Below are 288358 nucleotides of genomic sequence, written 5' to 3' on the forward strand. Positions count from 1 at the left end.
ATGCTTCCAGAGGAGAGGGGCCTGGGGCCCGAGCGCAGGAGAGGAGAGGGGCCTGGGGCCCGAGTGCAGGAGAGGGGCCTGGGGCCCGAGCGCAGGAGAGGAGAGGGGCCTGGGGCCCGAGCGCAGGAGAGGAGAGGGGCTTGGGGCCCGAGCGCAGAAAAGGAGAGGGGCCTGGGGCCCGAGCGCAGGAGAAGAGCCTGGGGCCCGAGAGCAGGAGAGGAGCCTGGGGCCCGAGAGCAGTAGAGGGGCCTGGGGCCCGAGAGCAGGAGAGGGACCTGGGGCCCGAGAGCAGGAGAGGGGCCTGGGGCCCGAGAGCAGGAGAGGGGCCTGGGGCCCGAGAGCAGGAGAGGGGCCCGAGCGCAGGAGAGGAGAGGGGCCTGGGGCCAGAGAGCAGGAGAGGAGAGGGGCCTGGGGCCCGAGCGCAGGAGAGGGGCCTGGGGCCCGAGCGCAGGAGAGGAGAGGGGCCTGGGGCCCGAGCGCAGGAGAGGAGAGGGGCCTGGGGCCCGAGCGCAGGAGAGGGGCCTGAGCGCAGGAGAGAAGGGGCCTGGGGCCCGAGCACAGGAGTGAAGGGGCCAGGGGCCCAGAAGATTGTTCCAGGAGGTCCAGTTCGGGCACCTGGATTGCGGCAGAGCCAGCATGTAGAGATGGGGACAGAACCGGACATTCCAACCCGGGGATTTGCCAGGTAAGTGAGGAGGAAGTAGAAGTAAAGCGGAAGAAGAGGACTGGGGATCTACTTTCTTTGAGTGAAACGGACTGTTGATTGGGAGAGAACAGGTCAGTGGAAACCCAGAGAAACTAGTGCAGAAGTAAATGGAATGACATACTGTGAGCCTACGGACCACCGTATAAACCATATTACAGTAACTTCCCAAAAAGACTGATAGGCGTTGGCGTGGGAGTCATGAAAATAGGCAGTGATGGCCTGTGGCTTTAAGTTCAACACCTAAAGGAAATCTATCGGTCAGGCAGAGGGAATTATTCAGAGTAATGCCCCTTTTGTTTAACTTGGGAGTGCTGCAGAAGAGGAAGCAATAGAACCAGGAAAGGATCGCTTAGGGAAGTCCAACATCAAAGCTACGGCTATGGATTACACCCTCATTTAGTGGGGTCTGGTGGAGTATCTCATATCTCTCTATGAATAATCCCAGATTGACTCCACGAATAAAGAGTGGTAAAACTTAAACTGACTGTTTGGTGTCATGTGCATGCGATGGGGGATCGGAAGCGGAGTGATTGGCTAAATGATAATGAACAAACCAGCAGCCCCCATGGGGGTACCGCTACATGTATAATAAACACCTTAAAAATTACCACCATTTTACTCTCCAGAGCCTCTGCTGTCAGAAAATATATGCTTGGGGGGGGGGGGGGGGGTGTTAATGCATCCTCAAGCCCAAAATGTGCATTATAACATGTGTGGAAAAAGTTGAAAATACAGCTCTGGCAGTGAGAGAGTTAGTGTGAACTAGATGGCATCACTCTCCTGCAGTCACACTGTAAACAGTAGAGCGCTTCCTAGCTGAAGCCTGGTAAAAATATTTCTAGGAGATCCATCTATTTATCTGCTATGTAGCACTGACCCCCGGAGGGGCCACTGGATTTCCTATCCAGTGCGGAGGCAGCCATGCACACAGCAAACAGTTCACTCACACCGGCTCAGAAAACAGTCTAGGTGATGCCTTTTTGAAGTTTATTGATGTAGAACTTGAACAGAATAGGTATCACACTTACAAGGGACAAAAGGGGGGGAAATCAATAGCTTAATAGGAATTACATTCCATATCAATAAAAGGAGTTAAACAAGTGCTCAACAAAACACAGTGCCAGTGGATGAAGCATTATCCCTGCAAGGATGACCCTCCATCTCTATATCACTAATCCTACTTTAAGTGGTTGTATACCCCTGATTTTTACCTACAGGTAAGCCTATAATAAGGCTTACTTGTAGGTAAAATGAATATCTCCTAAACCTGTATGGTTTAGGAGATATTCACTTTGCATGCAGCCACTGACGTCAGCGGCGCATGCGCTCTGAAGGTCCGGCGAATGCTGTCAGAAAATCAGGGCTCCTTGCCGCAGCTCCATCGCGGCTCCGGCCATTCACAGTGCCGGTGAGTGGCCTAGCTGCGAACCAGGAAGAAACGCTGAGGGAACATGTCAGCTCCCTTAGCGGTGACCGGGAGGGGATGCGGGGAGCCTCATTCTAAAAGGTAAGTATTTGAGCCTTTGCTTTACAGGGTTTTTTTTTTTTTTTTTTTTATGCGGGTATACAACTGCTTTAACTAGTACCATAAGACCCGTGAAACAAGCCCTGCACTCTCACTATAGATGCATGTCAATAAAGTAATTCTACACAAACAATGATCTTGCCCCATAGTCAATCTTCCAAGTCTCTGGAATGAAGCAAAGAGATACCTCCTATCTATCTAACTAACCCTAACTAAACACTAATATACTTTGCCTTCTGCCTAACAGCAATAATTCCATAACATGGGAATTATCTAGGTCACAACAATAATGACATGGAGTCTCTATGTACATACAAGTTATAGTTTTGTGAGAGTCAAAGCCCAACAAAGTCATTGAAAAGCATAAAAAATTTCCTGCAACTGTCAGAAATGGTACAAATGTTCAGCCCGACTGTGGATAGCTGAGGGAGATACTCCTCCTCTAAATCCAAGTGATAGCACCATGTGGCTCATCCTTAACTGGAAGCCCAAGTTGCCCCCTGCCTTAGTCAACAGTTCAGTCTCTTCCTTTTTCATGATGGCCAGCTTGCTGTGGGGGTGGCTACCATCAAAGGTGTCCCATCCAATTTTTTTAAATTTGGCATCAGGTACTTAAACCATGTGTCTGCCACAACCCCAAATATTAAATTGCCCTCATTTGGGCTCTCTGGCTAGCCATCTGCATAACTACCTATCTTGTAAATAAATCTCCCCAGGCTCCACCTACTCTTATGCTGCGTACACACGAGCGGACTTTACGGCAGACTTGGTCCGGCGTACCGGATTTCGTCGGACAATTCGATCGTGTGTGGGCTCCAGCGGACTTTGTTTTATCAAAAGTTTGACGGACTTAGATTTGAAACATGTTTCAAATCTATCTGGCGGACTCGAGTCCAGTCGAAAAGTCTGCTCGTCTGTATGCTAGTCCGACGGACAAAAACCGAGGCTAGGGTAGACATTGGCTACTGGCTATGAACTTCCTTGTTTTAGTCCGGTCGTACGTCATCACGTACGAATCCGTCAGACTTTGGTTGATCGTGTGTAGGTAAGTCCGTTAATTCGGAAAGTCCGTCGTAAAGTCCGTCGAAAAGTCCGCTGGGCAAAGTATGCCGTAAAGTCCGGTCGTGTGTACGCGGCATAAGTGTCTAGAAATCTTTGCCAGAATTTGGTGGAGCTAGAATTTCTGTAGGGCTTCAGAACACACAAAAGTTAAAGATTTCCTTGTTACACCAGTCCTGATGCTTTTCCTCAATCTTGTCCATCATCTTCACTGGCATGCAGGGGGTAGTCATATTCTCCTCTAGGGCTACCCATTTTTTACATGATTGCCTGGAGAACTTTGGTAGCTTTATCTTGTCCACATTTCCCAGAGGAACTCAGAGAAAGCCTCATCCTCAGTGAAGGCCCGTGCGAGAGTGCGGGTTGGGAATGCTTCAGCCTCCCATTCTCAGTACGCTTGCTCTAGATGCAGCCCCCCTGCACCAAGTACTGGTGGGTTGTCTGCTCTCTGTCCTGCTTCCTCAAGGTCATTACCTAAAGGTAGGCCGTGTAGCTTTTACCTCCTTGTCAAGCTCCACTCACAGGACAGTTCAGAGGAAGATCCAGGATTTGAGGGTTCTGTCTATAGCACTAAATAGTCCAGTAGCCAGTCCTGGATGGCTCCAGGGGCATGGTTTCCATTGATATCAAATGTAAAATGCCATATTAGACCATTAAATGGACCTAATTTCTACTTTAATTTCAATTTTACTTAGTGCCATCTAATAGCCAAATTTTGCATTTTCTTTTTAAAATCAATGGTTGTTTAACAATGTTGGTTTAATAAACGTATGCCCTTTATGGTTTGCTGTACTCATAAGTACATGAATATGATCTCAGTTATCATTATGAAACCATACCTGACATAGTAAACGAAGGGGTCGATAAGTAAAAATATTTTTTTGATGAATGTGATAAGCATTTGCCCAGCCGTGATGAATTCTAGCCATAATTTAATTAACACAGAGATTTCCTATTGTGGCCAGCTCCATCTAGTGGCCACAATGAGGTATTTCTCCTGAAACCGCCCCCATCAGGAAAAATAGAGCAATACCGCATTATGACCACAGATGGAGCCAAAGACCATAGGAAATCACTGTATGAAATAAAAACCAACCAACATTTGTCACTGCTGGGTGAATGCTGGTTTTTTTTTTTGTTAAATAGACCTCTAAGCGTTTGTGAAAGCGTACACTACAAAATTTGCCAAGGAAAGGGAATGTCTTTGGTGATCTCTGATCTCCTTATGAACTGTTTCTTCCATGATGAAGATCAGCCAAAGGTGTATATCAGGGTGTGCTTTTCCCCACATGAGAGCTGTGATGTCCAGCAACATCAATACACCTTGAGGGTTGTGTGGGATCCCTGATGTACAGGAAGACAGGACTTCAGTGAGGAAAAAGTCCCTCACACACAGCTGGAAAGTGGCTTCTTCCTTGTGTGAGATCTCCGATGTTTGGAAACATGGGACTTCTGTGAAAAACATTTCCCGCACTCAGGACAGGAATATGGCTTCTCCCCCGTGTGAGACCTCTGATGAGAGACAAGTGTTGATTGGTGTGCAAAACATTTCCCGCACTCAGAACAGGAATATGGCTTCTCACCGGTGTGCAATCTCTGATGACTATGAAGTTGCCACCTTTCTGTAAAACATTTTCTGCATTCGGGACAGGTATATGGTTTTTCCCCAGTATGAGATTTCTTATGTCTGGAAAGATGGCATATCTGTGAAAAACATTTCCCGCACTCAGGACAGGAATACGGCTTTTCCTTCGTGTGAGATCTCTGATGTATGACAAGTTCTGTTTTTTGTATAAAACATTTTCCGCACTCAGAGCAGGAATACAGATTCTCACCTGTATGCAATTTCTGATGTTTATGAAAATAGGACATTTCTGAAAAACATTTTCCGCACTCAAGACAGGAATACGGCTTTTCCCCCTTGTGAGATCTCTGATGTCTGTAAAGGTTGGACTTCTGTGAAAAACATTTCCCGCACTCAGGACAGGAATGTGGTTTTTCCTCTGTGTGCAACATCTGATGTGAGACAAGTACTGATTTTAGTGCAAAACATTTTCCACACTCAGAACAGGAATACGGCTTCTCACCTGTGTGTGATCTCTGGTGAATATGAAGATTGGACTTCTGTGTAAAACATTTCCCGCACTCAGTACAGGAAAAAAGTTTCTCAGCTGTGTGCAATCTCCGATGATGAGAAAGACTGGACTTATCTGAAAAACATTTTCCACACTCAGGACAAGGAAATGGCTTCTCCCCTGTGTGAGACCTCAGATGTCTGACAAGTTCAAATTTGTGTACAAAAGATTTCCAGCACTCAGAACAGGAATACGGCTTCTCACCTGTGTGTGATCTCTGGTGATTATGGAAGTCAGACTTCCTTGAAAAACATTTTCCACACTCATTACAGGAATAACGTTTCTCATTTGTGTGTAATTTTCGATGATGATTAAGACTGGACTTATCTGAAAAACATTTTCCACACTCAGGACAGGAAAATGGTTTCTCCCCTGTGTGAGTTCTCTGATGTGTGACAAGTGCAGATTTTTGTAAAAAAGATTTCCAGCACTCAGAACAGGAATACGGCTTCACCCCTGTGTGAGACTTCTGATGTGTGACAAGATCTGATTTATTTACAAAACATTTCCTGCACTCAGGGCAGGAAAATGGCTTCTCCTCTATATGAGTTCTCTGATGTCTGTAAAGATGGGATGTATGTGAAAAACATTTCCCGCACTCAAGGCAAGAATAAGGCTTCTCCCCTGTGTGAGATCTTTCATGCAAATTAAGTTGGGATTTAAATTGGAATCCCTTCCCGCACTCAGTACAGGGAAACCTCTTATCTGTTGGAAGGACGGCACCGTCCCTCACAGTCTGAGGTTCCTCAGGATAAGAGGAATACGATGGTCCATCTACACTGTGTGGTGCCAGATGGACATTTGAGGTAGTCGGGTTTTCTCCTGGACTATACTGTGTGATGTCCTCATCTTCTACTTTACAGTCTGGAGACAAAGTGAGACAATCCTCTGAGGTTTTCCTCATCTCCCGTCCATCTACTAAAATAGGAATAAAAAGATTATTACTACTGAGGAATTAGAAACTGCAATGCTGCAAGCGGAAAGTGATAATGTTGCTAACCCTGACTTACACACACGAGAGGCATGGCTGTATAAAACACAGAGTATGAGCTCCAGTTATTGGACCTTACTAAAAATTGCACAAAGGAACAAAGCTGGCCGTTTACTTGCTTATTTAGCTAGGCCTGAATCCGTCCCCACTTCTATTCTCCGTATTCAGTTATCTATTCGGTGGATTGGCACTGCCCCTCACAAGGTTCTGGATGCTTTCCTGTCTTTATGCTACCACAGTTCAATACTCTGGTAAACAATTATATGAGTATTTGTCTCAGTTATCCCTCCCTTCTTGTAGACGTGGGGAAATGGATGCACCTCTTTCGATTGAGGAGATTGACCTTGCCATGTCGCAACTATCTGCTCACAAAACTCCAGACCTCGATGGCTTCCCGGGTGAATGGTGTGCTCCATTTAAACAATTACTGAGTCCCTTTAGTCTTCGTACATTTAATGAGGCACTGGATGCAGGTGTTCTCCCTCCCTCTATGCAGGAAGCGTTGATTGTCCTTTTGAAACCTCACAAAGCTCTTCCTAAATGTGTATCCTAAAAGGCCAATTTCCCTAAATAATGTGGATGTAAAAATTCCAGTTTAAGTATTGGCAAAATCGATTGAGTAAGGTGGTTGTGAACTTGGTGAAAGGAGATCAAGGTGGTTTTCTACCTTGTCGTTCCAGTAGAATGAACACTATTTCAAAATTTGCAATACCCCCATGAATGTCATCCTACTCGTTTTATTGTTTCTTTGGACACCTGTAAGGCCTTTGATAGTGTTGAATGGCCCTGTTTCATATACTGCAACTTTATGGCTTTGGCCCCTGTATGATAGCTTGGATACGTCTCCTCTATACTAACCCTGCGGCCAGAATTAGAGTAAACTCTTATATTACTTGTGACAGACCCAACCAAGACCAACCTCTGTTCCACACCTATCGATGACAGCTATTCCCTGCATCTCAGAATGAAGATCATTCTGACTAACGCAGGTCCAGACCAGGTGGAGGTCTGGGACCTGGTTAGTCTACTTTGGTTGGGGGAGAAATGTGGCAGACCCAAACCAGGACAGAGGCGTTTGGAGGGGACTGCAGGGTAGCCTCTTGCCTACTGACTATGGTCACTGGCATTTGAGGGAGCTACAAGCATTTAGGAAGATGTCCTGTTATATAATGCAAAAGGACATTATTACATTTAACAGTCAAGGAAGCTATGATGGTCTCTGCCAACTTGAAACTCAGTAAGCAGATGTATGTGAAAAGAAAGCTGGTTAAAGAGATATGGACAGCCCGGGGTCTTCTTGAATAGTGTTGCTGGACAGTCTGAGATCCCTGATTAATCAAATAATAACCTAGGTGTAAATTCATATTGTTAATTAAGTCACCCATTGTTTCTGTCTGTTGGCTAATAATTTGTCTAGCTCTTGGAGGTTCCTATGATGGGATTAGCCTTGTGTCAACTCTACTTTGTTACCCAACATTTGTGTGATGTTTTGGGTACAGATACCAGCCGCCATGGAAGAGGAATTCGGAAGGAGGCTGTGAGCGATGCAGATACAGCACAGGGGACCAGTGCCAATGCAGGTCCTGCTGGGATGGTATGATCCTGTTCCCCAGCAACTCTGGAAGGAAGCTCTAGCGCGCGAGCGGTAGGGATGGGCGAAAGGTTTGGCCCGAGCCCAAGTTCGGGCTGAATTTTCGCTGTTCGGACATTCGATGAACAGCCGAACAAACGGGTCTGACCATTTGTTCGACCCCCTCGATTTGACCACAATGCATTGCGGCGCTGAACAGTGCATTGCAAGCCCTGATTGGCTGAAGCAGTGAAAGCTTCAGCCAATCAGGGCACAGAGCACTGTCAGAGTCATGATTGGACACTGTCATCATGACTTTATCCAATCATGGCTCATTCCCGCCCCACAGTATAAAAGTATTCTTTCAATGGCAGCCATTTTCAGTGTGATTTCAGTGTGGAGAGAGATAGAACAGGGCTCTGTTCAGTGCTATTAGTTAGTGTGCTATACTGTGCTATTTTGCTTCAATTGTCAGTGTAAAATATTAATTTAGTATCAGTCTAGGGATACTGTGAGTGTAGTGAGGAGGACCATCATTCAGCTTTGCATAGTGTGCAGCTAGAGTAGGGACAGCTCAGATAGTTTCAGTGTAGTGTAGTGAGACTGTGTCGGTAATCTTTACATTTGTGCCTAGCTAGAGTAGGGACAGTTCAGATAGCGTCAGTGTAGTGACGGTTGAACACCATCTATTTGATTACGTTATTGCCAGTTTAACGCCATTTTTCTTCTGTGTGCGTTACTGCCAGTTTAACGGCATATAGTTCTGTGCGTCACTGTACGTTTGTCGCATTATATTGCAGTATAATATAGTGTATCCATGGAGTGTGTTTGTGTAGTGTGAGTACTCAAATTAAAAGTGCACCAAACACCTCTTTACATTGATTAAAGTGCATCTACGTACAGATTTCAACTTCTTCGCCAGCAACTACTGTGTCCACAGGCAAAGAGACGTGGGGGTCAGTCCTCAGGCAGGGCATCATTTCCTCTGTTTAGTGAGTTTACCCATGCTATCCAGCCACAGCATGCAAGAGGAGGTGGTGGACTGGCTTAATAAACCTTCCTCATCCTCCTCCTCCTCATCCTCTGTCACACAAGCAGAGACAAGTGTGCAGTCCCCTGCAGTTGCCAGAGTGGATAAACCTGCCTCCTTGTCCACATCTATTCTTGCCATAGCCCCAACATCAGCCATCGAGGAGTCAGCTGAGTTATTTGACCACAGCATCAGCCACTTGCTCCTTGATGATGCCCAGCCATTACTGGATTCAGATGTTGGTTCTGAGGTTGAGGATGACAGGAACATGAAACGAGAGAGAGAGAGGAACATTCGTAGACAAATTGGAATTCATGTTCCCCAAGCCGCAGCGTATTGCCAAGTTGTCTCCAGTGGTAATGATGAAGATGGATGAGATGGAGATCATGAGGTCACTGATGCGACTTGGGTGCCAGATCAGAGGAGGAAACTGAAGGAGATGCGGCACAATCCCAAGGAGGCCGACATCAAGAAGGAGTAGAGAGCAGCCACCCTATTCCATCACATTCTGCAGCTGTTATCTCCCGGCCCACTCCCCAAAGCTCAGCTGTCTGGGCCTTTTTCAGCACATCTGCAGCAGATTACACTGTTGCAATCTGCAAACTGTGTCTCAGGCACATCAAATGTGGCAAAAACACCAACCATGTGCATATCATTGCAATTTTTTTTGTCTTCATCAAGAGCCCCTCTATAGGGTTACAGTTGGAAGGCGTCCCCGACACCCTAAGAGTAATTTTTCTGCACCTGTTTGACAGGTGCATATCATTGCAATTTTTTACAGCAAGGCCAATTCTTGCTTTCATCAAGAGTACCTCTAAAGGGTTACGGTGTGAAGGCGCCACCGATACCCAAAAAAAAAATTTTACGCACCCGTTACTCCTATTCAAATTCAAAGTGACACCAGAATGTATCCAAAAAAAAAAATCTCTAATCTTGATCCCAGTGCACTACATTGTGGCCTTATCATACACACTGGCTCCCCAGCTGTTGCTGAGCAAAATAAAGGCATTTGCAGGGAAATGTCATTTTTTTTAGCTTTATAAATGCAATTATTGCTGCAGCAGATTCTAGACATGGTACAGATCTGCCACTTTACAGGTAGACTAAGGGGACCCCCCAGGCACTATATTGGAAGGCATTTTTGATTTTTAGACTTTTACTTTAAAAATCACTGCTCATTTAAAAATTACGTTTTTCACAAACTTTATTTTTATTGATACATGTCCCCCAGGGCAGGACCCAGACCCCTATATCCATTGTATGCCCAATTACTTGCATATAAGCCTTCAAAATGGGCACTTTTGAAATACGGGTCCCATTGACTTTAATGGGGTTCGTTATTCGGGTCCGAACTTTTGCGGTGTTCAGAAGTTCTGGTGCATACCGAACAGGGGTCCGTTCGGCCCATCCCTAGTGAGTGGCGCCACCAGAGAAAAACCTTAGTTAGACTTACCGGTGACGGTATTTCTACGAGCCTTTCAGGACAGCACCTTGGAGAGAGCGTAGCTCCACCTCTTAGACAGGAAACACTGCGTGACAACGCCCCTTTAAAAAGCAGCTGCTTCCACCATGCCATCAGTTGTTACCGAGAAATCCTCCGACATGCTGGAAAATATAATCAGACAATTACCAGGTCCTATAATTATACTTTACATATGATAACCAAGGGAGGGAAGTAGGCTGCTGTCCTGAAAGGCTCGTAGAAATACCGTCACCGGTAAGTCTAACTAAGGTTTTCTCCCTTCGCCTTTCAGGACAGCACCTTGGAGAGGATAACCGAGAAACTTACTTCAGGGTGGGACTACTGCCTGCAAAACCTTCCTACCAAATGATTGGTCCGAGGCTGATAGTAGATCCAAGCGGTAGTGCCTTATGAAGGTCGAAAAACTGGACCATGTGGCAGCCTTGCAGATTTGCTCAGGAGATGCCCCAGCCCTTTCTGCCCATGATGCCGCCACTGCTCGAGTAGAATGAGGTAATACCCCTTCCGGAGGTTCCAGACCCAAAAATATGTATGCCTCTTTGATGGCCTGCTTTAACCATCTTCCAAGGGTGCTTTTGGAAGCTTTACCTCCTTTGTGAGTACCTTCCATTAAAACAAAGAGTGAGGATGACTTTCTGATTTCCTTTGTTCTTTCCAGATATTTAAGCAGGCACCTCCTGACATCAAGGGTATGGAAAGCTTCTTCTCCTGCTCCCGAAGGTAAAGGACAAAAAGTAGGGAGAATGATTTCCTGTGTACGGTGAAAAACTGAAGCCACCTTTGGTAGAAATGCTGGATCCGTCCTTAAGACTACCCTATCCTGTAGACATCTCATGAAGGGCTCTTTAATTGAAAGGGCTTGTAACTCACTAATTCTACGTGCAGAAGTTACTGCTACCAATAAAATAGTCTTTAACGTCAAGAAACGTAATGATGCTTCTTCTCTGGGTTCAAACGGTGCCATAGTTAGACCCTGAAGAACTAAAGATTAATCCCATTTGGGAAAACTAACAACAGGTCTAGGCTTTACTTTTGCCATTGCCCTAAAAAATCTGATTATTAAAGGTTCCCCTGACAGGGTTCTTTCCAAAAAAACTGATAAAGCAGCTACCTGCGTCTTGAGCGTACTTGCTGCTAACCCCTTCTCCAATCCCTCTTGAAGAAATTCCAAAACTGAAAATGTGGTACGAAAATCAAAGTTTTTACTGGAACACCAAGAATTATAGATCTTCTAGACTTTAAAGTAAATGTCTCTCGTCACTTTTTTTTCTACTTGCCAGAAGGGTAGAAATAAGCCTCTCTGATAAACCCTTCCGTCTTAAGATTTGTTCTTCAGAAACCAAGCTGTTAGTTTGAGGTAAGCTGGATCTGGATGGAGAATTCGGCCCTGACTCAACAGGTCTGTCCTGATTGGTAATCTCCAAGCAGGTTTCACTGAGAGGTTCATCAAGGTTGAAAACCAGGGTCTTTTTGGCCAATAAGGAGCTATTAATATTAGCTCCGTGGACTCCAATCTGAATTTGGCTAACACCTTTGGTATCAGTTGGAACGGGGGAAAAGCGTAGGACAGATGGAAGTCCCATTTGTGAGCTAACGCATCTACTCCGAGAGCTTGATCCTGTCTCTGAAGAGAGAAGAAGACTGGTATTTTTGCATTTTCCTCTTTTGCAAAGAGGTCCACTTGGGGATGACCCCAACTCTTGGAAATCTTTTCGAATAATTCCTGATTGAGAGACCACTCTGCTTCCCTTATTTCTTTCCTGCTGAGGAGATCTGCTAAGGTGTTTTCCGTCCCCTTTAGATGGACTGCTGATAGAGAGGCCACATTGTTCTCTGCCCATCTTAGGATCTGATGCGCTAGACCCATTAGGGTTTTGCTTTTTGTGCCCCCTTGCTTTGTTAAATATAATACTGTCGTCATATTGTCTGACAATATTTGGACATGTTGATTCACTAGAAATTCCTGGAGGGAGAGGAGGCTTAAGTGAACAGCCTTTAACTCTCTCCAATTTGAAGATCTTCTTGCTTCTGGTTTGGTCCAAACTCCCTGAACCGTTTTTTCTTCCAGGTGAGCTCCCCATCCCCAGGCGCTGGCATCTGTAGTCAGCCTTCTGGTTACCGGAAAGACCCAAGGAAGCCCTTTTGAAACGTTTCCTAGGTTCCTCCACCACCAGAGAGACCTTTTTGCTCTTGCCCCCAAGTTGAATTTCTTCTCCAGAGGTTCCTGGTATGACCAATTCATCAGGATATCCGATTGCAGAGGACGGGAATGCAACCTGGCCCACTGTACCGAAGGAATTGCTGCTGTCAACAGACCCAGAGCAGACATGGCTTGTCTTACAGAGATCTCTGCGTTGGATTGAAGTGTTATCAGGGTCAACTGCATCTTCTCTATTTTCTCCTGGGGTAGAAAAATTTTCTGTTCTATCGAGTCTATTTCGTACCCCAGAAACCTTACCCTTTGAGATGGAATTAAGTTTGACTTCTGAAGATTGAGAAGCCATCCCAAACCTCTTAAATGTGTTTGAACTGTCTGTAGGTTGACCTCTACTTGACCCCTTGAGTCTGCAAACAGTAGCAGATCGTCCAAATAGGGTACTATTGAAATCCCCTTCAGTCTCAGGGGCTCCAAAGATTCCGCCATCACTTTTGTGAATACCCTGGGAGAAGAGGAAAGACCGAAAGGCAGAGCCCGAAACTGCAGGTGCCAAATCTCCCCTCCCCCCAGATTGACTGCAAGACGCAGGAACCTTTGTGATGGGGGCGCTATTGGTATATGGAGATAGGCATCTCTCAAATCGATGGAAGCCATATGACATTTGGGGGTTAGCAAATTCCTTACTGAGAAAATCGTATCCATCCTGAATTTTTTGTATTTTATGGATCGATTTAGAACCTTTAAATTGAGAATCAGGCGGAACTTTCCTGATGGCTTTTTGACCATAAAAATGTGGGAGTAAAACCCCTTCCCCTCTTGATCTTTCGGAACCTGGGAAATGACCTTCTGTTGCATCAGTTCCTGTAACAGAGACTTCATGGCCAGAGCCTTTTCCCGATCCTTTGGCAGGTTTGTGATGTAAAACCGACTTGGGGGGCTTTGTGAGAATTCCAATTGATAACCCTTTTTGATTAACCCCAGAACAAAAGGACTCTTTGTTGTTTTTTCCCAGATTGGTAAGAAGTCCTGTAGTCTCCCCCCTACTAGATGGTCATTGTTTTTTAGGGGTTTGTTCTGGGGTTCTAAAGAGTACCCCACCTCTACCTCTTCCTCTCTGAGAAGACCAGGGTCTCTTCTGTGTGTGGTCCTTTTCCTTATCGGTTTGTCGAAAAGGACGAAAATTTTTCCTCTGCTGTACCGTTTTCTTCTTCTGTGGGAAAGCTTTCTTCTTGTCTGCTGTCCTGTCAAGGACAGTCTCTAGTTCTGGCCCAAACATCAGGTCTCCTGAAAAGGGAATTCCGCACAGTTTTACTTTAGAAGCTGAATCCCCTGACCAGGTCTTTAGCCAGAGTGCTCTTCTTGCTGAGTTAACAAGCGCAGAGGACCTGGCTGACATCCTGATAGATTCTGCAGAGGCATCTGCCATATATTTTACTGCCTTAAGCAGGGTAGGGAAGGACTCCAATAAGTCTTTTCTGGAGGTACCTGCCACAACATGATTTTTAAGTTGCTCTAACCAGCACTCCAGATTCCTAGCCACAACCGTAGCCGCCATTGCTGGCTTAAGATTAGCTAGAGATGAGTCCCAGGCTTTCTTCAGTAGCCCATCTGCCCTCTTATCCATAGCATCTTTGAGAATACCCATGTCCTCAAAAGCTAAATCAGTCTTCCTAGATACTTGAGAAAAGGCAACGTCTATTTTTGGTTTTTTATTCCACAATAGTTCCTCATTCTCCTCAAAAGGAAACCTCCTTTTGAGGGTTTTAGAAAAAAACTGTCCTCTCTCTGGGTTCTTCCATTCCTTTTTAATAGTGTCTGTTAACACTTTATGCACAGGGAACACCCTGTGTTTAATTTCCTCCAGCCCCAGGTACATCTTATCATGCACAGACAGCTGAGCCTTTTCTTCCTGGATCTCCAGGGTAGTATAAATTGCCTTGAGTAATTCATCCACCTCCTCAAGTGACAGCTTATATCTAGATGATCTTGACTCTTCTTCCACCTCCTCCTCCTCAGAATCAATGGTTGAGGGTGGAATGCTTTCCCTTTCCTCCTCCGACTCACTTTCCACCTGTCTGGAAGTGGACTGAGGGAAACTGGAGTGAGAACTCTGCTCCTGGCTGGAACTCTGGCCGTGCTTTACAAGGGAACGCACTGTCCCTAGGGCCTCTGCTAACTCCTTCCTCACAGAAGATAAGAGCTCTTTGCACTCTTGTGAGGATTCTTCTTTTACTAAATCCACAATGCAGGATTTGCACAGTGGTTTGGGCCAAGAGTCCCTTAAAGGATTTTTGCATGAGGGGCACTTTCTCCCTGTTCTCTCTGATTTGGCAGTAGCTTTCTGAAACAGAGAAACAAGAAAAAACCCAGGTCCTTTAGAACTAAGGCTTCAGGGAAAAGTAGTAACTCCAGCCAACACCCTAAGTGCCCAGAGTCTCACTCCTTTGCTGAACTGCTAATGGAAACTGTTACCCCATAGCAGACAGCAGCAGGTTTTGAATAACCACATCAAAGATAAAACACCCAGTGATATAAAAGGAAAGAGGTGCCACCGCACCTCTCCTACCTGGGCCTGGCCGGGAACCTGGGCGCCTGCATCCGCCATTGCTGCTGACGATTCCGCTGTCTCCATAGTGCAATCCGCAGCTGCTGCACTGTGTACTAGGCTCCATGTGCCAAACAAAAGGAAGTCCCGGCCAGAGGACCCGCCCCTTCCTCCTGCGTTCCAGCAGCAGGAACCAATCGCTGCTACGCCCCGCCGGAAGTATCCGCCCACCGGAACTGACATCACCTGCTGTCCGGGATTCGGCGCCGCCATGCAGAGGCCTGGCATGGACGCTCTTACTGAGCACAACCGCGGCCCCCCGAACACCCCGGGTGGAAAACTTCCGGCAGACCATTACTCCTGTGAGCCGGAGAAGGAAGGGACACCGGAGCACCCTCCTCACGTAAGGGAAGGAGCTGGGTTGGTCTGAGTATCCAAACGTGGAGGTCCTGCCAAAACCCTCTCCTTGGAGAGAGCGCAGCCCCTCTGGTTCCCCAAGCAGTGCTTCCACCATGGCGGAGGAAACACTAAAACTGATGGCATGGTGGAAGCAGCTGCTTTTTAAAGGGGCGTTGTCACGCAGTGTTTCCTGTCTAAGAGGTGGAGCTACGCTCTCTCCAAGGTGCTGTCCTGAAAGGCGAAGGGAGAAAATTCTCTCCACCATCCAGGAAAGGTACTGGTCTCAGTACGAAGTGCGAATGCTGTTTTTGGGAGTAATAAAAAAGAAAAACGCACAAGGAAGGGACAGCTGAGTTAAGCAGGCTGGTCTAGAAAGAGATGCGGTTGGATCAGAGCTACAGAGCCATCCGCTGGTATGTAGCCAAAGTGTGCCCATGGACACTGGATGACAGCCCCATGGAAGGCTTTGGCTACAGCAGCCTGGGGCTGCTGTACAGGTGGCTTGCCAAGGAAGGACCCCGACTTTGAGAGCTATCTAGAGTGGCATTTGGAGGAAATCTTGGAGTACAGAGACCGGAGGCTGAATGTCTTGGAAGTACTCTGGGCACAGGAAGATTTGAAGTTTCTAGCCATTCAGGAATCAGAGCTGGAGATCGCCTACAGATGGCTGCTATACTCTGCTCAGCAGCAGCAGTGCATGGCTCCCTTGGCCTGGGGCTATCGGGAAGTATAGCTGACAGCTCTGAAATCCTGGCTGAAGTGTTGGCAATGGGGCAGAGTGACAGTGTGATTTGCCCACCTCCAGCTTTGGAAGTGGATTGCTTATGGCGGATACAGCATATGTTGATTCACCTTGATGAACCTGTTTTTTTGCACAGGATAAGCCTGGATGTAGGGACGAGTCTGTCCAGCAGACAGTTAAGGGTTTTGGGAGAGGGAGCAGCCGGCTCACCTACCCAGGGGAAGTTCAAGGACCAGGGAGGAGAGGTAGCCATCCTCACTCCCCAGCCACAGATCACAGAAAGCCTGGATTAAACTGACTTTTCATTGGAGGATGTAACATTTACTGAGCTTCAAGCTAAAGTGCTGACATTGGGCCCAAATGCCACCAGCCCATGCCCTGGATTTTCAGCAATTCCAGAGACTGGGGATTTAATAGAGTTTTCTGCTCAGGAGGAACAACCCGGTGAGCCTCCAGTGGAAGAGCTGGCATCAGGGCAGAACATCACTGAGCTCTGCCCAGCAGCTTCAGCCTTCCTAAGAGAAAAAAAAGTCTGCCTTTGTCCCACACCACTGACAGGGACATGGAATTTCATGCCAGCAGCATCTGTGGAGTTACAACAAACTCCTCCAGCCAAAACACTGGCCGCAGGGCAGAGTGCTGCCCAGCTCTGCACACCCATGTCTGCAAACCCAGCCAAAGGTCTGGCATTGGAGTAGAGTGCTACAGACCTCTGCCCCACACCGACAGCAGTTCCAGGGGACCAGGAAGGGAAGGCGATTGTCCTTCATCCCCAATGGCAGACCCACAGTCCAGAAGAAGAGGTGGCAGTCCTCACTCCTTGTGGCAGTTCAAAGACCAGAGAGGGGAGGAAGCCGGCCTCCCTCCCCAACAGTTAGCCAGAGCGGATGATGTGGGTGTGCTCTACCCACCTCTACCCAGCACTGGCAACAACTTCAGAGTTCCAGGGAGCCGGGGAAAGTGGCCCCTCTCCCCAGCGACAAGCTGATGTAGTGAAGCTCCTACTCCCAGCTGAAGCACTGGCAACAGGACAGAGTGCCGCTGGCCTCTGTCTAGCACCTATAGTGTCTCCATGGCTTCAGGGAGCTGGGCAGTCGGCCCCTCTCCCCAGCAGCGGATCAAACCCCAGACTGGAAAAGACCACCCAGCTGAAGTGCTGGCAACACGGCAGAGTGCCGCTGGCCTCTGTCTAGTACCTACAGTGTCTTATTGGCTTCAGGAAGCCGGGGCAGTTGGCCCCTTTCCCAAGTACAAGACCGAGCCACGGAATGGTAAAGACCACCCAGCTGAAGCACTGGCAACAGGGCAGAGATTCCACAACCTCTGTCCCACACCTACCGATGACAACTTCTCCCTGCAGCCCAGAATGAAGATCATCTGGACTGACTATGTGGGTTCACTCTGCCTAATGCACGTCCAGAACAGGTGGAGGTCTGGGACCTGGTTAGTCTACTTTGGTTGAGGGAGAAATGTGACAGACTCAACTGGGACAGGGGCTTTTGGAGGGGACTGCAGGGTAGCCTATTGACTATGGGCACTGGCATTTGAGGGAGCTACAAGCATTTAGGAAGATGTCCTGTTATATAATGCAAAAGGACATTATTACATTTATCAGTCAAGGAAGCCATTATCGTCCCTGCCAACTTGAAACTTAGTGAATAAAAAGCTGATTAATAAGATTTGGACAGCCCTTGGTCTTCTTGAAGAGTGTTGCCGGACAGCCTGTGATCCCCGATTAATCAAAGCATTGTTTAGGTGTAAATTTCTATTGTTAATTGAGTCACCTATTGTTTGTCTGTTGGCTAATTTGTCTAACACTTGAGGGTCCTTATGATGGGATTAGCCTTCTGTCAACTCTACTTCGTTATCTAACCTTTGTATGATGTTTTGGGTAAATATTTGGTTTTATTGTTCATGTGGTAACTGACCTACTTTTGAAGGGTATAAAAACCTGTACTTCTGTTCAACAAACAGTCATTCCTTTGGTTTCACCTCAACATCTTGTCAATGTATGATGCTTGGGATAAAAGAGCTGGTATTAGCTCTCAAATAATTGTGCCACATCGTTGGTGTCACTGGGAGGACCTGTGCCCCATCATTGGTGTCATTGGGCCCAATTGTTGGGATTATTGAGTGGAACTGTGCCCTGTCATTGGTAAAAATTGTGCCCCATCATTTGTGTTATTGGTAATAATTATTGTGCCCCATTTTTGGGGTCATTGGAAAGAATTGTGCCCTTCGGTGGTGTCAGAGGATGAAATAGGGCCCCAAGAGCTGAACAAACGCAAGCAAAGGTCCGCATCTGGCTCCCAGGCTGCAGTTTGGAGACCACTACCATAGAGTATAAATTGCAGGGCCTAAGATTACACAATGTGCAATATAAATCATATAGTGTAATAGTCAGCACTTGTAATATTGGTATTCAGTAATCCACAGTAGTCAAAATGTTTACTTACATGAGACAAGTTGCAAAGGTCCCACACTGCTGCCCCCCATCTCCTGAGACTGCACTCAGTGGCTTGGGTCTGAGACTATACAGACATATCCCTCCACTCATAGTCCATATTCCCATCGCACACATCCTGTAATGAGCTCTTAAGGTACCGGGTACTGTAGCGACTGCCAGCTGGATACTGGAACCAGTACGATATGTACATTTTCGCCAGCACACCAAGGATCATCAATTTCGTTCAAACACCATTTTGCGATGTGATCTTTCTTGAATAAAAACCGTTTGAATGAAATTGATGATCCTTGATGTGCTGGCGAATATCTACATATCCCTCAAACCCGGCACAGCCAGCAAACAGAGCAGGTAACCTGGGAGAATTGTTCTGTCAAGAGATCTTGCTGGACCCGGGCATGGGGCAGAAGACCCAAGGAACATATCCCAGGTGCCTAGGTTGAGCACTGAACATGAAGAAAAGCAACATTTCCCTACTAGCTGAACCCCAGAATCTACATAAATCCAGTCTATATACATAAAATTGTGTCTGCTGCACAGAGAAGGAAGATTATTCGAGAGAAATACAGGAATACAGGACGGGGAACACAGCTCAGGATATCACCCCAGGCTGACATCACCCAGTTCTTGCCCTACTCTGGACCAATCGGTGAACAGTGTGTAATGTATTTAGTGTTAATGACCCACCTGTGCTGATCTCGGTAGGAGTGTCCTCCTCTATAAATGTCCCCGTTATTCCATCCTCCTCCATAGACTGCTCATCATCTCTAACATAAGTCTCTTCTTCTTCTGCTTTACCCACAACTTTAGACTCTCTCAGGTTTAAACTCTGAATATATAATAAAAATTACATAAATTGTAACAATGCAGATAATGTACAGATCCGAATGATACTATCAGTGATTGTTCCTCATCTACCTGATGATGGTGAGGGATGGTGTGATCTTCCTGTGTGGAATCCCGGGAATACAGAGGATGGGGACATCTCTCTGGTGGGTTCCCATTACTGGATCCATCTGTAGGAAACACACACACTGACTGAATACATTGTTTCTATGTGTTTATCAGATGATGGGGATCTAGGTGGACCCTCCGTACTGCTCTCTCCTTTACAATAAAGTCTCCTCTTACCCGGTGATGTGAGGGGCGGCTGATTGTCCATCATGATGTCCTTGTAGAGATCCTTGTGTCCTTCTAAATACTCCCACTCCTCCATGGAGAAATAGACAGTGACATCCTGACACCTTATAGGAACCTGACACACACAATGATACAGTCACCATCCAGACACATCCCTTGTCTGTTACTGGATAATGTCCCAGAATTCCCAGCACCGCTCACCTCTCCTGTCAGCAGCCCCATCATCTTCTTGGTGACTTCTAGAATCTTCTCCATGTTGTGTCTCTCAGGTTTTAGGGAGTCACATGGAGGCACTGTGATGGTCATATGATCACCTGACTTCGAAATCGGAAATCTCTGTATTGGAAAACCAATAGGAATATCACGTTAAAATCCCAGAATCCTCCTCACCTCTCCGGTCAGGTCTGTGTTTTATTAATAGAGATAAGAGTGATGTCATGTGACCTCCCAGAATCCTCCTCACCTCTCCGGTCAGTAGGTAGATGATCTCCAGGGTGAGGTTTAGTATCCTCTCAGTCATGTGACTCCGGTCCTCCTCCATCCTCATTGGTGTGGTCATGTGATCTATGGGGGTTTTCTGTAGACAGAGAATTATTTGGACTGTACTGGTTGTACAATATTAGGATGGGGATGTAAGGGGTTAACCCTTTCGCTGCCGGAGTTGTTTTTTGCAATTTTTTTTGCACACATATTTTAAAAATCATTTTAGGCCTGAAGATTACATAAAACCCCCAAACATTATATCTTTTCTTTTATGTCACACTAAAGTGAATTTTTTGGAGCACACAAACAACTACCCAAATTAGTAGTAAAATATAAAAAATTAGGTTGCACCACTTAAATAGCTACCCAAAATGTCAAACCTTTAATTTTAGACAGACTTCAGTACCCTATATTTTCTATAGGTGACTCTTGAAAGGCCCCCTGTGGGTCATCAGTTTAGTGTTACAGAGAAGGTCTGATGCTAGAATTATGGCTCTCACTCTGGTGTGCGTGGTGATGTACAGTATCACAATTTACGTTTTCACACACAGGCGACCCGACGTTAGCGTTTACGTTTGTATGTGCTTATATGTGAAGGCGATCCAACCCGATCACCAATGGTCACCAATGGAGGAAGCTCTGCTGAGTACACGTCAGACTACGGTTGTAAAAATGAATGGGAAGTGATATCACCCCAAAGTTATTTACAAAAAATATATATATATATATATATATATATATATATATATATATATATATATATATATATATATATATATATATATATATATATATATATATATATATAGTCACTTTAGGAGTGTCCGGGCTCCGGACACACAGTGGTCTATGGGAAGTGTCCTAGCTTGCAATCAACTGATTGCAAGCTGGGAAGTTGATTTGCCCGTGTGTAGGGAGAGCTTGGGGTGCAAGCGATGCGCCCGCAAACACTCCCCCACTCTCCAGTGATTTGTCACTGCTCCTATTCTTTTTTTTTAATGGCCGGGACCAGAGGATGTAGGCGGTGCATTTTGTGGCACCGTGTCACTTTCCCTGATCACCATGGTTGGAGTGAGTGGACTGAGAAGGACGGCGCGTGGTTACTGGTGATTGACTCCCGAGCTGAGCGGAGTGGCTTCTAACAGTATGTAAAGCGCCGTGGCTCAGTGTGTGTCAGCTTGTGTCTCTCTCCTCCTAGCTAGCTCTAGTCTGTATGTGGCCACGAGCCGCCCCTCCGCTCTGCATACACTAATCCCTGGCCCCTTCCCTCACTCATTCAGTCAGTTGATTCCCTTCCCTGCGCTTCTCTGCTCGCCTCTCTCTCTACTCACTCAGTGAGTGACTGGAGTCTGTGCTGATGGTGGGGGGTGGTTTGTCCTGGGGGTCTATGCTGATAGTGCGGAGGGTGGTTTGTCCTGGGGGGGGTCTATACTCATGGTGGGGGGTGGTTTGTCCTGGGGGGGGTCTATGCTGATGGTGGGGGGGGGTTTGTCCTGGGGGGGGGTCTGTGCTGATGGTGGGGGGGTGGTTTGTCCTGGGGGGGGGGTCTGTGCTGATGGTGGGGGGCTGGTTTGTCCTGGGGGGGTCTGTGCTGATGGTGGGAGCGGGGTTTGTATTGATGGGGGGCTATATACCCCGATCTGTGAGGCAGAGCTGTATACCCCGATCTGTGAGGCAGAGCTGTATACCCCGATCTGTGAGGCAGAGCTGTATACCCCGATCTGTGAGGCAGAGCTGTATACCCCGATCTGTGAGGCAGAGCTGTATACCCCGATCTGTGAGGCAGAGCTGTAAACTCCTGACACTATAGGTGGAAGCAAGAAGTGGGAGGGGTCAAAAAGGAAAGGCGGGGTCTGGCGCCCCCCCATCCTAAAACTTCAGCAGCCGCCACTGCTAGATATGTTAGGGTTAGGATGTTGGAGGCTATAGATGCAGGGATTTTAGTTTTAGCATAGACTTCCACTTTAACTCTTTTTTTTCCCATCACATAGGGGACAAAGTCCCCTATGTGATGTTTTTTAAGTGACAGGTTCTCTTTAATGAGACATGCAGGGTCTAAAAGACCCCCAATGTCTCCTTTGGGCTCCACTGAATGTTTTGGAATGCAGAGCGGATTGCAATACATCCCTTCCCAGTTAAAAGGATTGTAAAGTCGGAAGGTTTTTTATGTTTATGCATTAAGATAAAAAGCATTCTGTGTGCAGCAGCCCCCCCTCAGCCCCTCTAATACTTACCTGAGGTCCATCTCTGCCCAGTGATGTCCACAAGCGTCTCAGCCATCTGAGATACTCCCTCTTGATTGTTTGAGACACATTGGCTAGCTGACTTTGATTCGCAACAGCCAATCAGAAGAGAGAGGGGGCAGGGCCGGGGCTCCGTGTCTGAATGGACACACGGAGCTGTGACTCGGATCGGGAGCCCCCATAGCAAGCTGCTTGCTATGGGCGGCACTCACAAGGTGGAAGGAGCCAGGAGCACAGAAGAGGGACCGAGAAGAGGAGGATCCAGGCTGCTCTGTGCAAATCCACTGCAACAGAGTAGATACGTATAACAGGTTTTTTTATTTTTATAGGGAAAAACAAAACAAAAAAAACTTTACAACCACTTTAAGTTAGCCAGGGATACGGAGAGGATGACCTGCAAGTGACATCATAGACGTTAGTTTCCAGGTCACAGCAAGAAGGGGAGGAGAGCGGATGTGTGTCCGCTCTCCTCCCTCACCCTCCACCCGCAATGTTGGTCCTGGGCCTGCAGATGGGCACATGGAGCCCAGACTACATGACGGGGCACTGGTACCAGAGGGTGTGTGAGCAAAGAGGCAGCAGCGCAGCCGCCGAATGCTTTCAACTGACACAGGAGCCCGCCTGTCAGCATCACACACAATCCCAGTGGCTGCAGCCACCCGATTGTGTGCGATCCCCCCGCTGTAAGGTCCGTATGAAGTACAGACTTGGAAAAAGAGGGGGTAATAGTCGGGCTGCCCCCAGTAGGAATTGGCACATGTGTAGGGAGCGGCTTCCCTCTAGTGTTTGTATTTTTAAAAGCTGTTGCTTGCAGAGTTACCAAAGCTATAATACACGCTAAGATTGAAGTCACACCACAATGTAGAAAGTCCCAAAATTTTGACCAACTCTCATGTTTTTAGTGCTGTATGTTATCATCTATAGGGGGTCTTCCCCTCAATGGTGGACATGAGTATCAAAGAACGTCCAAATCTTGTATAGTAGGACTATAGTATAAAGGAGGATAATAAACAGTAATTCCAGGACTGAAGACTCAGCCTCTCTGGATGGTATCTGCCCCTGTAGTGTTCTGTGACTACATATATAAAAAGGTGGATAAAAGACATCACAGTGACTATGGAGGAAGAGGACGGACATGACGGGGAGGTTACTGGGTGTAAACAGAAAATAAGATCTTATTACCGCCTCTGCGACTTCTTCCAGCAACGTCTCCTCTCTACTTCCTCCCGACTTACCTCTCACCTGGAACTTCCTATTTATACCTGACATCACTTCCTGTCTGTGTTCCATAGAGACTTCCTATCTGGGTAGAAGTTAGATCACCATCTTGTGGAGCCTAGAGGAACTGCAGCCCTGAGAAACATCTCATAGTGTAAACAAGGCCTTGTGCTGTGTGTGTGTATGTACTGTATATCCTTATAGATGGGTCATCGCCACTCCTTCTAAGAACACACTGAATAGCTGCACACCAGCAGAACACACTCATTGGACTGCACCCGGCATTACATGCTGCACAGCTTGTTACTGATGATCTTCTGCTGTTTATATTGTGCTATTTGTGTAGCATCCTGTGTGAGTCCTCCATGATTTATTTTATGTTCTCTTTTTATGTTTCCTTTGGAGGATATTAGCTGGCTTCAGGTTAATACAGCCTTTCTGAACCTTATCAATTCTGAAAATGAACTGGTCCAGTGACTCAATATTGGACCAATTTGTTTTCCAAATTCCAGAATTCGTTTTGTATCTTTGTTTTGTATATTCAGAAATCAGAATAGTTGTTAGGGATCCGGCGGCCCTGGTATCCTTAACATCCATGACTCATCTGCTGTCAGTGGGATTCCTTTGCCTGACAGCAGAATGTAAACAAAACAAATTCCGGTTTAAAGGATTAAAAAAAAAAAAAAAACAGCGTGCCCCCCCCAATCCATACCAGGCCCTTTAGATCTGGTATGGATTTTAAGGGGAACCCCACTCCAATTTTTTTTAAATATTGGCATTGGAGCCCCCAAAATCCACACTAGATCCTTATCCGAGTATGCAGCTCGGCAGGCTAGGAAAGGGGGAGGGACGAGCGAGCGGCCAACCCCCTCCTGAATCATACCAGGCTATCTGCTTTAGGTACTTTGGGGCAGGGGGGGCTCTACCCTCAAAGCACCTTGACCCCATGTTGATGGAAACAAGGGCCTCTTTGCCACAACCCTGGCCCGGTGGTTGTGGGGGTCTGCGCACAGGGGGCTTATTGGAATCTGGAAGTCCCCTTCAAGGCCCTCAGATCCCAGCTCCCCCCCATGTGAATGAGTAGGGGTACATAGTAAGCACTTTTTGGTGTATGGGTACACCAAAAAGTGTTAAAAAAGTTAATAAAAACACAGCAACAGTTTTTTTTAACCAGTTCTTTATTAAAAAAGCAGAAAAACGCAGATACATCCGAATCTCCAAATAATCAAAAATGTTTCCAAATTTAAATTTGGACCGAAACAAATTGCACATCTATCCTGTAGTATGTCTGCAGTCTCTGACCATCTCCAGTATCATGTCTGCAGTCTCTGACCATCTCCTGTAGTATGTCTGCAGTCTCTGATTGTCTACTATAATATGTCTGCAGTCTCTGATCGTCTACTATAATATGTCTGCAGTCTCTGATCGTCTACTATAATATGTCTGCATTCTCTGATCGTCTACTATAATATGTCTGCAGTCTCTGACCATCTCCTGTACTATGTCTGCAGTCTCTGACCATCTCCTGTAGTATGTCTGCAGTCTCTGATTGTCTACTATAATATGTCCGCAGTCTCTGACCATCTCCTGTAGTATGTCTGCAGTCCCTGACCATCTCCTGTACTATGTCTGCAGTCTCTGATCGTCTACTATAATATGTCTGCAGTCTCTGATCATCTACTATAATATGTCTGCAGTCTCTGATCGTCTACTATAATATGTCTGCAGTCTCTGACCATCTCCTGTACTATGTCTGCAGTCTCTGATCGTCTACTATAATATGTCCGCAGTCTCTGACCATCTCCTGTAGTATGTCTGCAGTCCCTGACCATCTCCTGTACTATGTCTGCAGTCTCTGATCGTCTACTATAATATGTCTGCAGTCTCTGACCATCTCCTGTAGCATGTCTGCATTCTATGACTGTCTCCTATAATATGTCTGCAGTTTCTGACCATCTCCAGTATAATGTCTGCAGTCTCTGACCATCTCCTGTAGTATGTTTGCAGTCTCTGACCGTCTCCTATAATATGTCTGCAGTCTCTGATCGTCTACTATAATATGTCTGCAGTCTCTGATCGTCTACTATAATATGTCTGCAGTCTCTGACCATCTCCTGTACTATGTCTGCAGTCTCTGACCATCTCCAGTATCATGTCTGCAGTCTATGACCGTTTCTTGTAGTATGTCTGCAGTCTCTGAACGTCTCCTGTAGTATGTATGCTCTTAGTCCCACCCCACACTAAAAAAAAATCCTTCCCATAGCAGCCATTTGTAGTGTGATATTGGCATGGAAAGATATAGAACAAGGCTCTGTTCATTGCTACTAGCGAGTTATTGTGCTATTGTGATTCTATTGTGTGTGTAAAGTATCAGTTTAGTGTGAATATAATGATAGACAGTGCAGCATCAGTGTAGTGCAACCATTCATTTTTAGTGTAAGTTTAGTTTCAGACTTTAGAAGTGAAAGGTCCACTTTGATTGTTAGGCATCCTTATATTTACTCACCATTAATTAACAAACTTCCACCCCACCCTTATAACAGTATAAATTTAGAACACCCTTAAGGGGTCAGCACGTTGCTGGGGGAGCACATTGCGGGTCTTCTTTCTCTAAGTCATTGTTTCTACAAGTGATATGCACTTCAAGCTCTGCACTTCAGCGATTGCACAAAGCAAACATACATAGGTGCTTTCCAGTGCAGTTTGCTAACAGGTGGCAGCTGTCTCTCTATTCAGCTCTCCTTCCACTCTGTAACATGTGCTCTCTACCACTCCTTCTGACAGTTATGTCCTCTCTTCTTAACCACTTCAATACCAGGCACTTATACACCTTCCTGCCCAGACCAATTTTCAGCTTTCAGCGCTGTCTCATTTTGAATGACAATTGCGCGGTCATGCCACACTGTACCCAAACTAAATTGTTATCATTTTGTTCCCACAAATAGAGCTTTCTTTTGGTGGTATTTGATCACCTCTGGGATTTTTATTTTCTGCTAAACAAATAAAAAAAGACCAAAAATTTTGAAAAAAAAGTTTTATTTTTGTTTCTATTACAAAACTTTGTAAACAAGTGAGTTTTCTCCTTCACTGATGGGGCTGCACTGACAGGCACTGATAAGACGGCACTGATGAGGTGGCACTGATATGAAGCACTGATGGGTACACATAGGTGGCACTGAAAGGCGGCACTGATGGGCACTGATAGGCGGCATGGATGGGCACTGATAGGTGGCACGGATGGGCACTGATGTACATTAATGGATGGTACTGATGGATTCCAATCAGTGCCAAACAATAATGCCTGCCAATCAGTGATGCCCATTGTGGGCACTGATTGGCATCCATTGTGGGCACTAATTTGCATCCCTGGTGGTCATGTGTGGAATCCCTGGTGGTCCAGTGTGGGCATCATCGGGGGGGCTGCGCTAGGGTTGCCACATCATCCCTTTAATCCAGGACACATATGAATTACACAGGTTCTGAGGCCAATTTAATGCAGATACGGCACCAAGTGAGTTTAATTACCAACTTAATCAGCCACAGAACCTGTGTAATTAATGTGTGTCCTGGATTAAAGGGATGAAACCCTAGGCTGCGCTGATAATCAATCAGCACAGACCCTCCCCCTGTCAGAAGAGCAGCCTCTCTGTTTAGAAGTGACAGCAGTGAGCAGAGGAGCGAGGGATCAGCGCTTAACACCGTTCCGCCTGCATCTGCCTGTCACTCAGCCGCAGACAGAATAGCCCGAGTGGCCGCCGTCCCCGTACTCCATTCGGCCGCTCGGGATGCTGTTTTCTGTCTGTGGCTGCGTGACAGGCCCAGCCGGGAGATCGCCCTGAGCTTGGGGGTGTCCAAGAACCCGAAGCCAAATACGGGAGACTCCCGTCACTCGCAGGAGACTTGGAATGTCTGCTATAGCCACAGCCCATAGTATGCAAGGGTGATGGTCACTGGGATGAACGTTCCTTACATCGGAGGTCACTGGGAAGAATACCCCCCTTACAGATAACCAAGAAGACCATTGTTGTCAGTGGTTTATTGTAGAGGTGCACCAATACCGTTTTTGTATCGGAGATTACGAGTACTGATAGTTTCGGTCAAGTACTCACCGATACCGAGTACCTATACTTTGCAGTGTGATTTGCATCCATACAAAACGAATGGGCACAAATCACACTGCAAAGAATCGCTGCACAGGAATGCGGCGAGATTCCGGTCCAAACCGCATGCTTTTTCCCCACCACTCCTTTCTGAACACATAGGCTTGTCATAGTGATTTCAGCCTGGGTTCACACAGCAGTGTGGGGAACCGCATGCGATTCAGATAGGAATCACACAGCATTCCTTTTTAAATTGCATGTAATTGTATGCAGTGCGATTTGCGCCTGTTCATTTTGTATGGCACAAAATATTACAGAGCACACATGCAAAAATGACATCAAATCCTGCAAGGTTATTGAAAGCACCTGAACATATTAAGCAAAAATATTGGGGATTTGGTCACACCATATGTTCATATAGTGCATAAGCCCACTACTGCGTCAAAGTACCGCATTATCAGTGGTTCCTACACTATTCATAGAATAAAAGATCCGGTTTCTCAACCATGGGAGAAATACACTCCGCTTTATGGGAGAAGTAGAAGGATTCCTCCTATAACACAGATGGGCACTAATTAGAGATAATGATGGGAGGATGGGGTGCTCCAGTCCAAGGGATCTGGTCAGGACCCATATAACAGAAAAAGACTTGGGGGGCATACCCTAACAATGCATTACATTAAAGATGGTGGTGCTATAAGACCATACAAATTGCAAGGCTATTTAACCACTTCAGCCTCAGAAGGATTTGCCCCCTTCCTGACCAGAGCTTTTTTTGCGATTCAGCACTGCGTCGATTTAACTAACAATTGCACGGTCGTGCGACATTGCACCCAAACAAAATTTACATCCTTTTTTTTTGCACAAATAGAGCTTTCTTTTGGTGGTATTTCATCATCTCTGCAGTTTTTAGATTTTTTGCGCTATAAACAATTTTGAAAAAAAGGAAGCTAAATTTTTAACTTTTTGCTATAATAAATATCCCCCAAAAATATATAAAAAAACAAATTTCTTTCTCAGTTTAGGCTAAGTAGTATTCTACATATTTTTGGTAAAAAAAAAAAAAATAATCACAATAATCGTATATTGATTGGTTTGCGCAAAAGTTATAGCGTCTACAAAATTTCTATTAGTAATGGCGGCGAACTGCGATTTTTTATCGTGACTGCGACATTATGGCGGACACATCGTACACTTTTGACACTATTTTGGGACCATTGACATTTATACAGCAATCAGTGCTATAAAAATGCACCAATTACTGTGTAAATGACACTGGCAGGGAAGGGGTTAAACACTAGGGGGCGATCAAGGGGTTAAGTGTGTCCTAGGGAGTGATTCTAACTGTAGGGGGGATGGGCTCAACATCACGATGACAGGGAGCAGGGAGCAGTAGATCTCTGTCATATTGGTAGGCAGAACAGGGAAATGCTTTGTTTACATCTCCCCGTTCTGCCGCTCTGTGTCACGATCGCGGGTCCCGGCGGACATAGAGTCCGTGGGACCCGCAGACCCACATTTTTGCCTGTGCGATTTGTAATCTTTTGTTCTTTTTGTATGGTCTTATAGCAGCACCATCCTTAATGTAATGCATTGTTAGGGTGTGCCCCCCAAGTCTTTGTTTGTCGTTCATTTTGTATAGATGCAAATCACACCGCAAAGTATTGGTTTTGGTATTGGGAGCATTTTCATGAGTACGAGTAAATGTGAAAATACTCGGTATCAGTGCATCCCTAGTTTCTTGTCTATGAGGCAGAAATTACCCATTACTGAAGTAATCCCTAGCCATCTCTGGAGGAACCCCAAGATCCACGGGTCACCATTGTGGCCTGGCCCTATGTTCCAGGGTGCTCATGGGGCCTCCCTAGTCAACTGGATAGAAGAGCGGTGGCATGTAGGAGGAACCAATCCCTCCATGTAGCCGCTGAATGCCCGCTTCTCCTCTTCTCCCTCCAGCATTCAGCGGCTGCATGAGGGACATGGAGGGCAGCCGCTCCAGCCACCTTCCTATCACTCACTGTTCTGCTGCCCCAGCCTGTGTGTTTCCCTGGCCCCATTCCCCCCCCCCCGAAAATGCACTGCCGAGCTTCCCCCTTCCACCTCCTGCCTGCCGGCTGCTGCGGGGGATCTGTCAGATTTGAGAGCAGGGAAGTGTCATTTACCAGCCCCTTCCTTGTCTTAATGAATATAGTTAGTGATCGGTAGGGATGAGCTTCCAGACTCGAACATCGGCTGTTCGCCAGTTCGCCGAACAGCGAACAATTTGGGGTGTTCGCGGCAAATTCGAAAGCCGCGGAACACCCTTTAAAAGTCTATGGGAGAAATCAAAAGTGCTAATTTTAAAGGCTTATATGCATTGTATTGTCATAAAAAGTGTTTGGGGACCTGGGTCCTGCCCCAGGGGACATGAATCAATGCAAAAAAAAGTTTTAAAAACAGCTGTTTTTCAGGAGCAGTGATTTTAATAATGCTTAAAGTGAAAAAATAAAAGTGTAATATTCCTTTAAATTTCGTACCTGGGGGGTGTCTATTGTATGCCTGTAAAGGGGCGCATGTTTCCCGTGCTTAGAACAGTCTGACAGCAAAATTACATTTCAAAGGAAAAAAGTCATTTAAAACTACTCGCGGCTATTAATGAATTGCCGGTCCCGATAATACACATAAAAGTTCATTGATAAAAACGGCATGGGAATTCCCCACAGGGGAACCCCGAACAAAAAAAAAATGACGTAGGGGTCCCCCTCAAAATTCATACCAGACCCTTCAGGTCTGGTATGGATTTTAAGGGGAACCCCGTGCCAAAATTTTAAAAAAATTGGCGTGGGGTCCCCCCAAAAATCCATACCAGACCCTTATCCGAGCACGCAACCTGGCAGGCCGCAGGAAAAGAGGGGGGGACGAGAGAGCGCCCCCCCTCCTGAACCGTACCAGGCCACATGCCCTCAACATTGGGAGGGTGCTTTGGGGTCCCCCCTAAAGCACCTTGTCCCCATGTTGATGAGGACAAGGGCCTCATCCCCACAACCCTGGCCGGTGCTTGTGGGGGTCTGCGGGCGGGGGGGCTTATCGGAATCTGGAAGCCCCCTTTAACAAGGGGACCCCCAGATCCCGGCCCTCCCCCTGTGTGAAATGGTAAGGGCCTACCATTTCACAAAAAAAACTGTCAAAAATGACAAGACAGTTTTTGACAATTCCTTTATTTCTTCTATCTTCTTACTTCTTTCTTCCTTCATGCTTCGGTTTCTTCCTCCATCTTCTTCCTCTTCTGGTTGTTATGGTTCTTCTGGTGTTCTCGTCCAGCATCTTCCTCCGCGGCGCCTCCTTGTCTTCATCTTCTTTTCTTCATCTTCTTCTCAGGCCGCTACACATCCACGATTGGATGCGTAGATTCCGATAAGCCCCCGGCCCGCAGACCCCCACAACCACTGGCCAGGGTTGTGGGGATGAGGCCCTTGTCCTCATCAACATGGGGACAAGGTGCTTTAGGGGGGACCCCAAAGCACCCTCCCAATGTTGAGGGCATGTGGCCTGGTACGGTTCAGGAGGGGGGGCGCTCTCTTGTCCCCCCCTCTTTTCCTGCGGCCTGCCAGGTTGCGTGCTCGGATAAGGGTCTGGTATGGATTTTTGGGGAGACCCCACGCCAATTTTTTTTTTAATTTTGGCGCGGGGTTCCCCTTAAAATCCATACCCGACCTGAAGGGTTTTTTAAAAAATTTTGGTTCGGGGTTCCCCTGTGGGGAATTCCCATGCCGTTTTTATTAATGAACTTTTATGTGTATTGTCAGGAGACTCGGAACCGGCAATTCATTAATAGCCGCGAGTAGTTTTAAATGACTTTTTTTCCTTTGAAATGTCATTTTGCTGTCAGACTGTTCTAAGCACGGGAAACATGCGCCCCTTTACAGGCATAGTATAGACACCCCCCAGGTACGAAATTTAAAGGAATATTACACTTTTATTGTTTGAATTTAAGCATTATTAAAATCACTGCTCCCAAAAAAACGTCCGTTTTTAAAACTTATTTTGCATTGATACATGTCCCCTGGGGCAGGACCCGGGTCCCCAAACACTTTTTAGGACAATACCATGCATATTAGCCTTTAAAATGAGGACTTTTGATTTTGAACGTTCGAGTCCCATAGACTTCAATGGGGTTCTAAATTTCTTGCGAAGTTTTGGTCTGTTTGCAAATTCTGGTGCAAACCGAACCGGGGGGTGTTCGGCTTATCCTTAGTGATCAGTACTGATCACTGTTTATGAACAGAAAGGTCTGTACAGAATTATTCCTGTTCATTCATTCTGTGCAGCTGAGCCTGCAGAGAAAGGGACTGATGAATCCGTCCTCAGTCCATTTCTCAGTCTCAAAATTGAGACATAAGGGGTCTGTTTAGATCCCGGATATGTCACCAAAGCCCCCCCATGGTCCTAAAAAAATATGTAAAAAATTAAACAAACAAAAAAAAAAATTGTAAAAAAAAAAAAAAAAAAAAAAGTGTGTGTGTGTAGATTATATATCTATATAAATATAAAATATAAAACAAAAAAAACAAAAAAAAAAAACACACCAGTGGCAGAACTACCAGGGTCGCATTTACGACTGGTTTCTGGTGTTACGCCATTGTCATGGAACTCTAAGATGGCAGCCTGCTGTGGGACCAGTTTGGGGCCCTTCGTGATTTCTTGCACCAGGGACCTGAAGGTTCTAGCGTAGTTATAAAAAAGGGGAATGTGGGACTTTAAATGAGGGATTCTACCGTAGTTATGCCTCTGCTAGGATTCCATGGAACCCTGGTTGAGAAAGGCTGGACTTCCCAGATTTGTTAACCATTTACAGCCCTCCTAATTGCTCTTGAGCATATATGACAGTTAGTAGGATCAGATTTAATTTGGAAACTGGAAGTGCTGCTGCTTTCTGTCATTTGGTAGTATTTTTGATGGAGGATCACTTCTTGGTCTTCAGAACTGGTGAGGAGATGGTCTGAGTGGCGCAACCCTGCATTACTAGACCACACTTTTACGCTAGGTTCAGGCTCAATCTCCAGCCCAAGAGCCACATGGGACCCCATTTATTGTGCAGCCCAAGGGCCACATGGAACCTCACTTATTATGCACCCCAAGGCATCATCAGCTTGTAGGCAGTGTTATGCCTGTCTAGGGACTTTCTCAGACCAGTGAAGGAAAGTCTTCATCAGATTCATTAAACCCTTTATTTTTTTTTTATTGTTTGCCTTGCCGTCCTTTCTCATCGGTCTTTTCATGGATGTTTTCACAGATCTTTTATAATTGATCTTGCTGCTGGGAATATCCAGTGTGATGATGGTACAGTCTGGCTGTAGGGAGGACAAATGAGGCAGCACCGATATGTGGATAGAACATATGACCATTGATATCAGGGGATCCCATTTCCATTGGCCCGCAATGTAAGGGACTGACCACTGGTATAAGGGGATCCTTCTCCCATTAGTCACCAACGTAAGGGACCGACCACTACACTGACCATTCATTTAAGGGGGTCCTTCTCCCATCGGTCACCAATGTAAAAGACCACTAACACTGACCACTGATATAAGAGGATCCGTCTCTCATTGGTCACCAATATAAGGGACCACTACAATGACCACTGATATGAGGGAATTCTTCTCCCATTGGTCACCAATGTAAGGGACCACTACACTGACCCCTAGGGATAAGCTCCAGGTTCAGTTTTTAGAATTTAGGAATAAGTTGATTGTTCAAACCAAACTTTAGCTGTTTGCAAGATCCCAGCATCAGACATAAAAGCTATATTTGTACCACTTCTATAATAGATAGAACAGGTTCTTGCTGTCACTGGTTTCTAATGAAGCAGCGGGTGCTTACCCAGCCATGTTCCTAGGTACAGCTGATGTCACCAGGAGTGCCTGCCACATAAGCATATATGGGGAGAAGATAGTACTGAAGTCAAAACCCAAATATGGTCACTGAACAAATTTTCCTTTGTTTAGTGGTACCTTTGAGTACTATGTACCTCATACTTATTCATGTAGGGGGAAGTATCTGGGACCCTCATTTTTAAAGGGGCTTCCAGGGTCCAAAAAGACCCCTGCCCTCAAAACCCCACAACCATTTGCCAGCTTTGTGGAATATAAGTTTTTGTACTCAACATGAGAGCAAGGTGTTTTGCGGAGGGGATCCACCCAGGAAAAGCACCAGGGTGGACCCAATGAAGGGGGGAGAACATATGGTCCCGCCCTTTCTAAACCATAGCAGGCAACATGCCTTCAACATGCTTATTACCCCCAGGCAAAGCACCTTGTCAACAGGTTGATGATAAAATGGTGAAAAAGTAGAAAGTATACACGGATGTTAAGGTGAAATTTGTGTGTGAGGAACACCTTAAAATTTACAGCCATTTTATTCCCCAGGGCCTCTGCTGTTAGAAAATATATGTTTGGGGGGTTGTAACTAATCTTCAGATACAAAATGTGCTTTTTAACGTGTGGGAAAAAAACTGCAAAAACAGATGGCATCATTCCCCTGCAGTCACCCTGTAAACATTAGAGCTCCCCCTAGCTGCCGCCCAGTAATAATATTGCTAGGAGATCTATATATTTAGCTGATATGTAGCACTTACCCACGACGGGGCCACTGAATTTCCTATTCAGTGCAGAGGCAGCCAGGAACACAGCAAACAGTTCACTCACACCAGCTCAGAAAACAGTCTAGGCCCTAGGGGATGTCTTTTTGAGCTTTATTGCTGTAGAACTTGAACATAAGGAGTATCCCACTTACAAGGGACAAAAAGGGGGAAATCAACAGCTTAACAGTAATTACATGATATGTTCCATATGAATAAAGAGTTCAACAAGTACTCAACAAAACAGAGTGTCTGTGGATGAAGCATCATCCCTGCAAGGATGATCCTCCATCTCTATATCAGTAATCCTATTTAACTAGTACAATAAGACCCGTAAAATAAGCCCTGCGCTCTCACTAAACATGCACTTCAACAATGATCTTTCTCCGTAGTCCATCTTCCAAGTCTCTCGAATGAAGCAAAGAGAGATACATCCTATCTAACTAACCCTAACTAAACACTAATATACTTTGCATTCTGCCTAACAGCAATAATTCCCTAACCAGGGAGTCAGTCAGGCCACAACAATGACACAGAGTCTCTATATACATGCAGGTTCTGGTTTTGTGAGACTCAAAGTCCAAAGGGCCCAAAGTTCAACAAACCAAAATCATCGAAAAACATAAAAATGGCCTGCAACTGTCAGAAAAGGTACAAATGTTGAGCCTGACTGGCCAGCTTGCTGTGGGGGCGCCTACTGTCAAAAATGATATACCCAACTTCCTGTGTAAAATTCAAGGTCAGGTACTTGAACCATGCATCTGTCAGAACCCCATATAATAAACTGCCCTCATCTGGGCTTTCTGGCTGGCCTTCTGGATAACCACCCTGCCATTGTAAATAAATCAGCTACTCTTGATGTTTAGAAATCTTTGCCAGAACTTGGAGCTAGAATTTCTGTAGAGCTTGAGAACACTAAAAAGTTCCAGATTTGTTTCTTACACCAGCCCTGACGCTTTTCTTCAATCTTGTCCATCATCTCCACTGGCACGTAGGGGTAGTCATATCTGTACTCTAGGGCTACACATTTGTTCATGATTTTCTTGAGCCTAGAGAATCTTCATAGCTTTGTTTTGTCCCCCTTTCTCAGAAGGATATAAAGATGGTCAGCCTTGCTTAGGAACTCAGAGAAAGCCTCATCCCAAGTTAAAGCCCATGCAAGAGTGCAGGATTGTGTGTGAGAATGCTTCAGCCTTCCATTCTCAGTATTCAAACAAAAACACAAAAGGAACCAATGTGGACTCTGCGTTCAAATATTGATGAAACAGACTGGGAATGATATCAGTCAAGTCTGTGTAGATTACAGGCTACTGCTATCACCTACAGAGTAGGTGATAGCACCAGTCCAATTTTTTTTTGGACTGGTGATTATCTTATTAAAATTTACAGTTACTAAACTGTCTACTGCATGTTCCTCACTTAAGAATTCCTCTTTTTCTTGTTTTTTTGACTTCCATTCTCAGTACACTTTCTCTAGATGTAGCCCTTCAACGTCAAGTACTGGTGGACTGTGTGCTCTCTGTCCTGCTTCCTCAAGGTCATTACTCGGGTAGGTCCTGTAGCTTATACCTCTATGTCTCCCCCTCAGGACCACTCTGTATGGGACGCCTTGGAAATATCCCACTCACATCATGGTCACTAACTTCTGTGGTGAACTTTGGGGACCTAGGGTCTGACTCTGACTCCCCCTCCTCCACAGCAGGCTCTCTAGGCCCCTTGACATCTTATGGCTGCTCTGCTATACAGGCCACTGGGACTACCACTGTTGATGCCTTCTCTATTGTGTGCTCCACCTTATTTTTTGATACGGAAGCCTCCAGCTCCCCCCTGATGGCTCTTTATCCATGGCCGCAGGTATAGATGTCAGACTTCAGTCCCGGCCCTGAGGTCCAATCAGCTCTCTTTTGCTGCATAGTGCTAAAAGGTGCTCACTGCACCATAATGCATTCTAGCCAGCTGAAATAGCTCCGGAACTTCCATGCAGTAACCAGTATGCCAGTCCACCGCATAAGTAGTAGGTGGCAAGGCACTTGGCAGCAAGTATCCTAGAGGTTCACTACAGTGTCCACAGTGAACCCACGTTCTCACCACCATTGGTTGCTTACAATTAACACATACTAAGCACAGCCACTCAGCTCCATCCACATTCCTGAGCGTGAAGCAACCTCTATGGACAAGTCACAATTCTGGGTCTACCATCAGCTCACTGGATTTACTGACCCACATGCATCACCGACATATCTCTCCTGGACACCATCTCCACCCAACATCCAAAAAACAAATGTACGCTACCTGTACACAGTTTAAAGTGGAACAGAATTGCCTAATGCCCTTGCAGCTGAGAACCACAAAAAATCTTGAACAAGTTCAGGGCTTACTGGAACATCCACTATCCACAGATGGGGCCCATGGAGACTGCAGATGAATAGTCAAGCTCTGCTCACAGGCCAGTTCAAAGAAAGATCTAGGATTTGAGGGTTCTGTCCATAGTCCTGGATGACTCCAGGGGCAAGCAGCCCCCCCCCTACATTAGGGGGGTAGGTAGGTAGGACCAGGCACCATCTTATTCCTCAGGCTTCAGCTTATGTACCCCCTTCTCTGACCACGTACTAGGCACACCTCACCAGGGATTAGTCAGAGGGTAGTAAATATGCAAGCTAAGGATTTGCATCTTCTCACCCCAAGCTCTGGAAGTTTCTCACCAGATCTAGAGGAAAGCAATCAATCCCACAGCAGAGCAAACCAGACAATCCAACTCCTCTGACTACAGAGTGAGCCAAAAACTACATTTCCCTAGCATCCTAAGTAGGAGGGTTCTACAGCTACATACTTCAAATTTAAAAAAAAAAAAGTCTCCTGACATTTAGGGGTCTATTCATAAAATAAATTGCACAAAAATTCACTTGTGAAAGTACAAGTACAGTATCTCACAAAAGTGAGTGCACCCCTCACATTTTTGTAAATATTTGATTATATCTTTTCATGTGACAACGCTGAAGAAATGACACTTTGCTACAATGTAAAGTAGTGAGTGTACAGCTTGTATAACAGTATAAATTTGCTGTCCCCTCAAAATTACTAAACACACAGCCATTAATGTCTAAACTGCTGGCAACAAAAGTGAGTACACCCCTAAGTGAAAATGTCCAAATTGGGTCCAATTAGCCATTTTCCCTCCCCGGTGTCATGTGACTCGTTAGTGTTACAAGGTCTCAGGTGTGAATAGGGAGCAGGTGTGTTAAATTTGGTGTTATCGCTCTCACTCTCTCATACTGGTCACTGGAAGTTCAACATGGCACCTCATGGCAAAGAACTCTCTGAGGATCTGAAAAAAAGAATTGTTGCTCTACATAAAAGATGGCTTAGGCTATAAGAAGATTGCCAAGACCCTGAAACTGAGCTGCAGCACGGTGGCCAAGACCATACAGCGGTTTAACAGGACAGGTTCCACTCAGATCAGGCCTCGCCATGGTCTACCAAAGAAGTTGAGTGCAGGTGCTCAGCGTCATATCCAGAGGTTGTCTTTGGGAAATAGATGTAAGAGTGCTGCCAACATTGCTGCAGAGGTTGTAGGGGTGGGGGATCAGCCTGTCAGTGCTCAGACCATACGCTGCACACTCCATCAAATTGGTCTGCATGTCTATTGTCTCAGAAGGAAGCCTCTTCTAAAGATGATGCACAAGAAAGCCCACAAACACTTTGCTGAAGACAAGCAGACTAAGGACGTGGATTACTGGAACCATGTCCTGTGGTCTGATGAGACCAAGATAAACTTATTGGTTCAGATGGTGTCAAGCGTGTGTGGCGGCAACCAGGTGAGGAGTACAAAGACAAGTGTGTCTTGCCTACAGTCAAGCAAGGTGGTGGGAGTGTCATGGTCTGGGTCTGCCTGAGTGCTGCCAGCACTGGGGAGCTACAGTTCATTGAGGGAATCATGAATGCCAACATGTGCTGTGACATACTGAAGCAGAGCATGATCCCATCCCTTCAGAGCCTGGGCTGCAGGGCAGTATTCCAACATGATAACGACCCCAAACACACCTTCAAGATGACCACTGCCTTGCTAAAGAAGCTGAGAGTAAAAGGTGATGGAGAGGCCAAGCATGTCTCCAGACCTAAACCCTATTGAGCATCTGTGGGGCATCCTCAAATGGAAGGTGGAGGAGCTCAAGGTCTCTAACATCCACCAGCTCTGTGAAGTTGTCAGAGGAGTGGAAGAGGACACCAGTGGCAACCTGTGAAGCTCTGGTGAACTCCATGCCCAAGAGAGTTAAAGGCAGTGCTGGAAAATAATGGAGGCTACACAAAATATTGAGACTTTGGGCGCAATTTGAACATTTTCACTTAGGGGTGTACTCACTTTTGTTGCCAGCGGTTTAGACATTAATGGCTGTGTGTTGAGTTATTTTGAGGGGACAGCAAATTCACACTGTTATACAAGCTGTACACTCACTACTTTACATTGTAGTAAAGTGTCATTTCACATGTTGTCAGTTGTCACGTGAAAAGATATAATAAAATATTTTTAAAAATGTGAGGGGTGTACTCACTTTTGTGAGATACTGTACATTTCTCTGCGAATAGAGGTGAAAAACAAATGTAAGTAGGCCATATGCTTTGCTGGTCAAATAGTTACCATTGATTTAAAATGTAAAATGCCATATTTGGCCACTATATGGAGCTAACTTCTATGATACTTCGTGCCATCTAATAGCCAAATTTGGTATTTTCTTTTTAAAATCAATGGTTGGTTTAATAAACTTACTGTATGTCCTTTATTGTTTTCTGTACTCATAAGTACGTGAACATGATCTCAGTTATTAGTATGAGACCACGCCTGACATAGTAAACTAAGGGATCCATAAGTAGAACGAAGTGTTTGTGAAAGCTTACACCACAAAATTTACCAAGAAAAAAGGTAATGACTTCATTTATATTTTTATACTGATATCAATGGCCAACACAGTACAAAACTTCATCTGTGTCTTTGGTGATCTCTGATCTCCTTATGAACGGTTTCTTTCATGATGAAGATCAGCCATGGAGTATATCTGAGGTGTATATCAGGGTGTGCTTCTTCCCCACATGAGAGCTGTGATGTCCAGCAACATTCATATAGAAGACATTTCCTGCACTCAAGGCACTAATACACCTCAAGGGTTGTGTGGGATCCCTGATGTACAGGAAGACAGGATTTCAATAACAATTCCCTCACTCACAACTGGAACGTAGCTTCTTCCTCATGTGAGATCTCTTATGTTTGGAAACATGGGACTTCTGTGAAAAACATTTCCCGCACTCAGGACAGGGAAATGGCTTTTCACCCGTGTGAGACCTCTTATGCGAGACAAGTCCTGAGTGGTGTGAAAAACCTTTCCCACACTCAGAACAGGAATATGGCTTCTCACCTGTGTGCACTCTCTGATGACTACGAAGTTGGCACTTCTCTATAAAACTTTTTCTGCACTCAGGACAGGAATACGGCTTTTCCCCCGTGTGGGATTTTTTATGTCTGGAAAGATGGCACATCTGTGAAAAACATTTCCCGCACTCAGGACAGGAATATGGCTTTTCCTTCGTGTGAGACCTCTGATGTATGACAAGGTCTGGTTTTCGTATAAAACTTTTCCCACACTCAGAACAGGGATACAGATTCTCACCTGTGTGCAATTTCTGATGATTATAAAGATAGGACATGTCTGAAAAACATTTCCCGCACTCAGGACAGGAATAGGGTTTTTCCCCCTTGTGAGATCTCTGATGTCTGTAAAGATTGGACTTCTGTGGAAAACATTTCCCACACTCAGGACAGGAATACGGCTTTTCCTCTGTGTGCAACATCTGATGTGAGACAAGTACTGATTTTAGTGCAAAACATTTTCCACACTCAGAACAGGAATACGGCTTTTCACCTGTGTGTGATCTCTGATGATTATGAAGTTTGTACTTCATTGCAAAACATTTCCCGCACTCATTACAGGAATAACGTTTCTCATCTGTGTGCAATTTCCGATGATGATTAAGACCAGACTTATCTGAAAACCATTTTCCACACTCAGGACAGGAAAATGGCTTCTCCCCTGTGTGAGCTCTCTGATGTCTGACAAGTTCAAATTTGTGTACAAAAGATTTCCAGCACTCAGAACAGGAATACGGCTTCTCACCTGTGTGTGATCTCTGATGATTACGAAGTTGGTACTTCATTGTAAAACATTTCCCGCACTCATTACAGGAATAACGTTTCTCATCTGTGTGCACTTTCCGATGATGATTAAGACCGGACTTATCTGAAAAACATTTTCCACACTCAGGACAGGAAAATGGCTTTTCCCCTGTGTGACATCTCTGATGTGCGACAAGTGAAGATTTTTGTAAAAAAGATTTCCAGCACTCAGAACAGGAATACGGCTTCTCCCCTGTGTGAGACCTTTGATGTGTGACAAGATCTGATTTATTTACAAAACATTTCCTGCACTCAGGGCAGGAAAATGGCTTCTCCTCTATATGAGTTCTCTGATGTCTGTAAAGATGGGATGTATGTGAAAAACATTTCCCGCACTCCAGGCAGGAATATGGCTTCTCCCCTGTGTGAGATCTTTCATGCAAATTAAGTTGTGATTTAAATTGGAATCCCTTCCCGCATTCAGTACAGGGAAACCTCTTATCTGTTGGAAGGACGGCACCGTCCCTCACAGTCTGAGGTTCCTCAGGATAAGAGGAATACGATGGTCCATCTGCACTGTGTGGTGCCGGATGGACATTTGAGGTAGCCGGGTTTTCTCCTGGACTATACTGTGTGATGTCCTCATCTTCTACTTTACAGTCTGGAGACGCAGTGAGACAATCCTCTGAGGTTTTCCTCATCTCCTGTCCGTGTACTAAAATAGAAATAAAAAGATTACTACTGAGGAATTAGAAACTGCAATGCTGCAAGCGGAAAGTGATTATTTTGCGAACCCTGACACACACACACACACACACACACACACACACACACGAGAGGCATGGCTGTATAAACGCAGAGAGCATGAGCTCCGGTTATTGGATCTTACTAAAAAGAAGATGCTTTATGCTACCCAAAAAAAACTTTTGCACATGGTCACAAACTGGCTGTTTACTTACTTACTTAACTAGGCCTGAATCCATCCCCACTTCTATTCCCTGTATTCAGTTACTTACTTGGCGGTTTGGCACTGCCCCTCACTAAGGTTCTGGATGCTTTCCTGTATTTGGCTCTTCTTGAAGAAGTGGGGAATTCAATGCACCTATTTCCATTGAGGAGACTGACCTTGCATTTCACAACGACCTGCTCCTGACGTCGATGGCTTCCCGGCTGAATGGTATGCTCCATTTAAACAATTACTGAGTCAGGGGTGTAGCCTGCACGGGCATGTGAGCTGACGCATCTCACCGGCTTCTGCTATTCTCCTTCTGTGATCCTTCCCTCTACCACTCATTGGCTCCACATCACCCCAGCCTGTCACCCATCATCTAAGGGGAAACCGGGCCAGTGTCTCCTGCAGCATACTGCACATATGATGACCCGCAAGGGCATAGAAGAAACCGTGGCTTCGGCGGCTTTAGAATTCCAAAATGGCACTGAGCAGCAAGGACTGCCTCGTGGAGGGGACAAGCCTAAGAGCGGCGTGAGTAACACTCCCGAACCCCCCCAAGCAACTGGGGAAGGAGCAGGATATGCTCTACTACACTCAGAGACTGTCAGCAGTTGCCGGTTAGTCTACTTGGGAGGATTGTGCGTCTCCCTCTGATCAGGACATTGTGCACACTGATGGGGCCGATATATTTGAGGACACATCAGGAGGCAGAGGACACATCAGGAGGCATGCATGACATGACCGTACATCTTCAACATGGGGGCAATGAAGATTTTTCCCAACTCACTCTAGGGGATATCCTGCAGGCTGTGCAGAAATGCAAGGCATCTGTGGATGGCCTAAAAGGAAAGATTTAGCCTGCGGGAGGAGGTGTCGCTTCTCCACCAAGACCTACAAAAGATAAAGGGAGTGCACAACTGTGGTTGAGGGCACAATTAGTGATCCCCCTCCCCGCCCGTGATGCCAGAATGGCCACGCAACAGGTGGCAGCTGACAATGAAAAGGCAAATGACATAGAAAACTGTCTCCGCCGTAATAAGGTGCGCTTTGTGGGGTTGCCAGAGAAAGTGGAGGGCCAGGACCCCACCACTTAAGTTGAGCGATGGCTGCTGGAGCTGTTCGGCAAGGAGGCCTTTACCGCTCTACTTGCAGTAGAGAAGGCTCATCTCATACCACCCAGACCTTTGCCCCCTGGTAACCAAGGTCCATGTTAGCTTGTATGCTGAACTATAGGGACCGCGAGATCATCCTGGGGCTGGCCAGAGAAAAAGCAAACATACAGTATAATGTCATGAAAGTCTCCTTTTATCCAGATTTTTCTGTGGAGGTTCAGAGCAAGAGGGCAAGGTTTCAGGATGTGAAAAGGCACCTGATGCACCTTCAACTACCATATGCCATGCTTTACCCGGCTAGGCGGAGAGTGATTATAATGAGCAAAGCTTACAAAATTCCTGTGAAGCTGAGGATGAGGGCTGACCTGCCTTACTGCTTGCCATACTGGGTGCTCCATGGCTGCCTCTTGTCATTCATCCTGGATACCTACCTTTACAGTTCTCTTTACTTGGAGGGCTGTTTCCTTAGCCCTAAAAATGTAAACTAAATCTACAAAACCGCTTGTTACAGCATAACGTTAAGGAGGGACGGCTGCTTCTCTGCCATTATGTTTCTTTGCATGATTCGACTCGACCTGTTGACGAAACTAAATCTGACAACCTCAGTTGGTTTGGACCGGTTCAATACTACATATGTTTGTATGACTTCCAGCGTTAGATGATACGGAGCTGCACCCGCACCCCCGAGCGCACTGTGTTAGCCACTGGACACAAGGAGAAAGTAGATATTACCTCAGGGCCTTTACTTATGTCCTTCCAGTTTTCAAGTGTTGATGGCATACTTCCAGGCGACTGCCTGGGAATTTTATTATGATTAGGATTCTACTACAATTCCTGACCTGACCTGGACTAGTAAAATTGGATGTGCTCATGTTAGTTTCTCCTTGTATATGATATTAATGTTGCTCTATCATGACTGACATTCCCCTGGTGTCATGGAAAATTCGGTGTGTTCATGACCCTTTGAAAAAGGACCAGGATCGTCTCCTGTATTAAGCGATTCCAGCCTGTGACAGTTGTTTCCAGGAAACCCACCTTACTTCGGACTCCATGTCATCTCTTAATTACCCGTGGCTACTAGGGAGCTATCATTCCACACATACAAATTATTTGCACGAGGTCAGTGTCCTGATTCACAGGGCCCTGGCCTTTTGGGAATTGAGTTCTAAGGTGGACCCCGATGGTCGTTTTATATTTACTGTATATACTACAAACTGTATGCTGTTACTATTGTGCTAGCTTTTGTATATACACAGTACACTGCCTCCCTTTTCGGGAGCAGTAATAAGGGAGTTTTTTTCATACCTGACTGACAAACTAGATATCCCGATGCTTCTTCTTGGGGATTTCAATTGCTACCTAGATCCAGTGCTAGATAGGCACCCACCAGTTCTTAGGCCTAGCGGGGGTAGACCCACAGCCTTGGGTAAGTTAATTTCAGAAGTGGGCTGGATAGACCATTGGCGATTTAAATAGCCTCTGGACAGTTTTCTTGTTTCTCCAAATCCCAGGGTTCCCTATCCAGAATTGACCTCTGCCTTGGCAATACCTCTAGTATCCCCTTGGTGTCTCGCTTGGCATACTTACTGCGAGGAGTGTCTGACCATTCCCCTCTCGTGATTTGGCTTCGGGCCCAACCGCTCTCATCTTCCTACAGCCCCATAGAAATTGAATGCTTTTTGGTTACAATTATTTCCCTCTCACGAGCGTATAGATGCCCAGATGCAGAACTTTTTTGCTACCAACCAAGGCATTGGGGAGGAAATGACATGCTGGGAGGCTTTCAAGGCATATAGCAGGGGAATCTTTATATCAGAAATCAATGCAATTAAAAAAAAAATAAATAAAAAATCATCCTCCGAGTTTGTTCTACAGGTTGAAAGCGAGGTGCCACAGCTGGAACTACAATATATTTCTACCTCACAAAAAAAAAGTTGGCAATTAGATTTGGACAGCTCTGGGGTCTTCTTGACTACTGTTCCTGGACAGTCTGGGATCCCCGATTAATAAAATAATTTTCTAGGTGGGAATTCCCATTGTTAATTAAGTCACCTATTGTTTCTGTCTGTTGGCTAATTTGTCTAACTCTTAGAGGTTCTTATGATGGGATTAGCCTTGTGTCAACTGTACTTCAATATGTAACCTTTATGTGATGTTTTGGGTAAATATTTGGTTTCATTGCTCATGTGGTGACTGACCAACGTTTGGTGTATAAAAACCCTGTATTTCTGTTCAAAAAACAGTCATTCCTTAGGTTTCACTTTAACACTGTGTCTGTGTATGACGATTGGGATAACAGGGCTGGTATTAGCTCTCGGTCTGTTGGACGGTTTGGAGGGTAGGAGGCACTGTTTAGTGGAAGCACTAAAGGGGGTGCTGAGCATTCCATCACATTTGGTGGCAGTGGTGGGAAGCGCCCTGCAGTCTGGGGCATTCAAACCACTACCGGGATCGGAGGTCCAGATAGCAGAAGAGGAGAGGTACAGATACCAGCCGCCACGGAAGAGGAATTTGGAAGGAGACTGTGAGAGATATGGATACAGCACAGGGGACCAGTGCCAATGCAGGTCCTGCTTGGATGGTGTGATTCTGTTCCCCAGCAACTCTGGAAGGAAGTGCTAGCCGTGAGCAGTGCCAGTAGGGAACAATTCGACCCTCCATCCAGGAAAGGTACTGGTCGCACTACAAAGTGCAAATGCTGTTATTGGGGAAACACCCGCACAAGGAGTGGACAGCTGAGTTAAGCAGGCTGGTCTGGGCAGAGATGCGGTTGGACAAGAGCTACAGAGCTCTCCGCTGGTCTATAGCTGAAGTGTGCCCGTGGACAGCAGACGATAGCTCGACGGAAGGCATGGGCTACAGCAGCCTGGGGCTGTTGTACGGGAGGCTGCCCAAGGACCCTGACTTTGGGAGCGATCTGGAGTGGCGTTTGGAGGAAATCATGGAGTAAAAAAACTGGAGGCTGAATGTCTCGGAAGTACTCTGGGCACAGGAAGATTTGGAGTTTCTAGCCGTTCAGGAATGGGAGCTGGAGAGATCACCTACAGATGGCTGCTAGATTCTGTTCAACAGCAGAGCTGGGCTACCTTGGCCTGGGGCCATCGGGAAGTACCAACCAACAGCTCTGAAATCTCGACTGAAGTGTCGGCAATGGGGTAGAGTGACAGTGTGCTTTGCCCACCTCCAGCTATGAAAGTGGAGCTCTTATGGTGGGTGCAGCAAGTGTTGACTCAACCTAATGAACCTGTTTCTGCACAGGACAAGCTTGGATGGAGGAATGAGTCTGTCCTGCAGCCAGACAAGGGTACGGGAGATTGAGCAGCCGGCTCATCTCCCCAACAATAGTTCAAGGACCAGGGAGGAGAGCAAGCCATTCTCACTCTCCAGCCACAGATCGCAGAAAGCTTTTCAGTGGAGGATCTAACACTTACTGAGCTTTCAGCTGAAGCGCTGGCACTGGGCTCAAGTGCCGCCAGCCCATGCCCTGGATTTTCAGCAATTTCAGAGACTTGGGATGTAAAGGACTTTGCTGCTGAGAAGGAACAACCCGGTGAGCCTCCAGTGGAAGAGCTGGCATCAGAGCAGCACATCACTGAGTTCTGCCCAGCACCAAAAGCAGCTGCAGCCTTCTTAAGATAAAAAGCAGTCGGCCTTTCTCCCACACCACTGACACAGACATAGGATTTCAAACCAGCAGCATCTGTGGAGTTACAACAAACTTCCAGCCAAAGCACTGGCTGCAGGGCACAGTGCTACCCAGTTCTGCACACCCAGAAGAAGCTCTGGCATCAAGGCAGAGTGCTACAGACCTCTGCCCCACACCGGCAGCAGTTCCAGGGCACCAGGGAGAGAAGGTGGTTGTCCTTCATCCCCAAGAGCAGACCCACATTACGAAAGATGTGGCAGTCCTCACTCCCCCGCAGCAGTTCAAGGACCAGGGAGGGGAGGAAGCTGTCCTCACTCCCCAGCAGGAGATTCACAGTCTGGGAGTGGAGGAAGCCGGCCTCCCTCCCCAACAGTTAGCCAGAGCAAATGACGTGGGGTCCCCAGCAGCAGTGCTGGCATCAGGGCAGAGTGCTACCAACCTCTGTCAAGCAGCCGCAACAACTACAGAGTTCCAGGGAGCCAGGGCAGGTAGCCCCTCTCCCCAGCGACAAGCTGATGTAGTGAAGCTCCTACTTCCAGCTGAAGCACCGGCAAAAGGACAGAGCGCCGCTTGCCTTCGTCTAGGACCTACAGTGTCTCCATGGCTTCAGGGAGCCGGGCAGTCGGCCCCTCTCCCCATCAGCAGATCAAACCCTGGACTGGTAAAGACCACCCCGCTAAAGCGCTGGCAACAGGGCAGAGTGTCGCTGGCCTCTGTCTAGTACCTACAGTGTCTCCATGGCTTCAGGGAGCCAGAGCAGTCGGCCCCTTTCCCAAGCACCAGACTGAGCCACAGAATGGTAAAGACCACCCAGCTGAGGCGCTGGCAACAGGGCAGAGATTCCACAACCTATGTCCCACCCCTACCTATGACAACTATTCCCTGCGGCCCAGAATGAAGATCCTCTGGACTGACTATGTGGGTTTACTAATGCATATCCAGACCAGGTGGAGGTCTGGGACCTGGTTAGTCTACTTTGGTTGGGGGACATATTTTGGAGGGGACTGCAGGGTAGCCTCTTATAATGTGGAGAACAGCGGCGCTCATCTGAGTGCAGTTTATTAAAATGGATTAATGATGAATTTATTAGGATAAAAAATTAAAATCAGAATGAACTCACAGGGTAAGGATTAAAATGGCTAGTCACAAGGGGAGGCTCGCTGTGTAGTCCTGATCCAGATAGCTGGCGGTGTGGGGTGCTGCTGCTGTCTCGCTAGCTGCAGGGGTTTCCAAGGCTCTGAGACAAGCTGGCAGTCGTCTCCTCGTTGGCTATGATGTCACTGGATGTGGGGGACAGGGCCAGCAGGCGTGCGTTCAGAGCATGCGCGCTCCTTCTTCAGGCTGTGATTACTTGCCCACTGACTATGGGCCTTGGCATTTGAAAGAGCTACAAGCATTTAGGAAGGATGTCCTGTCATATGATGCAAAAGCACATTACATTTAACAGTCAAGGGAGCCATGATGATCTCTGCCAACTTGAAACTCAGTAAGCAGATGCATGTGAAAAGGAAGCTGGTTAATGAGATTTGGACAGCCCAGGGTCTTCCTGAATAGTGTTGCTGCACAGCCTGTGATCCCTGATTAATCAAAGTATTGTTTAGGTGTAAATTTCTATTGTTAATTGAGTCACCTATTGTTTCTGTCTGTTGGCTAATTTATCTAACTCTTGTAGTTTCTTATGATGGGATTAGCCTTGTGTCAACTCTACTTCGATATCTAACCTTTGTGTGATGTTTTGTAAATATTTGGTTTTATTGTTCATGTGGTAACTGACCTGTATTTCTGTTCAACAAATAGTCATTCCTTTGGTTTCACCTCAACATCTTGTCTGTGTGAGAATTGTGCCCCATCGTTGGTGTCACTGGGAGGAATTGTGCCCCATCTTTAGTGTCATTGGGCCTCATTGTTGGTGTCACTGGGAGGACCTGTGATCCATCATTGGTGTCATTGGGCCCCATTGTTGGGATCATTGGGTGAAACTGTGCCCTGTCATTGGTAAAAATTGTGCCCCATCCTTGGTGTTATTGGTAGTAATGGGGTAATTGGAAATTGTACCCCATTTTTGGGGGTCATTGGGAAGACTTGTGCCCTTCTTTGGTGTCAGTGGATGAAGTAGGGCCCCAAGAGCTGGACAAAAGCAAGCAAAGGTTTGCATCTTTAAAGTGCTTTCACTTGTAGTGCAAAGTGGATTTGCCTTTAGTAAATAACCTCCAATGTGCAATATAAACCATATAGTGTAATGGTCAGCACTTGTAATATTGGTATTCAGTAACCACCAGTAGTCTAAATCTTTTCTTAATTGAGACAAGTTGCAGAGGTCCCACACCACTGCCTCCCATCTCCTGAGACTGCACTCAGTGACTTGGGTCTGAGACTATACAGACATATCCCTCCAATCATAGTCCATATTCCCATCGCACACATTCCTGGAATGGAGCTATTCAAGATCACATCGCAAAATGGTGTGGTGCAACGTTTCAGAGCCACGCAGGACACCTTCGTCGGGCATGTCTGACAAAGGGGTCCTGCATGGCTCTGACACATTGCATTACACCATTTTATGATGTGATCTTTCTTGAATAAAAAACGTTTGGACGAAATTGATGATCCCTGGCATGCTGGTGAATATCTACAGATCCCTCCACCCCGCACAGTTAGCAAACAACAGAGCAAGCAACCCTGGGAGAATTGTTCTGTCAGAGATCTTACTAGACCTGGGCATGAGGCAGAAGGAACATATCCCAGGTGCCTAGGTTGAGCAATGAACATGAAGAAAAATCTAAATTTCCCTGCTAACTGAACACCATAATCTCCATGAATCCAGTCTAGATACATAAATTGTGTCTGCAGTACAGAGAAGGGAGATTATCCGAGAGGAATACAGGACGGGGGAACACAGCTCAGGAAAGTGACCAGGGTATTACAGGCCGATATCACCCAGTCCATGCCCTACTCTGGACCAATCAGAGAGCAGTATGGGTGGAGGAATGTTTTCTTTGTTAATGACCCACCTGTGCTGATCTCTGTAGGAGTGTCCTCCTCTATAAATGTCCCTGTTATTCCATCCTCCTCCATAGACTGCTGATCATCCCTCACATACGTCTCTTCTTCTTCTGCTTTCCCCTCATCTTTAGAATCTCTCAGGTTTCCACTCTGAATATATAATAAAAATGACTCAATTGTAACAATGCAGATAATGTACAGATCCTAATGATACTATCAGTGATTGTTCCTCATCTACCTGATGATGGTGAGGGATGGTGTGATCTTCCTGTGTGGAATCCCGGGAATACAGAGGACGGGGACATCTCTCTGGTGGGTTCCCATTACTGGATCCATCTGTAGGAAACACACACACTGACTGAATACATTGTTTCTATGTGTTTATCAGATGATGGGGGGGGGGGGGGGGGGATCTGGGTGGACCCTCCGTACTGATCTTTCCTTTACAATAAAGTCTCCTCTTACCCGGTGATGTGAGGGGCGGCTGATTCTCCATCATGACGTCCTTGTAGAGATCCTTGTGTCCTTCTAAATACTCCCACTCCTCCATGGAGAAATAGACAGTGACATCCTGACACCTTATAGGAACCTGACACACACAATGATACAGTCACCATCCAGACACATCCCTTGTCTGTTACTGGATAATGTCCCAGAATTCCCAGCACCGCTCACCTCTCCTGTCAGCAGCTCCATCATCTTCTTGGTGACTGCTAGAATCTTCTGCATGTTGTGTCTCTCAGGTTTTAGGGATTCTAATGGAAGCACTGTGATGGTCATATGATCACCTGACTTCGGAATTGGAAACCTCTGTATTGGAAAATCAATAGAAATATCATGTTAGAATCCCAGAATCCTCCTCACCTCTCCAGTCAGGTCTGTGTTTTATTAAGAGATAACAGCGATGTCATGTGACCTCCCAGAATCCTCCTCACCTCTCCGGTCAGCAGGTAGATGATCTCCAGGGTGAGGTTTAGTATCCTCTCAGTCATGTGACTTTGGTTGTCCTCCATCTTCATCGATGTGATCATGTGATCTATAAAGGTTTTCTGTAGATCGAGAATTATCTGGACTGTATTGGTTGTACAATATTAGGATGGGGATGCAAGAGCTTAACCCCATCGCTGACAGAGTTGTTTTTGCGTTTTTTTGCACACATATATTAAAAATCATTTTTAGGCCTTAAGATTACATAAAACCCCCAAACTTTATATATTTTCTGAAAACAGATACCCTAGGGAAAAATTTTGGTGGTAGGTCTAATTTTTTTATGTCACACGATACTACTGTAAGTAGGTCTAGGAAACACAAAATTTCAGTAAAAAAACAAAAAAAAACCCCACTAAAGAGAATTTTAGCGCACACATATACAATAAACTACCCGAATTGTTGGTAACATATTAAAAAAAACGACGTTGTACAGAGTAAATAGATACCCAACACCTCAAACCTTAAATTTGCGTGCCCCCGCAAAATGGCGACCTCAGCACCCTGTATTTTCTATAGGTGACGCTTCAAAGGCCCCCTATAAGACATCAGTTTAGTGTTGGAGGTTTTGTTCCAGAATTACCAGAATTGTTCCAGGCTCACCCCGCAAGTCTCCTTAGGGCTTCACCGAATGTTTTGCAATGCAGATCACCTTGCAAAACATTACTTTCCGGGTATGCTAGCCAGGGACACAGAGAGGCTGACCCAGAATGATGTCATAGACGTCAGTTTGCGGGTCACAATAAAAAGGGGAGGAGAGCGGACCCTCGTCGGGCACCAGCCATGTCGGTCCCAGACAGAAGTCACACTACAATGTACAATGTATGAGGTCCCAAAACACCCACCAAAAAGTTGACCAACTCTCATGTTTTTAGTGCTGTATCTTGTCATCTATAGGGGGCTTCCCCTCAATGGTGGGCATGAGTATCAAAAAAAACATCCAAATCTTGTATAATAGGACTATAGTATAAAGCAGGGGTCTCCAAACTACAGCCCTCCAGTTGTTCAAGAACTACAATTCCCATCTTGCCTACTTATGTCTGTGAATGTCAGAGTTTTACAATGCCTCATGGGGTGTGTAGTCCCGCAACATCTGGAGGGCCGTAGTTTGGAGATCCCTGGTATAAAGGATGATAATAAACAGTAATTCCTAGACTGAAGGCTCTGCCTCTTTGGATGGTATCTGCCCCTGTAGTGTCCTGTGACTACATATATAAAAAGGTGACTAATAATGTGGATAAAAGACGTCACAGTGACTATGGAGGAAGAGGACGGACATGACGGGGGGGGGGGGGGGGGTGTGGTTACTGGGCGTAAATAAAAAGTAAGATCTTATTACCTCCTCTTCTGCCACTTCCAGCAATGTCTTCTCTCTACTTCCTCCCGACTCACCTCTCACCTGGAACATATTTATATCTGACATCACTTCCTGTATTCCATAGAGACTTCCTGTCTGGGCAGAAGTGAGATCACCATCTTGTGGAGCTCAGAGGAACAGCCCTCATAGTGTGAACACGGCCTTGTGCTGTGTGTGTATGTACTGTATAACTTTATAGATAGATTTACGCGTTGCGTAAACTGTTGGCGCTATATAAATCGTGAATAATAATAATAATATATCCTTATAGATGGGTCATCTCCTCTCCCACCAAGAACACACTGATTAGCTGCACACCAGGAGAACACACTGATTACACTTCTTGAAGACTCTTACATGTGAATGTTGGACAGATTGTTACTGATGATCTTCTGCTGTTTATATTGAGCTATTTGTGTAGAGTCCTGTGTGAGTCCTCCATTATTTGTTTGATGTTCTCCTTTTATGTTGTCTTCAGAGGATATTGGCTGGTTTAGGGCTAATACAGCCTTTCTCAACCTTGAAAACGAATTGGTCCATTGACTCAATATTGGACCATTTTGTTTTCGGAATTTGTTTCATAATCTTCGTTTTGTATATTCAGAAATCAGAATAGTTGGTTGTTAAGGAGCAGGCAGCCGTGGCATCCTTAACATCCATGACTCATCTGCTGTCTGTAGGATTCCTCGATGACAGCAGAAGGTAAACAAAAAAAATGTCTGTTTAAAAGAACAAATATCTAATTGGCGCACGCAGGTGCACAGCACTGCGAATCGGCGCATGCGCAATGGCGCACGCACTACGTGACAGAGGCAGACACTCACTGACCTATAAAAGACTGCTGCTGTGCTCACCAGATTGCTGGATTATCGTTAGCCCCCTGTGTTCCTGAGGCTCTGTGCGTGTTACATTGGATTTCCTGTTGTTGACCCGGCTTGCCCTTGCCTTGACCTGTCTGATCCCTGGTCCTGGCTTTGACCTCTGGCTTGTTCTACAGACTCTGCTGCTGTCTGATCACCTGTGTATGACCCTGGCCTGCATTACGGATTCTGCTACTACCTATCTGCTCACCTGTGTATGACCTTGGCCTGTTCCTGTTTCTGCTACCTGCCTCCACTGCTGACTGATCCACTGTGCATGACCCTGGCCTGGCCTCCATTACCACTTCTTGTTTGCCCTGTTACCAAGTACACCTGGAGATTCTGAGGGACATCTGCCTTACAGCACATCCTGCCTGTTCCAGCCTCTAACTGGTAGTCCCCCTAGCCATCATCAACTCTATAAATGAAGGGATGAGATCAGTGATGACATCATTGCTCAAATATGGGCATGGCCATGGTTATATTTGGGCACTAATATTTCCCAGATATGACCGTTTGGCCATATTTCGGCAATGATATATACCACTCCATTCCCTGTCCATTTGCTTATGTGACCGGGGATTTCCCAGCCACATAAGTGAATGGGATGGGTGATGTCTGTGATTGGTAAGGCTGTGGCGTGCAAAAGCAGCCGCTGCTTTCTTAGCAACCATTCAGAGCCAGTGAATGATAGTGGCAATATCATTGATCAAATACGGCCATAATTGGGCTATGATGCAACCCGCTTCATTTTGCCACTCATTTGTTTACAAGGTTGGAGATTCCCTGTCATGTAATTGAATGGGCCGGTTGACGTTTGTGATTGGTAGGGATGTGGTGGGTGCAAACAGCTGCTGCTTCCTTAACAACCATTTGCATCTGGGATAGTGAACATTGCACTCTGTATGCTGGGCTGTATATGACATGTTCCTGACCACTGTACTCTGTACTTGTACTTGGGCAAATGCTCCCGATGCCTCACCCGATACCTGGACAGTCAGCGGTGATCGGTGAGTGGGGGACTTACAAGCTGCTCCCCCCCCCCACTCTCAGCCGCTTTAGTGAAATCTATACAGCGGTGATCGGTGCTTGTAACTCCCCCACACACGATAACCGCTGACTGTCCCCGCATCCTCCTCCATGCCCCCTCCGTTCTGCTGTCCCACTCCTTTCTTTCTCTGTTTCCCCCTACGTTGTGCTGCTGTCCCCCGCTGTTCTGCTCCTGTCCCATTCCATTGTGCTCCTGTCCCCCTCCGTTGTGCTGCTGTTCCACTCCAGTATTCCTCCGTGTCCCCCTCCTTTCTTGCTCCGTGTCCCCCTCCTTTCTTCCTCAGTGTCCCCCTCCATTGTGCTCCTGTCCCCCTCCGTTGTGCTGCTATTCCACTCCAGTATTCCTCTGTGTCCCCCTCCTTTCTTCCTCAGTGTCCCCCTCCGTGGTGCTGCTGTCCCCCTCCTTTCTTCCTCCATGTCCCCCGCCATTCTGCTGCTGTCCCCCGCCGTTCTGCTGTCCCTCTCCATGTCCTCCTCCTTCCTTTGATGTATGAACAGAGTCAGTGTCCATTCACATAACTGAAACATTGTAATCTCCTGTGATTACGATGTCTCAGTTTATGAATTAAGAGGAGCCTCTGTCTTCTCTCTATTCATTCTCAGTGCAGCTGAGGCTGCAGAGAAAGGGACTGGGGAATCTCTATCCTCTGTCTCTTTCTCTGTCTCAAGGGGGAGATTTCAGGGGTCTATTAAGACCCCTGATATCTCACAAAGCCCCCCAACAGGGCTGATTAAAAAAAAAAAAAAGTATTGCAATAAATAATAAAAAAAAATTATTATAAAAAATAAAAAAAATAAAAAAAACACACAGACACCATCCACCCCCTCCCTAAAAAAAAAATTGTAAAAAAAAACCACTGTCACGTGACATTAAAAAAAGTATCGGTAATCGGTATCGGTGAGTACTTGAAAAAAAAGTATCGGTACTTGTACTCGGTCTTAAAAAAGTGGTATCGGGACACCCCTAATTTATAACAAAGTATTGTAAAAAAGGCCACAACATAAAAATGGGGGAAAAGTAGAAAAGAAACCCAGATATTAACCACTTCAGCTCTGGAAGATTTATCCTTCTTCCTGACAAGGCTATTTTTTTGTGATACGGCACTGCGATGCTTTAACTGACAGACAATTGCGTGGGTCGTATAATGCTGTACCCAAATAAAATTGATGTCCTTTTTTTCCCACAAATAGAACTTTCTTTTGATGGTATTTTATCACCTCTGCGGTTTTTATTTTTTGCGCTATAAACAAGAAAAGACCGACAATTTGAAATAAAAAACAATATTTTTTACTTTCTGCTGTAAAAAATATGTAAAAAATATTTTTTTTTCTCATAAATTTAGGCCACTATGTATTCTGCTATATACTGTATTTTTTTGTAAAAAAAAAAAATAAAAAATCCCAATAAGCGTATATTGATTGGTTTGTGCAAAAGTTATAGTGTCTACAAACTATGGGATATTTTTATGGAATTTGGATTTATTTTTACTAGTATTGGTGGCGAACAGCAGCTTATAGCGGGATTGTAATAATACGGCGGACAAATCGGACACCTGACACTTTTTTGAGATGCCGATACAGTGATCAGTGCTAAAAATATACACTCTCCGTATAATGCAGGGTGCAGGGGCGCCGCTCCCTATCCATGGGTCTGCCCCCCTAGGAGAAGGGAAAGGACGCACAGCTGCTGTGATGCCGAGGAGGAGAGGCAGGGGAAGCGCTGCCCACGCCATAGATGGGGATTAAATGATCAGCAGGTGCCGGTGGACATTGAGTCAGCGGTACCTGCTGGTTGGCTCTTGCTGTAACTATGCACAGCAGGAGCCAATCAGCAGGTACTGCAGACTCCATTTCAGCTGGAACTCGCTGATCATTCGTTACACAGGCAGAACAGCAGTCCGTTTATGTAAACAAGGCAGATTGCCATTATGTCAGTACAGAAAATTCAAGAAAAAAAAAAAAACAGTGATTGTATCATGGGTTGGATAGCTGCTCCATCCTTAAATTAATTAGTAACCAAAAGTATCTCCCATGGGACTTTGTTGCAGCAATAGAAATAAAACCAGATACTTTTTTTTTTATTTTTTATATAAAATTAGAAAATGTTTATTATACAATAGGTTAAAAATTCAATCGATACAATCCATATCCCAATCAAATTTTTGAAAAAGTATCTCATGCTTTCCTCATAGGGAGCAGAGACCACAAACATTTATTCCAATGATTGCATATCCACCAAAAACTCCCAACGTATTTCAACTAAGCGTAGTCTTCCTCAGGGGACAATCCTAGATAGGTAACAAAAACGACAGCAAGTATGTATTCAACTAATTAGCAAACAATAACGATGTCCATACAGTGTTAGTGAAAACATGTTAAACTCACATAAGTGAAGAAACCAGATATGGAAACCAAGGAAAACGACTACAGCACGTCCCAATAGGGTTTTGGTGTGGAGGCGGGCCCAACAACCCACAGGGGATCAGTGATGACCAGATGGAAAGTCCCACCATGTAAGGCTATGTCTATGAGTAAAGATAATATATCACTGCTATATCGAGCGTTAAGTGTCCCTTTTGTGTTGGATCAGTCAGATTCAGTCATAGGTTGATCAATAAAATGAACCAACAATAAGTGATATAAGTAACTCAAAATCAAAGCATGAACGAACATAACAAAATGTTTCTCAATACAGTGAGGTATGAATATATCATGTTTCCCCAAAATAAGACCTTCCCTGAAAATAAGACCTATTGTTATTTTCCAGAAGGGCTTCAATATAAGCCCTACCCCGAAAATAAGCCCTACTGTGTCTTTTGTTGCCAAAATTAATATAAGACCTGGGCTTATTTTATCTGGGAAACATGGTATGAAACATACCTGGTTCAAAATCAATGGGCATATAGAAAGGAATTGGGTGGGGTTATGCCGCGGACACACGACCAGACTTTCCGGCAGAAAAGGTCAGACGGAACAAATCTGTCAGACATTGCGATCGTGTGTGGGCTTCATCTGACCTTTTCTGTCGAAAAATCTAACGGACCTTAGAAATAGAACATGTTTTTAAATATTTCCGACAGACTCGATTACCATCGAAAAAAACGTTCATCTGTATGCTGGTCCGACGGACCTAAAACAACGCAAGGGCAGCTATTGGCTACTGGCTATTGAACTTCCTTTTCTAGTCCGGTCGTACGTCATCACGTCGAAACAATCGGACTTTGGTGGGATCGTGTGTAGGCAAGTCCGTTTCGTCGGAACTTCGTCGAAAAGTCCTTCGGAGTTCCGACGAGAAGTCCGCTCATGTGTACGCGGCATCAGAGGAACAAATTAGCCCCCTATAGGACCTGTGTGCACGAATCCAATGCAAATGCGCAATCTCGACATATTGAGCCCGGCCGAAACGCGAACAGATGCGCGACGTCATCAGCCCCGTCATCAAAGTCGCATGACAAGTCGTTCCCCAAGTTTTCCAATGATAACCAGTCATATATGCGTGACTTAAAGTTGTAGAAACTTCAAAGTAGGTCATGCACTACTTTGGTCTGACTTTCATGCAACGTGAGGGCAATAGACTTCAATGTTAACCCTCAAAAGTTACGTGAAAGTCGTACCTCAATGTTATACAATTGCCACAGTTGTCCATTATCAGTGGTCAAAGCCAAAGTCGTATCCAAGTTGCACCCACCCAAAGTTGCGTCAAAGTTGCATGTCGGCGCAACTTTGGAATCGTACAAGTGTGAATGGAGCCTAAACATCTCCTGACATTTAGGGGTCTATTCATAAAAAATTGCATAGCCATTCATCCGCTGAAAGTGCATGTACATTCCCCATCTGTGTCAATGGAGGTAAAAAATAAAGTAATCGTGCCTGACATAGTAAACTAAGGGGTCGATAAGTATAAAATTTGTTGGTTGAGCGTGATAAGCATTTGCCCAGCTGTGATAATATTGATTCATAATGTAATTAACACAGTGATTTCCTATAATAGTCAGCTCCACCTAGTGGCCATAATGGAATATTTTTCCTGAAATACTTCTATCAGGAAAAAGATTAATACCGCATTATGGCTACAGATGGAGCCAATAGTCATAGGAAATCACTGTATGAAATAAAAAATAAACAATATTTGTGATGGCTCGATTTAACATTAAAAAAAAAAGGCTTCTGAGTGTTTGACAAAATTGACGTAGCCAGCGAAAAGGTAATGACTCCATTTTTATTTTTCTCCTGCTATCAATGGCCAACACAGTACAACACTTCATCCATGTCTTTGGTGATCTCTGATCTCCTTATGAACTGTTTCTTACATGATGAAGATCAGCCATGGAGTATATCTGAGGTGTATATCAGGGTGTGCTTCTTCCCCACATGAGAGCTCTGATGTTCAGCAACATTCATATAGAAGACGACATTTCCCGCACTCAAGGCACTAATACACCTCGAGGGTTGTGTGGGATCCCTGATGTACAGGAAGACAGGACTTCACTGAGTAACATTTCCCGCACTCAGAACTAGGAATGTGACTTTTCCCCCGTTTGCAATCTCTGATGTCTGTAAGAATGAAATTCCCTGAAGAACATTTCCCGCACTCAGGACAGGAATATGGCTTTCACCGGTGTGCGACTTCTGATGTGAAACAAGCTCCGATTTTAGTTCAAAACTTTTCCCACACAGACAGGAATAAGACTTCTCCCCTGTGTGCAATTTCTGATGTTTGTTAAAATCAGACTTGTATGAAAAGCATTTCCCGCACTTAGGACAGGAATATGGCTTTTCCCCTGTGTGCACTCTCTGATGTGTGTGAAGATTGGTTTTCCGAGAAAAACATTTCCCGCACTCAGTACAGGAATACGGCTTCTCCCCCGTGTGAGATCTCTGATGTGTGAGAAGATGTGATTTGTGTTTAAAATATTTTTCGCAAACAGAACAGGAATACGGCTTCTCACCTGTGTGCACCCGCTGATGTCGTTTAAGTACAGACCTGTCTGAAAAACGTTTCCCGCATTCAGGACAAGGGTACGGCTTCTCCCCCGTGTGAGATCTCTGATGTAGAACAAGTGTAGATTTTTGTACAAACCATTTGCCGCACTCAGAACAGAAATATGGCTTCTCCCCCGTGTGAAACCTCTGATGTACGCCAAGTTGCGATTTATTTACAAAAGTTTTCCTACACTCAGGACAGGGATATGGCTTTGCCCCTGTGTGAGAACGCTGATGTTTGCGAAGATTGGACTTAAGTGAAAAGCATTTCCTGCACTCAGGGCAAGAATGTGGCTTTTCACCTGTGTGAGTTCTTTTATGCAGATTAAGGTGGCTTTGAAATTTGAAACACTTTCCGCACTCAATACAACAGAACCCCTTATCTGTTGGAAGGACGGCACCGTCCCTCACAGTCTGAGGTTCCTCAGGATAAGAGGAATACGATGGTCCATCTACACTGTGTGGTGCCGGATGGACATTTGAGGTAGTCGGGTTTTCTCCTGGACTATACTGTGTGATGTCCTCATCTTCTACTTTACAGTCTGGAGACAAAGTGAGACAATCCTCTGAGGTTTTCCTCATCTCCCGTCCATCTATTAAAATAGAGATAAAAAAATTAATTACTAGACATGAGCAGATTGGTTCCCCTAAACCAGGACTCCGCCCACATCAGGCAGCTTTGTCTCTGAGGATCTTACAATTCCCCCCTCAAGGTAACTAGTAAATGGGTCCTCTGATCTCCTACCAGTTCATTTCTTTATTCATGGACCTTAGTCAGAGAGTGAGGAAACAACGAGAACTGTCTTTTATAGGACTTCACTCCCATTCAGGATTGTGCTGCTATCCTGGAAGGAGGGGTGAAACATTATCTCTGATCTCTATACAAGGTAACTCTCGTTTGGTTGATATAAGGCTACTTTCTAGTTTTACTCTGGCTGGAGTGTTTGTTCCCCCCCTCCCCCCTAACTGCCTGTTTATTGCTGAATCCTCTTAGATTGTGTGTGGGTTATCCCTCTGTGAAGATGACCTCTTTGATTTGACTGTGACTTGCACCTATTTGTCTGAGCCAATTGGGCCCCATTTGGGATTTTGAATTATTGCTGATTTATGCGTCATTCATCCATCTTTCACACCTAAAAGGGTAAGAATGGTTACCATTTTTTTTTGAGATGGACAAATCACTTTATTTATACGAGTGGTCTAAGCTTGGATTTTTCTCATGGCAGTATAGTGCGGTAAGCCCCTCAATCGCAGTACATGCATTATAATCTACTTGGACTTCATCTTTGATTCACTACGATACGTATATGATATCAACTCAGATCTTGGGTAAGCATTATATATATATATATATATATATATATATACACACACACACACACACACATATACACACAGGCTTTGACAAATAGGGGCTATGCAGTACATCTCTAGCTTGGTATATTCTGATACAGTGATACTGTTCCCCCTTTTTTTTTGGTTGATATAGTTTACCTGGCCCTGATACTTTAACCTGATGGGCCGGCAGGCTAAAATTTTGAGATCATTGACCCTTTTCCTTCCATGGACACCTAGTATATTATACTACATCCATTTTGGGTAAGTGTGCTTGTTTCTTCCCAAAGGGATGAATTGATCTGTAATTCTGAAGACATAAACAATTTTTTTCATGAGGAATGGAAAGAATAGCCATTTGTGGATAAAATGCTATAATCTGACCTGTACCAACACTCTAATAATATATTAGTATTTTTTGATATGATGTATGATTTTCTTTGTTTTTGTTCTAGATCCATTTTTAAAAATTGTCTGATTTATCAATCTCCATGTGCCTAACTCTACTGGTCCTGACAAAGCGGCTGATCCGCGAAACGCGTTGACCCTTTTAGAAGACCTTCTGAACAGATGTATTTGTAATGTATTATATTGATAGCAACATATGCTTTTTATATTGTGTAAAATAAAGACAAAATTCTTTTAGAGATACTGTATGTCATTAGTATCCGTTTCTAGGTTATTGTGCACAGGGGGGGGTATATGTAAAGTCCCAACACCCATTCTCCCTCTGTCTTTGATAGAAGTTGCCCCTGACATCATCCGATGACAAAACGCGCAGGGAGGAGCTGGAACGTGTGACACGAGTACGTGCTGGGATGCGGCGGCCAACTTGCTGGTTGGAAACGCTGGTCGTTTTCCACATGCGTGTGTTCTACTGTGGGAATGTGAGTTATACTTCTTCGTTTTAATAAACCTTTGTTTGGGATGTCTGCGCAATGAGAATTATGTTATTCATTTCTTGAGAGTATCATTGTGGTGGAAGTTCCTATTGGCATTTGTGTGGGCTGTTGGTGGATTACATATTTGAATCGGCATCCATTACCTGCCTATTGGTGCAAGTCTAATCTTGCTCAGGAGGAAGTGATATTCATGGAGCTGAGGACTGCTGAGATTGCCATGAGATGTTACCTACTGCTTAATTGTCTTTACCTTAGGGTAAGAGTTAGTGGGATTGGGTGTTGGTGGTGGCGTCCATCTATCACCACAACAGTTCAGGAACGATGAGTAGTTTGTCACTTTCGGTTCTGCCCCTTTGTGTACCTGGCCACCAGTGGTCAGGAAAGCAGCCAACCAGACCGATTTGTGTGTGATCAGTTGCATGGGAGACTAGAGGTGAGATGTGGGGTCTAACATCCTTCTCGTACATAATGTGCAACATAAATCATATATAGTGTAATGGTCAGTGATAAGAAATATGTAAAGAATTACAAGTGATATCAACATTTGCCTTGTTCCTTATATGCTTTTTTCTAGCTAAAATGACGCTGACTTATTGTTTATGCAATCTGCTTAGTTCCGACCAACACCTATAACAATATTTAAAGAACTAGCAAAAGTTTACCATAATAGGAAATATTGTGTAAAGACACGCTGGATTTGACAAATAAAGCTGACGATGCACCATGAGTCACCAGTGTGCCTTAGCCAATGGTAGCTTGCCAAATACTGCTATAAAATGACATGTGTAAAAGGGTTCCTGTGTGACTCTGCTGAAACTCCTTGCTGTGTGCAGAGCTCACCCCTATGTATCGTTACATTTGTAATAAATCTGTCTTCTAATCAACATGACCAGAGTTGACTGATCAGTGAGAGAATGGAATTTTACCGACAGTCAGTACCTGTAATGTTGGCTTTCAGTAATCATCAGTAGTCTAAATGTTTACTTACTTAACTTAACTTATGTTAACTGAGACAAGTTGCAAAGGTCCCAAACCACTACCTCCCATCTCCTGAGACTGCACTCAGTGACTTGGGTCTGAAACTATACAGACATATCCCTCCACCCGACACAGCCAGCAAACATCAGAGCAAGTGACCCTGGGAGAATTGTTCTGCCAGAGATCTTACTTGACCTGGGCATGGGGAAGAAGACCCAAGACACATGTCCCAGGTGGCAAGGTCAAGCAATGAACGTGAAGAAAATCAAAATTTCCCAGCTATCCGAAACCCAGAATCAACATAAATCTAGTCTAGATACATAAATTGTGTCTGCAGCACAGAGAAGGAAGATTATCCAAGAGAAATTCAGGGCAGGGAACACAGCTCAGGAAAGTGACCAGGTTATTACATGCTGATATCACCCAGTCCTTGCCCTACTCTGGACCAATCAATGAGCAGTATGGTTGGAGGAGTGTATTTAGTTTTAATGACCCACCTGTGCTGATCTCTGTAGGAGTGTCCTCCTCTATAAATGTCCCCGTTATTCCATCCTCCTCCATAGACTGCTGATCATCACTCACATATGTTTCTTTTTCTTCTGCTTTATCCTCAACTTTTATATCTATCAGATCTTCACCCTAAACCAAGGAAGTGAGAGAATATCAATATCAACTATAAAATATAAGCTTTAAACATTGTGACATCATATAAAAAATCCATATTCCTCCCAACAACCTTGCAATGGTGAGGGCTGGTGTGATCTTCCTGTGTGGAAACCCGGGAATACAGAGGACGGGGACATCTGTCTGGTGGGTTTCTGTAGTTGGATGACTCCACCATGGTGTCCTGGTACAGATCTTTGTGTCCTTTTAGAATTACAGATTCCTTCATCACCTCATCCTCCTCCTCTTTTACCTCTTCTTTAACCTTAACTTTAGAATCTCTCAGGTTTCCACTCTGAATATATAATAAAAATGACAGAAATTGTAACAATGCAGATAATGTACTGGATTATGTCCCAGAATTCCCAGCACCGCTCACCTCTCTTGTCAGCAGCTCCATCATCTTCTTGGTGACTTCTAGAATCTTCTGCATGTTGTGTCTCTCAGGTTTTAGGGAGTCACATGGAGGCACTGTGATGGTCATATGGTCTCTAGACTTCGGAATAGGAAACCTCTGTATTGGGAAACCAATAGGAAGGTCATGTTAGATTCCCTCCTCACCTCTCCAGTCAGGTCTGTGTTTTATTGATAGAAAATAGAGTGATGTTATGTGACCTCCCAGAATCCTCCTCACCTCTCCAGTCAGGTCTGTGTTTTATTAATAGAAAATAGAGTGATGTTATGTGACCTCCCAGAATCCTCCTCACCTCTCCGGTCAGGTCTGTGTTTTATTAATAGCGATAAGAGTGATGTCATGTGACCTCCCAGAATCCTCCTCACCTCTCCAGTCAGCAGGTAGATGATCTCCAGGGTGAGGTTTAGTACCCTTTCAGTCAAGTGACTCCAGTCCTCCTCCATCCTCATTGTTGTGGTCATGTGATCTATACAGGGTTTTCTGTAGAAAGAGAATTGTATTGGTTGTACAATATTAGGATGGGGATGGAAGGTGTTAATTGGCAGGCTGCCCCCAGTAGGGATGGACACATGTGTAGGGATCTCCTTCCCTCTAGTGTTTACAGGCCTGGATTGAAACAAAAAAATAGGCCCTGGCATTTTAGACCGAGCAACCCATGACAAGTTTACCGGCCCCTTCCCCACTCTCGTTCCTGATGGAGGTGAGGGGGTCGGGAAAGAGCATGGGGGAGCCAGAGGAGAGAATGGGGCAGGGCAGAGAAAAGCACTATGGGGGGGGGCAACAGGCGAGCACTGGGGGGGAGCAGCAGGGAGAGCACTGAGGTGGGGGGGAGCAGCAGGGAGAGAACTGATGGGGGGGAGCAGCAGCGAAAGCACTGAGGGAGCAGGTGGGGGGGTAAGCAGCAGGGAGAGCACTGATGGGGGGGGAGCAGCAGGGAGAGCACTAGGGGGGGAAGCAGCAGGGAGAGCACTGGGGGGGGGGAAGCAGCAGGGAGAGCACTAAGGTGGGGGGAGCAGCGGGGAGAGCACTGGGGGGGGGAGCAGCAGAGAGAGCACTGGGGGGGGAGCAGAGAGAGCACTGGGGGGGCAGCAGGGAGAGCACTGGGGTGGGGAGCAGCAGGGAGAGCACTGAGGGGGGGGAAGCAGCAGGGAGAGCACTGGGGTGGGGGGAGCAGCAGGGAGAGCACTGAGGGAGGGAGCATCAGGGAGAGCACTGAGGGAGGGAGCAGCAGGGAGAGCACTGAGAGGGGGAGCAGCAGGGAGAGCACTGGGGGGGAGGAAGCAGAAGGAAGAGCACTGAGGGGGGGAGCAGCAGGGAGAGCACTAAGGGGGGGAGGAAGCAGAAGGAAGAGCACTGAGGGGGGGAGCAGCAGGGAGAGCACTGAGGGGGGGAGCAGCAGGGAGAGCACTGGGGGGGGAGCAGAAGGAAGAGCACTGGTGGGGAGAGCACTGAGGGGAAGCAGCAGGGAGAACACTGGGGGAAGCAGCAGGGAGAGCACTGGGGGAAGCAGCAGGGAGAGCACTGGGGGAAGCAGCAGGGAGAGCACTGATGGAAGCAGTAGGGAGAGCACTGGGGGAAAGCAGCAGGGAGAGCACTGGGGGGGGAGCAGAAGGAAGAGCACTGGTGGGGAAAGCAGCAGGGAGAGCACTGGGGGGAAGCAGCAGGGAGAGCACTGGGGGAAGCAGCAGGGAGAGCACTGATGGAAGCAGCAGGGAGAGCACTGGGGGAAAGCAGCAGGGAGAGCACTGGGGGGGTGCGAGAGCACGGGGGGCCCCGAAAGCACCGGGGGGGAGAACCCGAGAGGGGCAGCAGAAAGAAGCTGGATAGGTGGAGCAGCTGGGCTGCCGCATATAGATTTATCAATCTCTCCATTTTCCTCCTGCAGCCTTTTAATACCTGTGGGAGGGTGAGAAGACTTTTAGAGGCTGCAGGAGGAAAATACAGAGATAGGTTTTTCTATATGCCTGCTCCTCCTATCCAGGCACACAGGGAGCCGCGCTCCCTTTCCCTCTGGTCCGGCATCTCCTCCAGCTCCTCCCTCTTAATGGGCACAGTTTAGCTGACCTATAGTTTTTGCCCCCCCAACTGAAAAGAACTGGTGGCTGGCCAAGGAGAGGCCAGGTGAGTGGCACAGGCTCTAGAAGCAGCCCTGCTGCCTTAAGCCCCAGGAAGACAAGTGTCCTGTGTGCCCTATGGCCAGGATGGGATTGGGGGATGGATGGAGCCACCCCCTGCATTCCATATTCCTGTCCCCTGCATTCTATACATTACATACCCCTGTCCCCTGCATTACCTACTCCTGTCCCCTGCATTCTGTACGTCACACACTCCTGTCCTCTGCATTCTGTATGTCACACACTCCTGTCCCCTGCATTCTGTGCGTTACACACTCCTGTACTATATACATAATACTGTACATTATGTACTTCTCACCCAAATCTTTGTTGTCTCAACAGTTGCTGGTTGCTATTAGGGGTGCGCATCTTCACTGGTCTCACGATTCGATTCCGATTATCTGGTCAATGATTCGATTTGATTTGATTCCGTGATGCATCATGATTACTGACTTGCTCCCACTTCCGCTTGGGCCGCCTAGGCGGCCCTTCCTCCCTGCAATCTTGTGTAAAACATCACAGGTCCCAGAAAATTGCCCGGCTATGCAGGACAGCACAGTGAGACATGCGCACCCGGATGCCCACAGTAGTATTGCCAGCACCGTGGACAGAGAATGAGGCTTGGGGTGGCCACGTCTCTGGATTGCGGGACAGGTGAGTGTCTTTTTTTATTAAAAGTCAGAAGATGCACTTTTTTTTGTAGCTGCTGACTTTTAATAAACAAAAAATTTACTGGAACTCTGCTTTGAATTAAAAATAACCTCACTCCCTTAAAGCAGAGTTCCTCCCAAAAGTGGAACTTCCGCTTTAAGCACTCCTCGCCTCCTAACGTGCCACATTTGGCATGTCATTTTTTTTTGGGGGGGGGAGTGTGTGCCCTCTTTAGTGGGACTGTCTGTCCTGGCCGCCTAGGTGACTCCTCCTCTCGCCCTAGGCGGCCCCTCCCTGCCAGTGATCTTCTGGGACACAACACAGGTCCCAGAAGATTGGCTGGTCAATGGCAGAGCGCAAATCTACTGCTCACATTAGACTTGATGGCGCCGAGGAGAGGAGGGGGAGAGGAGTGGGGCTCCGTGCGGCCGCATCGATGGACCTTGGGACTGATGAGTGTCGGTTTATTAAGTCAGCAGTAACACTTTGAGGGGGGAATAATCCGGTGCACTACAGGGTACAGGAATTCACGCACATGGCTGCTGGGAGGTCAGGAGGGATTAGAATCCACAGCAAACAGCCCTGTGAAGTTCCCTGTACTACTGTCTCTGTGCTGACAGTTCCCCTGGGCTCCCCTGTTTGCACCTTCCAGCACACTAGGAGTTAACACAGTGGAATGTGCAAACGAGAAGCCAGGGAAATGTCAGCACAGAGCATGTGTAGGAGGTGTACACATTTGTACTCTTACTGCTGTTAAAATACCTGTGTGGTAATAAATGCAGTTATAATCCATTATGTGCCCACCACTGTATGTGCTTTTTAAAATATATTCAGCTCCATACCTCATTTCTTAGTCCGTGTATAACTGTATATGCGACTCATGTGACTGCCCGGCCCGCCTCTCTCCTCTCTCCTGACGTCAGTGAGAGTTCTTAGCCCCACCCACCGACTGTAGCTATCAGATCAGAAGAGAGGCGGGCGGGGCTGACGTCAGGAGAGACGTGAGAGGAGCTGCATATATTTTAAAAAGCACATACAGCGGTGGCCACTTAATGGATTATAACTCTGCATTTATTACAAAACAGTTTTTTTGACAGACACGCTCGGAGCGCTCTCCCAGGAGGGGCGAGGCAAGTCGAGATGACGTCACACCCGACATCGATTTTGTGGGTCGCATGCATCGATGCCGCATTGGGGACACCTGAATCGCCATGCATCGATGCAGAGAATAAATTCTGCACCCCCAGTTGCTATGCAGTCCCTGACTATTTTAATGAAGTTCTTTTTGACCCCTTCCGGACCAGCCACCGCAGTTACACTGCGGCAGGTCGGCTCCCCTGTGCGTGCCGTCGTAGCTGTACGTCAGCTCTTTAAGACGCCCGAAGCGTGTCCCCGGAGCCGATGCGAGTGCCCGGAATGCGCGATGACCGCCGGGCATCCAAGAATGCTCTTTACAGAACGAGAACGGGGATGTGTGTCTGTGTGTATAAACACACAAATCCCAGTTCTCTCAGGGGAGCGGAGACAGATCATGTGTTCATATTAAGTACGAACACCGATCTCTCTCTTCCCCTAGACAGTCCCATCCCCCCCCAGTTAGAACACACCTAGGGAACACAGTTATTCCCTTGATCGCCCCCTAGTGTTAACCCCTTCCCTGCCAGTGTCATTTATACAGTAATCAGTGCATTTTTTTAGCACTGATCGCTGTATAAATGTCACTGGTCACAAAAATGTGTCAAAAGTGTCCGATTTGTCCGCCGGAATATCGCAGTCCTGATAAAAATCGCAGATCACCATCATTAGCAGTTAAAAAAAAAAAAGAAAAAGAATAATAAAAAAAAAAATCCATAAATCTATGCCATATTTTGTAGACACTATAACTTTTGCAAACCAATCCATATAACCAATCAATATACGCTTATTGCAAATTTTTTTTTAACCAAAAATGTATATATTTTTTTAAATTTGGGTTATTGTTATAGCAAAAAGTAAAAAATATTGTGTTTTTTTTTTAAATTGTCGCTCTTTTTTTGTTTATAGCGCAAAAAATAAAAACCGCAGAGGTGATCAAATACCACCAAAAGAAAGCTCTATTTTTGGGGGAAAAAAAAAGATGTCAATTTTGTTTGGGTACAGCGTCGCACAACCGCGCAATAATCAGTTAAAGCGACGCAGTGCTGTATCACACAAAAAAAAAAGGCCTGGTCATTGAGCAGCCAAATCTTCCGGGCTGAAGTGGTTAAGGTAGGTTTAGACACAGCAATCAAAGCATATTTTATAGGTACAAGGAAGCCTGGGTTTTGTTTAACCACACCCCTTTAACTGCTAAGCGCTTGGCCAGGCCCACATTTTAATATAGCGCGCTGCGTGCGCCGCAGATCTCCCCCCCCCCCCCTCCGGTGTCCCTCATTCTGAAGTTCAAAAGTTGGGAGGTATGTAATTCCAGGACTGAAGGCTCAGCCTCTCTGGATGGTATCTGCCCCTGTAGTGTCCTGTGACTACATATATTAAAGGTGACTAATAATGTGGATAAATGACATCACAGTGACTATGGAGGAAGAGGATGGACATGACGGGGGGGGGGGGTTACTGGATGTAAATAGAAAATAAGATCTTATTACCTCCTCTGCTGCCACTTCCAGCAATGTCTTCTCTCTACTTCCTCCTGACTCGCCTCTCACCCGGAACTTCCTGTCTTCCATAGAGAGTTTTTGCCGGGTGGAAGTGAGATCACCATCTTGTGGAGTATATAGGAACTGCAGCCCTGAGAAACATCTCGTAGTGTCAACATGGCTGTGTATGTACTGTATATCCTTAGGGTCGGTTCACACTAGGGGCGGCACGACTTGCAGGTCGCCTCACCGAGGCGACCTGCACATGACTGCCACGGCGACTTGCAAAACGACTTCTGTATAGAAGTCTATGCAAGTCGCCTCAAATCGCCCCCAAAGTAGTACAGGAACCTTTTTCTAAGTCGGAGCGACTTGCGTCGCTCCGATTAGAACGGTTCCATTGTACAGAATGGGAGGCGACTTGTCAGGCGGCTAGGTCGCCTGACAAGTCGCCCCCGTGTGAACCGGCTCTTATAGATGGGGTCATCTCCACTCTGACCAAGAACACACTGATTAGCTGCACACCAGGAGAACACACTGATTAGACTTCTTTTAAATTCTCCAGCTGGTATTACATGTGAACAGGACTTTTTTTTTTTAGAGAAAAGGTGCAGGAACTCCCCCCTTCTGAGTCACCCCTTATCTCTGCACCCTACCCACCTATGAGCACCGTTCCATGATTCTACCCCCTCCCAACTACCTAGTATTGCCCCTTTTAGAGAATACAGAACCAAGTATCATTTTGTGGTGCTAAGTAATTTGCATGGAATTTGTTCCTGACACCAAGAAAAACAGTAAAATAGAGTCCCTGTAGTTAGCAACAATAGATCCACCCCAGCAACACTAGACTTCCAACAGCCAGCAGCAATAGACTCCTCCCTCAACAGTAGATCCCTCCCAGCAACGATTGGCCCCCAAAAACATAAGACCCACCCCTAGCAACAACTGACACTCCCCAGCAACAATAGACCCCCCCCCCCCACAAAAAAAATAGATTCCCTCCAGCAACAATAGATTCCCCAGCAGCAAGCATCAATAGAACATCCCCAGCTCCCCTTGACATTACAAACACTCAGTGCTGGAGGTGCCTGAAGTGCGTTCCCCCCACGTTCCCTCTGAAAAAAGCCCTGTATGTGAATGTTGGACAGATTGTTACAGATGATCTTCTGCTGTTTATATTGAGCTACACTATATTACCAAAATTATTGGGACGTCTCCCTTTTTTACACGCACGTGAACTTTAATGGCATCCCAGTCTTAGTCCATAGGGTTCAATAATGAGTTGGCGCAGCCTTTGCAGCTATAACAGCTTCAACTCTTCTGGGAAGGCCGTCCACAAGGTTTAGGAGTGTGTCTATGGGAATGTTTGACCATTCTTCCAGAAGCGCATTTGTTAGGTCAGGCACTGATGTTGGACGAGAAGGCCTGGCTCACAGTCTCCACTCAAAATCATCTCAAAGGTGTTCTATCAGGTTGAGGTCAGGCCAGTCAAGTTCCTCCACCCCAAACTCGCTCATGCATGTTTTTATGGACATTGCTTTGTGCACTGGTCCAAATCATTTGGTAGAGGTGGCCTTATGGTGTGGGGTTGTTTTTCAGGGGTTGGGCTTGGCCCTTTAGGTCCAGTGAAGGGAACTTCTAAGGTGTCAGCATACCAAGACATTTTGAACAATTTCATGCTTTGTGGGAACAGTTTGGGGATGGTCCCCTCCTGTTCCAACATGACTGCACACCAATGTGTGAGTGTGTGAGCGCCCCCCGTCAACCATACCAGGCCACATGCCCTCAACAGGGGGTGCTTTGAGGCTGGTGGCTCTACCATGGCAGGGGGGCTCTCACCATGCCCCCATATTAATAGGGACAAGGGCCTGTTCACCACAACCCTGGCCTGTTGGGTGTGGTGATCTTTGGGCAAGGGGCTTATTGGAATCGGGAAGCCCCCTTTCACACGGGGGGCCCCAGATCCAGGCCCCCTCCAATATGAATGAGTAGTACATAGTACCCCTACTTATTCACCAAAAATTGCTCAAAGAGGTAATAAGAACACAGCAACAGTTTTTAACAAGTCCTTTATAGAAAAAAAAAAACACAAAAACTCTGACCTGAACGTAAAAAAAAAAAAAAAAAAACACCACCCGCCAAACATGACTGTTCCAGTCCAGGGAATCTGACATCTGACAGGTAAACACAGGGGTAGAGATTACCCTGTGACACAATCGGGTGACCCCATCCCCAAGTCTACCTCTCATTGGGCGAGTGTCATTCCCAAATGACAGATAAACATGAGGGTGGAGTTACCCAGTGACATCACCAGGTGGTCCCACCCCATAATGACACTCGCCCATTGAAAGGTAGACATGGGGCGGGGCCACCCAGTTATGTCACCAAGTAACCCCCACCCCATCTTTACTTGTTGGATGGCTGTGTCCCTAGACAGGAACAGTCGTGTTCGGGCATTTTTTTCTTTCAGGTTGGCATTTTTATGGGTTTTTTTAAATAAAGGACTTGTCAAAAAAGATAAGCAAGAGGAAGTGGGCTGTACAAGCTATTGACTGGCAGAAAAAAAATTATTTACTATCCAAAGTTAAAACAACAAGGGCAGAAGATTTAATAGAAAGAACGTTGAAAAAAATAACTGAAGGTTCAGCTTTATGCATCATTGAAATCACTGCTCCTGTAAAAATGATCTTTTTTTAAAAAAAATTGCATTTATACCCAGGGCAGTACCCGGGCCCCAATACTCTTTTGATGGCCAATAACTTGCGTATAAGCCTTCAAAATGGGTACTTTTGATTTTTCAACTTCGGGTCCCATAGACCGGTGTTTCTAAAACCGTAATATGCGTACACCTGGGGCACGTGCACAAAGGGCAGGGGGTATGCCACCCAGAGCCGAATGAGACTCCTCACTCTCACTCCTCCTGTGGCTGCCTCTTTTCGCAATGCACAAGCCTGCCACCTGGACAGTCTGAGCAAGTAACTTTCTTGCATCAGTACAAACCCCCCCAGGACAACCCACCCACCCAACTTTAATACGGTTCTCTGGGTCAGAACTTTTCCCTGTTCAGGAGTTCTGGTGCGTACCGAACCAGGGGGTGTTTGACCTATCTCCAGAAGAGACTGATGTGAGTCTACAGAAAAGGGAGAACACTGATAAATAACAAATTGGCAGTCATGTTCCCCAGCCACAGCATATTGCCAAGTTGGCAAAAACACCAGCCATTTGGGTACCACATGTTTGACACAACATTTAACCTCCCACCAATCAGCCTGTTGGCAAGAGCACCTGAAAGCCACACAGAAGGGACACAATTCTTCTCCCGACTCCTCACCTTTCATGTCTACCCCTGCTATATCTCATGACCTCTTCGCAGCCTCCACTGACATGGATGATGTTATAGCAAAGGGTGTCACAGGTCCTTGCAACACATCTACCAGCAACACACCACCAGTTGTAGAGTACAGCAGGCAAATATCTCTGCCCAAGCTCCTGCATCGCAAAAAAAAAACACCCCCGCCATCCACATGCTCAGCGTCTAAATTCCAGCTTGTCCAAATTGTTGGCTTTACAACTTCTGCTTTTCCGTCTGGTGGATTCTCCCCCCTTACGTGAATATGCAGAATGTGCTGTACCACAACAGCAGATTTCCAGTCTCTATTTCTTTGCATGTAAGGCCATTCCAGCTCTGTACCACCACATGGAAGGCAATGTTATGGCATCGTTGGGCAAGGCAGTCAGCTGCAGGGTCCATATTACTGCTGACACATGGTCCAGCAAGCATGGTCAGGGAAGACATATTCAGTTCACAGCACACTGGGTAACTCTGCTTTCACAGCACTCTGGGTAACTAGAAAGGAAGCAGGACAGTGCTCTTTACTGGAGCTTGTTTTGCCTCCTCTCCATACAGCTGGTGGTGATGATGCGAGATCTATCAGCTTCACCCCCTGCCATACAGTGCTTCAGCTGGTCTTTCTAGGGGACAGGAGCAACATCGGAGCAGAGATTCTTTCAGCTCTGCAGGGGCAGGCCCAGAGGTGGTTCAAGTCACGGAAGCTTGAGCCTGGAATGGTGTTGTGTAATAATGGTCCTAACTTTCTGTCCACCCTCCAACAGGGAAAGTTGATACATATGCCATGCCTAGCACATGTCCTCAATTTGGTGGTACAGCGTTTCTTAAATAGGTACCCAGGTTTCCAAGACCTTCTAAGGCAGACCAGAAGAGTCTGTAGCCATTTCAGGCTGTCACACAGTCAGTTTTCGGTTGGCGGGAATTATACCTGCCCCTAAACAGCCTGCTTTGTGACATGCCCACCAGGTAGAACTCAACTTTGGCAATGCTGCAGAATGCACAGGCAACAGAGGGCTGTCAACGAGTACCCATGTGAGTATGGCACAATGACAGACTCAGGGCATCTTGTCTTTTTTCCCCACACCAAGGATGCTTGCACTATATTGTCATCATTTTAGGAGGCCACAAGGATGGTAAGCCGTGACAATGCATGCATCAGTGACACAATCCCTCTTGTGTTCCTACTGAAGCATACTCTGCAAGGTATTATGGACAGGGCACTCAAGGCAGAGCAGCGGGAGGAAGAGGAGGACTTCCTTTGCTCTCAAGTCCCACTTTATGAAGACATCATTCTTGCAATGCCAAACAACACACAATCGGAGAGGGGGAGGAGGATTCTGGCAATTTTGGAGGCATAGAAGCAGAGGAAGACATATATGAAACCTTAAGAGATGGTTTTCCCTGCCCAGAAACTTTGGGAGTAGTACGTGGCTGGGAGGAGGCAGTTCCAGATATTGTAATCCTCAGTGACCCCGAGGACTCTTCTTCTCATACCCCCACAAACTTGCGATGCATGGGCTCCCTCATTCTTCAAAGCCTGCGAAAGGATCATTACTGGTTGGCAACCTTCCTTGACCACCGTTACAAGGGGAAAGTCTCAGAACTCATCCTGTTCCCACAGAGGGAGCATAGGATGAAATATCTTGGGGACACCTTAAAGAGGAGTTTATGTAACACCTGTCCAAACTCTGGTAGGTTAAAGTCTCATAAAAAGACTAGTTTTGAGGCTTCTGTTGGATAAAGGAGAAGTGGTGGAGAAGGGGAAAACCTCATTGATGCATTTTTTAACATTTTTTTAGTCCTCGGGGCCCAGGGCTGTCAGCTTCAAGATCCCACCTGCATCATATGGTGGAAGTTTATCTAGGGGCATAAACAGACATGGAAAGCTTTCCAGTAGACGATCCACTGGGTTTCGGAGTCATGAGAAAAGACCACTGGCCAGAGCTTCATCCACCATGCTTTCCAAACAGGCATTCAGTGCTGATGGAGGTTTTGTGACAGATAAAGGGGAGCGTCTGTCCATAGACTCTGTTGACTGGCTGACATTTGTCAAAATTAATAACTCTTGAATTTTTCCACCACTGGCTAACAAGGGCATCAAATTTCATTTTTTTACAGCAAGGCCAATTCTTGCTTTTATCATCAAGAGTACCTCTAAAAGGTTATTGGGGGGTAGACACCACCAACAACCACATCCCAATTTTTCTGCACCTGATACTTCTATCCAAAGTCGTCGAAAAAAGACACCAGACTTTATCTAAAAAAAAAAATTGTTAATCTTGGCTATACTATGTACTATCATTTGGCTTCTTCACATACTGACATCTCAGCTGGCTGGCATTACCAGGGTAAATATAAAAATATAGCGCTCGCAAACATGGTATAGGTGAAAAAAAACAACTTATATATATACAGTCAGTTCCATAAATATTGGGACATCAACACAATTCTAATCTTTTTGGCTCTATACACCACCACAATGGATTTGAAATGAAACGAACAAGATATGCTTTAACCGCAGACTTTCAGCTTTAATTTGAGGGTATTTACATCCAAATCAGGTGAATGGTGTAGGAATTACAACAGTTTGTATATGTGCCTCCCACTTTTTAAGGAACCAAAAGTAATGGGACAATTGGCTGCTCAGCTGTTCCATGGCCAGGTGTGTGTTATTCGGTCATTATCCCATATTCAAGGAACAGATAAAAGGTCCAGAGTTCATTTCAAGTGTACTATTTGCATTTGGAATCTGTTGCTGTCAACTCTCCATATGAGATCCAAAGAGCTGTCACTATCAGTGAAGCATGCCATCATTAGGCTGAAAAAACAAAACAAACCCATCAGAGAGATAGCAAAAACATTAGGTGCGGCCAAATCAACTGTTTGGAACATCCTTAAAAAGAAAGAACGCACCGGTGAGCTCAGCAACGCCAAAAGAACCGGAAGACCACGGAAAACAACTGTGGTGGATGACCAAAGAATTCTTTCCCTGGTGAGGAAAACACCCTTCACAACAGTTGGCCAGATCAAGAACACTCTCCAGGAGGTAGGTGTATGTGTGTCAAAGTCAACAATCAAGAGAAGACTTCACCAGAGTGAATACAGAGGGTTCACCACAAGAGGTAAACCATTGGTGAGCCTCAAAAACAATAAGGCCAGATTAGAGTTTGCCAAACAACAGCTAAAAAAGCCTTCAGTTTTGGAACAACATCCTATGGACAGATGAGACCAAGATCAACTTGTACCAGAGTGATGGGAAGAGAAGAGTATGGGGAAGGAAAGGAACTGCTCATGATCCAAAGCATGCCACCTCATTAGTGAAGCATGGTGGTGGTAGTGTCATGGCGTGGGCATGTATGGCTGCCAATGGAATTGGTTCTCTTGTATTTATTGATGATGTGACTGCTGACAAAAGCAGCAGGATTCATTCTGAAGTGTTTTGGGCAATATTATCTGCTCATATTCAGCAAAATGCTTCAGAACTCATTGGATGGCACTTCACAGTGCAGATGGACAATGACCGGAAGCATACTGCGAAAGCAACCAAAGAGTTTTTTTAAGGGAAAGAAGTGGAATGTTATGCAATGGCTAGGTCAATCACCTGACCTGAATCCGATTGAGCATGCATTTCACTTGCTGAAGACAAAACTGAAGGGAAAATGCCCCAAGAACAAGCAGGAACTGAAGACAGTTGCGGTAGAGGCCTGGGAGAGCATCACCAGGGATGAAACCCAGCGTCTGGTGATGTCTATGCGTTCCAGACTTCAGGCTGTAATTGACTGCAAAGGATTTGCAACCAAGTATAAAAAAGTGAAAGTTTGATGGATGATTGTTAATCTGTCCCATTACTTTTGGTCCCTTAAAAAGTGGGAGGCACATATACAAACTGTTGTAATTCCTACACCGTTCACCTGATTTGGATGTAAATACCCTCAAATTAAAGCTGAAAGTCTGCGGTTAAAGCATAGAACCAAAAAGATTAGAATTGTGTCGATGTCCCAATATTTATGGACCTGACTGTATAATGAACAAGACAAAGTCCAAGGAATTGTTGATCTGATGACCTGATACATAATTCACCATCCCTGGATATCTCAGGATATTACTATCAAGCTTGAAGTGACCCCTAGACTGCAAAGCTGGGGGACATACAGATCCGGTGAGTGGGGACACATGAGGGGGTGCTGTTGTACACCTGAAAATCTCTGAAGCATTTTGTATTTCCTTCACCTTGGATAGGAGCACTTTATTCACTTTATTTGGACTTTGTCTTGTTCATTATTATATATATATATATATATATATATATATATATATATATATATATATATATATATATATATATAATTTTTTTTTTTCTCCTATACTATGTTTGCATGCGCTATATTTGTATATTTACATTTTTTCAAGTGATCAGCACTTTGTGTATAGCAGCTGCTTTTGTTTTTATTTTTGTGTTGTTTTGCACACCATTAGTGCGAGTATATATTTAGCATATATTTTGGCATTACCAAAGGCCATTCTGCCCCACTGAGGTCCTTGTGTATGTGCATTTGGGCCAGTGGAGACATCCCTCTCTACTGACCAGGGGACTGGTCCCCATGTCTGCCACATTCTGCAGGAATTACCGTGATTTTATATACCATTTTGCTCTCTCAGTTTGACCTTTGTAAGTATTTACAGCAGTTTGTGTGATATACAGAGTTATTATAAGATACATGTACTTATATAGTTATATTGGTTACTGTATTGATGTTCACTAACATTTATTTTGTATTTATATTATAGAATGTAATTCCCTGTGTATATATTCCCTGAGGAAGGACTATAAAGTCTGAAACATGTTGGGGTTTTACCACAACCATCCAAAGGAGCTGACCTGTAATTGGACATGGGTAGTCTTCTGGATGCTAGTTTTGTGCATAGGATATTAAAACGTAACCTGTAAAAGGATTGGTCAACATTTGTAAAGTATAAAATAGACATATAGTACAATACAATGGGGTTTTAATTATATTGATATATAATAAAAATATTTTTATACAAAACTTATACACTGGAGTCTGCCTCAAAGTCCTATGAGGGGTTTCTGTGCATATATGCACTTAATTTTTTGCTCTTGCTTCTTCACATAAGGCTTGCTCACAGTGGTACAAAATGTTGTTATTTCCATCCAAAGTCGGCCAAAGAGACACCCGAACTTATCCAAAAAATCTCTAATCTTGTTCCCAGTGCACTAAATTGTGGCCTCATCATACAGACTGGCTCCCCAAGCCATTGTATAAAAAATAAAGAAAGCTTGCAGGGAAAATCAATTAAAATGTCATTTTTTTTCTTTATAAATGTCAGTTTTACTACAGCAGGTTCTATACACAGTACAGAAGCGGCACTTTACAGGCAGACTAAGGGGACCCCCCCAAGCACTATATTTAAAGGATTTTTTTCATTTTTATTGTTTCACTTTATTAAAATCACTGCTCCTGAAAAAATTATTATTTTTAAAAGTTTTTTTTACATTGATACATGTCCCCCAGGGCAGTACCAGGGTCCCCATACCCTTTTTATGCCTAATAACTTGCATATAAGCCTTCAAAATGGGGACTTTTGATTTTTCAAGTTCGGGTTCCATAGACCGGTGTTTCTAAAACCGTGGTATGCGTACACCTGGGGTACGTGCACAAAGGACAGAGGGTATACCACCCAGAGCCGAATGAGACTCCTCACTCTCACTCCTCCTGTGGCTGCCACTTTTCGCAATGCACAAGCCTGCCATCCGGACAGTCTGAGCAAGTAATTTTCTTGCATCAGTACAAACCCCCCCAGGACAACCCACCCCCCATCAGTACAAACCCCACAGGACAACCCACCCCCCATCAGTACACCCCCCCTATCAGTATAACCCCCCTGGACAATCCACCCCCCATCAGTACAAACCCCATCAGTACAACCCCCCCCCAGGAGACAATCCCCCCATCAATACAAACACCCCCCAGGACAACCGCCCTCCCCATCAGTACAAACCCTCCAAGGACAACCCACCCCCGCTCCCCTCATGCACCTGAGTGGGGAGCAGAGGAGGATTCAGCGTGCAGCTGCCTGGAAAGTTGCTTGCTCAGACTGTCACTGAGTCTCTGGATGGCACGCTTGGGACAGGAGGCAGCCAGTGAGAGTGAGACAAGGCAGTCTCACTCAGGGATAGCGTGGTGCCGGGAGCCAGGACTGCCCATCGGGCCTTGGCCCACTCAGTATGCTGTGTTTGTCTCCGTGCTATTTACAGGAACCAAGAGGCGGAGCCTGGGTGGCAAGAAATCGGCTGCCAATAGAAATGCTCCAGCTGGTCTTTTGTAAAATGGTGATGGAGACAGAATTGACCAGTGCCGACCTCTAGTGGTGGTGGGGAAGAAAAAAAAAAAAATATTGGGAAAAATAACAATTTCCCTAAACATTTCACGGGAAACAGCAAGACCGGGACAAAGGTCTAGATCCCGGGAATGTCCCGGAAAAATTGAGGACAGTTGGCAAGTATGTTATTTATTTATTTATTTATTCCAGGTACTTATATAGCGCTGTCAATTTACGCAGCGCTTTACATATACATTATACATTCACATCAGTCCCTACACCCTCAAGGAGCTTACAATCTAAGGTCCCTAACTCACATTCATACATACTAGGGCCAATTTAGAAGTATGTTATATGTGTGTCTTCCAGTGTGTTCATTTGGGATCAAGTGTGTGTCTGCAAGTGTGCTAATTTGGGATTGTGTGTGTGTCTACCAGTGTGTTAATTTGTGATTATGTGTGTATCTCTGAGTCTGTTAATGTGGTGTTATGTGTGTCTGCAAGTGTGTTCATTTGGCAATGTGTGTCTGCCAGTCTGTTAATTTGGGATTTTGTGGGTATTTGTGTTTCTGCAAGTGTGTTAGTTTTAGATTGTGTGTGTGGGTGTCATTGTGTTCACACCCAAACAACAGAAATAACTTTCTCAAGACAGGGGTACTTAGGAAATCTTTTTAGACCTGCAGGGGTACTTTAACGTAAAAGGTTGAGAAACACTGCCAGAGACTTCAAATGGTGTTTGCGGACAGGTCAGAACTTTTGCAATGTTTGGAAGTTCTGGCGGGAACCAAGTCGGGGGGTGTTTGGCCCATCTTTGGTCACCAATATAGGGGGCTACAACACTAACCACTGATATAAGGGGATCCTTCTCCCATTGGTCATCAATGTAAGGGACCACTACACTGACCATGGATATAAGGGGATCCTTCCCCCATTGGTCACCAATGTAAGGGACCACTACACTGACCACTAGGTACAGTATAAGCTCCAGGTTCAGTTGTTAGGGGGTTCTTCTTGTTCAGCATGGGGACAAGGTTTTTTTACTGAGGGCATCCACCCTGGCAACGCAGCAGGGTAAACCCAGGAAAGGAAGGGGGAGGGGGTGAGCATTCAGTTCCTTCCTCCTAAATCATTCCAGATGACATGCTTTCAACATGAGGGGTGCCCCACAGCAAAACACCACTGCACTCTGGTGGTCTGTAGGGATGAGCCCGATGTTCGTCTCGAACATTGGGTGTTCGCCTGTTTGCTGAATTAAGAACATTATGGGGCGTTTGCAGCAAATTCGAATGCCGAGGAATGTCCCATAATGCATTGCGAGATCGCAGTTCATTGGCATCCTACGACTGGCCAAAGCATTGGCCACATGCCCTCAACATGGGGAGGGTGCTTTGAGGTCGCCCCCCAAAACACCTTGTCCCCATGGGCCTCATCCCCACAACCCTTGCCCGGTGGTTGCGGGGGTCTGTGAGCGGGGAGCTTATCTCCCTGTCTCCAAGGACACTTGTCCCACCGCTTCCCAGGAGGTAGAGACTCCCCTAGTGGGATGCGCTGTGACCCCCTCAGGCACAGGCAAATCCTTTGTTCTGTAGGCCAATGATATAGTCTTGACTAGCCACGAGGCGATCACTCTACCAGAAGCCCTCAGGCCCTTCCGAACACCATTCGGGGTGAAGAAGAGATGGTCCAACTTTCTAAGTTCGGCCGTTGCATCCACATAGGCTTTCAGTGAAGACCCCACATTGGGTGGATTTGGATTCTGAGAGTTCTCTGTGAGAAATACTGTGAGCGCGATTTCTTGTGTCATATGAAAACTAGAGGCTACCTTCGGGACAAGTCCCAGCATTGGCCTGAGGACCACTTTATCCGGGAAGAGAGAGAGGAAGGGTTCTTTAAACCCCAAGGCCGCTATCTCAGACACCCTTCTGGCTGAAGTTATTGCCACAAGAAATGTGGTCTTCAATGAGAGATGCCATAGTGAGACAGGAGAAACAAAGGTGTTTGATGAAAGAAAATCCAAGATTAGAGGCAAGTCCCACTTTGGAAACCTTGGAGACCGCGGCGGTCTTAGGCGGAAGGCCACTCTGAATAATTGGATCACCAACTTATCCACGGCCCACTGGGTACCAGTGAAAGCCGAGATAGCAGACACGTGGGCCTTCAAAGTACTTGTGGAGAGGCCTAGTTCCTAGTTCCAATCCCACCTGGAGGAATTCCAATATGTGACAGACCCTTGGTGAATCTGGCAAAAAGTCATGTCTGTATTAGGGCTGTTGAAAATAATCGTAGCATTGATGCATCGCGATTCGACCATGCACGATGCGGCATTGATGCTACGACTGGAATAATCGATGTTTGGATGACATTATCCCCGCACCGCGTATGCCCCCCCCCTCCGAGACTGAACGGAGCCGAAAGCCGCTGAAGAGCCGTGGGAGCAAGCTGCGACGGCTTTTCCTGCTTCCTACCTCCCACTGATGTCATGCTATGCTGCCCTGCGTCGAGGAGCAACGCTGTGTGCACATTGGCGGGACATGGAGCGCCGGTGACTGCAGCTGCTGCTAAGAGTGGCAGCGGCCGGCTCGTGGAGCACGGAGCTCCAAGGAGGAGAGTGGAGCCGCGGCATGTCCAGCCAGGTGTGACGGATGAGGCAGAGCCAGGTGAGGGGGCTGCGTGGAGGACACCGAGGGGGTGGACATGGTAAGTGAGATGCCAGACTGTCATATCCAAGATGACCAATACCCCGCCCCCCTCACCTCTAACCTGTCACCATATAATACTGTTTCATTACCCTAGAGCTCCCCTGCCCAGTGTCACCATGGACCAATTCCCATCCTTCTCGACCAGCATCCTCTGTTCTCTCAGTCCTCTGCTCCCCCCCCCACCTCTACACAGTAAGCATACAGATAGGGCACTAAAACAAAAAATGGTGTGCAGCAGTGCTTTGTGGTGATAAATGTACAAAAGAGTCTTATTAAGTAGTGAACAAATATAGTCCTGAGATATATATATATATATATATATATATATATATATATATATATATATATATAAATAAATCTGTGATTTGATTAAAAGAAATCTTTTGTGTATTCAGGAATTCCAGTGCTGCTGAGTGTACTCTGCTATGTTCAAAACATTCCTGATTTCTAGTGAATGACTTGAACACAGCAGAACACACTCAGCACTAGAATTACTTTGATTACACAAAAGATTTCTTTTAATCAAATCACAGATATAGATAGATAGATCGATCTAAGACTCTCTTGTACATTTATCACCACAAAGCACTGCACACCATTTTTTGTTTTAGTGCCCTATCTGCATGCTTACTGTGTAGAGGTAGGAGGGGAGAGCAGAGGACTGAGAGAACAGAGGATGCTGGTCTCTTCGACCAGTCCTGGACACCTTCTCCTGCCGCAACCTGCACAAAAAAAGGAGTATCATCGGAATCGGAGGGAAGGCAAATGCTGTTCTGAAATTCCATTCCGCTGTTAAAGCATCCACCCCCCGTCGCTTGCGGGTGACTGGACTTTGTGAAGAACCGTGGTAGTTTGGTATTGGTCGGAGAGGAAAACAGGTCCACCTCCGGAAGGAAGGCCCATGCCACCAGGCCCCGAAAGATTTGTGGCGACAGGGCCCACTCGTTGTCCAAGTCCGCTCTGGACAGGTGGTCTCCTTGAGTGTTCAGATGACCGGGCACATATAGTGCTGTTTGCAGCTGTAAATTGGCTTGAGCCCAATCCATTAATGGGGTCACCTCTCTCAGATCACTGCTGCGAGTGCCTCCCTGCCTGCAGATGTAAGCCACTGCCGTCACATTGTCTGGCTTCAAAAGGATGGGTGCTCCTTGAATTTGACTCTTGAAGGCCAGGGGGGCCTGGAAGGCTGCCCTCAACTCCAGCATATTGGAAACTACATTGACAGCCTGAAAAGTCCAATAGCCTTGGGCCCAGTGGTCCTTGTATAGGGCTCCCCAGCCCGTACTGTTGGCATCTGACTGGACTATTTGCCACCTCGTTGTGAATAAGGAGTGGCAAGGAAGAAGATTCTGCTGCCTTGACCACCAGTCCAAGTTGACCCTCATCTGGGCTGTGATCTGGATTCTCCGACCAAGATCCTCCAATCTTCATTGATCTAGGAGACCCATTCGGAAGAGGTGCGAGTTCTATTGAGCCCATTGACCATCGGAGTGGTTGGGATCATTATACCGAGAAGTCGCATGCAGTCTATTGTTGGCAGGTAGGCCTTCTTTCGAGCTTCTGACATCGTCTTCAGTATACAGGACATCTTGTCTCTGGGTAATGCCACTGATGCCATCCGAGTATCTATCTTCGCACCTAAGTACACCAGAGATTAAGTCGGCATGAGGTGACTCTTTTCTTGATTGATCAGCCAGCCAAAGCTCTCCAACGTCAACAATGTTGTCTTCCGGTGTGTCAGGAGTGTGTCCTTGCCTTGGCTTAGAAGTAAAATGTCATCCAAATAGTGGTGTATATGGATTCCCTGCAATCGTAGGTGTGCCACCAGGGCCACCAGGATCTTCGTTAATAGCATGGCAGATGTGGTCAGCCCAAAGGGCAGGCATACAAATTGATAGTGAAGTTGTCCTACTGCGAATTGAAGAAACCTCTGGTAGAACGGGGCCACAGGCATATGGAAGTACGCATCCCTGAGGTCCACCGTCAGTAGCCAATCTCCTGGTTAAATGACCTTCAGGATCGTTTGGAGTGACTCCTTCCTGAATCGATCCTTCTTGATAGACCTGTTGAAGTCCCTGAGGTCTATTACTGGCCTCCAAGTCCCCGACTTTTTCTGAACCAAGAACAGGAGGTGAGTAGACTCCAGAAAAACACTCCCGTTGAGGAACTGCGACTATTGCTTCTTGCTCCAGGAGGGTCTGTATGTATTTCCAAAAGACATCCTGTTTTCCCTTTTCTGGAGGCATTTTTGTTGAGACAAAAGGCTCTGTGGGGCTGTTTGAGGAATTTCTAGCTGTGCCCGTACCTGATGGTCGATATCTCCCATGGCTCCCTTTTTGCCCACACTTAACGGAACCTGAATAACCTGGCCAGTGTGAGCCGGTGGGTAGTCAAAATGACTTATGATGTTCTTGCCCCAAGGAAGAGGTTGGTTTTATAGATTTGCAGTTTGTCGCAGAATTTCCCCATAGCCGGCGAAACTCCTTTCCTGGCCTGTAGGACCTGACGTTTCTGCCTCTAGGTCTTGCCGTATTTCTGAAGGTTGTGTTTCTTATGAAGCAACCTCTGATCCTGAGGGATAAACCCCGATTACCCACCAGTTGCCTTTGAGATGGCCGTGTCCAATTTATTCCCAAAGAGGGAGTGACCCTCGAATGGTATCCTGCACCATGCCTGCTTGGATGCTGGGTCAGCCACCCAGGGCCTCAGTCACAGGGCTCCTCTGGCAGTTACTGCGTTTAGCATAACTTTTGCCAGGATCTTGATCAGGTCGATTGATGCTTCGGCCATAAACGAAGCCGTTAGCTTCAAATTTGCTAACGAGGCTAGGACCTCAGCTTTGCCCAGGTCATTCTCCACCGTCCCCTCGGCTTTATGCATCCAGACCTCCATGGCCTTAGAAATGGCGGCCAATGCCATCGACGGCCAACATGCTCCACCAGCCAGTGTGTAGATCTTTTTAAGATCTACATCTACCCTCCTATCCAGGTTCTTCTGCCGCATCTTCCCACAGCAGGACCTGCCTAATCCCTTTCACAAAAGGTTGGACTAAGGCGAAGTCGAATCCATCATACTGGGTATCCTCCTCTTCAGCAGAAGATGCATCTGAAGCCGAAGGCACTTGTGCCTCTGGGTTAACCTGAAAGGCCGGAAGTATTTGAGGTGACAGGGAGCGAGAGGTAGAAGGAACCGGAGCAGTTGAAGCCTGCGTCTGCGTTGCAAACGACTTCTGTGTTTCTTCAAACGCCTGTTTCATTAATGATACCAGCTCCATCCTATCAGGTTCCTGGCCCTTTGTCGCTTCTTTGAAGCAATCCACACAAGCCGTCTTACCCACCATCGCCTTTTTTAGGGCAAGCCCAGCAACTTCCTGGCTTAGGCTGATCGTGATGCAAACTCCAAATTGCCTGCTCACCTCACAGATGAGGTGTATATAAAGGCTCGGGGTAGGCGGCCCGCCCACCTACTGAGGAAGCCCAATCAGAGAGCGACACGCGTCTAGAGCGGAGGAGCCAAGCCCGTGACATCACCCAGCCACCGTGAGCGTATGCCAGTGGAGCGGACAAATCTATCCACATATTTACTATTTTTAAGTATTCATCTTGTAAGTGTGCCTTATTCTGGGGCTGTTTTAATAAAAAATAGTCATCAGAGAGCACTATGGAGCCTGCGTTTTTGATTGCATGTTTACAAATAAACAGAGGAGCGGAGCTGAGCTGCAGGCAGGGAGTGAAAGAGTCAGATTCCTGAAGGCTGTGGGTGCATTGTCTGTCGCCCCCTTCCCCCAAAATATACAACCAGCCGCCACTGTAATATGACACTGGCTGGGAAGGGGTTAACATCAGGAGCGATCAAAGGGTTAACTGTGTGCCTAGCCAGTGTTTGTGTACTGTGTGGGAGGTGCTTTTATTAGGGGAAGGCATGAATCCATGTCCTTGCTTTGCAGGAACACAGGATTCATGCCTTCCCTACTGACAAAATGGCAATCTGCCTTGTTTACAGAGACGGACATTGGAGTCAGTAATGTAATTATGCACAGCGGGAGCCAATCAGTGAGTACTGCGAACTCCATGTCAGCTGGCACCCACTGATCATTCGTTACACATGCAGAACAGCAGTCCGTCTATGTAAACAAGGCAGATTGCCATTCTGTCAGTACAGAAAATTCAAGAAAAAAAAAAAAAAGTGATTGTATCATGGGTTGGATAGCTGCTCCATCCCTAATGGATTAGAAACCAAAAGTATCTCCCATGGGATTTTGTTGCAGCAATAGGAATCAAACAAGATAAGTTTTTTATATAAAATTACAAAATGTTTATTATGCAATAGGTTTAAAATTCAATCTATACAATCCGTATCCTAATCTAATTTTTGAAACAGTTATCCCATGCTTGCCTCACAGGGAGCAGAGACAACAAACATTTATTCCAATGATCGCATATCCACCAAAAACTCCCAACGTATTTCAACTAAGCATAGTCTTCCTCAGGGGACAATAGGGTGGGAATAATCCTAGATAGGTAAAAAATAATGACAGCAAGTATGTATTCAACTAATTAGCAAACAATAACAATGTCCATACAGTATTAGTGTAAACATGTTAAACTCACATAAGTGAAAAAACTAGATATGGAAACCAACAAAAATGACTACAGCATGTCATAACAGGGTTCTGGTGTGGGGGCGGGCCCAATGACTCAGGGGGATCAGTGGTGACCAGATGGGAAAAGGGCCAGAGCAAGTCCCACCATGTAAGGCTATGTCTATGAGTAAAGATAATATATCACTGCTATATCAAGCATTAAGTGTGCCCGTTGTGTTGGATCAGTCAGATTCAGTAATAGGTTGATATATAAAAGATGTGCTGAAATGAACCAACAATATATGATATAAGTAACTCAAAATAAAAGCATGAACATAACAAAATATTGCTCAATACAGTGAGATATGAATATACCATGTTTCCCCAAAAATAGGACCTACCCTGAAAATAAGACCTACTGTTATTTTCCAGGAGGGCTGCAATATAAGCCCTACCCCAAAAATAAGCCCTACTGTGTCTTTTGTTGTCAAAATTCATATAAGACCTGGGCTTATTTTTTGAGGAAACACGGTAGGAAACATACCTGGTTCAAAATCAATGGATATATATTAAAGAATCGGGTGGTGTTAGAGGAACAAATTAGCCCCTTATAAGGACCTGTGAGGAGACAGAGGTGGAAAACAATAGTATATCCAAATGCCGTTTGTCATCCAAAAAGTCAAAATCTTAAAAAAAAAACAAAAAAAAAAAAACCTTAGTTAGACTTACCGGTGACGGTATTTCTACGAGCCTTTCAGGACAGCACCTTGGAGAGAGCGTAGCTCCACCTCTTAGACAGGAAACACTGCGTGACAACGCCCCTTTAAAAAGCAGCTGCTTCCACCATGCCATCAGTTGTTACCGAGAAATCCTCCGACATGCTGGAAAATATAATCAGACAATTACCAGGTCCTATAATTATACTTTACATATGATAACCAAGGGAGGGAAGTAGGCTGCTGTCCTGAAAGGCTCGTAGAAATACCGTCACCGGTAAGTCTAACTAAGGTTTTCTCCCTTCGCCTTTCAGGACAGCACCTTGGAGAGGATAACCGAGAAACTTACTTCAGGGTGGGACTACTGCCTGCAAAACCTTCCTACCAAATAATTGGTCCGAGGCTGATAGTAGATCCAAGCGGTAGTGCCTTATGAAGGTCGAAAAACTGGACCATGTGGCAGCCTTGCAGATTTGCTCAGGAGATGCCCCAGCCCTTTCTGCCCATGATGCCGCCACTGCTCGAGTAGAATGAGGTAATACCCCTTCCGGAGGTTCCAGACCCAAAGATATGTATGCCTCTTTGATGGCCTGCTTTAACCATCTTCCAAGGGTGCTTTTGGAAGCTTTACCTCCTTTGTGAGTACCTTCCATTAAAACAAAGAGTGAGGATGACTTTCTGATTTCCTTTGTTCTTTCCAGATATTTAAGCAGGCACCTCCTGACATCAAGGGTATGGAAAGCTTCTTCTCCTGCTCCCGAAGGTAAAGGACAAAAAGTAGGGAGAATGATTTCCTGTGTACGGTGAAAAACTGAAGCCACCTTTGGTAGAAATGCTGGATCCGTCCTTAAGACTACCCTATCCTGTAGACATCTCATGAAGGGCTCTTTAATTGAAAGGGCTTGTAACTCACTAATTCTACGTGCGGAAGTTACTGCTACCAATAAAATAGTCTTTAACGTCAAGAAACGTAATGATGCTTCTTCTATGGGTTCAAACGGTGCCATAGTTAGACCCTGAAGAACTAAAGATAAATCCCATTTGGGAAAACTAACAACAGGTCTAGGCTTTACTTTTGCCATTGCCCTAAAAAATCTGATTATTAAAAGGTTCCCCTGACAGGGTTCTTTCCAAAAAAACTGATAAAGCAGCTACCTGCGTCTTGAGCGTACTTGCTGCTAACCCCTTCTCCAATCCCTCTTGAAGAAATTCCAAAACTGAAAATGTGGTACGAAAATCAAAGTTTTTACTGGAACACCAAGAATTATAGATCTTCCAGACTTTAAAGTAAATGTCTCTCGTCACTTTTTTTCTACTTGCAAGAAGGGTAGAAATAAGCCTCTCTGATAAACCCTTTCGTCTTAAGATTTGTTCTTCAGAAACCAAGCTGTTAGTTTGAGGTAAGCTGGATCTGGATGGAGAATTCGGCCCTGACTCAACAGGTCTGTCCTGATTGGTAATCTCCAAGCAGGTTTCACTGAGAGGTTCATCAAGGTTGAAAACCAGGGTCTTTTTGGCCAATAAGGAGCTATTAATATTAGCTCCGTGGACTCCAATCTGAATTTGGCTAACACCTTTGGTATCAGTTGGAACGGGGGAAAAGCGTAGGACAGATGGAAGTCCCATTTGTGAGCTAACGCATCTACTCCGAGAGCTTGATCCTGTCTCTGAAGAGAGAAGAAGACTGGTATTTTTGCATTTTCCTCTTTTGCAAAGAGGTCCACTTGGGGATGACCCCAACTCTTGGAAATCTTTTCGAATAATTCCTGATTGAGAGACCACTCTGCTTCCCTTATTTCTTTCCTGCTGAGGAGATCTGCTAAGGTGTTTTCCGTCCCCTTTAGATGGACTGCTGATAGAGAGGCCACATTGTTCTCTGCCCATCTTAGGATCTGATGCGCTAGACCCATTAGGGTTTTGCTTTTTGTGCCCCCTTGCTTTGTTAAATATAATACTGTCGTCATATTGTCTGACAATATTTGGACATGTTGATTCACTAGAAATTCCTGGAGGGAGAGGAGGCTTAAGTGAACAGCCTTTAACTCTCTCCAATTTGAAGATCTTCTTGCTTCTGGTTTGGTCCAAACTCCCTGAACCGTTTTTTCTTCCAGGTGAGCTCCCCATCCCCAGGCGCTGGCATCTGTAGTCAGCCTTCTGGTTACCGGAAAGACCCAAGGAAGCCCTTTTGAAACGTTTCCTAGGTTCCTCCACCACCAGAGAGACCTTTTTGCTCTTGCCCCCAAGTTGAATTTCTTCTCCAGAGGTTCCTGGTATGACCAATTCATCAGGATATCCGATTGCAGAGGACGGGAATGCAATCTGGCCCACTGTACCGAAGGAATTGCTGCTGTCAACAGACCCAGAGCAGACATGGCTTGTCTTACAGAGATCTCTGCGTTGGATTGAAGTGTTATCAGGGTCAACTGCATCTTCTCTATTTTCTCCTGGGGTAGAAAAATGTTCTGTTCTATCGAGTCTATTTCGTACCCCAGAAACCTTACCCTTTGAGATGGAATTAAGTTTGACTTCTGAAGATTGAGAAGCCATCCCAAACCTCTTAAATGTGTTTGAACTGTCTGTAGGTTGACCTCTACTTGACCCCTTGAGTCTGCAAACAGTAGCAGATCGTCCAAATAGGGTACTATTGAAATCCCCTTCAGTCTCAGGGGCTCCAAAGATTCCGCCATCACTTTTGTGAATACCCTGGGAGAAGAGGAAAGACCGAAAGGCAGAGCCCGAAACTGCAGGTGCCAAATCTCCCCTCCCCCCAGATTGACTGCAAGACGCAGGAACCTTTGTGATGGGGGCGCTATTGGTATATGGAGATAGGCATCTCTCAAATCGATGGAAGCCATATGACATTTGGGGGTTAGCAAATTCCTTACTGAGAAAATCGTATCCATCCTGAATTTTTTGTATTTTATGGATCGATTTAGAACCTTTAAATTGAGAATCAGGCGGAACTTTCCTGATGGCTTTTTGACCATAAAAATGTGGGAGTAAAACCCCTTCCCCTCTTGATCTTTCGGAACCTGGGAAATGACCTTCTGTTGCATCAGTTCCTGTAACAGAGACTTCATGGCCAGAGCCTTTTCCCGATCCTTTGGCAGGTTTGTGATGTAAAACCGACTTGGGGGGCTTTGTGAGAATTCCAATTGATAACCCTTTTTGATTAACCCCAGAACAAAAGGACTCTTTGTTGTTTTTTCCCAGATTGGTAAGAAGTCCTGTAGTCTCCCCCCTACTAGATGGTCATTGTTTTTTAGGGGTTTGTTCTGGGGTTCTAAAGAGTACCCCACCTCTACCTCTTCCTCTCTGAGAAGACCAGGGTCTCTTCTGTGTGTGGTCCTTTTCCTTATCGGTTTGTTGAAAAGGACGAAAATTTTTCCTCTGCTGTACCGTTTTCTTCTTCTGTGGGAAAGCTTTCTTCTTGTCTGCTGTCCTGTCAAGGACAGTCTCTAGTTCTGGCCCAAACATCAGGTCTCCTGAAAAGGGAATTCCGCACAGTTTTACTTTAGAAGCTGAATCCCCTGACCAGGTCTTTAGCCAGAGTGCTCTTCTTGCTGAGTTAACAAGCGCAGAGGACCTGGCTGACATCCTGATAGATTCTGCAGAGGCATCTGCCATATATTTTACTGCCTTAAGCAGGGTAGGGAAGGACTCCAATAAGTCCTTTCTGGAGGTACCTGCCACAACATGATTTTTAAGTTGCTCTAACCAGCCCTCCAGATTCCTAGCCACAACCGTAGCCGCCATTGCTGGCTTAAGATTAGCTAGAGATGAGTCCCAGGCTTTCTTCAGTAGCCCATCTGCCCTCTTATCCATAGCATCTTTGAGAATACCCATGTCCTCAAAAGCTAAATCAGTCTTCCTAGATACTTGAGAAAAGGCAGCGTCTATTTTTGGTTTTTTATTCCACAATAGTTCCTCATTCTCCTCAAAAGGAAAACCTCCTTTTGAGGGTTTTAGAAAAAAACTGTCCTCTCTCTGGGTTCTTCCATTCCTTTTTAATAGTGTCTGTTAACACTTTATGCACAGGGAACACCCTGTGTTTAATTTCCTCCAGCCCCAGGTACATCTTATCATGCACAGACAGCTGAGCCTTTTCTTCCTGGATCTCCAGGGTAGTATAAATTGCCTTGAGTAATTCATCCACCTCCTCAAGTGACAGCTTATATCTAGATGATCTTGACTCTTCTTCCACCTCCTCCTCCTCAGAATCAATGGTTGAGGGTGGAATGCTTTCCCTTTCCTCCTCCGACTCACTTTCCACCTGTCTGGAAGTGGACTGAGGGAAACTGGAGTGAGAACTCTGCTCTTGGCTGGAACTCTGGCTGTGCTTTACAAGGGAACGCACTGTCCCTAGGGCCTCTGCTAACTCCTTCCTCACAGAAGATAAGAGCTCTTTGCACTCTTGTGAGGATTCTTCTTTTACTAAATCCACAATGCAGGATTTGCACAGTGGTTTGGGCCAAGAGTCCCTTAAAGGATTTTTGCATGAGGGGCACTTTCTCCCTGTTCTCTCTGATTTGGCAGTAGCTTTCTGAAACAGAGAAACAAGAAAAAACCCAGGTCCTTTAGAACTAAGGCTTCAGAGAAAAGTAGTACCTCCAGCCAACACCCTAAGTGCCCAGAGTCTCACTCCTTTGCTGAACTGCTAATGGAAACTGTTACCCCATAGCAGACAGCAGCAGGTTTTGAATAACCACATCAAAGATAAAACACCCAGTGATATAAAAGGAAAGAGGTGCCACCGCACCTCTCCTACCTGGGCCTGGCCGGGAACCTGGGCGCCTGCATCCGCCATTGCTGCTGACTATTCCGCTGTCTCCATAGTGCAATCCGCAGCTGCTGCACTGTGTACTAGGCTCCATGTGCCAAACAAAAGGAAGTCCCGGCCAGAGGACCCGCCCCTTCCTCCTGCGTTCCAGCAGCAGGAACCAATCGCTGCTACGCCCCGCCGGAAGTATCCGCCCACCGGAACTGACATCACCTGCTGTCCGGGATTCGGCGCCGCCATGCAGAGGCCTGGCATGGACGCTCTTACTGAGCACAACCGCGGCCCCCCGAACACCCCGGGTGGAAAACTTCTGGCAGACCATTACTCCTGTGAGCCGGAGAAGGAAAGGACACCGGAGCACCCTCCTCACGTAAGGGAAGGAGCTGGGTTGGTCTGAGTACCCAAACGTGGAGGTCCTGCCAAAACCCTCTCCTTGGAGAGAGCGCAGCCCCTCTGGTTCCCCAAGCAGTGCTTCCACCATGGCGGAGGAAACACTAAAAACTGATGGCATGGTGGAAGCAGCTGCTTTTTAAAGGGGCGTTGTCACGCAGTGTTTCCTGTCTAAGAGGTGGAGCTACGCTCTCTCCAAGGTGCTGTCCTGAAAGGCGAAGGGAGAAAAAAGGACTATGGGTTCTTTCATACTCACATGTAGCAGCAGCCTCACACAAATAACCCTGACAGCTGGCTTGGAAAGAGTGAGACATACTCTACTTAAAGTAGACAGGGTGGGGAACTTGTGAGGCCGCTCACAGCGGACACCACTATGTTTGATTCCCCCCCCCGGCATTCCTGACAGAGAGCCGTCACTTACGGGAAGTGTGCGGCCACTGCTGACGTTGCGCACCTGTGCGGTGTAGCCAGGCTCGATATGTCAAAATTGCTCATGCGCACACCGCCAAGAAGGCGATGGGATTGGAATGGAGACACCAACAGGCCTGTGTATTTGGGCAATACATTCGTGCTGTCAGTGTCCCCATTCCAATCTTGCCGCCTTCCAAGCAGTGTGCGCATGCGTGAATCCAATGCGCATGCGTAATCTAGACATATTGAGCCCGGCCGCACCTTGCAGGGGCGCAACATCAGCAGGGGCTGCACACCTCCCGGAAGTGACGGTAGGTCACTTTTGTCAGTACAGAATGCATGGATTCCTTCAATGTCCACCGGCACCCACCGAGCATTCACGCCCATGACCCAGAAGTGCGCGATCACGCATATATACGTGAAGCTACAATAGGGCAGTTGTAAAGTGGTTAAGGTGAAATTTGTGTACAAGAAACACCTTAACAATTACCACCAGTTTATTCTCCATGGCTTCTGCTGCTTGAACCATCTTGTGACCATATTCTCCTGAGTGCTTCTGGCTGTTGCTCATAAGCCATCGCGAAGGGAGGTCGGAGGAACTACAGATTCAACCCTAGAAGGACATCACTGGTGATCTTCTAAGCCTGTTTTGACCCCCCTGAGTAAGGGCGGTCGCAGGCTTTCTGGTAAGCCTCCATTTCTTCTCTCCTGGTGGTGGGCGTCACTTTCAAGTGGATCATTGGATTTGGATCTTTTATTCTTTATCCTACACCCTCTTTGGACATTTTTTTGGACTTTATCACTTTATTTGAGCTTTTTTTGAATATATATATTTCGTTTTTATGAACACTTATTTTTCACTGATGGGTATTTTTTATACTGGTGGCCAATCATTCTAGATTATTCACATTATCTTATTAGCACATTGTCACTCATATTGTTGTAAAATTATCACTTTTATTTAATGTTATTATCATTGGTTGGCATAACAATTTATTTAGATTCATGTCCAGCGCTGCACTGTTTATTATCTGTCAGTAAATATATGTTTGGGGGTTTTACCTAAACTTCAGGCCCAAAATGTGCTTTTTAACATGTGTGCACAACGGGCTCTGACAGTGAACGGGTTCATGTGAACTAGATGGAATCACTCTGCTGTGGTCACACTCTAAACATTAGAGCCCCCTCTAGCTGCAGCCTGGTAGTAACATTGCTGGGAGGTCTATTTATTTAACTGATACATACATCCCATTTTTAACTTATCCTGACATTAAGAACCCTTTCACACCGGGCCGCCCGCAGTGTCAGCGGTAAAACGCCGCTATTTTTAGCGGCGTTTTACCGTCGGATTAGCGGCGTATTTCGGCCGCTAGCGGGGCGCTTTTACCCCCCGCTAGCGGCCGAGAAAGGGTTAAAACCGCCCACAATGCGCCGCAATAGCGGCGTTTTGCCGGCGGTATCCCAGCGCTGCCCCATTGATTTCAATGGGGAGGAACGGTAAACACACCGCTCCTTCACCGTTCGAAAGAAGCTGCTGGCAGGACTTTTTTTCCCGTCCTGCCAGCGCAGCGCTCCGGTGTGAAAGCCCTCTGGCTTTCACACTGCAGACAATGGAGCAGCTGTTTGAGGGCGGATTGCAGGCACTATTTTTAACGCTATAGTGCCTGCAATACGCCCTTGGTGTGAAAGGGGTCTTAGGGGTCTATTCATAAAAAACTGCATACCAATTTATCCAATGAAAGTGCATGTACATTCCTTTTGTATGAATGGAGATCAAAAACAAAGAAATCATGCCTGATGTAGTAAACTAAGGGGTCGATAAGTAGAAAATTTGTTGGTCGAGCGTGATAAGCATTTGCCCAGCTGTGATAAAATTTGATTCATAATGTAATTAACACAGTGATTTCCTATAATAGTCAGCTCCATCTAGTGGCCAAAGGGAGTATTTTTCCTGAAATACCTCCTTCAGGAAAAAGATTACCGTAATACGTCAAATGCTGGTTGTTTTTTAACTAAAAAAAAAAGGCTTCCAAGCATTTGTGAAAGCTTACACCACAAAATTCACTCCACCAGCGAAAGGTAATGACTATTTTTATTTTTCTACTGCTATCAATGGCCAACAACTTTTCATCAATGCCTTGGTGAACTCTGATCTCCTTATCTACTTACATGAAGATCAGCCAGGGAGTACATCAGGGTGTACTTCTTCCCCACATGAGAGCTGAGATGTCCAGAGACATCCATATAGAAGACATTTCCCGCACTCAAGGCACTAATACACCTCGAAGGTTGTGTGGGATCCCTGATATAGAGGAAAACAGGACTTCACAGAGTAAAATTTCCCGCACTCAGAACTAAGAAAGTGGCTTCTCCCCCCATTTGCAAATCTCCGACGTCTGTAAAATTTAAGTTCTCTGAAAAACATTTCCTGCACTCAGGACAGAAATGTGGCTTTTACCGGTGTGCGACCTTTGATGCGAGACAAGCTCTGATTTTTCTTCAAAACATTTCCCACACTCAGGGCAGGAATAAGGCTTCTCCTCTGTGTGCAATTTCTGATGTTTGTTAAAATCAGACTTGTCTGAAAAGCATTTCTTGCACTTAGGACAGGAATACGGTTTTTCCCCCGTGTGCACTCTCTGATGTGTGTAAAGATTGGTTTTACGTGCAAAACATTTCCCGCACTCAGTACAGGAATACGGTTTCTCCCCCGTGTGAGATCTCTGATGTGTGACAACATCTGATTTTTGTTTGAAATATTTTCCGCAAACAGAACAGGAAAACGGCTTCTCACCTGTGTGCACTCGCTGGTGTTTGTTAAGTACAGACCTGTCTGAAAAACATTTCCCACATTCAGGACAGGGGTATGGCTTCTCCCCTGTGTGAGACCTCTGATGTAGGACAAGTGCAGATTTTTGTACAAAGCATTTACCGCACTCCGAACAGCAATACGGCTTCTCCCCTGTGTGAAACCTCAGATGTGTAATAAGTTGTGATTTATGTACAAAACATTTTCTACACTCAGGACAGGAATACGGCTTTTCCACTACATGAGAAGTCTGATGTTTGTGAAGATTGGACTTAAGTGAAAAACATTTCCCGCACTCAGGGCAAGAATGTGGCTTTTCACCTGTGTGAGTTATTTTATGCAGATTAAGATAGCATTGAAATTTGAAACACTTCCCGCACTCATTGCAGGAAAACCTCTTATCTGTTGGAAGGATGGCACCGTCCCTCACAGTGTGAGGTTCCTCAGGATAAGAATACAATAGTCCATCTACACTGTGTGGTGCCGGATAGACATTTGAGGTAGTCGGGTTTTCTCCTGGACTATACTGTGTGATGTCCTCATCTTCTACTTTACAGTCTGGAGACAAAGTGAGACAATCCTCTGAGGTTTTCCTCATCTCCCGTCCATCTACTAAAATAGAAATAAAAAGATTATTACTAGACATGAGCAGATTGATTCCCCTAAACCAGGACTCCACCCACATCAGGCAGCTTTGTCTCTGAGGATCTTACAATTCCATCCTCAAGGTAACTAGTAAATAGGTCATCTGATCTCCTACTAGTTAATTTCTTTATTCATGGACCTTAGTGAGAGAGTGAGGAAACAACGAGAACTGTCTTTTATAGGAGTGACAGTGATGAGGGGATTATAGGACGAGTGTCCCCTCCCCCTCTATCACTCATTGCCATCTTCCCAACACAAGAAGTCCTGCACTTCCTTATTTAGTCCATGATTTAGTCATGAATAACAGCGGGGCTGAGCCCCACCAGAGGTCAGAGAGTGAGGATGGGGGGAGAACAACCAAGATGAAGACTGGAATGATCATGAAGACCACCATCATTGGGTTATTGACTCCTCCCTCATTATCACTTTCTGTTTAAGGTTCCAAGGTTTGAGGATGTTATCACATTATTATCAACATGTAAAAGTCTGTGCTCCAATCAAATTATCAGATATAAAATGTCCAGCTGGTAGGAAATGGGTGTAACAAAAGAGAATACATATTATGTTTATAGATAGCAGTGGGTAAAAGGCAGAGAGCAGAAGTCAGGACTATGTAATATGCAACATATTGCATAAGGTATAACAATTAGGACTATATAGTATGAGAATTACGTAATGTACAATGTAGAGTATATAGTGTAGGGGTCAGGAGTATGTAGCATACAACCTGATGTACAAGACACTATAGATAAGACTATATAGTATCAGAAGTGTACAATATACATGTAGCGACCTGCCCTTGGCTGGATGGATTTAGTTTTAGCTCTGCTGTACTCAGTGGAGTAGCAATCAATTTTCCCGAATTCTCCCAAAGTCTGGTGGTTGATTGCTCCTGCCTGTATCTGGAAGAAGCTTCCAGAAAAAGGAGTAGGGAGGTCAACCACTGTGTTATGAATATTTATCTCACCACAGTCAATCCCTAGGAGGGGGAATCACAGAAAGTGGCTGGGGAAAGGATACATTTTTTGGGAGGGCTGTTTATAACCCTCTCAGTCCTTGGACCTCTGTCCCTGGGAGTCAGCTTGTGTTACTCAAGAGCTGTTGCTGTCAGGCCTCAGCATGTGCTTTGTTGAGAGGTTGATAGAACCTGGACTTTTGCACCCTACCCTGGTACCTGGGATGGCAGCCCCTGCATAGATAAGGGTGATGACCTGTTTATTTCCAGTGGGGGGGGGTAGGTGAGCGGTACATACCATAGAGCGAACAAAGGGTCAGTTTACTGTACTGCAGTCTTTAAGGGGCAGACTGTGACTATCGGGAGTAGAATATATGTCCCGGCATCAGTGGAAGTAAACAAAGCTCCATCGTTGGTGCCATTGGGAGAAATTGTGCACCATCGTTGGTGTCACTGGGAGGAATTGTGCCCCCCATCATTAGTGTCATTGGGCCCAATTGTTGGCGTCATTGGTAAAAATTGTGCCCCATCATTGGTGTTTGTCCGGGACCATAAACCAGACAGAGACAGAAAATTAAGTTAAAATCACATCTTTAATATAATAGTAAAAAATAATACAGATCCTTAGTGTAGTCAAAAACAGAAGCCAGGGTTTGGAAGCCAAAAACGGGTAATCAGGCGCGCCAGGATCAAGAAGCCAGAAGTCAGCGTTGTCAAAAGCCAAAAATCACGATCAGGAACCAGATAATTAACTGACAGTTGAGCAACCTTGAGCACTGAGACGAGAGCTGCTAGTAAAAGCAGTAAAAGCCCAACCCCGACAGTACCCCCTCCTCAATGACCCCTCCCCCTCATGGGGGAACCAGGATTGAGGGGAAAACGTCTATGGAAAGCACAGAGGAGGGGAAGGGGCATGTTTGTCTGAGGATGAGACCAAAGAGCATTCCTCCGTACCGTAACCCCGCCAAAGAACAATGTACTATATGCATCCACGAAACCTACGGGTGTCAATGATATTCCTCATGGTTGTCATCCTGAACCAGGTGAGGATGTGGTACCAAGGTGGTATAGTGGTTGCATACCAAAGGTTCTAATAAGGAAACATGGAATACCTTAGAAATATGCATGTTGGAAGGAAGATCTAATGCATAGGTCACTGGGTTAATCTTACAGAGAATGCTTGAGTTTTAGTGAGGGAACAAGGAGTCGGAGGTTACGAGAAGACAGCTAGACCTTGGAGTGTGGGGGATATACCAAGGAGAAGGTAAGCTGAATTCCTAATTCTGCACAAAAGGCTCACTAAAACCTGGACATAAACCGGCTACCCCTGTCTGAGTTGATAACCTTAGGTAATCCATGTAACCAAAAAACCTTCTGAGCAAAAATTAATGCCAGTTCTTTGGACATAGGCAACTTCTTTAGTGGAATACAATGAGACATTTTCATAAACCGTTCAACCACCAAAAGAATAACTGTGTTGCCCTGGGAGTTTAGTAAATCCACAATAAAATGAATAGACAAGTGGGTCCAAGGCCTCTCTCCACTGGGTATGGGTTGTAGAAGGCCCACTAGAAGGTGTCGGGGTGTTTTATTCTGGAGCACACACACAGGACAAGTGGCTACGAAGATGGTTACATCAGCCCGGAGACTGGGTCACCGGAATTATTGAGACATAGACCACACGAGTTCATTCTTCCCTGGGTGCCCAGCTGCCTTAGGAGAATTGTAGGTCTGGAGCAAAGCAGTGCCGAGATCCTCTGGAATTCGTACTTGTACTGTCTGCCCTAATGTTGTAAAGCGCTGTGTAAAACCAAAGGGTTAAATGGTCGGCAAACACAAACAGCAATTGCGGTGGGATGACATTATGAGTATCTAGATGTGGATTACTCTTCAACTCCGAGATATGGGTACATGGGATAAAATAAATAATATCTAGTGCTCTCTGAATAATAAATCAACCGATGTTTATTAAAAGCTGAATAAAACTCAAAAGGATTGCACTGTGCCCCAGTGCTAAGGATGAATGGCAATGTGAAACGAAGCGTGTCTGTAGGGATCAGCGTGGAGAGACACGGGTGACGTCACAAACAGGGTCATGTGTATCTGTACGCGTTACGTCCCATACAGTGGGCGGGGTTTCATCAGCGGTCAAGCCAAAGGTGAAGTGAGACTAGTTCGAATAGTGGCTAAAATGCGGACCGTAACAGACTGCATCTTGGAAGAGGAGGAAAACTGCCGTGACAATGCATTAGCCCTTATATTCTTCGTACCGGGTAAGAGACTATGTAATTGAAGCTTGACAGAAAATGGGGCCACCATGCCCTTCTGGGAGATAAGCGTTTTGCCACAGACAAAAATGTGAGATTCTTATGGTCGATCAAAATGAGGACCATCACAGTAGTACCCTCAAGGTGATGCCTCCATTCTTTAAGAGCTAAAATGATGGCGAACAGTTCTCTGTCCCCAATTTCGTAAATACATTCTGCAGGAGACAATTTTAGAAAGTAGCCACAGGGATGCACAGAGCTCTCAGAGGTAGGATGTTGAGGCAGAAAGGCGCCTACTCCATTCTCAGACGAATCAACATCAAGAATGAAGGGTAACGTAGGATCAGGATGTGCCAGCACAAGAGCTGTAGCAAAAGCGGCCTTGAAGAACGTAAAGGCTTTAATGGAATCCAGGACCAATTCTGTGGGTTACCGTCCTTCCTGGTCATATCAGTCAGGGATTTGACCAGAGAAGAGAAATTACATATAAAATTTCCGATAATAATTGGCAAAGCCAAGAAAATGTTGTAGAGGATGGAGACCTATGGGTCGAGGACTGTAATGCCCCGTACACACGGTCGGATTTTCCGATGGAAAATGTGTGATAGGACTTTGTTGTCGGAAATTCCGACCGTGTGTGGGCTCCATCACACATTTTCCATCGGATTTTCCGACACACAAAGTTTGAGAGCAGGATATAAAATTTTCCGACAACAAAATCCATTGTCGGAAATTCAGATCGTGTGTACACAAATCCGATGGACAAAGTGCCACGCATGCTCAGAATAAATAAAGAGATGAAAGCTATTGGCCACTGCCCCGTTTATAGTCCCGACGTACGTGTTTTACGTCACCGCGTTCAGAACGATCGGATTTTCCGACAACTTTGTGTGACCGTGTGTATGCAAGACAAGTTTGAGCCAACATCCGTCGGAAAAATTCCTAGGATTTTGTTGTCGGAATGTCCGAACAAAGTCCGACCGTGTGTACGGGGCATTAGACTGCAGATAGTTTCTCTGGGTCCATCGAAAATCCGGCAGTAGAAATAACATAACCCAAAAATGTAACCTGTTCACGATGGAACTCGCACGTTTCCAACTTGCAATACAAGTTGTTTTCTCTCAACCTCTGTAGCACATGGGAGACGTCTGTGTGGTGGTTCTCTAGGGATTTTGAATATATGAGAAAATCGAGGTAAGCCACCACACATTGCTGCAGCATATCTTGGAGGACATCATTAATATACTCCTGAAAAACTGCGTTGCAGAGACCAAAGGGCATTTCAAGGTATTCGTAGTGTCCAGTCCTAGTATTAAAAACACAGTTTTCTATTCGTCGCCCTCCCTAATCCTCACGAGATTGTATGCCCCTCTCAAATCGAGCTTAGTGAAGACCGTTGCTCCCTTGAGGCAGTCAAAAAATTCCATAATCAATGGGATCGGATAAGCACTCTTAACTGTAATGCGATTAAGACCCCTATAATCGATACAAGGTCTCAGTTCACCACTCTTCTTTTTCACAAAGAAAAAACGAGCACCGGCAGGATCTGAGGATTTGCGGATGAACCCCCAGGAGAGTAAATCTGCAACATACTCCTCCATGTCTTTATCCTCCGAGACAGACAGAGAGTAAACCCAGCCATGAGGAGGAATGGCACCTGGTTGAAGGTCAATTCAGCAATCATCATGCCATGCAAAATACCGGCCTGACCCTTGGCACAGACATTATTGAATTCATGGTATTCCTCTGGCAATGAAGAGAGGGAAGATGTGCACATGACCTTAATCACTTTCTGAAAACATGTATTACTGCATTGTGGCGACCATGAGAGAACCTCAGCACTACGCCAATCAAAAGAGGGATTGTGCCTCTGTAACCAAGGATAACCAATGACCACCAGGTAATGAGGTGAGGAAATTACTTGAAATTGGATTATCTCATTGTGAAGAGCCCCTACAGCCATGGTCAACGGAGAGGATTCATGAGTCACATGAGCAGGCTGTAAAGGTCTCCCATCAACAGCCTCAATGGCAAGTGGAGAGGCACAAGGCTGCAGCGGTATAGAGTGCTTCAATATGAAAAGCAGTATCTATGAACAAGCCTGCAGCCCCAGAATCGATTTGAGCCTGGGTATTGATGCTAAACTCCGACCTGGAAAGGGTAACTGGAACTAGAGACTTATGCTTCAGGATAGCTGGGGACGCAAAGACGTCATCTAAGGACTGTTCCTACAGGACCTCAGGTGCAAGCGTTTCTCTGGCGGGTAGGGCAAGACTTCAATAAGTGACCTGTCTAGCCACAGTAAAAACACAATCTCTCCCTTCTCCTAAAGGCTCTCTCTTCGGCAAAGAGACATGTGAAACCCAGCTGCATGGGCTCTAGTTCACTGGAGGACTCAGGCCCAGGAGGTATGGGAGGTGAGGGAGGCATGGGTGGGTATGCAAAGTTTAAGGACAAACGTACAGGAGGCAACAGCAAGCGCTGCTTAAAGGAAGGTCTCTCTCTGAGTCTGGTATGAATGAGAATGTCAAACGAGATCAGCTCCTCAAGATTTCTAGGTATGTGTCAGGCTGCAATCTCATCTTTATATTTATTATTATTGTCAGAAGCTAAAAATCAGGATCCAGAAGAAACAATAGCCAGGCAAAGTCATAACAGGAACACAGCAGAGACACTCTGGAGATGTTGAACATGCAAAGGCATGGAGGGAATGAGCAAGGGAGTTTAAATAGCAAAAAGGGTCTGGCTGTAGGATGGACTAATGAATCAGGTAATGGTAACCAGGTGAGTCACTGTGGAAACAACGAGTGGCTGGTAATTAACTGACAGCTGAGCAGCCTTGAGCACTGAGAAGAGAGCCGCTAGTAAAGTGCCCCATCATTGGTGTCATTGGGAAGAATTGTGCCCAATCATTGGTATCAGTGGATGAAATAGTGACCCAAGTGTGGACAAAAGCAAGCAAAGGGCAGCATCTGGCCACCGGCCACTGTTTGGAGTATAAGGTGCAAGACTACATAATGTGCAATTCAAATCATGTAGTGTAATGGTCAGGTCTTGTAATGTTGGTTTTCAGGAATTATCAGTAGTCTAAATGTTTACTTAACCGAAGTCCCACACCGCTGCCTCCCATCTCCTGAGACTGCACTCAGTGACTTGGGTCTGAGACTATACAGACATATCCCTTCACCCGGCACAGCCAGCAGACAACAGAGCAAGTAATCCAGAGAAAAATGCCAGAGACATTGGTAGACCCGGGCATATGTCACCATGCCAAAGGTGCCTAGGTAGAACAATGAACATGAAGAAAATCAACATTTCCCTGCCAACTAATCCCCAGAATCTCCATAAATCCAGTCTAGATACATAAATTGTGAGCAGTATGTGTGGAGGAATGTGTGACCCACCTGTGCTGATCTCTGTAGGAGTGTCCTCCTCTATAAATGTCCACATTATTCCATCCTCTTCCATAGACTGATCATCATCCCTCACATATGTCTCCTCTTCTTCTTCACCCTCAACTTTTATATTTATCAGATCTTCACCCTAAACCAAGAAAACGAGAAAAAATACCATTTGTAAACTAGAACTTTTAAAATTTTGATATCACATAAAAAAAATCCACGTCCATGTTCTAGATACTCAGTCCCACCAACCTTGTAATGGTGAGGGATGGTGTGATCTTCCTGTGTGGATTCCCGGAAATACAGAGGACGGGGACATCTCTCTGGTGGGTTCCTGTTATTAAGGGACTCCTTCATAATGTCCTTGTAGGGATCCTTGTGCCCTTCTGAAAACTCCTCCATCACTCCATATTCCTCATCCTCCTCTTTATACTCTTCCTTAACAACAATATTATAATCTCCGAGGTTTCCGCTCTGAAAGATATAAGACATTCATTGTAACAAACATACATCTCTTTTTCTTCTGTTTTAACCTTAACTTTGGAATCTCAGTTTTTCACTCTGAATATATAATAAAATCTATATATATTCTAATAGTACAAATCCTAATGATGCTATCGGAGATTCTCCATCACGATGTCCTTGTAGAGATCCTTGTGTCCTGCTAAATACTCCCACTCCTCCATGGAGAAATAGACAGTGAAATCCTGACACCTTATAGCAGGGGTTTCCAACCATTGGCTTGCGTGTCACATGTGGCCCACCGCGTCCTTTTGATGTGGCCGCCATCTCCTTCTCTGGGATTGCGGGCTGGCAAGCCCAGATCGCGCAATTCCGACCCGCTACCCCCGAGCTTTGGTGTGAAGAACGGAGCCGGTGCTAGAGGAAGCAGAGTTGATGCTTCCTATATAGCACCGGCTCCTGTACAGGTGGAGTGATACCAAAATGTACTCCGCCTGTGACCGGAGCAATACAGGAAGCATTGGCTCTGCTCCCTACTGCAGCCGCATGCTTCCCCCAGCGCCAGCTCCTGTCACACTTATGCTCGCGGATGTCGGGTCGGGAACCCGCGATCTGGGACAGCGGCCAAAAGGTACACCCAGCAGTACCCACCACCAGTGCCAGAACTACCCAGCAACAGTGCCAGCAGTACCCACCAATAGTGCCAGCAGTACCCACCAACAGTGCCAGCAGTACCCACCAACAGTGCCAGCAGTACCCACCAGGGATACCCACCGGCAGTGCCAGCAATATCCACCAGCAGTGCCAGCAGTACCCACCAGCTGTTGGATCTACCAGGAATACCCACCAGCAGGGCCTGCAGCAGTACCAGACACCAGTACCCACCAGCAGGACCCGTAGCAGTACCAGCCAGCAGTACCCACCAGCAGGACCCGCAGCAGTACCAGCCCTGGAGGACAGCTAGCAGCAGCCTCCAGCCATACCTGCACTAGGGACAGCAGCAGCCACCAGCCATATCAGCCTGGGGGACAGCAGCAGCCAGTGATACCTGCAGTAATCTTAAGGAAGAATTGAAGATTAAAGTCAGTTGAAGTGTAGGTAAACCACAGCGCATTAGTGTGAAAGCAGCCTTAAGCCCCTTTCACACGATCGGGTACGCCTGTTTGTTTTTCATGCGGCCCCAATTAGACCCTCTATTTTATAGAGGCAGATGTAGACAGATTTGCGTCTGTTTACACCCGCCTACAGCTTACAAAAAAAACAGAAGGGGATCAGTCCCCTTCTGTCTGGGCGAATAGGACTGGAGGGCCCATAGAGTAGAGGGTGCTGTGTCTGTGTTTGCTTTGCATATGCAGAGTGGACATGGACCAATCATCTGTCTGCTCCGCTCATTGTGGCCCGTGACCACTTTCCAAGTCGCTAAAGTGGCCCTCGCTCTTCAAAATGTTGGGCACCCCTGCCTTATAGGAACCCGACACACACAATGATACAGTCACCATCCAGACACATCCCTTGTCTGTTACTGGATAATGTCCCAGAATTCCCAGCACCGCTCACCTCTCCTGTCAGCAGATCAGACATCTCTCTGGTGATTTCTAGAATCTTCTGCATGTTGTGTCTCTCAGGTTTTAGGGAGTCACATGGAGGCACTGTGATGGTCATATGATCACCTGACTTCAGAAGAGGGAATCTCTGTATTGGAAAACCAATAGGAATATCACGTTAGAATCCTCCTCACCTCTCCGGTCAGGTCTGTGTTTTATTAATAGAGATAAGAGTGATGTCATGTGATCTCCCAGAATCCTCCTCACCTCTCCGGTCAGCAGGTAGATGATCTCCAGGGTGAGGTTTAGTATCTTCTCAGTCATGTGACTCCAGTCCTCCTCCATCCTCATCGGTGCCGTCATGTGATCTATACAGGTTTTCTGTAGACAGAGAAATATCTGGACGTTATTGGTTGTACAAGATTAGGATGGGGATGTAAGGGGTGAAGGTTGCCCCCAGTAGGAATTGGCACATGTGTAGGAAGCGGCTTCCCTCTAGTGTTTGTATCTTTAAAAGCTGTTGCTTGCAGAGTTACCAAAGCTATAATACACGCTAAGATTGAGGCCACATTACAATGTATAAGGTCCCAAAACCCCCCCCCCCCCAAAAAAAAAAATCTGACCAACACAGTTCTTAGTCCTGTTTGTTATCATCTATAGGGGGCGTCCCCTTAATGGTGGGCATGAGTATCAAAGAACGTCCAAATCTTGTATAATAGGACTATAGTATAAAGGAAAATAAACAGTAATTCCAGGACTGAAGACTCAGCCTCTCTGGATGGTATCTGCCCCTGTAGTGTCCTGTGATTACATATATAAAAAAATATGACTAATAATGTGGATAAAAGACATCACAGTGACTATGGAGGAAGAGGACGGACATGACGGGGGGGTTACTGGGTGTAAATAGAAAATAAGATCTTATTACCTCCTCTACTGCCACTTCCAACAATGTCTCCTCTCTATTTTCCCCCGACTCACCTCTCACCCGGAACTTCCTGTTTCTACCTGACATCACTTCCTGTCTGAATTCCATAGAGACTTCTATTCTCAGTGGAAGAGAGATCACCACCTTGTGGAGCTCAGAGGAACTGCAGCCCAGAGAAACCTCTCATAGTGTGAACATGGTCCTTGTGCTGTGTGTGTATGTACTGTATATCCTTATAGATGGAGTCATCTCCACTCCCACCAAGAACACACCGATTAGCTGCACACCAGGAGAATACACAGATTAGACTTCTTGAAATCTCTGAATCTGGCATTACATGTGAATGTTGGACAGATTGTTGCTGATGATCATCGGCTGTTTATAATGAGCTATTTGTCTAGTCCTGTGTTGGTCCTCCATGTAGGGTTGCCACATTTTCTTCAAGTCAAACCCGAACCTTAGCGGCGCACAGCAATATTTCTTTTTTATATAGTATAAACTATACATATATTTTGCAGTTAATGAAATTAATGAATGGGATTAATCACAAGTGTCCCCCATTACATCAGAGGCCACAGAGTTCCCCTTTTACATCTGAACTCGCAGTTTTCTTACACTGTAAGGGGGGGACTCTGCAGACTCTGATGTAAGGGAGAACTCTGGGGATTCTAACATAAGGGATGCTCTGGGAACCCTGATTTAAGGGGGAACACTGAGAACTCTGATGTACGGAGAGGACTCTGGTGTAAGGGGGAACACTGTGGCCTCTGGTGTAAAGAGGAACTCCGATGTAATAAGTGCTCTGAGAACCCTGATTTACCTTAGTGTACTCGGACAGGAGAGAGAAGGGGGGAGACTTTAGTCACAGACAGGGATGGATGGTGAGCTCAGGGGCGGGTGGAAGAGGTGTAGATTGAGCCCTCTCTCCTCTCCCATCTGGGGGGGGGGGGGGGATTGTTAGTGCTGGCTTTGGGCAGTGTGAAAGAAAGTGTAATGCCGCGTACACACGAGCGGACTCTACGGCAGACTTTGTCCGGCGGACTTTTCGACGGACTTTCCGAATGAACGGACTTGCCTACACACGATCAACCAAAGTCCGACGGATTCGTACGTGATGACGTACGACTGGACTAGAATAAGGAAGTTCATAGCCAGTAGCCAATAGCTGCCCTAGTGTCGGTTTTTGTCCGTTGAACTAGCATACAGACGAGCAGACTTTTCGACCGGACTCAAGTCCGTCGGAAAGATTTGAAACATGTTTCATTTCTAGGTCCGTCGAACTTTTGCGGAAAAAAAGCCAGCTGGAGCCCACACACGATCGAATTGTCCGAATTGCCGGACCAAGTATGTCGTAAAGTCCGGTCGTGTGTACGCGGCATAACACACATTCTCGGCTTACACAACTGCAGCCAGCAACCCTGCTGGGAAGCCATAGTCTGGTCTAAATAATGTGTCCGGGTTTCAGGTCGTCTGAAACCCGGACGCATGATTCCAAACCCGAACTGTCCGGGTGAATCCCGGACAGGTGGTAACCCTACCTTTGGAGGATTTTGGCTGCTTTCAGGCTTTGTAAACCTTTTCAACCTGGAGGAACTCTTGAAATAACTTTCCAGGTCTCAGGGAACCATGCTAATAAATACTATAGCCACAGCTCACAGTACAGAAGGGTGATGGTCACTGGGATGAATGTCCCTTACATTGGTGGTCACTGGGGTGAATGCAGTTTTGCCAACAGCCCGTTAATTTCAGCCCGTTTTTGGGCTGCCCGTAAATGTACGTTAAGGGCAGCGGCACCCATAAATAATATGGCTGTGGGCCGACAGTGCAACTGCGCATGCACCGTTCCAAGGCCTGCCGGGCTCGGGAAAGCTCATACACGCTCCACCATTTTTGAGCAGCCGCATGTGCAGTGATGTAATGGCGCTATTTTTTAATGTAAGGCACTCTAAGTGGCAGCACCTCACCACATTAGCAAGTACAAGACTGGACCCCAGGCCACTTATATATATTACAGGTTTAGGCTGTCACTGGTTTCTAATGAAGTAGCTGGTGCTTGCCCAGCCATGTCCTTAGGGACTACTGATATCACCAGGAAAGCCTGCCTCATGAGGAAGAGGGAGAAGATAACATTGAAATCAATGCCCAAATATGGTCCCTGAAGTCACCACTATCCCATCTCTTCCATTTTTTAGCTGATGACACCACAGGGAGCTGTCATCCAGCTAGTGGTACCTTTGGGTACTATGTACCCCATATACTTATTTATGTAGGGGGCAGCATCTGGGGGCTTCTTTATTAAAGGGAGCTTCCAGATTCCAATTATACCCCTGCCCTCAGAACCCCACAACCACCCGCCAGCTTTCTGAAATAGACATTCTTGTACTCATCAACATGGGGACAATGTGTTTTGCAGAGGGTATCCACACTGGAAAGGCACCAGGGTGGACGAGCATATGGTTCCTTCCTCCTGTACCATACCAGGCAACATGTCTTCAACATGAGGGGTGCCCCCGAGCAAAGCACCTTATCACCATCTTGATGAGAAAATGGTGAAAAAGTAGAAAGTAAACACGGATGTTAAGGTCAAATCAGTGTACAAGAAACATCTTAAGAATTACCACTATTTTATTCTCCAGGGCCTCTGCTGTCAGAAAATATATGTTTGGGGGTTTTAACTAATTTTCAGGCCCAAAAATCCAAGTTAGACTTACCGGTAACATGTTTTCCAATAGTCTTTCAGGATAGCACCCGAGAAATCATGGCTCTTCCCACAACAGATACAACCTCATCAAAGAACTTTCAAAGGAGACCTCCACCCACTCCTCTTCAGTTATAGTAGAGAACCACTGGCCCAAGCAGAAAAAAATAAGCAATAAACCATGGTAAAATACAGCAAAAGGGAGGGTTATTGCTGTCCTGAAAGGCTTTGGAAAACAAGTTACCAGTAAGTCTAACTTGGATTTTCCCAAGAAGTCTTTCAGGACAACAGACTGTAAGACCTTTCTACCAAAGGCCTGATCCTCTGCTGTCAAGAGATCTAGTATATAATGATGGGCAAAGGTTGACAAACTTGTCCACATAGCTGCTTTACAGATTTGTTTGGGGGTGGCACCATCTTTCTCTACCCAGTTTACTGCAAGAGCTCTCATGGAATGAGTACGGATACCAACTGGACTATCCTGACCACTAATGCCACGTACACACGGTCAGACTTTTTGACCAGTCTTGTCAGACGGACGCCGACGGACCAAATCCGGCGAACAATCCGATCGTGTGTGGGCTTCACCGGACCTTCAGAGGACTTTTCCAGTCGCAAATCTGACGGCTTTAGATTTGGAACATGCTTCAAATCTTTACGTCGTAACTCCGCCGGACCCAGAAATCCGCTCGTCTGTATGCTAGTCTGACGGACAAAAACCGACGCTAGGGCAGCTATTGGCTACTGGCTATCAACTTCCTTATTTTAGTCTGGTGTACGTCATGTACGAATCTGTTGGACTTTGGTGTGATCATGTGTAGGCAAGTCTGTTCATTAAAAAGTCCGTCGGAAGTACGTCAAAAGTCCATCGAAAGTCCGCTGGAAAGTCTGTTGGACCAGTCCGGTTGAAAAGTCTGACCGTGTGTACGCGGCATAAGGCTATGTGCTTCTGAGATAGTTATTCTTAACCAACTAGCAATGGATCCTCTGGTAGCCTGCTTCCCCTTCTTATCACCAGCATATTGAACATCTAAAGTCCTTGGTAACCTAAAACTGCCCTCTTAACATACCACTTTGGAAAGAATCGGATTGCTGCTGGTCTAGATTAGTCGAAGGCCCCGAAGAATCTAGCCACTAAATGTTCCACAGAGATTGATCTTTCCAAGAATTCCCCCAGTGCAGCAAACTGAACCTTGAGGGTGCTAACTGCCAGACCTTTACCTTCGCCACCCTGCAGAAATTCCAGCACTGAAGAAATATCATGTAAGGATTGGCCTAAAGCAGCGCATCACAAATTAAATACTTTCCAAACCGAGGAATAAATTGATCTGGTCACCTTCTTCATGGTTGATATAAGTGTTGTAACCAGCCTATCTGAGAACCCTTTTTTCTTTGGAATCTGCTATTCAGTAGCCAGGCTGTGAGACTTAGCTTTGCTACCTCCAGGTAGGGATGAGCTGAACACCTCCCAGGTTCGGTTCACAGCAGAACATAAGAACAGACAAAAAAATTTTGCGAACACGCGAACACCTTTAAAGTCTATGGGACACGATTGTGAAAAATCAAAAGTGTCCATTTTAAAGGCTTATATGCATGTTATTGCCATAAAAAGTGTTTGGGGGCCCGGGTCCTACCCCAGGAGACATGTATCAATGCAAAAAAAGTTTTTAAAAGAGCTGTTTTTTCAGGAGCAGTGATTTTAATAATGCTTAAAGTGAAACAATAAAAATGAAATATTCCTTCAAGTCTGCCTGTAAAGTGGCGCATCCTTCTCATGTGTTTTACTGTGCCGCAGCAAAAGAAAAAAAACCTCATTTAAAATTGCTTGTGGCTGTAATTGTATTTTCGGCTCCCGATAATATAGATGAAAAATCAATGAAAAAACTGGTGTGTGCAGAAAAATAGGGGCAGAAAAATTGGGCCTTGAGTGTTGTTATTACCCTAATCCAAAAATATTGTTGGAAGCTAGCATCATCAAGATTCAGGAGGAATAGGATAGGCAGCATAGGCAGTCTTCAAGGGATCCCTGATCCATAGCATCAGCATCAGGGGCTTGATAGCTGCTGATCCAAAACTGATTCATTTTTATAAATGTGAGCCTATCAACGGAGTCTGTAGACAGGTGCACTCTTTGATCTGTTACAAACCCTCTAGCAGCACTGAATGTGCATTCAGAAAGCACGCTGGATGCAGGACAGGCCAGTAGCTTGATTGCATATTTAGCAAGTTTTGGCCAGTGGTCCATCCTCAAGACCCAGTGGATGTTCTGTTGGAAAGGTCTCCAAGTCTGCTCTTGCCCCTAGATATTTCTGCACCATATAATGCAGAAGCTGGCGATGGTTGCTTGGACCTATCAGACCTTGGCGCTGAGGACTGAAAAATTGTTTAAAGGCACTGGCCAGCCGACCACCTTCTCCACTGCTCTTCCTCTGACCGAACAAAGCCTCAGAAACACGTTGTCTAGCACCAGGAAATGGTAACCTCCCAGGGTCTGGAAATGCGTTACTCAAACTTCAAGGCCTCCTGAAGATGTTTCATCCTCTTCTCACTCTGCGAAGGCAGGATGAGTTCTGTAACTTTACCCTTGTAACGTGGATCAAGACGGGTTGCCAGCCAGTAATTATCCCTCTCCTTGATACCACGAATCCTAGGGTCCTTTCGCAGGCTTTGCAAAATCATGGAGGCCATGCAGCGTAAGTTTGCAGAGGCATTCGATTCAGACTCCTCTGGGTAACTAAGAATGACATTATCTGGAACTACCTCCTCCCAGCCACGTACAACTCCTTGGGTTTCTGGGGACTGAAAACCATCCCTCTTGATCCTAAGACTGCTGTGTGTTATCCTCTACATCCATGCTAACACAATCCTCCTCCTCTGCTTCCTATATGTTTGGCGGCCCCGCAGGAATGCTATCTGCCTAAAGGGGGCCTTGAGAGGAAAGGGAGTCCTCCTCTTCCTCCCACCTCAAGTGCCCTGTCCATAATTCCACTAAGTGTGTGCTCCAGCAGGAAGACTAGAGGGACAGTATCACTGATGCATGCATTGTCACTGCTCAGCATCCTTGTGGCCTCCTCAAATGTTGACAGGACAGTGCATGCATCCTTGATCAGTAGCCACTGGCGTGGTGAAAAGACGCCAAGCTCCCCTGACCCTGTCCTGGTGCCATACTCGCACAGGTACTCATTGATGGCCCTCTGCTGTGTGTGCAGCCACTGCAGCATTGCCAATGTTGACTTCCACCTGGTGGGCATGTCAAATGAGGCGGTTGGTGGGCAGGTTGCATTCTCATTGAATGTCAGCCAGCCAAGCACTGGCATTGTATGACCGGCAGAAATGACCACAGATCAAATACCTTTTATTGCGACATGCCCTCAAGACACAAATTGGCTCATTGACCATAGAGCTCAAGGAATCCTCCATGGAGGACCTTCTGTCATTTCCAGAGATAAACAAACTTGTGACGACCTTTTATGAGCGCCTTCAGGTGATGGGCGCGGATCCTTTTCAGAACTCTCAATGTAAATGGCAAAGGATTATGCCTGAGCTTTCTGAAGAGGACTGGGAGGAGGCAGTGGAAATATGCTTTCAGGATATCATCAGTACAGCTGATGTCCTGATACAATTTAAGTTTATACATCACTTACATTATACACCCGCTAGGTTGGTTGCAATGGGACTGGGTCAAGATATTGCATGCGCTAGATGTAAAAGGATTGCTGCTGATTTCTTTCATATGTTTTGGACATGTCCTGGACTTACAGCATTCTGGAAAGATGTTTTTTCCTTTTTCAACCGTAAGCTACATATACCGCTGCCGCAAACTCCAGAGGTCGGACTTCTGGGAGTACTAAATGATAGTGTTCCTCGTACTCACACTAGGATGTTGATACGTATCTTATTGTTTTATGCACGTAAGAGAATTTTACTGCATTGGAAAGATACTGAACCCCCTTCAGCCCAAGCCTTCTTCCGTATTGTTCATGGGACTCTCCCAAAATTTAAGTTGATATACAAGAGTAGGGCATGCCCTAGGAAGTTCACCAGGATCTGGCAGCCATGGCTGGATGTTTCGGGGGACTTCTGGGGGGATGTCCTCTCCTCGCAGTTATCTCAGTGAGGAGGCGGGGAGATGTGTTCTTAGCAAACATTATTTGACATATATCTTAATGTGGATGGAAATTGTATACATTCTGGTGAGAGTTTATTCCACAAGGCGTGCCGGAATTATGCTGTATTACTGGTGGTCGTGGGTGCCAGATGTGTGTATGGGTGTGTGTATGAATGGTGTGACTTTGTTCTGGTTGGGGTATTACTGTTTTTTACAGCTGTACTACTTCATGATTTATGTTATATCTTCATGGAGCTAAATACCTATGACATACATGTATGTAGAGCAGTCTGTATTCTTGGTTCTTTTATTATTTCATCTTTTTTGTATTATTTTCATTGTAAAAATCCAAAAATAAACACCTTTAAAAAAAAAGAAATGACCACAGACTTTTCTGGCCTGCCTCAGGTGATCTTGTAAGCCTGGGTACCTGGTCAGGAAATGCTGCACCACCAAATTCAGGACGTGTGCCAAATATGGAACATGGGTCAAGTGTCCCTGTTGGAGGACAGAGAGAAGGTTGGTGTCATTGTCACATACAACTATTCCTGGCTCAAGCTGCCTTGGCAACAACCACCTCTGAGCCTGCCCCTGCAGAGCTGACAGAATCTCTGCCCCAGTGTGGCTCCTGTCCCCTAGGCAGACCAACCAAAACACCGCATGGCATCTTTTAGCTTGACTGCTTGCATAGCCCCTTGAGTGCTTACGGAGCACTGTTGGTTTAGAGGACAATTCTGCAGAAGAGACCATAGAGGAAGAAGAAGAGGAGGGGGTGGAGCAGAGAGTTGTGGCAGAATCACCACCAGCTTTTTGGAGGCGTGGTGGCGGAACAAGCTCCAACGACACTGAACCCTGTCTTGCATCCTTCCCAGCTGCCAGCAGAGTTACCCAGTGAGCCGTGAAGGAAAGGTAATGTCCCTGCCCATGCCTGCTGGACCATGAGTCAGCGGTAATATGAACCTTGCTGCTGACCGCCCTGTCCAACGAGGCTAAAACATTGCCTTCCACATGACGGTAGAGAGCTGGAATGGCCTTACGTGAAAATAAATCCCATTTTGGAACTTGCCACTGTGGTACAGCACATTCCACAAATTCACGAAAGGGGGCAGAGTCTACCAGCTGAAAAGGCAGCAGTTGCAGTGCTAGCAATTTGGCCAAGCTAGCATTTAGACGCTGAGCATGCCAATGGCTGGGACAGAATTTCTTTTTACGGTTGTGCAACTGGGGTAGCAAATTTTGCCTGCTGAAATCAACTGGTGGTGTACTGATGGCAGATTGGCTGCAAGTACTTGTGGGACCTATTGCTATACCTTCATTCCTCTCAGTGCGGGTTTTTGAGAGGACTGGAGGTATAGTAGGGTTTGAGATCCCAGATGAGGAGCAAGGAGAAGTCCGCCTTTTTCTATGATGTGGGTCTTTCAGGTGCTGTTGCCAACGGACTGCCTGGCAGGTCATCATATGTCTGGTCAAGCATGTGGTGCCCAAGCGGCTGCTGTTCTGGCAACGCTTAAACCACTTCAGACATAGGTTGCAAATAGGGATAAGCCCGTGGTGTTTGGGTGTTCATTTGTTCTAAAATGAACTAAACATATGGGGCGTTCGCAGGAAATCCAAGCACCTCGCAGTGCATTGCTGTATGGTGATTGGCCAAAAGCATGCTTTGGCCAATCACAGCGCGCTCTGCTGAGAGAGCCAAAATTGGCTGCCTTTGGCAAATCACGGTTCAGGGGGCCACACCCCACACTATATAAGGCTGCTTACATAGGGGCTGTGTAGTGTGTGGACGGAGATAGATTGAGCTAGATTAGAGAGGCAGGTTAGTTAGTGGCAGTGTATTTGATATATACAGTCGAGTATATATATATATATATATATATATATATACATATACATACTCTGCATTCAGTGTAGCCTATATATTCAGTGTATACTCTATATTCAGTCAATGCAGGCAGTGTAGTTTATATAACACAGTGTATTGAAGTGGTAAACCCTAAATTATAACCCTAAGTTCAAGCCCTTCAGGTCTGGTATGGATTTTAAGGGGAATCCCGTGCCAATTTTTTAAAAAGAATGGTGTGGGGGTCCCCCCAAAATCCATACCAGACCCTTATCTGAGCATGCAACCTGGCAGGCCTTAGGAAAAGGAGGGGGTGAAAGAGCGCCCCCCCTGAACTGTACCAGGCCACATGCCCTCATCATGGGAAGGGTGCTTTGGGGTGCCCATGTTGATGGGGACAAGGGCCTCATCCCCACAACCCTTGCCCGGTGGTTGTGGGGGTCTGCGGGCAGGGGGCTTATCAGAATCTGAAAGCCCCCTTCAACAAGGGGGGCCCCCAGATCCCATGTGAATGTACCCCTACCCATTCACCAAAAAAGTGTAAAAAAAGGAAAAAAACGACAGGAGACAGTTTTTGACAATTCCTTTATAAAAAAAAGTGTCCCGCGGTGGCCATCCAATCACGGCACCAACGGTCCCAAGAAAAAAAAAACCCAAAAAAACTGAAAAACTCCGCTTCTATGGGAGGCGTCCCCCGGCCCTTAGTCAGTGACAGCTGTTATATAGCCAAGAGCGGGGCCATCTGGTGATGTAACAAATTACCCTGCCCCCTCTGACGTCACATGATGTCAGAAGGGTGTGGGGTCACTCAGTTACATCCTTGCCTATATAACAGCTGTCATAGGCAAGAGACAGCAGTCGCCAGGAGGCCTCCCATGGAGGCGGAGCTTTTTTTTGTAGACTCGATAACTTTTACACAAACTAATCAATATGTGCTTATTGGGATTTTTTTACCAAAAATATGTAGCAGAATACATATTGGCCTAAATTGATGAAGAAATTTGATTTTGATCCCCTCTGCCATCCACTACACTCCTCCTGATTGGCTGAGTCAGAGCAGCGGCGCCATTGGCTCCCACAGCTGTCAATCAGCCAATCAGGGAAGAGAGGGGGTGGGGCCAGATCGGGGCTCTGTGTCTGAATGGATACACGGAGCTCTGACTCAGCTTGGGTGCCCCCTGTAGCAAGCTGCTGGCTGAGGGGCACTCAAAGGAGGGAGGGGCAAGGAGCAGCAAAGAGGGACCCTGAAAAGAGAAGGATCTGGGCTGCTCTGTGCAAAACCAACTGGTTGGAAGGGACACTGGGGAAAATGAAAACTGGTGTCTTGCCTAACTCTCTCTCTGCTGCATACCCAACATTTTTTTTTGGTGTCTTCGGCCTGTATCTGTGGGTGGAAAATTCTCTAGGAAATGTTGCTCATACAGCCTGCTCACAACATCAGAGCAAATGTTTTATGACAATATCTTCCAGAAATTTGGTAAAAGGGGCGGATCTTTCTATAGACATGTGATAGATGACATAGGAATTAAAAATTGCCAAATGAAAAAGGAAACTTGTAATTTTTTTATACCACTAGTGGGACATTCTTGTTGCTAAATAGGGCTGTAACATTTGATCTTTGAAATCCCACCCCCCCCATAAACCGATTATAATCAAGAATGCACTCGAGCTTTTGGACTGGACCGTGTCTTCTGTGGATTTCAACCAAGATGTCAGTATGGATGGAGGACAGGACATATATACAGTATTTCACTTATTCCTCCATTTCAGGGCCAACACTTCTTCATTCCTCAAACTTGCTGATTCCCCCTTTTGTGGCCTTGTGGTCACTAGTCTTTGTGGGAAGCCTTTCCGATTGTTTCAAATTGTACCGCCAAGGTTTTCTGGAGGTACAGGTGGCGGAAAAGGGCAGACTTGTGTAAAAGTCATCCAGGAAGAGGTGGTACCCTTTTTTAAATACTGGAAATGCAAGGTCTCCACTTTCAAAAACATATAGTCTACTCATTACTCTCCTGGAACAACCACACTTGTCCTAGGTAGGGACACGGGAAAAGGAACTGAACCGTACATTCACGCTTAACCAAAAACAGAATATTATTAGGTTCTTGCTGAAGTCCTCTATCTGCACGAAAATCCAGGAGACTACTGTAATTACAAAATTCTAACACAGTGTTATTATACCCCGCAGATGATACATAAATTTTACCCTGAGATAGCCAATCGTTGTTGGAGATGCTGGGAGGAGGGAGGTACGATGCTACACGTTTTCTGGTCCTGTCCTAGGATAGTGCCATACTGGTGGGAAGTAAGGGGCATTATTAAAAAATGTACTGACTATAAGATCCTCGATGATCCGGCATTTTTTTCTGCTACATGCTACAACCATCCCAGCAAAAAATATATTAAAAAATCAATTATACGCCATCTGCTAAATGCAGCTAAGTCACGTATCCCTCTCAAATGGAAAAGTGCTTCACCCCCAACTGTCAGCTGCTGGCTCCATAAAGTGGAAGAGATTAATAAGCTGGAAGATCTCACGCTTTCAGCGCAACATAAACAAGAAAAGTACTCTGAGTTGTGGAGATTATGGAACCTGTTTATCCTCTCTGAAGAAGGTCTAGCCTTACTTGACCCATGATTACTGAACAACTATCCTTTGAATGGCTGCCTATTGCCTAACCATCTTCAATCCAGAATGCCTCCCTTTTCTCACCTCCCCCCTCCCCTCTTTCTTTTTGGCTTTTTTTCAACTACCCTTCCTTCCTTATTCTTTTTCTTGATATTAAGATAATGGAAAATTGTATAGGTGATTCCAGGACTTGCTACCAATGGTTTCATTCTTTGGATACTGCATTACATAGCTTACCTTTATGCAGACTGTATGCTAACAATGTTACATATATTGTAACTTAATCTTCTGATTTATGTTATTTTACTTCAGTGCTTTTGTTACACATTGTTACTGTAGTAACCTGGACCTGCCGTTTGTGGTTTAACCGGTTCCAAACCGGATCATGCTGATATACAGTGGCAGAATGGCACCACTGTGCGAATAGCTGTACCTGTACCACAGCCGACCTAGTTAGGTCTGCTGTGACAGACCTAACCAGGACAGGGGCTTTTGGAGAGGACTAGGGGCAAGCCTCTTACCCACTATGAGCCCTGGCATTTGGGGGAACACTGCTCTTTGGGAAGTGTGTGCCTAGGGGATCCTTGGAGTGGTCTTGTTTCTGATTCGGGTTTGTGTCCCCACTGAAAACACAGACTCTGGGAGTCTAGGCCCGGGTTCCATGTTAAGGGCCTAGATGCCACATTTCCAGCAATGACTGCTTCACACTTTGGGACTCATAGCAGTTAATCTCATCAGCTCAAGCCACCTGTCTTTCACCCATTGTGCTAATTAACACACCTATTTTCTGCTAGCAAACTATTATGGGGATGTTAAACTTATGATAAAGTGCAGTGTACTTTGTGAGCTCGGTGCCGGCCAATCTGACCTGTAATGAGATCTCTGATTAATCACAACATTGTCCAGGTGGCTAGTGGTTTAATTAACTTAATGTTTATAGTATCTGTTGGTTGTTGTTTAGCTATGGTAATTATATTCCTGTGTACAGTTTGTATTGTTAGGGTAATATGATCAGAAGGAGGAAAGTCCTCCTGTGGGGTATAAAGGATGTGTCTGAGTTATAATAAAAGTCATTCCTTTGGTTTTTACCTCACATCTTATCTTTGTACGATGTTTGGGTTAAAAAGGGCAGGTATTAGCTCTCGACCTGCTCGGAACGATTTAGAGGGCAGGAGGCGCTGGCTGGCAGAAGGAAGCATCTAGTCGGGGTGCCCAAGTGGTTTTGTCATATTTGCAATCAAGTACACAGTGGATGGCTAAAAGGTAGACTGGTTGATCAGCACACTGATGACACCTGCACTGGTCTGACAGGTATGCGTGATGCAATCAGGGCACCGATTGGCTGCTCTGTGTGACAGGTACACTGATCTTATTAGAGCAATCAGGTGGCTCTGTGTGTGCACAGTATAGCAGAGGGTTAAGTCTCGTACCAATCGTCCTTTTTTTTCTCAATGTTTTACAACAGGCTGAAACTGAGGATGGTGCTAATCGGACAAAAATTCTCATACGACAGGCTTTTTTTTGGTTTGTTTATTGTGTCTGCTCATGTGCAGTCTTTCATATGTGATTTTTCTCATACGAAAACAGTACACATTAAGTGAAAATTGTTTGTACTGTGCACGTATGAGAAAAATTTTAGAGTTCGTCACTTTGGAAATTTTTGTTTGGAAAGTCTGAATTGGATGTCGAAAGTTGTGTACACACTATATGAAAATCAAATGGTCGTACCTCCTATGGATTTTTTCAGATTTTCTCATAGTGTACCCAACTTTAGATGAAGAAACTCACAGCTCCTGGTTCTCCTTCCTCTCATCCACCTTCTAATTGTGTGGGGCAGAAAAACCAGTAACAGCAAGTTACTGAATTTTTTTACATTTTGTGATCGGCTGCGATTGGACACAGCATTCACATGATAAAGAGCCGCTGTCATTGGCTCTTTATCCTGATCAGTCATTAGGGTTGCCACCTTTTCTTCAAGCCAAACCTGAACACTTTAGCTGCACACTGCAAAATTTTATTTTTAAAAGGGGAACCCTGTGGGGTTCCCAAAAACCCCCTTAATCAGAGTCCCCCTTACCTTTAGTGTACTCAGTCGCTTGGAGACAGTAGAAAGAAGGGAGGGGGGAGACCTTAGTCACAGACATTGGACGGTGTGCTCACTCACCCGCAGATGGAGGTTCAGGCATCGACACCTTTCTTCCAGTATGTATCTTCCGGCTGCTGAGCTTCAAACTTCCAGCCCACACATCCCTTTCCTGAGGCCCAGAATGCCAGGGATTGGAGTGTTGGTGAGCAGACAGAGGTGTAGGAGCGGGAGGAGGAGGAGCAGATCAAGTGCTCTCTCTCCACTCCTGTCCGTGTGTGGGAATGAGGCGAGTGTGCACACCTATGCACTCTGCCGTTGTGGTACTTGGTTACCCACAGTCCATTCTAAATATTGTGTCTGGGTTTCAGGTGGTCTGAAACCCGGACACACGATTCCAAACCCAAACTGTCCAGGTGAATCACGGACAGGTGGCAACCCAATTGGAGATGAGATTTGTCAAAGGGACACAGCTCATCACAGACCACAGCACTGTGCGCCTCCCCGGGGACACGCAGCATGTCCAGCAGGACAACATATAATGTCCACTCTGAACCAGGAGGTTCACGCGCAGCCATCACATTACTACAGACTGGGTGGGAAGCAGGTAAATAAACCCTTATAAGCACAGCCCCTATCAGATGTGCCAATCAATGCCCAACAGATGCCAACAATGCCCCATTAATAAAGTCTGTCAGTGCTCACCACCGTGCCAATCAGAGCCCACCACAGTGCCAATCAGTGCCCATCACTGCCCAGCAGTAACACCTCTCAGTATCTCATCATCAGTGCTGCCTATTAGTGTTCATCAGTGCCAATCAGTGCGGCCTATAAGTGCCGCCTATCAGTGCCCATCAGTGCTGCATATCAGTGCCCATCATTTGTACATATCAGTGCCTCCTCATCAGTGCCGCCTCATCAGTGCCAGGGCCTGGCTCAGCCCTTCCTCCTTTGAGCTGGCCGCTCAGCTGTCAGCTAATTGCCAGCTTCTATCTCTCCACAGTGCCTCACCTGTTGATGATATCCTGCTTGTCAGTCCTGCTTACTTAAGCCGCCCAGCCCAGATGAACTCTGCATTCGCCTTGGTCAACATCACAGAGACTTTCTCCCGCGCTCCTGTTAAAGACTTGCTTGACTGAAATTCCTTCTACCTCCAGATCCTGCTTGCTGTTTCACTACGCTGATTCCTGGCTTCCCGACTTTCTAGCTTGTCTGACTATCTGTTCCGGTTACCAAACTTTGGCTATGTTTTGACTAAATTTGTTCTATTTACTTTTATTATTAAACAAGTGTGATTTAACTGTACTTCTGCCTCGGTCTGATTCATGGTTTCTGACAAGGAGAAAACTACATTTTATGACAGAAACTCAGTCTTTTTTAGTTTGTTTATCAAAAAATAAAAGCATCAGAGGTGATCAAACACCACCAAAAGAAAGCTCTATTAGTGGGAAGAAAAATTCTAAAAATTGAGTTTGGGTACAGCGCAATTGTCATTCAAAGTGCAACAGCACTGAAAGCTGAAAATTGTCCTGGGCAGGAAGGGGTGAAAGTGCCTGGTATTGAAGTGGTTAAAAATGACATTGCAATTCATCCAGTGAAAGTGCATGTACATTTATTCTGTGTGAATGGGAGAAAAATGGTAAAACAAAGAAACAATGCCTAAAATAGTAAACAAAGGGGTCGATAAATAGAAAATTTGTTGGTCAAGTGTGATAAGCATTTTCTCAGCTGTGATAAATTCAGGCCACAGTGATTTCCTACAATAGTCAGTACCATTTAGCGGCCACAATGGTGTATATTACCTAAAATTCATTTATCTGTAAAACTTGAGCAATACCACATTTTGGTCAAAGATGGAGCCATTGGGTCATAGAAAATCAGTGTATGAAATAAAAAATAAAAAAACACCAACACTTGTCTTGGGTGGGTGAATCCTGGTCACCTAACTTTTTATTAACAAATCTCTAAGTCAGGGGTATTGAGTTCAAATTCAAGGAGATCCGGTCACCAAAATTTTCTTCTGGCTGGGGTCCGAATCTCAAATTTGTGCTAGGAAAGATTGTAAAGGTCTACTTTCCTTTTTTTGGTGCAAGCCACGCTTTCTGGCGCTTTTGTTTCCTCCACACACTCTGGTAATAATCTGTCAATGTCCCAATTAGTGTTCCCCCTTACATTAGGTACCCATACCAGAGTAATTAATTGATGGGGGCACCCAATGTAGACTACTCCCATAAATCAGTTGCCACTGTCAGAGAACCCCTTTATATCAGGTGTCCCCATCAGCATGCCCCCTAAGTAATGTGTTCCCATCAGAGTGCCACCTTACATCAGATATTCCCGTCAGAGTGCCCACTTACATCAGGTTTCTGCATCGGAAGGCCCCATACATCTGGTGTCTCCCATCAGTGTGCCCCCTTACATCATTTGTCCCCATCAGAGTGCCCTATTATACAAGATTCCCCCATCACAGTGCCCAATTACATAGGGTGTCCCCATTAGGGTGCCTCCTTACATCAAGTGTCCCCATCACATAAGGTGTGCCCAGAGTGCCCCTTTACATCAGTTGTCCCCATCAGAGTACTCCTTTACATCAGGTGTCCCCATCACAGTGCCACCTTACATCAGGAATTCCAGAGTGCCCCCCTTACATCAGATGTCCCTATCAGTGTGACCCTAAACATAAAATGTGCCCATCAGCGTGCCCTTTAACATAAAATAAGGGGCACTCTGATGGGCACATTTTAGGATACGGGGCACTCTGATGGGCACATTTTAACATAAAATGTGCCCATCAGCGTGCCCTTTATTTTATGTTAAGGGGCACGCTAATGGTCACATTTTAAGTTAAGGGGCACACTGATGAGCACATTTTGCTGTTCCCAGAGTGCCCCCTAACATAACATGTGCCCATCAGAGTGAACCTTAATGTAAAGAGAAAAAGTGTGCCCTTGTAAATATCACACCCCACATACCTTGAGGGCAGGAGCCCCGGCAGAGGTAACAAGCTGCAGGGGGCGGGAGCTGTGAGATACTATATATCAGGGATCCTCAAACTACGGCCCTCCAGCTGTTGCAGAACTACACATCCCATGAGGCATTGTAAAACTCTGACATTCACAGACATGACTAGGCATGATGGGAATTGTAGTTTCTGAACAACTGGAGGGCCATAGTTTGAAGGCCCCTGCTATATATCGTGGCCAGAAAGGAGAGAGGGCTGGGAGCCACAAGATAGCGAGCAGCGGGGGGCGGACATGTGACATCACGACTCAACTCACTGCCCGGCAGGGAGCAAGAGCCAAGAGGTTGTCAACAACATGGGGACGGGGTGCACACGTGATGTCACTGGTTGATGGGACGCCCACGGTCCCAGCAACCAGTGACTGCTGAGCGGCCGAGATGTGGCACTACACTGGTGGCCTGACGGTCCAGACAGGAGCGTAACTTGGTCAGTGTTTGACCACGGGCCGCCATTTAATGGCAGCTGCTCTAAGTGTTTGTGAAAGCTTACACCACATTTACTCAGCCAATGAGGTAATGACTTCATTTTATTTCTCAACTGCATTCCATGGCCAACACGGTACAGCACTTAATCCATGTCTTTGGTGATCTCTGATCTCCTTATGACCTGCTTCTTACATGATGAAGATCAGCCATGGAGTATATCTGAGGTGCTTCTTCCCCACATGAGAGTTGTGATGTCCAGCAACATTCATATAGAAGACATTTCCCGCACTCAAGGCACTAATACACCTCAAGGGTTGTGTGGGATCCCTGATGTACAGGAAGACAGGACTTCAGTGAGGAACAATTCCCTCACTCAGGACAGGAAGGGGGCTTCTTCCCCTTGTGAGATCTCTGATGTTTGGAAAGATTGGACTTCCTTGAAAAACATTTCCCACACTCAGGACAGGAATACGGCTTCTCTCCCGTGTGCAATCTCTTATGTGTGTAAAGATTGGCCTTTTGTGAAAAGCATTTCCCACACTCAGAACAAGAATAGGGCTTTTCCCCCGTGTGAGATCTCCGATGTGTGTAAAGACCGGACTTCTGTGAAAAACATTTCCCACACTCAGGACAGGAATACGGCTTTTCCTCCGTGTGAGACCTCAGATGTGTGACAAGTACTGATTTGCGTAGAAAACATTTACCACACTCAGAACAGGAAAACGGCTTCTCACCTGTGTGTGATCTCTGATGATTATGAAGATTGAATATTTCTGCAAAACATTTCCCGCACTCAGGACAGCAATAGGGCTTTTTCCCCGTGTGAGATCTCTGATGTCTGATAAGATTGGACTTCACTGAAAAACATTTCCCACACTCTGGGCAGGAATACGGCTTTTCCTCCGTGTGAGACCGTAGATGTAGGACAAGTTTTGATTTTCCTATAAAACATTTCCCACACTCAGAACAGGAATACGGTTTCTCACTTGTGTGAGATCTCTTATGTTTGGCAAGTTTGGACTTATCTGAAAAACATTTCTCACAATACGGACAGGAATACGGCTTCTCCCCTATGTGAGACCCCTGATGTATAACCAACTCTGATTTTTGTACAAAACATTTCCCACACTCAGGACAGGAATGCAGTTTCCCACCTGTGTGCAGTCTCTGATGACTGTAAAAAATTGACTTCCTTGAAAAACATTTCCCACACTCATTACAGGAGTACTTTTCCCCTGTGTGAGAACTCTGATATCTGACAAGCTCTGATTTTTTTACAAGACGTCTCCTGAATTTAGTACAGAAATACGGCTTCGCACCTGTGTGAGAACTCTGATGTTTGAAAAGTTCTGATTTTTGTAAAAAGCATTTCCCACACTCAGAGCAGGAATACGGCTTCTCCCCCAAGTGAGATCTCTGATGTCTGGAAAGATGGGACTTCTGTGAATAACATTTTCCGCACTCAGGACAGGAATACGGCTTCTCACCTGTGTGAGATCTTTTATGCATATTAAAAGCGGATTTAAAACGGAAGGACTTCCCGCACTCAGTACAGGAAAACCTCCTATCTGTTGGAAGGACGGCACCGTCCCTCACAGTCTGAGGTTCCTCAGGATAAGAGGAATACGATGGTCCATCTACACTGTGTGGTGCCGGATGGACATTTGAGGTAGTCGGGTTTTCTCCTGGACCATACTGTGTGATGTCCTCATCTTCTACTTTACAGTCTGGAGACAAAGTGAGACAATCCTCTGAGGTTTTCCTCATCTCTCGTCCATCTACTAAAATAAAAATAAAAAGATTATTACTAGACATGAGAAGATTGGTTCCCCTAAAACAGGACTCCGCCCACATCAGGCAGCTTTGTCTCTGAGGATCTTACAATTCCCCCCTCAAGGTAACTAGTAAATGGGTCCTCTGATCTTCTACCAGATCATTTCTTTATTCATGGACCTTAGTCAGAGAGTGAGGAAACAACGAGAACTGTCTTTTATAGGAGTGACAGTGATGAGGGGATTATAGGACGAGTGTCCCCACCCCCTCTATCTCTCATTGCCATCTTCCCAACACAAGAAGTAGAGCACTTCCTTATTTAGTCCATAATTTAGTCATGAATAACATCGGGGCTGAGCCCCACCCGAGTTCAGAAAGTGAGAAGAGGGAGATCAACCAAGATGAAGACTGGACTGATCCTGAAGTCCACCATCATTGGGTTATTGACTGACTTCTCCCTCATTATCACTTTCTGTTTAACCACCTCAATACCGCAATATAGTAAAAAGACAGCTACAGAGTGGTTCTGGGAGGGCATCTATGGAGGTCTTTTTGAGAATGCTCATCGGGAAGGGTCTGTGATCGCTGTGTGGCTTAGACATAGCGCATCACAGATCGTGGTAAAGGGCCAATCACAGCAGACCTTTGCCACGCGATTGCTGTGTCCAATCACAATCGATCACAAATGTAAACAAAAAAGGTCATCCAGTGTTTGACAGCTCGCTTTCCTTTACACAGAGACTGAGTGTGAGGGAAGGAGACAGATCTGTTGTTATAAATTTTACAGTCTTTTACAGTGTCACATATGAGTGCAGCCTAACCATCAGTGCAGCCTTATCAATGCACCCTCATCAGCACCCATCAGAGCAGCCTTTTTATCACACATCAGTGCAGCCTCATCAGTGCATATTAGCGCACATTGGTGCAGCCTCAGCAGTACCCATTAGTACAGCCTCATCAGCACCCATCAGTGCAGCCTCATCAGCACCCATCAGTGCAGCCTCATCAGCACCCATTAGTGCAGCCTCATCAGTGCCAATCAGTGCAACCTCAATAGCGCAACACAGTGCATCCTCAACAGTGGAGCCACATCTGTCCCAGTGTCCCATCAAGTGTGTCATCATAGCCAGCATACACTATGTCTAAAAAATTCTTTACCAGCAAGGAGGCATTCTAAATCCTCAGTATGACTGACGCAATCAGCAGGGAGCTTTCTGTGTCTGATTCTGATTCAGAATACGAACCGGTATTATGTAGTGGGTCTGCAACAGAATTAGAGGAGGAGGAGGAAAGTGTGCCCACCAAACTAGGGCATTCTGGCGAGGTGCAGGCAACCACCAGTAGTGCAGTACCTCTGTATGAAAGGCCAGGTACTAGTGGGGTGTCATGTCAGCCACAAAGGGTTAGGGCCCTTACCAGTCTCCCAGATGCACTTGAAAACCCTGTATGGCTTCCTCTTAACTCTGGAGCAGCTAATAGCCCCCCTTTTACTGCACAGCCAGGTGTCCAGGCCAACACAGTAAAGTGTGCACCCATATTTTTTTTTTTTCACAGATGATGAAGTTCAGTAGTGGACCAGTGCAACCATTATGCCCAACAATGTATTGCCAATAACCCAAATTCAAGTTATACCTGTCCGTATGAATGAAAATCGTTAACAGTCGAGGAATTCTAAATCTTTTTGGGCCTCACATTTAACATGGGACTTACACTTTTCCTGGTCTACCCATCCCATCCATCACATGCCCATTTATTCATCAGTTATGAAAGGAACACATTACTTTATGATCATGTGGTTCCCCCATTTCAGTGAGAACACCCAGTGCTCTCCCCGAAATGACCCAGCATATGTATACCTTACAAAATTTGAATACTGCTTCATTTTTTCTCTGATAAATGTTCCCAGTTGTATATCCCAGACAAAAACCATCTGTGCAGATGGGTTGCTTGTCCACTTCACTGGCAGGCTGGGCATCAAGCAGTTCATCTCCAGTAAAAGGGCTCGAAATGGGGTGAAACTTTACAAGTTGTATGACAGAGCTATACATTGCGGTTTGCAAATGGTTTACCTGGGGTTATGACTGAAGCTATCAGTCATAACCCCAGTATTTTTTTTTTCAATCAGTGCCCACCACTGTGATTCTCTGTCTCATGAAAGTGGTCAGAGCGGCCAATTAGCTGCTGGATCGCTTTCAGAAGCGGCAGGAGGACAGTCCGGGTTTTGAATCATGTGTCCAGGTTTCAGTCCACCTGAAACCCGGATTCATTATTCAGACAGGAATGTGGTTAGGAACAGGGCTTGAAAGGAGGGTGCCCAAAAGGTGCTTCACATCTGTTACAATCCTATAGTGCAGTGATGGTGAACCTTGGCACCCAAGATGCTTTGGAACTACATTTCCCATGATGCTCAACTACACTGCAAAGTGCATGAGCATCATGGGAAATGTAGTTCCAAAACATCTGGGGTGCCAAGGTTCGCCATCACTGCTATAATGTATATAGTGTAAAAAAAAAAAGTTTACTGTGTGCCCCTAACATGTTCGGGATTGGCTTAAAGAAAAAAAAGTGCCCCCCGCCTGCCAGTGTTTCTTGGGCTTACCGTTCAAAACAGTAAGCATGAGAAATGATCCGACGGTTCGCGCAGCTGGTCATAGAGATAAACACCAGATGAGATCAGATTTTGAATAAAAAAGGGCTGGCAACTCGGATCCTCTTAAATAAAAAATACTTTGTTACATGGGAACAGGTACAGAAATTTGTTGACGCGTTTCGGCTATGAAGCATTCAAAGCATACAGATTTGATTTAAAAACTTTTTTTTTTGTACCAAAATAGTCCCTCCCCAGGAGGGGTGGCTATGTCTTAATTAGAAATAATTAAATCAATTAAAAATACATGGAAAAGAGCAACACAGTAACAATAGGAAAAAACATAAAACAAAGCAAATCCTTTGTGTTGCTCTAACCAGTATAACAGATGAGACCAGATTGTCTCTGATCATCTCTATGATGTTTGAGGACCGGAGCTTTTTTGTTTTTCCCATAAAAAAACAAACAAAAAAAAAATTGTTTACTTCCGGTCTAGGGCGGAAGTAAACAACTTTTATTTTTTTTTAACTAGTTGCCGCCTGTCCACCGTCAAATGATGGCGGGGTGGTGCGGCTCTCGTTCTGGGACACCGTCGAAGGCGTGACCCCGATCTCTGTAAAGAGCCACGTCCGTGGCTCTTTAACCATGTGATCGGCTGTGTCCAATCACAGCCTGTCACATGTAAATACGGAGATGCCGGTAATCGTCGCTCCTTGCCTCACACTGAGAGAGTGTGTGGCGAGGAGAGCCAATCTACAAATGTAATCAGGGCATTGATCATCAGTGCCCTGATTACATGTGTAGATCGGCACTGAGGGATACTAATAGGGATACTGATGGGCGGCACCAATGTGCACTATCCCTCCACCTAACACACCCAGCACAGCCAGCAAACAACAAAGCAAGTAAACCTGGTAGAATTGTTCTGTCAGAGATCTTACTAGACCCAGGCATGGAGCAGAAGACCCAAGACATATACTCCAAGTGCCTAGGTTGTGCAACACCTATGGTGAAAGTCAACATTTTGTTGCCAGCTGAACCCTGGAATCTCCATAAATCCAGTCTAGATACATAAATTGTGTCTGGAGCACAGAGAAGGAAGATTATTAGAGAGGAATACAGGAATACAGGGCGGGGAACACAGCTCAGGAAAGTGACCAGGGTATTACAGGCTGATATCACCCAGTCCTTGCACTATTCTGGACCAATCAGTGAGTAGTATGGGTGGAGGAATGTATTTAGTGTTAATGACCCACCTGTGCTGATCTCTGTAGGAGTGTCCTCCTCTATAAATGTCCCCGTTATTCCATCCTCCTCCATAGACTGCTGATCATCCCTCACATTTGCCTCTTCTTCTACTGCGTTACCCTCAGCTTTAGAATCTCTCAGGTCTCCACTCTGAATATATAATAAAAATGACATCAATTGTAACAATGCAGATAATGTACAGATCCTAATGATACTATCAGTGATTGTTCCTCATCTACCTGATGATGGTGAGGGATGGTGTGATCTTCATGTGTGGAATCCCGGGAATACAGAGGACGGGGACATCTCTCTGGTGGGTTTCTGTAGCTGGGTGACTCCACCATGGTGTCCTGGTACAGACCTTTGTGTACTTTTGAAATCTGTGCCTCCTGCATCACCCCATCCTTATCCTCCTCCTCTTTTACCTCTTCTTTAATATTGACCTGTGTGGAATCCCGGGAATATAGAGGATGGGGACATATCTCTGGTGGGTTCCCATTACTGGATCCATCTGTAGGAAACACACACACTGACTGAATACATTGTTTCTATGTGTTTATCAGATGATGGGGGATCTAGGTGGACCCTCCGTACTGCTTTCTCCTTTACAATAAAGTCTCCTCTTACCCGGTGATGTGAGGGGCGGCTGATTGTCCATCATGACGTCCTTGTAGAGATCCTTGTGTCCTTCTAAATACTCCCATTCCTCCATGGAGAAATAGACAGTGACATCCTGACACCTTATAGGAACCTGACACACACAATTATACAGTCACCATCCAGACACATCCCTTGTCTGTTACTGGATAATGTCCCAGAATTCCCAGCACCGCTCACCTCTCCTGTCAGCAGCTCCATCATCTTCTTGGTGACCTCTAGAATCTTCTTTTTACGGTTTATCTCAGGTGCCAGGGAGAGAGGTGGAGGCACTGTGATGGTCATATGATCTCGAGACTTTACAGGAGGAAATCTCTGTATTTAGGCAAAACAGTAATATCATGTCACATTCCCAAAATCCTCCTCACCTCTCCGGTCAGGTCTGTGTTTTATTAATAGAGATAAGAGTGATGTCATGTGACCTCCCAGAATCCTCCTCACCTCTCCGGTCAGCAGGTAGATGATCTCCAGGGTGAGGTTTAGCAACCTCTCAGTCATGTGACTCCGGTCCTCCTCCATCCTCATTGATGTGGTCATGTGATCATTGCAGGTTTTCTGTAGACAGAGAATTATCTGGACTGTATTGGTTGTACAATATTAGAATAGGGATTTAAGGCAATAATAGGTGTGTTGCCCCCAGTAGGAATTTGTAGCTTCCCTCTAATGTTTGTATTTTTGAAAACTGTTGCTTGTAGAGTTACCAAAGCTATAATACACGCTAAGATTGAAGTCACACTACAATATTTGTTACTATATATATATATATATATATATATATATATATATATATATATATATATATATATATAGCAACATGGGATCTTCCACTTCCTCCAGCCTAATTTGGTCATGTCATTACTTGATTCTTGATTACTGTATCATTTGTAGTCCATACCATCAGCACCCAACAAGGCTTAATGCTAGGTGACCCCCGGGACTCCCTACATCATCTCCCCCCCCTAATGCTGGCCATACACTAGAACTCATTTTCGAAAAACGGACATTCGGCCGTGAGAGCAAACGATGGTGCCATTATGTAATGACCGATAAATTGTTCAGTGGACATAAATGAATCCATTTTTTGTTTGTTTTTTTACATATACCTAGTGCAAACAGTTCAGATGGGAAACACATTAACCTTTCAATTTATCGTTTCCAAACTTGTCCTTCGTTTTTTCGGCTCAAAAACGTTCCAATGATTATCGATTTTGTGCCCATTAACTGGCCGAAAAAATGAACGAACTGGCCAAATGACCGAATTTCGGACGATTTTTCATATAGTGTATGACCAGCATGACTCTCCTATTCTATTCTTACCTATTTTCTTCACTCTGAGTAGTTAAAATGATGTGGCATTTAGGGCTGGGGAAAAAAATCGATTTAAATCCTGTTCGAGTTGAGAGGTCAAATTGATTCAAAATTTGAGCAAATCGTTTTTTTTTTTTCACCACGCCAGTCCTGAGGAGCTGCGGGCAGGAGTTTTTAGGTGAGGCCGCGGCTTCAGCCTAGTCCGCAAAGCCGGACGCCGTGGACTAGGCCGAAGCCACAGCCTCGCCTAAAAACTCCTGCCCGCAGCTCCTCAGGACCGGCGCGGTGTCCAAAAAAAAAAAACTCGATTCGAATCGTGAATCGAGTTTTTTTTAAGAAAATCGCCCAGCCCTAGTGACATTCAACCTAACCTACTAGACCCTTCTCAGTAATACACTAGACTCTCAAAAAGACCGGGTCTTATTAGTGTTGCTTTTGTAAATGTATACGGTTGTCTGGAATGTATACCATTGAAACATGATATTGGGACAGAGAGTGGGAGTCTTTTCATATTAACAAGCTGGGAAATCACCAAGTTAACATGATAACTTGGGCAGCTCCCGTCCCTCAGCCCCGATCTGCAGCTCCTCACTCCTGCTGTGAGGAGGACATTGGTGGCCAGGTTGGAGGCCTGGGAGAGGAGGACAACCCAGGATGATTAGTGCTTCTGCTCTGCCAAAGGTACCATAGGACTGTGCAGGGAAGGCTTGCATTAAAAGGGACACTGTGTTGTGTTAAGGGGGTGTAAAAGGGGCGCTGTGTGGTGTAAAGGGGGTGTAAGGGCAGCACCCCTTGGTGTAAAGGGGCACTGCATGGTGTAATGGGGTGTAAAGGGGCACTGTATGGTATAAAGGGGCACTTTTTATACTTTTATAATGTGGGGACACTTTTATATATTTATATATATTATACACTTTTTGGTCCTATATATTTATACACTTTTAAATCCTATGTGGTAAATGCATGAATAATGTGTGGAGTAGAAATGTAATTTAATTGTGATTTGTTTCTACAATGACAATAAATCTTATCTCTTATCTCCAAAGGGGCACTGCATGGTGTAGTGGGGTGTAAAGGGGCGCTGCGTGGTGTAAAGGGGAGGCAGTGTTGTGAAGGGGAACTGAGGACACTGTGGGACTGCTTTAAAGATGGGACAGTGATGTAAAGGGGACTATGATGTGAATAGTATGCTGAAGATGATGAGGGGGGGACCATGATGTGTTATAGTGCTAACGAAATTCGGACCTCTGCCGGAAGGAAATTTTGCTGACTGGACTGTCTACTGAAGATCTGGTCTGGTATTATGTAGGGAGGCGTCTAGTTGCTCTTGGGTCTTGTGAGTAAAGACACAGCTAAAGGATATTAGAGACTTTGTGCTGCTTAAACCCCCTGGTGCTAGGAAGTCAGCTATTGGTCTAGCAAAGGGAACACAGACTGGTGTTCTGAAGAGCTTTGTCCATCTGTCCTTCCTAAAGGAAGACTGCTCTGGGGCTCAAAGAGAATTACTACTACCACCACCACTACTACTACTACTGCCTGAAAGCTGAAGTCCACTGCTTCAAGCAGAGACTCCAACATAAAAAAAAAACACCCTTAGACTGGTCATTGAAGAAATGTGTGTGTGAGCCTATTTGCCTAGATATGGGGGGGGCAAAGCTTTTGGTGAAGACCTGGACAGTATTCCTGCAACTCCTAAGTGAGAGGCTACACCGCTGTACAAAATCTTTTATATTTAGCAGAACACATCCATGAAAAAAACATTGTTAGATTTAAAAGCAAGGCTGGCTGAACTTAGACTCCCTCTAATATTCAGAAGCAGAGCTGTGGGTGAGGCTTATGAAGTGACACCAAGAAATGGGAGCAGATAACACCACTTTGGTGGTTAAATGTAGATTTATGGAAAAGTTCAAAACACCATCATTCAAGACCATGACTGATTAGTGGAAAAGCACTGTCTGAGATAACAAGGGACTTCTGAGGGAATACAATATGATGGAAGGCTTACAAGTTGCTGGGTGTATGAGGAGATCTTTCATAGTGAGAGGATAATGGAATTGTCTCCAGTAATTGTTGTGTAATGTCCATGTGGTGGTGGGAGATAGTATTTAGATTCCCCACTGCCATTTAAGTGAAAGCTGCACTGTCCCTTCTCCACTGGTTTCTTTCCCGGCCATTACACCTATTCTCTCCATGACAAGATGGGTTCTGTCCCTCTCCTACTCCCACACCATGGTGTGCACCTACCATAAATGACCTGTTTTAGCTCCCAACAGGAGAAGCCAGCTTTCCAAAGATGGCTGTCTGAAGCCCATAATAGGGAACAATATAGTCCTCAATGCCAATCTGAGGAAGTGACGTAGTTGCTCTCTTTCAGGTTGGTGTACAAAATGACAGCACTGCCCCTGCCTACAGCGTTATCTACCTACCCCATAATTGGGTGATCCCACACACCCTCTTATAGTGAGGGGTGGGGTTATACACCTCCCTTTTACTATTGGTCGCTGACCAGGTAAAAAGGCTGTGCAGGGCATTATGGGTGAGCGCCAAAATCATTCCAAATTCAAATCTTGGAAGTAATTAAATAATAAAAAAAAGTGCTGCTCTGCTTGTAAGATTCAGTATAATATCTCTAAAACATAAAAAGTGAACACACGGTTGATCTTCTAACCCCAAATACAACAAATAGGTGTCAGGTCACCTTGAGGCTAGGTGGCAGATGCACACTGTTGGGATCAGGAGTGCACCGCAAGGTAGCGGACCCTACGACTGACTGCTGCGGATGGGAGTCAGGGTGGTAAGGAAGGCAGGGCCGCTGGAACACCAGTACGGATCCCACAGGGGTTAGAGCGTAAGATTCCCTGGGGCGTGGAGTCTAAGAGCCAGCAGGTGTTCACCAGAGCCTCTAGTGGTGAGGATGGACTGGGCTGCAACTGGCTCCAGGTCATGACCCCCAGGGTCCCTCAGCTCACACCCACAGTAGGCCAAAGGAGGATAGGGATAGTAAGGGAATAAGCCAAGGTCGGGGCCACAAGCAGACAAGGACAACAGAGTTCACGCCAAGCTTCAGGGTGACAGGCAAGCAGGGATAGTCGGGGACACGCCAAAGGTCAGGGTCACAAGCAGACAGGCCAAAGTCGGTAACTGAAATCAGACGTAGGAAACGCAACAAGTACACACGAAAGCTAACACACAATGGTTGATCAGCACTGCTGGCTTGCAATGTACAGGTTAAGATAGGAGCTGGGGTGGGGCCATGCTTAGAGGAGAGGTTATAAAACCAGCCAGGTGTGAGGGGCTGGCCACATGAGGAGCAGGTAAGCTGACAGAGAAAGATTACTGCATAACCATGACAATAGGCCAAAATGTAAATGATAAAAAATGAATAAATGCCAACAAACACCTTGCCACCCTCCTAACCCACTAAAGTGCAAAAAAATACTCAACCAGAGCTATTCGCACCTACTAAAATAAGATAAAGATATAGCAAAAAAAATGTGCTTGTATGAGAAAAAATACCAGTTACACTTACCGGTAACAGTGTTTCTGGGAAATCTTTCAGGGCGGCACACCGGATAGATGACTGGTCCCACCTAATAGGAAACACAATCAACAGATAAAAGGTTAAAACCCCCGCCCTTCCCCCTGCCCCTCGGTTATGCCAAAGTATTAGGTTATCCAGATGAATGAGGGAAATCTTTCTAGAGTAACTACACCAAGGGGTGGGAAGATTTCCCAGAAACACCCTTACCGGTAAGCGTAACTGGTATTTTTCTCCAGTCATCTATCAGGACGGAACACATTTGTTCTATTGATGCTCCGGCGTTCTCCACACAAGAGGCTGCCAGCGATCTCGTTGAACGGGCTTTTAGATGAGCTTGTACTGGGGACCCTGAGTACTGCTCATAAGTTATACCAATGGCCTGTTTAATCCACCTGGCCATTGCTTTTCTAGAAGCCTGCCATCCCTTTCTCGGGCCACTAAAAGAACTGAAAGGTGGTTCGATTTCCCAAAATCTCTTACTCTAAGTACGTCAGTAGACATCTTCTGGCGTCTAATAAATTAAATTTATTTTCTCTTTCATTCCTAGGATTTTCACAAAAGGAAGGTAAAATGATTTCCTGTGACCTATGGAATTGAGAGGTTACCTTGGGGAGGTACAGGGGGGTCCTGTCTCAGATCAACCCTGTACTTCAAAACCAACAACAGGGGCTCCTTAATAGACAGGGCCTGGAGATCGCTTATCCCCCTGGCCGTAGTAATAGCCAGCAGGAAAGCCAAGTTTAAAGATAAAAATCTAACTGAAACATGCAACGCTGGTACAAAGGGGGCTTTCATCAGCGCCTCTAACAGCAGGGTCAGATTCCAAGGCGGGAACCTGTTAATCCTAATGGGAGTCAACAAAAATCTTTTGACCCAAGGATCCAACAAGAGCCTCTGGTCCAAAAATATAGATGGACCTGGACTCTAAGGGTGTTCAGGGTTACCCCCCTGATCTACCCCTGCTTGTAAAAACTCCAGAACTACTGGTACAGATAGAAGGCAGAGCCTTATCCCGACACCAGTGCGAAAACTTTCCAGACCTTTGCATATATTTTCCTAGTGACTGGGTTCCTACAAAACAGAAGGGTCTTGATCACTTTTTCACAGCATCCCTTCACCCAGAGGATCTCTCTCTCATGAGCCAGGCCATCAAGCAAAAGAACCCAGGGACGGGGTGACGAACCGGTCCTTGCAAAAGCAGAACCCGTCTGACTAGGAGGCACAGTGGGGGAAACACTGACCATCCCATCAGAAAAGGAAATCTGGCTCTTCTTGGCCACCATGGGGCAACTAAGATCTGCTTGCACTCTGAACGAGCTAACTTCTGCAGGACGCATGGAATTAACGCTAGAGGGGGGAAAGGCTTATGTCAGGCTGCAACTCCACTCCTGGGCCAATGCAACCACTCCCTCTGATCTCTGCTCCCAGATGAAAGAGAAATATCGTCCCACCTTCCTGTTCTTCCTGCAGGCAAAAAGGTCTATATCTGGGACCCCAAATCACAGACTTATCTGAGAGAAAACTTCATTGTTCAACTCCCATTGCCCTTGATGGATGGGTTGTTGACTCAGAAAGTTTTCCTTTTATGTGGAACGCTGAAATCGAGGGAAGGATCTCTTCCGCTTAACCTATAACTTCCAGGGACAAATTTAGTAGATTCTGGGACCTGGTCCCCCCCCCTGACAATTTAGGTAAGCAGCTGTGGTTATGTTGTCTCATAGGATCTGCACTTCTCGCCCATAAATTCTGTCCTCAAATGCCCTCAAGGCCTGTCCTACCACCAGGAACTCTGTGTAATTGGAGGAGGCTTTTTCTTCAGCCGTGATCCAGGCTCCCTGAGCTTGTCGATCTTCCAGGTGGGCACCCCAACCCCAGGAATTCACATTATTTGTTAGTCTGACTGGAGTCCACTGGGCCCAAGGCCGACTCAACTCCAACCTGTCCTCGTCTAGCCACCATCCTAGAGAGGCTTTCACTTTTTCTGGAAGGGACACCTTCCCGTCCAGGGAATCCCTCCTTCTCTCCCAGGAAGAGATGGAAGAACGGAAGTTCCCTGGAATTAAGCAGTGCCCATGGAACCGCTGGGATGCATGAGGTCATCAGTCCTAGGGCTCTCATGATCTATCGGCGTGAACAGTCCCAGCAGGGTATTGTCCTATTCCAGGAGTTTCATACCCTCAGGGGTCCTCCCTGAGTGGGGCTTTCTGGGTACAGGGGGAGTGCCCTTGGCGCTCCAATGGACAGAGATTTCTCCCTCCTGTGTTTCATCCAGGTTGTGGGGCACTGGGGGTGAAGAGGCCGGCAGCTGGAGCCGCATGACACATGGCCGGGAGATTAAACCATTTCTACTAACTTTCTTCTTTTCTTGTTGGGTAGGAAGAACTTTTGAACCCTGGAGTCTACTAAGTATCCCAAAAACACTTTTGTCTGGAAAGGTTCTAGGGATGACTTTTCCCAATTGACAATCCAACCCAAGAACGAGGCCTGGAGTGCTCAGCATCTGCACCTGCGCAGAAGAGTTCCAAGGCGGGCAACTGGGAAGTTTGCCAGGCTCCAGGCCATGTGTCATGCGGCTATTTTGTGCGGTCATGCAATGCTGTACCCAAACGAAATTTGTGTCTCTTTTTTCCCCACAAATAGAGCTTTCTTTTGGTGGTATTTGATCACCTCTGCGGTTTTTATTTTTTGCGCTATAAACAAAAAAAGAGCGACAATTTTGAAAAAAAAAAACAAAAACATTTTTTGCTTTAATAAATATCACCCTAAAATGTTTTTTAAAAAACAAATTTCTTCATCAGTTTAGGCCGATATATATTCTTCTACATATTTTTGGTAAAAAAAAAAAAAAAAAAAAAAAAATCGTAATAAGCGCATATTAATTGGTTTGTGCAAAAGTTATAGCATCTGCAAACTATGGCAAAGATTTATGGCATTTTTATTTTTTACTTTTGACACATTTTTGGGACCATTGACATTTATACAGCGATCAGTGCTATAAAAATGCACTAAATGCTATGTAGATGTCATTGGTAGGGAAGGGGGTTAACACTAGGGGGCGATCAAGGGGTTAAATGTGTGTTGCCTCAGTGTGTTCTAACTGTGTGGGGATGTGACTGATTGGAGGAGGAGACATATCACTGTTCCTACTTAGTAGGAACAAACAATAGATCTCCTCTCCCCTGACAGAACAGGGATTTGTGTGGTTACACACACACAAATCCCCGTGCTGGCTCTCGTGCATGTGATCGCTCCCGCCGGCCACGCGCATCGGGTCCCCCGCCGCTCTTAAAGGGGACGACGTACCCGTACGGGGTTTTACGCAGCCGTGGCATTCTGCCACTGATGTTTTTAGCAGCTTTTTATTTGTTAGTACTGATTGCCAGCAGCGCACTTGGGTCTGTTGATTGTATTGATCAAATCCTGGAAATTGCAATCAAATTTCAATACAACTCGAATCTGAATCCGATTCCTCATCACAAGAGGCTGCTAAGGTGAGAAGGTGAAACATCTCCAAGATGAAGAGAATGTTCCGGTTCTGTAAGTTGGGAAATGTTCTGCCCCTGAAGGGGTTAATCTAGGTTTCCACACTATATATGTGTGTATCATCATCTGCTGGAGATAAAAGACATCACAGTGACTATGGAGGAAGAGGACGGACATGACGGGGGGTTACTGGGTGTAAATAGAAAATAAGATCTTATTACCTCCTCTACTGCCACTTCCAACAATATCTTCTCTCTACTTCCTCCCGACTCACCTCTCACCCAGAACTTCCTATTTATACCTGACATCACTTCCTGTCTGTACCTGACATCACTTCCTGCCTTCCATAGACCTACTGTTATAGTATGCATATGTAAAATCACCACTTTGTAAAGTTCAGAGGAACTGTCGCCCCAACAAACTTTTCATGCTGTGAATAAGACTATGCACAGCGTGCGGCATTGCAATCTCATCCATTTAAAACAGAAGAGCACACACTAAATTACACGGGTTCTGTGGCTGATTAAGGTGGTAATTAAACTCACTTGGTGCCTTCTGTGCATTAAATTAGCCTCAGAACCTGTGTAATTAGTATGTGTTTCCAAACCCAGGAGCCTGCATTCACTATATTTGGTCTCATACAGAACATGGAAATGCAATAGTTTTATTAAATATGAACCGCTAAATGTGGGAAAAATTTAAGTGTTTGTTAACCCACTTTTATTAAATGCTCCCATCCTCTTTGCACCATTATAATAATTGTCCCTGTGCCTGTGTTATGTAAAAAAAAAAACTGCCTGATTGTACCTATATGAGTGCGGCTCTAGGCGCTCAGCTGATTCCTCTGCTCTCTCAGCTCACAGCTGCAGTGGGCGGGGCCGAGCCCTCCTGCTGACGTCAGTTGGAGAGGAGGGGGAGAGAGGAGAGAGAGAGACGACAATCGGCTGAGCCGTGCTCACAATCAGGCAGTTTTTTTACAGAGCACAGGGACAATTATTATAATGGTGCAGAGAAGATGGGAGCATTTTTTAGCTGATATGAGAGCAACAGGAGCAGGGGGGGCACTGGTACTAGCAGAGAGGGGAGGGGGGGAGAAGGACACAAGAGACAGATAGCAGGCTGCGGATGATGGAGGCACGCAAATGGACCATGGTGTCAGGGCTCAGCAGCCATGATTATCGTAGTCAGTTTGCAGAGGGGAGGGTATAGCCAGGCAGGATCATCCAGGTATTTCAGATGATAATGGGGTCCAAATGACACAGCACAAGCACTGTAAGGGAACAGGATCTTTATTTTATTTTTTGGGGATAACAAACACTTTAACTGCGCTGTGTCCTATATAGCAGAAAAACTGCAGCAGCTCTAAGTGAGATAGACACAAAAATAGCCAAGAATAAGATATGAGAGCTACTCACTGAGAACAAGTCTAATGAGTGACATAAATATACATATGTGACATCATGTGAATAAACCATATAGGTTATTGAGTCCCAAAAAACAGCAACACAAGTAAATGTCTTTGGTAATTATTGCTGATACACAATAGGCGAACACCAAGGGTTTGGAATCCTCCTCTTGCAGATGACAAGAACACACCAACATGCAAAGTGTTTCCTCCACCACATAAAGTGCACGCTTACCAGCTACCATAGGCTGGATCGCTTGTGGCTAATACCCAGCCAGGGCTTTTGACCAGGGCCGATCCTGGGCGGGTGCGCACAGCACCCAGGCACCGCAGGAGGGGGGGCACCAAAGTGTCATGACACCGTCAGTCCCCAGTGTGCTGCCTTGAGCCCAGTTAGTATTGTATGGCCCACAGGAGCTTCTCCTGGCTGCTTAGACATACTTGCCAACTGGGCCGAATTTCCCGGGACATTCCCGGGATTTAGACCTTTTTCCAGGTTTTTGCGAATTCCCCGTAAATGTCCCGGGAAATCCTTGTTTTCCACCAACTGCTATTTTACAGAAGATCAGAACACCAAGAACAAACAAGAGGCCGGAAGGCTGGCAATAGAAATTAAGCTGTGGCGCCGCCCACCCCCCCCGCGGCCGGTCTGTCTGTGACCTAATGTGGGAAAGGCAGCGGGGCAGGGGGGCACCGCAGTTCAATTTCTATTGGCAGCCACCCAGCCGACTGTTACTTCGTTCTGGTGTTCTTTAATGGCGGTGGAGAGAGTCTCCGCTGCTGGGGGATACCTGATGTAAGGGGGGCTGCTCCACTGGGGGATACCTGATGTAAGGGGGGCTGCTTCACTGAGGGGTACCTAAAGTAAGGGGGGCTGCTCCACTGGGGGATACCTGATGTAAGGGGGGCTGCTTCACTGGGGGATACCTGATGTAAGGGGAGCTGCTTCACTGGGGGATACTTGATGTAAGGGGAGCTGCTTCACTGGGGGATACCTGATGTAAAGGGAGCTGCTTCACTGGGGGATACCTAATGTAAGGGGAGCTGCTTCACTGGGGGATACCTGATGTAAGGGGAGCTGCTTCACTGGGGGATACCTGATGTAAGGGGGCTGCTTCACTGGGGGATACCTGATGTAAGGGGGCTGCTTCACTGGGGGATACCTGATGTAAGGGGGCTGCTTCACTGTGGGATACCTGATGTAAGGGGGCTGCTTCACTGGGGGATACCTGATGTAAGGGGGCTGCTTCACTGGGGGATACCTGATGTAAGGGGAGCTGCTTCACTGGGGGATACCTGATGTAAGGGGGCTGCTTCACTGGGGGATACCTGATGTAAGGGGGCTGCTTCACTGGGGGATACCTAATGTAAGGGGAGCTGCTTCACTGGGGGATACCTGATGTAAGGGGAGCTGCTTCACTGGGGGATACCTGATGTAAGGGGGCTGCTTCACTGGGGGATACCTGATGTAAGGGGGCTGCTTCACTGGGGGATACCTGATGTAAGGGGGCTGCTTCACTGTGGGATACCTGATGTAAGGGGGCTGCTTCACTGGGGGATACCTGATGTAAGGGGGCTGCTTCACTGGGGGATACCTGATGTAAGGGGGGTTGCTTCACTTGGGGATACCTAATGTAGCGGCCCCATTGGCTTTGAGTAAATAACGAGAGGAGAGCTTCTGACGGGTGCAGTACTTTTATTCTTTTGGGGGGAGGGTTGAACCCCACAGAGGTTAATCCTTTTAACTCCTTAAACATCTTAAGCGCCGTGAAAACTGTAAAATGACATACAATACATTAGTTCACAGAGATCACCACAAGGGGGTTACAACAGAATTACAAATGTGGAGTTCCGTTATCTACACACATATCTGAATTAACATTAAACATCTAAGGAAACATGACTATTTATTCAAAGATTTGGATTGCCTACAGCATATCTTTTAACTAACAGCATGGACTCAATTTATGCCTAAAAACATATATACTTTTATAGACAATGCACCTTTACTGCATACCTTGCTCCGTTTGCCAGGGGGTGTAGAAAACTTCAATAAACAATCGCCTTCCCAGGAAGTACTGCTGGCTTGCTTGCCTCTGAATGCTGAATCAATGAGAACCCCCTTTCTCCAAAACTAGAGGAAGGAGGAAGTGTCTGATGATTAAAACATTCCCCAGGGAAACAAGAGCAAAACATAAAGGTTCCGACTGTCAGTCAGTGCTGAACAAAGGTTTTAAAGTGGCAAGCGGACAGTTACACCTGATGTAAAGGGGGGCTTCTCCACTGGGGGCTACCTGATGTAAGGGGGGGCTCCACTGGGGGATACCTGATGTAAGAGGGGGCTCCACTGGGGGACACCGGATGTGAGGGGGCTCCACTGGGGGACACCTGATGTAAGGGGGGCTCCACTGGGGGACACCTGATGTAAGGGGGGCTCCACTGGGGGATACCTGATGTAAGGGGGGCTCCACTGGGGGATACCTGATGTAAGGGGGACACCGCTGGGGGATACTTGATGTGAGGGGGCTCCGCTGGGGGACACCTGATGTGAGGGGGCTCCGCTGGGGGACACCTGATGTGAGGGGGCTCCACTGGGGGATACCTGATGTAAGGGGGGCTTCACTGGGGGACACCTGATGTAGGGGGGACACTGCTGAGGGATACCTGATGTAAGTGGGGCTCCACTGGGGGATGCCTGATGTAAGGGGGACATCGCTGGGGGATACCTGATGTAAAGGGGGCTCCACTGGGGGACACCGCCGGGGTACACCTGATGTAAAGAGGGCTCCACTGGGGGACACCTGATGCAAAGGGGGCTCCGCTGGGGGACACCTGATGTAAGGGGGACACCGCTAGGGACACCTGATGTAAGGAGAGACTTGGCTGGGAATGCCTGTTGTAAAGAGGGACTCTACTGTCAATGCCTGGTGTAAGGAGGGACTCTACTGGGAATGTCTGGTGTCATAAATGGTTTCCCATTCAATAAACAACTTGCTTATTGTTGTGATCTGTGATTGGGCCACAGCAATCATGTGGTACCTGGCTACCTGTACCATGTGATTAGCTTAGCGAATCACAGATCACAAGGAAAAGCAAGCTGTTCATGAATGGGAAATGCATTCATGACGGCTAACGCTATTGCTTATACAGTGATCATCACTGCAAAAAATGGCCTGGTCACGAAGGGGGTAAAACCTTTTGGAGACCAAGTTGTTAATTAGTTGATTAGCCTGTTGCATATTTGTTTGAGGTGGTTTGTAATGTAACTGCTGGTATCACTTATTGTTATTTATTAAATTATTGTTTTGGATATTGTTTTTTTTTTTTTTTCTATTAAGCTCAGAGTGTGGATAATTTTTGAGCAGAGACTGCCATCTACTTATAAAAGATAAGTGCATAGGTTCATCAGTGAATGGACAGTTCGCTGCCACATGTCCCAGTTCCTGGCATGTCTCCTTGCCATGTTTACCACCCACTTCCTCATGAACATTTTTACCGGTTGCCTAGAGAAAACAATGGCTTTGGGTGGAATGTCTGCGATGTTGTAGGGGAGGCAACCAGACTCTCAGCAGAAAAGTACCTCTCAATAAGCTCCACTAGACTATCAGCTGACTTGGGGTCCCCTTGGCTCACCCACTTCTACAGGGGGATAGGTGGAAATCTTCAGGTAAAGGTCCATGCTCCACTATTTGTGGCCCAGGCAAGGATTCTGGTTGCAGCCACGATCACACCAGGTGGATAAGGTTGAACATCTGTGATCCTGAAGGCCTCTCAACTAGAAAGGCCCAGCTGCTGACCCGCTGTGCTCGTACCGCCAAGGTAACACCTAGTCATGCCAGAATTTCCTGCTTGACTTTTTTTTAATCCCCTGCATCCATAGCTTTCAAATCATAATAGGCCTTCTGTGATTCCCCAGTAAGTAAGGGGTCAACCAGTCCTGCCCCCTGGGTTTTAGGCCAACTTTCCATCTCAGCGGTTCTTTCAAACATAACCAGAAAGGCCTCTAGGTCATCATCAGCAGTCATCTTGGTTAGGAAGCGACCCACATGGATGGCTAAGGAGCTGTCTCCAACACCTAAGTATTTAGCAGGAGACCTCTGTGCCAGTGTTTGCACTACCACCGTCAATGCCTGTGTGTCAATTTACACAGCACTCACTAATTTTTGAAACCGCATCTGTGTCTGTTCCTGAACACATCTTGATCAACTGTTGATTCTGCTGAATCAGTGACTGTTTTTGCTCCTTGTGTTGCTATGGCCAATTGTATAGTGACTTTAGTAAGAGCATATGTTTACAGAGGCTCCGCCCCCCATTGATATGTAAATAAACCAGTTGGATAGGTCTTGGAGCTGAAACAGGAAGTTGTCGGCAGGATGTGATGTCAGCAGGAGTTAGTGGGAGGAGATTTAGCTTTTGAAAGAGACATGTGTTCAGAAAAGAGATGTGTTTTTGGAAGGACAATGAGAAAAGACATGGCTACCAGGAGCTGGAGAGTTTTGGAGACGTTTTTGAGTTGGACTGAGCAAGGAACCATGAAGGACATTACATCTTAAACCCTAAGTTGAGTAACTGTTTAGATTACTTAATGCATACATATTGTACATGCTTATATTTGTAGGCATATTTTTGGAAGCTATGAGTTTTGTTGTACTGTGTATCCTACAGTTGTATGTGTGTCAGGTCTGGGCTCAGCCCTTCCTTCTCTGAGCTGGCTGCTCAGCTGTCGGCTAATTGCCAGCTCCTATCTCTCCACAGTTACTCAGCTGTTGATGATATCCTGCTCGTCAGTCCTGCCTACTTAAGCCTTTCAGTCCAGAGGATCTCTGCCTTCGCCTTGGTCAACATCAGAGAATCTCCTGTGATCCTGTTAAAGACTTGCCTTGCTGACATCACTTCTGGCTCCAGATGCTGCTTGCTGTTCCACTACATTGATCCCTGACTTTTGGCTTGGCTGACTATGTGTTCCGGTTACTGAACTTTGGCTATGTTTTGACTACTTTCTTTTAATTTTATTATTAAACAAGTGTGGTTTAACTGTACTTCTGTCTCCACCTGATTTCATGGTTTCTGACATGAAGTGCAGCTTTCCTGTTTAGTAAAGCATTGATACACTACAGAAGTCTAAGCTTCCTTGGTTTTACCGCAAGGACTTTAATAGATATAAATGCAAAGCATAACATTGGGGGCTTGTGCTAGGATTTGTGCTAAAATCTCAACTGAAGCAGACCTGTTTTCTGTGGTGTGTTTTGTTGCTTGTGTTGGGGGAAGATGCTGCATACATTGTTTAGGAAGAGTAAGGCTGCAAAGGTTTCTGGTGTCCAGGAGGACTTGAAGGCATGCACCCTTCCTATCTGGGCCAGAAATAGTGGATGTCTGTTGTAAAGGACTGGCTTGATATGCTTCTCCTTTGAACAGAGCTTGGGATGGAATCTCTGATCTTTCCTCAGATTCTAGTCTCAGGGGCAGTTGCTGTGTTTGGTTTGCACTTCCTGCATGCTCTACATATTGATTCTGAAAAGAGGGAAAAGGCAGAATTAAAAAGAGATTTACTGAAGGAGCAGTTTGCAGTAGCATCCAAGTGTTTGGAAGAAACTGCACTTAAGACAAAAGATTTAGAAAGTAGGGTAATCAAAGCTAAACCTGCAATGGCTTTGAAGTTTGTTCAAACCCCTTTAGGCCGAGCTGAAGATTTGAATGTGTGCAGCCCTCATGAATAAGTCTAATGATGCCCTAACAAAGGACAAAGACCGGAAGCCTGTAAGCAGAAGTAGGACATGTGCCACTGTTACTTCCCATAAGCGGGAAGCTGAGGATTTGATCTGCTCAAATGGTCGAGTTGAATCAGAAACATTGAAGGCAAGGCCTATGATCTCCAGGAGACACACGTGGATTGATTTACTTAAGGTCGGGGTACCTAGAGAGGAAACAGATGGGATTCCAACACCAGCATTGCTTAAGAAGTGGAAGCAAGTGGTTGGGAATGATAGATTCAGTCACATTAAGTGTTTCCGTTGCCATAAAATGTGCCATGCTGTGAAGACTGGACAACAGCAGGCTTGTGTACTTCCCAGGACAGCAGGGAGAGTCATGCAAGTTTATTTGTTACATTGGAAGTCAATGCCTTTCCGTGAAAGTGTTTCAAGGCAACAGTGGGCACCCTACAATAGTTTTGCAATTAGAAATGGGCAGATAGAGAAATGTGAGCAGTGAGCTATGTTTTTGGCACAGTTGGAAGGAACATATAATCTGCTTTGTCTCTTACTCTTTCCAGGTACTGAGCATCAAGAGGTGGAGCAGGCAAGAGCAGATGACCATGCTAGATGGGAGGAGGCAGACCAGAAGAGAACCTGAGGAAGATGTGGATGATTTCCTGATGGTGGCTGAATTGGAGTGGACTTTAATCTGAGCGTTCCCTTATGACCAAGAGCACAAGAGACTTTCATCTGGGACTTTCTTTACAAACTGCCAAAGACATTGTTAACGCTGCACAAAAGTAATGTTACAGCCTTCCAGGGACAACAAAAGTCTAACCACCCAGAAGATACAAGCGGTCGAAAGGAAATTGTTTCCTCTCATTTACAATACAGAGGGTTTATTTCGCCCTTTCCTGGACAAAAGGCTTTAAGAGATATTGATGTTTCCATTATTATGCAATAAAGTCAAGAGGTGGTATGTGTTGCTATGGCCATTTGTATAGTGACTTTATTGCAATAACATAGGAGTTAGGTTTAGTAAGAACATATGTTTACAGAGGCTCTTCATCCCCTCCATTGATATGTAAATAAACCAGTTGGATAGGTCTTGGAACTGAGACAGGAAGTTGTGGGCAGGATGTGATGTAAGCAGGAGTTAGGGGGAGGAGATTTAGCTTTTGAAAGAGACATGTGTTCGGAAAAGTTTTTTTGGAAGGACAATGAGGAAAAACATGGCTACCAGAAGCTGGAGAGTATTGGAGAGGTTTTTGAGTTGGACTGAGCGAGGAGCCATGAAGGACATTACATCTTAAACCTTAAGTTGAGTTTAGTTTACTTAATGCGTACATATTGTACATGCTTATATTTGTAGGCATATTTTTGGAAGCTATGAGTTTTGTTGTATTGTGTATCCTACAGTTGTATGTGTGTCAGGGCTGGGCTCAGCCCTTCCTTCTCTGAGCTGGCTGCTCAGCTGTTGGCTAATTGCCAGCTCCTATCTCTCCACAGTTACTCAGCTGTTGGTGATATCCTGCTCGTCAGTCCTGCCTACTTAAGCCGTCCAGTCCAGAGGATCTCTGCCTTCGCCTTGGTCAACATCAGAAAATCTCCTGTGATCCTGTTAAAGACTTGCCTTGCTGACATCACTTCTGGCTCCAGATGCTGCTTGATGTTCCACTACATTGATCCCTGACTTTTGGCTTGGCTGACTATGCATTCCACACAAAGCTCCACACTTTCAGGCACAAATACCAGTCTAGTGATGCAGTGACAAACAGTGCTGTGCACAGGCTATATACAGTTTCTGTACAGTGTGTAAACAAGGCAAAAACCCCAAAACAAAATTCTAGCCATGTCCAGGCACTAACTACACAAATCCATGTCCTGATATCAGGCTGAGCAAACCTAATGCTTGTCAATCTCCACATACAATTTTGCAGCTTCCAGCAACCTTGCATCTCTCACAGACACAACTTGTCTGTTCCCCCAGGCTCTAGAGCACTGACTGTGTGACCCAGGTGAGTCTAAATTGCCAATATGGAGAGGTTCAAAACATGAACTGGATATGGAATCAGAGGTTTTTAAGTGTAGGAGAGGAGCCTGGGAGATGTGTAAACCCTGAACTTTTCAGGCTCCCTTTGAGGCACTCTGCTACACCACGCATAAGGGAACAGGGGTTCTTCAAAAAAAAAGATATATTATTATTAATTTAATTGAAAACATTTTTTTTTACACTGTCCAATTTTTTCCCCCAACAACTTTATTGCTATGGCAAAGGAGGAACAACATTACTTGTGATAGTATGGGCCATGACAGACCCTCTTTATGGCGAGATCTGGGGTCTAATAGACCCCAGATGTCTTCTCTGGCCTCCAAAGCATCTGATCAAATCGTGTTTGATCAGATGCTTGTTGAAGCCGGTAATGGCTTGTAATCATTAAACCAAAACTGTCACTTCCAGTTTCTGATCTTACAGAGCGGGAGGAACAACCTCAGTTCCTCTCTGTCTGTTCAGTCCATGGGATGCCACCGGTCGGAGCAGTCCCAGGCTCCTCAATCAGATGGGAAAGTCAGCGATAGGGGGGCACCCCTTTCGCCCCTGTAGAAGTGATCGAGTGGCTCATTTGCAACTTAAATCACTTTTACTGTTGGGGGCTGAAAATTTTGATACCAGGATGATGCCTGTAAGTGCAGGCATCATCCTGGTATAACCACTGAAAACCTAGGACATCATACGACTTTCTACTGGTTGCAAGTGGTTAAATAAACATCTCCTGACAATTAGGGGTCTATCTTTAAACAACTGCATAGCAATTGACAGGATGAAAGTGCATGTATGCTTATTCTGTGTGAATGGAGGTAAAAAAAAACCTAAGAAATCATGCCTGACATAGAAAACGAAGGCGTCGATAAGTAGAAAATTTGTTGGTCGAGTGTGATAAGCATTTGCCCAGCTGTGATAAATAAGATCTATAATTTAATTAATACAGTGATTTCCTACAATAATCAGCTCCATCTAGTGGCCATGAAGGAGATTTTTTCTTGAAATACCTCCATCAGTAAAACTAGATCAATACGACATCAAGGCCTCAGATGGAGCCAATGGTTATAGGAAATCACTGTATGAAATAAAAAAATGTGAATGCTGCTCACATTTGTTTAACTAATTAAAAAAAAAAAAAAAGAAGACCTATAAGTGTTTGTGAAAGATTACACCACAAACTGTACGCAGCCAATAAAAGGTAAAGACTCCATTTTTATTTTTCTACTGCTATCAATGACCAACACAGTACAACACTTCATCCATGTCTTTGGTGATCTCTGATCTCCTTATGAACTGTTTCTTACATGATGAAGATCAGCCATGGAGTATATCTGAGGTGTATATCAGGGTGTGCTTCTTCCCCACATGAGAGCTGTGATGTCCAGCAACCTTCATATAGAAGACATTTCCTGCACTCAAGTCACTAATACACCTCGAGGGTTGTGTGGGATCCGTGATGTACAGGAAGACAGGACTTCAGTGAGGAACAATTCCCTCACTCAGGACAGGAAAATGGCTTCTCCCCCATGTGAGATTTCTGATGTTTGTAAAGATTGGACTTCCCTGAAAAACATTTCTCACACTCAGGACAGGAATACGGCTTCTCCCCCGTGTGAGACCTCTGATGTCTGGAAAGATGGGACTTCTGTGAAAAATATTTCCCACATTCAGGACAGAAATATGGCTTCTCTTCTGTGTGAGACCTTTGATGTGTGACAAGTTCTGATTTTTGTATAAAACATTTCCCACACTCAGAACAGGAATATGGTTTCTCCCCTGTGTGCAATCGCTGATGATTAAAAAGACTGGACATTTCTGAAAAACATTTCCCGCACTCAGGACAGGAATACGGCTTTTCCCCCGTGTGAGATCTCTGATGTCTGGAAAGATGGGACTTCTGTGAAAAACATTTCCCGCATTCAGGACAGAAGTATGGCTTTTCCTCTGTGTGAGACCTCTGATGTGTGACAAGTTCTGATTTTCGTATAAAACATTTCCCACATTCAGAACAGGAATACGGTTTCTCCCCTGTGTGCAGTCTTTGATGATTATAAAGACTGGACATTTCTGAAAAACATTTCCCACACTCAGGACAAGAATACGGCTTTTCCCCCGTGTGAGATCTTTGATGTCTGTAAAGATTGGACTTCTGTGAAAAACATTTCTCGCACTCAGGACAGGGATATGGTTTTTCTTCTGTGTGAGTCCTTTGATGTCTGACAAGTTTTGATTTATGTGTAAAACATTTTCCACACTCATTACAGGAGTACGCCTTTTCCCCCATGTGAGATCTCTGATGTATGACCAGCTCTGATTTTTGTACAAAACATTTACTACATTCAGGACAGGGATACAGCTTCTCACCTGTGTGCAGTCTCTGATGTATGTAAAGACTGGACATATGTGAAAAACATTTCCCGCACTCAATACAGGAGTACGGCTTTACTCCTGTGCAAGGCCTCCGAGGAAGACATTTCCTGAACTCAGGACAGAAATACAGATTCTCACCTTTGTGCGATCTCTGATGACGATAAAGATTTGACTTAACTGAAAAACATTTTCCACACTCAGGACAGGAAAATGGCTTTTCCCCCGTGTGAGACCTGTGATGCTTGACAAGTTCTGATTTTTGTACAAAACATTTCCCACACTCAGTACAGGAAAAGATTGTATCTATTGGAAGGACGGCACCATCCCTCACAGTCTGAGGTTCCTCAGGATAAGAGGGATACGATGGTCCATCTACACTGTGTGGTGCTGGATGGACATTTGAGGTAGTCGGGTTTTCTCCTGGACTATACTGTGTGATGTCCTCATCTTCTACTTTACAGTCTGGAGACAAAGTGAGACAATCCTCTGAGGTTTTCCTCATCTCCCGTCCATCTACTAAAATAGAGATAAAAAGATTATTACTAGACATGAGCAGATTGGCTCCCCTAAACCAGGACTCCGCCCACATCAGGCAGCTTTGTCTCTGAGGATCTTACAATTCCATCCTCAAGGTAACTAGTAAATGGGTCCTCTGATCTTCTACCAGTTCATTTCTTTATTCATGGACCTTAGTCAGAGAGTGAGGAAACAACGGGAACTGTCTTTTATAGGAGTGACAGTGATGAGGGGATTATAGGACGAGTGTCCCCACCCCCTCTGTCACTCATTTCCATCTTCCCAACACAAGAAGTCCTGCACTTCCTTATTTAGTCCATGATTTAGTCATGAATAACAGCGGGGATGAGCCCCACCAGAGGTCAGAGAGTGAGGATGGGGGGAGAACAACCAAGATGAAGACTGGACTTATCCTGAACACCATCATCATTGGGTTATTGACTCCTCCCCCTCGTTATCACTTTCTGTTTAAGGTTCCAAAGTTTGAGGATGTTATCACATTATTATCAACATGTAAAAGTCTGTGCTCCAATCAAATCATCAGATATAAAATGTCCAGCTGGTAGGAAATGGGTGTAACAAAGGAGAATACATATTATGTGTATATATAACAGTGAGTAGAAGGTAGAGCGCAGAAGTAATGAATAGGTAATGTACAACATATTGTATTGGCTACTACAATTAAGACTATAGAGTATCAGAATTATGTAATGTACAACATAGAATATATAGTGCAGGGGTCGGAACTTCCAGAAAGATTAGGAGGATCAGCTACTGGGTTATGAATATTTATGTCACCACAGCCAATCCCTGGGAGGGGGATCCCAGAAGGTGGCTGGGGAGAAGATAAATGTTTGGGAGGGCTGTTCAGTTCTGGGGCCTCTGTCCTGGGAGTCCGCCTGTGTTACTCAAGAGCTGTTGCTGTCAGGCCTCAGCATGTGCTTGAAAGAGGGATTGATAGAACCTGGACTTAAAGACATTTCCCAGAGGACACTACCCTGGTACCTGGGTTGGCAGCCTCTGAACAAGTAAGGGAGACCCATTTATTTCCTATGCCCTCTGAGGGGGCTAGCACTACATACAACATGGAGTATAAAGTGCAGGGCTTAAGGCTACGTAATGTGCCATATAAATAATACAGTGTAATGGTCAGGACCAATAATATTGGTAATAAGTAACCAGCGGTAGTCTAGAGGGTTAATTTACTAAAACTGGAGCACTCAGAATCTGGTGCAGCTGTGCATAGTAACCAATCAGCTTCTAACTTCATCTTGTTCAATTAAGTTTTGATAATAACACCTGGAAGCCGATTGGTAACTATGCAGATTTGCACCAGATTTTGCATGCACCATTTTTATTAAATTTCCCCCTAAATGATTACAAGACAAGCTGAAGAGGTCCTATACCGCTGCCTCCCATCTTTCAGTGCTCAGAAGCTGCTCTGTTGTTACCACAGTGACTTACCTCATTACCATTTACCTGCCTCATTAGTCCAGCCTACAGCCAGCCCCATTTTTGCTATTTAAGCAAGACGTCCTACCTCTGAGAGCTCTATGCATCCCTGTGCATTCAGCTGGAGAAGTTGTCTCCAGCTGAATGCAATTATGAAGTTGTGGACAGAGAATTATTAGCCATCATTTTAGCTCTTAAGGACTGGAGGCATCTTCCGGAGGGTACATCTGCGTCGGTCCTCATTTTGACTGACCATAAGAATCTCACATTTTTGTCTGAGGCTAAACGCTTATCTCCTATTAGGGCTCGGTGGGCCCTTTTTTCTTGTCAAGCTTCAAATTTACATAGTCTCATTCTTACCCAGAATGAAGAATATAAGGGCAGATGCATTATCGTGGTAGATTTCCTCCTCTTCCAAAATGGAGTCTGATCCTACTCCTGTGATACCTTCGGACCGCATTTTGGCCACTATTCGCCCTAGTCTCACTCCACCTTTGGGTGAGAGAATTCTGGCCTCTCGCATCCATTCTCCTCCTGAAAAACCTTGTGACCACTGCATTGTCCTTGAGAATCACCACACTCCTTTTCTCCAGACCTACCATTCTCCTAAAGCAGCTGGGCACCCAGGGAAAAATCAACTCTATGTCTCAACAATTCTGGTGGCCTAGACTCCGTGCTGATGTAACAGTCTTTGTAGCCGCTTACCCCATGTGTGCCCAGAATAATACACCCTGACACCTTCCAGTGGGCCTCCTACAACCCATACCCAGAGGAGAGAGGCCTTGGTCCCACTTGTCTATTGATTTTATTGTGGATTTACCTAACTCCCACGGAAACACAGTTATTCTCATGGTGGTTGACCGGTTTTCGAAAATGTCACATTATAATCCACTAAAGAAGTTGCCTACGTCCAAAGAACTGGCATAAATTTTTCATTCAGGAGGTCTTTCGGTTACATGGGTTACCTAAAGTTACCTTGGACATGGCTTGCCAGTTTGTGTCGTTTTGGCGAGCCTTTTGTGCACAATTGGGAGTTCAGCTTCCCTTCTCCTCGGCAGATCACCCGTAGTCCAATGGGGCCACAAAACGGTCTAACCAAGCCTTGGCGCAGTTCCTACGTTGCTGTTACCTTGGGCGAAGTTTGCTCATAAAGGCGCCATTAGTGCCACCTCCTGATTATCTCCATTTATGGTGAACTATGGGTTCCAGCCATCCATGTTGCCTGATACATTTGTTGCGCAAGGAAATCCTGTGTTAGAAGAACATCTTCGGGAACTCCATTCCACATGGGTGCAGGTCCAAGAATCTGTGCAATGCTCCAAGGATAGGTACAAACTCAATGCTGACCGCTGATGCTTACTTGCGCCCTCCTACCAAGCTGGGGAGAGGGTCTGGCTGTCTTCTCCTAACCTCCGACTCTGTTCCCCCACTAAAACTGACACTGCAGTATATTAGGCCTTTCTGCATTCTCTGTAAGATTAACCCAGTGGCCTATGCATTAGATCTTCCTTCCAACATGCGTATTTCTAAGGTATTCCATGTTTCCTTATTAAACCTTTGGTGTGTAACCACTATACCACCTTGGTACCATGCCTTCATCCGGTTCAGGTTGACAACCATGAAGAATATGAGATACAATCTATCATTGACTCCTGCAGGTTTTATGGACGCATACAATATCTAGTTCACTGGAGGGTTACAGTCCGGAGGAACGCTCTTGGGTCTGATCCTCAGACGTACATGCTCTTGCCCTCTTCTGTGCATTCCATATATGCTTTCCCCTCAAGCCTGGTGCCCCCTGAGGGGGAGGGGTCATTGAAAAGGGGGTACTGTCAGGGCTGGGTTCTGCTATTTAACGAGCAGCTCTTTTCTTTCAGTGATCAGAAACTGCTCAGCTGTCAGTTAATTACCAGCCACTCCTTACCACAGTGATTCACCTGTTTACCATTTACCTGTCTCATTAGTCCAGACTATAGCCAGTACCTTTTTGCTATTTAAGCAGCATCGTTCATTTCCTCCTTGCCCTTGCGTGGTCTCTAAGTGCTTTCCTTCCTGTGTATGACATCCCTTCCGATTCCTGTTCCTGATTTTTGCTCTTGACTATGCTGACTTTATGTTTACTGACCCCGGCTTGTCTGATTACCCGCTCTGGCATCCTACCCCTGGCTTCTTTTTTTTTACTACATTTCTGAACTGTGTTACTTTTGTCATTTCATTAAAGGTTCGATTTTAACTGCACTTTCTGTCTCCGTCTGGTTTATGGTTCCTAACACACTGGGAGAATTGCTCTGTCAGAGATCTTGCTAGACCCAGGACATGGAGAAGACCCATAGCCCAGGTCGATTAATGTCTATGGTGAAAGTCAACATTTTGCTGGCAGCTGAACCTCAGAATCTCCATAAATCCAGTCTAGATACATAAATTGTGTCTGCAGCACAGAGAAGGAACATTATCCGATAGAAATACAGGAATACAGGATGGAGAACGCAGCTCAGGAAAGTGACCAGGGAATTACAGGCTGATATCACCCAGTCCCCACCCTATTCTGGACCAATCAGTGAGCAGTATAGGTGGAGCAATGTATTTAGTAATAATGACCCACCTGTGCTGATCTCTGTAGGAGTGTCCTCCTCTATAAATGTCCCCGTTATTCCATCCTCCTCCATAGACTGCTGATCTCCCCTCACATACCTCTCTTCTTCTTGTGCTTTACCTTCAACTTTAGAATCCCTCAGGTTTCCACTCTGAATATATAATAAAAATAACATCAATTGTAACAATGCAGTACAGATCCTAATGATACTATCAGTGATTGTTCCTCATCTACCTGATGATGGTGAGGGATGATGTGACTTTCCTGTGTGGAATCCCGGGAATACAGAGGACGGGGACTTCTCTCTGGTGGGTTCCTGTAGCTGGATGACTCCACGATGGTGTCCTGGTACAGATCATTGTGCACTTTTAGAGACTTTGACTCCTCTATCTTCCAATCTTCATCATCCTCCTGTTTTATCTCTTCTTTAATATCAACTTTAGAATCCCTCAGGTGTTCGCTCTAAATATATAATAAAAATTACATCAATGATAACTCTGCAGATACTGTACATATCCTAATGATACTATCAGAGGTTTTTCCTCATCTACCTGATGATGGTGAGGGATGGTGTGAGCTTCCTGTGTGGAATCCCGGGAATACAGAGGACGGGGACATCTCTCTGGTGGGTTCCTGTAGCTGAAAGGTTCCACCATGTTGTCCTGGTACAGATCTGTGTGTACCTTTTGAAACTTAAAATCCTCCATCTCCCAATCTTCATCATCATCCTGTTTTAACTCTTTAATATGAACTTTAGAATCTCTCAGGTTTCCAGTCTGAATAAATAATAAAAATGACATCAATTGTAACAATGCAGATAATGCACAGATCCTAATGATACTATCAGTGATTGTTCCTCATCTACCTGATGATGGTGAGGGATTGTGTGATCTTCCTGTGTGGAATCCCAGGAATACAGAGGACGGGGACATCTCTCTGGTGGGTTCCCATTACTGGATCCATCTGTAGGAAACACACACACTGACTGAATACATTGTTTCTATGTGTTTATCAGATGATGGGGGATCTAGGTGGACCCTCCGTACTGCTCTCTCCTTTACAATAAAGTCTCCTCTTACCCGGTGATGTGAGGGGCGGCTGATTGTCCATCATGACGTCCTTGTAGAGATCCTTGTGTCCTTCTAAATACTCCCACTCCTCCATGGAGAAATAGACAGTGACATCCTGACACCTTATAGGAACCTGACACACACAATGATACAGTCACCATCCAGACACATCCCTTGTCTGTTACTGGATAATGTCCCAGAATTCCCAGCACCGCTCACCTCTCCTGTCAGCAGCTCCATCATCTTCTTGGTGACTTCTAGAATCTTCTCCATTTTGTGTCTCTCGGGTTTTAGGTATACACATGGAGGCAATGTGATGGTCATATGATCTCCAGGTTTTGGAATTAGAAACCTCTGTATTGGAAAACCAATAGGAGTGTCATGTTAGAATCACAGAATCCTCCTCACCTCTCTGGTCAGGTCTGTGTTTTATTAATAGAGATAAGAGTGATGTCATGTGACCACCCAGAATCCTCCTCACCTCTCCAGTCAGCAGGTAGATGATCTCCAGGGTGAGGTTTAGTATCCTCTCAGTCATGTGACTCTGGTCCTCCTCCATCCTCGTTGGTGTGATCATGTGATCTATACAGGTTTTCTGTAGACAGAGAATTATCTGGACTGTATTGGTTGTACAATATTAGAAGAGGGATTAAAGGTAATAATTGGTGTGCTGCCCCCAGTAGGAATTGGCACATGTGTAGGGAGCAGCTTCCCTCTAGTATTTCTAATTTTGAAACCTTTTACACGCTAAGTTTGAAGCCACACTACAAGATACTATACATGCAGTACATATAAATATAGCAACAGTGGATCTCCCACTTCCTCCTGCCTAACAGTGACATGTCATTACTTGATCCTTGATTAGTGTTTTATTTGTAATTAATTCCATCACCACCCAAAAAAGCTTAATGCTAGGTGACCCCCGGTACTCACTACATACTCTCCCTCCTCCTTACTCTCCTATTCTTTTCTTATGTATTTTCTTCACTCACATTGTTAAAATGATGTGACATTCAACCTACCCTATTAGACTATACTCAGTAATACGCCAGACCTTCAAGAAGACCGGGTATTAGTAGGGTTGCCAAGATAAATTCATATAGTCTGGAACACACTATATTACTAAAAGTATTGGGACGCCTGACACGCACATGAACTTTAATGACATCCCAGTCTTAGTCCATAGGGTTCTATATTGAGTTGGTCCACCCTTTGCAGCTGTAACAGCTTCAATTCTTCTGGGAAAGCTGTCCACAAGGTTTAGGAGTGTGTCTATGGGAATGTTTGACCATTCTTCTAGAAGCACATTTGTGAGGTCAGGCACTAATAATGGACGAGAAGGCCTGGTTCGCAGAATGTGAAATTCCACCAGGACTGTTGGGCTGGGCTTTGTCCCCTTCAGTGCTATTACCCGCAACTGTGTCCCCTTCAGAGCAATCAACTCCACCCCCCCCCCCCCACTTCCCCAACATAGCCAATCAATCCCCATGCCACGCATTTGTTTCCTCCCCATCCCTCTCTCCATACTTTAACGCGTACTGTGTGCCTCAAGTGCAGACTAGCCCCACCTCCCGGCTCCTGCCCCCGCTGTTACACAGACACGCTGTGTGCAAAACTACACTAATGTGAACAGCGGCGCGGGAGCCGGGAGGTGCGGCCAGTCTACACGGAAATACCTCATTGGTTGAGGCTGGGAGTGGTTGCGGGACCTGTGCTGCATACTGCCGGGTGTGAGTATTCATCACAGTTTTTGGAGAGTTCAATGACTCTAGCTGTGGGCTGTACTTTGGAGACCCCTGGTATAGGCTGATGAGGTGATAAGGTGATTGGTGGGAAAGGTGACACATCTCCAAAAGGAAGAGAATGTTCCGGCCCCGTAAGTGGGGAAATGTTCTGCCCCTGAAGGGGTTAATCTAGGTTTCCACACTATATATGTGTGTATCATCATCTGCTGGAGATAAAAGACATCACAGTGACTATGGAGGAAGAGGACGGACATGACGGGGGGTTACTGGGTGTAAATAGAAAATAAGATCTTATTACCTCCTCTACTGCCAGTTCCAGCAATGTCTTCTCTTTACTTTGTAACATATGGAACTTCCTGTCTGTATGTGACATCACTTCCTGTCGGTGGCTGACAGCACTTCCTGTTTTTCATAGAGATTTCCTGTCTGGGTAGAAGTGAGATCACCACCTTGTGGATCTCAGAGGAACTGCAGTCACGAGAAACATCTCGTAGTGTAAACACAGCCTTGTGCTGTGTGTGTATGTACTGTATATCCTTATAGATGGGGTCATCTCCACTCCCACCAAGAACACACTGATTAGCTGCACACTGCATACCAGGAGAACACACTGATTAGACATCTTGAAGACTCTGCAGCCAGTGGCGTCACTAGGGTTGGTGTCACCTGGTCCGGTAAAACATGGTGTCACCCCCCATTCCTGTCTAGGCTGCCCAGCAACCTGAAGGCAGCACACGGCCATGGGGCGCACCACAAACCGGCCCCTGTACATTATAGTATAGGGTGGTATAGTGGCAGGTTAGGGTAGTATATGGTGGTATAGTGGCAGGTTGGGGTGGTATAGGGCAGGTTGAGGAGGTATAGGGCAGGTTAGGGTGGTATAGGACAGGTTGGGGTGGTACAGGGCAGGTTGGGGTGGTATAGGGCAGGTTAGGATGGTATATGGCAGGTTAGTGGTACAGGGCAGGTTAGGGTGGTATAGGGCAGGTTGGGGTGGTACAGGGCAGGTTGGGGTGGTACAGGGCAGGTTAGGGTGGTATAGGGCAGGTTATGGTGGTACAGGGCAGGTTAGGGTGGTACAGGGCAGGTTGGGATGGTACAGGGCAGGATGGGGTGGTGCAGGGTAGGGTGGTACAGGGCAGGTTGGGGTGGTATAGGGCAAGTTAGGGTGGCACAGGGTAGGTTGGGGTGGTATAGGGCAAGTTAGGGTAGCACAGGGCAGGTTGGGGTGGTATAGGGCAAGTTAGGGTAGCACAGGGCAGGTTGGGGTGGTATAGGACTGACTGAGGAGTGTTACAGCCCCCCCGCACGTGCTTGCACCGCTCCACTACAAGCAATAAAGTAGTGATTAGTGGCAGCCCCGGTGTCACCCCTCTGGTGGGTGTCACCCAGTGCGGGCCGCCCCCCCCCCTGCACCTCCATAGCAATGCCACTTTCTGCAGCTGGCATTACATGTGAATGTTCTTCTGCTGTTTACATTGAGCTATTTGTGTAGAATTCAGTGTGGGTCTTCGATGATTTGCTTCTTCTGGTTTCAGGCTAGCACAGCCTTAGTCGACCTTTTCAACATGGAGGAACTCTTGAAATAACTTTCTAGGTTTTGGAGAACCCTTGTCAATAATTACCATAGCCACAGCTCACAGTATATAAGCGTGCTAGTCACTGGGAAGAACATCCCTTACGTTGGTGGTCATTGGAATGAATATCACTTATATTGGTGGTCACTGGAATGAATGTCACTTACATTGGTGGCCACTGGGATGAACGTCCCTAACATTGTTGGTCACTAGGAGGAACGTCCCTTACATTGGTGGTCACTGGGAAGAAAACCCCCTTACAGATACCTAAAAAGACCATTGAAATTAGTGGTTTCTCATCTGAGAGACAGAAATTACCCATTGCTGAAGGACCCTCTTGCAATCTCTATTCTAGAGGAACCAGGGTCAGTACAGGCAGCAGGCAGAGACATGGTCAGCACAGCCAAGGTATTGGTCCAGGCAGCAGGCAAGAACATGGTCCATAAACATAGACAGACAATGAGAGCTAATGTGAGAGGGGTTGAGGTAGTGTCTCAGTCTCAAATTGGTATGTACAACACAGAAAAAAACATTTTGCCCACAGGACTTTTAAAGAGTCACACCTCAGACAGTAGATTTAAAAATATGAAAAATGTATTATCATACATTTAAAAACATGTGCACCACAATATGAAAGACATAAATGATGAACATGAATGGTGCTGCATAGAGTTGAAAAAATTAGATATGACCTGAAGGTACCATACAGATACCCCAATCAATCTAGAGTTGCTGCGCGACTGATCTCTATGCGTTTCACAAGGTAATCCTCGCTTCCTCAGGAGAGGCGCAGGTAGGTATAACCAGTGCCACATGCTGGTCAACTCTCGCCGGAAAAGTAATTCGGTTGGATAAAGAAGGCAAGCTTATGTGTAGTAATATATATGGTAACATACAGAGGGTCTCCCCCAGGCGTGTCCAGAAGTCAACTCCTTTTCCCCATGGGAGCTGTGAAGGGGCGAGGAGATGGTAACAACGTGGTGTGTTCATAGATCTGACAGGAAAAAACGCCACACACCCCTAGGGGGAAGAAAGACCAGACTTGGACAGCCAAGTTCTGTACTGCTGATAAACGTGGTCAGTTTACAGATGGGAAGACAGGACCAGGCAGGATTGGCCAGGTATTGTACAACAATTGACATGGGAAAAGGGACAATTGACATGGGAAAAGCACTGTGCTATATCTCGTTCATTAAAGGGAGCATTTTTTTTTCTTTAGGGTTACAACCACTTTAAATATGTGCTCCAAACTGGCATCACTAACAGTGATTGCCATTATCGATCAAGCAGCACCAGACCTCTCATTATTGTTAAACTCGATCGGGCGCATCTGCCAGATGCACCTGATCTAAGAAACATGGACATCGGGACCGGCATTATGCGATTGCCCAGCAACCGTCCCTCATCCAATCGGAGCTCGACCTGCCAGCCGCACACGCGCAATGAGGCCAGGGGTATCACGGATATAGAGGACACTACCTGACGGTAGCCGCCAATGACATAGAAGCCCATGACGTCAGGCGGCTCCGCCTCTGCTAATAGGGGGTCAGCAGCCACTAACAGGGGGCGGAGGGAAGGAACTACAATTGCAAAAGTGCAAAGGAAAAACAAGCAGGAGAGGAGCAAGAAAGACACGAGAGAACAAAAAGAAGGGGTTGTCAAGACAAAAAAGGGAAATAAAAATTTAAAAGAGAAGTATGGACCTTTTATTTTTGCAGAACCATACTTACCTAGGTGGCTGCATCATTGGTACAATGCTGTATCTGTCCGCCGCCGGCTCTAAGACAGCTGATCACTCAGTTCTCAAGGCTCCCTGAGCAGAGAGCTTGCTCACTGGAATGCTGGGCTGTGGAGGGGGCGGGAGCGTCCGGCTCAGGCACTCAGTGGATCACTGAGAGTCTGAGCCAGGTGTCAGTCCAGGCATGTGGGCGGATCTCAACTTCATTGACGTGATCTTGCCTGAGCCTGGACCGGCTCTATGATGTCAGCTGACAGCGGAGACCGAAGATGACTGGAAGCCAGCTAGCTCAAGGTATGGATATTAGCGGTGGCGTTCTTAGCTGGATGACAGCTATCAAAATGCCTGGTGTATGATGGGAGAGGGGATGCCCACAGCCTCACACTGATCACAGCTACTTGGTCGCAGATGTTCCTTATCCATGCTGTTTCATGCTAACTTCAATGTAGGTGTGCTGCTTATTTTAATAAAGTGATTTTTATTTGATACCTCAGCGATCCACTGTTCGCTTTCTTCTAAATTCTGTGTTGCAGCCTGTCTGGTTCACTCAGACTCACTGTTGAATGTATGTATGAACAAAGGTCGGTCCGTTTGATGTGAACAGATGTGGATTCAGATGCCTGAGTACTTTCTCAGGGTATCCCCGTTCTAGGAATATATTGTACATCTTGCTAGGCTGTTGTTGTCTAACTTTGTCGTCATTGCAAACACGTGAAACCCTCAATAATCAGAGGTCTGGTGTTGCTTGACCGATAATAGCAATCACAGTTAGGGAAGCCAGTTTGGAGCACATATTTAAGTTAACATGCCAGCATGTGAATTCTAATATGTTAATGCACATCCATACGATCTCTGCCTTGGTTTACTGGCTTTTTGGTGGGACTTATTACATCACACCTGTCCAGGGGTGGGTGGTACCTTGTTTTTTGCCTGGTTCTGATTGGTAGATGTCCATTTAAATATTTTGTACAATTGCTGTACACGTATCACATGCCTGATGAAAGGGTCCTGCGTGACTCCGAAACGTTGCACTCTCTTGTTTGTGATGTGATCATACTTCAATAAAGCCATTTGGAATATGAAGATCCGTGGTGTGCTGGCAAATATTTACACCGTGTTCTTCCAGTCTCCAGCTGGTGGTTGCTGCAGCACCCAGTATCCTAGAGCCTTTTCCAGGAACGTGTGGGATGGGAATATGGATGGTTGCTGATAGATAAGGACTGTAACAATATCCTCTAGAAATTTTAGAAAAGGGTGAGCCTTTCTGTGGATATGTGATAGGTGACACATGAATTATAAATTGCAAAATGAAAAAAGGTAAATTGAAACCTTTTTTGTACCAGTAGTGGGACCTTCTTGTTGCTTAACCACTTAAGGACCGCCTAACGCCGATTTACGTCGGCAAAGCGGCACGGGCAGGCAAAATCACGTACATGTACGTGATTTGCCTTCCGCGGGTGGGGGGTCCGATCGGACCCCCCCCCGGTGCCCGAGGCGGTCCCGTTCTGTTCCCCGGCGATCCGAGATGAGGGGGAGGCCATCCGTTCGTGGCCCCCCCCTCGCGATCGCCGCCGGCCAATGGGAACATTCCTTTGCTGCTGTATGCTAAACAGCAGCAAAGGAAATGATGTCATCTCCCCTCGGCTCGGTATTCCGTTACAGCGCCGAGGGGAGAAGACATCAATGTAAGTGCACAACACACTACACACACAGTAGAACATGCCAGGCATACAAAACACCCCGATCCCCCCCCCCCCGATCGCCCCCCGATCCCCCCCCAATCACCCCCCCCTGTCACAAACTGACACCAGCAGGTTTTTTTTTTTTTTTTTTTTTTTTTTTTCTGATTACTGCATAGTGTCAGTTTGTGACAGTTACAGTGTTGGGACAGTTAGTATTACCCCCCTTTAGGTCTAGGGTACCCCCCTAACCCCCCCTAATAAAGTTTTAACCCCTTGATCACCCCCTGTCACCAGTGTCGCTAAGCGATCATTTTTCTGATCGCTGTATTAGTGTCGCTGGTGACGCTAGTTAGTGAGGTAAATATTTAGGTTCGCCGTCAGCGTTTTATAGCGTCAGGGACCCCCTTATACTACCGAATAAATGTTTTAACCCCTTGATTGCCCCCTAGTTAACCCTTTCACCACTGATCACCGTATAACCGTTACGGTTGACGCTGGTTAGTTCGTTTATTTTTTATAGTGTGAGGGCACCCGCCGTTTATTACCGAATAAAGGTTTAGCCCCCTGATCGCCCGGCGGTGATATGCGTCGCCCCAGGCAGCGTCAGATTAGCGCCAGTACCGCTAACACCCACGCACGCAGCATACGCCTCCCTTAGTGGTATAGTATCTGAACGCATCAATATCTGATCCGATCAGATCTATACTAGCGTCCCCAGCAGTTTAGGGTTCCCAAAAACGCAGTGTTAGCGGGATTAGCCCAGATACCCGCTAGCACCTGCGTTTTGCCCCTCCGCCCGGCCCACCCAAGTGCAGTATCGATCGATCGCTGTCACTTACAAAACACTAAACGCATAACTGCAGCGTTCGCAGAGTCAGGCCTGATCCCTGCGATCGCTAACAGTTTTTTTGGTAGCATTTTGGTGAACTGGCAAGCAAGCCCCAGGCAGCGTCAGGTTAGCGCCAGTAGCGCTAACACCCACGCACGCACCGTACACCTCCCTTAGTGGTATAGTATCTGATCGGATCAATATCTGATCCGATCAGATCTATACTAGCGTTCCCAGCAGTTTAGGGTTCCCAAAAACGCAGTGTTAGCGGGATCAGCCCAGATACCTGCTAGCACCTGCGTTTTGCCCCTCCGCCCGGCCCACCCAAGTGCAGTATCGATCGATCACTGTCCCTTACAAAACACTAAACGCATAACTGCAGCGTTCGCAGAGTCAGGCCTGATCCCTGCGATCGCTAACAGTTTTTTTGGTAGCGTTTTGGTGAACTGGCAAGCACCAGCGGCCTAGTACACTCCGGTCGTAGTCAAACCAGCACTGCAGTAACACTTGGTGACGTGGCGAGTCCCATAAGTGCAGTTCAAGCTGGTGAGGTGGCAAGCACAAGTAGTGTCCCGCTGCCACCAAAAAGACAAACACAGGACCGTCGTGCCCATAGTGCCCTTCCTGCTGCATTCGCCAATCCTAATTGGGAACCCACCGCTTCTGCAGCGCCCGTACTTCCCCCATTCACATCCCCAACCAAATGCAGTCGGCTGCATGAGAGGCATTTTTATGTGCTCCCGAGTACCCCTACCCAACGAACCCCCCCAAAAAAGATGTTGTGTCTGCAGCAAGCGCGGATATAGGCGTGACACCCGCTATTATTGTCCCTCCTGTCCTGACAATCCTGGTCTTTGCATTGGTGAATGTTTTGAACGCTACCATTCACTAGTTGAGTATTAGCGTAGGGTACAGCATTGCACAGACTAGGCACACTTTCACAGGGTCTCCCAAGATGCCATCGCATTTTGTGAGACCCGAACCTGGAACCGGTTACCGTTATAAAAGTTAGTTACAAAAAAAGTGTCAAAAAAAAAAATATATATATAAAATAAAAAAAAATAGTTGTCGTTTTATTGTTCTCTCTCTCTCTATTCTCTCTCTATTGTTCTGCTCTTTTTTACTGTATTCTATTCTTCAATGTTTTATTGTTATTATGTTTTATCATGTTTGTTTTTCAGGTATGCAATTTTTTATACTTTACCGTTTACTGTGCTTTATTGTTAACCATTTTTTTGTCTTCAGGTACGCCATTCACGACTTTGAGTGGTTATACCAGAATGATGCCTGCAGATTTAGGTATCATCTTGGTATCATTCTTTTCAGCCAGCGGTCGGCTTTCATGTAAAAGCAATCCTAGCGGCTAATTAGCCTCTAGACTGCTTTTACAAGCCGTGGGAGGGAATGCCCCCCCCACCACCGTCTTCCGTGTTTTTCTCTGGCTCTCCTGTCTCAACAGGGAACCTGAGAATGCAGCCGGTGATTCAGCCAGCTGACCATAGAGCTGATCAGAGACCAGAGTGGCTCCAAACATCTCTATGGCCTAAGAAACCGGAAGCTACGAGCATTTTATGACTTAGATTTCGCCGGATGTAAATAGCGCCATTGGGAAATTGGGGAAGCATTTTATCACACCGATCTTGGTGTGGTCAGATGCTTTGAGGGCAGAGGAGAGATCTAGGGTCTAATAGACCCCAATTTTTTCAAAAAAGAGTACCTGTCACTACCTATTGCTATCATAGGGGATATTTACATTCCCCGAGATAACAATAAAAATGATTAAAAAAAAAAAATATGAAAGGAACAGTTTAAAAATAAGATAAAAAAAGCAGAAAAATAATAAAGAAAAAAAAAAAAAAAAAAAAAAGCACCCCTGTCGCCCCCTGCTCTCGCGCTAAGGCGAACGCAATCGGCGGTCTGTCGTCAAACGTAAACAGCAATTGCACCATGCATGTGAGGTATCACCGCGAAGGTCAGATCGAGGGCAGTAATTTTTGCAGTAGACCTCCTCTGTAGATCTAAAGTGGTAACCTGTAAAGGCTTTTAAAGGCTTTTAAAAATGTATTTATTTTGTTGCCACTGCACGTTTGTGCGCAATTTTAAAGCATGTCATGTTTGGTATCCATGTACTCGGCCTAAGATCATCTTTTTTATTTCATCAAACATTTGGGCAATATAGTGTGTTTTAGTGCATTAAAATTTAAAAAAGTGTGTTTTTTCCCCAAAAAATGCGTTTGAAAAATCGCTGCGCAAATACTGTGTGGAAAAAAAAAATGAAACACCCACCATTTTAATCTGTAGGGCATTTGCTTTAAAAAAATATATAATGTTTGGGGGTTCAAAGTAATTTTTTTGCAAAAAAAAAAAAACTTTTTCATGTAAACAATAAGTGTCAGAAAGGGCTTTGTCTTCAAGTGGTTAGAAGAGTGGGTGATGTGTGACATAAGCTTCTAAATGTTGTGCATAAAATGCCAGGACAGTTCAAAACCCCCCCAAATGACCCCATTTTGGAAAGTAGACACCCCAAGCTATTTGCTGAGAGGCATGTCGAGTCCATGGAATATTTTATATTGCGACACAAGTTGCGGGAAAGAGACACATTTTTTTTTTTTTTTTTTGCACAAAGTTGTCACTAAATGATATATTGCTCAAACATGCCATGGGAATATGTGAAATTACACCCCAAAATACATTCTGCTGCTTCTCCTGAGTACGGGGATACCACATGTGTGAGACTTTTTGGGAGCCTAGCCACGTACGGGACCCCGAAAACCAAGCACCGCCTTCAGGCTTTCTAAGGGCGTGAATTTTTGATTTCACTCTTCACTGCCTATCACAGTTTCGGAGGCCATGGAATGCCCAGGTGGCACAAAACCCCCCCAAGTGACCCCATTTTGGAAAGTAGACACCCCAAGCTATTTGCTGAGAGGTATAGTGAGTATTTTGCAGACCTCACTTTTTGTCACAAAGTTTTGAAAATTGAAAAAAGAAAAAAAAAAATGTTTTTTCTTGTCTTTCTTCATTTTCAAAAACAAATGAGAGCTGCAAAATACTCACCATGCCTCTCAGCAAATAGCTTGGGGTGTCTACTTTCCAAAATGGGGTCATTTGGGGGGGTTTTGTGCCACCTGGGCATTCCATGGCCTCCGAAACTGTGATAGGCAGTGAAGAGTGAAATAAAAAATTTTCACCCTTAGAAATCCTGAAGGCGGTGATTGGATTTTGGGGCCCCGTACGCGGCTAGGCTCCCAAAAAGTCCCACACATGTGGTATCCCCATACTCAGGAGAAGCAGCTAAATGTATTTTGGGGTGCAATTCCACATATGCCCATGGCCTGTGTGAGCAATATATCATTTAGTGACAACTTTATGCAAAAAAAAAAAAAAAAAAAGTGTCACTTTCCCACAACTTGTGTCAAAATATAAAATATTCCATGGACTCAATATGCCTCTCAGCAAATAGCTTGGGGTGTCTACTTTCCAAAATGGGGTCATTTTGGGGGGTTTTGTGCCACCTGGGCATTCCATGGCCTCCGAAACTGTGATAGGTAGTGAGGAGTAAAATCAAAAATTTACACCCTTAGAAATCCTGAAGGCGGTGATTGGTTTTCGGGGCCCCGTACGCGGCTAGGCTCCCAAAAAGTCCCACACATGTGGTATCCCCGTACTCAGGAGAAGCAGCTGAATGTATTTTGGGGTGCAATTCCACATAGGCCCATGGCCTGTGTGAGCAATATATCATTTAGTGACAACTTTTTGTAAATATTTTTTTTTTTTTTTTGTCATTATTCAATCACTTGGGACAAAAAAAATAAATATTCAATGGGTTCAACATGCCTCTCAGCAATTTCCTTGGGGTGTCTACTTTCCAAAATGGGGTCACTTGGGGGGGTTTTGTACTGCCCTGTCATTTTAGCACCTCAAGAAATGACATAGGCAGTCATAAACTAAAAGCTGTGTAAATTACAGAAAATGTACCCTAGTTTGTAGACGCTATAACTTTTGCGTAAACCAATAAATATACGCTTATTGACATTTTTTTTACCAAAGACATGTGGCCGAATACATTTTGGCCTAAATGTATGACTAAAATTTAGTTTATTGGATTTTTTTTATAACAAAAAGTAGAAAATATCATTTTTTTTCAAAATTTTCGGTCTTTTTCCGTTTATAGCGCAAAAAATAAAAACCGCAGAGGTGATCAAATACCATCAAAAGAAAGCTCTATTTGTGGGAAGAAAAGGACGCAAATTTCGTTTGGGTACAGCATTGCATGACCGCGCAATTAGCAGTTAAAGCGATGCAGTGCCAAATTGGAAAAAGACCTCTGGTCCTTAGGCAGCATAATGGTCCGGGGCTCAAGTGGTTAATAGGGCTGTAATATTTGATCGTTGAAATCTACGCCACCCATGAACCGATTATAATCATGAATGCACTTGAGCTTTTGTACTCAACAGTGTCTTCCATGGATTTCCACCGAGGTGTCAGTGTGAATGGAGGACAGGACATATACTGTACATCTCACTTGTTCCTCCACTTCAGGGACAACACGTCTTCATTTCTCAAACTCGCCGATTCCCCCTTTTGTAGCCTTGTGGTCATTAGCCTTTGTGGGAGGCCTTTCCGATTGTTTCGAGTTGTAGAGCAGGCAAAGGTTTTCTGGAGGTACAGGTGGTGGAAAAGGGCAGACTTGTGTAAAAGTCATCCAGGTAGAGGTGGAACCCCTTTTTTAAATAGTGGAAATGCAAGGTACCAGATAATGTTTCCACTAGTAGATTGGGCAGTCAGTGGGCTGGAGCTGGCTATCTTTGCCTTCATATACACAGAAGGCATATGTACCCTGTAGCCCTTTCACAGAGCTTGTATAGCTTCACTCTATATCTGGCACTTTTACTGGGGATGTACTGTCTTTTTACCAGCTTACCAGTGAAATTGACAATGGACTCATCAACACAGATTTGCTTGTCAGGGATATACAACTGAGCAAATTTCTGGGGGCAAAAGTGAGTGAACTTTGTAAAGCTTATCCTATCCAGGCTGATTTCTGGGAGGGCAGATTGTATTGCTGTTAAAATGGGGGAAGCGTATGATCATGTCATAGTGTGACCTTGACATAACAGCTGAATACAGTGGCATGTGATGAATGGGGTTTGTGGACCAGTAAGCGTGTAATTCATTTCTTTGTAAGTGCGAGGCCCGCAAATAATTCAAATTTCTCCACTAAGACAGATCTACATTCAAATGGATGGACATAATATGAAGTTTGGTTATTTGCAATGTATTGCTGGGCAAAAAGCTTGGTCTGGTCCACAATTAACTGAAATAAATCAATAAATGAAAAATAAATAAAAAAAAAAAAAAAATTGTAAAAAAATGTTCTGTGTTCGCCTGAACACCTTGCTGTGCAGTAAAAGGGAGGATACTAGCTGATCCTGAATTGGTCAAAGCCATGCTGGATTCGCAAGTGCCTCTGGGAGACTTGTATGGGCCCCAATTCTTGGGGGGCTGACATATCACCCCAGTACTAGTCAGACAGTACAAAAGTATTCTCCTGCGCTCGAGGGCGGTGTAATGCTAATAGATGTATCACAGATTCTTGGTGATTCAAAGGAAAGCACATGTTTTGCTGCCTTCTGGGGGTTGGGGGAGAATACTGTAAAACAAAGAAAAGAGGACACACCAACCTTGCACATTATCCAAGTGGTATCTTTAATAATGTATAAAAAGGAAAAAACTCACAAAACACATTCATTTCCTTCACTCAGGACAGGAAAGTGGCTTCTCCCCTGTGTGAGATCTCTGATGTTTGGAAAGCTTAGACTTCGTTGAAAAACATTTCTCGCACTCAGGACAGGAATACGGCTTTTCCCCCCGTGTGAGATCTTTGATGTGAGACAAGTTCTGAATTATGTTTAAAACATTTCCCGCAAAAAGAACATGAATACGGCTTCTCACCTGTGTGCAATCTCTGATGTGTGTAAAGACTGGCCTTCTCAATAAAACATTTCCCGCACTCATTACAGGAATAACGTTTCTCACCTGTGTGCAATCTCTGATGATGATGATTAAGACTGGACTTATCTGAAAAACATTTTCCACACTCAGGACAGGAATACGGCTTCTCCCCTGTGTGAGATCTCTGATGTGTGTAAAGACTGGCCTTCTCAATAAAACATTTCCCGCACTCATTACAGGAATAACGTTTCTCACCTGTGTGCAATCTCTGATGATGATGATTAAGACTGGACTTATCTGAAAAACATTTTCCACACTCAGGACAGGAATACGGCTTCTCCCCTGTGTGAGATCTCTGATGTAGAACAAGTGCACATTTTTGTATAAAGCATTTGCCACACTCAGAACAGGAATACGGCTTCTCCCCCGTGTGAGATCTCTGATGTAGAACAAGCTTTGATTTACTTACAAAACATTTCCCACACTCAAGACAGGAAAATGGCTTTTCCCCAGTGTGAGATCTCTGATGTTCTCTAAGATGGGACTTCAATGAAAAGCATTTCCGGCACTCAGAGCAGGAATGTGGCTTCTCTCCTGTGTGAGTTCTTGTATGCACGATAAGCCAGGATTTAAATTTGAAAGACTTCCCACACTCAGTACAGGGAAACTTCTTATCTATAGGAAGGTCGGCACCATCCCTCACAGTCTGAGGTTCCTCAGGATAAGAGGAATACGATGGTCCATCTACACTGTGTGGTGCCGGATGGACATTTGAGGTAGCCGGGTTTTCTCCTGGACTATACTGTGTGATGTCCTCATCTTCTACTTTACAGTCTGGAGACAAAGTGAGACAATCCTCTGAGGTTTTCCTCATCTCCCGTCCATCTACTAAAATAGGAATAAAAAGATTATTACTAGACATGAGCAGATTGGTTCCCCTAAACCAGGATTCCGCCCACATCATGCAGCTTTGTATCTGAAGATCTTCCAATTCCACCCTCAGGGTAACTAGTAAATTGGTCCTCTGATCTCCTAATAGTTCATTTCTTTATTCATGGACCTTATTCTAAGAGTGAGGAAACGAGAACTGTCTTTTATAGGAGTGACAGTGGTGAGGGGCTTATAGGACAAGTGTCCCCACCCCCTCTATCACTCATTGCCATCTTCCCAACACAAGAAGTACTGCACTTCCTTATTTAGTCCATGATTTAGTCATGAATAACAGTGGGGCTGAGCCCCACCAGAGGTCAGAGAGTGAAGATAGGGGGAGAACAACCAAGATGAAGACTGGACTCATCCTGAAGACCACCATCATTGGGTTATTGACTCCTCCCTCATTATCACTTACTGTTTAAGGTGCCAAAGTTTGAGGATATTATCACATTATTATCAACATATAAAAGTCTGTGCTCCAATCAAATCATCAGATATAAAAATGTCCAGCTGGTAGAAAATGGGTGTAACAAAAGAGAATACATATTATGTTTATATATAGCAGTGGGTAGAGGGCAGGAGTCAGGACTATGTAATGTACAACATATTGTATAAGATACAACAGATAGGACTATATAGTATCAAAATATGTAGTGTACAACATAGAATATATAGTGCAGGGGTCGGAGCATCCAGAAACAGAGTAGATGGGTCAGCCACTGGGTTATGAATATTTATCTCACCTTTGCCAATCCCTGGGAGGGGGGTCCCAGAAGGTGGCTGGGGAGAAGATAAATGTTTGGGGGGGCTGTTCAGTTCTGGGGCCTCTGTCCTAGGAGTCTGCCTGTGTTACTCAAGAGCTGTGGCTGTCAGGCCTCAGCATGTGCTTGGATGAGGGATTGATAGAACCTGGACTTAAAGACATTTGCCAGAGGACACTACCCTGGTACCTGGGCTGGCAGCCTCTGAACAGGGAAGGGAGACCCCTTTTTTTTTCCTGCGCCCTCTCAGGGGGTGAGCACTACAAACAACATATAGTAAAAAGTGCAAGGCTTAAGACTACATTGTGTGCAATATAAATTATATAGTGTAATGGTCAGGACCAATAATATTGGTATTCAGTAACCCTTCGGTAGTCTAGGGAGTGATTTACTAAAACTGGAGCACTCAGAATCTGGTGCAGCTGCAGAGGGCCCACGCCGCTGCCTCACATCTCCTGAGACTGCACTCAGTGACTTGGGTCTGAGACTATACAGACATATCCCTCCACCCGGCACAGCCAGCAGACAACACAGCAAGTAACCCTGGGAGAATTGTTCTATCAGAGATCTTGCTAGACCCGGGCATGGAGAAGAAGACCCAAGGCCCAGGCGCCTAGGTTGAGTAACGCCTATGGTGAAAGTCAACATTTTGCTGTTAGCTGAAACGCAGAATCTCCATAAATCCAGTCTAGATACATAAATTGTGTTTGCAGCACAGAGAAGAGAAATACAGGAATACAGGACAGGGAACACAGCTCAGGAAAGTGACCAGGGTATTACAGGCTGATATCACCCAGTCCTTGTCCCACACTGGACCAATCAGTGAGCAGTATTGTTGAAGGAATGTTTTTAGTGTTAATGACCCACCTGTGCTGATCTCTGTAGGAGTGTCCTCCTCTATAAATGTCCCCGTTATTCCATCCTCCTCCATAGACTGCTGATCACCCCTCACATATCTCTCTTCTTCTTCTGCTTTAATCTCAACTTTACATTCTCTCAGATTTCCACTCTGAATATATAATAAAAATTACATCAATAATAACAATGCAGATAATGTACAGATCCTAATGATACTATCAGTGATTGTTCCTCATCTACCTGATGATGGTGAGGGATGGTGTGACCTTCCTGTGTGGAATCCCGGGAATACAGAGGACGGGGACATCTCTCTGGTGGGTTTCTGCAGCTGGATGACTCCACCATGGTGTCCTGGTACAGATCTTTGTATACCTTTAGAGACTTTGACTCCATCATCACCCCATCCTCATCATCCTCCTGTTTTATCTCTTCTTTAATATCAACTTTAGAATCCCTCAAGTTTACACTCTTAATATATGATAAAAATGACATGAATTGTAACAATGTATATAATGTACAGATCCTAATGATAGTATCAGTGATTGTTCCTCATCTACCTGATAATGGTGAGGGATGGTGTGATCTTCCTCTGTGGAATCCCGGGAATACAGAGGACGGGGACATCTCTCTGGTGGGTTCCCATTACTGGATCCATCTGTAGGAAACACACACACTGACTGAATACATTGTTTCTATGTGTTTATCAGATAATGGGGGATCTAGATGGACCCTCCATACTGCTCTCTTCTTTACAATGAAGTCTCCTCTTACCCGGTGATGTGAGGTGCGGCTGATTGTCCATCATGACGTCCTTGTAGAGATCCTTGTGTCCTTCTAAATACTCCCACTCCTGTATGGAGAAATATACAGTGACATCCTGACACCTTATAGGAACCTGACACACACAATGATACAGTCACCATCCAGACACATCCCTTGTCTGTTACTGGATAATGTCCCAGAATTCCCAGCACCGCTCACCTCTCCTGTCAGCAGCTCCATCATCTTCTTGGTGACTTCTAGAATCTTCTGCTTGTTGTGTCTCTCAGGTTTTAGGGAGTCACATGGAGGCACTGTGATGGTCATATGATCTGCAGACTTCAGAATCGAAAACCTCTGTATTGGAAAACCAATAGGAATATCATGTTAGAATCCCAGAATCCTCCTCACCTCTCCGGTCAGGTCTGTGTTTTAATAATAGAGATAAGAGTGATGTCATGTGACCTCCCAGAATCCTCCTCACCTTTCCGATCAGCAGGTAGATGATCTCCAGGGTGAGGTTTAGTATCCTCTCAGTCATGTGACTCTGGTCCTCCTCCATCCTCACTGGTGTGGTCATGTGATCTATACAGGTTTTCTGTAGACAGAGAATTATCTGGACTGTATTGGTTGTACAATATTAGAATAGCAATTTAAGGCAATAACAGGTGTGTTGCCCCCAGTAGGAGTCGGCACATGTGTAGGGAGCTGCTGTCTCATGTTTGTATTTTTAAATGCTTTTGCTTGCAGAGTTACCAAAGCTATAATACACACTAAAGATTAAATCCACGCTACAAGATAGGAGACACACACACACATATATATGTTCTGTCTCTGGGACAGCTAGCTAAACCTTCTTATCCCAATAACTTCAGATACCATATTTCTTTGATCTCAGTTTTATTAGAACAAGCCAGGTGAATCTACAAATAACAGAAATAGACTTCAATAAGTACAATATTGTGTACAATACAGCATACATTGCATAAACAACGATATACAGTACAAGATGAGATAATAAAAACTTACTTTTAAAGTTCTCTAAGGGGTGATGACAATAGATTGAGAAATACATGTGTTGTTTCCTGAATGTCTTCTCAAAGAATGGTGACTGTTTCACTTCCTGTTAAGATTCTACCCAGAATTCCCTGCTTGCTGACAACTTCCTTAATTATACATACAATAAACAATTAAACAGAACTGCAGCAATACCAAAAGGGAACGCTAGATGGAGCCTGCACACCACATATGATTGTCTTAAGAAAATTACACATTTTGCATGTAAATTTTAACAACACAGGTACAAATAGTCAGCGCATACACATCTGGTGGACAGAACAATATATATAGAGATATATATATAGAGACATATATAGTGTATATACACACAAATATGGCAACCGTGGATCTCCCACACTTCCTCCTGCCTAACTTTGACAGGTCATTACTTGATCCTTGATTACTGTTTTATTTGTAAACAATACAATCCCCACCCAACAAAGCTTAATGCTCGGTGGCCTCCCTACATACTCTCCCCCCTCCTTACTCTCCTATTCTTGTCTTGTCTATTTTCTTCACTCCGAGTTGTTAAAATAATGTGATATTCAACCTACCCTACTAGACCCTTCTTGGTAATACACCAGACTGTCAAGAAGACCGGGTCTTAATAGGGTTGCTAAGATAAACGTACAGTAAAACCTCGGTTTGAGAGCCTTTTGCAAGACAAGCAAAAATTTTTGATTAATTTTGACTTGATATACAAGTGATGTCTTGATATAAGAGCAGTGTCATGTCACAACTGAGTAGAAAAGAGAAGAGAGGCGCCTCTAAGTGTAGCAATATGGTTACATTTAATGAAGGTACAACATTTAGAAACATATTGCTACACTTATGCCGCGTACACACGGTCGGACTTTTCGTCTACAAAAGTCCAACGGACGCCGACGGACTAAAGCTGGCTGGTAATCCGATCGTGTGTGGGCTTCTCCGGACTTTCAGCAGACTTTTTCAGTCTCAAATCCGACGGACTTTAGATTTGAAACATGCTTCAAATCTTTACGTCGTAACTACGACGGACCCCGAAATCCGCTCGTCTGTGTGCTAGTCCGACGGACAAAAACCCATGCTAGGGCAGCTATTGGCTACTGGCTATGAACTTCCTTATTTTAGTCCGGTGTACGTCATCACGTACGAATCCGTCTGACTTTTGTGTGGTCGTGTGTAGGCAAGTCCGTTCGTTAGAAAGTCTGCTGCAAGTCCGCCGAAAGTCCGCCGGAAGTCCGCCGGAAGTCTGTCGGACAGGCTGTCGGACTTTTGTAGACGAAAAGTCCGACCGTGTGTACGCGGCATTAGAGGCGCCTCTCTTCTCTTTTCTACCCTGTAGCTCCTGCTGGATTTTACTTCTACTCCCCTTGTGGATGGACATTTTATGGTTACACAACCTGGTCACATTGCTATAATCTTTTTATATGGACTATAAACTGAAGGACTTATGAATCAATGGTTGTGGAACAAATCATTTGAGTTTCCATGATTTCTTATGGGGAAATTCGCTTTGATATACAAGTGCTTTGGATTACAAGCATGTTTCTGGAACTAATTATGCTCGCAATCCAATGTTTTATTGTATACTGTTGTCTGGAATGTCCACATTTGAAACATATTATGCCTTTGAAATATTACCTTTTTCCTTGCTGTTTTGTCTGTTTCTTATGAGAACATACTGTACAAAATCCGTTATTAAAAATGATGAACAAGAAAAAAGCACAATAAAGTACCGGTACTTGTAAAAATAAAATGATATTCACATAAAAAAAAGCTGTAATATCAGGGATAGTTAGCTATAGACAGAATCCCTGATTGGAGGACTTAGATATCTTATAACAGGGAGTTTCCAGGAAGTAGACACAGAATTGGACAACATGGCCATCCATGCAGGAGCTATTGATGTGATAGCTGATGTATTTCACTCAGACCATAAAGAGATTATTAGACAAGCGTTTCTGTGCTCTAATAGTTAAACAACGCAACTTCTGTGTATATCTGAAGTTTGGTGACAGACGTTGCTCTGTTCTGTCTGGCACTGTTCATCTCACATGCCAGCTACTGTACTGTATGTCTGTAATGGTCACCTTGCGATATATTGTTAGGTTAATTTCTTTCATAAAGTCCAACTTTGGGAAACTTAAAATTATCCTTTGCAGTGGGAATGTGCCCTCACTGCAAGTGTTGGTTGCTAGCTTAGGTCTAGGGGACATAGAAAAGATGAAACACCCAAAAAACAAAAAGGAATAGAGTTTAAAGTGATCAATTCACAAAATTAGTTAGTCAACACCAACGTCCCTTTATGATGAATGAAGAGGAAGAAAAAGCCCCTATCGGGGACTGTATGGGACTTTCTGGGTGCTATTCATATACTCATCAAGAGTAGTAATTAAAAAAGTATTTTATTTTTACACATCACATGAAAGAAAGAAGTTATACAATGATACATTTCTTCCATAAAAAAATACCACACTTTTGTTCTACATGTTTCGCCTTACGGCTTCCTCAGGAACATGCCTGGATATTCTTATCAAATGAATAAATATACAAAGATTATAGATACATGTTTTAATACTCTTAGAACAAAACATTTTCAAAAGATTTTTTCCAAGTCTTACTAAACAACATATGGCTGTACCTGGATAATTGCGGAAACCTTTGAATGTGTAGCTCTGTGAAGCCATATGTTGTTTAGTAAGACTTGAAAAAAATCTTTTGAAAATGTTTTGTTCTAAGAGTATTAAAACATGTATCTATAATCTTCGTATTCATTAGATAAGAATATCCACGCATGTTCCTGAGGAAGCCTTAAGGCGAAACATGTAGAACAAAAGTGTGGTAATTTTTTATGGAAGAAATGTATCATTGTATACCTTCTTTCTTTCATGTGAATGTGTAAAAATAAAATACTTTTTTAATTACTACTGTTGATGAGTATATGAATAGCACCCAGAAAGTCCCATACATTCCCCGATAGGGGCTTTTTCTTACCCAAAAAATAAAACCTACTAATGTACTCACATGACTTCAATGCACAGAGCCCCTCATACAAGTCTAATTATCAACCACTTATAACCAACATACAAAAACTTTTCTCTTTAGCAGAACACATGAGATAATGCATTACAGGGGTTGTAAACCCTCAAGGTTTTTCACCTTCATGCATTTTATGCATGAAGGTGAAAAACCTTTTGTGTTGCAACAGCCCCCCAGAGCCCCCCTAACCCGGGGACGGGCACAGCAACTCCAGCCGCTGTCTTTGGCCCTCATTGGACAGATTGATAGCAGTCTGAGCCATTGTCTCCCGCTGCTGTCAATCAAATCCAGTGACAAGGGATCTGGGGGCCGAGTCCTGCTGTCTGTGTCAATGGATGCAGCAGCCGGACTCGGGAGCGTGCCCGCACGGGTGCCCTCATGGAAATTGGCTTTCCGTGGGGGGCACTCCATGAGGAGTAGGAGCCAGGAGCGCCACCGGGGGGGACCCCAGAAAAGGAAGATCGGAGCCGCTCTGTGCAAAACCCTTGCACAGAGGAGGTAAGTATAACATGTTTGTTATTTAACCACTTCAGCCCCGGATTTGCCTGCTTATTGACTAGGCCATTTTTTGCGATTTGGCGCTGCGTCACTTTAACTGACAATTGCGCGGTCGTGCGTCACTGTACCTAACCAAAATTTTTCCCACAAATTGTGCTTTCTTTTGGTGGTATTTGATCGCCTCTGCGGTTTTTATTTTTTGCGCTATAAAGAAAAAAAAGAGCGACAATTTTGAAAAAAACCCCACAATATTTAGTACTTTTTGCTACAATAAATATCCCCAATTTTTCTAAAAAAAAGCTATTTTCTTCCTCAGTTTAGGGCGATATGTATTCTTCTACATATTTTTGGTAATAAAAGTCGCAATAAGCGTATATTGATTGGTTTGCGCAAAACTTATAGCGTCTACAAAATAGGGGATAGATTTATGGCATTTTTATTAATTTTTTTTTACTAGTAATGGCGGTGATCTGCGATTTTTATCGGGACTGCGACATTGCGGCGTACACTTTTGACACATTTTTAGGACCATTGGCATTTATACAGCGATCAGTGCTATAAAAATGCACTGATTACTGTGTAACACTAGGGGGGGGCGATCAAGGGGTTAAATGTGTTCCCTCACTGTGTTGTAACTGTGGAGGGGGATGGGAGTGACTAGAGGAGATGACAGATCTTGGTCCTAGCTAGTCTTAAATAAATCCCCCATCCCTCACCACTAATAAAAGTGGTATAAACTGTTACTGATGAGGTGAGGAGAGAAGGTGATTGGTGGGAAAGGTGATACATCTCCAAAATGAGGAGAATGTTCCGGCCCCATAAGTGGGGAAATGTTCTGCCCCTGAAGGGGTTAATCTAGGTTTCCACACTATATATGTGTGTATCATCATCTGCTGGAGATAAAAGACATCACAGTGACTATGGAGGAAGAGGACGGACATGACGGGGGGTTACTGGGTGTAAATAGAAAATAAGATCTTATTACCTCCTCTGCTGCCACTTCCAGCAACGTCTTCTCTCTACTTCCTCCCGACTCACCTCTCACCCAGAACTTCCTGTCTGTACCTGACATCACTTCCTGTCTGTACATGACATCACTTCCTGTCTGTACCTGACATCACTTCCTGTCTATGTCCAAGGGGGTCTGGCTGCAGAGTTGAGCTTAACTGAGGACAGGAAGCACGTGGCCTCCACTCCACTTTTTTTTTTTTTTTTGTTTACTGACCTTTATTGTGAATCTCTGCAGCTGGAGCTCCACTATCACAGGAAACAGCCTGGGATTTGCAGAAATACAAGATATTTTTGGGAGGTTTTGTACTTTCTGTTAAAGTGTTGTCCTTAAAGTGACTGTAAGGGTTTGTTTTTTTTTTTTAAATAACAAACATATGATACTTACCTCCACTGTGCAGCTCGTTTTGCACAGAGTGGCCCCGAACATCCTCTTCTGGGGTCCCCCAGCGGCTCTCGCTGCTCCTCCCCACATTAGTTAACCCGCTAGGAGAAGCGCTCTCCCGGGGGATTACCTTGCGGGCCTGCTCCCAAGTCCAGCATTTGCGTCCATAGCCGCCAAATCCTGGACTCGGCCCCGCCCCCCGCGTCATTGGATTTGATTGACAGCAGCGGGAGCCAATGGCTGCGCTGCTACTAATCTATCCAATCAAGAGCCTGGGATTAGGGTTGCCACCTTTTCTGCAAGCCAAACCCTAACTCTTTAGCGGCAGAGGGCAATTTTTTTTTTGCAGTAAACATTATAGGATTATGAAAGACCTGGGACATGTTTGGGTGTCCCAAGGAGAGAAGTAATACGGCGAACGGTGGGTGTGGCCAAATTGCTCTGGCTGACATCATCACCCCACTCTTCAGTGATGCCAAATCTGCCCCCAGACATCCACCTGCAGCTCCCGTACGGCAACAGATTTGTGTGTGATTATCTCAGTTACTTTTTGAGCCACAGCCCATCCTGAATAATGTGTCCAGGTTTCAGATGGACTGAAACCTGGACACACGATTCAAAACCCGGACTGTCCGGGTAAATCCTGGACAGGTGGTGACCCTAACTGAACTCTGTATGTTGGGCTGTATATGACATGTTCCTGACCATTGCACTCTGTAGCTTAGGCTGTATATGGCACTCCTAACCACTGCACTATGTATGGTGAGCTGTATATGATACACTCCTAACCACTGCACTATGTATGGTGAGCTGTATATGATACACTCCTGACCACTGCACTATGTATGGTGAGCTGTATATGATACACTCCTGACCACTGCACTATGTATGGCGGGCTGTATATGATATACTCCTGACCACTGCACTATGTATGGTGAGCTGTATATGGTATACTCCTGACCACTGCACTATGTATGGTGAGCTGTATATGATACACTCCTGACCACTGCACTATGTATGGCGGGCTGTATATGATATACTCCTGACCACTGCACTCATACCTCCCAACTTTTTGAAATGGGAATGAGGGACACCAATCTGCAAAAGTATGCAGGCATAGGACACACCCCTTGCCACGCCCCCTTAAAGGAGAATTGTACAAAAAAACAAGATTGGTTAAACCCACAAGTGCTTTTTTTACCACTGCTATTCCTTTATATTGGCTTTTGGAATTTACAAATGCAGCCATTTAGAAATCAGATGAAAGGTTTAGCTCTGGGAAACACTTTTTGATAGACAAAAAGTGCATTTTATAAACATCTATATAGATCAGACCAAAATGAGGGACAAATGAGGAGGAATAAGGGACATTGCTCCAAATCAGGGACAGTTGGGAGCTATAACTGCACTATGTACTCTGGGCTGCATATGATATACTCCTGACCACTGCATTCTGTAAGTTAGGCTGTATATGATACTCCTAACCACTGCACTATATATGGTGGACTGTATATAATACACTCCTGACCACTGCACTCTGTATGGTGAGCTGTATATGATATACTCCTGACCACTGCACTATATATGGTGGACTGTATATAATACACTCCTGACCACTGCACTCTGTATGGTGGACTGTATATGATATACTCCTGACCACTGCACTCTGTATGGTGGACTGTATATGATATACTCCTGACCACTGCACTCTGTATGGTGGACTGTATATGATATACTCCTGACCACTGCACTCTGTATGGTGAGCTGTATATGATATACTCCTGACCACTGCACTATGTATGGTGGAGTGTATATGATACACTCCTGACCACTGCACTCCGTATGGTGAGCTGTATATGATACACTCCTGACCACTGAACTATGTATGGTGGACTGTATATGATATACTCCTGAGCACTGCACTCTGTATGGTGAGCTGTATATGATATACTCCTGACCACTGCACTATGTATGGTGGACTGTATATGATATACCCCTGACCACTGCACTCTGAATGATGGGCTGTATATTGTGTTGCCTATGAGCCATTTTTGGATACAGAAGTCTGTAGTCATTGCACCTGCACACACAATAAATATATTTGTTCAATAGATGTTTTATTATATTTTTAATTTTAGCAAGATTTCAGTCATAAAATCAGGAAAAAGTAAAGGAAGAAATCCGATTGGTCAGGAAAATGACTTGTCTGGAATGTGGAGGCAGAGTCATTATTAATTTGTGTACAATACAATACACAACGTGTTACATTATTATAACAATGTATTGTAGAAAAGATCACACCATAGAAAATGGGGGAAAGTAGAAAAGAAACCCGGATACTAAGGTGACATTTGTGTACGAGGAACACCTTAACCATTACCACCATTGTATTCTCCAGGAACTCTGCCATCAGAAAATATATATTTGGGGGTTTTAACTAATCCTCAGGCCCAAAATGTGCTTTTTAGCATGTGTGCAAAAAAGTGCAAACATGTCTCTGGCAGTGAAAAAGTTAGTGTCAGCTAGATGGAACCACACTCCTGTTGGTCACACTCCTAACATTAGAGCTCCCCCTAGCTGCAGCCTGGTAATAACATTGCTGGGAGGTCTATTCATTTATCTGTTACATACTTCCCCATCTTTAAATAAACATTGCTTGACATTTAGGGGTCTATTCATAAAAAAAATGTGCACAGTAATTCACTCTGTGGACGTGCATGTACCGTGACGGGGCAGGGCTGGGAGACAAGCCTGTGGTGTCCTCCGTTGTTCCGTGAAAGCCGGCTCTCATAGGCTGCACAAGTGTGCTGGAAGTTTGTCCAGCAGAAGTTTGCACCAGAGGGCTCTGTGCAAAGAAGGGAATGGGGGGGTGACTCGAGGGGTGCTGGTGCCTGCCCTGAGCAGAGCCGATCGGTGCCTGGCAGTGTGCTCCCTGCTTGTTAGGACATGCGGGCGTGGTGACACGCGGGTGCGGGCCTGCACCCCCGACGCCATTATCTGTACTTGTGAGACACGTTACGTACACTCACGGGTATGTCCGTACTCGCGAGTGTACGCAAAGTGAGTGTCCGTAAAGCGGGGTGTGCCTGTACCCCATTTTGGCCACAGATGGAGCCAATGGTCAAAAGGAAATGACTGGAATTAAAAACGACCAACATTTGTCACAGCTGGGCAAATGCTGCTCACATCGGTTTAATTATTTTTGTTTTTAACGAAAAAAAAATTTGTTGAATGTCACAAGCATGTAAATCTAGTGGCCATAACGGGGTATTTTTCCTGAAATACCGCCATCAGGAAAAATAGAGCAATAATATATTTTGGCCGCAGATGGAGCCAATGGTCAAAAAGGAAATCACTGTATGAAATTAAAAATGACCAACATTTGTTATGGCTGAGTGAATTCTGATCATATTCGTTTAACTTTTATTTTTTTTGGAAAATTAGACCTCTAGGTTTTTTGTGATTGTTTACGCCACAACTGTCAGGAAAGTTCTGCAAATGGAGTTCCGAGGTGCATATAGATACCCAGACCTGCGGGTGCTCGTATAGCTGTGCGCAGGTGTGTGCATATGTGCGTGCATGCACATGCCCAGGCTCGCGCACCTGCTGCTAATGCTAGTGCCAAATGTAAATTGAGCAACTGCACCGGTCAGTTGCTGTCTGATATATAGCATTTCCTGTGTATCCTGTGCTTGACTTCTGTGATTGACGTGGCTTCTCTGGACTACGCTTGAAACTACCTGCTCTGACCTCGGCTTGTCTCTGGACCCTGCCTTACCTTCCGTTCAGTCACCTGTTCTGCTGATTCTGACCTCAGGCTGTGCCCTGACCATTTTCCTGTCTGTGCCTGATCTGACCCGGTTTGCTTAACCTCACATCCTCTCCGTACAAGGTCTCCAGACAAGCACACTACTTACCCGGTCTCTGCTCTGCACCAGTGGCCAGTCACCAGCCAACCAAACATCTGCCAGTCTTGGGCCTGCTGCACCTGTTGCCATCTGCTGTCCTGGTCTACCTATCTGCGCAGTCTGCTGGACACCTTACGGGCACTTGTACCTCACCGCGCTCTTGCGGCCACCATCTCTCTACCAGTGGTCCCTAAGCTGAAGCTGTAGGAGAAGCCTTTCCTCTTAACGTCAGACTCTACAACCAGGTACGTGTCAGGTTGCTGAAAAAAAATGAGCAAGTTCTGAAAAAGGACTCAGAAGAATAAAAGATGTGCAAGTGCTGAAGAAAAGACCTGGCATGGTTACCAATACTTTACATGGCCATGCTCGTTTGCGCAGAAAGGCGCACTGTTCACACACGCACACATTCACGCACACCTACTGCCAGAACTGGCACCAAGCGTCCTATATAAGGTCAGTGGCTGCACTTAGACTTTGCTGGGTGATCTTCAGCTACCAGTACTCCTTGCTCCTGTGCTTCTTGGATTACCCATGGTTGCGACGCGGTTTGCCTCTGGACTTCTCTGCTGCCTGATCCCTGGTTTTGACCCTAGCTTGCTCTAAGGACTCTGTTTCTCTTGCTCTACCATGTATGACCCTGGCTTGCTCCTAACTACCCTTCTGCATACTCCCTGGCCCGCCTTCCTGTGTATGACCTCGGCTCTCATCCTGACTTCGCCTCTTCAGTTCTGTCCTACCAGCCTTCTCCTGCCTATTCCTCGGGTGCCACCTTCACCTTGCCTGTGGTCGCTGCCCTGGTTCAGCTACAAACCTGAGGCTAAGGAGGCCCTGCCATCTGCCCCGATAGACCCGCTGACAGATATCCAGTTCCTCTGCGGTGCAAACCGCTTCCAGTGGGTCTACCTAAATGGCACCCATGCTTCTTTGAGTCTAACACTCCCTGTTCCCACCTTCAAGGGTGCTTGGCACTTAGCCACAAGGGAAGCCCTCTCGTCAAATCGGCCTCAGACCAGGTATGTGACAACGACATTTACTCAGCCAATTGAAGGTAGTGACTCCGTTTTTATTTTTTTACTGCTATCAATGGCCAACATTGTAGAAGACTTCATCCCATCCATGTACTAAAATAGATTATAACTAGACATGAGCAGATTGGTTACCCTAAACCAGGACTCCGCCCACATCCATGTCTTTGGTGATCTCTGATCTCCTTATCAACTGTTTCTTACATGATGAAGATCAGCCATGGAGTATATCTGAGGTGTATATCAGGGTGTGCTTCTTCCCCACATGAGAGCTGTGATGTCCAGCAATATTCATATAGAAGACATTTCCCGCACTCAAGGCACTAATACACCTCGAGGGTTGTGTGGTATCCTCGATTTACAGGAAGACAGGACTTCAATGAAAAACATTTCCCGCACTCAGAACTAAAAAAGTAGCTTGTCCCCCATTTGCGATCTCTGACGTCTGTAAGATTGAAATTCCCTGAATAACATTTCCCACGCTCAGGACAGGAATATGGCTTTCACCGGTGTGCGACCTCTGATGTGAGACAAGCTCTGAGTTTTGTTCAAAACGTTTTCCACACTCAGTACAGGGATACGGCTTCTCCCCCGTGTGCAAACTCTGATGCCTGTAAAGGTCGAACTTCTGTGAAAAACATTTCCCGCACTTAGAACAGGAATACGGCTTCTTCTCAATGTGAGATCTCTGATGTCTGCAAAAACAGAACTTATCTGAAAAACATTTCCCGCACTCAGAACAGGCATACGGCTTTTCCCCAGTGTGAGTCCTCTGATGTGTGACAAGATCTGATTTTTGCACAAAACATTTCCCGCACTCCGAACAGGAATGGGGCTTCTCCCCTGTGTGCAATCTCTGATGTCTGTAAAGACTGTATGTAGCTGAAAAACATTTCCCACAATAAGAACAGCAATACGGCTTTTCACCCGTGTGAGACCGCTGATGTGTGACAAGATCTGATTTTTGTATAAAACATTTCCCGCACTCAGGACAGGGATACGGCTTCTCACCTGTGTGCAATCTCTGATGTTTGTAAAAATAGGACTTGCCTGAAAAACATTTTCCGCACTCAGGACAAGAATACGGCTTTTCCCCTATGTGAGACCTCTCGTGTCTGTAAAGATTGGTCTTCTGTGAAAAACATTTCCCACACTCAGGACAGGAATATGGTTTCTCCCCCGTGTGAGACCTTTCATGTGTAACAAGCTTTGATTTATCTGTAAAATATTTCCCGCACTCAAGACAGGAAAATTGCTTCTCCTCCGCTTGCAATCTCTGATGTCTGTAAAGATGGGACTTCTGTGAAAAACATTTCCCGCACTCAGGACACGAATAAGGCTTCTCACTTCTCACTTCTGTTGGAAGGACGGCACCGTCCCTCACAGTCTGAGGTTCCTCAGGATAAGAGGAATATGATGGTCCATCTACACTGTGTGGTGCCGGATGGACATTTGAGGTAGTCGGGTTTTCTCCTGGACTATACTGTGTGATGTCCTCATCTTCTACTTTACAGTCTGGAGACAAAGTGAGACAATCATCTGAGGTTTTCCTCATCTCCCGTTCATGTACTAAAATAGAGATAAAAATATTATTACTAGACATGAGCAGATTGGTTCCCCTAAACCAGGACTCCGCCCACATCAGGCAGCTTTGTCTCTGAGGATCTTACAATCCCCCCTCAAGGTAACTAGTAAATGGGTCCTCTGATCTCCTACCATTTCTTTATTCATGGACCTTAGTCAGAGAGTGAGGAAACAATGAGAACTGTCTTTTATAGGAGTGACAGTGATGAGGGGATTATAGGACGAGTGTCCCCACCCCCTCTATCACTCATTGCCATCTTCCCAACACAAGAAGTCCTGCACTTCCTTATTTAGTCCATAATTTAGTCATGAATAACAGCGGGGCTGAGCCCCACCAGAGGTCAGAGAGTGAGGATGGGGGGAGAACAACCAAGATGAAGACTGGACTGATCCTGAAGACCACCATCATTGGGTTACTGACTCCTCCCTCATTATCACCTTCTGCTTAATAATAATGTAGAATAGACTCCCTCAAGAGCTGGTTCTGGACAGCTCAGTTGATTGTTTTAAAATAGGCCTGGATTCTTTCCTAAATGTACAGAATATAACTAGATACTAACATTTATAGGTCAACTGTGGGTATAACATCATGTATACAGGATTGTATGATTTTTTTTCCCTTCTATTGGTTGAACTAGATGGACTCATGTATTTTTTCAACCAGACGAACTATGTACACTATATTACCAAAAGTATTGGGACGCCTGCCTTTACACGCACTTGAACTTTAATGGCTTTCCAGTCTTAGTCCATAGGGTTCAATACTGAGTTGGCCCACCCTTTGCAGCTATAACAGCTTAAACTCTTCTGGGAAGGCTGTCCACAAGGTTTGGGAGTATGTTTGACCATTCTTCCACAAGCGCATTTGTAAGGTCAGACACTGATGTTGGACGAGAAGGCCTGACTTGCAGTCTCCATTCTAATTCATCCCAAAGGTGTTCTATTGGGTTGAGGTCAGGACTCTGTGCAGGCCAGTCAAGTTCCTCCACCCCAAAAATCGCTCATCCAAAGTCTGTGCTCCAATCAAATCATCAAATATAAAATGTCCAGCTGATAGGAAATGGGGGTAATAAAAGAGAATACATACTATATTTACATATAGCAGTGGATAGAAGGCAGAGAGCAAAAGTCAGGACTATGTAAATGTAGAACCCAAAGTCCGAGAACAGCCCGTAGCTTTGTTTTTGTTATTTATTAGGGGGGGGGGTTAATAACTTGGAGAGGGATGGGAGGTTATGGGATGCCCACTTGACTTCAGCAAACTTCAGGGACATCTTCCTATATACAGGTACATACAGTCTCCCTCACTTTCCTCCTGCACACGCTTGCCTGCTCCAGCTGAATCATGCCGATGTATCTGACAGGCTCCCAGTCAAATTAGTGATGGCCCTTTACAGGCAGGAACTCGTAGCCCCTTTTTGTGTAGCACAATTGCAATAAAACAGCTTCCTCTGTGGCCACTGATCCCAGCACCACCTCTTCAGGCACTGCCACCCCACCTGGCTGCAGCTGTCCCTTTCACTAGCCCACCAGGCTAACACTTCATACCAGTCCCCCCAACTGACTCTTCACCAGCTCACCTGGGTGACTCTCACAAGATCTCTCAGAGAAGGATGACGACCTAAGCCCACCACTTTCTTCAGGGAGAACTGGCTACACGTGGCAGTCTCCCCCCTTGTTCGTCCCCAGCAGTGTTGACTACTCATTCTGTTCTCTCTTGCTCCCATGCCTCCAGGAAAGATTCCTCCTGTGTGTTGTAGCAGGATCCTTCCAGCACCTGAGCCCCGACCCAAGGCAGGACATCCGTCCAGACTAGGGGGCACCCCTGAGAGCCACTGACAGCCTCCTCAACACTGAATCTCCATCTTTAACCCCACTGCCCCTGCTGGCAAAGCCCATGTCTATTTATAGAGTGGTCTCAGCCACCTGCCCGCCTACCTCTGAGGATTGGCTAAGGCTCCATAAATATTCAAGGCAGCTCCTCCTTACCTCCTCCCACTAATTCCAGAAGATTCTCCAACTTTCTAGACCAGGGGGAGGCAACAGAGAGCTGCCAGGATGAGTCACCCAGCCCTAAACTCCACTGAACCCTGACCCAGATTCCATAGCTCAGGCTTAGCCATGAACTAAACTAAAATGTGCCTACTCTACTTTTAGCACATACTAGAGGGTGCTACATAATGTACAACATATTGTATAAGATACAACAATTAAGACTATATAGTATCAGGAGTATGTAATATACAACAGAGTTTGTAGTGCAGGGGTCAGGAGTATGTAACATACAGCTTATTGTACAAGACACTATAGTTAGGACTATATCGTTTTTAGAGTATGCAATGTACATGTATTGACCTGCCCTAAGCTGGATACATTTAGTTTTGGCTCTGCTGTACTCAGCGGAGCAACAATCTATTTTCTATGTCTGGTCAGGTCTCCCTAAGCCTGGTGGTTAATTGCACCTGCCTGCCTCTGAAAGAAACTTAAAGAAATAGAGTAGAAGTGCCAGCCACTGGATTAAGAATACTTACCTGGACTTAGCCAATCCCTGGGAGGGGGATCCCAGAAGGTGGCTGGGGTGAAGGTAAATGTTTGAGAGGGCTGTTCAGAGCTCTCCCAGTCTTGGGACCTCTGTCCTGGGAGGCAGACTGTGTTACTTAAGAGCTGTTACAAATACAGCATTGCAGATGGACTGGCTGTCACCTCCAACTCCAGCAATACTTAAGGCTGCAATTGAGGGACTATGCTTGAGAATCTATCCTTCTCAACCTGCTTGTGTTTTAGAGTATCCTGCACTCTCATTGCTCTCACCTATTCAACTACCGCAATAAAATTTCAAAAAGACACCCGACATGCTGTATATCCCACCACCCGGCGCAGCCAGCAAATAACACAGCAAGTAAACCTGGGAAAATTGTTCTGTCAGAGATCTTACTAGACCCAGGCATAAAGAAGAATACCCAATGCACATGCCCCAGGTGCCTAGGTTGAGCATTTTTTAAACGAGTTTAAATAAAATCCACATTTTCTTAGGTGATTAGGTGGAGTAACACCTAAGGTGAAAATCTACATTTTGCTGCTCGCTGAACCCCAGAATCTCCATAAATCCAGTCTAGATACATAAATTGTGTCTGCAGCACAGAGAAGGAAGATTATCCAGGAGAAATACAGGAATACAGGACGGGGAACACAGCTCAGGAAAGTGACCAGGGTATTACAGGCTGATATCGTCCAGTCCCCACCCTACTCTGGACCAATCAGTGAGCAGTATGGGTGGAGGAATGTATTTAGTGTTGATGACCCACCTGTGCTGATCTCTGTAGGAGTGTCCTCCTCTATAAATGTCCCCATTATTCCATCCTCCTCCATAGACTGCTGATCATCGCTCACATACGTCTCTTCTTCTTCTGCTTTAACCTCAACTTTAGAATCTCTCAGGTTTCCACTCTGAATATATAATAAAAATGACATCAATTGTAACAATGCAGATAATGTACAGATCCTAATGCTACTATCAGTGTTTGTTCCTCATCTACCTGATGATGGTGAGGGATGGTGTGACCTTCATGTGTGGAATCCCGGGGATACAGAGGACAGGGACATCTCTCTGGTAGGTTCATGATAATATCCATGTAGAGATCCTTGTGTCCTTCGGAATGTTCCTCCATCACTCCATACTCCCCATTCTCCTCTTTATACTCTTCTTTAACAACAATATTACCATCACTGAGGTTTTCACTCTGAATATACAATATACATTTATTATAACAAACATGCTGTATATAAATCATAACTACCAATAATTGTCAATCATCTACCTGATGATGGTGAGGGATGGTGTGATTTTCCTGTGTGGAATCCCAGGAATACAGAGGACGGGGACTTCTCTCTGGTGGATTTCTGTTGCTCGATGGCTCCACCATGGTGTCCTGGTACAGATCATTGTGTCCTTTGTGTGACTCTGAGTTCTCCATCACCCCACCCTCATCATCCTCCTCTTTAACCTCAACTTTAGAATCTTTCAGGTTTGCACTCTGAATATATAATAAAAATAACATCAATTGTAACAATGCAGATAATGTACAGATACTAATGACACGAGTAGTGATCGTTCCTCATCTACCTGATGATGGTGAGGGATGGTGTGACCTTCATGCGTGGAATCCCGGGAATACAGAAGATGGCGGCATCTCTCTGGTGGGTTCCAATTACTGGATCCATCTGTAAGAAATACACACACTGACTGAATACATTGTTTCTATGTGTTTTTAGTGGTACCCCAGTAGGGGCTGCTGGAAATATGCCCTGGGTTCTTTTTCCCATTAAATGCCCTGCAGCCAGGCACAGGATCACTGTCACTCTTTGGCTCAATGACAAGACCAGGGTTGTTCTTTTTGGCGTTTTTATTTTTAGGGTAACTTAGATAGGGTTGGGGAATTGAGTGAGATACTCCAAAAAAGAGCTATGTACAAGATGAGGACAGCAAACTTCCGTGGACTTGGCTTTGAAGCCACCTTTCTTTAAGAAATCAGAGCAGAGTCCCTTCACAAAGAATCAGATAGACTGATCTCTTCCGGACACTGGCCGATGCCCCTTGACACAAATACACAGTTGACTCTCTAGCACCAAAGCGGTGGCAGCAGCCCAAAAGTCTCTAAGATCTCTCATATCAGTCTGTACTGACAAATATCCTTGGAAAGTTGGTTGCCTCCTTCCAACATCCATGCAACATCTTTATCCTCTGATACCAGATGTCAGCTTTCTGTAACTTTAGCAATGCAGGCCCTCAGGCAGCCCAGCTGAGGCCTCACAAACAGCAACCACATGGCAGGGTTTCCTAAGAGGGCAACCAGCCCCCCTCTCTTGAAGGAAAAGACCTGGATGCTCTGTGTATCAGAGTGTTTATACAGACTCCCAGCAGCCTTCAGGGCCACCCTGCCTGAGATTGGCCAAGGCTGTATAAATATTCATGGTGCCTGTTTGCTTTGCTCCACACTTATGTTCCAGAGAGAGCCACAGTTCTCTGAATAAAAAAGAGAGGGCAAACAAACCAGCAGCAAGTGAAACACTGAACAGACCTAACTAATCACACAGCTCCACTGATTACAGTGAGCACAACTAAATTTGCCTGACAACAATAACAGCAGCTTCACTGGATACAGTGAGCCAGAACTAAATTTACCTAATCCTAACCCCTATCTAAGAGGGTGCTATATACTGTATTTATCAGATGATGGGGGATCTAGTTGAACCCTCCATACTGCTCTTTTCTTTACATAGTTGGTAAGGTTGAATAAAGACACCAGTCCATCCTGTGTGGATGTTTGTGTGCATTATGTCTCTAAAGTAGTAGAATTATAGCTTTATCTCTGGAGTAAATTATCCTTTTCAACGCATGCTAATTTTCTACTGGCCTTGCTTGCTACAGCTTGGCATTGCATGCTATTACTGAGCCTGTCATCTACTAGGACCCACAGAGTCTCCTCTTACCCGGAGATGTGAGGGGCGGCTGATTCTCCATCATGACGTCCTTGTAGAGATCCTTGTGTCCTTCTAAATACTCCCACTCCTCCATGGAGAAATAGACAGTGACATCCTGACACCTTATAGGAACCTGACACACACAATGATACAGTCACCATCCAGACACATCCCTTGTCTGTTACTGGATAATGTCCCAGAATTCCCAGCACCGCTCACCTCTCCTGTCAGCAGCTCCATCATCTTCTTGGTGACTTCTAGAATCTTCTTATTGCTGTTTATCTCAGGTGTCAGGGAGTGAGGTGGAGGCACTGTGATGGTCATATGATCTCCAAATTTCACTGGAGGAAAACTCTATTCAAGAAAAAAAAACAATATGTCACATTCCCAGAATCCTCCTCACCCTCCAGCCAGGTCTGTGTTTTATTAATAGAGAAAAGATTGATGTTGTACAACCTCACAAAATCCTTCTCACCTCTCCGGTCAGCAGGTAGATGATCTCCAGGGTGAGGTTTAGTATCTTCTCAGTCATGTGACTTCGGTCCTCCTCCATCCTCATTGGTTTGGTCATGTGATCTATTGGAGTATCTCTGTAGACGGATAGCGGAGAATTACCTGAAGGGTATGGATTGTACATTGTTAGGATGGGGGTGTAAGGGGTTAATAGTTCGGCTGCCCCCAGTAGTTATTTGCACATGTGTAGGAAGCAGTTTCCCTCTAGCGTTTGTATTTTTAAAAGCTTTTGCTTGCAGAGTTACTAAATTAATAATACACGCTAAGATTGAAACCACACTAGGAGATAGGCAACTCATATATACAAAAATATGGCAACTGTGGATCTACCACTTCCTCCTGCCTAATTGTGGCAGATCATTACTTGATCCATGATCACTATATCATTTCTAATCAATACCATCACCATCCAACAAAGCTTAATGCTAGGTGACCCCAGGACTGCTTACATTCCCCCCCCCCTTTACTCTTCTATTCTTTTCTTACCTACTTTCTTCACTCAAAGTTGTTAAAATTGTGTGGTATTCAACCTACCCTACTAGACCATACTCGGTAATACACCAGACCGGGTCTTAGTAGCGTTGCTGTCAGAGCTGGCCGCTCAGCTGTCGGCTAATTGCCAGCTCCTATCTCTCCACAGTTACCCAGCTGTTGATGATATCCTGCTCGCCAGTCCTGCCTACTTAAGCCGTTCAGCCCAGTGGATCTCTGCCTTCGCCTTGGTTAACATCACAGAATTTCCTGCGTTCCTGTTCAAGACTTGTTTTGCTGACATTCCTTCTGGCTCCAGATCCTGCCTACTGTTCCACTACATTGATCCCTGATTTCTGGCCTGGCTGACTTTTCGTTTCGGTTACTGAACTTTGGCTATGTTTTGACTACGTTTGTTCTTTTTACTTTCATTAATAAACAAGTGTGATTTAACTGTACTTCTGTCTCGGCCTGATTTCATGGTTTCTGACAGTTGCTACCCTGTTTCCCTGAAAATAAGACCTAGCGCGATTGTCGGTGATGGCTAATATAAGCCCTACCCCCCAAATAAGCCCTAGTTAAAGTCCTTGTAGGTCTTATTTTCAGGGTAGGGCTTATTTTCAGGGAAACAGGGTAGGGCTTATTTGGGGGGTAGGGCTAATATTGCAGCCATCACCGACAATCACGCTAGGTCTTATTTTCGGGAAACAGGATAAGTTAAACATATGTCCACCTAAACTGAGGAACAGGGTTGTCAACCTCCTCTCTACATTGTTGGACGATCTTACACCTCCTTTTATATTGAGGATTATTGTTATGGTTGGGGCTTATGAAGGGACACCCAGAAATGAGAGCAGACCACACCACATTGGTGGTTGAAGGTAGATTTTATGCTATTTATGGTAAAGTTTAAAACAAGAACATGACTGATTAGTGGAATGGCGCTGTCTAAGATAAATTACGTACAGGCAGAGAGGCACAAGCTGACAACAAGGGACTTCTGAGGGAAAACAATGATGGAAGGCTTGCAGGTTGCTGGGTGTATGAAGAGATCTTTCAAAGTGAGAGGATTCCAGAACTGCCCCCAATAACTGTTGTGTAACATCTCGCTGGCGAAAGGAGGTAGTTTATGGATCCCTCACTGAGGGTGCTGACCTTTAAAGTGGTTATAAAGTCAGAAGTTTTTTTTTTATCTTAATGGATGCATTAAGATAAAAAACCTTCTATGTGCAGCAGCTTCCCCAGCACCCCCAAATACTTACCCGAGCCCCATCTCTCCCCAGTGATGTCCACAGGTTCCTCGGCTGTCCAGAACTCTCCTCCTGATTGGCTGAGATACAGCAGTGGCACCATTGGCTAACTGACTTTGACAACAGCGGAAGCCAATCAGGAGTGAGAGGGGTGGGGTCAAACCGGGGCTCCATCTCTGAATGGACACAGGGTGTGGTGACTCGGCTCGGGTGCCCCCATAGCAAGCTGCTTGCTGTGGGGGCACTCAACAAGAGGGAGGGGCCAGGAGCACTGAAGAGGAACCCGAGAAGTGAAGGATCTGGGGTGCTCTGTGCAAATCCATTTCACACAGCAGGTAAGTATAACATGTTTGTTATCTTTAGAGGAACAAAAACAAGACTTTACAATCACTTTAAGAGAAACCTGCACGGTCCCTCCTTGTCTGGTTCCTTTCTCTGCCATTTCACCTATTCTCTTCCTGACAAGCGGGTTTCTGTCCCTTTCCTACTCCCACACTATGTGTGCATCTATGATAAATGACTCTTCTTGGCTCCCAAAAGGAAAAGCTAGCTTTCCAGAGATGGCTGTCTGAAGCCCATGACAGGGAACAATTTAGTCTTCAGTAGGCTTCTGCCAATCTGATCATGTGACGTAGTTGCCCTTTCAGGTGGTGGACAAGATTATAGCACTGTACCTGCCTACAGGGTTATATACCTACCCCCATAATTGGCTGGTCTCACAACCCCTCTTACAGTGAAGGGCGGGGTTCTACACTTCCCTTTTACTATTGGCTGCTGGCCAGAAAAAAGGCTGAGCAGTGCATTATAAATCAGCACCAAAATAGACTAAAATACAGATCCTGGAAATTGGTGTTCAAATTCAGTAGAAGCCGAATCTGAACCTCATCCTTCGTTACAAGAAACTGGTAAAATGGTGACATCTCCAAAATGAAGAAAATGTTCCGGCCCCGTAAGTGGGGAAATGTTCTGCCCCTGAAGGGGTTAATCTAGGTTTCCACACTATATATGTGTGTATTATCATCTGCTGGAGATAAAAGACATCACAGTGACTATGGAGGAAGAGGACGGACATGACGGGGGGGTTACTGGGTGTAAATAGAAAATAAGATCTTATTACCTCCTCTGCTGCCTCTTCCAGCAATGTCTCCTCTCTCTTACCTCTGTCTCAACCTCTGCCTCAACCGGGAACTTCCTATTTATACCTGACATCACTTCCTGTCTGTATCTGACCTCACTTCCTGTCTCAGTATTCGTGAGATTACCACCTTGTGGAGCTCAAAGGAACTGCAGCCCCAAGAAATGTGTCTTTCAGGTTCCAGGACACAGAGTAGCAGTGAGGTGATGACTGCTGGAACTCTCTCTGGTTTGCATCACCAGGCACTGCAATTATACCAGACTGTTGGGAGCCGTAATCTCCTTTCTGGCAGTGAAAATATAACTCCCACATCAGCAGAGAAGCAGCGGGAGTGTGTAATCATGTAAGTACCACCACTATAAAGGACTACAGTGTAGCACTCAAAATGATAGTGAAGTAAATAGCATATAAACGTGACTTAACCAGTGTGATGAACAATCATAAAATCCAAAGTTCACTGTTGTGAACTGAAGAAAAAATGTAAAAATTTATAATAAAGTTCAACAAAAAGTGTCCATCAAATACACAATGGTGAATCCTCAATCAAAAATGTAAGTTGTGTAGACAACATAAAACTGCAGTGAGGCTGTAGATTATGAAAAGATCCTCTGTCATAAAGATATAGAGGGGTACTCTCACTGAATATGGTGGACCCACTTACCAGCGGTAGTGGGTCAATGGAACTTGTGTGGGCCGAATGCCTCACAGTTTAGGTTAGCAGGGGAGAAATCACTTCAGACAGGATACAACCACTCTTCAGTGGTGATGGTCCAGGCAATGTTCCTCAATCCTTGTAGTTCTCCAATATATGGAAAAAGCCTCCACTCAGTGGGAGAGCCCTCAGGAGGACGGAGTATAAACAGAGGTCAATTGAACTGAGGCAAGAGTAGGGAAAAAAAAGGGAAAGCTCTGTATGGTGCAGGTCAAAAACCACAAAGGTTTATTTAAAATTACAGTACATCATATAGAAATGAGTACATAAAAACTGGTGATCACGAGTATAAAAATCGAAGAGCAATATGGGGAGCAAGCATAGCAAGTCCGATGCGTTTCGTCCCAACGGACTTCACTGACCACCAGTGCTGGGATGGGGTTAGACTTTGTTCTCACTGACCCCAATGGTGGGGCTTATTTTATCCCACGGACACCAATGACAGGGCTTATTTTATCTCCCTGACAGCACTGATGGGTTTTATTTTGCCTTTCACTGATATCAACAATGAAACGTATTTTGTCCTTACGTTCATTGATGGACACAGCCTCTCTTCTTAATCTTGACCAGCAGGGTTTTATAGCGCCACCTACAGGAGTAGGACACTAGACAGAAAAGAACTCGGCACCTCCTATGCGCAGTCCTCACTGGTATCAAACCTCCTCCTTGCTATAGGCTAGCCAGTTAGTCACAAAGCAGTGTTAAAAGTAAAATGTCCATAGAGGGGTGGGTTCATGTTATGCACGCTAGAGATAAGGTTCAGGTCTACAATCTATTGGCATCAGTGGAAGATGAATCTTGAAAATGAATTGTCTCCCTTTTCAAGGGTGATTGGCAAGAGGTTGGGAACATGTACCAATGCAAAATAAATAAATAAAATAGGGTTTCATATAAAACAGCGCTATTATTAAGGCTTAAAAGGAAAAGTATGGAAAAAGCTGTTTTGGCCATACTTCTCCTGTGGGTTGCAGGAGCGCCCTTAGTTCTGCACTCTTGTGACCCAGATTCAGTTGACAGCGTGCTAAAGTCCACTGTCAGCTAATATCACAGAGCTGGTCCAGGCTCTGCCGGGATCCCTACAATAATGTTGTAATCTGCCCAGATGCCTGACCAGCAGCTGGCTCAGCCTCTCAGCACGTCGCCGAGAGCCTGAAACACGCCCCTCATCAGCTGGAGCACTGAAGAGGGGCAGGGCAGAGAGCGGTGACTGACAGTTACCACTCTCTGATCAGTGAAGACCGAGAACTGAGTGATCAGCGGTCTTTGATTGTTTAGTTCTTCAGCTTAGAGTCAGCAGGGTACAGCTGCTGCTCGGATCCGTGCCACAGCCATCTAGATGAGTATGTAGGTAGGTTGAAGTGTGTATAGTTTAGTGAGTCAGCAGCCAGCTCAGGCTGGGGCAAGGGTTATATGTTTTTAGTTCAGTTCCTGGGCTTTTGGTCCTAGCCAGCCCACCTGTGCTATAAAAAGGGGGACTACTGAGGTCAAAAGGGGCAGGTTCCGATGGGTCCAGTGAGTTACAGAAATCACCTGTGAGTGCAATTGTTGGTGCTATTGAAGAAACCGGGGTTTTCAGAAGACATCCAAGCCACAGACAATGCCTTTATGGACTCTAACCTCATGGCGGCATGCCTGGACCACTACATTATTCTAGTCAGGATTAGGTAAAGGACATTGTTCATATTGAATGGTTTATTCTGCAGCTTTCCAGTAAAGTTACATTAACCGTTCTGAGCCTGGTCTGAAGTTATTTAAAAGGAATGCATGTTGGTTTTGGCATATCAAAAGAACTTGGGTCTGTATATGCACTTTCAGGGTATGAAGTAACATACAAGAGGAATGTAGTTGCTAAGAATAACCAAGTAAAGGAACAAGCTACAAGCAACCAGTCGTTAGGTGTGGTACCTGGTAAGGTGAAAGGTCCTCCTGTAGCGAGGAGGTCGATGTCTGGCTCCCTCCCTAGCAGTCGGTATCCAATAGCAAATGGATCTGAACTCGCATTACGAAAATTTAAGTCCTGGTCACGAGGTACAGGAATGGCGGCATTAATGGGCATGCATGAGCTCCATGCTATGTGCCTAACACGACCCAGTTCTGTTACTGGGAGGGAAGTAACAGATACGCTGGACTGGTGGAATGGGTGCAGCCTCAGCACGTCCCTCCTAATGCAACATACAAGATACAGGGTGTAGTGACATGGGACAAGTCACTTTTTAGAGGAGCTCTGTATTAGTATTGCACACAGTGAAGGCTCATCTCTAAGTCAGAGCAGTGCCTTAATGTTTGATTCTTCACATGACCGCATTCTCCCCTGCCTGGTCCCAGGCATTGATGAGCGTGCTGCAGGGAATCAAAAACAGTCACATCCCTGTTGACAGTACAGAGCTCTTTCCTGTCTTTCTCCTCGCTGATCAGCAGGTGCCAGCGGTGAATCATTGGCCGGCACCTGCTGATTGGCTTGTGTTGTGACTAATCACAGCACAGCCTGCGTGCCCCCTACCTGGAAGTGCTGGATCACGTTCTAGGTATGTGATCTAACACAGGAGAGCAGGTCTACCGCCGTACTCGTTTGTGAGGTGGTCAGCAAGCAGTTAATGGATCAGTAGCAAATATCCCATCTGTAGGCAGTAGGGGTGAGCTTTATGTTCGGGCCGAACATGAGTTTGACTTGAACATTGGCTGTTCGCCAAGTCGCCGAACATCGAACAATTTGGGGTGTTCGTGGCAAATTCGAAAGCCGCAGAACACCCTTTAAAAGTCTATGGGAGAAATCAAAAGTGCTAATTTTAAAGGTTTATATGCAAGTTATTGTCATAAAAAGTGTTTGGGGACCTGGGTCCTGCCCCGGGAGACATGTATCAATGCAAAAAAAAGTTTTAAAACGGCCGTTTTTACGGGAGCAGTGATTTTAATAAAGCTTAAAGTGAAACAATAAAAGTGAAATATTCCTTTAAATTTCGTACCTGGGGGGGTGTCTATAGTATGCCTGTAAAGTGGCTCTTTTTTCCCGTGTTTAGAATAGTCTGACAGCAAAATGACATTTCTAAAGGGAAAAAAGCCATGAAGTAATAGCGGTGTCGGCTATAGTAAATTGTCTATGGGAGAAATCAAAAGTGCTAATTTTAAGGGTTAATATGCAAGTTATTGTCATAAAAAGTGTTTGGGGACCTGGGTCCTGCCCCAGGGGACATGTATCAATGCAAAAAAAAAGTTTTAAAAATGTCAGTTTTTTCGGGAGCAGTGATTTTAATAATGCTTAAAGTGAAACAATAAAAGTGTAATATTCCTTTAAATTTTGTACCTGGGGGGTGTCTATAGTATGCCTGTAAAGGGGCGCATGTTTCCCGTATTTAGAACCGTCTGACAGCAAAATGCCATTTGTAAAGGAAAAAGTAATTTAAAACTACTTGCGGCTATTAATGAATTGCCGGTCCGACAATACACATAAAAGTTCATTGATAAAAACGGCATGGGATTTCCCCACAGGGGAACCCCGAAACAAAATTTAAAAAAAAATGCGTGGGGGTCCCCCTGAAATTCTATACCAGGCCCTTCAGGTCTGGTATGGATATTAAGGGGAACCTCGCACCAAAATTTTAAAAAAAATGGTGTGGGGGCCCCCCTTAATTTTATACCAGACCCTTCAGGTCTGGTATGGATATTAAGGGGAACCCCGTGCCAAAACTAAAAAAAAAAAATGGCGTGAGGTCCCCCCAAAAATCCATACCAGACCCTTATCTGAGCCGCAGGAAAAGAGGGGAGGACAAGAAAGCGCCCCCGCTCCTGAACCGTACCAGGCCACATGCCCTCAACATTGGGAGGGTGCTTTGGGGTAGCCCCCCAAAGCACCTTGTCCCCATGTTGATATGGAGAAGGGCCTCATCCCCACAACCCTTGCCTGGTGGTTGTGGGGGTCTGCGGGCGGGGGGCTTATCGGAATCTGGAAGCCCCCTTTAACAAGGTGACCCCCAGATCCCGCCCCCCCCCTGTGTGAATTGGTAATGGGGTACAGTGTACCCCTACCATTTCACAAAAAAAGTGTCAAAAAGGTTAAAAAAACACAAGAGACAAGTCCTTTATTAATTTCTTCTTCTTTCACCTTCTTTCTTCTGATCTTCGGTGTTCTTCTTCCTCCATCATCTTCTTCTCCATCTTGTTCTTCCTCTGCTCTTCTTGTCCCACATCTTCCTCCTGCTTCTTCTCCGCTCCGTCCGCACGATCCGCCTCAGTGGGAGTCTTCCGCCGTGCGATGCTTCGGTTCTTCTGACACTTGTTTTATAACGGAGGGTAGGGCCACCCGATGACCCCGCCCTCCTCTGACGCATGGGGAAAGCCACGGGGAATTCCCCATTAAGTCCCTGTGCGTCAGAGGAGGGCGGGGTCATTACTTTTTTTTACCCTTTAGAAATATCATTTTGCTCCCGAAAAAAACGGCCGTTTTTTAAAACTTTTGCTTTGCAGTGATACATGTCCCCTGGGGCAGGACCCGGGTCCCCAAACACTTTTTATGACAATAACTTGCATATTAACCCTTAAAATTAGCACTTTTGATTTCTCCCATAGACAATTCACTATAGCCGACACCGCTATTACTTCATGACTTTTTTTCCCTTTTAGAAATGTCATTTTGCTCTTGGACTGTTCTAAACACAGGAAAAAAGCGCCACTTTACAGGCATACTATAGACACCCCCCCCAGGTACAAAATTTAAAGGAATATTTCACTTTTGTTGTTTCACTTTAAGCATTATTAAAATCACTGCTCCCGAAAAAACTGACGTTTTTAAAACTTTTTTTTGCATTGATCCATGTCCCCTGGGGCAGGACCCGGGTCCCCAAACACTTTTTATGACAATAACTTGCATATAAGCCTTTAAAATGAGCACTTTTGATTATTCATGTTCGTGTCCCATAAACTTTAACGGTGTTCGAACAAATTTTTTGCCTGTTCGCATGTTCCGGATGCGAACTGAACCGGGGGGGTGTTTGGTTCACCCCTAGTAGGCAGCAGCTCTATGTCCCTTTGGTAGAGGATAGCACAATCCCAGTTATATGTAGGAGCTCTGTGTCCCCTTAGTAGAACATACCAGCCCACCTGGCTGTGTTGAAAAATGTCCCAGAGCAAGGAAATTAGGATAGCTGTGACACTGTCCCATCAAAGCATTCTAAAGATTGCATCCGACAGCCTTCTCCTTTATTGGCCCTGGGGGGTGATCAGGTAGAGGTATTCACACTGTCCCATGAGTCATGCTGCTTGCATAGACTACTGTTCTGATCTCCTGCTGGGCAGATCTTTGCTTGCTGGGCAGGGTGGCTCCTGGATGAGATGATAGGTAAGCAAAGATTATTTTGCAGCTTCTCTTTCACTCTCCTTAGCTCCAGCCTGGAGGCAGAGCCCCTCCCAGGCCCTTACGACTCCAGCCTCAACACTCCATCTTCCATCCGACAACAACCCTTGTTGGCCAGGCTCTTCTATATTTGTGAGCCCATCCAACCATCTTGCCAGGCCTCCTGCCCGGGCATTGGTCAGATTCTCACAAATATGAAGATCACTGCCCCTTCACCTCCGCGCACTGGCTTCTAGAACTTTCTGGTAGTTTATGGAACCAGGGGTAGGCACCAGAAGCCTGACCTACATCTGAACTCAGAAATTACCCAGACTCACTTAAAGTATATATAAACCCTCACATATACCCAGTGAAGTGAACAGCCTCAGATGATAGAGATGAAACAAATCTCTCTACATACGTTTTACATGTACAGTATATCTGCTGGCTTCGGGCTGTCTACATCCTTTAGAAATCGTGTTAGGAATTTTTCTTCCCGTTTCAGCAGTGGGAGGGGAGTCTGGATCTACACTGTGTGCAAGCTGATTGGAAGAAAGGCACCCCCCCCCCTTCACACAAAGACATTTGCAGAGCTGTACTGTGAATAGACAAGCCCTCTACGTTTCTGTCTAAGTTCCCCCCGACACAAATTTCCAGCTGCTTTTATCTCATGTGTCAGAGCTTGTTAGAAGTGATCATGCTGATAACAGAGGACTGGAGCAGCAGAAAGACATAGGGCTTTGGAGAGAGATAAGTAAACACTACAGCTATATGTGCCTAGGTCAGATTTCATGAATGAAGTTTACATACACTTTAAGCTACAGCTAATTTTCCTGTCAACTTTGTAACTTGAGGGTGCTACCTCTATAAATGTTAAGAGTCTCCAAGTTTGGAGCACATATACAATAGATAAAAGGGCAGGTATGCCTGGTGGGAGCCCACCTGTTCTTAAAAAGGTATAGGAATGCACTGGACACCCAGCTAAATTACAATGGCAGCGAAGGTATCCAGTGTGTCCCCTCACCATTTACCAACAGTACAAAAAAAAATGGCAACCACCCAAACCTATAACTAGCCTTTGCAGCATAGAGCACATGGAAGGGGATGCACTGGATATCACTACCATTATGCTTTTGATGGGTTTCCAGTGCATCCCTATACATTTAACCTCTTGCCTTCCGCGCTATAGCCGAATGACGGCCACAGCGCGGACCTGAATTTCCGGGATGCCATCATATGACGGCCTCCCCTGCAGGGCGCACGCTGTGATCACCGAGTCACTGAGACTCGGGTGATCACAGATCAGAGTAAGGGGCCGATCTCGGCCCCTTACCACGTGATCATCTGTCAGCCAATGAACGCTGATCACATGATCTAAACAAAAGCTCGGTAATCTTTTTTTTTTTCTCCTCACGCCAACAGCGTTTAAGTGCCCAGTAAGCAAGTGGTTAAGTAGGTGCTGCAAAGGATAGTTCGGGTAGTTGAGGACTGGAACCCCACAGCAAGCTTCACCTAGGTACAGTATAGTTGCAGAAGCCTCTGGTAAAGCATTCCAGGCAGCTGAGAGCAATGCCACCCTACCTGATTAGCTGTATTGGTGAAGCTATATGGACAATGTCCACCAACGTGACTGACTTGGGGTACTTGTATGGTTTAATCAACCCTTCTTCAAAGCCTTCAGATGGCCCATGGGATCCCAGAGTTGGGACATCTGCTGCCTTGAGGAACTGGAAGTTTCAAGCGTTGCACCATTTACCAGACCCCAGTTGCAGAGCAACAAGCCAGCTACCAGACTCCAGTGATGGCATATCCTGTAGGTTGACAGACTTTGCCCAAAAAGATAAAAAGTGATGTGTCTTCAGACACCAATGATGGGAAACCTCCTTTTTGGACTTCTAAAGCACAAGGGTCCCTCATATGAACTTTGATGATCAAGTCTAGGTGGCCCAGAGGCCACTCCCTAAGGGGGGGGGATCTGTCAGGACCTGGATCACCTGCTGGTGGCATGGGATTAGCCATAGATGAAGTGTGTAATTTTGGTGTCTGCCAGTATGTCAGAGCATGGAGGAGGAGGGAGCAGCACAGTCTTAAAATGTATGCTGTCCCCAGGAGGAGGAAGAGGAGCAGGTGAAAAACCTGCTAATGTCCACAGGGCTGTAAGATATGCTGCTCACCCCTGCCAATTGTACTGCCTTTTGGGTGTCATTGCAGCTGTGGAGCCCAGTTTCAGCTTGATAAGAGCTTTGTGAAAGCAGGAACTGTGGGGCTATTAATATTCCTGGCTATGCACTCTTTCGGAGAGACAGGGTAAAAAGGAAAGGTGGTGGGGTCTGTCTCTATGTGAGAAGTGATCTCAAAGCAAGTGTGAAAGAGGACCTGATTGATGGAGAGTGTGATGAGTCTGAAGCATTATGGGTGGAACTGCATATAGATGGGCGTAGTTCAAAGTTAATCATTGGAGTTTGTTATAGACCACCCAGTGTTAACGAGGAGGTGGAGACTCAGCTCCTTGCACAGATGGAAAGGGCTGCAAGGGCTGGGACAGTGATAATAATGGGAGATTTTAACTACCCAGAAATTGACTGGAGTAATGGCACTGCTGGGACAGTTAAAGGGCAAAAATTTATAAACCTAGTACAGGACAATTTTATGGTCCAGTTTATTGAGGCCCCAACTAGGAATGAAGCTCTGTTGGACCTGGTAATCTCAAACCATGCAGAGCTTATTACTAATGTGCAGATAAAGGAACACCTGGGTAGCAGTGACCATAACATGATTTCATTTGATGTTAGCTGTAAACAAGAAATACATAAGGGAAAGATAAAAACACTTAACTTCAAGAGAGCAAATTTTCCAAGGATGAGGGCTGCTCTCGAGGACTTAGACTGGGAGGGAATATTGGCAGCGATAAACACAGAACAGAAATGGGAATTCTTCAAAAAGACTGTTTGGGACCTCACTGCAAAGTATATTCCTATGGGCAATAAGTTTAAAAGGCTAAAAAGAAAACCTATGTGGCTCACGGTCAAAGTTAGAAAAGCTATAAACAATAAGAAAAGAGCTTTTAAAAAAATATAAAAATGAAGGAACACTAGAGTTGTTTAAATGCTACAAAGAATTTAACAGAATATGTAAAAAGGAAATCAAGGGTGCAAAAATTCAAAATGAACGACAGATCGCAAAAAATAGTAGGACAAACCCCAAAAAATTCTTCAAATATATTAATAGTAAAAAGGTCATGTCTGAGCATGTAGGCCCTTTACAAAATAATCTAGAGTGGGTGACTGGGGACAAGGAGAAGGCTAATTTATTAAATACTTTCTTCAGCTCTGTGTATACAAAAGAGCATGGGGAAGCTCATGTCCATAATGGGGGTGGTATTGACACAGCCCCCAATGATCCACAATGGCTCAAAAGGGATATGGTCCAGAAATATTTAGACAGAATAAAAGTGGATAAAGCACCTGGACCTGATGGCATCCACCCACGGATCCTAAAAGAATTGAGCTCTGTAATTTCAAAGCCATTGTATCTAATTTTTAGGGACTCATTAATGACAGGAATGGTACCACTGGATTGGCGCAGGGCGAACGTGGTGCCTATATTTAAAAAGGGATCAAAGTCTTTACCAAGTAACTATAGACCTGTTAGTTTAACTTCTATAGTCGGGAAGATACTGGAGAGTTTAATAAAAGACCACATAGACGAGTTCTTGCTGGAAAAAAACATTTTAAGCAACAGACAGCATGGATTCATGAAAGACAGAAGTTGTCAGACAAACCTGATTTCTTTTTATGAAGAGGTAAGTAAAACCTTGGACAGAGGGGTGGCTGTGGACATAGTTTACTTGGATTTTGCAAAAGCGTTCGATACAGTTCCGCACACACGGCTCATGTGTAAGCTAAAGTCTACAGGGTTGGAAAGATCAGTTTGTAAATGGATAGAAAACTGGCTAAAAGACAGAATTCAGAGAGTAGTGGTTAATGATTCTTACTCTGAATGGTCTAAGGTTATCAGTGGTGTACCCCAAGGTTCAGTGCTGGGACCCTTACTCTTTAATATCTTTATAAATGATATTGGGTCTGGGATCAAAAGTAACATTTCTGTCTTTGCAGATGACACCAAGCTATGCAGTGGAATAACGTCCTTACAGGATGTCTCCAATTTACAAGCCGACCTCAATGCACTGTCTAATTGGGCGACTATGTGGCAGATGAGGTTTAATGTTGAGAAATGTAAAGTTATGCACTTGGGGGCTAAGAATATGCATGCATCATACATTCTAGGGGGAGTACAACTGGGGGAATCCGTAGTGGAGAAGGATCTGGGGGTTTTGGTAGATCATAAGCTCAATAATAGCATGCAATGCCAAGCTGCGGTTTCCAAAGCGAGCAAAGTTCTTTCTTGTATTAAGAGAGGTATGGACTCCAGAGAGAGAGATATCATTTTGCCCCTGTTCAAATCATTAGTAAGACCTCATCTGGAATATGCCGTTCAGTTTTGGGCACCAGTTCTCAAAAAGGATATCGGGGAACTGGAGAAAGTGCAGAGAAGGGCAACCAAACTGATAAGAGGCATGGGGGAGCTCAGCTATGAGGAAAGATTAGAGGAACTGAATTTGTTCACTCTTGAGAAGAGGAGAATAAGGGGGGATATGATCAACATGTTTAAATATATAAGGGGTCCATATAGTGAACTTGGTGTTGAGTTATTCACTTTACGGTCAACACAGAGGACAAGGGGGCACTCTTTACGACTGGAGGAAAAGAGATTTCATCTCCAAATACGGAAAGGTTTCTTCACAGTAAGAGCTGTGAAAATGTGGAATAGACTCCCTCCAGAGGTGGTTCTGGCCAGCTCAGTAGATTGCTTTAAGAAAGGCCTGGATACTTTCCTAAATGTACATAATATAACTGGGTACTGACATTTATAGGTAAAGTTGATCCAGGGAAAATCCGATTGCCTCTCTGGGATCAGGAAGGAATTTTTTCCCCTGCTGTCGCTAATTGGAGCATGCTCTGCTGGGGTTTTTTGCCTTCCTCTGGATCAACTGTGGGTATAGTATTGGGTATATTGTTTTTTTGTTTTTTTTTTGTTTTTTTATGGTTGGACTGGATGGACTTGTGTCTTTTTTCAACCTGACTAACTATGTAACTATGTAACAAGTATCTCACTGCTTAATGCAAAAACAACAACAAAAGTCCAGCGCTCTGGATGTCAGAGAAGCAAATGCAACAATCAGAAGTATATGGCTGAATAATTTAATAAAAGTTTAATAACAAAAGATAGACCATCCGTGTGAACAGCCAAAAAGCTACAGTCAGAAGTATATGGCTGAATAATAGATTATAAAGGCAGGCAGTCCATGTAAACAGCCCTGTGGGTACACAGTACTTTAAAAGGTAATAACAAACATGTGGTTGGATGACTGACTGTCCTTCTAGCAACGAGAGCCAAACCTGGAGTCTCACCCAAACTACATGTTCCCAAGATGTAGCAGGAAGGAGGGGAAGGAAAGAACCCGGGTGCGAGGAGCACTGATGGCCCGCTGGAACCTTCTCTGGATGTGGGATGTAATCCCCGAAGCGTGACTCACGAGCTCCAGAGTAGGACTCCACGTGTGCAGCGGTGGAGGAAGCGGCCGCTCGCTTCGGAGAAGGAAAAACGAAGCTCAGTCTCTCAGTGGGCGGTAACGTCAGACCAGCTGATGGGCCGTAGCAAGGAGGGAAGGGCTCGGCAACATCGAGGAGAGCCGCTGTAGTGTCGGCTGGAAACACACAGCACTGCTCGCACGCAGATCCGTGTCCCCTCAGGGATAAATTGCCTGTAACAGGATGGTTCCACTTCTGGGATAACCGCAGCTGTGCGGTATATGGCATGTAGGTGGAAGTTGGAAAACAGCCGGCTAAAAGATAAAAATTGCCGCCAATGCTTGATCAATGTGGGAGTCCCAGGGATGGATGGTCAGCGGGACATATGGCTCAGTCAGACCACTGAAAACTGGGGTTGCCTTGACGACGCGTTTCACACTACAGCGCTTTTTCATAGTCAAGGATGAAGGCAACTGGCAGGGTTTAAATAAAAAAATAAGATTGTTTAAGGGGAGGAGAAAACAAAAAAAATGGGGCGGGAACAATTAACTCACTAAAAAGTGGGAAAAGTTAAGACTCCAATGTTAACCTCTTGTTGCTCGGAGGGTATACAGTAAAATCATTAACATATCCAAAAATTTCTCTAATAATTACATAAACAAATAAAAACTAGAAAATTGAATTCAAAACAGTTACAAAAAAAAAAAAAAAAAATTAAAAAAAACCCAAAAAATTATTACACAAAACTGCACGTCTCTAGTTCCTCATTTAACCCCTTAGACGCAAGTGAATCAAACATATATATCCAGAAGACTTCCAGTTTACACAACAGGGAAAATCTCTCATTCATAGTTAATGTTCCTTTGGGGATGGTTTCTATCACAAAAACTTCTAGATGTTTAATATCCTTATTGTGCAAAGGAAGAAAATGCTGAGGGACATAGAGATACTTCTGATTGTTGCATTTGCTTCTCCAACATCCAGAGCGCTGGACTTTTTTTGTTGTTTTTGTTTATCTGTTTCCACCAGTTACAGTTTGGTTCAGCTGCACTGGGTTCAATTTCCCCCTTTAGGCTATTATATTACAAGTTTCAGTCATAGCTCCTCAGGTTTCCATATACTAGCGCTGGGGCATTGTTGTTTTTTTCACTGCTTAATGCACCAAGCCACTCACAACTCCACCAGGTTTTCAATCAATCTGCTCACCCTTTTGATTTGACGCCTATATCATTCGGAGGTCAAATCAAGCACGATTCACCTTATGCCAAAAATGGATGCATTTCCCCTTTAAATCACTCCTCCATGTATCACACGTCAAAAGGCTCCTCTCCAGGTCGGTCATCTGTACATATGTTTTACCATATACGCCGTATGTAAAAAAAAAAAGGTAGGGAGTGGACTAACAGTGCTCACCGATTTCAGACAAAAAGATAAAAAACACACTTACAAAAATAGTAGCACAAACGGGTGGAATTCACTTTATGGCAATCGCACCTTCATGCACCACTCATCCAATGGCTGCACTCAAGCTCATCCATAGATGTCACCTTACAAGTCACATTAAAAAGGAAGGGATGGATAGCGGTCAATGATCTTTATTAAATGCAGGCAAGAAGATAAAAACAAACTTACAAAGATAGCAGCACAGCCAGGTGCTAAAGAACACTTATTGCACAATTCAGGCTAATCACTGTACCAGTCTCAACATCCAGCGATCCCTGCCTAAGAGCATGAGGACATTGTCAGCATTAGGCTCCGCCCCCATACACATTACACCTGGAAAGCTTGGCTTCATCAGTCACTTATGATACCTTTATCACAGACAAATATCTGTATAGAGAGTTGCTTACCGTTCCCACAAATACTTTACATACAATGTTGGGCTGACTGATCTGTAGTTTAATGGTGTATATATCTCAATATCTCCCCAGTCAGTGCCCATGCCCTTTGACATTCTCTTGCTTTTTAGCCTTAAAATGTCCTTAATTGATTAAAAAAAAAAATCTGCTCCCATTGACTTCAGTGGGGCTCAGATGAACATTCAGAACTTAGTAGTTCAGCGAACCTCCCGCAAACTTAACCCAGGAATGTTCAACCCATCCCTATACCCCTCTGTGACATCTCCGATGTTTAACAAATTTTGATTTCCATGAAAAACATTTCCCACACTCAGGGCAGGAGAATGGCTTCTCCTCTTTGTGAAACTTCTGATGGTTAAGAAGGTCTGATTTTTGTAAAAAACATTTCCTACACTCAGGGCAGGAATAAGGCTTTTCCCCCATGTGCAATTTCTGATGTCTAAGAAGATTTGATTTCTGTATAAAACATTTCCTACACTCAGAGCAGAAATATGGCTTCTCCCCAGTGTGCAATCTCTGACCAAGGTCAGATTTATGTGTAAAACATTTTGTGCACTCAGAACAGGAATACAGCTTCTCCCCTGTGTGAATCTTCTGATGTATGTAAAGATTGTACTTCACTGCAAAACATTTCCCACACTCGGGACAAGAATAGAGCTTCTCCCCTGTGTGAAGCCTCTGGTGTCTGTAAAGACCGGACTTCGCTGAAAATTTTTTCCCACACTCAGGGCAGTAATAGGTCTGCTCTACAGTGTCAGATTTATGTTGTATTAGAAGGTCTGATTTCTGTGAAAAACATTCCCCGCACTCAGAACAGGAATGAAGCTTCCCACCTGTGTGAGATCTCTGATGTACAGTTAGACTTGATTCAGAGCTAAAACTTTCCCCACATTCAGAACAGGAAAATTTCTCCTCCCCCTGAATTCCGGCACCATCCCTCACAGTTGGAGGTTGCTCAGAGTCAGAGGGATTTGATGATTTATCCACACTGTGAGGTCCACTAGCCATAGTGGAGCTCGTTTTCTTTTCTCCTGCACAATCTCTTGTGATGTCCTCATCTTCCATTTCACAACCTGGAGATAAAGTGGGACGATCTTTTGAGGGTTTCACGATGACGTGTCCTGGAAATATATAGAAACACAATGGGTAGACGAAAAAGGGTTTATTCGCCTAAATCAAGGATTCCATCTGAATCAGGTAGATTTGTTTAACAAATATGTTTATTTTTATACAGAAAACATTAGCAAAATGCAGAAGTATACAAAAGGTATCAAATAGAAGGGTGGAGAATACCCAACACCAATACCAGAGTACATGTACAGAGGCAAATAGTAGACATGTGCAATTCATTAATTACGACATTTCCGAAATTTTCAACTTTTTGAAATTTTGGAAATTCGAATTCAGAAATTCGTAAATTTGAAAATAAGAATTAAAATCCGAAAATCTGAAATAACTAATAACTATTAAATTATAGGTATTGGAATTTCCTTTCAAATTTGGCTGTTAGTGAACGAAACGAGTATGAATTTATCCGAAGTTACGAATTATCTGAAATAACAAATGCCGTATCTAAACAAATGGAACGTAACGATCTAATAATAATAATAATAATAATAATAATAAACAGATCTGAGTTGTAAGATACACCTCTATATGCGACAAATTGATTCATGTTCAGGTTCCGGTCTATGTTTTATCTAAAACTTCATATTCCCCCTTACAATATGACTATATACTGTTGTTAACGATATATTTCGAGTGTATATTACCGCTCAGTTTGTTGTCTTCATATTTGTAATCTGCAATATCTTCAATAAAAAATATTGGAAAAAAAAAATAAAATAAGAAAACCAATAATAATAATAATAATAATAATAATAATAATAATAATACCACCTTTTTATTATTTATTATTAATTTGTTCCATTCCATTTGCTTAGATGCGGCATTCGTTATTTCTGATAATTTTGTTGATAAATTTGTATTCGCTACGTTTACAAACAGCCAAATTTGAAAGGAAATTCCAATAGCTATAATTTAATAGTTAGTTATTTCGAATTTTACTGATTTTCTCTCAGATTTTCGAATTTGCGAAAATTCGGAATTCAAGACTCAAAAATCCAAATTTTCGGATTTCTGAATTTCCAAAATTCTGAAAAAAGCAAAAAAAAATGAATGAAACGAAAACAAACACATTTTTTGTCGGTGCACATGTCTAGCAAATAGGATTACATCTCTAGAGGATATTAGATAAAGTGTTGGAGGTCTAATGGGCAATCAACATAAAATCTACAACCTACGCCCCATCTCCTTGCTCCTCTTTTTATCCAAACTCCTTGAACGTCTGGTCTACAACCGACTAAGTGACCACCATGGAGATAATAACCTTCTTGTTCCCCTTCAGTTTGGATTTCGCCCTCAACACTCCACAGAAACTGTCCTCCTAAAACAAATGATCTACTTACAGCCAAAACCAATGGACACTATTCTGTACTCCTACTCCTGGACCTCTCTGCTGCCTTTGATACGGTTGACCACCCCCTCCTCCTCAAATAAACTCCATGCCTTTGGTCTCCGTGACTGTACTCTTCGCTGGTTCTCTGCCTACTTATCCAACCGTACCTTTAGCGTTACTTACAATTCTACTGCCTCTTCTCTTCCTTTCTTTGTTGGGGTCCCCCAAAATTCTGTTCTTGGACCTCTCCTATTCTTGATCTGCACCTCCTCCCTGGGTCAGCCGATTGCTTCCCATGGCTTCCAATAACATTGCTACGCCGACGACACTCAAATTTAAAATCGCTCTACCCTCCCAGCTCACTCCCTCAGTCTCCTCACATATCACTAATTTACCAAGAGACATAGTCTGGATGTCACACCACTTCCTCAAACTCAATCTATACAAAACAGCTCATAAATTTTTCCTCCCCCACATGCCCCATCCCCTGATCTCTATGTCAAGATCGATGGCACAACCATCAGCTCATTCCCGCTTCCCAAGGGCCTAGGTGTAGTCCTGCACTCTGATCTAGCCTTCAGCCCCACATCCAATCACTGTCCAAATCTTGCAGCTTTAACCTATGTAACATCTCCAGAATACGCCCCTTCCTAACTAATGGCACCACAAAGCTCCTAATTTACTCCCTGGTCATCTCTCACCTCGACTACTGCAACTCCCTTCTCATTGGCTTACCTTTACATAGGTTATCCCCCACCCCCCTTCAGTCCACTATGAATGCTGCCACCGGGCTCATCCACCTTACCAACCACTCTGTATCTGCTACGTCTCTTTGTCAATCCCTTCATCAGCTTCCGCTCACCCAACAAATTGAATTCAAAATACTAAACAACTTACAAAGCCATCCACAACTCAGCCCCCAGCTACATCACTAACCTAGTCTCAAAATATCAAACCGCCCTCTTCGTTCCTCCCAAGACCTCCTGCTCTCTAGCTCCCTCATCATCTCCTCCTATGCTTGCCTCCATGACTTCTCCAGAACCTCTCCCATCCTATAGACCTGCCTACCACAATCTGTCCGATTATCTCCTAATCGGCTTGCTTTTAGGCAATCTCTGAAAACCCTCCTCTTCAGAGACGGCCTATCATGCCCACATCTAACAACTGTACGTTTATTTTCTCCATTAGATCATCCCCCACAGTTATTACGCTTTGTTTAACTTGTCCCTCCCTTTTAAAAAATGTAAGCTGTAATGAGCTGGGCCCTCTGATTCCTCCTGTATCGATTTATATCGTAACTGTACTGCCTGCCCTCATGTTGTAATGCGCCACGCAAGCTGTTGGCACTATATAAATCCTGTATAAAATTATAATCCTATGGGGATTCCTACGTAACGAAGCCAATTATTGGCTCTGTACAAGAAGGGGGAAGATAAGATTGAGTTTACGTGGCACTTAAGAATCTAGTGAGCGAGAGAGAAGTGAGACAGAGGAGGAGAAATGAGTATGAAGGAGGGGGGTCTGATTAGAGAGGGGAGGGAGTAGGGGAGAGCAGGGGGTTTTCATGAGGCTCCGACCAAACAGGAGTACCCACATTGGTCAATACCTCAAAATTACATAGAGGAAGGAAGGAATGGTCCAAGTTGCTGTTCTAGTTCAACCAAGGGGTTCAAGTCTTAAGGAATTAAGCATTGGCAATAGTTGTGTTGAGCCTTTTATGCATCATGGTTCCGCAAGCCTGTTTGACTTAGCAAAATTGATTGACGGTGGTTTCCAAGCTTTAGTTAAAAGACTGCCAGGTCTATAAATCCATTCCTATCGCCTCCGCATGGTCCTTTAACCGCTTGCCGCCCATCATATGATGGCCAGGCAGCGTGGCTCTCGTTCTGGGCAGGCTTCATATGAGGTTTGTCCATTTATACAGGGAATGCGCGCAATCGTGTGTGTGCATCCCTGTACCTTCAGTGGTGGCGTGTCATGGAGACACCGCTCGCCACCGAGGGGGGTGAACGGTCATTGGACATGGCTGTTTACCACGTGATCAGCCGTGATGAAGTTACGGCCGATTACAGATGGTACCGCCCTACTTTGCACAGCGTATGCTCGCTATCGCACGGCGGTGGCGGCGTGTTCCCGGGAACACTGCTCGTCACCGACGCTGGTAAACAGCCATTGGCTGGCGACTGTTTACCACGTGATTGGCTGTGATCCTTTCACAGCTGATCACTAAATGTAAATACAGAGTGGTAACGAGCAATGGCGACCCTAGGGGGGGGCCTGACCCCCCCAACATTATGCTGTGCCCCACCAAAAAAAAAAAATTTTTTTTTTTTTTTTTTTTTTTACAAAAAATCAATGTCTAAGAGGGAGAGAGTCCCCAGTCAGCTCCTGCGGGTGATTCCTCCCCCCTCCCCTGCTCGCTGACACTGCATAATGCGAGCGTTCACACAACCACGGCCGCCTGATCTGCTCCTTCACCTGCATCCTCATTGGCAGGGAGAAGAGTGAGTTGCAGGAAGGACTCCACCAGGACTTTCAGTTACTGAAAAAACAGACTGATTTCTCCCGTCCTTAGGACAGGAGGACCAGCCTGTAAATTCCAAGAGATGCCAGACCAGAGCTGTCAATAGCAGGGGCAGGACAGCAAGAGGAGGCTGGGGAACCCCACAGTGGCAGAACACCAAGGCCCGGAGGCAAGACAACCTTTGCAATCCTGATAGTTCTCCCACTGCTTTGGATTATTATATTTTCTTGATATGCTGGTGACATATATCTCTTGTTTTCTGCCACCCTGGGGGACCCCAATACAGTAGGAAGGGAGCTCACTGCAGAACACGTGAAAGGGCCCATTGTGGGGTCGTAGTAAAGGGCCCCAGGATATATATACACATACACACACACACACATTTTATAGTTGCCCCCTACTTTTGTCCCTGTCCCCCCCCTAAATTTGAAAGCTGGAGACGCCACTGGTAACGAGATGTTACCGGGTTCTCCTTCTCACACACATCTTGTTACCGCTTACAGTGTACATCGATCACACTGATTGCGCCCCCGCCAATAAAGAGGACCTGTCACCACCCATCAAAGTACCTGTCACACTCCATATGAGTACCTGAGTACCTGCCACAGTTCATATGAGTACCCGAATACCTATCACAGTTCATATGAGTACCCGCGTACCTGTCTGCAGCTTATTAAGTTACCCGAGTACCTGTCTCCAGCCCATCAGAGTACCCGAGTACCTATCTGCAGCCCATCAGAGTACCCGAGTACCTATCTGCAGCCCATGCCTCATAGAATATACGTTGGGGGGGGTTTGCTTTCCAAAATAGGGTCATTTTGTGGGTAATTGCACTGTGCTGGTGCTCCAGGACCTTCAAAAGTGTGATAGGTAGGAATGAAATATGTAATTTATGTTCCTAGAACGCCTGAAGGTACTACTTCAATGTTGGGCCTCTGTATGTGGCCAGGCTGTGTAAAAGTTTCACACATGTGGTATCGCAATACTCGGGAAGAGATAGCAGAATGTATTTTGGGGTGTAATTTTTGCTATGTGTTAGAAATATCTTATAAATTGATAACTTTGTGTAAAAAAAAAAAAAAAGAAGGCGTTTTCATTTTTTTCCCCACATTTTCCAAAAACTGCTGGAAAAAAAAAAAAAAAAAAAACATCCAAAAGACTGATTATGCTTCATAGATTAAACGTTGGGGTGTTTGCTTTCCAAAATTGGGTCATTTTGTGGGCAATTCCATTGTCCTGGTGCTCCATGGCCTTCAAAATTGTAATAGGTGGTTGAAAAATGAGATGTGTCACTTATGCTCGTAGAATGCCTGAAGGTGCTACTTCAATGTTGGGCCATACTCGGGAAGAGTAGTAGAAACAACCTGATATGACAATTTTGTAAAAAAAAAAAAAAAAAATTAGCATATATATATATATATATATATATATATATATATATATATATATATATATATATATATATATATATATATATATATATATATATATATATATATATATATATGTGAATTGTGGGGAAAAATTACAACTTTAAAAAAAAAAACTCACCATGCTACTTAATACCTTGGAATTGTTTACTTTCTAAAAAGGGGTCAGAGATTGAGATTTGTACTTTCCTGACTTGTTAGTGTCTCAAGAAATGAGATTCACCCAATTCACCCATACTGAAGGCCTGATCAGGTGTGATCAATTTTCAGTGATTGGCACCATAGTTTGTAGACTCTATAACTTTCACAAAGACCAAATAATATACATTAATTTGGGTTATTTTTACCAAAGATATGTAGCAGTCTAAATTTTGGCCAAAATTTTTAAAGAAAAATTACTAAGTTAGCAAAATTTTATGACGGAAACAAAGAAAAAGGCATTTTTTCACAAATTTTACGGTCTTTTTTTATTTATAGTGCAAAAAAATAAAAAACCCACTAGTGATTAAATACCACCAAAAGAAAGCTCTATTTGTGTGAAAAAAAGGACTCAAATTTCATATGGGTACAGTGTTGCATGACTGTGTAATTGTCATTCAAAGTGTGAGAGCGCTGAAAGCTGAAAATTGGTCTGCGCAGGAAGGGGGTGTAAGTGCCCGGTATTGGAGGTGGTTAAAGGGGTTGTAAAAGGCAGAGGTTTTTTTTTTTTTATCTTAATGCATTATATGCATTAAGATAAAAAGCCTGTGTGCAGCGGCCCCCCCTCACACTTACCTGAGGTCCCATTCTGTCCATGAGTGTCTCAGCTGTCCGAGAATCTCCTTCCTGATTGGCTGAGACACAGCAGTGGTGCCATTGGCTCCTGTTGTTGTCAAACAAAGTCAGCTAGCCAATCTGGGGAGAGAGGGGGCAGGGTTGGGTTGGGGCTATGTGTCTAAATGGATACACGGAGCTGCGACTCGGCTCGGGTGTCCCCACAGCAAGCTGCTTGCTGTGGGGGCACTTAACAGGAGGGAGGGGCCAGGATCACAGAACAGGGACCTGAGAAGGTGAGGATCCAGGCTGCTCTGTGCAAAACCACTGCAACAGAGCAGGCAAGTATACATTTTAATTTTTTTCCTATAAAAATAACAAACAAGCCTTTACAATCACTTTAAGAGCTTCTAAATGGCGGGAGGCAGAGGCGGGCGTTTGGGTCATGTGACCGCTGTGATTGGCTGTCACAATGGTCACATGATCAGAAAGCTCCCGATCGCAAGTTTTACATCAGGAGGTTTCAGGTCCCCCGCCAGGGACTGTTCTGGAAGCGTGGGATCTCAACAAGGAAGAGTGTTTACATAGGGCCGCATATTTGCGCCTCTCTGCATTAAAGCCAATGCTGGTGCATATATGCACCACGTCAGTGGGAAAAGGTAAAGGGCGGAGATAGGTCTGTGTAAGAACGCTCCCCATGGATTGCAAGTAAGGTTACCATTTAGGATCAACCGGATCCATTTATATACCTGTACCAGAAGAGGGGAGGCCTTAGGGTGTAACCACCAAAACATGAAGAAGGGTACCTTGCTCTCTGCATCATTAGAAGCAGGTCAAGGAGACTGAGGACAAATTTGGCTAGACGGTAATGAGTCGTATACCAGTGAAACTAATTTGTAGGCATTTTCCTGAGCTAGGATGTCGTACGAACATTTTGGAGGTGGCTTGCCATATTTTTATATTCCACTCTGTTCAAGAGTTTCACCCAACTCTCTTTCCCACTTGTCCATGTTGAGGAGTTTACTTGGACCCAAGGAGTCTGTCAGTGATGCATACAGTGCAGAAATTAAAGCCACCTGGAATAGGGATTAGCCAAACACACGCCCCCCCCCCCCCCCCCAGATCGGTTCGCACCAGAACACGCGGACAAAATATTTGTGCAAGCACCGTTAAAGTCTATGGGACACGAACATGAAACATCAAAAGTGCTCATTTTAAAGGCTTATATGCAAGTTAGTCATAAAAAGTGTTTGGGGACCTGGGTCCTGCCCCAGGGGACATGTATCAATGCAAAAAAAAAAAAAGTTTTAAAAATTACTGTTTTTTTCTTCGGGAGCAGTGATTTTAATAATGCTTAAAGTGAAACAATAAAAATGAAATATTCCTATAAATATCATGTCTGGGGGGTATCCTTAGTATGCCTGTAAAGTGGTGCATCTTTTTGATGTTTATTACAGTATTGTAGCAAAATGACATTTCTAAAGCAAAACATGTCATTTAAAAATTGCTTGCGGCTGTAATGTATTGTCGGCTCTAGGCAATATAGATAAAAAAAAAAAAACAAACAAAAAAACAAAAACAAAAAAAACACCATTGAAAAAAATGGCGTGTGTTCGCCGCCCCCCCCCCCAGTTCATACTAGACCCTTCAGAAATTGATTTTAAGGGGAACCCCGTGCCAATAAAAAAAAAAGGGGTACAGACCCTTATCCAAGCAAGCAGCCATGGCAGGCCCGGAGAAGGCAAACCGTACCAGGCCGCTTCCCCTTAACATGGGGAGGGTGCTTTGGGGAATCCTCAAAGCACCTTGTTCTCATGTTGATGGGGACAAGGGCCTCGTCCCCACAACTCTTGCCCAGTGGTTGTGGGGGTCTGCGGGACTTATCGGAACCTGGAAGCTGCCCTTTAACAAGAAGCCCCCAGATCCTGCCCCCCCATGTTACATAGTAAACGAGGTTGAAAAAAATGACAGGTATCAACCTTGCAAGTCCGAGGAGTTGCCTATTACAAATAATGTAAAGGTGATGCCCTTGTGGAAAGTTCCCAGAACCCCTCTATGCTTGGTGGGAGGTAAACGGATGGGAAAGAGGGATAAAAATATCTAGGTGCGTTGCTGGTGGAGAAATGTTTCCCTTGAAAGCAAGCCACCTCTATCCTTTGTAAGTGCAGATCGTTAAAGGCTGTCATCCTCTTAGAAGGCGAGTTGAAGCCCTGTACATTGAGGGTCAATAATTTAAGAACCATAAAATAGACCTATAAAGAAAGCAAGCTTACGTGCGGGAGGTGGAGTAATGGGTTGAGCATCTGGGTAAGTAGGTGATCCTCACGTAAAGAGGGAAGGGGGAAGATGAGAACAGAGATGTAAAAGGGGATCGTTTCAGGGACCTGGGACCTCGGTAGTGTCTAGCAGTAGCTTTTCCCCCTGTGCTGGACAGCGCCTTGTTCGATTCCTTGGACAATTTTGCAACGTACTGTTTTTGGTGAACCTTGAACTCTTTGCCCCTCCCATGAACTTCCTAGGTCTTTGCACTTCCTGTTTGCCAGATTGTGCTCTTCTCTGGCCAATATCTTACACCTTTAACTCCTGCTTACATCCATATCACAAATCTGCTACTGGACCTCAGCTTGCCCACCTCCTGGTTGGGTGATCCTGAGGACTGTGACCTGGTACTAGCACACAACAAAACCCATCGCCACCATAAGGAGCACTGGTTAGCACTCCCATGCCTAGGGTGAGCGTGTCATACACCAGGGTGCCCTGCTCATACATGTTCTGCTGACAAACTCACACCAACAAGTTTTTCCTCCTTTTGGTTATAAATTTCTCCTTCACTGATGAGCACTGATGAAGAGGCACTGATAGTCACCACTGATGACCAGTGCTCACTGATCACTCATGTAAAGCTAATTTATATGTGATCAGCTATGAATGGACAGAGCTGATCACATGGTAGATGGCCTCTGCGATTGGCCTGGGGGGTGTGGTTCTGGGAGGACATCCATGGACTCACTCCCAGTACTGGACCAACATGCTGTAGCCATCTTTTGGCTATTGCATGGTTGGGAAGTGGTTAAAAGATGCCAGTTGGCCAAAGAGTCAATGGATGGGTTAAGCCTTTGTAGGATTAGGGACCTATACATAAAAAGGAGTGTTCAAAACCCATGGGGTGTGAGCCATTAAGGACGTTGAAGAATTGGGGGGGGGGGGGGGGGGGGGGGGGGGGGTGGGGGGGGGGGAGTAAAGTGAAAAATGTCCAGCAAAGGGTGCTAGTACATAAGCAATTGTTTATATCAGGCAACTTAATGTTCCAAATTTAACGTAAAAAAAACACACATTCATAAAAGACAAGACTATCAAGGTGTACCCAGAAGGCCATTGGCCCCAAAGGTGTTGTGAGCACCCAAGTGTAAGATAAAGGAATCCCTGAGGGAAATTTCTCTTGTGACTCTGCCTTTGATATTATATGCCAAAACATTAGGCATCATGTTTCTAATAAATAAAAGATAAAAACAACCAGGAGTAAAAATTAGGCAACGGTTTGGGTCTTGGGTGACACTCCTCTCTGACTTGAGATGGTTCCAGGTAGAAAGCTACTAACCCTGAGCTACTTTACTTTTGTCCTCCTATTTTAGGTTAGTTAGTTCAGTCCTAGCTAGACCCTTCCCATTTCTTCCATGTTTCCTCAGTCACGGTTAGTATTTCGAGGACAGGGCTTAGGCAAGTTATTGTCTTATTACACTTCAAAAAGACTGGAAAAACATCCTCCGAGCTGCAATTAGCTGAAGTAAAATTGCATTGGATGCAACTTCTATGTCTTATTGAAGAGTTAAGCTGCCTGTGGATGGGGCTAAATCAGCAGGCAACCATAAAGTCCGGACATACTGGGTCTCTATGAACCAATCAGTGTGCAGTAACAGAGCAGAGATAATATAAATTCTATTATGGCTCACCTGTGCTGATCTCTGTAGGAGTGTCCTCCTCTTTGAATGTCTTCGTCATTCCAGCCTCCTCCGTATATTGCTGATCATCCACCACATACATCACTTCTACTTCACACTCAACTTCCAAGTTCATCAGATCTTCACCCTAAAACAACAGAATGGCAGAAAACAACATCTGTAAAATAACAGGATTTTTTGTTACTCACCATAAAATCCCTAGTTCAAGGGACAGAGCCTTTCATCATTATCCATGACCAGAGTTGTATAGCCCCACCTACAGGAGTGGGACACTAGCCAGAAAATGTTATATATATATATATATATATATATATATATATATATATATATATATATATATATATATATATATATATATATATATATATATATATATATTTTAATAATAATAATAATAATAATAATACCTCCTATCGGCAGTCCTCCTTGGTATAACCCTCCCCCCCCCCCCCTCTCTGCTATAGATCTCCAGTCAGTCACAAGCAGTGTGAGCAAACTTTAAATAAACAAAAAAATCCAGTTCTCTTACGTTCAGTGATTGGCACAGACTCTTCATTATCCATGACCAAACAGAGCAGTGCCACAATGAGGGGTGGGCAAACCAAAAGGAGAAAAGCTGAAAGGCAACATACCAAACACTCCGGGGGAGAAAGGTCCCTGCCCCTTAATTGCATAGATCTGCCATCATCTGTCGATCCAACGCTAAATAGTGGAAGAGGCCGTCATGCTTGTTCTTTGAATGTCCCAGAGTAGAAAGAAATCAGACCTTCAGAAAATGGTCGGCAAAGAGTGGTATACGCGATCGTGCGACCCACGTCTAAGTAGGGCAAAGCCACCTCCATAGGGAGCGATGGCCGGGGACAGAAGGAAGGAAGGAAGGACAATGTCTTAATTTAAATCGGAAAGCTACATTACTCTCAGAGGAAAGGAGAAGACCAAAGCACCGCCTTGTGTAAAATCAGGTAAGGCTGCTTACAGGACTAACCTGTCAATTTTAACACCCTCCACACAACAGGGATAGTGACGAGGAAGGCAACCTCTGTGGAGGTGTAAGCCAAGGAATATCTTAAATGGCTTACAAAAAGGAGGCTCATGAAAGGCCAACACCAAATTCAAGATCCGCAGCAACAGCGGGGAACACACAGGGGGCGGGGAACACACAGGGGGCACTATATAACAAAACCCCTGGATAAAAATGTGCAAACCAAAAATATGTGGCCAAAGGACACTGAAGAAAACAGCCAGAGCAGACAACTGACCCTTGATTGAAACCAAAGCAAGCTTCTGATCAAGTCACGTTGGAGGAAGGCCAACACCCAAGCCACCGTGAAGGAGCGAGGGTGGAACCCCCAAGGTTCCAGTTCAAAACTGTGAACCCACATTAAGGCATTCTGGGTCTTGAGGTCCAGGGTTGGCCAAACCCGATCCGCTCAGGCATGAGGGAGGTCCACAGGCTCAGAACCGGTGAAGGTGACCCCCACCCACCCTAGAAACAGGTGGGGGCAACCATCATGCTGGAGGAGGACTTCTCCGCAAGCTTGGAGGTCTTCTGGGACCAGGAGCACTCAGCACCGCCCATAGGAGTCTTGAAGGATATGAAGCCCTTGGTCAAGGACCCAGGGGAATGAAATATCCCCTTATGCGCTGCGAAGGCTGGCTCAGCCTTCTGACGTAGTTCTTTCCCCTTCTTGGCTAGCGGGCGGAAGACTCGTGCCACCCATAATGTACTCAATGTCAGCCAGGGCTGCACCGAGGAGACAGTCATCCTGGCAGGAAGATGTCACCAGGGCCTGGCAGATGTCCAGTCAGCTGAAAACAGAAAAGGAGTGTACAGGAGTGGGATTTCCGCTAGAGATGCATCACATAAGGATCAGTGGGACCTGGGCCACAAGATCCACATACAAAAGGTGGGGCACAAAACCCGATGCCAAATCTAATCGCAACATCGGGAGTCGCTCAGAAGGCATCTAAGATACTTGGGTCAGAGCCAACACAGGTCACAGTGCTACGCTGGCGGTAGCAAACACATAGCAAGTCACCAAGTCTGCTGTACAGTCCATATCAAAAAAGGAAGGAAATACCCCCACCAGTAACATGAAATGTTTTTGCAACTTAGGGATGGAGGGAGCCACCACATCTTTAAAAAGGGCCCCCTCACCCACAGAACTTAGAAAAAGGTGCGAAGGAACCAACGGCCGTTCCTGTTAATGTATGCAACTGGCAGCCTTGCAGAGCACCAAAGGGGACAGCCGCTGCCTATGCAGTCCCAGCTGAGGCTAAAACTAGTAAGCTGTCCAGCATCACTCTAGATGAAATGGCCACCAACATCTACTGCTGCATGGGAATGGCGGCAGGGGAGGTGTCCCCTTCAGGAGGCCAAGGCACAGCACAAACTCCAACATGCCGAAATGAGTCTGCCCCTCAAAGCAAGCTCCACATAGAAACAAAGTCCCCATCTTTTATCAGAGCTGTAGCCTGCCCAAGCCGCAGGGAATCACACCTCCCGCCATGGTCGATCCCCACCACCTGACTAATGGATGAGCCCTGCCGCCTCAGGGAAGGGACATAACCAACCATCTCGGTCTCCAGGAGGGTGCCACATGGTACCAAATCAACTTAGCACTCTTACAATCACAGAGGTAGGGGCAGAGTAGACAAGGCCACACAGGACATCCCAGAAGGGGGAGCATGTTTATTTACCAATTCTGTGAAGCATGCAGGTAAAGCTTCCATGGCAGATCCTCCTCTCCAACGAAGTGGGGGGCTGTAGCCCATGGATAACACTGTGACACAGACTATAGCCACCCGGTCCATGATCGGGCATGTCGCGGTCGACCGAGTGGAGAGCTAGCGCTCCCCACACGGTCACTGGTCAGACTGGGCTGACCACTCTAGATTATCCAGCCCATCTCCCAGCCCCACTGTTCATAGAAGATCTCCACAGCAAAAAAGAAATCCCAGGAACAAGAAATGGAATAAATACAAAAGATATAGGACCACAAGTCCCAGAATTAAAAAAAAAAAAAAACACACACACACACACACACACACACATCAACATGTCCTGAGACACTAGGCAGAATAACTGGAGGTTTTTTACCTAGCGAAAACTACCCATAGGAGGTGCCGAGTTTTTTCCTGCCTAGTGTACTACTCCTGAAGGTGGGGCTATAAAACCCCTTTTTGGTCATGGAGAATGAAGTAAGGCAGTGTCCCATCAATAAACGTAAGAGAAAGTAGCATTTATGATGTGAGATCACATAGAAAATATCATCTTCTAGAGTCCACACATCATCTCCACATGTCAGAGTGTTCAATCACTTTACGTTCCTGACCCTCAACTCCACCGACCTGATGGTGAGGGATGGTGTTATCTTCCTGTGTGTAATCCCAGGAATCCAGATGACGAAGACATCTCTCTGGTGGGTTTTTGGTATTAGGTGACTCAATCATAATGTTCTTGTAGAGATCCTGGTGTCCTTCAGAAAACTCCTCTATCACACCATACTCCTCATCCTCCTTATACTCTTCTTCAACAATATTATCATCCCTGAGGTTTCCACTCTGAATACAGAATAATAAACATTAATTGTAACAAACATGCTTTGTAGAAGTCATTACTACTAATAATTGTCACTCATCTACCTGATCAGGCCGTGCGTAGTTATGATCTTCCAGTGTGGAATCCCAGGAATACAAAGGACAAAGACATCTCTCTGGTGGGTTCCTGTAGATGGATGACTCCACCAGGTTGTCCTGGTACAGATCTTTATGTCCTTTTGGAGACTTTGACTCCTCCATCACCCCATCATCCTTTTTTATCCCTTCTTTAATATCAACTTTAGAATCACTCAGGTTTTTATTCTGAATATATAATAAAAATGATATAATGTGTAAATAATGCAGATAATGTACAGATCCTAATGATACTATCAGTGATTGTTCCACATCTACCCGATCATGGTGAGGGATGGTGTGACATTCCTCTGTCGAATCCCGGGAATACAGAGGACGGGGACATCTCTCTGGTGGGTTCCCATTACTGGATCCATCTGTAGGAAACACACACACTGACTGAATACATTGTTTCTAGGTGTTTATCAGATGATGGGGGATCTAGGTGGACCCTCCGTACTGCTCTCTCCTTTACAATAAAGTCTCCTCTTACCCGGTGATGTGAGGGGTGGCTGATTGTCCATCATGATGTCCTTGAAGAGGTCCTTGTGTCCTTCTAAATACTCCCACTCCTCTATGGACAAATAGACAGTGACATCCTGACACCTTATAGGAACCTGAATGATACAAATCACCATTCAGACACATTCCTTTTCTGGTACTGGATAATGTCCCAGAACTCCCAGCTCCACTCACCTCGCACGTCAGCAGCTTAATCATCTTCTTGGTGATTTTTAAAATCTTCTTATTGCGGTTTATCTGAGGTGTCAGGGAGTGAAGTGGAGGCACTGTGATGGTGATATGATCTCCAGACTTCACAGGAGGGAAACTCTGTATTCAAGCAAAAAAAAAAAAAAAAAAAAGTAACATCATGTGACTCTCCCAAAATCCTCCTCACCTCTACGGTCAGGTCTGTGTTTTATTAAGACAGATAAGAGTGATATCATGTGACCTCCTAGAATCCTCCTCACCTCTCCTGTCAGCAGGTAGATGATCTCCAGAGTGAAGTTTAGTATCCTCTCAGTCATGTGACTCCAGTCCTCATCCATCCTCATTGATGATGTGGTCATGTGATCTAGGCAGGTTTACCTGTAGACAGAGATTTATTTGTACAAAGTTAGGATGGGGAAGAAAGAGGTTACTAGGCGAGCTGCCCTCAAAGGGAAATGGAATGTGTCTGTATTTGTGATATCTTATAAAAGGGAGAATTTCCAGGAAAAAAAGAACAGAATTGGATCACATGACCTTCCATGCAGGAGCCGCTGCTGCATCATCCAGACCAGAAGCAGAGACTATTAGGCAGTTGTCACAGTGTTCTAATATTACTTTTGCAGCTTTTGTGTGCATCTAACGTCTGGTGTCAGAAGTGTCTCTGTACAGAGATCTCTGCATCATCAATGTTTAGCTTTTCAAAACCAGAATAAACATTGCACATGCAATCGTCTACCTGTTATGCTTGCTAGATCTATGAATTTAAAAATGACAGGATTCTTACAGTTTGAGAAGCTTTGGCATGTTTGAAAGCTGCGTTTTCAGTTTTCTCCACATTTGGTAATCCAGTATCAGGGCCTGGAGTTAAGGTTCCAAAGTGTCTTGGGTGGGACAGAACCTTCAATCCAGGTCTTATTGGAGGCCTGCAGGCTGTGTGAGTGCACAGGTGCGCATGCTCATTATAAGCAAAGCCTTATCATTGCTCAGGGCTCCCATTAGCAGTCAGAGCCTTTGTGTGGAGACAGCTGTTTGCGCCAGCCAGGACAGGTGAACCACTTGGGAGAGAGTACCCCCCAATGTGGGTGAGATTTCCTTACCCGCAGGACTGGGACAGTTAAGCAAGTCAGAAGAAGACTGAGCTATGGCAACTAGCAAGCCCAAGGGACTGGAGGGGAAAGTTAAGGCCTCGTTTACACCTGCTTCAAAATGTGGCATTGGACATGCTTTTTTAAAGCACTTGGAATGCCAATCAAAGCCCCTGTCACTATGTAAAATGGTTACCTTACAGTCCTGTTCACATTTTTGCATAGCTTCAAAAATGATACCCCATGTCACTTTCTTGGTGCTCCAAAGCATTTCCAAAGCCTCCATAGATTTCTAAAACAATCACTAACAGCACCTTCAGCTTTTGAGGGGCTTTTATTCAGAGTTATGTAGCACCCTCTAGCTAGTGTGCTAGGTGTACATAGTTTAGTTGTTAGTGTAGGTAAATTGGCTTGGCTGAGAGCCAGGCCTGAACTGAATCTGGGTCAGCGTTGAGTGACTCAGGGAGGCTGGATGACTCATCAGACAGCTCTTCTGGTGCCTCCCCGTTTTCTGTAACTTTGGAGAAAGTTCTCGGTGTAGTGGGTGGAAGCTAGAAGGGGCTGTCACGCATATTTATGAGGACCCTGGCCAATCCCCAGTAAGAAGGCCTGGCAAGGGGGCAGCTCAACTCATAAACAGACTTGAGCCATGCCAGAAGGGTAGTTGGGTGGAAGATGGACATGGAGTGCTGAGGAGGCTTTCGAAGGCCTTCTCAGGGCACCCCATAGTTTGGGGGGGGTGCAGGTGGCTGTGGGCCTGGGGCTCAGGTGCTGGAAGGATTCCCCACAACATATCAAGGAACCCCTTCCTGAAGGCACAGGAGCAAGGAGAGATGACAGCAAGGGCAAGTCTGGGAGATTTCTTGAGAGTCAGCTGGGTGGGATGGCGAGTGTTAGTCTGAGAGGATTGTGTGGAGGAATTAGCAGGAGGGCTAGAAAAAGGGGCAACTGCAGCCAGACTGGCTGGCAGAGCCTGAAGAGGTGTGGTGCTGGGATCAGTAGCCACAGGAGTGATTATGCTGGACACTGAACTTTTTGCTACACTGAGGGGCCTCAGGTTCCTGCCTACAAAGGGCTATTGCTTCTATACTGACTGAGTGCTGTGTTAGATTTCTTCAAGTGTCTCAGCTGAGTTCTGCAAGCGAGTGTTGGAGGAAGAAAAGGATTGTATATAGAGACTGTTTATAGGAAGAGTTGTCGCTGAAGTTGTTCTGAAGTCAAGTGGTCATGCCATAATCTCCAATCCCTATCCAAGTTCTAATTGGTCAGTTTCGCTTTATCATATAAAGTTATTTCTATACTGGTGTGTATCTATATTCTAGTGGTTGTTGTCATATACTGGGTGCAGTAGTTCCTCTCCTCAATAAATTTTGTTTGTATTACTGGTTAATCCCTTTATTTGGTGGGTGGGGTGGAAGGAGAGCTCTGTACTGGGGGGTGGTTTGGGTAGAATTTAGATGGGCGGAGGTCATTTTTGGTTACAAACTGGTCCGCGAGCAACACACTCCTGAACCCTGCCACCCCCCATGCGCAACGCACACTCCTGAACCCTGCCACCCCACCATGCGCAACGCACACTCCTGAACCCTGCCACCCCACCATGCGCAACGCACACTCCTGAACCCTGCCACCCCACCATGCGCAACGCACACTCCTGAACCCTGCCACCCCACCATGCGCAACGCACACTCCTGAACCCTGCCACCCCACCATGTGCAACGCACACTCCTGAACCCTGCCACCCCCCCCATGCGCAACGTACACTACAGAACCCTGCCACCCCCCCATGCGCAACGTACACTCCTGAACCCTGCCACCCCCCCCCATGCGCAACGTACACTCCTGAACCCTGCCACACCCCCCCATGCGCAACGTACACTCCTGAACCCTGCCACCTCCCCCATGCGAAACGTACACTCCTGAACTCTGCCACCCCCCCATGCGCAACGTACACTCCTGAACCCTGCCCACCCCCCCCATGCGCAACGTACACTCCTGAACCCTGCCACCCCCCCCCCATGCGCAACGTACACTCCTGAACCCTGCCACCCCCCCATGCGCAACGTACACTCCTGAACCCTGCCACCCCCCATGCGCAACGTACACTCCTGAACCCTGCCACCCCCCCCATGCGCAACACACTCTCCTGAACCCTGCCACCCCCCCACGCGCAACACACTCTCCTGAACCCTGCCACCCCAATGCGCAACGCACTCCTGAACCCTGCAACCCCCATTGCGCAACGCACTCCTGAACCCTGCCACCCCCATTGCGCAACGCACTCCTGAACCCTGCCACCCCCAATGCGCAACGCACTCCTGAACCCTGCCACCCCCATTGCGCAACGCACTCCTGAACCCCGCCACCCCCATTGCGCAACGCACTCCTGAACCCTGCCACCCCATTGCGCAACGCACTCCTGAACCCTGCCACCCCCATTGCGCAACGCACTCCTGAACCCTGCCACCCCCATTGCGCAACGCACTCCTGAACCCTGCCACCCCCATTGCGCAACGCACTCCTGAACCCTGCCACCCCCAATGCGCAACGCACTCCTGAACCCTGCCACCCCCAATGCGCAATGCACTCCTGAACCCTACCACCCCCAATGCGCAACGCACTCCTGAACCCTGCCACCCCCAATGCGCAACCCACTCCTGAACCCTGCCACCCCCAATCTGCAACACACTCCTGAACCCTGCCACCCCCATTTTTAAAGTGGAGTTCCACCCAAAAGTGGAACTTCCACTCATCGGATTCCTCCCCCCCTCTAGTGTCACAGTTGACACCTTTCAGGGGGGAGGGGGGTGCAGATACCTGTATATTACAGGTATCTGTACCCACTTCCGGCATAGATAGCCGCAGAATCTGCGGTTATTTACGCCACTTCCTGCCCCCCCCGCTGTCTGCTGGGAAACACACGGGTCCCAGAGACAGCAGGGACCATCCGTATTGCGCTGCGCGACTCGCGCATGCGCAGTAGGGAACCGGGAAGTGAAGCCGCAAGCCTTCACTTCCTGATTCCCTTACCGAAGATGGAGGCGGCAGCAACCGAGGACGAGAGACGGTTCGGCCTCGGGTGCCGACATCGCGGGCGCCCTGGACAGGTAAGTGTCCATGTTTTAAAAGTCAGCAGCTGCAGTATTTGTAGCTGCTGACTTTAAAAAAAAAAAATTTAGCGGAGCTCCGCTTTAAGAATTCCCCTTAAAGTGGGGTTCCACTCAAAAAAACAAAAATACCTGAAAAATTCTAAAAAACAAAAAAAAACAAAAAAACATTTGGATATATATATTTTTTTTACTTACCTCTAAATGCCTGTTGCTAGGTGGTCCCTCGTAGTCTGCCTCTTCCTTTGCCTGGGCTGGTGACATCACTTCCCCCTCGGCACAGGAAGGGCTCGGCTCTGCTCCCTCCCTCCTGTCAATCATCTAGGACCCATTACAGGTCCCAGGTGATTGAGCGGCCAATCACGGCGCACGGCGCCGCTCACGCATGCGCAGTGGTTGCCAGCCTGTGAAGCCACAGTCCGGCGCCCACAGTTGAAATGCCGGCACCGCAGAACGGAGGGGGAGACGAGGGGGGGCTTCGATCCCCCGCATCGCTGGACCCAGGGACAGGTAAGTGTCCAATTAAAAGTCAGCAGCTGCAGTATTTGTAGCTGCTGACTTTTAATTTTTTTTTTTTTTTTTTAATGGACCCCCTGGGTGGAACTCCTCTTTAAAGACCAACTTTCAGGAACTTGGCCATGCCCACTAATTGACACAGCATACACGATGCATCACATCGCTACTCTCAAGTAAGGGTTGGTTCCTGCACCTATTCTCTGATAAAAAAAAAAAAAAAAAAAAAAAAAAAAAAAAAGGGGGGGGGGGGGGGGGGGGGGTTGGGGTTGAAGTAGCTGAAGATAAAGAGGGAAAAGGATGAAGGAACTGTTGCTGCACAGTTCTTCCCCCCCCCCCCCCCCCCCATGTACCAGATTTTAAACAGTATAGGCACTTATTTTTAATAAATTGTATATATCAAATTAGTGTAGCGTCGTTCTGTATGTAAAAAAAAAAAAAAAAAAAAAAAAAAAAACACACAAGCTACTTACAAAGACAGGCAAGTGTTACTACAACCCCAGAGCTACTAACAACCACACAATCCTGATTGCTTCAAATAATAATTATACAACAAAAATGATAATACAAAGTAAATGACATCTCGATACACACAATATATATATCTGCTACTACCACAACCCCAATGTTGTAAAAATGCATTGCAGCCTACTGCATTTTCTATTAATACACGTTATGCACAAAACAAACAACTTTATACAAGTAATTGATACCAAAGCACCAGTGCTACGACTGGCTGGTAATAACACAACCCGAGTGTTGTAAACACATTGCAAACACATTACTAAGTTATAAAGTATGTGTAAAGAACAAAAAAAAAAATTATAGTAACTTTTTAAGGGAAAATGATGCCAAAGCACTAGTGCTGCAAAAACAAACAAAAACAAAACAAAAAAAACAAAAAACAAACACACACCAACTTATTTGGTTGCATATAAATTAGTCAAGGTCCATATATCCCTGACCAATCTTCCTCAATGTATGGCTGCTACTACCACAACCCAAGTGATGTAAAAAATGTGTTGTAGTCTACTTAATTGGCACGAATACACTTTATGCAGAAAAAAAACAACTTTATACACGTAATTGATACCAAAGCACCAGTGCTGCAAATGGCTGGTAGTACCACAACCCCAATGCTAGAAGTGTGAGTTGCAACCGAACACATTACTAAGATTTACAATATGTCCAACAAAAAATAATAACAATTTTAGGTAACTGATGCCAAAACACCTGTGCTGCAAAGCTGAACTTATTTTGGTGCCTATAAATTGGTCAAAGTCCATCTATCGGTGACCAATCTTCCTCACTGGTGGTGCCACCTCCATTGTTTCACTGTAAAACACAGTGTGCTCTACCTCCGTGCTGATTAAATGCTGATCTCAAGTATTGGACCCACATACAGTACAGATCTCATGCACTTGCCCCCCCCCCCTCTAGGGTGCTCAATGGGCCCGGGGTACTTCCCACAAGATCAGCCATCACAGGCTTGTGGGAAGCACCCTTTAAGGGATCTGGTCACTCTTGGATGGCTGGATATAGTAATTCCCCTGAGTCATGGTGGGCTGAGCAGAGATTCCCACCACCATGAATGGGGAACCTCTGCTGGACAGAGCTGCTCGTCCTCCACACTCCCTGGTGGCCCTGAGAACCGCTCTCGTTGGTCTCTGGAGCCTATACGTTAGTTCTTCTCCTGACAATCAGGGTGAGCCTGGAGTGCAGAATGTGAGCGGCTCCGTCCAGAAGAGGTTCCCCATCCACTTCAAGTTCACTGAACACTCCACCTGAACCCAGGACAGTTCTACTCATCCCGAGTGAGAAGGTGACACATCTCCAAAATGGAGAGAAGGTTTTGGCCCTGTAAGTGGGGAAATGTTCTGCCCCTGAAGGGGTTAATCTAGGTTTCAACACTATATATGTGTGTATCATCATCTGCTGGAGATAAAAGACATCACAGTGACTATGGAGGAAGAGGACGGACATGACGGGGGGTTACTGGGAGTAAATAAGATCTTATTACCTCCTCTGCTCCACTTCCAGCGATGTTTTCCCTTTACTTCCTCCCAACTCACCTCTCACCCAGAACTTCATATTTATACCTGACATCACTTCCTGTCTTCCATAGAGACTTCCTGTCTCAGTATAAGTGAGATCACCATCTTGTGGAGCTCAGAGGAACTGCAGCTCTGAGAAACCGCTCATAGCGTGAACATGACCTTGTCATTATTGCCAAGTGTCCCAGATGCTGCAGGACAATCCCAGGATTTTGGCTTCTCTCCCAGTGTGTCCTCATCCTGTAGGTTCCAGCACACTGTACAGAGTGGCAGTGAGGTGAAGACTGCTGGAACACTCTCTGGGTTCCATCACCAGGCACTGTAATTATACCAGACTTTTGGGAGCTGTCATCTCCTTTCTGACAGTAAAAGTATAGGGTATACGGTATAGGATCTCTGTATCATCATTTTACACAACTTTGATGTCTCCATGTCCAATATTTTGTTTATTATTATATGTATTTTTCTAGATAGTTACTTAATAAAATTTGTACTTTTTCTATAGTGTGTGTGTTGGTAGTGCCTTAAAAATCCTACCCCCAGGGGTTCCTCTCTATTCCAATTTTCTTGGGATGTGGCACACTTTGTAAATCTTTCATATCAGAAAACCAATTCTCGTGAAAGTATAACTCCGACATCAGCAGAGACGCAGCGGGAGTGTGGGATCAGGTAAGTATCACCACTGACCACCAATACTGGGCTGGGGTTACATTGGGGATGAGCTTGATGTTCAGGTCGAACATAAGTTCAACTCGAACATCGGGTGTTCACGAAGAACGAACATCATGGGGCGTTCGCGGCAAATTTGAGTGCCGCGGAACGCCCCATTATGCACTGCGAGATCGCAGTGCATTGCTGTATGATGATTGGCCAAAGCATGCACCTGACCTGCATGCTTTGGCCAATCCCAGCACCCTCTGCTAAGAGAGCCTTAATTGGCCAAAGGCAGGGTGCCTTTGGCCAATCATGGCTCAGGGGGACTAAGTCTACGCCCCATACTATACCATAGTGTTGTTGGCTTGGACGGAGAGATAGTGTGATTTAGATTAAGCAGTCAGGTTATTCAGTTAGTGGCAGTGTATTTGATATATATATACACCTAGTCTAGTCTAGTATATATATATATATATATATATATATATATATATATATACTCTGCATCCAGTGTAGCCTATATCTACAGTGCATTCCGTGGTGTACTATTTCTAATATACTTTAGGCGGTGTATTAATATATATATACAGTCTGGTTCGTCCTCCTCTGCAGCCTCTTCCGTGAGTTTTCTTTTTCTGGAAACTGAGGCTGGAGGAGGACTGGGCACTAAAAAAGAAGGCGTTGAACAACCTGCAGAAGGAGGTATATTGATAATAGGAATAATGGATAATGAGGCACAGGGTGGCTCTCAAAAAACTTTGCACCAGAGAGACCTACTGGATCTATAGTTTAGATGTCCTCTCACCAGGAAGTATCAATGAGGGTATAGAAATAGCCACTATCCTTTAACATGACCACCACACCCCATTAATTAAGATTTAGACTTTGTATATGGTTTATTCTTTTTTGTTTCCATACTGTGACTAATCATGTATATCTACACTTATAGGTTGGCCCTTCCTTGTCTCCTCTTTCTTTCATGTGGGGGTGGCGGGTACCTGTAAGTATGGCTATGGCATTGTCCCAATTTTCCTGGTATCTCCTGACATACCATCCAGTCTTTATCTCCCAAATTTAGAAGAAGAGATCTGTATATGTGCACTATGTGCACTATACCATATGTACAGTACGAGATCTTTTCTCTCCTCTTCCCCCAACAAAACATTTCCTATCCCGTTTTTATACATTTATATAAAAAATAATCCCCCCACCAGCTGGTGGTCCAACCAGTCAATCGCCAAAACGTCCACAGATTGTTTCCCTTACTATTCGTAGACAGTATTATAATTATTACAAATTTGTATCTCTTAATCTGATTACTAATCAGATATGTGCGCGGATGTATGTGTATGCATCTACTGACACTAATGTCCCAGGTATTTATTCACTACCATCCCACGTTAATTGGGTCCCAAGCATGTATTTTTTCCCTATATATATTAATTTTCATTTATATTTATTATATATATTTTTCCCTTCCCCTTTCCTCTCCCCCATTCCCCCTTAATTATGCTACCGACTATTGCACCATGTTTTGGGGCTGGCCAATCATTGGCCTGCCACCAATTGCCTACCCCAGATTATTTGTTCAATCGATTAATGAATTTGTGATCGATCGATCAATTCTCTGAGCAATTGTCTCCCCCCCCCCTCCCCTCATGATGTGCTTGTTGTAACATTACGTATAGTCATTTATCATTATTTTCTGTTACATGTATATATGTTCATCTGTGAATGCCTCCCCCCCTTTTTTTAACATTGTTCTTTTATTTATTTTTTGCTCTGTTATTACATAATTTTTGCTGCCCATCTTTAATGATTATAATCACAATTGCTAGTGCACAGTGCTAGTTGCCGCCGTGTATGTCACACTATGTCTGGCCTATCACATTGCTTCTCCGCTTTGACCACCCCCCCATAGACTTTATATCGTAAGCTAAAATTCCATCTGTCAGCTTGAAGAAGGAGCGCGGCTGCCACTTCACTCGCAGCCTGTACGCTCAAGAAACGCGTCGCTTACCAGTGACGTCATCTCTCCTTGTCTGCCTCACAACTGCGCCCCAAGCCTCATTTTGAGTTTTCCTCCACCGCGGCCGGTGTCTTGCCGAAAAAGTTCCCCCGGCGGATAAGGACCCCCCTGTAATGCGCAGGCGCAGCGATTGTACAGTACTGTGTCTTGCCGAAAAAGTTCCCCCGGCGGATAAGGACCCCCATGTACTGTGCAGGCGCAGCGCTTGCGCAGTACGAAGCACTACCGAGCCGAAAAAAGCCAAACATACACAGCTGAGCGTCAGCTGTACACCGCGCCTGCACACATTTAACACCACATTCTACCACACGCTCCCAATGCTACCAGACAATGCCGCACGCTCCTGATGCTCGTGCTACTCTGCAAGGGGCGAATAATAGAACAGTAATACACTCACCCCTTGCAGAGTAGCACAAGTATCAGGAGCGTGCGGCAGCGTCGGCCACAATGTCTTGCTCATTGCACAGGCGCCATGTACAGCTCACTCACAGCTGTTCAGCTTCGGATATTTTCGGCGGCTCCCTTGTTGTTCGTACTGCGCAAGCGCTGCGCCTGCGCAGTACACGGGGGTCATTATCTGCCGAGGAGAAGTTTCTCGGCAGAACACTGGCTTCTACTATCTTGCGGTGTCAACAGCGAGCAGCAAGCTCCTCAACAGTGTAAAGAATATGTATACTTTTGCACATCTTTGTATATTTGATTTTTATTTTTCACATATTTTCTCACTCATTTGCACTTACAGTTTCCAGAGAAATTTTATATCAATGTGTTAAATTTAATTATACACACACTAGAGAGTGCAACACTAAGGGAAAATAATTAATTCATTAATATTTGGCCTTACAGGCCATATTATGTGTCACTGTCAACCTATGATTTTGTTTGAGTTACACTTCTCATAAAGTAATAATTTTTAAAGCACTCAGGGGCGTAACTACCACCATAGCTACCCATGCGGGCGCTATGGGGCCCGCAGCCGAGTGGGGCCCCGTGAGGATAAGAGCACCGCTGGCACAGTCTCCCAGCCAGGGGAAGAGAGAGGAAAGGAAGAGGCAAGCTGTCCGTATCAGCAGAGAGCTGAATTGCCTGATGTAATAGCTTTCATAAGAACTTCCAATGTTCCCGGGGCTCACGTCACATAGCTCCACCTTTTGGCCCAGTGCCTTTGATAGACAGAACACCGATCCAATGCGGGACGTGTGACGTCATCAAAGGCGTCGGGCCAAGAGGTGGGGCTATGTGACGATGAGCCCCGGAAAAATGGGAAATTCAAATGAAAGCTATTACAGCGGGCAATCCCGCTCTCTGCTGATCCTGGTGGCTTGCCTCTTCCTCTGCATAGGTGGGGCTGTATGGGGCACAGGCAGACCAGGCTGTATTGGGCACAGGTCACGCTGTATGGGGCACAGTTCACGCTGTATGGGGCACAGGTCACGCTGTATTGGGCACAGGTCACGCTGTATTGGGCACCGGTCACGCTGTATGTGGCACAGGTCACGCTGCATTGACACTAGGGCAGCTGTGTGGGGGGGGGCTGTTTGCAGGGGGGCCCCATACAACATTTTGCTATGGGGCCCTGCTATTTCTAGTTACGCCCCTGAAAGCACTATTTCAATTTTGAGGATTTCTTAGCTTACATGTTGCAAATAATATATGTAGTCAGTAGGGATGAGCTTCGTGTTCGAGTCGAACCCATGTTCGACTCGAACATCGTCTGTTCGCCCGTTCGCCGAATTGCGAACGATATGGGCCGTTCGCGCTAAATTCGTGTGGCGCGTCACGGCCCATAATTCACTGCGGCATCGCAGTGCATTGCTGGCTGATGATTGGCCAAGCATGCACTATGACCCGCATGCTTGGCCAATCACAGCGCCGTCAGTAGAGAGAGTGTAATTGGCCAAAGCCAGAGTGGCTTTGGCCAATTATGGCTCAGGGGGTTTAGAACACGCCCCACACTATATAAGGCCGCCTGCACGGCGGCCCTGTGTAGTGTGTGTTCCGGCGTTGAGATACATAGATAGACAGAGAGACAGTGTCATTTCATTTGAGTTAGACTATTTACAGTTAGTGCAGTGCGTCCTGCTCACAGTGTTCAGCTAAAACTACAAGTTAGTACGGTGCGTCCTGCTCACAGTGTTCAGCTAAAACTACAAGTTAGTACGGTGCGTCCTGCTCACAGTGTTCAGCTAAAACTACAAGTTAGTGTAGTGCGTCCTGCTCACAGTGTTCAGCTAAAACTACAAGTTAGTGTAGTGAGACCTCTGCACAGTGTTCATCTAAAACTACAAGTTAGTGGGGTGCGTCCTGCTCACAGTGTTCAGCTAAAACTACAAGTTAGTGTAGTGAGACCTCTGCACAGTGTTCATCTAAAGCTACAAGTTAGTGCTGTGTGTCCTGCTCACAGTGTTCAGCTAAAACTACAAGTTAATGGGGTGCGTCCTGCTCTCAGTGTTCAGCTAAAACTACAAGTTAGTGTAGTGAGACCTCTGCACAGTGTTCATCTAAAACTACAAGTTAGTGCAATGCGTCCTGCTGACAGTGTTCAGCTAAACCTACAAGTTAGTGCGGTGCGTCCTGCTCACAGTGTTCAGCTAAAACTACAAGTTAGTGTAGTGAGACCTCTGCACAGTGTTCATCTAAAGCTACAAGTTAGTGCTGTGTGTCCTGCTCACAGTGTTCATTTAAAACTACAAGTTAGTGCGGTGCGTCCTGCTCACAGTGTTCAGCTAAAACTACAAGTTAGTGGGGTGCATCCTGCTCACAGTGTTCAGCTAAAACTACAAGTTAGTGGGGTGAGACCTCTGCACAGTGTTCAGCTAAAACTACAAGTTAGTGCGGTGCGTCCTGCTCACAGTGTTCAGCTAAAACTACAAGTTAGTGGGGTGCGTCCTGCTCACAGTGTTCAGCTAAAACTACAAGTTAGTGCGGTGCGTCCTGCTCACAGTGTTCAGCTAAAACTACAAGTTAGTGGGGTGAGACCTCTGCACAGTGTTCAGCTAAAACTACAAGTTAGTGCGGTGCGTTCTGCTCACAGTGTTCAGCTAAAACTACAAGTTAGTGGGGTGAGACCTCTGCACAGTGTTCAGCTAAAACTACAAGTTAGTGGGGTGCATCCTGCTCACAGTGTTCAGCTAAAACTACAAGTTAGTGGGGTGAGACCTCTGCACAGTGTTCAGCTAAAACTACAAGTTAGTGCGGTGCGTCCTGCTCACAGTGTTCAGCTAAAACTACAAGTTAGTGGGGTGCGTCCTGCTCACAGTGTTCAGCTAAAACTACAAGTTAGTGCGGTGCGTCCTGCTCACAGTGTTCAGCTAAAACTACAAGTTAGTGGGGTGAGACCTCTGCACAGTGTTCAGCTAAAACTACAAGTTAGTGCAGTGCGTCCTGCTCACAGTGTTCAGCTAAAACTACAAGTTAGTGGGGTGAGACCTCTGCACAGTGTTCAGCTAAAACTACAAGTTAGTGCGGTGCGTTCTGCTCACAGTGTTCAGCTAAAACTACAAGTTAGTGGGGTGAGACCTCTGCACAGTGTTCAGCTAAAACTACAAGTTAGTGCGGTGCGTCCTGCTCACAGTGTTCAGCTAAAACTACAAGTTAGTGTGGTGCGTCCTCCTCACAGTGTTCAGCTAAACCTACAAGTTATTTTTTTGCGAGCTCTGCACAGTGTTCAGCTAAAGCTACCTGTATAAGGTTGGTGGTGTTTTCCTGATCCTATCACTACCGCAGGCAGCTAAAAAAGCTACAAGTTCGTTTTTTGCGAGCTCTGCACAGTGTTCAGCTAAAGCTACCTGTAGAAGGTTGGTGGTGTTCTCATACTACAGGCAGGCAGTTGATTTTGCTAGCTGCAGTATCAGTACATATATATATATATATATATATATATCCCAGCTTAGTGCAGCTACAGGCCATTAGTATGTCTGGAAGGCCAAGAAGGAGAGGCAGACAGTCACAAGCCAATAAGAGAGGGCAAGCAGGCTCTGTGTCTAGTGCTGGTCGTGGAAACGGTGCATCCTCATCAGCACGTGGCCGTGGGACACGCTTGGCCTTTTTTTCGGCAGCTGGCCGTGTTGAGCCGCAACATGCGGAAGACTTGGTCAAGTGGATGACCAAGCCGTCCTTATCCTCCTCATCCTCTCTCACCCATGCCCAGGGTACTTTGTCTGGCAAAGCAGCGGCCTCTTCCCTCGGCTCAATGTCATCAGTGACTCCTTCCCTAGCCCCACCATGTCCTCCTGAGGAGTCCCGTCGAACTGTTTGACCACAGTGTTGGGTACATGCTCCAGGAGGATGCCCAGCGTTTGGAAGGCTCTGATGATGATACTGAGCTCGATGAAGGCAGTAATATGAGCACGGACAGAGGGGGTGCCCAAGAAGGACAGCAATCTGGCAGTCATGCTCCCCCTGCTGCAGCATACTGCCAGGTTTGCTCCAGTGAGGAGGGGGGGGATGATGAGGTCACTGACTCAACGTGGGTGCCTGATAGGAGAGAGGAGGAGGAGGAGGCGGCACATCACCAACGAGACAGGATGCCCTCCAGGGGCCAGCCTAAGGGCAGCACATTGACTGCATCACACCCCAAAGCCCCACATGTGCAGGGCGCTGCAGTCTCTGCGCATTATTCAAAAAGTTCTTTGGTGTGGGCCTTTTTTGAGATGAGTGCATCAGATCGCACCGCTGCTATTTGCAACATATGTCTCAAGCGTAGCTCGCGTGGCCAAAACATCTCCCGCTTGGGTACCACATGCTTGACCAGACTTATGTTGACCTGCCATGCAGTTCGTTGGCAAGCGTATCTAAAAGACCCACACCAAAGAAAAAAGAGGACCTCTCCTTGCTCCTCATCAGCTGAGATCTCCAACCCCACTATACCTTCAGTCCTCTCTGAGACCTGCACTGAGAGGAATGAAGGCGTAGAATTAGGTGTGTCACAGCCAAGTACTTGTGGGCAATCTGCTTTTGGTACACCGACGTCAGATTGTACCAGGCAAATTTCCCTGCCCCAGCTGCTGCACCGCCCAAAAGAAGTTTGCTCCCAGCCATCCACATGCCCAGCGGTTGAATGCTAGCTTGGCAAAATTGCTAACACTTCAACTGCTACCTTTTCAGTTGGTAGACTCTGCCCCCTTCCGTGAGTTTGTGGAATGTGCGGTTCCTCAGTGGCAGGTACCCAAACGCCACTTTTTCTCACGGAAGGTGATTCCGGCTCTCTACTGGCATGTGGAAGGCAATGTCCATGCCTCGCTGGACAGGGCGGTCAGCGGTAAGGTGCATATTACCGCTGACTCATGGTCCAGCAGGCATGGACAGGGACGTTACCTAAGTCTTACGGCGCATTGGGTGACTCTGCCGGCAGCTGGGAAGGATGCAGGACAAGGTTCAGTAGTGTTGGAGGTTGTTCCGCCACCACGCCTCCAAAATGCTAATGATTGTGACACACCTCTCTCCTCCACCCCCTCCTCTTCTTCTTCCTCCATGGCCTCTTCCTGTGCTTTGTCCTCGGAACCAGCGGTGCTCCGTAGCCGTTCAAGGGGCTACGCAAGTATGCAGGCCAAAAGATGCCATGCGGTGCTTGAGCTGGTGTACTTGGGGGACAGGAGCCACACTGGGGCAGAGGTTCTGTCAGCTCTGCAGGGGCAGGTTCAGAGGTGGTTGACGCCACACCAACTTAAGGCAGGAATGGTGGTTTGCGACAATGGCACCAACCTCCTCTCTGCCCTCCGACAGGGACAAATGACCCATGTGCCCTGTTTGGCTCACGTCCTTAACTTGGTGGTGCAGCGGTTCTTGGGCAGGTACCCGGGCTTACAGGATGTCCTGAGGCAGGCCAGGAAAGTCTGTGTGCATTTCCGCCAGTCATATAATGCCAGTGCTTGGCTGACGGACCTCCAAAAGGATTTTAACCTGCCCAAGAACCGCCTAATCTGTGACATGCCCACCAGGTGGAACTCAACGTTGGCCATGCTGCAGCGGCTGCACACGCAGCAGAGGACCATCAATGAGTACCTGTGCGACTATGGCACCAGGACAGGGTCAGGGGAGCTTGTTTTTTTTTCCCCACGCCAGTGGGCCATGATCAGGGATGCATGCACTGTCCTGTTACCATTTGAGGAGGCCACGAGGATGGTGAGCAGTGACAGTGCATGCATCAGTGACACTGCCCCCCTTGTCCACCTGTTGGAGCACACGCTGCATGGAATAATGGACATGGCACTTGAGGCAGAACAGAGGCAGGAAGAGGAGGACTTCCTTAGCTCTCAAGGCCCCCTTTATCCATACAGTGTTCCTCCATGCCCGCCGATCACACAGGAAGAGGACGAGGAGGAGGAGGAGGAGGAGGAAGATTGTGTCAGTATGGAGGTGGAGCCTGGCACTCAGCATCAGCAGCAGTCTTTAAGGGATCAGTCCCAAGAAACACATGGACTTGTACGTGGCTGGGAGGAGGTGGTTGCGGACCATGTCGTCCTTAGTAACCCAGAGGACTCCGGACCGAATGCCTCAGCAAACCTACGCTGCATGGCCTCCCTGATCCTGCAAAGCCTGCGTAAGGATCCTCGTATTCGTGGTATCAAGGAGAAGGACCAATACTAGCTGGCAACCCTCTTTGATCCACGTTACAAGGGTAAGGTTGCGGACCTTATCTTGCCATCGCAGAGGGAGCAGAGGATGAAACATCTTCGGGAGGCCTTGCAGAAAGGTCTGTGCAACGCGTTCCCAGAGACTGGGAGGTTACAAACTCCTGTTTCTGAACAACGTGTTGCTGAGGCTTCGGTCAGTCAAAGAAGGAGCGGTGGAGAACGTGGCCGTCTGACCGATGCGTTCAGACAATTTTTTGGTCCGCAGCCCCAAGGTATGATCGGTTCCAGCAACCATCGCCAGCGTCTGTTTTACATGGTGCAGGAATACCTAGGGGCAAGATCTGACTTGGACACCTTTCCCGCCGAAAATCCTCTGGGTTACTGGGTCTTGAGGATGGATCACTGGCCAGAGCTTGCACAGTATGCAATTGAGCTACTGGCCTGTCCTGCATCCAGCGTTCTTTCGGAACGCACATTCAGTGCTGCTGGAAGCTTTGTAACCGATCACAGGGTGCGTCTGTCCACCGACTCGGTCGATTGACTGACCTTCATAAAAATGAATCAGTCTTGGATCACCACCAGCTACCAAGCACCTGATGCTGATGTAACCAAATAATTTTTTTTGAAATCTCAGATCCCTTCAAAGACTGCCTAAGCTGATGCTGAGTGACTATCCCTGAGTAATTATCCTCTTCCTCCTCAATCATCACGCTGACAGCTTTTAAGAACATTTTTGGTTCTGGGCGCCACCACCAGTGCCTAAGGCCCAATTTTTCAGCCCCTGTTTAACAGGGGCGTGTAATTACAATTCTTGATGCAATACTTTGCAGCAGGGCTCGTTCCTGCATTCCAACTAGAGTGTCTGTGAGGGGTTGCAGTGTTGTGGTACCAGCACCAGTGCCTAAGGCCCAATTTTTCAGCCCCTGTTTAACAGGGGCGTGTTATTACAATTTTTGATGCAATATTTTGCAGCAGGGCTCATTTCTGCGTTCCAACTAGAGTATCTGTGAGGGGTTGCAGTGTTGTGGCACCAGCACCAGTGCCTAAGGTCTAATTTTTCAGCCCCTGTTCAACAGGGGCATGTAATTACAATTCTTGATCTAATATTTCACAGCAGGGCCCATTTCTGCACCCACCAAGAGCGAGTGAGGACTTACAGTGTTGTGGCACCAGCACCACCACCAAAGGCCCAATTTTTCTGCCCCTGTTCAACAGGGGCATGTAATTACAATTCTTGATCTAATATTTCACAGCAGGGCCCCGTGAGGGCTTACAGTGTTGTGGCCACAACAACACCTAAGGCCCAAATTTCTGCTGAGTATATAGGGCAGGCCCCTACTTTCAAACATCTAACTTACAAACGACTCCTACTTGCAAACGGAAGGAGACAACAGGAAGTGAGATGAAATCTACCCCTAGGAAGGGAAATTCTCTCCTGTAAGTGTTAATATGGGAAAAACATTTCTCCTTTCCACTGATGCTTTCCAATCCTTGTTCCACAAAAAAACCCAAATTTTCAAAAAACATTTGTCATTGGGACAAAAAGTGAGGTGAAATCTTCTGAAGAGGAGCATAGTCAGCAAAACAAATGTCACAGGGGTGATAACCCTTCCCTATGTTTTCCAAAAAGCTTAAAAAAAGATTTTTTGGCTGGAGCTAAACACGTTAAAAATGTACCAGTTCAAAATTACAAACAGATTCTACTTAACAACAAACCTACAGTCCCTGTCTTGTTTGCACCGCCTGTATACTGCTCTTCAGAGTATATAGGGCCTGGTGGCCCCACACCTTTCCTTATTTTAATTTGGGTGCGGGGTTCCCCTTAATATCCATACAAGACCCAAAGGGCCTGGTAATGGACTGGGGGGTACCCATGCCATTTGCCTCACTGATTTTCATCCATATTGCCAGGACCCGACATTACATTAAACCCGCAAGCAGTTTTAAATGAGATTTTTTCCTTTAAAAATGACGTATTGTGCAGGGACTGTTCTAAACACGGGAAACACGCGCCACTTTACAGGCATACTATAGACACACCCCAGGTACGATATTTAAAGGAATATTTCACTTTTTTTTTTTACTTTAAGCATCATTAAAATCACTGCTCCCGAAAAAACGGCTGTTTTTAAAAGTTCTTTTTGCATTGATACATGTCCCCTGGGGCAGGACCCGGGTCCCCAAACCCTTTTTAGGACAATACCATGCAAATTTGCCTTTAAAATGAGCACTTTTGATTTCGAACGTTCGAGTCCCATAGACGTCAATGGGGTTCTAACGTTCGTTCGAATTTTCGGTCCGTTCGCAGGTTCTGGTACGAACCGAACCGGGGAGTGTTCGGCTCATCCCTAGTAGTCAGCAAAGAGACCTCTTAAGCCATCATATAAGGTAACTGTGACAAATCATATCACAGTAGGGCAGCGCCATACCTACACCTTTATTCTATTCACAGCAAGCTCCTCAGCAAGCAGGAATGGATAGACGAACCTGACGATCACCCCTACGATGGGTCATTTTAAACAAAACGCTTACTGATGACTTCACGAATGTGAGTTGCCTGTACATATTAATTTTGAATAAAATTGTTCTATATCTACACCCAGAGGTGCTTCTCCCCTTGTATCTTTCTCAGAATTTTGGAACATGGTTTTGGTTCCCCCCTGAAGGCAGCCCTGAATGTGGAACCCTGTATCATCATCTCTCCTTCCTTTTTTGGTCCTTGGACTTTTAAATACCACTACGATTATGGACTCTTTTTACCATATTACTACTACTATGCATAATCTATATGCGTTTTAATTCATGTATTTTAATGCTGTGGGATATTTATTGTTCCAGTCTTTTGCGCCTTTACTTGCATATTCTTGAACATGACAATGAGGTCACTGTACTCCAATGGCCTCCACAGTCACCAGATCTAATCCAATAGAGCACCTTTGGAATGTGGTGGAACAGGAGATTGGCACCATGGATGTGCAGCTGATAAATCTGCAGCAACTGGGTGATGCTATCGTGTCACTCTGGACCAAAATCTCTGAGGAATATTTCCAACACCTTGTTGAATCTATGCCATGAAGAATTAAGACAGTTCTAAAGGCAAAAGGGGGTCCAACCCAGTGCTAGCAAGGTGTACCTAATAAAGTAGCCAGTGAGTAAATTTTATACAGTGGGGCAAAAAAGTATTTAGTCAGCCACCAATTGTGCAAGTTTTCCCACTTAAAAAGATGAGAGAGGCCTGTAATTGTCATCATAGGTATACCTCAACTATGAGAGACAAAATGTGGAAACAAATCCAGACAATCACATTGTCTGATTTTTGAAAGAATTTATTTGCAAATTATGGTGGAAAATAAGTATTTGGTCACCTACAAACAAGCAAGATTTCTGGCTCTCACAGACCTGTATCTTCTTCTTTAAGAGGCTCCTCTGTCCTCCACTCATTACCTGTATTAATGGCACCTGTTTGAACTTGTTATCAGTATAAAAGACACCTGTCCACCACCTCAAACAGTCACACTCCAAACTCCACTATGGTGAAGACCAAAGAGCTGTCGAAGGACACCAGAAACATAATTGTAGACCTGCACCAGGCTGGGAAGACTGAATCTGCAATAGGCAAGCAGCTTGGTGTGAAGAAATCAACTGTGGGAGCAATAAATAGAAAATGGAAGACATACAAGACCACTGATAATCTCCCTCGATCTGGGGCTCCACGCAAGATCTCACCCCATGGGGTCAAAATGATCACAAGAACGGTGAGCAAAAATCCCAGAACCACACAGGGGGACCTAGTGAATGACCTGCAGAGAGCTGGGACCAACGTAACAATGGCTACCATCAGTAACACACTACGCCGCCAGGGACTCAGATCCTGCAGTGTCAGACGTGTCCCCTTGCTTAAGCCAGTACATGTCCGGGCCCATCTGAGGTTTGCTAGAGAGCATTTAGATGATCCAGAAGAGGATTGGTAAAATGTCATATGGTCAGATGAAACCAAAATAGAACTGTTTGGTAGAAACACAACTCGTGTTTGGAGGAGAGAGAATGCTGAGTTGCAACCAAAGAACACCATACCTACTGTGAAGCATGGGGGTGGCAACATCATGCTTTGGGGCTTTTTCTCTGCAAAGGGAACAGGGCGACTGATCCGTGTACAAGAAAGAATGAATGGGGCCATATATCGTGAGATTTTGAGTGCAAACTTCCTCCCATCAGCAAGGGCATTGAAGATGAAACGTGGCTGGGTCTTTCAGCATGACAATGATCCCAAACACACCGCCCGGGCAACGAAGGAGTGGCTTCGTAAGAAGCATTTCAAGGTCCTGGAGTGGCTTAACCAGTCTCCAGATCTCAATCCCATAGAAAACCTTTGGAGGGAGTTGAAAGTCCATGTTGCCCAGCGACAGCCCCAAAACATCACTGCTCTAGAGGAGATCTGCATGGAGGAATGGGCCAACATACCAGCAACAGTATGTGACAACCTTGTGAAGACTTACAGAAAACATTTGACCTCTGTCATTGGCAACAAAGGATATATAACAAAGTATTGAGATGAACTTTTGATATTGACCAAATACTTATTTTCCACCATAATTTGCAAATAAATTCTTTCAAAAATCAGACAATGTGATTGTCTGGATTTGTTTCCACATTTTGTCTCTCATAGTTGAGGTATACCTATGGTGAAAATTACAGGCCTCTCTCATCTGTTTAAGTGGGAGAACTTGCACAATTAGTGGCTGACTAAATACTTTTTTGCCCCACTGTATATATATATATATCTATATATATAGATATATATATATATAGATATATATATATATCTATATATACATACATATACACACACACACACACATACATACGCACATCTATACATATACACAGTATACACATTGCAGTGCTGTGTCGTGAACTTTATAAAAATAATGACTGCATATATATGTAGTGTCTCCATCTGACAAATCACGAATGGGTGAAGACATTATACATGTATGCAGCTATCTCTCTTTTTTCATGGAATAAAGCAGTAAGTTGAATTTACTGCAGCTCTCATCTAGTGCATATTTTCTATGTCTAATAGGGGATTTCTATTAAAAACAAGGTTAGAAATGCACTCACAGGAGAAGGAGAGAGTGTACAACAGACAGGGGTGCAAGCTGCTGAATTTATTTAGTAGGTGGAGTGCAGCGTGTGCGGCAGCAATAACTCACAGAAACAGGTACAATAGAAAACTTGTATTGAAGTAAAGCAACAAATCACAATAACCCAGAGAGATGCTTGCCCAATCGGGTGCACTCAAAAATTCCAACCATGTGAAGATGATAGGTATCAGCCAGGTTGACAGTGTCTGTTAAAAGAGCAAAATGCGGCCTGGCTGTCCCGTGCCCAAAAGATGTTCAACTGAGATGCGTGCCACCTACTTCCTCAGAAACTTTTCCTTACCGCTAGTACTGTCCCTAACAGTCGGGGTACCTGTCCCTACCCTACTAACTCTCAAAAAGTGGGCCAGGCCCAGGAGCCAAGGCCTTAAGTGAGCTCAGCCTGACCCAAGATGGCTGCTGGAGTCACATGGGGTGTCAGCATCCAGTCAGGTGCTACCCCAGGGACCCAGAAAACCACAGAGCAATTGTGTTCCCTTTGGCTTCCACTCCAGCTGCGGAAGAGTGCAACCTGCAGTGGAGAAAATCATTTGCACCTGCCTACTTACTGAGTGGAGAGCACAGCCCTGGCCAGGGCTAACAAAAGGTCCTAGATGGAGAAAGAAACATTTCAGTCATGAGGGAAGGTAATGTTGCGTGTCAGACGGAGTCCCACCCACAGGAGTGCAGTTAGTGCCATATGCAGGGACGCATTTCAAGGGTTGATGAAAGGGAGGTATTCCTTGAAATAACACCTTGCATCCAGTATTAGCTTCAATTGTGAAGTCACACCTGTGGGTGGGACTCCATTTGACAGCACCCGGCATTGGCTTCCCTCACGGCCACTTATTTTTAAAGGGGTTTTCATATTTTGTCTCCCCTGCAAACCCCATGACAACAAGGCCAAAGATATGGGAAAGAGGCCCTTGTCCTCAACAGGGAGGTTCCCCATTTTAAGGGCATGTGGCCAGGTATGGTTTAGGAGTGGGGGGACACACACTTGCTGTTCTTCCGCTCCTTGGCCAGCCAGGCTGTATGCATTGGGATAGACTCCACACATGAAGGGTCTGGTATGAAATTTGGGGGAGACCACACCAGATCCTTATCAAGGATTTTATGGGGAGCTCATGCTTTTTGTTTGTTTGTTTTGGTGCACCAAACCCAGCAATGACCTGTGGCCACTGGTGTCCTAGCAACTGATGATGCTATCAGTTGCTCTGCTCAGATGCGGGTGGCAATCCATCACAGCATCCATTGTTTGCTTCGACACAAATGACCTCAAATCCTTTTACATCATTGTTTCTCCAAGGGGAGCTTCTCCTAATGTGTAATTTTGGCACCCGAGTGCATAAGTTCACATTTCACAATATTGGACCCCATCTGCCATGTGGCTGCCCAACCCTCTATTTTGGTAAGGTCTTCTTGTAATAATGGTACATCCTGTGCCAAAGTTATTTCCTGGCATAATTTGGTATCATCAGCAAACACTGCAATTGAGCTCTTGATTCCAATGTTCATATAAATAAAAAAACAAACAAACTGAGCATTGGCTCCAAGACAGAACTCTGGTTACCACCATTCCAACAGTGGGTCATTTATTACTTCCCTCTGGACCGGTTCATATCACCAGTTTCCTATCCATGTACATACACTTTCATCAATTCCAACAGACCCTATTTTATAGATTAAAGTACAAAAATCTAAATAAATTACGTTCACTGGACTTCCAACATAAACATTCTCACTTAATTCCTCATAGAATGATAACAGGTTGGTCTGACAAGAATGGTCTTTCAGAAATCCATGCTGGTTGTCACTTATGACACCTTTATCACAGACAAATTAATGCATGGAGTCCCTTACCATTCCCTCAAATACCTTACATACTATTGATGTTAGGCTGACTGGTCTGTAGTTTCCTGATAAGCATCTTGATATCCCCCAGGGCAGTGCCCAGTTCCCTATGCCTTTTGACAATCTATTGCCTATTAGCCATAAACATAGCCTGAATTGATTTAAAAGATTCAGCACCCATTGACATCAGTGGGGGTTGGATTGACATGGAGCAATTAAGTGAACCTCCTGGAAACTGAATCCAGGAATGTTCAACTCATCTCTACACTCATCTGTGAGATGTCTGATATATAACAAGCTCTGATTTCCATTTATAAGTTTTCGCACTAAGGGTAGGAATACGTCATCTCCCCTGTGTGAGATCTCTGATGTATAACAAGGTGTGATTTCCTTGAATAACATTTACTACACTCAGGGCAGGAATATGGCTTCTCCCCTGTGTGAGATCTCTGATGAATAACAAGGTCTGATTTCCGTGAACAACATTTGCCACACTCAGGGCAAGAATACGGCTTCTCCCCCGTGTGAGTTCTTTGATGTCTAACGAGGTCTAATTTATCTGAAAAACATTTCCCACATTCAGGACAGGAATACGGCTTCTCTCCCGTGTGAGATCTCTGGTGTCTAACAAATTGCGATTTCCATGTAAAACACTTCCCACATTCAGGGCAGAAATGTGGCTTCTCCCCTGTGTGCAATCGCTGGTGTCTAACAAGGCTTGTTTTCTGTGAAAAAAGTTTTCCGCATTCCAGGCAGGAATTTTGCTTCTCCCCCGTGTGAGATATCAGATGTCTAACAAGGTCTGATTTCTTTAAAAAACATTTTTTGCATTCGGGGCAGGAAAACGGCTTCTCCCCCATGTGCAATTTCTGATGTATAACAAGGTCTAATTTCTTTGTAAAACATTTCCCACATTCAGGACAGGAAGTTTGCTTCTCTTTCAAGTGCAATTTCTGATGTCTAACAAGGTCTGATTTCTTTGTAAAGCATTTCCCACATTCAGGGCAGGAATTTTGCTTCTTCTCCGTGTGCAATCTCTGATGTCTAACAAGGTCTGATTTCTGTGCAAAACATTTTGCGCACTCAAGGCAAGAAAACAGCCTCTCCCCCGTGTGAGATCTCTGATGTCTAACAAGTGTTGATTTCTGTGTAAAACATTTTCCACACTCAGGGCAGAAATAAGGCTTCTCCCCCCTGTGAGATCTCTGATGTATGACAAGATTTGATTTCTTTGTAAAACATTTCCCACACTCTGCGCAGGAATTTGTCTTCTTACCCATGTGAGATCTGCAATGTGTGACAAGTTCCGATTTAAGAAGGAAACATTTCCCGCACTCAGAACAGGAATGAAGCGTCTCACCCTTGTGAGATCTCTGATGTACAGTAAGACTTAATTCAGAGGTAAAACTTTCCCCACATTCAGGACAGGAAAATTTCTCCTCCCCCTGAATTCCGGCACCATCCCTCACAGTATGAGGTTGCTCAGAGTCAGAGGAATTTGATGGTCCAACCACACTGTGAAGTCCTTCATCAATAGCTGAGCTCATTGTCTTTTCTGCTGCACAATCTCTTGTGATGTCCTCATCTTCCATTTTACAGCTTAGAGATAAAGTCAGATGATCCTTTGAGGGTTTCTCAATGGCATGTCCTTTAAAAAAATAAACAAAACAAAAAAAAAAAAAAAAAACATTATCAATAGATACAAGAGGGTTTGTTTACCTAAATCTAGATTCCATCCGGAACAGGTAGTTTTTAGTAAGCAGGTATTCTCTGTGGATGTCCCAACCAGCTGTGACTTCACCTCTTCAGTCAAAGAGCCTTTGGTCCTCCTCCCAGATCACTTCTACATTTACATAGCCTTGAAAGCAGGAACCAATGGGGACTGGGAGGTGCATGCTCTTTACATAACCACAAGCCTAGGCAATGGCCAATTCACAACAGGCCTAAAGATTCTGGTAACACGCAGCACTAGAAGGTGTTTGAAGAAGTATTTTCTGCTGAAAGAAATACCTGAGGGTTTTTGTTTTCCTGAATAAAATATTTAAATATCTCGTCTTTTCCTATAATATGGGGGTACCCTGGCAAAGCACCTCTATGTTGATGAGGACAAAGGATCTGAAAGGAAAGGATTCTTGAAGCCGCCTTTTAAAGTAGAGAGACCCCAGATCTCCATCTTTCATTCATTGTGAGTGACGTGGATATATCGCTGGACAACATGATTGACAATAGTTCTACGTGGGTCTGCATTTTTATTTTATTTATTAGGAGAGAAGGTTTCTAGGAACAACCTACATTTTCCAAGGGGGCTTCCAGATTCCAACAAGTCCCCCACCTGCAGACCTTCACAACCAATGGGCCAGGATTGTTGGGAAGAGGCCAATGTCCTTATCTACATAGGGACAAGTTGCTTTGCCAAAGGGCTCCCCGCTGTCAAGCCCTTTCCAAGCTAGTCAGGCTCGATGCTCAAATAAAGGTCTGATATGGACTCTTTGGAGACCCCATAATTTACTTTTCTTGTATTTTGAATAGGTTTCCCTCTTGAAATCCAAACTAGACCTGACTATTTAGTAGAAATTGGGGAGGCCCCACACCAGTTTGTTTAAAATCCATAGCAGATCCTAAGGCCCGAGCAGGAAAGACTTAATGGCCCTACTACTTTTTATCCAAGCAAGACTGTTAAAGAAGAATTCCAGGCATGATATATTATACATACAGTGGTTACTTCAGTCCAGCTAGGTCCAATGTTATTCTGTAAAAGTATACCATACTTGGAATCCTTCTTTAATCGAGTTTTATGTTAACATTTAGGTATAAGTCTGCTAAAGAGAAGAGGGATCAACCTCCAATAGGCACAATCTGTGTTATCATATCTGTACTACCGTGCCTAAAACTGCCAGCTGACCCCCAGATGCTACATAAATCACAAGGGATAATAAATAATGTGTAGGATGGGACTCTTGATTATTGATTATTATCAACCTGTTGGCTGATATCGCTCATCTCCCCCCCTACTGTGGACCAATCATTGTGCAGTAACAGAGTAGAGATACGAGAAGAATATATCTGACTCACCTGTGCTGATCTCTGTAGGATTGTCCTCCTCTTTGAATATCCTCATCATTCCAGCCTCCTCCGTATATTGCTGATCATCCCTCATATACGTCTCTTCTACTTCACCCTCAACTTTCATGTTCATCAGACCTTCACCCTAAAGCACAGAATGACAGAAAATAAAATCTGTAAAATAGAAGTATTTATGATGTGAGATCACATAGAAAATATCATCTTGTAGAGTCCACACATTGTCTCCACATGTCAGAGTGTTCAATCACTTTATGTTCCTGACCCTCAACTCCACCCACCTGATGATGGTGAGGGATGGTGTGACCTTCCTGTGTGTAATCCCAGGAATACAGAGGATGGGGACATCTCTCTGGTGGGTTCCCATTACTGGATCCATCTGTAGGAAACACACACACTAACTGAATACATTGTTTCTATGTGCTTATCAGATGATGGGGGACCTAGGTGGACCCTCCATGCTGCTCTCTCCTTTACAATAAAGTCTCCTCTTACCCGGTGATGTGAGAGGCGGCTGATTCTTCATCATTACATCCTTGTAGTGATCCTTGTATCCTTCTAAATACTCCCACTCCTCCATGGAGAAATAGACAGCGACATCCTGACACCTTATAGGAACCTGACACACACAATGATACAGTCACCATCCAGACACATCCCTTGTCTGTTACTGGATAATGTCCCAGAATTCCCAGCACCGCTCACCTCTCCTGTCAGCAGCTCCATAATCTTCTTAGTGATTTCTAGAATCTTCTTATTGCTGTTTATCTCAGGTATCAGGGAGTGAGGTGGAGGCACTGTGATGGTCAAATGATCTCCAGACTTCACAGGAGGAAAACTCTAACAAAAACAGTAATATCATGTCACATTCCCAAAATCCTCCTCACCTCTCCGGTCAGGTCAGTGTTTTATTATTAGAGATAAGAGTGATGTCAAGTGACCTCCCAGAATCCTCCTTACCTCTCCGATCAGCAGGTAGATGATCTCCACGGTGAGGTTTAATATTCTCTCAGTAGTTTGGCTCCAGTCCTTCTCCATCTTAATAGACGTGGCCATATAATCTGTGCAGGTTTTCTGTAGACAGATAATTATTTGGACTGCGTTGTTGTTAGGATGGGGATGTAAGGGGTTAAAAGGTGAGCTTTCCTTAATAGGAATTAGCAAATGTGTAGGAAACTGCTTCCCTCTAGTGTCTGTATTTGTAAATAGCTGTTGCTTGGTAAATATTACAGAGATAATTTGTCATTGATGGGTTCTTTCTGCCCCTTCTAGTGGTATCAGAAACCCCAGATTAGAGGGCTATGATACATTTTAAAGGGACATTTCCAGGAAGAAAAAACTAAATTGGACCGCATCCCTTTCCATGCAGGAGATACTGCTGTATTTCATCCAGACCAGAAGCAGAGACTATTAGGCAAGTGTTCCTGTGTTCTAAATGTTTACCTGTAGCAGCTTCTGTGTATATCTGAAGTCTGGTGACCAAAGAGTTTCTGTCCTATTGTTATTATCTCATATACACAATGTCAGATAGTGTAGTGGTCATCTTGCAGTATATTAGGTGAATCTCTATACTAAAATAGAGTTTATCTGAAACTCCTGTTAACATAATTAACTTCTGTCCCTTCTGGTATGGGATTCTCTAGCTAGCTTTAGCTCAGGGCTCAGTAAACTGCATAGGGTAGAGGCAGATTAGGCATCTGATGACCCATAGGGAGCTAGAGGTCACATTGCATAGCAGATTGGAAACGGTTAGGGGTTGAGTAGCAGAGTAGATAGGCTGACACTTGGGAGCCTACAGAGATCTCTGTATCACCACTGACCCAGTGTTCAGCTTTTCAAAACCAGAATGAACATTGCACATGCAATTGTCTACCAGATATCTTTGCTTGATAACAATATATGTATGTGTGTGTGGGTGTGCGCACGCAGTCTTTAACTGATCATTTATCATATAAAGTTTGCATTATTTCTATACTGGTGTGTATCTATATACTTGTGGTTGTTGTATACTGGGTGCAGTAGTACCTCTGCTCACGATAATTTTGCTTGGATTACTGGTTAATTTATTAATGGTTAACCCCTTTATTTAGGGGTGGAAAAAGAGCTGTGTGAGAGGGTGGAGGTCACTGCATGTGAGATATGCATTCCTGAACCCTGTGTGTAGCACACTCCTAAACTCTGCACCCTGTGCACAATGTACTCCTGAACCCTGTACTCTGTGCATAATGCACTCCTGAACCCTGTGCGTAATGCAGTCCTGAACCCTATGCGTAATGCAGTCCTGAACCCTGCACACTGTGCATAACGCACTCCTGACCTCTGCACCCTGTGTGGAAAGCACTCCTGAACTCTGCACTCAGTGCACAATGCACTCCTGAACCTTACGTGTAATGCATTCCTGAACCCTGCATCCCTGCGCATAATGCACCCTGTGCTTAATGTACTTCTAAGCCCTACACAATATGCATAATGCACTCCTAAACGCTGCACTCTGTGCACAATGCACTTCTGAACCCTGCACTCTGTGTATAATGCACTCCTGAATCCTATGCATAATTGTTAGACCTTTTGAGAAGAAATAATATCTTTTTAATTTTTTTTTTATGTCATGAGCCCCATGAGAGGAATGCGAAGAAAGGGTAACAATGACTTCAACTGTTTCTCAACTTTTAATGAATCACCGATCCTTAAATACTATAAAACAAACTATATACAAAGCTAGAAACCAAAGAACCAAAAGATATTAACATTTTCTGGTTGGTTAGATAAAAAAAAACATGATACCACTAAGATGAGTCGACAATATAAACACTTGACTGATTGTTCTTCAGATAAAATCCCTGTCTGTGAACAGAGACTATTGTGAAGACTCCAAGAGTTGTTTATCCAGCTGAACTGGCTAAACAGTAAGTTAGAATGAGCAAAGTCCATGTTAGGCAACTCAAAGAACTGAATCTGATTTTTTTTCCTTACTCAGAATTATTTAAAAGTATACCAATCAGTGTTGTGAATAACATATACTGTATATATCGTAACCATGTCTACATAAATATATCCATATACCATGTGTTTTTACCTAGATGAATAAGTACTCGTAGTATCTACAAGTGTAACACATTTATCCATAGTTAACAATTTGATGTGATATTGAGTAAAATTATACCCTCACATTGTACTGGTTACCAGAATTCCTAAATGTTTTTATATATATACTGTATATAAAAAATCAACACCACTGTACAAGCAGATATATATTAATATATTATGAAGATTGAACATATTATTTAGAAGATATTTTAGAACAAGTATTGCTGCCCTTGGACACGCTTAGTGGTTGGAAGTGGTATTACCTAAATCTACAAAAAAGGCAATCAATAGATCTTTTAACCAATGAAAAAGAAGTTACACCTTCTGGGCTAGGCTTATTATCATTTTTATGAGCCTATTGTCCAGAGTGGTATAAAGGATCAAGATAGATGCAATGGAAGGACACTCAATCAGACACACACTTCATTCATCAACTCATATCTCCACATTCACAAAGATTCCTTGACACCTTATACTTTGAAACTCAGGGGACGCAAGATGTAATCCCTCTTTAAGCAGAAGCCATCTTGGAAACCACGCCAGCCATTTTAACCGCTTCATCCCCGGAAGATTTTACCCCCTTCCTGACCAAAGCACTTTTTGCGATTCGGCACTGACAATTGCGCGGTCGTGCGACGTTGCACCCAAACAAAATTGACTTTTTTTCCCACAAATAGAGCTTTCTTTTGGTGGTATCTGATCACCTCTGCGGTTTTTATTCTTTGTGCTATAAACAAAAAAAGAGCGCCAGTTTTGAAAAAAAACGCATTATTTTTTACTTTTTGCTATAATAAATATTCCCCAAAAATATATAAAAAAACTATTTTTTTCCTCAGTTTGGGCCGATATGTATTCTTCTACATATTTTTGGTAAAAAAAAAAAAAAAAAATCGCAATAAGTGTATATTGATTGGTTTACGCAAAAGTTATAGCGTCTACAAAATAGGGCATAGTTTTATGGCATTTTTATTATAATTTTTTTTTTTTACTAGTAATGGAGGCGATCTTCGGTTTTTATCGGGACTGCGACATTATGGTGGACAATTTTGACACATTTTTAGGACCATTGTCATTTTTACAGCGATCAGCGCTATAAATATGCATTGATTACTGTAAAAATGTCACTGGCAGTGAAGGAGTTAACCACTAGGGGACAGTGAAGGGGTTAAGTGTGTCCTAGTGTGTGTTCTAACTGAAGGGGGGAGGGGACTGTGTAGGGGAGATGACAGATCGCTGTTCATACTCTGTATGAACAGACGATCTGTCTGTTCTCCCCTCAGAGAACTGGAAACTGTGTGTTTACACACACAGATCCTGGTTCTTTGTGTGCCCCGAGCGATCGCGGGAGCCCGGCGGTGATCGCGACCACCGGGCACTCACATCGGCTCCGTGGGCGAGCAGGGGGCCACAGGGCGAAGCGATGTTACATAACGCCGTTTCGCCCAGCCGTGCCATTCTGCCGCAGTACAACTGCGGCGGTTGGTCGGCAAGTGGTTAAAACTCTGGTAACCATCATTTCAGAAATAAAAATAGGGGTTCAGTCAGCGCAAAAACAAAAGCTAAAATCCTAACACATTCAGCTGAACACTCAAGGTCAATATATAACAATCCTTGGAAAAGTGCAAAAAAGGATTCAGTGCAGCACTAAATTAAAACAACACTAAATATAATTAAAGCGGAAGTCCAGCGAATTTTTTTTTTTAAAGCCAGCAGCTACAAATACTGCAGCTGCTGACTTTTAGAATATAGACACTTACCTGTCCAGGGCGCCCGTGATGTCGGCACTCGAGGCCAAACCGTCCCTCAGTCCTTGGATGCTGCCGCCGCCATCTTCGCTAAGGGAATCAGGAAATGAAGCCTTGCGGCTTCACTTCCCGGTTCCCTGTTGCGCAATCTGAATGGTCCCTGCAGTCTCTGGGAAATGTGTGTGTCCCAGCAGACAGCGCGGGGGGACGGAAAGAGGCGTAGACTCCTGTGGGAATCTATGCCTGGAAGTGGGTGCAAATACCTGTCTTAGACAGGTATCTACACCGACCCTCCCCCCTGAAAGGTGCCAAATGTGGCACCGGAGGGGGGGAGGGTTCCGAAAAGCAGAGGCTCAATTTTTGTGTGAACCTCCGCTTTAAGATCATATTTGGCAAGAGAAAAAACATATATAAAAGTCCAAGTTCATAAAATTTGTAGCCAGTCCGAAGGATGAAAAAAGAAAGACACGCAGAGATGTAACACTAAAGAGACAGAAGTATTCCTCCTCAGTAGTGACCAGGGTGCTCGAAAATATATCTTCTACGTGCATCCGTATCAGTGCCTCCACCACAGAAAATGCAGGCCGCTCACCTCAAATTGTGGACCTCTGAACTAACAGACAGGTCAGTCAAGCCTTCCCACACGGGTAGTTAAAATGATCGTTGCCTTTAAGGGATCCAAGAATTGGAATCCTTCACCAGCCGCTTCGCTTCTCCCTCCGCACCAGGTCCTAGCTGCTTCGTTTCTCCCTCCTAATGCCCTGTACACATGACCGGTTTTCCCATCGGAATAATCTCTGAAGGTTTTTCCAACATAGTTCCGAAGGAATTCCGCTGAAACTGTCTTGCGTACACACGATCATACCAAAGTCCGACTGCCAAGAACGCGGTGACGTACAACACGTATGACGGGACTAGAAAAAGGAAGTTCAATAGCCAGTAGCCAATAGCTTCCGTCTCGTACTTGCTTCAGAGCATGCGTCGTTTTCGGTCCGTTGGAACAGCATACAGACGAGCGGTTTTCCCGATAGGAATTGGTTCCGTTGGAAATATTTAGAACATGTTCTCTTTCTAGGTCCATCAGAATTTTCGACGTACAAAGTCCGATGAGGCATACAAACTATCGGAATATATGATGAAAAGCTCCCGTCGGACTTTTTCTGTTGGACATTCCGCTCGTGTGTACGCGGCATTAGGAGCCATTATTGGATGATCTCGGTCCCCCTCTTATAACGAGGGGGTGCTTTTCCCACCTCCTTATTACTGGCTGCTGCGAGTCTGCTGACCTGGGTCAAAACGCAGTACAGGGCATTATGGGTCAATGCTAAAATGACTCAACCACAAATTCAACCAGAATTTAAATCCTTAAAATGTGGGTGAAATTTTAGTACAATCTAAATATGAATAAAAGTTATGTTATAAGAGACCGCTAAGGTGAGAAGTAGGAATGAGCAGATGGTTCGGTCTGAAATGACCAGATATGGCCATGGCCTTAATTGGTCAATGATGTCACCACCATCTTTACTCGTACACTTCTATAGCAAATGACATCTCCGGGAGCTGCCATTGGGCTATGAGTGCTGTTGGGATTGGTCATATGTGCCAGTTCTTTTGTTTTTCAGTAAGTTGGCAGATGGCTGGGACGATGGATTTACAACAAGTGACTTTTTTAAGATTCTTATTATTTTATTAAAAGGACTTATCAAATGTTTGGGTTTCTTTATTTTATTAAATTTTTTGTAATAATGAGTAGGAGTACTATGTGGGGGGGGTGCTACCCAGGGGCCCCCATTATTATTAAAGAGGGCTTCCAGACTCCGATAAGCCCCCATTCACAGTTCCCCACAACCACTGGCCAGGGTTGTGGGGAAGAGGCCCTTGTCCTCATCAACATGCTTTGCCAAGGGGGTCCCTCCTGGCATGACACGCCCCATGTGGGCAGCTTGTAGCCTGTTATGGTTTAGAAGGCGAGTAGGACCCACACTCATACCCCCTTTCTGGCAAGCCAGGCTGCATGCTTGGATTAGGAGTCTGATATGGATTTTTAGATGAACCTCGCCCATTTTTTGTTTTGGGGGGGGGGGGGGCTACCCCCTTAAAATTCATACTAGATTTAAAGGGTTTAGTATGTATTAGGGAGGCACTAGGCAATTTTTTTTCATTCTTGCAGTGTGATGTGCTACAGCAACATTTACAAAGGAAAAAAAGTATATACAACATAAATTGACATTTCATTGCTGGCTTCTTAAGAAAAAAGCACATAGACACCTATAACGATTAGGGCTGGGAGATTTTCTGAAAAAAAAAAAAAATCTGAGATTTTCTTAAAAAAAACTCGATTCACGATTCAAATAGAGTTTTTTTTTTCACCGCGCCGGTCCTGAGGAGCTGCGGGCAGTAGTTTTTAGGGGAGACCGCAGCTTTGGTCTAGTCCGCGGCGTCCGGCATCGCAGACTAGGCTGAAGCCACGGACTAGGCTGAAGCCATGGCCTCGCCTAAAAACTCCTGCCCGCAGCTCCTCAGGACCGGCGCGGTGAAAAAAAAAAAAATCTAAAAAAATCAATTTGCTTAAATTTTAAATCGATTTGACCTCTCAACTCGATTCAAGATTTCAATCGACTTTTTCCAGAGCCCTAATAACGGTCCTCAAAAATAAATAGCAGGCCCCTTTTTTTTTTTTTAATAAGCCAACAAAGCCAGCAATGAAATGTCATTTGGTGACAATTTTAGACACATTTTTCCTTTGTAAATGTCAGCACTGCTGCAGCACTTTCTGTATATCACAGACTCTACATGCCCCTTTACAAGCAGGTTTAGGACACCCCCCAGGCGTGTTATTTGACCCCTTCATGCCGACGCCACACAAATATGGACGTCACACTGCACTGGGCTTTTTGCCGTGGGGTTGCATATTTGCGTACCTCCCAGCACAGAGACCGGTGTCTTACCGTGAACCCCGAGCCCCGTACTAATGATCGGGACCCGGAACTCGAGATTCTGGGTCACCTGATCGTTGTGATAGCCTCTGATTGGCTATCACAGTGATCAGTCACTGTGAAGCCCACCCTCATGTTTTTGTTTCACTCTCTGTCCTTGCACAGAAAAAAAATGTGTGTAAAAAAATGTATTTATTTATTATTTATTTATTTCAGGTACTTATATAGCGCCATCAATTTTACATATACATTGTACATTCACATCAGTCCCTACCCTCAAGGAGCTTACAATCTAAGATCCCTAACTCGTATTCATACATACTAGGAACAATTTAGACAGGATCCAATTAACCTACCAGCATGTCTTTGGAGTGTGGGAGAAAACCGGAGTACCCAGAGGAAACCCACGCAGGCACAGGGAGGACATGCAAACTCCAGGCAGGTAGTGTCATAGTTGGGATACGAACCAGCGACCCTTCTTACTGCTAGGCGAAAGTGCTATCCACTACACCACTGTGCCGCCCACTACACCACTATGCTGCCCAAAAATATAAATAATAATAATAAAAAAATACCAAGATCAGGGTTTGATCTAGGTCAGTGCCAGGGTTAGTGTTTGTGACAAGGTCAGGGTCAAAGGCCAAGGTCAGTTTTCTTTGGGGTGGGGGGGACAGAATTTTTTTTTTTTTTCAATTAGCATCAGTTTGTTTTAGGTAGGATAAAAAAAGCAAAATGTACACTATTGATTCTGGGCTGTACTAAGGGTACATACAACGACCGGGGGGACTCCTGGTTCTGGTGTACGGTGGGCTGTCCAGCGGACTGTGCGGCCCCCTACACATATGTGGTATCGCTGTGATCATCAGGAGCAGGAAAATTTATTTTAGGTTGTTCTTTGGTGGTAGGTTATGGGAGTACAAAGAAATATACAGCTAAATTAAAAAAAAATTTTTTGTTTTTTTTACTATCTTGGGCCAGTTTTCCTTTCATAATAAAAAAAAAAGCAGGAGATATCCATTACCATTTAACCACCAAATGAAAGCCCAATTTGTCCTGAAAAAATGCGGTTTAATCCCCCTGGATGCACAAAATAGTTGTGATGATATGAAAGGTTTTACTAACACATGTCAACATCACAAAATTGCTCTTAGGCATTTAGATTTGTTTTACCCTGAGGCACGAAGGGGTTATAGGAATTGGACAGTTTTAATATTTCATTTTTTAAGCATTTAAAAACAAAATATTAGTGACCCTGGCCAAATAGAATTCTTTACAAATATGTTTTGCATGGTACATGTTCCCCAAGGCAGTGACCACTTCCCATTGTATTTTTTCTAGACATACAGGGGTAGTGGCGCAAAAACTGTGGCATTCAGTTTAAATTTAAGTCCATACTGGAGTCCTTTGAGCTGTAATGCTCTGGTGTGAGAGAACAGTCTTTAGTACTTAGGGCTGCCTTGCAAGGAGATTTGAAGTAAACTCCAAAACACGTAGAGAAGAGAACAAAGAGCAAAAACGCCACCTAAGTAAAGCTGTATAGATTTAATCACCAAAATGCATTAAAACACTCACATGGAGGTATCTGTAAAACGGCATAATGAGAACCAGTGGAACGTCAATCTCCTGTATTGGCTGGCAACATCAGGATCTTCCAGTGGTACGATGGAGGCACTGCGCGCTCCTTTTTCAAGCTCGCTCTGAAACGCGTCGCATCATACCCGAGACGTCATCCCGTTGTACGCTGCACTCCAGCCCTCTTCCAAGGTCTGCTGACTGCCTTCCAGACCTCACTTTGGCTCCTGCCCGAAAGGCGGAAGTAACCTGCCAAACAAAACGCCGGCTCGGCTGCACACGGCCCCACAGGAAGATCCTGATGCTGCCAGCCAATACAGGAGATTGACGTTCTGCTGGACCTCATTATGCCGTTTTACAGATACCTCCATGTGAGTGTTTTAATGCATTTTGATGATAAAAATTATACAGCTTTACTTAAGTGGCGCTTCTTCTCTTTGTTCCCTTCTCTACGTATTTTTTTTAGACACCTGTGCCTATTGACCCAGAAAATTGGCATTTTTTATTTGACAGATTTTCCTCCCATTGACTTCAGTAGGGTTTGGGTGTGTCATCAGGACGTCTTGAAGTTCACTGAAAATCACACAAACTGAACCCAGGACAGTTCATCTCATCTCCAGTGAGGAGGTGACACATGTCCAAAAATGAAGAGAATGTTCCGGCCCCGTATGTGGGGAAATGTTCTGCCCCTGAAGGGGTTAATCTAGGTTTCCACACTATATATGTGTGTATCATCATCTGCTGGAGGTAAAAGACATCACAGTGACTATGGAGGAAGAGGACGGACATGACGGGGGGTTACTGGGTGTAAATAGAAAATAAGAACTTATTACCTCCTCTACCGCCACTTCCAACAACGTCTTCTCTCTACTTCCTCTCGACTCACCTCTCACCCGAGACTTCATGTTTTTTTCCTGACATCCCTTCCTGTCTTTATTCCATAGAGACGTCTTATCTTGGTAGAAGTGAGAACTCCATCTTATGGCGCTCAGAGGAACTGCATCTCTAAGAAACGTCATATTATGAGCCCAACGTTGTCGTTAATATTGCAGGACAGTCCCAGGATTTTTTGCTACTGTTCCATTATGTCCTTATCTTGCAGGCTCCAGGACACTGTGCAGAGTGGCAGTAAGGTGATGACTGCTGGAACACTCTCTGTGGTCCATCACCGGGCACTGCAATTATACCAGACTGTTGGGAGCCATCATCTCCTTTCTGACAGTGAGAGTATAACTCCGACATCAGCAGAGAGGCAGCGGGAGTGTGTGATCCGATAAGTACCACCACTTAGCCACTATAGAGTGATTTGGTAGAGCACTATTTGACATATAGGTAGCGCCACTCGCCCCTTCACATCTTCTTTCTTTCTTTCTATATTCTAGAGCACTCTTACGGGGGTTTTTTTGGGGAGGCTGCAACCGTCACACACGTTCTAAGCGCAGACCTTCCTAATTAATTTATTTAAGTACCACCACTGAATAGGGCTGGAGTTAGACTTTGTTCTCATTGATTGTTCTTTCTTCTCAACAATGGGGCTTATTTTATTCTACTGACACCAACAATGGGTCTTATTGTATCACAAATATTACTTAATGTGGATGTAAACCTGATTCATGAAATTTGAGCTGGGCACATATATCTGCAGTGTTTTCTTATCTCTCTCCAAGGCACTAAGTCCCGTGGCTTTCTCCTGCTCCATTCTTCTGTTATGAGCATGATAACTTCTGACAAGTTCTCTGTCAACTGTGATAAAACCGGCCTGAAATTTGTGTCAGGGTGGGTGCTATAAATAGATTAGCAGAGAACTGGTCTATTCACAGCACAGCTCTGCAAATCTCTGCCTATGCGGAGTGGGGGAGGGGTGTGCCTTTCCTCCAGTCAGCTGTCTCACAGTGTATGATAAGTATCCACACCCACAGGTGAATCGGGAAGAGAAAATTCTAACAGGACGTGCACTTTCTAAACAGTATATAAAGCTGAAGACAGCAGATATACATGTAAAACTTATGTAGGGAGATTTATTTCATCTCTGTGTATCATCTAAAGCTGTTCACTTCGCTGGGTATATGTGCGGGTTTATATCCACTTTAAATAATACAAATATGTGGAAAGAAACAGCACCTAACACACAGTTATATAGATAAAAATGGTTTGGTGTTTGCACCACAAAGTATTATTTATAATATATAATTTATTATTATTTTTTCACTATTCTTACACATTAATATATTTACTTCAAGATTCAGGGCAGCGCAGATTTCCCACTTGCACTAAATAATACAGATAGTCACAGTGTCAGTGAATTAGAAGCTGTTGTGGAGAAAGCTGAAAAACAAGTGAATCTGCTTGGGTTCAATTCACAGGGCCATTCGGCGTAAGCATCCAAAAATCTGTAAATTGCAAATGTGACTGTGAACCCTATCAAAGTCAATGGGAGATGAATTTTGAAAATTGTCTTTATTTTCAGGGGTAATAGGCAAGAGGTTGTCAAGCAAAGGGCATGGGTAGCTGGACACTGCCCTGGCGGGCATGTACCAATGCAAAACATTTTTTTAAATATTGTTTAGTGGGAAAACAACAAAAATATAAAATTCCTATAAATACCACGCTTAGGGGATGTCCTTAGCATGCTGCTTTAGTCAAGGGTCAGCAACCTTTTTCTACTTAAGGCCCGGTTTCAATGTATGTAAATGCATGGAGGGCCACATTCACCTGCTAATAAATGAAGATAATAATAATCCTAACATAGTCTTAATAATATTACAGGTTTACCTCACTTTAAGGTGCTTCACTAAAACAAAGCTAGTTTACTGGCCGTGGAAGGGGGGGGGGGGGGGAACAAAGGTGGCTGTGGACAGGGCAATGCAGAGGTGGATGTGGACGGGGGGGATACAGAGGTGGCTGTGGACAGAGGAGGGGATACAGAGGTGGCTGTGGACGGGGGGGGGATATAGGAGGTGGCTGTGGACAGGGGGGATACAGGAGGTGGCTGTGGACAGGGGGGGATATAGGAGGTGGCTGTGGACAGGGGGGATACAGGAGGTGGCTGTGGACAGGGGGAATGCAGGAGGTGGCTGTGGACAGGGGGAATGCAGAGGTGGCTGTGGATGGGGGGGATACAGAGGTGGCTATGGACAGGGGGGATACAGAGGTGGCTGTGGACAGGGGGGATACAGGAGGTGGCTGTGGACAGGGGGGGATTCAGAGGTGGCTGTGGACAGGGGGGATACAGGAGGATTCTGTGGACAGGGGGGATACAGAGGTGGCTGTGGACAGGGGGTCACAGAGGTGGCTGTGGACAGGGGGGATACAGAGGAGGCTGTGGACAGGGGGGATACAGAGGAGGCTGTGGACAGGGGGGTACAGAGGTGGCTGTGGACAGGGGGGATACAGAGGAGGCTGTGGACAGGGGGGTACAGAGGTGGCTGTGGACAGGGGGGATACAGAGGAGGCTGTGGACAGGGGGGTACAGAGGAGGCTGTGGACAGGGGGGTACAGAGGTGGCTGTGGACAGGGGGGTACAGAGGTGGCTGTGGACAGGGGGGATACAGAGGAGGCTGTGGACAGGGGGGATACAGAGGTGGCTGTGGACAGGGGGGATACAGAGGAGGCTGTGGACAGGGGATACAGAGGTGGCTGTGGACAGAGGAGGGGATACAGAGGTGGCTGTGGACGGGGGGGATATAGGAGGTGGCTGTGGACAGGGGGGATACAGGAGGTGGCTGTGGACAGGGGGGGATATAGGAGGTGGCTGTGGACAGGGGGGATACAGGAGGTGGCTGTGGACAGGGGGAATGCAGGAGGTGGCTGTGGACAGGGGGAATGCAGAGGTGGCTGTGGATGGGGGGGGATACAGAGGTGGCTATAGACAGGGGGGATACAGAGGTGGCTGTGGACAGGGGGGATACAGGAGGTGGCTGTGGACAGGGGGGGATTCAGAGGTGGCTGTGGACAGGGGGGATACAGGAGGATTCTGTGGACAGGGGGGATACAGAGGTGGCTGTGGACAGGGGGTCACAGAGGTGGCTGTGGACAGGGGGGATACAGAGGAGGCTGTGGACAGGGGGGATACAGAGGAGGCTGTGGACAGGGGGGTACAGAGGTGGCTGTGGACAGGGGGGATACAGAGGAGGCTGTGGACAGGGGGGTACAGAGGTGGCTGTGGACAGGGGGGATACAGAGGAGGCTGTGGACAGGGGGGTACAGAGGAGGCTGTGGACAGGGGGGTACAGAGGTGGCTGTGGACAGGGGGGTACAGAGGTGGCTGTGGACAGGGGGGATACAGAGGAGGCTGTGGACAGGGGGGATACAGAGGTGGCTGTGGACAGGGGGGATACAGAGGAGGCTGTGGACAGGGGAGTACAGAGGTGGCTGTGGACGAAGGATACAAGAAAATGCTTGCCCAGTGTTTATTAATGTCATCTGCAAAAGTGGCTGTGTTTTATAATAAAATTGCAGCTATATACCTCACCCAGGTGATCCGATTCCTTCAGGATTTGGCCTCCCACTTTGAACAGCTTCAGGCCTCCTTAGGACCCCAAGCTCAACAACCTCAATCGCAATCTGCTGCCATACCTATTCCAGTCACAGTCGCAGCCACAAATTCTTTGCATTTACCAGCTCCGTCCCATTACTCTGAGGACTCCTGGCCTGCAGGGGGTTCCTTAGCCAGTGCACCATTCATTTTGAACTCCAGGCCCAAAACTTCCCGTCTGATCGGGCAAAGGTAGCCTATATTATTTCCCTCCTGTCCGACGAGGCTTTAGCCTGAGAAGCCCCTCTGTGGGGGAAGAATAATCTGGTTATTTTTAGCCTGCCTAATTTCTTGAAACTCTTTCAGGAATATCTTCGAGGAACCGGGTCGTGTCTCTTCAGATGCCAGCACCCTTTTATGTCTCAGCCAAGAGTCTGCTTCAGTGGGACAGTATGCGCTTCATTTTCGTATACTAACTGCTGAGCTGAGTTGGAATAATGAGGCCTTAGTTGCAACTTTTTTACATGGCCTCTCTGACAGAGTGAGCAATGAATTAGCAGGAAGAACCATCCCCCCTAATCTGGACGGTGTCATCTCCTTGTGTAACCAGATTGATATTTGCTTTCAGGAGAGGACCCTAGAAAAAAGACGCCAGCACTCCTTGGTCCTTAGTCAGCCTCAGCTCCCCTCTCTTCGACCCGTGGAGCATCCCCTGCCAGCTGAGGAACCTATGCAGCTGGGCCAGACCAGGCTATCTCCTGAGGAATGTGCTAGGTGCAGTACTCTGGGTCTGTGTCTCTATTGTGGGGGCAAAGGTCATTTTCGTGACTCCTGCACACTTGGTTCAGGAAACGCTTGGGTCTAATACATCTGAAAGGTTGAGCATTGGACCCAGAGATTCATCCATTTTGGCGCTTCCTCTCATTTGGTCTCGGTATATCTGGATTCCAAAGCTGCTGGCAATTTTATGGACTGGGGAACTGCATCTTCCACGAAACTTTCCCTTTTGCCCCTCACCACTCCACTGATGGTCTCGGCGATTGATCGCAATGTTCTTTCAGGGGGCCCTATCCGATTCCAGACCCTCCCTGTTAAGATGTTGGTAGGGGCACTCCACCAGGAGTGGATATCCTTCCTTATCCTACCTAAGACCTCAACCCCTATCATATTGGGCCTTCCTTGGTTACAGCTTCATTTTCCACATGTTGACTGAACTTCTGGTCATATCCTGGCTTGGGATCTTGTTTCTTGTCCTGCCTACTCAAGGTTGCCGCAAAGGAGAGACTTCCTGTTGCCACCACATCAGTATCTTCTGCTCTTCCCACTGCATATAGTAATTTCCGGTATGTATTCTGCAAAAAATCAGCTGAGGTGCTTGCTCCTCACAGGTCATTTGACTGTGCTATTGACCTTGTTCCTGGAGCAACTCTGCCCAGGGGTCATACCTACCCCCTGTCCATCCCAGAGACCCAGGCCATGTCAGAGTATGTTGCTGAAAATCTAGAAAAAGGATTCATCCATCAATCCTCATCGCCTGCGAGAGCAGGGTTCTTTTTTGTTGCTAAGAAAGATGGAACTTTAACCACTTACTGACCGGCGTGCGCCGATATAGGTTGGCAGAGTGTCTCTCCTGCGCAAATGGGCATACCCGTACGTCCCTTTATAATAGTTGTCCGCCAGCGGCCCGCGACTGCGGCGAGGAGAGGCAGAATGGGGAACTGCCTATGTAAACAAGGCATTTCTCTGTTCTGCCTAGTGACATGACAGAGATCTTCTGTTCCCTGTCATCGGGAACAGTGATCTCTGTCATGTCAGTGGTAGCCCATCCCCCCTACAGTTAAAACACACTGAGGGAACACACTTAATGCCTCAATCGCCCCATAAATGTATTCCCTATTTTGTAGACGCTATAACTTTTGCGCAAACCAATCAATACGCACTTTTTTTGCAATTTTTTTACCAAAAATATGTAAAAGAATACATATTGACTTAAACTGAGGAAGAAATGTGTTTTTTTAAATATTTTTTGTGGATATTTAAATAAAAAATATTCCTTTTTTTTTTTAATTTTTTGTTTATAGCGCAAGAAATAAAAACCTCAGAGGTGATCCGATACCACCAAAAGAAAGCTCTATTTGTGGGGAAAAAAAGGACTTCAATTTTGTTAGGGTACAATGGCGCTCGACCGCGCAATTGTCAGTTAAATTGACGCAGTGCCGAATCGCAAAAAATGCTCTGGTCATTAACCTCCCTGGCGGTTTTCCTGAGTGTTGCTCGGGGTTAAATTTCAGTACCATTAGCGGTAACCCCGAGTCACACTCGGGATTGCATTGCAGGATCCTGGTGCGGTGTACTTACCTTGTTCTCAGGATCCTGCGATGTCCCCCCGCTGTGTCCGCGGGCTCTGTCCTCCGCCCGAAGCCTCTCTGTGCCGGGCTCCGTTCCCTGCGAGCGTCGCAACGCACGGGGCGGAGCCTGGCGGCAAATTCAAAAAAGTGAAAAATCATAAAACATACAGTACACTGTAATCTTACAGATTACAGTACTGTATGAAATTATTTCACATCCCTTTTGTCCCTAGTGCTTTGTCCAATGCCCTGCATGCAGTTTTATATTATATATACTGTTCTTTCTGCCTGGAAACTTGAGATTGTCCATAGCAACCAAAAAGTGTCCCTTTACGTCAAAAGTGGTTTTAGACCAGCTAGAAAACAGTTATAGTAAATTAGAACATTAAATTAGAACACAGCAGAATTGAGCGATAGTGAATCGTGGAGAAATTAATTTTATTATTATTATATTATTTTCTATAATTATTTATAGTTATTTATTATATTATAATTTATGATTTTGTGTTTCAAACTTCATCATACCCGAGATATCTACTAGACTCTTGGTGGACAGATTTAAGTGTGTTATTGCTAAGAATTACAGGCCTACAACATAAAACGCCAATTTTCTATGCAAAATAATTGTACCGCTTTGAGACGCAAAAATCTGACATAATCATACCGCCAGGGAGGCTACGGGTGTTAAGCCTTCCGGGGCTGAAGTGGTTAAGACCTTGCATTGACTATCAAGGCTTAAAAGCGGTGACAATCAAAAATCAATACCTCTTACCCCTAAAATCTGAACAGTTCGACAGATTGAATAGTGCCTCCATTTTTACTAAGTTGGATCTCAGGGGTGCATACAATCTGATCTGGATACGGGAAGGCGATGAATGGAGAACTGCGTTTAACACTAGAGATGGGCATTACAAATACTTGGTTATGCCCTTTGGTCTGTGTAATGCCCCAGCTATGTTCCAAAACGTTGTCAACAAAATCCTCAGGCATCTGTTATATCAATTTGTAGTCATCTATCTGGATGACATTCTCATCTTTTCTGAAACTTTGATTGTTCACAGAAACCATGTCCAGATTGTACTCCAGCGCCTTAGAGAGAATAATCTGTTTGCCAAGTTGGAAAAGTGTTCTTTTGAATGTTCTGAGGTCCTGTTTTTAGGCTGTTTTGTCTCTAGCTTGGGTCTTCGTATGGACCCTGGAAAGGTCTCAGCCATTACTAACTGGCCTCTTCCTGCCAGCCTCAAGGTGACACTTTCTTGGGTTCACAATTTATTACAGGCAGTTTATTAGGAATTACTCCTCCATTGCTGCGCCTATTATTGCCTTGACCAAGAAGGGTGTGGATGTCAAGGAGTGGCTTTCAGAAGCTGTCTCTGTACTTCATGAGTTAAAATGGGCCTTTGTTTCTGGACTCTCTGGTCTTCTCATGCCCTTGCCCATTCCTATGGAGCCCTAATCTCACATTGCCATGGACTTTATCACCAATCTTCCACCATCTGAGAATAATACGTTCATTTGGGTGGTAAGTGATCGGTTCTCCAAGATGGCTCATCTTGCTCCTCTTCCTGGTCTCCCTTCTGCTCCTGCTTTGGTTCCCCTTTTTGTTAGAAGAATCTTCCGCCTCTATGGGGTGCCTTCCCATATTGTTTCTGACAGGGGTGTTCAATTTACACTTCGCTTTTGGAGAGCCTTTTGCAAATCCCTCAATATTATCTTGGATTTTCCTCTTCTTACCACCCTCAATCCAATGGACAGACTGAGTGAGTTAATCAGGAGTTAGAGGTCTTTCTCCACACTTTAGTCTCTGTATACATATACAGTTTTTTTGGAGGTATTGCTATTTTTTTCACCTTTTTTACCCCCCCCCCCCCCCCCAATACTGTGCTAGCAGCTGTGTGAGAGGTGTAGGCTGTGCTTTTCTGTGCCCACTCTCCTCCTTCACCCCCTACTGCCGCTGAGACTCCTGTGTGACAGAGTGGATGTGCTGCAGATGGAGCGGGCTCTGAGTGCAGTCCCTCTCATGCCTGCTCTTCCTCCCTACTAGCTACTTGTGTTTGAACCAATCAGCGACAGGGAGAGGACTTACAATGCAGCTGCAATGGATTCTGGGGGATATAGTACAGTGGAAGGCTTCTGGGCTGTAGACTTGAATGCCCAGAATTCCCTGTAAGTAGAGGGGAGGAGAGAGCAGACTTTTCCCAGGAAATTGAGGAGCGATTGGGGAAGAGCAGTGCAGTAATCAAGAGAGTGTGGGCCTGTTGCTGTGGGTGTCTGCACTGTACTGGCTTAAGCAGGGGGACACGTCTGGCACTGCAGGATCTGAGTCCCTGGCGGCGTAGTGTGTTACTGATGGTAGCCTTTGTTACGTTGGTCCCAGCTCTCTGCAGGTCATTCACTAGGTCCCCCCTGTGTGGTTCTTGGATTTTTGCTCACCGTTCTTGTGATCATTTTGACCCTGCGGGGTGAGATCTTGCGTGGAGCCCCAGATCAAGGGAGATTATCAGTGGTCTTGTATGTCTTCCATTTTCTAATTATTGCTCCCACAGTTTCTTCACACCAAGCTGCTTGCCTATTGCAGATTCAGTCTTCCCAGCCTGGTGCAGGTCTACAATTTTGTTTCTGGTGTCCTTCGACAGCTCTTTGGTCTTCACCATAGTGGAGTTTGGAGTGTGACTATTTGAGGTTGTAGACAGGTGTCTTTTATACTGATAACAAGTTCAAACAGGTGCCATTAATACAGGTAATGAGTGGAGGACAGAGGAGCCTCTTAAAGAAGAAGATACAGGTCTGTGAGAGCCAGAAATCTTGCTTGTTTGTAGGTGACCAAATACTTATTTTCCACCATAATTTGCAAATAAATTCTTTCAAAAATCCGACAATGTGACTGTCTGGATTTGTTTCCACATTTTGTCTCTCATAGTTGAGGTATACCTATGATGACAATTACAGGCCTCTCTCATCTTTTTAAGTGGGAGAACTTGCACAATTGGTGGCTGACTAAATACTTTTTTGCCCCACTGTGTGTGTATGTGTATATATATATATATATATATATATATATATACACACACACACACACACAGTGCCCTCCGATACAACTGCTAGTGGTTTATTGCTGAAGAGGTACTGTGAGATTCCTTACTGTTAATGTTGTTCATGATTCAAATGGTTCAAGGTTCATGCTAGCCCTTTACCAGTGCTGCTGATACCAGCTAGATTTAGCTTAGTGCCACTGTGATCTGAACTAACTGCCATATCCTAGTCTGGTATTCATATCAGTTAGCTCACTGCATTCAAACAGACGTATTTACCTACTTACTGTTCTTGTGATGAAAGGGAGGAGTTCCCTGAAACGCATCCAACACTAGTTTCAAGTGTGATATCATACCTGTGGACGGGACTCCATTTGGCTGGCAGTGCCTGGCATTTGCTTCCCTCGTGGCCCATTATTTTCAAGGGTATTTCAGATTTTGTCTCACCTGCAGACCCCACAACCACAAAACCAGGTATGTGGGGAAAAGATCATTGTGCTCCTCAACAGGTGGATAAGGTGGGTTGTCAGGGGGGTTCCTCCATTTTAAGGGCATGTGGCCTGGTATGGTTTAGGAGTGGGGGTACGCACGCTTGTTGCTCCTCCATTCCTGGCCAGTCAAGCTGCATGCTTTGGGGTGGACCTCACACTTTTTTCTGTTTATTTTATGAGGTTTACCCTTTGTAGGGGATCAGACTCAATGCAGGGGCAAACTCACAGTCTCTTTAGGAAAACACCATGTTTAATGCACAGGATATTTCCAAACAGAAGAAAACAGGGCATCTTGCCATCAATCAAACAAAAAAAAAAAAATGTTCTACCAAGCCTTACTGTGTCCGTAGTCTGACCAGTCCTTGGTTATGTAGTAAGTGTCCTTACAAACGCAAATACTTGTATCCAAAGTCAGGATTGGGCAGCCATGCTCCTAGATGCCTCCATAGAGACACACACTCTCTCCCTGAGAGCTAGGACCAGCTGCCTTAATCAAGACCTGAAAGGAAAACGTTAAACTGAAGGTCCACGGACTTTGGAGTCTGTCCCACCCAGAGCTCTATCAGACTCCCAATAAAACCAGCCCCGAAACACACTTTACCAACACAGGGTAAAGAACTATCCTTCTTTACCCTGAAGTCTTTGCTGGTATTACCTTAGATTGTAAATCTTATGCTGGCCATACACTATAGGAAAAATCAGCCGAACACATTTTCGAAAAACGAACGTTCGACCGTGACCGCAAACGATCGTGCCATTATGTAATGACCGATAAATTGTTCAGTGGACATGAATAAATAATTTTTTGTTTGTTTTTTTACATATACCTAGTGCAGACAGTTCGGACGGGAAACACATTAACCTTGCAATTTATCGTACGTTCGGCAGAAATTTTCCAAACTTCCCGTTCGTTTTTTTTCCACAAAAACGTCACAAACGATTATCGATTTGTGCCCATTAACTTCCCGAAAAACGAATGAAGTGTCTATACGAACGATTTTTCGGCCGATTTTTTGTATAGTGTATGGCCAGCATAAGAATCCGTGGAGGAACATATATCCCATCAATTACTTTTCCTATCATTTTACTTTGTTTCACAGGCACCCCGCTACACCTTCCATACCCCACTTGAAGGATCTGGTATCAAACCACACACCTGTTTTTTTTGTGAGGTTTCTCTTAAAATCCACACCAGATCCTTATCTGGTATTGTCAAGGCCTGGATTTAAACCCGAAACCTCTGCTGTGTCAGGCAATGTCTTTTTGCTGAGCCACCTGGAATGCTGGACAGTTCACTGGACAATTCCTTGAATGATCCTGCCTTGATCCCTGAAGTCTTTGCTCCTCCCATGAACTTACTGATTTAAGCCATGTCTCTGCACTTCGTTTGCCAGATTATTGTGGTCTATTCAGCCAGTATCTCGCTCCTGTCTTGCCTGCTGCCATCCATAGTTTACTACCACTCATTATCGACCCTTGGCTTGTTCCTCGACTACGCCTCTGCCTGATCCCAATCTGCAAATACTTGTTACTGAGCTTTGGCTTATTCCTTGACTATGCTTCTGCCTGAGCCCAACCTGCAAGTGCTTGTTTTCGACCTTTGGCTTATTTACTGACTACTCTTCTGTTTGATCCTTACCTGCTTATCCGCTACTGGACCTCGGCTTGCCCACCTCCTGGTGGGTTGTTCCTGAGGACCTTGCCCTGGTACTAACATGCAGCAAAATCCATCTACATTATAAGGAGCTCTGGTGAATATTATTTAGTACTTAGACTCTGCATCTCAGGTGAGCCCATGTCTTTCACCAGGGTGATGGTCTGTGTCCCTATCCTGCTGTTGGTGGTAGTTCTGCTACTGCTTTAGCAACTGGTCTTCAAGTCTGATCATGGCAGGTATTGATTTTGTGGGGAGCCAATGCTTTTTTTTATGGGTTTGATTTGGTGTACCAAAACAATCAATGTCCTGTGTCCACTTGCATCCTAGCAACTGATGATGCCATCAGTTGCTCAAGATGCGGGTGGCAATCAATAACAGCATCCATTGGTTGCTGGGACATAAGTGGCCTTTTTGTGTGTATTTCTGTGGGGTCTCCTTAACAATCCCCAGAGTATGGATGAAGGAAATGACCTTTGTTTACAAAGAGAATCTGGCCAGGAAATGTCATTTAGCAGCCAGAAATTTAAATATACATTTCTTTCTTTGTAATTGTCACTTTTCCTTGTTTACATCATACATGTGCCACTTCGCAGGCAGCTTTAATTCATCTCCCAAACATGTTGTTTAAAGTAAATATGCATTTTTTATATTTCATTTTAGATGTAGGGATGGTGGACTACAGTTATAATATTGTGCAATTTCCCCTTCATTTTTCATCTATAGTTTTATCCCTCTAGTGCTGGGCGCCAGTGACTGTCGTCATATCTGTGAGCCCAATCAAAAGGATTGTGGGACTAGCAGTCTTCCAGACTGGCGATTCTGTTGCATGACATTACATCTGGACTACACATCCCAGGGATCCTTGCTACAACCCGAGGAGACTTTTGGGAGGAATTATAATGCCGCGTACACACGGTCGGACTTTTCGTCTACAAAAGTCCAACGGACGCCGACGGACTAAAGCTGGCTGGTAATCCGATCGTGTGTGGGCTTCTCCGGACTTTCAGCAGACTTTTTCAGCCTCAAATCCGACGGACTTTAGATTTGAAACATGCTTCAAATCTTTACGTCGTAACTACGACGGACCCCGAAATCCGCTCGTCTGTGTGCTAGTCCGACGGACAAAAACCCATGCTAGGGCAGCTATTGGCTACTGGCTATGAACTTCCTTATTTTAGTCCGGTGTACGTCATCACGTACGAATCCGTCGGACTTTTGTGTGGTCGTGTGTAGGCAAGTCCGTTCGTTAGAAAGTCTGCTGCAAGTCCGCCGAAAGTCCGCCAGAAGTCTGTCGGACAGGCTGTCGGACTTTTGTAGACGAAAAGTCCGACCGTGTGTACGCGGCATAAGAGTCAAGAGATCCGCCCCACGCCCTCTTCTTCATAGGCCTTGCCGAGTGCACATCTGTTTGTGGCGGAGAGGAGGCTGTGGCCTACCACGCGGTGATCGAGTGATTCCCACCTGGTCGGGTGGATTATGCTTGCTGTTCATCAAACATCTACGCGGCACCAACCCAGCAGATCGACACTACGATCGTCCGCACTCAGCAGCCGTGGGTCATCACTGGTCGCTTTACTGAAGGATATCTCTTCCAAGGTCACTGTCTGCAAGGTGTCCGGTCATTCGTGAGAGGGCAATTGCCTATCTTTTGCAATCCTTCCCTGGTTACTTTATTTGAACACTGTACAGACACCTTTACCTTGGAAACACTTTACTGCGCTTCAATTTGAACACTGTACATAGACACCTTTACCTAAAACCACTTTAAGAAGTACCACTACCCTCTTTAAGCCATTTGGCTTGCTATCACATCACTGTGCCTTATTGGATATAATCTAATGAGCTCCATTAGAGGAGAAAACTATTAGGCCTGCATCTTGGACATTGCTGTTGTTACAATTTAAAGGGCCCTATGCTACCCCTATTCTGTCTGATCTCTCATTAGGATGTAAAGGTTGAATAGGCCGGCCTGGGGTTCCCCTTTAGTGTGTGACTACCTACATTAAAAAGCCAACCCTTTACTGTCCTTACAGGTCATGCTCCAGGTGGCATTTGATTGTACATATATGTATATTGTGCTTGTGTTGTTGAACTGTTCCTAAGCTGTCTTTTTAGGGGAATTCTTCTCCCGAGTTTGGGCTGTTATCCAGAACTTGGTTGACCAATTACCCTCCTTTGCATATAAATACCACATTGCTTACTCCAGTAAAAGCTGAGATAAACATATTTGACTTGTGTGACATGTCATTTAAAGGTGCTGTAAAAGATGTCTGAACCCAGAGTGTCAGGTGGGTTGGAATGTCTACAGATCATATTCCATCACCAATTCCTCAAAGAGAGTCCCTCCTAATGTACATTTTTGGCACCCAAGTATATAACTTTTGTAACCTGGGGGTAGCTCTGGAATAATCACCAGCCAGTTTGGTGAAAGCAAGCAGTTCATTTATTTTAATTACGGCTAAACAAAAAGACAGTGTACTTCAGCCAAAGTAAATAAAAACAGTCCAAATCATGTTATTGGTAATTAAAAAGCAGGCTCGGCGCTAGTCTTCGGTCCCATACAGGGGTTAGGCTCCTCCAAAGGGTGCCAGGCAGGCCACAAAGGGAGGTTAGCAGCCTCAGTTTGAGAGCTCCCACTTGCTGCACAGCTTGTGAATCTCTCTCTTTCTCTTCCACTCACTTCCTTGACACAGGTGCCGCTTTCCCTCTGCTGCCTTCCGCTAGCTGCCAACCCATTTTGTTAAGGTCTTCCTGTAATGATGCTACAGTACATGCTGTGCCTAAGTTATTCCTGACATAATTTGGTATCATCAGCAAATGCTGAAGCTGACCTCTTTATTCCAACTTCTATATCAATAATAAACCAATTGAACAGCATTGGCCCCATGACAACCCTGGGGGACCACTATTCAGAGAATGAGTAATTTATCACTACTCTCTGGACATGTTCATGTAACCAGTTTCCTATCCATGTACATACAATTTCATCAGCTCCAACAGAACTTATTTTATAGATTAAACATGTATAAGTAAAAATCTAGATAAACTCTGTTCACTGGATTTTAGACATGTGCACACCGGAAAATTTTGTTTTAGTTTTATATCATTTGCATTTGTTTATTCATAGTGTCAGTCCGGTTCGTTTAGATGATGAGTTTTGTTTCTTCAGGATTCGCTTTGTATATTCATTATACCGCGTGAAAGGTTTCAATAAGTCTTCATTCTATTTTCAGACAGATCCAAATTCATTGTGAATAATAGCTGGATGTTAAGGAGTGGGTGCCCCCCGCATCCTCAACAACCATGACTCATCAGCTGTCCGTGGGATTCCGCGACAAAACACAATGTAAAAAATAAAAAGTAAACAGCGTAGGGGTCCCCCCAATCCATATCAGGCCCTTTGGGTCTGGTATGGATTTTGAGGGGAACCCCACACCAAAATATAAAAGAAAAAAAATGGCTTGGGGCCCCCCTCAAAATTCATACCAAAACCTTATCGCGCCGCCCCCCCCCCCCCCCCCCCCCCGAAGCCACACTCCCCTAAAATCCATACCCCTTTGTTTATTTACCATGGGAACTGGAGCCATCAGTCGGTGGGTACTGACAGCTCAGGTTCCCACCTACGGTAAACAAAGGGGTGGGGGTCACCCCATGACAGGGGACCTTGCCCCTTTGTCTCTTTACTGGAAGGAAAAGCAGACCTGGCAACTCTAATAGTCCTTACGGTAGCTTTATTGTTTACATGATATGTTTTACATGCAAGTAAAATACACAGGGGCTTACGCGTTTTGGCAAAAGGCCTTGGTCACAGCACCTGTCTGTGCTGGGACCAAGGCCTTTTGCTGAAACGCGTAAGCACCTGTGTAGTTTACTCACTGTCATGTAAACAATAAAGTTATCGTAAGGACTACTGGAGTTACCGGCTCTACTTTCGTTACATTATCTTCTTACCGATGTTTGAGTGGACATCTGAGCCTGAGCACCCATCAGTGGACTTCATTACAAACCTGAAATGTGGTTCCACTGCTCTGATCGCTTCACCTGCTTTCTTTCCCTTTATTTGCCATTGGCACTGGGAATCAGAGCTGTCAGTCGCCAGGAGGCAAGTGTCACATGCGGACCTTTTTTTGATTTCTTTTTTTCAGGTCAGCGGCCGGTGTTTATCGTAATTGACGCAGGATTTACTTTGGGGAAATTTTGGGGGGATTTGTTTTAATAAAGGGCTTGTCAAAAACTACTGTTTTTTTTTTTTTTTTTTACTTCTCACACTTTTTCTGATGAATGAGTAGGGGTACAACGTACCCTTACTCATTCACATGGGGGGGAGAGAGAGGAGTGGGAACTAGAAAGCCTCTTGTCAATGGGGACTTTAAGATTCTGATAAGTCACCCCCACAACCCTGGCCCTTGTCCTCATCAACATGGGGACAAGGTGCTTTGGGGGAGCCCCCTCTTCCTAAAGCAACCCCATGTGGCCTGGTATGGTTCAGGAAGGGGGGTGCACTCACTCATCCCCCCTTTCCTGGCTCGCCATCCTGCTTGCTCAGATAAGGATCTAGTTTGGGTCTGGGGAGGGGGGTCCATGCCATTTCTTTTTTTTTTTTTTTTCGGTGTGGGGTTCCTCAAAAAATCCATATCAGACCTAAGGATCTGGTATGGATTTTGGGGGGGACCCCACCACGCCATTTTTAGAAAAAAAAATTGGCATTGGGTTCCCCTCAAAATACATACCAGACCCAGCATTTGTGTGTTTACATTCAGCTGTCAGCGGGGAATCCTACTAACAGCAGATGAGTCATGGTTCTTAAGGACACAGTGGCTGCCCGCTCCTTAACAACCAGCTATTCACAATGAATTTGTGGTGTATCGAACAAATTCAAAAATGTAAAGTCATCTGAATGAAATGTCGGGAAGATACTGGAGAGTTTAATAAAAGAACACATAGACGAGCTCTTGCTGGAAAAAATATTTTAAGCAACAGACAGCATGAATTCATGAAAGACAGAAGTTATCAAACAAACCTGATTTCTTTTTATGAGGAGGTAAGTTATGAGGAGGTAAGCGTTTGACACAGTTCCCCACACACAGCTCATGTGTAAGGTAAAGTCTACAGGCTTGGAAAGATCAATTTGTAAATGGATAGAAAACTGGCTAAAAGACAGAATTCAGAGAGTAGTGGTTAATGATTCTTACTCTGAATGGTCTAAGGTTATCAGTGGTGTACCCCAAGGTTCAGTGCTGGGACCCTTACTTTTTATCATCTTTATAAATGATATAGGGTCTGGGATTAAAAGTAACATTTCTGTCTTTGCAGATGAAACCAAGCTATGCAGTGGAATAACGTCGTTACAGGATGTCTCCAATTTACAAGCCAAGCTCAATGCTCTGTCTAATTGGGCAACTAAGTGGCAAATGAGGTTTAATGTTGATAAATGTAAAGTTCTGCACTTGGGGGCCAAAAATAAGCATGCATCATACATACTAGGGGGAGTACAACTGGGAGAATCAATGGTGGAGAAGGATCTGGGGGTTTTGGTCGATCATAAGCTCAATAATAACATGCAATGTCAAGCTGCGGTTTCCAAAGCGAGCAAAGTCCTTTCTTGTATTAAGAGAGGTATGAACTCCAGGGAGAGAGATATCATTTTGCCCCTGTACAAATCATTAATAAGACCTCATCTGGAATATGCAGTTCAGTTTTGGGCTCCAGTTCTCAAAAAGGATATCAGGGAACTGGAGAAAGTGCAGAGAAGGACAACCAAACTGATAAGAGGCATGGAGGAGCTCAGCTATGAGGAAAGATTAGAGCAGTGATGGCGAACCTTGGCACCCCAGATGTTTTGGAGCTACATTTCCCATGATGCTCAACTACACTGTAGAGTTCATGAGCATCATGGGAAATGTAGTTCCAAAACATCTGGGGTGCCAAGGTTCGCCATCACTGGATTAGAGGAACTGAATTTATTCTCTCTTGAGAAAAGGTGATTAAGGGGGGCTATGTTTACCATGTATAAATACATAAGTGGTCCATATAGTGAACTTGGTGTTGAGTTTTTCACTTTAAGGTCATCACAGAGGACAAGGGGGCACTCTACGTCTAGAGGAAAAAAGATTTAATCTCCAAATACAGAAAAGGTTTCTTCACAGTAAGAGCTGTGAAAATGCGGAATAGACTCCCTCCAGAGGTGGTTATGGCCAGCTCAGTAGATTGCTTTAAAAAAGTCCTGGATTCAATCCTAAATTTACATAATATAACTGGTTACTGACATTTATAGGTAAAGTTGATCCAGGGAAAATCTGATTGCCTCTCGGGGGAACAGGAAGGAATTTTTCCCCTGCTGTAGCAAATTGGATCATGCTTTGCTGGGTTTTTTTTGCCTTCCTCTGTGGGTATAGGATTGGGTATATGGGATTGTATTTTTTTTTGGATGAACTACATGGACTCGTGTCTTTTTTCAACCTATGTACATGAATGCATTATTTCTTTTCATTATAACTTTTCTTGGATTCGTTGCTATCCGTTTCTATGCTCATTCAGAAATTTGGATACATCCGAATCTCCAAAAACAAACTTTTCTTCCGAATAATGAATCTAAATGAAACGAATTGCACGTCTTTTGGACTTCCACCATCCAATTAATCACTTCCTTCCCCATAGAGCGATAATAGGTTAGTATGAGAAGCAAGGTCTTTCATAAATCCATACTGGTTGTCACCTATGATACCTTTAACACAGTCAAATTTCTTTGCAGAGTCCCTCATCATTCCACCAGATACCTTACATACTAAAAATGGCCTGAATTGATTTTAAAAGATTCTGCTCCCATTAACTTCAATAGGGTTCAAACTAACATGTGAGATTTACGATGTATATTAAGGTTTGCTTTCCGTACAAAACGTTTCCCACACTCAGGGCAGGAATACGGCTTCTCCCCCGTGTGAGACCTCTGATGTATAACCAGGTCTGCTTTTCGTGAATAACATTTCCCACACTCAGAGCAGGAATACGGCTTCTCGCCTGTGTGAGATCTCTGATGTCTAACGCGGTATGATTTATCTGAAAAACATTTTCCGCAGTCGGGGCAAGAATACGGCTTCTCCCCAGTGTGAGATCTCCGATGTCTAACAAGGTCTGATTTATCTGAAAAACCTTTCCCACATTCAGGGCAGGGATGTAGCATCTCCCCCGTATGCAATCTGTGGTGCCTAACAAGGTTTGCTTTATGTGAAAAACATTTTCCACATACAGGGCAGGCATACGGCTTCTCCCCTGTGTGCAGTCCCTGATGTTTAACAAGAGTTGATTTCTTTGTAAAACATTTCCCACACTCAAGGCAGGAAATTGGCTTCTTGCCCGTGTGAGCTCCGCAGTGTATTGCAAGTTCTGAATTAAGTAGGAAACATTTCCCGCACTCAGAACAGGGATGAAGCGTCTCACCCGTGTGAGACCTCTGATGTACAGTTAGACTTAATTCAGAGCTAAAACTTTCCCCACATTCAGGACAGGAAAATTTCTCCTCCCCCTGAATTCCGGCACCATCCCTCACAGTACGAGGTTGATCAGAGTCAGAGTGATTCAATATTCTATCCACACTGTGAAGTCCACCATCCATAGCTGAGCTCATTGTCTTTTCTCCTGCACAATCTCTTGTGATGTCCTCATCTTCCATTTTACAACATAAAGTGAGACAATCATGTAAAGGTTCCTTGATGGCGTGTCCTGGAAAATATAAAAATGTCATCAGTATACTGTGCCTTGAAAAAGTATTCATACCCCTTAAAATTTTCCACATTTTGTCATAATACAACCAAAAAATTAAATGTATTTTGTTGGGATTTTTTGTGATAGCCCAACACAAAGTGGCACATAATGGTGAAGTGGAAAGAAAATGATAAATGGTTATCAACATTTTTTTACAAACAGATATGTGAAAAGTGTGGCATGCATTTGTATTCAGTCCCCTTTACTCGGATACCCCTAAATAAAATCTAGTGGAACCAATTGCTTCCAGAAGTCACCCAATTAGTAAATAGAGTCCACCTGTGTATAATTTAATCTCAGTATAAATACAGCTGTTCTGTGAAGTCCTCAGGTTTGTTAGAGGACCTTAGTGAACAAACAGCATCATGAAGGGATAAAGTTGTGGAAGCAGGGTTAGGTTATATAAAAATATCCCAAGCTTTGGACATCTCTTCGGAGCTCTGTTCAATCCATCATCGGAAAATGGAAAGAGTATGGCCCAACTGCAAACCTACCAAGACATGGCCGTCCACCTAAACTGACACTCCAAGCAAGGAGAGCATTAATCAGAGAAGCAGACAAGAGGTCCATGGTGACTCTGGAGGATCTGCAGAGATCCACAGCTCAAGTGGAAGAATCTGTCCACAGGACAACTATTAGCCGTGCTCTCCACAAATCTGGTCTTTATGGAAGAGTGACAAGAAGAAAGCTATTGTTGAAAAAAAGCCATAAGAAGCCCTGTAGGGGGTGAGAAGCCATGTGGGGGACACAGCAAACATGTGGAAGAAGTTGCTCTGGTCAGATGAGACCAAAATTTTACTTTTTGGCGTAACAGCAAATTGCTATGTGTGGCGGAAAACTAACACTGCACATCACCCTGAACACACCACCCCCACCGTGAAACATGGTGGTGGCAGCTTTATGTTGTGGGGATGCTTTTCTTCAGCAGGGACAGGGAAGCTGGTCAGAGTTGACGGGAAGATGGATGGAGCCAAATACAGGGTAATCTTATGGCGAGTACACACGACCGGTTTTGCTGTCAGAATAAACTCTGAAGGTTTCTCCGATGGAACTCTGACGGAATTCCATTCAAGCGGTCTTGCCCACACACGGTCAACCCAAAGTCCGACCGTCCAGAACGCGGTGATGTACAACACTTACGATGGGACTAGAAAAAGGAAGTTCAATAACCAGTTAGCCAATAGCTTCTGTCTCGTACTTGCTTCAGAGCATGCGTCATTTTTGGTCCGTCGGAACAGCATACAGACGATCGGTTTTCCCGATAGGAATTCGTTCCGTCGGAAATATTTAGAACATGTTCCATTTCTAGGTCTGTCAGAATTTTCGAAAACAGAAGTCCGATGAGGCACACACACGATCGGAATAGATGATGAAAAGCTTCTGTCGGACTTTTTCTGTCGGACATTCCGCTCGTGTGTACACGGCATTAGAAGAAAACCTGTTATGCCGCGTACACATGGTCGGACTTTTCGGCTACAAAAGTCCGACTGCCCGTCGGACAGACTTTCGATGGACATTTGGCGGACTTGCGGCAGACTTTCTAACGAACGGACTTGCCTACATACGATCACACAAAAGTCCGACGGATTCGTACGTGATGACGTACACCGGACTACAACAAGGAAGTTGATAGCCAGTAGCCAATAGCTGCCCTAGCGTGGGTTTTTGTCCGTCGGACTAGCATACAGACGAGCGGATTTCTGGGTCCGGCGGAGTTACGACGTAAAGATTTGAAGCATGTTTCAAATCTAAAGTCCGTCAGATTTGCGGCTGAAAAAGTCCGCTGAAAGTCCGGGGAAGCCCACACACGATCTGATTGTCAGCCGGCTTTAGTCCGACGGCGTCCGTTGTAGTCGAAAAGTCCGACCGTGTGTACGCGGCATTAGAGTCTGCAAAAGACTTGAGTGGGGCAGAGGTTCATCTTCCAGCAGGACAACAACCCTAAACATACAGCCAGAGCTGCAATGAAATGGTTTAGATCAAAGCATATTCATGTGTTATGCCGCGTACACACGGTCGGACTTTTCGTCTACAAAAGTCCGACGGACGCCGACAGACTAAAGCCGGCTGACAATCCGATCGTGTGTGGGCTTCCCCAGACTTTCAGCGGACTTTTCCAGCCGCAAATCTGACGGACTTTAGATTTGAAACATGCTTCAAATCTTTACGTCGTAACTCCGCCGGACCCAGAAATCCACTCGTCTGTATGCTAGTCCGACGGACAAAAACCCACACTAGGGCAGCTATTGGCTAATGGCTATCAACTTCCTTATTTTAGTCCGGTGTACGTCATCACGTAGGAATCCGTCTGACTTTTGTGTGATCGTATGTAGGCAAGTCCGTTCGTTAGAAAGTCTGCCGCAAGTCCGCCAAAAGTCTGTCGGACGGGCTGTTGGAATTTTGTAGCCGAAAAGTCCGACCGTGTGTACGCGGCATTAGAATGGCCCAGTCAAAGTCCAGACCTAAATCCAATTGAGAATCTGTGGCAAGACTTGAAAATTGTTGTTCACAGACGCTCCCCATCCAATCTGACAGAGCTTGAGATATTTACAAAGAAGAATGGACAAAAATGTCCCTCTCTAGATGTACAAAGCTGGTAGAGACATCCCCAAAAAGACTTGCAGCTGCAATTGCAGCGGAAGGTGGTTCTACAACATATTGACTCCGGGGGGCTGAATACAAATGCACCCCACACTTTTCACATATTTATTTGTAAAACATTTTGAAAACCATTTATCATTTTTCTTCCACTTCACAGTTATGTGCCACTTTGTGTTGGTCTATCACATAAAATCCCAATAAAATACATTTACGTTTTTGATCGTAAAATGACAAAATATGGAAAATTTCAAGGTGTATGAATACTTTTTCAAGGCATTGTGTACAAGAGGGTTAAATTTAAATCAAGATTCTATCCGGATCAGGTAAACATAAGTGAGTAGATGTTCTCTGTTGATGTTCTAACCAGTTGGGACTCTTCCCCCTTTCAGTCAAGAGACCTTTGGTCCTCCTCCCAGATCATGTCTACGCTTACACAACCTTGAGAGCAAGAACCAATAGGAACTGGGAGGTGCATGCTTTTTACATAACCATAGGCCTAGACACTGGTCAAATAATCTGTGATAATCAAGATTTTTCACTACCAGTGCTAAAATGTGAGCTTCCTGCTAAGGCTGCTTGTTTGGGAGCCAGTGGCCGCAGTATCCCAACAACTAGTAATATCTCCTGGCCCATTCAGTGGTCAGCTGAGGATTGCCCACTGACAAGTGAATGTAAACACAAGGGGAAAGATAGTATAAAAAAATGTAAAAAAAAAGATAATGTTGTGGAATCCCCTAAAATTCATACGAGTTTTTATGGTTTGGTATGAATTCTAAAAAAAAAAAAAAAAACCCATGCAAAAAAATAAAAATTGTGAGGTCCCCCCTAAAATCTATATCAGACCCTTTTCTAAGAATGTGGCCTGGCAGGGAAGCAAAGTTGCCCCCCCCTGAACCATAACCAGACCACATGCCTTAAACATTGGGGGTACCCTGTCAAAGCACCTTGCCCCAATGTTGAAAAGCAAAAAGGATCTGTAAGGAAAGGAATCTGGAAGCCACCTTTAAAAGTGAGGAGACCCCAGATATCTATCTTTCATTCATTGTGATTGATGTGGATATGTATCGCTGGACAACATGAATGGCAACAGTTCTACGTCATGGGACATCCATCTGCAGGTTTATTTAACATTAGGGGTACTCACTGAGGGGCCCGTTTCCATTCATTTTAAAAGGGGGCTTCCAGATTTCAACAAGCCCCCCACAACCACAAGGGCCAGGATTGTGGGGAAGAGGTCCATGTCCTTATCTACTTGGGGACAAGGGGCTTTGCCAAAGGGTTCCTCCAGCAAGGTACACCCCTCATGCTGGCCACAGAATGTACACAAATCATGTCTGAGTACATAAATTGTGTCTGCTGCACAGAGAAGGGGGTTTATCTGAGAGAGAAGAAAAAATTCTAATGTGCAGGACGGGCATCAGTGACTATTATCAACCTATTATTGGCTGATATCACTCATGCCTAACTCTACTCTGGACCAATCAGTGTACAGTAACAGAGCAAAGATAACAGAAGAATATATCCTGACTCACCTGTGTTGATCTCTGTAGGAGTGTCCTCCTCTTTGAATGTCCTCATCATTCCAGCCTCCTCCGTATATTGCTGATCATCCCTCACGTATACCTTTTCTACTTCACCCTCAACTTTCATGTCCATCAGATCTTCACCCTAAACCAACAGAATGACAGAAAATAAGATCTGTAAAATAGAAGTATTTATGATGTAATATTACATAGAAAATATCATCTTATAGAGTCCACACATTGTCTTCATATGTCAGGGTGTTCAAATACTTTGTGTTCCAGACCCTCAACTCCACCTGCCTGATACAGAAAAAAGAGGGGAGGACACCTTAATTCATCCAAGAATAGGTTCAGGGGAAGACGGATAGGGGAAAGGGGGATTTACCACCCAATGAAACAATTAATCAAATTAATTATACCCCTAAGGTTACCCAAATCATTTGTCAATTAACTCAATGGTGTGTAGCTAACAAGCTATCAGATAGTTGTTCAATGGACCATAAAGATATATATGAGAAAAAAGAAAAGGGGGCAAGAGGAGGCCTCCTAAAAAAGATGGTCCGCTCAAGAACAAACTGTTGTGAACCTGAAAAAACTTTATTGTGTCAATTTACTAAATAGAAACATAATCCACTAACCATGTATATTTAAAAAATAGGGCAAAGAAAGTCCTATTGTGTGCTGGTGGCCACCACAGACATTACACATACATCAAAATTTCATGCACTCCCACTCATCAAATTAATGTCACTGAAGACCCGGGTCTGTACAATTTTCATGGGATTCCAGAGCAAGGAGATGGCTTCAGAGCTCTGAGGAAGCTTGGAAACAAGCGAAAGCGCTCAGCATCTGACTTATGTGCAGGTGGCACACAGACTTTCACACATCAACAAGGATATTCCCGAAATTGGATGTGAACATTTTAACTGTCTCAACCTGATCTTGGACATCAGACGGAGCCTTTGTGGTGAACATTGACTCTGAGGGTTCCCTATGACTGCTTAATCTACTAGGTATGAAATGTCAGTATGTTTGAACCTTGTGACTCACCACACATCTTGCTGGAGGATACCTGGAAGTAACAGCCCACGTCTACAATAAACTTATATGCCGCATGAACGTGTCTTTTACCCACATGAGTGCGGTCATCAGCAGCCCTTGACTTTACTGAAGACGTCAGACGGTGAGCTAAAAATGTACCCTTACATATAGGAGGCACTTTATCTATGGCTATCCTCCGTCTATCTTCAATGCTATACATGTGAGGCTGCTCCTTCTCCACCATTCCTCCTCCTCCCCCCCCTTGGAGTTGCAGTCGTTCACTAATCAATCAGGACGCTCTTCCCCCCTTTTCTCCTTGTCGGTTGACACACATATATGCCCAATCAGCTATTGGCTCACATCTGTATGGGACCCTTGTTTTTCACCAGCACTTGCACTTTATCCTAGAAGGACCGAATGTCTATTATTCATGAAGCCATCTCCTTGCTCTGGAATCCCATGAAAATTGTACAGACCCGGGTCTTCAGTGACATTAATTTGATGAGTGGGAGTGCATGAAATTTTGATGTATGTGTAATGTCTGTGGTGGCCACCAGCACACAATAGGACTTTCTTTGCCCTATTTTTTAAATATACATGGTTAGTGGATTATGTTTCTATTTAGTAAATTGACACAATAAAGTTTTTTCAGGTTCACAACAGTTTGTTCTTGAGCGGACCATCTTTTTTAGGAGGCCTCCTCTTGCCCCCTTTTCTTTTTTCTCCACCTGCCTGATGATGGTGAGGGATGGTGTGACCTTCCTGTGTGGAATCCCGGGAATACAGATACAGAGAACGAGGACATCTCTCTGGTGGGTTTCTGTTATTAGGTGACTTCTTTATAATGTCCTGGTGTAGATCCTTGTGTCCTTTTGGAGACTCCAACCCAATCATCTCGATTACCCAATCCTCCTCCTCCTCCTCCTTTATTTCTTCTTTAATAACAACTTTAGAATATCTGAGGTTTTCAGTCTGAATATATAATACAAATGACATCAATTGTAACAATAATAATGTACAGATCCTAATGATACTATCAGTGATTGTTCCTCATCTACCTGATGATGGTGAGGGATGGTGTGATCTTCCTGTGTGGAATACCGGGAATACAGAGGACGGGGACATCTCTCTGGTGGGTTCCCATTACTGGATCCATCTGTAGGAAACACACACACTGACTGAATACATTGTTTCTGTGTGTTTATCAGATGATGGGGGATCTAGGTGGACCCTCCGTACTGCTCTCTCCTTTACAATAAAGTCTCCTCTTACCCGGTGATGTGAGGGGCGGCTGATTGTCCATCATGACGTCCTTGTAGAGATCCTTGTGTCCTTCTAAATACTCCCACTCCTCCATGGAGAAATAGACAGTGACATCCTGACACCTTATAGGAACCTGACACACACAATGATACAGTCACCATCCAGACACATCCCTTGTCTGTTACTGGATAATGTCCCAGAATTCCCAGCACCGCTCACCTCTCCTGTCAGCAGCTCCATCATCTTCTTTGTGATTTCTAGAATCTTCTTGTCATTGTTTCTCTTGGGTTTCAGGGAGTGAGGTGAAGGCACCGTAATGGTCATATGATCACCTGACTTCACAGAAGAAAAACTCTGTATTTAAAAAAAAATAGTAATATCATGTTACATTCCCAGAATCCTCCTCACCTCTCCGGCCAGGTCTGTGTTTTATTAATAGAGATAAGAGTGATGTCATGTGACCTCCTAGAGTCCTCCTCACCTCTCCGGTCAGCAGGTAGATGATTTCCAGGGTGAGGTTTAGTATCTTTTCAGTCATGTGAGTCCGGTCCTCCTCCATCCTCATTGATGTGGTCATGTGATCTATGCAGGTTTCCCTGTAGACAGAGAATAATCTGGACTGTATTGGTTGTACAATGTTAGGATGGGGAAGTAAGGGGTTGAGAAGCGGAAGTAGATTGGCTGACACTTGATTGCCTACAGAGATATTATTATTATTATTATTATTCAGGATTTATATGGCGCCAACAGTTTACGCAGCGCTTTACAATATAAAAGGGAGACAGTACAGTTATAATACAATACAATAGGATTAAGAGGGCCCTGCTCAGAAGAGCTTACAATCTAATAGAGATATCTACATCACCACTGACCCAGTGTTCAGCTTTTCAAAAACAGGAAATTGCACATGCAATCATCTACCAGGTTTGTTTGCCTAACAACAATATATGTGTGTGTGTATATACAGTCTATTAGTGATCTTTTATCATATAAAGTTTGTATTATTTCTATACTGGTGTGTATCTACACTCACCGCCCACTTTAATAGGTACGCATTGCTAGTACCGGGTTGGACCCCCTTTTGCCTTCAGAACTGCCTTCATTCTTCGTGGCAAAGATTCAACAAGGTGTTGGAAACATTCCTCAAAGATTTTGGTCCATAGTGACATGATAGCATCACGCAGTTGCTGCAGATTTGTCGGCTGCACATCCATGATGCCAATCTCCCACCTCTACCACATCCCAAAGGTGCTCTATTGGATGAGATGTGGTGAGTGTGGAGGACATTGGAGTACAGGGACCTCATTGTCCAGTGGTGAGATGATTGGAGCTTTGTGACATGGTGCATTATCCTGCTGGAAGGAGCCATCAGAAGATGGGGACACTGTAGTCATAAAGAGATGGACATGGTCAGCAACAATACTCAGGTAGACCGTGGTGGTTAAACGATGCTCAATTGGTACGAAGGGGTCCAAAGTGTGCCAAGAAAATACCCCCCACACCATTACACCACCACCACCAGCCTGAACTGTTGATACAAGGCAGGGTGGATCCATGCTTTCATGTTATTTGCACCAAAATCTGACCCCACCATCTGAATGTCGCAGCTGAAATCGAGACTCATCAGACCAGGCAACATTTTTCCAATCTTCTATTGTCCAATTTTGGTGACCGACTGTGTGTGATGTGTAGCCTCAGTTTCCTGTTCTTAGCTGACAGGAGTGGCACCCGGTGTGGTCTTCAGCTAGGTTTCCACTACTGCGACCCCAAAATCGTGCGGTTTACAGTGCAACTTTGCAAAGCGATTTTTGAAACGATGTCATGCAACTGGTGAGAACAAGTCGCACCGAAGTCGGAACAAAGTAGTACAAAAACCTTTTTTGGAGTCGCTGCGACTTGAGTCGTACCAAATAGAACGGGGACCATTGAAGTTCATGGATTTTGACTTCACATGTGTCAAGTCGCACAACAACTCGCAGTAGTGGAAACAGAGCCTTCTGCTGCTGTAGCCCTCCTGCATTCAAGGTTCGGAGTGTTGGTCCTCTGACCTCAACAGGGGATTTTCCTAAACACAACATCCGCTCACTGGATATTTTCTCTTTTTTTTTTTCAGACCATTCTCTGTAAACCCGAGAGATGGTTGTGTGTGAAAATCCCAGTGGATCCTCACTTTTTGAAATACTCAGACCAGCCCGGCATCAACAACAATGCCACATTCAAAGTCACTTAAATCCCTTTCTGCAACATTCTGATGCTCGGTTTGAACTTCAGCAAGTCCCCTTCATCACGTCTAGATGCCTAAATGCAGTGAGTAGCTGCCACGTGATTGGCTGATTAGCAATTTGTGTTACTAAGCAATTGAACAGATGTACTTAATAAAGTGGCAAGTGAGTGTATATTCTTCTGGTTGTTGTTATATACTGGGTGCAGTAGTTCCTCTCCTCACAATAACTTTGTTTGTATTGCTGGTTATTTATTAATTAACTCCTTTATTTGGGGGTGGAAAGAGAGTTCTGTATGTCATTTTTGTTTGTAAACTGACCTGTAAGGCTTCATGTACACGGGATGTTTTTACAACCTCTCCTGAACGATTTAACTAGACAGATAGTAACCCACGTTTGAAACCTCTGTTTTGCCGCGTTTACATGCCGCGTTCAGCGGCGTTTTGCCGCATTTGCGTTTAGAAGCGTTTCTAAAAAAAACAAAACAAAAAAAAAACACTTTTTTTTTTTTTTTTTTTTAGAAATGGGCAAAAACTAAAAATGCCTATAAACGAAACGCGGCTAAACGCTGGTCACCGCGTTTGGTGTCTGAAACGTCGGAAACTTCGGCGTCTGAACCCATTTTTTTGCTTTCGAAGAAACGCTGTTAAACGCAACTGCCTAAAAACGGCAATAAACGAGACTGTGTACATGGTCACATAAGATAACATTGAATGAGTTCAGGGGCAGTTGAAAAAAGCATCCAACTGCCTCTGAACGTACGTTTAGCAGCGTCCCGTGTACATGGGGCCTAAGATATACATTCCTGAACCCTGCGCCCTTTGTGTAATTCACTTCTATACTGCACCTTGAAACCCTGCGCATAATTCACTTCTGAACCCTACACTCTGCGTAATGTACTCCTGAACCCTGCACCTTGTATGCAACATACTCCCGAAGCCTGCACCCTGTACATAATGCACTCCTAAACTCTGCACCCTGTACATAATGCACTCCTAAACTCTGCACCCTGTGCATAATTCACTTCTATACCCTGCACCCTATGCAGAATTCACTCCTGAACCCTGTGTGCAATGCACTCCTCAACCCTGTGCGTAGTTCACTCCTAAACCCTGCACCCTGTTCATACATAGTTACATAGTTACATAGTAGGTGAGGTTGAAAAAAGACACACGTCCATCAAGTCCAACCTATGTGTGTGATTATTTGTCAGTATTTCATTACATATCCCTGTATGTTGCGGTCATTCAGGTGATTATCTAATAGTTTCTTGAAGCTATCAATGCTCCCCGCTGAGACCACCGCCTGTGGAAGGGAATTCCACATCCTTACCGCTCTTACAGTAAAGAACCCTCTACGTAGTTTAAAGTTAAACCTCTTTTCTTCTAATTGTAATGAGTGGCCCCGAGTCTTATTAAACTCTCTTCTGCGAAAAAGTTTTATCCCTATTGTGGGGTCACCAGTACAGTATTTGTAAATTGAAATCATATCCCCTCTCAAGCGTCTCTTCTCCAGAGAGAATAAGTTCAACGCTCACAACCTTTCCTCATAACTAAGATCCTCCAGACCCTTTATTAGCTTTGTTGCCCTTCTTTGTACTCGCTCCATTTCCAGTACATCCTTCCTGAGGACTGGTGCCCAGAACTGGACAGCATACTCCAGGTGCGGCCGGACCAGAGTCTTGTAGAGCGGGAGAATTATCGTTTTATCTCTGGAGTTGATCCCCCCTTTTAATACATGCCAATATTCTGTTTGCCTTATTAGCAGCAGCTTGGCATTGCATGCCATTGCTGAGCCTATCATCTACTAGGACCCCCAGGTCCTTTTCCATCCTAGATTCCCCCAGAGGTTCTCCCCCCAGTGTATAGATTGCATTCATATTTTTGCCACCCAAATGCATTATTTTACATTTTTCTACATTGAACCTCATTTGCCATGTAGTCGCCCACCCCATTAATTTGTTCAGGTCTTTTTGCAAGGTTTCCACATCCTGCGGAGAAGTTATTGCCCTGCTTAGCTTAGTATCGTCTGCAAATACAGAGATTGAACTGTTTATCCCATCCTCCAGGTCGTTTATGAACAAATTAAATAGGATTGGTCCCAGCACAGAACCCTGGGGAACCCCACTACCCACCCCTGACCATTCTGAGTACTCCCCATTTATCACCACCCTCTGAACACGCCCTTGTAGCCAGTTTTCAATCCATGTACTCACCCTATGGTCCATGCCAACGGACCTTATTTTGTACAGTAAACGTTTATGGGGAACTGTGTCAAATGCTTTTGCAAAATCCAGATACACCACGTCTACGGGCCTTCCTTTATCTAGATGGCAACTCACCTCCTCATAGAAGGTTAATAGATTGGTTTGGCAAGAACGATTCTTCATGAATCCATTCTGATTACTGCTAATGATACCGTTCTCATTACTAAAACCTTGTATATAGTCCCTTATCATCCCCTCCAAGATTTTACATACTATTGATGTTAGGCTAACTGGTCTGTAATTCCCAGGGATGTTTTTTTGGGCCCTTTTTAAATATTGGTGCTACATTGGCTTTTCTCCAATCAGCTGGTACCATTCCAGTCAATAGACTGTCTGTAAAAATTAGGAACAACGGTCTGGCAATCACCTGACTGAGTTCCCTAAGTACCCTCGGATGCAAGCCATCTGGTCCCGGTGATTTATTAATGTTAAGTTTCTCAAGTTTAATTTTAATTCCGTCCTCTGTTAACCATGGAGGTGCTTCCTGTGTTGTGTCATGAGGATAAACACTGAAGTTTTGGTTACTGAAGCCCCCCGATTCACTCGTGAAGACTGAGGAGAAGAATAAATTCAATACCTTTGCCATCTCCCCATCCTTTGTAACCAGATGTCCTTCCTCATTCTTTATGGGGCCAATATGGTCTGTCCTCCCTTTTTTACTGTTTACATACTTAAAGAATTTCTTGGGATTTTTTTTGCTCTCCTCCGCTATGTGTCTTCATGTTCTATCTTAGCCGTCCTAATTGCACCCTTACATTTCTTATTGCATTCTTTATAAAGTCTGAATGCTGAGGATGATCCCTCAACCTTGTATTTTTTGAAGGCCTTCTCCTTTGCTTTTATATGCATATTTACATTAGAGTTAAGCCATCCAGGATTTTTGTTCGCTCTTTTAAATTTATTACCCAATGGGATACATTGGCTAATGCTTATTTAATATACTCTTAAAGCAAACCCATCTCTCCTCCGTATTCTTTGTTCCTAATATTTTATCCCAATTTATGCCTTTTAGCAAGGTTTGTAGTTTAGGGAAGTTGGCTCTTTTGAAATTCAGTGTCTTTGTGTTCCCTTTACGTTTCCTATTTGTGTGATTTATACTGAAACTAATTGACCTGTGATCGCTGTTACCTAAATTGCCCCGTATTTCCACATCTGTGATCAGGTCTGTATTGTTGGTAATCAGTAGATCCAGTAACGTTTTATTTCTAGTTGGTGCGTCTACCATCTGACCCATAAAATTGTCCTGCAAGACATTAAGGAACTGGCGAGCCTTAAATGAATGCGCGGTTCCCTCCGCCCAGTCTATGTCTGGATAATTAAAATCCCCCATTATGATAACACTTCCCATCCTTGCTGCTAATCCAATTTGTGATAGGAGATCCGTCTCCACTTCTTCCTTCAGGTTAGGGGGCCTATAGCATACTCCCAGTATTATTTTCCCTTTAGCTTCATCCCTTTGGAGCTCTACCCATAAGGATTCCACCTCCTCTCTAGCTCCCTCAGTGATGTCATCTCTCACATTCGCTTGTACATTATTCTTGATATATATAGGCATACCCCTCCCCCTTTTTTACCCTCTCTATCCTTGCGGTATAGGGTATACCCTTGAATGTTTGCCAGCCAATCATGAGAGCTGTTGAACCAGGTCTCTGAAATTCCCACAAAATCCAAATCCTCCTTGTACAACAGTATCTCTAGTTCATCCATCTTGTCTGCCATGCTCCTGGCATTGGTGAACATGCCACATAGTTTAGACCGGTCGCATATTGTCCTCGTATTGGGTGTTTCAAAATTACAACTAGGACTTGCTACTATACTCACCTTGTGTTTTTGTGCTTTGGTTAACCTACCACTAA

General features: G+C 45.2%; 6 protein-coding genes across 7 annotated transcripts in view; all 6 read right to left on the reverse strand.

Annotated features, from left to right (window-relative positions):
• Positions 1–1679: 1679 nt before the first annotated feature.
• Positions 1680–176336, reverse strand: LOC141121579 (uncharacterized). The gene is made up of 23 exons (XM_073611213.1): positions 175618–176336; positions 170539–170652; positions 170277–170411; positions 170067–170190; positions 169853–169950; positions 169536–169763; positions 62672–62893; positions 62433–62574; positions 58226–59313; positions 51810–51899; positions 50419–50532; positions 50159–50293; positions 49949–50072; positions 49722–49819; positions 49492–49633; positions 39822–41485; positions 23856–23972; positions 20411–20524; positions 20149–20283; positions 19939–20062; positions 19726–19823; positions 19495–19636; positions 1680–6343 (listed from the first exon to the last, which is right to left on the reverse strand). The coding sequence occupies exons 1-23, from the start codon at positions 175720–175722 to the stop codon at positions 4677–4679; spliced, it is 7020 nt and encodes a 2339-aa protein (XP_073467314.1). The 5' UTR covers positions 175723–176336; the 3' UTR covers positions 1680–4676.
• On the reverse strand, positions 93737–104796 carry LOC141121558 (uncharacterized). Of its 2 annotated transcripts, none has more exons than XM_073611191.1 (6): positions 104726–104796; positions 104012–104125; positions 103758–103892; positions 101991–102212; positions 101742–101880; positions 93737–95082 (listed from the first exon to the last, which is right to left on the reverse strand). In XM_073611191.1, exons 2-6 carry the CDS (start codon positions 104105–104107, stop codon positions 94067–94069), a joined length of 1608 nt encoding a protein of 535 aa, XP_073467292.1. In that variant the 5' UTR covers positions 104108–104125; positions 104726–104796; the 3' UTR covers positions 93737–94066. The 2 variants fall into 2 exon arrangements, with proteins under 2 accessions (XP_073467292.1, XP_073467291.1); XM_073611190.1 differs by having other exon boundaries at positions 104673–104765.
• On the reverse strand, positions 119667–136377 carry LOC141121554 (uncharacterized). The gene is made up of 8 exons (XM_073611182.1): positions 136296–136377; positions 132580–132640; positions 128184–128297; positions 127923–128057; positions 127713–127836; positions 127325–127596; positions 127094–127235; positions 119667–123258 (listed from the first exon to the last, which is right to left on the reverse strand). Exons 3-8 carry the CDS (start codon positions 128277–128279, stop codon positions 121847–121849), a joined length of 2181 nt encoding a protein of 726 aa, XP_073467283.1. The 5' UTR covers positions 128280–128297; positions 132580–132640; positions 136296–136377; the 3' UTR covers positions 119667–121846.
• LOC141121547 (uncharacterized) lies at positions 146427–155324 on the reverse strand. The gene is made up of 9 exons (XM_073611171.1): positions 155261–155324; positions 153699–153812; positions 153437–153571; positions 153227–153350; positions 153013–153110; positions 152699–152923; positions 152382–152609; positions 152157–152298; positions 146427–148102 (listed from the first exon to the last, which is right to left on the reverse strand). The coding sequence occupies exons 1-9, from the start codon at positions 155306–155308 to the stop codon at positions 146712–146714; spliced, it is 2505 nt and encodes an 834-aa protein (XP_073467272.1). The 5' UTR covers positions 155309–155324; the 3' UTR covers positions 146427–146711.
• A 1857-nt stretch (positions 176337–178193) lies between the features above and the next one.
• On the reverse strand, positions 178194–227248 carry LOC141121580 (uncharacterized). The gene is made up of 18 exons (XM_073611214.1): positions 227116–227248; positions 220651–220768; positions 220376–220510; positions 220173–220296; positions 219959–220056; positions 219650–219868; positions 219356–219568; positions 215996–216131; positions 205126–206001; positions 191375–191459; positions 188499–188613; positions 188243–188377; positions 188033–188156; positions 186666–186763; positions 186361–186576; positions 186079–186282; positions 185848–185989; positions 178194–182527 (listed from the first exon to the last, which is right to left on the reverse strand). The coding sequence occupies exons 2-18, from the start codon at positions 220747–220749 to the stop codon at positions 181335–181337; spliced, it is 4212 nt and encodes a 1403-aa protein (XP_073467315.1). The 5' UTR covers positions 220750–220768; positions 227116–227248; the 3' UTR covers positions 178194–181334.
• A 14376-nt stretch (positions 227249–241624) lies between these two features.
• Positions 241625–288358, reverse strand: part of LOC141121568 (uncharacterized) — an 84270-nt gene continuing 37536 nt past the window's right edge. Inside the window, exons 8-10 of the mRNA XM_073611202.1 lie at positions 274677–275526; positions 245199–245205; positions 241625–245036 (exon numbers count right to left, since the gene is read on the reverse strand). Of these exons, the coding sequence (XP_073467303.1) occupies positions 243729–245036; positions 245199–245205; positions 274677–275526 (2165 nt within the window). The 3' untranslated portion in view covers positions 241625–243728. The remainder of the gene's footprint in view (positions 245037–245198; positions 245206–274676; positions 275527–288358) is intronic.

The sequence above is a fragment of the Aquarana catesbeiana genome, unplaced genomic scaffold, assembly GCF_042186555.1.
Source record: "Aquarana catesbeiana isolate 2022-GZ unplaced genomic scaffold, ASM4218655v1 unanchor225, whole genome shotgun sequence".
Lineage (NCBI taxonomy): Eukaryota > Metazoa > Chordata > Amphibia > Anura > Ranidae > Aquarana > Aquarana catesbeiana.

Coding starts and splice junctions, on each gene's coding strand:
- LOC141121558 (XM_073611190.1), bottom strand. CDS start 104,759: ATGTCAGGTAGAAACAGGAAGTTCCGGGTGAGAGGTGAGTCGGGGGAA. Junction 104,126..104,672: donor TGGAAGTGGCAGTAGAGGAG/GTAATAAGATCT, acceptor CTCTGTCTACAG/AAAACCTGTATAGATCACAT. Junction 95,083..101,741: donor TCCTACAGAGATCAGCACAG/GTGGGTCACACA, acceptor TTTCTATTTTAG/TAGATGGACGGGAGATGAGG.
- LOC141121554 (XM_073611182.1), bottom strand. CDS start 128,279: ATGACCACATCAATGAGGATGGAGGAGGACCGGAGTCACATGACTGAG. Junction 127,837..127,922: donor TGGAGCTGCTGACAGGAGAG/GTGAGCGGTGCT, acceptor TGTGTGTGTCAG/GTTCCTATAAGGTGTCAGGA. Junction 127,236..127,324: donor CCATCCCTCACCATCATCAG/GTAGATGAGGAA, acceptor TTATATATTCAG/AGTGGAGACCTGAGAGATTC.
- LOC141121547 (XM_073611171.1), bottom strand. CDS start 155,308: ATGTTACAAAGTAAAGAGAAGACATTGCTGGAACTGGCAGTAGAGGAG. Junction 153,813..155,260: donor TGGAACTGGCAGTAGAGGAG/GTAATAAGATCT, acceptor CTCTGTCTACAG/AAAACCTGTATAGATCACAT. Junction 152,924..153,012: donor CAATCCCTCACCATCATCAG/GTAGATGAGGAA, acceptor TTATTTATTCAG/ACTGGAAACCTGAGAGATTC.
- LOC141121579 (XM_073611213.1), bottom strand. CDS start 175,722: ATGTACAGACAGGAAGTGATGTCAGGTACAGACAGGAAGTTCTGGGTG. Junction 50,533..51,809: donor TGGAAGTGGCAGAAGAGGAG/GTAATAAGATCT, acceptor CTCGATCTACAG/AAAACCTTTATAGATCACAT. Junction 41,486..49,491: donor TCCTACAGAGATCAGCACAG/GTGGGTCATTAA, acceptor TTTCTATTTTAG/TACACGGACAGGAGATGAGG.
- LOC141121580 (XM_073611214.1), bottom strand. CDS start 220,749: ATGACCACATCATCAATGAGGATGGATGAGGACTGGAGTCACATGACT. Junction 220,511..220,650: donor TCTACCTGCTGACAGGAGAG/GTGAGGAGGATT, acceptor GCTTGAATACAG/AGTTTCCCTCCTGTGAAGTC. Junction 220,297..220,375: donor TTAAGCTGCTGACGTGCGAG/GTGAGTGGAGCT, acceptor TGTATCATTCAG/GTTCCTATAAGGTGTCAGGA.